Below are 238199 nucleotides of genomic sequence, written 5' to 3' on the forward strand. Positions count from 1 at the left end.
GACTGCTGGGTATATCTAATATTGGATCATGTGAACTCAGCAGTTGTTTTCCGATGAATACATAGAACCATTGACTTTAAAGCCAGAGTATTCTATACGTTGACAAGTAAACTATCTGACAATTAGTCTGACATTATATTTAGCCATGTATTCTCAAACAAAGAGAGGAGAAAATGTAATTTGTGATGTGATAAATTTTATTTCGTTGGAAATGTTGGACTAATTATTTGATAACAAATATTATTGAAACTATTTCTTGATGGTGATGAGCTTTACATTTTTAAGTGATAATGGTTCATCAAACCAGGTAGAATGTCCGATGCCGACTTGGGGTTATAGTATTTTAGCAGGGCAAGTGATTGGATATTGTTTAGCATTCGTCCCGTTGCTTGATATAACTATAAATATTATAACATTAGCATACACTATACGTGCACCGAAATTAAAAGCTAACACACGGTTGTTTCTATGTTCGTTGATGGTCTGTAACACATTCTCCGGGGTGTTCGTACTTCCGGTCAAGTTGTTTGGAATGATAACAGTGGAGCTGGAAATACCTGGTAAATTAATAGTCTTACTCTGTGATCTCGGCAACAGTTTTGATGGCATGCTCCGCACAAGCTCTATACTTCATCTTTCTGTGTTGGCTTTCGATGAATATATCTCTATTTGCCGGCCATTCCGACGAAGTTACTGGTTAAACCGGAAGTTCAATACGATACTTTTTGTCGGTTGTTGGATAATTCCAGCTATTTTGTATTTTTGTTTTATTCTTCCGAAAATTCATATTAAAGGGATTGAACAACACATGGAATGTTTATTTCAACGAACAAAGATGTGCCAATTTATTTCAAATAAGCCATACGCCTTTGCAACTACAGGTATATGTTATATTGTGCCGACAACGTTCATTTTGATTTGCAATGCATGTACAAAGTCATCTGTTAAAAAACGGGAACAAATGTTTTACAAACTTGTTCAAATCAACACGAAAAAACGCAGTTTTAACAGGAGACATTTTGGGACAAAATTGGCGCGCATCGTTATTTTATTATCATATTCATGCATTTTATGCTGGTTCCCTTTCTACTTGATTACTTTTATAGATCCTCTTACCTCTTACAGGGTACCAACCTACATGTGGTTGCTTGTATCTTGGATAGGGTACACAAACTCGATCATACTTCCAATAATATATCTCAAATTAACCAAAGTTTTGACATTTTGATAAGCATGTGATATTTGGAATGTGCCTATTATACTGCAATTAAAAACGTGCCTTTCCTTAATTAGTATATTTAGTATATATTTTGCTCTCGTTATGATTATGCAATCATGTATGCAATTACAAGCATTTTGCTGGAATAAATACAAAGAGCAGTCATTTTGTAACTCAAAATTCCTGTTCATATTCTAAAAGAACAGAAGAAAGAAAACTGATTTGATATAAAAAAAGTGATTTTTTTTCTGTGAAAGATTCATATTTATAAATCAATTATGAAAATTATAACTAAATAAATATCTTGATAATTAAAATTTTATGCAATTTAACATGCCATTGTTTTACTAAATTATTCCCATCTCTGGCCCACTTGTATATAACTTCCTATTATTTATGGATGTTTTCAGTCTTTGAAGCTACATTTTTGTAAAATTGTTCTCTATACATCGATATAACTTACCAATCAATACCGTTTGATTAGCAATTATAATTTCCAGTATTGTTAAACAGATCACGTGTTTCCGTTGAGACGTATAACCTGTAACCATAGAGACAGGTTAGAAGACGGATCATTAGTCATTCTCAATACCTGACTATTTCATATTTCTTTTATAATAACGTATTGCTTTTTTTTATAAAAATTCCTACAAGAGATTAATAAAACATTCTATAAGTCACGTTCACATTAAGGTTTTGTAAAGGTAAAATCTATCATAGATATTTATAGAATAAGCTTAATGCAGCCTTAGATTGAAATCAAACATGTTCAAATCCCTTGGGTACCAGCCCATTGTAACCGTAGTTGTCTTGCATGAAAACTTGACAATAATCATAATTTTAACTTTTTTTGCAGCTGTGGAAGATTTGTACGGCTATTTCCATCAGCATCCGGATAAACATTAATTAGGAATAATAAGCGAGGTATTCCGAAGTTAATTAAGCATACACGGTTTACTCGGTTTGGTGATATTGTTTTTACTGTTACATGAACTAGTAAAACACTATTCAGAAAACAATGGTCAATGCATACAGTTTTAAAGAACAAAAACGGAATGATCCCTTATTCGTAGTGTTAAATAAAGCGTAAATAATATTTTCAGATTTTTTCTTTTATTCATGTTTATTTTTCGTTTAAGTTATGTCGTATTTTAAAGCGGAGCATGTGCCGACTGGTTCTAATAATTTCAATTGATTAACTTCAACTTGATACGCAAAAAATGGATGCCGTCAGCAATCATTCTCAACACTGCCAATGTGGATTGCATTGTATTGTAATGTATTGTATTGTAATGTATTGTATTGTATTGCATTGTTTTGTATTGTATTGTACCAGTATATTGGTTAATGATAAAAACAGACTCAAATAGAAAGAGCCTTAACATACTGAATAATTTATAATCCTAAAATATTTTATAGAAAACTTATTGGAATTTAAGAAGTTATGTTCACACTCTCTCCCCCAATGAAAACATAATGTTGACATCAGCATGTGTTACTAAGTACATGCACATCATTAACAATGGGAGATATAAAAGGAAATAATCTCTACAGTAAAATTGCTGTTTCTGGTGGTTTCCTTTTCTGGAGGTATTTCTATGGATTATTAGGTTTGATATTTGCACCTAGGTTCACGAATTACAAAGTGATGATTTTGAAATATCTTAGCCAGTAGTTTCCTTTAACTTGTAGTTTGAATAAATATCACATTGCTAGCGCATTAGAGAATTGATGACTATGAAATATATGCTGAATATGTGAATACAGGTATTTTGCAAAAACATCGTCTATCAATTTTCTAACCTGCTACTTTAATACCTAAATATCACAGAATTATCAGGAATATGTGAAAAGTCCTAATTATGCTTTCATGTTATAAATATTTTACTTCGCGAGGTTAGCCAAAACTGGAGAAAACCAACAATATAGTCTATAATAATCTAACGCTTTTAGTTGTTTAAGTGATAAAAGCGTGGCTGTCGTTCATATAAAACAATTAATTTAAACAATTGTTTGGATTCCATATTAAAGAACACTTGAATCCACCTCCAATCATCAGCCTCCGAACGCAAGAATACTTTATCTGCTTCCGGACGCAAGAATAATTTTTATGCCTCCGAACGCAAGAATAATCTATAAGCATCCGATCTATAAGTCTGTCCCTCTCTCGTAAGAAAAGGGGAAACTGTGATGCGTGCGATGGTCACTTTCTTTACAACATCTCCTGGATGCATGTATGTGGTCGCATGGTTGATGTGTTTTGGTACAGAACAATGCAACTCATTTAAAAGCCTAATATTGAGGACTTCGTTGCTTCTGTTTTAAAAGCCTAATAAGAACATTTTCAGTTTTAATTGGGAGCTATATAAAAGCTTAATTAGGACTTTGATTCCGCTAAAAAGCAAAGATAAAAAAAACCTTATAACAAATTGGTACTCCCAGTAACAACCTATAAGGATTTTTTGCACAGAATTAGGAGAAATAATCCTAATAACAACCGGGTAACTCTTAATAAGACGTTTAAAAAGTCTTAATGTAAAATATAAATCTAATTTTTACTTTGTACCTTCTAAATGTTTTATACAGAAGAACAACTAAGAATTTTATTTCTCCTAATAGTTTTTAAAATTTTCTAAATAGGACATGCAAAGTCCTAATTAGTTTTTTGACATTAAAACGTCACACCAACTCATTAAGATCATATAGCGATTTCCCAGCTTAACTGGTGGAGGAAATCCTCTGGTGGCCTTTTGTAACGAACGGAAACTTGAGAAGAACCACCGACGTTCCATAAGCTAGCCGGATAGCATGGCAGACTCCTATTTCCTTAGCGGAATTCTAACCCACAGCAGTGAGGGGAAGGTAGATGGAGAATAGTCTACAACTTTCCAAATGTACGATAACCAATATTATTAAAGATAAAGATGATTATTATATTACACACCTTAAAGGTAGCTTAGTAGCATTATATACTTAAATCAATGGCTTGTACATTTTAATTGCAAACAAAAAGGACATATAAAGTGTACTGCTTTATGCAATACCATAAATAATGTATTAAATATCATGTGTGATAACAAACCATGAAAAAATCATATGTGGATGTTGACAATAAAATGCTCATAAACAAAAATTTAATAATTCATCATATAAACGCCATATTAGATAATGCAGAACTAGATAAACATTTTTGGTTTAAGAAATATGTGTAAGAGTATCCAAATGATATGTTTTTATTATCAATATTTGAAATTTTTCCTGTAAATGTACTTATTGTTGTCCAATCCACTTCAAAAGCATTTTTCATTATGAGACTGTAGATTATTCCGACAGTCCTTTATGTAGATATGTATAATGTTTATTGTAATTTAATACCACATAGTAACTTAATTTTATCATGAATATACAGCTTGCGACATTAAATGGTAGTGTTGCGACATATAACGGTAAGGGAAAATCGTGCGACATTTAGCGGCAGAAGACTTTGCAAGTGCGATATTAAGCGGCGGTGACATATAACGGTGCACACAAAAAACGGCGTTGAACGAAATAAAGAACTTATCTTGGAAACGCCATACAACGTGCCATGTTGATTCAAAAAACGAAAACTAAAACCAAGTTGTAAATCATTTTTGTGGCAAAGACATAAAAACTATAGGTTATTTCAAAATCTACACCTTTTATCTGTATATTCTGTATTCAAAATTTCAAACTCTCCAAAGTAAACATTATCTGGATGAGCGGTCACTTGAAGAACAATGTCTCGTGCGAATGTTGCGTTAAAACAGACTGAGATTTTTGTAAAAAAGGTACGTTATGTAAAATAAAATTGACCCGCAAAATGAATACTTATGTGTATTGATACTGATTTTGTTGAAAAACTTGTATAATGATTAAGAAGACATTCCGCAGCGAATATTTAGGTTTAAATCCTGAACATATCTTTTAAAAATGTTAACGAGTAACATTTACATTTTACCTTAAATAATAATATCTTTATTGAAGGAAGGTAACACATGCAGATGTTCCATCGTAGAAAACAAATAACATATCTTAATTTTCAATTTGGCCTTCTAAACAATATATAGAAACACAAAACATCATAAAACAATGACAACTTTTTCATTAAGATTTTGCCCTATAACAAAATTTTATTTCTTTTTACAAACACTTCTTTAAGATATTAAATAGCATAGGAATCATCAAAGGGTCATTCAAGAAATCGTCTACGTGATTCAGAATAAGGTATAGCTTATAAGTAATGTGTTCTTGCAAAGGACAAACCAACAATGAAGTGAACACTAACAGCAGTTCATGTTGTACTCCTTATGGCAGACCTGATCCTGTTTGTCTAAGTGACATATTATTTATACATCTCCATTTACAAATATTTTGACAAATTTACATGCACAATACAATAATTAAGCATATCGCAAAAATGTACATGCATAATTTGCTTTCTTTTTAAAATATACTTACTATCATCAAATGGCTCCAGACGTTCATTCGTAGCCTTTTCTGTTATATTGAAGAAAGCGCCACCTAGAATGTCTCTTATACAGATAGTTCTTCTCAGCTAGAGGATTGAAAATGAAAGATTTTGTCAAGAAAACTAGAAATGTGTCCATAGGACACGGATGCCCCAACACGCCACTGTTCTGTCAATCTTATGACTCTAGGTCAAATATTTTTTGGACTACATGTGCCACAAGTTAAAAACTAAAAATCAACAAAGGGCCATAATTCTGTTAAATTTGGTCGCAGCAAAAAATCCTCCCTTTACAACCATCTACACATTAAGGTTGTTCATCCCTGGAAGTTTAAGCAAAATCTGCCATCCGGTTTAAGAGGCGTTGCGTTCACAAAATTTCTACATAGTATATAGTGAAAAATCAACAAAGGGCCATAATTCTGTTAAATTTAGTCGCAGCAAATATTCCTTCCTTTACTACCATCTACACATTAAGGTTGTTCATCTCTGGGAGTTTAAGCAAAATCTGCCATCCGGATTAAGAGGAGTTGCGTTCACAAAATTTCTACATAGTATATAGTGAAAAAATCAACAAAGGGCCTAGTTCTGTTGAGTTTGGTCGCAGCAAAAATTCCTTCCTTTACTACAATCTACACATCAAGGTTGTTCATCCCTGGAAGTTTAAGCAAAATCTGCCATCCGGTTTAAGAGGAGTTGCGTTCACAAGATTTCGGGACGTACGGACAGACGTACGGACGGAGGGACGGACACTCGGACGGACAAGTGCAACGCTATATGCTCCCACTCTGTGGGGGCATAATAAAAACAGTATACTTAGTAATAATACAAATTTATAAAGTCATACCATGAACAGATATTAGATTCATTTATGTAAAAAAAGGTGAACAAATTATATTTCTTTCTTTCTTTCTTATATATTGTCTTACTAAAAATATCTAAATTATGCTACTACCATTTTCACATTTTGAAAATGTAGCATGGTGGCGTCCTTTGGGATAATGCCAGCTGAAAGTTCCATTGGTGCATTCTGCTGGAACATTGACAGTTGTTGTGAAATTGTCTGATTTGGAAATTCTTCAAAATAAAAAGGATAACACATGTATTAATTTGGTCAATTATATTGTTAAACAATTGTCTGATTTACATAATAATCAACAGATATACATACATTCATTTTAAAATCGTATTTTGTGAACTAAACTTAGTGTCGTAAATATCAAGGTAATTTTAAATACAAGCTATGATATAATTCAATTTTCGGGGTAAACTATTTGTAATGAAGTATTTTTGATCAAATACAATGAAATTGTTTATATAATATATTCAAGAACTTACCCGTTAGTATATTTCGGACATACTTTACATGGCTTATCACAGAAAAGTCCGCATGCGGAGAACACGCACATCAAGAAATAAATCAAATTGATCATCATCATCATTACGTGCTATTTTTTTACCTCCAGTAATGCTAAGATGTTTTAACCCTTTCGCTGCCAGAGGGTTATTTATTAATTGATCACCTATTTGCCAGAAGGTTTTCTAAGAAATTAATATATTATTAATTAATATAATTATTATTATTTGTTATTTAGTAGTATAATAATTATATATGTTTCCAAATCTGCTAGTATATAATAATTATTGTCGATTGTATAATTATCTATCATTATTATTATTATTACTATTATTATTATTATTTTAGAAACGGCAAAAGCCGTCCATATGGCAAATACGCCGAAAATAATAGGGACGGCATATATGACAGTGAAAGGGTTAAATCCGTTGAAAGTATGTGTACACAAATATTATTAGAAATATGACCTGAAGAAAGTTATTGAAATTACGTTTTACTTTAAATGTATATATAAACTACTCTCGTACAATAAATGCAGGTATTCGCTCAAAATGTTTCTTTTTATAGATCATTAGGGTTAACGACTTTGTTTAATTAATTCGTAAAAAATACATAAAACCACGTCGCAAATGACATCCTGTTCCATATTCGCATATATAAGTTTTCTTAAATCAACAATAAGGTCATTAACATGAAGTATAAATATTTATATCACAAATGACATCCTGTACAATATCCGTGTATACACGTTTTTCCAAAATCAACAGGAACATGAACAATCGAGCCATTTCCGTAGTGAACTTACTGTTATTGATCGGACATTTTGATTATTATTTACATTTAAAAGTATATCATACCCTAGAAATGTTTTATCTTTATTTATAAAAAAAGATTATCATATTTTCAACAACAACAAAAAATCATTGGCTTATTACATTAACAATCGGTTTTTATTTGTTTGGGTCGTCAGACCAAACAAATAATGGTAGCGGAATTTCAGAGTCTAATGCTGTTAATTGCAAATGCCGAAAGTAGTCCACTTTTTTGAAGCGGTTACTTCCCTTTATATGTACACTAACGCCGAAAATTTCAGGGGAGATCACTGCGTAAAGATGGTCAAAGACAGGCACATTAATTTTCAAGCAAAATAATTCCCGAATGGTCGAAGATTTCTAATATTGTTTTATTGTATTTTCTGATCGAAAATAAGTAAATACAAAGCGGACATTCAATCTCTGACATAGAAGTTTACGACAAACCTAACAACAAGTAGTTCTCAAAACAGCTTAAAACTAGCGATTTAAAAGAAAGAAATATTTTTATTTGGTTACAAGTATCCAACAAATTACAACGCATTCAAAGTTTAAAAGTAGCGTTGGCTTATAGAATTGTCAATAAATGCACAATCACAAATTACGCGGATGAATATGATTTTATCAATGAAAATACTATTTTTAGCGATGTCGATTACCGAATACTACACAAACCGAGTAGTGAAATATATAGATTCTACATGTCGGACTGTTTGGGCGAAATTATTTACTTCAATTTTAAACAACAGGTTTATCCTGAACAAAATACCTCGAAATTAATAAGGATTACAAACCCGAAATGCAATGGAAGTTCTAAATTTAGAATGACTTGATGTTATTCAGTCATTGTTTGAATAACTTCTCAGTGGTGCAGGGGTAACGCGCTCGCTTAGTGAGTGAGAGGTCTGGAGTTCAAATCCCAATCGATGAAACTTTTTTTTTTAATTCTTTTTTAAGTGTCTTTGCTAAGGAAGTAGCCATGATATGCAAGGATAAAGTGTAGCTGTCTTAAAAAATGAACATAAATGATATTTTGATGCAACTCTAGTTATGCAGAATTCTGTTTGTATCAAACTCTGGTGCCTTGCAAAATGAATTATAATACATAAAAATAAACTTATACAGGAAAATACATACAGATATACAGTACGATCTAGATAATAAAGATCAGAAAATACCACAGAACTTGCAGCCCTTTGATTCTTTATAAATATACATGCTTATAGTAAGCTCCAGGATTATTTACATCTGTGTTAAACAACAGTTAAAGTCGTTACAAGCCCTAATTTAGAATAATATGGTTTTTTTCAAGCCGTTCACATATAAATTCACCGTGGCTGAAGGGTTTTCGCGCTCGCTTAGGAAGCGAGATGTCTGGAGTTCAAATCCCAGTAAAGGCAACTCATTTTTTTTTTCAAATTGTTTAAGTCAAATAAACATTGGATTGAATATCAGTGTTGCAATTAGTCTTATAGCCAATTTACTACAATTAAAACGCTGGAAAGCATTGGTGGCACTATACATATAATCTCACAACCTGTACCTTTCTTAAATTCTGAGACCCAAACAAATTCAGCGCCTTCTGTGCAATCAGTACACTTATAGTGATTTAGTACTTTGTATGTAATTTAAAAAACTATTTTGCTTACATTTTGGTACCTTTTATGACAAATTTTTCATATTAAGCGCTTTTTTCTTATGATAACAAACATCTAACATGTTCTAGAACTATTATTTAAAGGTTATGAAATTCATGTTTGCCCGATTATAAAGAAGTCAAATTTATTCAATTAATGTTTTAACTATGCAAACCCTAGAACAACTTATGTTATGATATTATATTGATTATTGATGAGTATAAGATACCCAAAGGTGAATAGCGGCAGACATCAAACACTGACTAATCCTTTCGTTTCTCATAAATGTCACAAACACGTACGTTTTAGCTAATGATTATATATTATTTTCACTGCACGCAGGTGTTTTAATAATGTTTTCATTTATTGAATTGCAGATATGTTTTTGTATTCCCTTTTTAGAGAATGTTTTTAAATTTAGTCTTGTAAAACGCTTCTTTTTGAATAAATCTATACAAGGAGTTGTGACGTTTTAAATTAGATATACGCATATAATGACAGAAAACGTCGATCGCATGCAAGAATATAATGGTTTAATCAAGTCAGATCTCTTCTTTATTCAGTTGTTTGTTTGGTAAAAAGCTAATAATTCCTAAAGATATTGGAGATTTATGACATTTCATTTCAACTGTATTTTCAAAACATCATTCTTTGTTATTGATAACATACTAAATAAAACATTACATTTTAGTTAACATGAATAACACAAAATGCTTAGTAGCATGTCTTTTGTCATTGTTTTCACCAATCGAATCTGTTCTGTCTTTTTCGTCATACTTTGGCATATAAAACACAAAAATAGGATATAGTATATCAGTTTCACTTTAATTTCAATAATTTAACCTATTCAATAATAGTTTAAATTTTTCATTTGTTGGTTAAACCGATAGTAACAATGGCATAGCTGTTGAGGGTATTTTAGATTTGATTGTTATTCTAGAGTATTGGTATTTTGAAAATGTTTCTAAATGTTGCACAATTTTTCAATACAAATAACTTTATAATGAAATTTAGTTTTTTTCCATATGTTTAATATATTTCTAGTTATCTAGTTACAACAAGGTAACGAGGAAATTATGGGTAAATAGCGAGATGTTACAAATAATGTTAAATATTAATGTTAAGTTGTATTCTTTACAATGGTTTCTTGTCGGACTCATTTAATATCAGACAAGGAGTCCGACAAGGCTGTCCTTTATCTCCTTACATTTTTATTTTAGCAATTGAACTCCTCTCCATAGCAATAAGAGAAAATACAAATATTAAAGGATTTAATATATTTGATATAGAAGTAAAAAACAGCATGTTTGCTGATGATGCAACAATATGATTAGATGGTACAAATAACAGTTTCAAAGAAATGTTGAATATATTTGAACAATTTTCATTCATCTCGTGTCTAAATCTTAATTATAGTAAATGTACAGCTCTAAGAATAGGCCCACTGCGAAACCAGCACGACCTTATATATTGTAGAAAAAAATATAGTAATATTTCATGGACATCAGAAAGTGTCAAAACACTAGGAATACCATTTCATTCAAAAACTGACCATATCCTCAAATTAAATTACGATAACAGATTATCTCAATTCCAAATAGACATAAACAGATGGAAAGCTAGACATCTCACAACAATTGGTAATATCTCAGTATTGAAAATATTAATAATTCCAAAATTAACTTTCCTGTTTTCTGTTCTACCCAATCCTCCAAATAAAACTGTAAATACAATTAAACAACAATTTTATGAATTTATATGGAGCTCAAAAAGGGATAAAGTCAAACAGGATGTGATAATACAGGAGTACAAAAACGGAGGTCTAAATATGATTGACATTCCTATATTTTTGAACTCAATAAAATCGAACTGGATAAAAAGAATAATAAACGATTCAAATGATGGGTTGTGGAAAGAAATAATAAAGAAAAATACAAATCATTTAGGTGGAATATCTTTATTTAAATACAATATAAACACAAAAGATATATTGAAATTTAAAATAAAAAATAAATTTATACACGAAGTATTAGTAGCTTGGAGTGAAATCAATTTTAATGAAAATCCGAAAAATATTTCAGAACAAATTCTTTGACAAAATTCAAACATAAAAAATAACAATAGCCTTCTCTATTTCAGACAGTGGAGAAACAAAAATATATACCATGTAAAAGATATCTATGATATAAACGCAAAAAAAAATTTAAAACTTTTAGTCAATTAACAAGAGGGCCATGATGGCCCTGAGGTCGCTCACCTGTATATAGGCCCCCCATCCCCGGGCCAAGTTTTACCCAACGGTTTATATTTGTTTATTTGAACAGACTTGGTAGACACCCATAAGAAGATGTTTCATGCTAAACATCTAAGTTCTAGCTCATTGGCTTTTTTAAAAGAAGATTTTTAAAGTTTTTACTATACACATATAGTTAAAAACAATGACACTCCTGGGGCAGGCCAGTTTTGACCCCCGGGCGTTTATTTTAACAAACTTTGTAGATATTTACTTAAAGATGTTTCATGCTTAATATCTTAACTCTAGCTATTTGGGTTTTTTCAAAGAAGATTTTTTAAGTTTTTGCTATACACATATAAGGAAAATCAATGACCCCCCCCCCGGGCGGGCCAGTTTTGACTCCAGGGCTTTTATTTGAACATACTTGGTAGACACCCATTAGAACATGTTTCATGCTAAATATCTTAGCTCTAGCTCTTTGAGTTCTTTAAAAGAAGATTTTTTAAGTTTTTACTATATGCATATAGGAAAAATCAATGACCCCCTGGGGCAGGGCCAATTTTGACCCCAGGGCTTTTATTTGAACAAACTTGGTAGACACTTACTATAAGATGTTTCATGCTAAATATCTTAGCTCTAGCTCTTTGGGTTCTTTAAAAGAAGATTTTTTAAGTTTTTACTATATGCATATAGGGAAAATCAATGACCCCCTGGGGCGGGGTCAATTTTGACCCCAGGGCTTTTATTTGAACATACTTGGTAGACACTCACTAGAAGATGTTTCATGCCAAATATCTAAGCTCTAGCTCTTACGGTTCTTTAAAAGAAGATTTTTAGGTTTTTACTATATGCATATAGGGAAAATCAATGCCCCCCTGGGGCGGGGCCAATTTTGACCCCAGGGCTTTTATTTGAACAAACTTGGTAGACACTCACTAGAATATGTTTCATGCCAAATATCTAAGCTCTAGCTCTTATGGTTTTTTAAGAGAAGATATTTAAAGTTTTTTTTTGGTTGCCATGGCAACCAGAGTTCTGCATGGAATTAAATTCTTTGAACACTTTTTAAAGGTGACCACCAAAGGAACATTCCTGTGAAGTTTGGATGAAATTGGCTCAGTGGTTTATGAGGAGATGTCATTTAAAGCAAAAGTTTACGGACGGACGGACGCCGGACGGACGCCGGACGAAAAGCGATCACAAAAGCTCACCCTGTCACTTTGTGACAGGTGAGCTAAAAACTGAATATAACATTCCTAATACTGAGTTTTTAAATTACCATAGACTTATCTCTTCAATCCCAACATGTTGGAAAAGAAAATTAGATAATGTCGTTCTTTCTGTAACAACTGAGGAAATAAATATTTATGAGCTTTTAGAAAAAACAGAAACACATCTCCTAAATAGAAAATTAACACAGGTTCAAAAAGAAAGAAAGCTAAAATACCAGAATGAAAAACTAAAATCCCAGTTAAAATGGGAGGCAGTATTTCCAGATAAAAATTCAATTGGCAACAAATATATTTAAATGCGTTTGATATTTGTAAGGATAATATTTTGCAAAATTTTTATTTTGATTTCTTACATAGAAATATTGCAACTAACACATTTCTCTTCAGATGTAAATTAGTGGAGTCTAGTCTTTGTGATTTTTGTAATATGGAAATAGATAGAATAGAACATATATTTTAGACCTGTCAACATACACAAATTTTCTGGAATGAATTGTTTAAATGGTTGGTTGAAATTGGTATACATGCAACCCAAGACAAGTTTTTGTCCTTTTTTCATTCACGAAATAAAATTTTATCATATATTCTCTTATTTGTCAAATATTATATATATAGTTGTAAAACAAAAAAGAAAATACCAAATAATCTTGTGTTTAAAAGAAAATTGATTGATAGAATATCTTTAGAAAAATACATAGCATTTCAAAATGATTCTCTTGATGATTTCAACAGGAAGTGGAATAACTTTCTAATAATGCTATAAGAACTGATTGATGATATGTCAGAAGTATATTACCAAAGCAGCCTTTCTTTCTTAATATTACCATTTTTTTTATCTTATCGTAGTTTTTTATTCTCTTGCAAATTATCCTTTTATATTTTAGCACCTCCCCAAATTGTCAGTATTTTTCCAACTGACTCAAGAAATTTTTTAAAAAATTGATTTAAAAAAACTCTATCTTGTTTAAAATATACTATCCTTACTCTTAACTTTTTCTTAAAGAGATGCACGTTTAAGCTCTTTGAAATTATTTTAAAATGTCTACAACAACATATATATTAGTTTGTAACGTATGTTATGTAAAATAATTAATTGAAAAATGTAAAATGAATGTATTATGTAAAAAGGAAAAGTAAATAAAAGGGCCTTAAACGTGGTTCCAAAAAAAAAAAAAAAAAAAAAAAAAAAAAACAAATAATGTTAATGGTGTTTTTATATTTCTGATATTTTCATATATTGTATAATATTATCATAAATCCTAATCATAAATCCTAGTATATTGATGGATTAGTCCAACAGCCGTTTTGTACATGCAAATGGTGGTTAGGCTATAAAAATGCTTGTTTGTTCGGCGTTTTGATATCACATGTTTACTCAAAGTTAAGTAAGTAGATGACAAATTTAATATCGATACAATATACGTCAGTAAGAATACGTTCTATTTGTGTGACTATATACTACACAATGATTAGAATCTGAGACAAAAATCAAATAAAAAATTCCTAGAGGTAACTGACAGTTGAAGTCAAAAATAATTACATAAACATCAGAAGAGAAAATATTCATAATATACATTAATTCTTGTCTCTTAGATTAGTAAATCAAATGGCGTTTCTATTCACAAAGGGAAGTAACTACAGTCCTGAAACAGCGTCACATACCCAATTTATTTCCATAAGCTATATTTATCTTGCAAACGGTGTATTCCCTATGGAAAATATTCATCATTTTTGATGTACTGATAACGTGATAATTTCATGCTACCGAAAGTTAAAAGCAAACCAAGTAATGATATTGAAATGGTTATGAAATATTTAAAGCTGTTGTAAACCCTACGGAAATGGAATCACTTATCTAATTATAGAGACATCAAAACACACGATAATTTTACATGGTTGAACTTTGTATGCATTTTACTTGAAAAAGGTCACCTGCCTCTGCACTTCTATTCATAATTCAATTCTTTTAAATCATGAATACAGTCGATTCCTGTTACAACATACATAATTCATGTACTGCCAATGCAACTGAAAGTTATTGAAAAAGTCTAAATAGATATTCAGGTAAAATTAACACATTTGTTTTTCAAAACTCTTGGATTTCAAATACAATTAAAACAGTTTCTATGACACCAAGATTATAAAAATGATACCACAATGATTCAATTAATAAAATACTTTCATCTTAAGTCGGTTTTATCTAATATGACCTTCTGATATATATATTCAATAATAAATTATATGCAGCCGATAAAATCTTTCATTAATAATAAATTGCTGATGATACTGATGGTTTTATTATTTACAAGTTTATTTCATCATTGTTCTTATTGTTAAAGGTACTCCACTGAGTTGTTTTTTCATCGTTTGTTTGTTTGGTTTTTGCGGGGGTTTTGTTGGTGTTGTTTTTGTTGTTTTACATAATGGTGCTTGATTTTTTTAGCTTTATATCATTACTTATAACTTGTGTTTCGTTTATACTGCCTCAGTTAATCTAATTAAGAATTTCATATTTCATGTTTTTAAGCTTTTGCACCTCTGAAAGTGGAGCTCCTTTAAGAAGGAGAAAGTTTGCAATTGTAGAATATAATGGCATTCCAGATGAAGATGAAAGTTGATGTTCCTAGTAATCAAGACATAATGACATTAGACCAGATGACAGATGTGTTAAATTCGTTAAAAATCATATGGTAATTTAAATATTAAAAGCTGTAGGTCTATTGTCTGTTATTTTAAAATAAATTGTTTGATTTTCTTTTTAAAAGGATATGCAAAATATAATTTCAGAAATGTTCATATTTAGAACGCATCATTGGACGAAAAAGTAGGTAAAAGTCTAAAGTCGGTAACATTTTAGAACATTTCAAAGGTCATAAAAATAATGATAAAAATTCCCTTATCATACAAATGTATATGTACAATTTTTGAATTGAATCTTTATCGTTTATTGGTCGCTTATTTATTTAGTTTGAAAATTAAAGTGAATAATAATGTTGATCAAATTTATTTGTTTCTGCATTGGTGTGCTAACAGTTTCCGGATTTTTATACGATAATCCATGCGACGTATTTCCAAAGTATTCTGGCGGGTAAGTTCTGATAATTAATAAGTTGTGTGTGAAAATAACAATTTTAATGATAGTATAATTGTTTTTAAATAATTAAAAACATTCCCTCTATATTTTACAAAAAGGTAGTTTTTTGTAATGATATTTATCAGTTATAAAAATGATTGTCGGAATTAATTTTTGCTTAAAACGGTGCGGAAGCATAATCTTATTATTTTACTTCCCATTATACTTAATTGTCTGCACATTTTCACCTAATTGATTTTGTATCAGTTGACATATGTGCTCTTTCAATATGTATTCTAAAAGTGGTAATAATATTATTGTTATTTTAAAGCTTCCCCAACTCAGACGATTTTACAACAACTGTAAACGTTCCAGCTAAATGCAAGAATGGGACATTCCGCTGGGACTATCCTAAAGGTCATGCCATGCTCCATTTTCAAAATATGCACGAGGTAACACTTTTTACTAAATATAGTGAATCAAAGTAAGACTTTATCTTTTTCTAATTGTTAGAAGCCAAAGTAAGATTTTTGTACCATTATTTGCTTAAATACACTTTAATTAAAATATAGTTTGTATCAAATGACTTTATAGTACTCCAATAAAAATTTGTCTATCATACAATTATTATGAAATTTCATTTTTTTCTTCTTTTCTTTTCTTTTTATTAAAAAAACATGCTATTCATATTATATTTAATCTATCAATGGAAATAAACAATATGTTATTGGACAAAAAAGGGGGAACATTTTTAAATTGACAGAAAAAAGTTTCCCAAACCAAAAACGTCTGGGAAAATTTTGATTACTTTAAAAAATTCAAAATTGTCTTCAAAAGGGTGTGACTTTGTCATTTATTATTTGGTTTTTAATATTTTTTTCCACTTTCGAGGGTTTCCCTTTTAAATTTACCCAAAAAACAAATAAATGAAATTACTAATTTACCTATACATCAACTTCCCCAAATATAAAATGGGCCCACTTATTTTTTTGACAAAAACTTTTTGGGCTCCCAAATGAATATATGAAATCTTAACTGTGTTTGATACGAAGGGTAGATCTGTTAAATTTGTGATGCAAATAAAATTAAAACGAAAATTATTAAAATATGTAAAACTTTAAAATATGTTTTCCTTAAATTTATTTTATTCGGGCTATGAATGTCATTTTTTAGAAACCTCAGCCTGTTTCCAACCAACATCAGAACGAGATATTGTTCTTCAGGTGGACGCTCCGTTAAGTCTTCGTTACATGGAGAGTTCGAATACAGACTTTTCAATTGAAATTATTTAGATTATCGAAATAAAATTGAAACTTGAAGCTGTGTTTTTTCTTGTTTGAATATAAAGCTGGGATAACTATTAAATAGGCTATCACCTGCATAGTATCTTTAGGAAGGATGTGTCTTTTTTGTCAGAGATGAACGGAGTAGCTGTACGGAGACGATCTCCGTGATATTATTTGTTGATAACAATGGTCTCTTTTTGGGAGATCCCCTGTGTGCGTTGTTGGGAAAGTACATTATTAATTATATAGAGATATTTTTCTCCCTCCTTGTAATTTAATGAATCTCCTTTGTAAATTTTACTCCATTATAGCTGTCTTTAATATTGAATGAAATTATTAATCAGTAATGATGTAGAATTAAAGGCACATTATGTCTCGGTAATTACTTTTTTTCGAAAGGGATAACCATAAAATTTGAACAAATATTTAATAATTGATTAAAAGCATGTAAGATGCTTATCACTGGTAGTAGGTAACTCTGAATGTCATATAATTGGTAAATAAAGAAGTAAATATGGAAAATCAAAGTGGTACTTGACTTCCATTTTAAATACTTATATTACTAATTATTGCCAAAAACATCAAAAAAGTTGTATGAACTATGAGTTATGTTTGTAATGAACTATGAGTTATCAGGACACCAAAAGTGAAGAATCATTGAGAAATAGAATAACAGCATGTTTTGGAAGCTTTATGAACTTTTAAGTGTTTGTTATAATTGTGGTTTTGTGCAGAATTAATGCACGAGCTAGTCTTCTCAAAGGGACATTGTACTACAAATGGACGCACCATTAATGTATAACTGCTATTGAAATTTATAGTCCCGGTTTGAAGTCTTGCTTTAATTCAAATTGTTGCTTAATAAAATTTGTTACTTCCTGAAAAAAAACATTTTTGATTGTCTTTGATTATTTCAACATCAATTTAGATATTCCTAGATTATAATAAGTAAATGCGTTTGAAAATGTTAATTTTGACAGTTTTCAAACTCAATACTAGTTTTTGATATATGTTTGTGTTATTAAGGAGAATAAATCAAACATACCCATATAATAGCAAAATAATTGTTTCATTGTAAATATAGTTAGTGCAGTTTCGTCTTAGAAAACATTTGAAGCAATACAGTTAAAATGATGTCTTAATATGGAGTTGTTAGTGATATCACAGATTGGAATGTGATCGGGGCCATTCGGCTTTAATTTCGGTTTTTTAAAAGGGGTTACCAAAAAAAGTTTGAAACATCTTTAAGGGGGGCAATTAAATGTAAAAAGGTCAAAAATTTTTTAAAAAACCGGGAAATATTTTTATGCCACCAAAAATCGAGTCTTTGAATATTGTAAAGGTTTTTTAAAAAATTAAAAAGGGGGGGCTGCTTTTTCAGCAATTTGGGTTTAAAAAAAAAAACCCCCTGAACAAATATTATAATCTAAATATGACAGAAATTTATATTCTTGTAAGCTTGTAAACGGGCAATCGATATTGTCTGTTGTATATACGTATATCATTTCTAATTGCCAATTGTCCAAATCAGAAATTCTAAAATAATAATTTCTTCTTGGCAATCATCTTTTACTGTGGTATGTTTATAAATATAGCTCTAATTACTTTGCACTTTCTCGAATTGAATACGTGAAATAAAGACTATTGCTTTAAATAGCAAGAAAATATATTAAATATATGAAAGCATTGATAAAACACCTGTGTCCTTTTAAAATAAATGTATTATCGTCTGCAGAAAACCCGTATTTATTACAAATGTGTTGGATGTCTGCTTTTTTTTCTTTACCAGTTTCAGGTTTATTGGCATATAAAATACATTTCGCGATTTACAAATAAAAAAAGGATGACCAAGATATCTAAAATATTTGTAAAAATAAAAATAACACGTAAGCTTGCAATCAGACAAATACATCTATATAAATTTACAAAAAACAAACCGGGTTTCCTGGACACTTAAAAATTTGGGGAACCCAAATAAATAGAATGATATTTCAAATTTCCCCACGTTATAAAAAACTTTTTCGAAACCATTTTTAAATTTTTCAAGAGGTTGAAGAAAATATTTTAAAATTTTTTTTTGGGGGGTTGGGCTGTTTTAGAAAAATAATTAAAAATGAAAAACTATATCAAATTTTTTTGACCTAAAAATTTTTTAAAACGTTTTTTAAATTGTTCTGAGATTTTGGGAAATTACCTTTCGGGGGCGATTCACAAAAATTTATCGTAAATCTAAACCCGGGGGATAAATAAAAATATATTTTTACTTTGTGTATAAATTATCTAACTTTTTTGAATATCAAACCCGGGCAAGAAATTTTTGGAATCCCTTCGAAAGGGGTTATTGTACCAAAAAAAACCCCAAAACGGGTTAAAACCATAAAAGGGAAAACAAAGGAGTTTGATCAACTTTAAACCTATATTTACTGTTTTTTAAACATACTCAACATAAGGGGTCAAGAATAGGAAATGTTTTTTTTCAAAACATTTTTCATATTTTTCCATGAGTTTAAAATTGACATTTTTTTTTTTTTCGTTTATTTTACTTTGTAAAAATAAAGTACAATGTATTTAAATGCAAAAAAAAACAACAAAAAAACAACATACACCGGAAAAAAAAGAAAAAAACGCATGTATTTATATTTCATTTATTTATATTACAATTTCTTAAGTTTAGAATTTGTAAAAATTAAGTTATTTTTTAATCATTTTAAAAATTTATTTTTCTTTCACAAAATTCCTGTTTTTTTAAAAAAATTAAATCACTAGGATATGAACGGTTTAAGTTTTTTTTCCCGGGTTTTTTTTTACAAAGAAATTTAAGTAAAAAGGGTCGTTTAAAATTATAAATTAAATATAAGAACACTTTTTCCCAGCGAATTTTTAAACTTTATTTGTTTTCATTTTTATTGTTAAATGCCGTATAGATTTATAAAAGAAATTTTTTATGATTTTTTAAATTTTTTTAAAAATATTTTAGCTACGGGATCTTTTTTAAATATAAATTTAATAAAAATTGTATTTTTACCCAGTTTTTTTAACACATTTTACCCTTTAAAATTTATTTTTTTAAATAACACATAGAAAAAATGTTGATAAATTTTTATTTTTTTTCGGAGTGGGGTTTTTCCGGTTTGGGACTTTTTTGAAAACCATGTGAATATGTCCGGAGATTCCCGACAGGTAAGTTATACACTTAGAGTGTCTATTTAATTTTGATAACTAGACTGCATCTTTTATTTAAGATATTTTGTTGTTACATATTCATGTTTAAGGAAGTCTGTTACAGTTACCTGCATAGACAGAATATACATAAATCTTGGGCATCGTTTCCTTTGATTTTTACAATGACTAAAAGGAAGTCAGCGACTATAATTAGCAAACGACATTATGTATTGTTCACCTTCAATGTGAATTATCTGTCCTTAGAATAAGCAACAAATTCCAATAAAAAGAAAAGAACGAGACTGGTGAATTTCCCTTAAATGTTTCTTTTTATTTATACTATGTTTAAATGTTTTTATTATCAGTTTTCAGACGTCTTGATAAAAAACTTTAGCAGACCTGATTCGTCTGAATAGATAGCAAACGTTATGATTTTTTATAGATTCTCCACCAAATACTTATTGGTTTGGCACCACAATTTTGTCACTATGCTGGCAATGATTACAATGTTATTTTGCAGAAATCATCATGACGCTGCAGCACTTAGTTTTCATTTACAAAATACTATTTTAAAATGATTTTAATAACAACTGGCGAAAAATTATAAATGAAGTAGACAATTTGTTCTTTTAAAATATATATATTGTCATTTTGTTACAAAATTACACTCTTTTTTTTAAAGAACCGTAAATGTTCCAGAAGAATGCATGAGTGGAACATTCCGCTGGAATCATCCTAGGGTCACGTCATGCTGCATTTCCAAAATATGCACGGGGGTAATATTAGTCTATTCTAAGTTTATAATCAATGTGAAGAACTTTTAATATTTATACCAAAGATATACATCAAGAATTTACAGTACGACATTTGAGATGACCCGAGAACTTAACGTTTGGAAAAAGAAACATATTTATTCTGGTCCTTATTTTCGTGATAAATAATTTGAAATTTTATCTTTTTTCACTTGTAAAAGAATAAAACATTTTTATATTTTCACTTTTTATTAATTTTTGTATTTAGATGGAAATAATAATATGCATAAAGGTCTTAGGTGGAACATTCTTCAATGTTACAGATAAAGCTACTAACGAACGTCTAGGACCTTTTGCCTACGGTAAATCTACTTTTCAATAATTTGTTTTATCAGGGAAAATCAGTCTAGATCAAATTGAGAAAAAATCTTTTATATGAAGTGTATTGTGTCTCTTAGCATAATCGTGTTTTTGATGTATATTTTATTTGTGATTTAAGGTCATCTGGTATTGTGTGTTAACGACTAAAAATAACTAATAATAGTGACTATGCATGTAAAACTTTGGAAAAGAGGTTGGTCCTTCCGAAGCGGTGAAAACAAGAAAATTACATAAAAATGTATAGTCATTAGATTACGTTTACGTGCGACTTTCAATAAATGCCCTCGTAATTATGTGGGTGTCAATAAATAACACCTTATTATCGGTCAACCAAATTAGATCACTTAATGCTGTGACTATAAATGTGGGTAATTAAATTTCGTGACTATTACTATTTGTCCTACTTATAGATTTTATTGTATATACTAGTAAATGGCCATTGTTTATGTCATACAATATTGTAACTGAGAACATAAGTTACCCTACCTTATGTTGTGTTTTTCTAATAGTGGCTAATAGTGGATATTTGTCGTCTTACTAAACATATTTGTTGAGTTTAAAGTCACACCGACCTAGATAGGTAATATAACGAATTTTCTAAGACGATCTTAGTTGTCTATGCTTATTTTTTTTACTTTTGTGACACAAGCAGGTAAAAACTATTAACCTTCTATGAATGTGCTGGATAGCTATTCAAAGTCCCTCAGGGTATTTGATAGATCTGGGTGATTTTAAGTTGAGTTGACAGATATATGAATTAAGTTATAGTGTTTCTTCGTGTATAGGTTATGTTATCTTGTTTCTACGGGTACATGAATGTATGTTATTTTGATTTTTACAATATATTTTATAAAAGTTTGTGTCTATGAATGTGTGTTTTATATAGTGGTAATTATATGAATATGTGTAAAAGAATGTTGTTTAAATAGTCTATATAATGTTGTTTCTACATATGTCACATAAAGAAATCTTGTTTTACGAATGCATGTGATGACTATTTCAAATTATATTTTGTACACGTGTACATTTTTACAGTTTTGCCTCTACGAATATATTTTATATATAAAGTGTTGTTTTTTTTCTATGAATTTATGTTAAAGATAATTGTTTCTACAAATATAGATTATATAATGTTTCTACGGAATATGATTCATAATGTTGTTTCTAACAATAAAGAATATAAATTGATATCTTTCACACAAGAACAGTCACACACAGACCACACTTGTTTAAACCCTTTTAACATGTCTTTCAGAAACCTCTGCGTGTCTGCAACCAACATCTGAACGAGAAGTTGTTCTCCAAGTGGATGCTCCGCTAGACCTTCGTTACATGGGAGAGTTTGAATACAGAATTTATAAATGATTTTATTTCTAGGAATAAATTTTTAATATGAACATGACCTTTTTCTTGATTTAACGTGAAACATCAAACTCCGTTTATTGGCTTTTTGCAGTATCTGAATAGTGTTCAATCAACAGAAGAGGTTTTTTTTAGTCAGGGAATCGTAGTTGCTGTTTTGTGTTTCAGAAATATGAACTAGTTCATACTATTTAACTGTTACGGACGGTTTTATTAATCATATTTTTGGTGCGTTATTGCTCTCAATAAAATCATCATAATAATGCACTAATAAACACCTATGAAATTATATAAGGAGTTTACCGGTTTCTGTACTAAGGTAACGAAATGTTCTTGACATATTTTTTTCTTCCATTTTTGCTCCTACTTTTTACAAACAACTGGATTATGTTCCCAATTTTCTTTATTTCACTATTCGAAGAGCGTCGGTATTGGCAGATTATTTTTCAAACATGAAAAACATGATTTGTTTTAATCTTTTATAGAATATTGGTCATGCACGGAACAGTCTTCTGCAAAGGACATATTGATACAGGTGGACGCACCAATAATGCACATCTATGTTGTGCTATTGAATACAAAGTTCTTTCTTGATATATTTGCGATGTTGATTTGAATTGTTCCAACATTAAAATGCAATTTTCAAATTAACAGTTTAACCATTATTTCAAATCTCCGATCTAGCCTTCTGTTCCAGCAAAAATTCACAAATTTAAAAGGACACACAATTTATATTATTTTCTATGACGACAAACCTGTTGTCTAATTATTGCCTTCACTGTTTGCTATTTAGTCAATACGTATTAGGAAAATTGTCCAATAGTTGATGAATGGTATTGTTCAGATGAAAAGAAGGACAAAATAGAGAAAAGAAAAATCCAATGACTTCCAAAAACTGTTAAGTTGAAAATGTTGCAGGCTCGATTTGACTGAGTCTGTTAAGTATAAACAACCGTCAACCCCACCCCCGTCTTAAGCAGAATTTAACAATTAACATTTTTTCAAGATTTCGAAATAAATTTCACGTCAATTTCCTGTTATTTCTGAAATGTTATTTAATTTCAATAAAACTTATAATTGTTCATGTTTATATGTATATCATTTTTTGCAATTCTTTAAAACCGATTAACCAATTACAATTTTCAAAGCCAAATTTAATTTTTTCCATTTTTTCATTCCACTGTCTTTAAATCAAATGCGACTGTCTAAAAGAATTATAAAGTCTCTACATAGAAACGGATTTTTTAAGATTACATTTTTTGCAGAGTCGGATTTATCAACACGAAAAGAAATAAAATTCAAGGTTAGTTTATTTTTCAGATTACCTTAGCCTATATAAGATGATACAAATCAGGATTTTCATATTTCTAAAAGATTACTATTATGTTATGAGGGATTTATACAAACGTCGTGAATATTTCAGAGCATAAACACATGTCTGTGCAAGCCAAACGTGAAATTTAATCAAGAGGCTAATGGATCGATTAATAAAATCTATCATTTTATGGATATTATAATAGAACAACAAAATATTTGTGTTTTGCTTGACAATTAAAACGTGGAAGGTAATGAGTGTGACTGATCTGTCTGCTGGCATGTCTCTAAGGTAACACGTGAAGTGTTTCTATGGAAACCGTGATAATATGTAAATTACAATACATTATTTTCATTAATTAACGGACACTGAGTAGAAAGTTTCATCCGATGTATTTGTTACCACGCTTATCATAATTGCAAATGACATTGGATTACCAGAGACAATATCCACCTGAGAGAGAAAATAAAATAAATTATATACACGTGTCCGTTTACAGATTACGATAGGATGCTTAACTAAGAAGTAAGTTTCCAGCTCATACAAGTATTGCTACGTTTTGATAGGATGCTCAAGTATTTAGTAAAATTAAATAAAATAGAAAAAATTGATAGCTATCAGAAAACCTAGTGATCATGGACAATAATATGATTTCAGTTGTATATAGTTCTATTACAATTGACCTGTTTCCATGGAAATTATCAAATTTATGGTTTGGAAATATTTATATATTTTGGAAAATGTTTCCGTTTGAAAAGCGCTATGTATTATTCACAGTTTATATATGTATACATACATGTATATAATAAGAATAAACTTATAGGTCCGATGGGCCGGGTGTTTTTGTATGTATTCTTATCAAGTATATATATTTGTTATAAACTATGCTACTATAATAAACAATTTACTTACTCATTTATACATATGTTCACATGTGTAAATTATACATGTCTAAATACACATAGCGTACACACAGAAATGGTTTTGTAGAAAAACTAAAACACAAAACATAATAAGTTAACATAAGAAGTGCATAAAGATTTTAGTATCGAAAAATACGCTTTGCTTAATTATTCTTTACGATAAATATATTTCTCAGTATCATGTAAGTTTTGTTAACTTCTTTCTTTCTAGATATTGGAAATAAAATAAGGTTTACAAGTTATTTATGTGTTAAAATGAACACATGTTTTATATTCAATTATTTGTGAAAAATGTAGCCACTACCTTGAAGCGTACATGTAATTACAGAAAGGCATTGCATAGTCAATATGCCATTTGTTTACTAAAATGTCAAAACTTTGGTTAATTTGAGATATATTATTGGAAGTATAATAGAGTTTTGAGTACCCTATCCAAGAAACAAGCAACCCACATGTAGGTTGGTACCCTGTAAGATGTTAGAGGATCTGTAAAAGTAATAATGTAGAAAGGGAGCCAGCATAAAATATACGAATATGATAACAAAATTATTATGCGCGCCAATTTTTGTCCCAAAATGCCTCCTGTTAAAACTGCGTCTTTTCGTGTTGATTTGTACAAGTTTATAAAACATTTCTTCCCGTTTTTTAACAGATGACTTTGTACATGCATTGCAAATCAAAATGAACGCTGTCGGCACAATATAACATATACCTGTTGTTGCAAAGGCGTATGGCTTATTTGAAATAAATTGGCACATCTTTGTTCGTTGAAATAAACATTCCATTTGTTGTTCAATCCCTTTTATGTGAATTTTCGGAAGATTAAAAAAAAAGACAAAATAGCTGGAATTATCCAACATCCGATGAATAGTGTCGTATTGAACTTCCGGTTTAACCAGTAACTTCGTCTAAAAGGTCGACATATTGAAATATATTGCGTCGAAAACCAACACGGAAAGGTGAAATATAAAGCTTTGCGGGTCATGACATCAAAACTGTTGCCGACATCACAGAGTAAGAGCTTTAATTGGTCACGAACGTGTATCTTAACAGAAATTAATCCAAATAACTTGACCGGAAGTACAAAAACTCCGGTGAATGTGTTACAGATCATCAACGAACATAGAAACAACCGGGTGTTAGCTTTTAATTTCGGTGCACGTACAGTGTACGCTAATGTTATAATATTATAGTTATATCAACTACAGGAACGAATGCTAAACAATATCCAATCACTTGCCCTGCTAAATAACTATAACCCCCAAGTTGGCGTCGTACATTCTACCTGGTTTGAGGAGATATTCCCACTGAGTAATGAAAAGTTCATCACCATATTGAAATACTGTCAACAATATACACTATAAAACGGTAACTGTATTTCAAATGAAACTAAATTTATCACTTTACACATGATACTTCCTTTCTCCTCCCCACCTCTTTGTTGCAAAAATACATGACTGTTTATATCTGTAGAATAAATTTCAGAAATTAACTTGTCAACGTATATAACACCCTGGCTCTAAAGTCAATGGCTGTATGTATTCATCAGGAAACAACTACTGAGTTTACATGATCCAATATTAGATATACCCAGCATCCCGCAAGATGAAAAATTTATACACATAAAAACCACTGGTTTAAATGGCATTCTATCAATTATTTGAAAAAAACCTATTTAGTCTTTATTAGTCTACCTTTGATTTTGATATTTATGACCGAATCGATTAATAAGCATGAATCAATGCAATTAAATTGAAAACAAGAGAAAATTTAAATTGCATATTGGCAATTTTGGTCGGAACACGTTTCGTAATGCGCATTTAATACAAAGGATTTTTTAATATCAAATTTATGGATTTAAACGGTATAACTAACTCTGTTCTATAGTTTGAACATTGCCACATCTTTCATTTGGAATTTTAACAATCGTAAAAGTTTAACACCTAGCCTAAAACGTACTTAAGGGCCGTTCATATACCCAAACAGAAAAACAGCCTGTGATCATGACAGAACCCCGTAACAGTCATTTATGGAAAACAAATTTATCTTTAAAAAGCATGAACTTTTTTTCCCCATTTTTTTATAAGACCGTTTTCAAATCCCGATTTCTAAATTTTTAGAACCCAAAAACAAAAGGGAAAAAATAAGATTTAAAATTTAAAAATGTAAAACCCTCTTTTATATCATTAAGATCCATTAAAATTTATTCTTAAAATACGAGTAAAATTCTCATAAAGGCTATAAAAGGGGTTGAAAAATCTGTTGAAAGCAAACGCTAAACAAAAAGGCCCGAAAAACGAAAACAAAGCCATCCAATTAAAAGGATTTTTTTCACCAGTCTTTTAAGGGCAAAAAGACGAAAAAACAACCCAAAATTTTAAAACTGGTTGTTTTAGCGGGGACTAACGAAAAGGAAAAATTGAAAATTAAAAATTTGTCGGGGAAAAGCAAAAAGGTTTTTTAAAAGTCAGCTGTGTTTTTTAACCCTTTTTTCCCCCTTGCGTTTTATCAGGGCTTGCAAAAAAACAAGGGAAACATGACGTTTTACCGCTGTTCCCGTTCGTTTTTTCCTTTTTAAACAAATTTTGGTCTTGTTGCCTTCCCTTTAAATTTTGAACAAGTCCCCGCGATAAAAAAAAAAAAAAGGGAAATTTTTCCTCGTGCCAAAGTGATATAAATAAGTACGATAGTTTTTAAAAACGTTTATTTTCCCCAGATTGCAGAATGGGGTTTTAATATTATAAAAATAATTTTTTTTACAAACCAAATTTTTTAAAATTTTAAGGGTCTGGGGGTTTTTTTGGGATCAAAGTTTAAAAAGGGAAATAAATTTACTAAAAGACCGTTCGGCCCGAAGCCTTTTTTGTCTGGGAAAAAAAAAAACCCCAAATTTTTTATTTTTTTATTTATTGGGAAAAGCTAAATATACTGCATGCGTATGTGTAAAGGGACTAGAGCTGCTGAAATCCGTTTATTTTGTAGTTTCCAAGATTTTATTTTATAATAATAATAATTTTATTGAACAAAAGGCAAATGCCTGTGAGTACATATATACATACATATAATACAAGTTTGTTTTTTTTTTACAAAATAATCAGTGGCGGTCCAATTCTATATAAATCAGCATAAATGTATGAGATCGTAAAAAATATCAATCATCACTGCATGCAATCATTATCAGTTTGCAAACTATAAGAGGCGATTGGTGAAACAACAGTATCATAAATGCTTTTATATAAATCTTCTCAAATTTTCAAACAGTTATACACCTATTATAGTCAACGTCAATAAGATTTTGAAAAATACAATGAATATTAAACATGAGAATTAAAAAAAAAAAAAAAAAAAAAAAAAAAAAAATCGCACACGCACGCACCCATACACGCACACACACACACACGCACACACACACACACATGCACACGTATACAAAAATATTATTAATACATCAAAATAGAGTCTTCCACAAGAGAAAAATGTAAAAATATATTTTGTGGAGAAAAGTGACTCACATTTAATATAAAACTATGCTACGGCGTTCCATGGCTTTAAATAAGTATATGGCAAGATTTGTATTTATTTGTTTTTGGTCGCTGGAAAGAAGTTCAACAAACTTTGGAATATTCGGTCTTTTTTCGAAAATATTGTTTTATATATCTAATTCTTAAATCTTTATATAATTCGCATTCTAAAAGAAAATGAAATTCGTCTTCTAGTGTGTTACATAAGATACATTTGCGTTCATTTCTTGGAATCGGATGCGGTTTATGCCATCTGCCGGTTTCTATATACAATCTGTGTGACGATAAACGAAATCTTGTTAAAGCAGCTCGGTATTTATTGATATTAATTTGTTCTATGTATTTCGAAAAACCGAAAGTAGCGAAAAGTTTATATGTGTCGGCCCTGGGTGAAGCTTCAACTTCAGACATCCAGGTTTGAATAAAATTATCTTCAAGTCTTCGCTTGATTTCTGCTATAAAAATGTTTTCATTTCCTATTTCTTGAAATATCCATGCATAATTTAAGCCTAAATTTTCAAGAATTGTTCTTACAGATGTTGCCCAATTAGTAATTTCATTGTTTCGTTTCAATATCTTCAAGCATCAAATTGTATGTTTGTTTAATCAGTTTCACGTTTATCGCATTTAATTATCTTTAACCAGAATTTAAAACTTGTATTATTCTTTGTTGTTTTAAAGGCATTCTACCTAAATCGCCGTATACAAAATTAGTCTGGGTTTTGTAATTTTACCCCTAAAAATATTTTTCAAAAAATGTGTATGTATATTTTCTATTTTATCAGCTTTATTCATGCCCCATATTTCACATCCATAACATAAAATCGGTTTAATTAACTTGTCAAACAATTCAATTTTATGTTTTATATCTATATAAGTAAATTTCTGTAAGTATTGTTTCATTTTGAAAATAGCTTTTAATGCTTGACCTGACAATGCATCATATTTTATCGACCGCACTATTCAATGTATCTCTTGCATGCTCGAGTGATATTATTATTAAATTTTGTAGTTAAAGATATACATATGTACCTGTATGAAGGAGTAAACTATGGTCTAAAAAAGATCGACATTGTTTTCATTTTTTATACATTTCACGGTATAACTATTAATCACTAATTACTTTTATATAAAAGTATATATCTTTACATATACATTGACATTCTATAGATATTTCTTGGTATATAGTATGTAACGGCTTGTCAGCCGGCCTTCTTGTATAAGGGCTAGTGATGTGCCGAATACAACCACGAGCGAGACATGACAAGTTATTTATAACCCATTTAATGTGTGTGTGTGTGTGTGTAGCATCATTCTTCATTCTTTTAAATTCTTTGTAAGCAAACAACCAATTGAAACATTTACCAATCTCTGACCCGAAAACGCTTGCGACAAAAAGCATGCGTTAGTGTAAAATTAAGATTTAGTAGTGAATCCTATCAGAAAAGATGACCTACCAAATATGTCATAATGCATTTTCTTGTGTATTATAATGGTTATTATTATATTCATGCTACACGTTTTATATTCAATCATATAGGAGCAATATAATTAGAAATATTGACTACTTAAAATATCGATTTCAATTTTTCTTTTGTCTATAACAATAGTCAATCAAGCAGCGAAAACATATATACAAGTAGGTAATTGAATATATCGTAGGCTTGTTAAATGTAAAGGATATTTCAAAACTACATGTATTAATGACGCTTTGAACATTTATTAATATGTAAGTATAAACGTGCAAAAATGGCAACAATTAGCCGGAAAGGACCTAAACGAACGGAATTTGAAATAATGGATACAACATTCAGTCCAACTGGAAAAGAAACACTTGAACCAAAAGAGAGTCAGTTAAATATTACGAGTAAAAATCACAATGTGAGTAACGCAGACGAAGCTAATTCAGGGGATATTTCAATGAACATTAGAAATCCAACACCATCTAGCGAAACAATAACTCCTGAGCGGATCCGCCCAGTCGACTGTGATACTTGTCATTTAACTAAGGATATAGACACGGTAATGTTTTGCAGGAAATGCAAACAGAAGCTATGTGATTCATGTCTGGAAATTCATAATCGCATTGGAGGGACCAGGACTCACTGTAAATCAATTGAAAAATGTGTAAGTAGATTGATTTCAACAACAATAAATAGAATGCACGTAGCAGCTATATGAAATATTTAAAACAAAATGTTGCAACAAAAATCGTATTTTTCAAAAGCAAATATTTGTAAAACAGAACTCAGCTTTAAAATATATATTTTTAAGAAACATTGCTTAAACCATCGGGGAACCTAGATTTTTTTCAGCGTAAAAATATAAAACTGGTTTTATGTAACACATCTGTTTGAAGGAAAAATCATGTAAATTTGCCAATAGAGATAGAGAGAAGAGTAAAGCTAATGATCATACTATGATATTCGTTATTTGAAAAAGTTTCATTTTATTTTTATTTATTTATTTATTTATTTATTCAGTGGCCAGAGGGAGAAATTCTTAACAAGTCGGTTATAACTAGACTTATGAAAGAGCGAGAAGTAGATATAGAACAGTTATCTACAGACCTATCCAACGAGCTTGGTTTGCATGTGAGTCTCTTATATGAAACAGATGATCTTGAAATACGGGCACCGTCTGGCGACATTCTTGAACTGGCTATTGACACAATATGCGCGGGTAAAAAACCTGCCTCGAAAAGAGTCAGTTATGGTTTGATAGAGTGGACGCTAGAAGGTTTTTATGCACATGCTATAACAAAACTACTTAAAAGGCAACTTGAAACTTTGATTGACACATATGACTTGAGCGTCTTGAAAAAACATAATTCTGAAACAGCAGTGCAGCCAGTACATCTCTCGAGAAGAAGTGACAAGTCTAATTTTGATAAAAATACAGCTTCCGAAGTAGAACCGCATTTTGGTTTCAACGGAAACATAGAATTAACTATAGCATCAAGTTTTGACAACTATTATGCCGTTAATTGTGAAATCGAGGGATTTAAAGACGAGGTGGAAACCCTTAGAAAAGCTGAAGTATTTCGACCGAAACATGATGAATTCCGAATGAAGCTGTATGTACTAATGAAAGAAAATAATGATGACGTATTATGTCACATGGAAAAGACAGACAGCGTTTTTAAGCTTGTAATACAAGGGACTGACGACAAAACTGTGAACAACGTGAAACAGGAATTCCTCAGTTTGTTCTGTAAAGGTAAACTTTATATAACAATATTACAACTTTGTTTTAAAGAAATATGACGAATTTCCGGATATTTACAACATAGCAGAAAATAAAAACACAGTAATGTCCGAACAACCGATTGGTAAAAGTCTTAAACTGTGAGCAAAAGCCGCTTTACAGATAAAAATTTGATTACCAATTTGATTTTATTCTTGATTATATTCTTTCCTCTTGTGGCTGAGGGGTTGCCTTTACAGATTTAGGCATCAGAATAGCAGCCACCGTTCATACATGCGTGATCGTAAGGGGAGACTAAATGGGTTCGAATATTGGAGTCTATGTACCTCTTATCTCAAGCAGGTGAGGTGTTTTTGACCTCTGGTGTTGCTTAAAGTTTGTAACACCCGAGATTAGCCGAAATCATCAAATTCCTATTTCGGCGCCATATGACCTAAACTGTTACAAAAGTAAGTGATTAAGTAAGGATATTCTCCTGTATGAGGAAGCTGTTGAAATATTTATACAAATATGTTTGTACTAAACACCATGTTGCCCACCTAACAGTTACATTTTTTCCTGGTCAGTGCAACAAATCACGTTCATTATCATATCAACTAAGCCGCAATGAAATTGAACGATATTTCTGTACATTATATCATTTGGGAAAGTCAGCTGCATCCAATATATCGATTGAACTAATACTAATGATTGTTGATTAAGTGACAATTTCATACTACCATATAATATCGCATTTATTATTCATAACTCCATAACCAGATGTAGCGCAAAACATTTTAGCTTAATAATGCAAATTCAATCGATGATTACCATGCAATCTATGTGATGTAGTACATAATATCATGCAATTATTAACAGCATTTTAACGCTTCATTTAGAATGTTCATCGTGTAAAAGAGATTCAACACGACCAATCTTTCTAGAATGTAAGCATGTACTATGTCAACATTGCGTAACAAAATCAGCTTCACGAAATGACGGATTACGATGCCCAATATGTTCAGACACAACCAGGGAGAAAACGCCGGTAACTTCGTTAAAACTACGGTGTATGCAAGTTATAGATAGTCATCTGATGGAAAATACACAAACCAGCACTAGTAGACCATTTGGTATTGTCAGAAAACAGGTATTTTTAGTAATCTTTGGTAAAATAATGAATAATGTAAGTTTGATCTTCCTACTATGTTAACAAATCATAAATTTCTTAATGACTTGACGATTTTAAGTTCAGCGTCTAAAGTTCTACCAGTTACCCGATTATTGTCATGTAGTAACACATTAATACACTTGAATCGTTTGCAAAACGGTGAAATGCAAATACCAGGCTTTATTCAATCGTTTGGCCACCATTGTCTGTATAAAAAAGTTTCTATCTCTAACTGAACTGCCTCCTTGAAAGCTGTTTAAAGAACTTCATCTTAATCTTGTTATATTTTTCTGGCACCTTTTGTTTTTTTCTATGGACAGGCCGGTCCAATCAAACTGTGTTTGCCATAATCACCTGTGTATTTCTGTTTTCATTCAAAACGAAAAATATCATTTCCCATAATGTTTGTTAATATAGGTTAAAATTGTGCAATCAACCAGCATTAGAAAAGAAAATTTAATTATTACATGCAAGCAAAGTTTCGCACTATTCCATATGCAGTTGCAATTGATAAGATTTGCGATATTTAGGAAAAATCGGATTTGAATATGATGTTTGACCATCCGTTCTATCACTGGTTTGTTAACAGTATCATTTTCCATACTTTGTTATTTTGATCACAAATTTTGCAATATCAAAATCAAGTTCATATTAAATAGCAATATAAATATAAAACAGATACATTATTTTTTTCAGAGCTCTCTCAGAATAACTCATGTATCGGTGAAGATTCCAAAGTACCTGCTACAGAAATGGAAGAAACTGACTGGAGGGAAATCTCGCCTGAAGAGCGTGATCGAAAACACATATGGATTAAAAGTAGCTGGCGTAGATGATAACATGAAGATATACGGTCAACAGCAAGAAATTCTCGATTTGGCTGTACAAAGCCTTGAGAAACTGAACGAGAAGACGCCCGACATTGGAATTACACAAAGACTCGTTGAGAAAAATGTGGAATGGAGACTTAGAGGAGAACATGCAAGAATTGCTTACTTTTTATTCAACAAAGAGTTGTATGATTTAAGGAGGAAGTTTAATACAGTAACAATACGTGCGTTCACCGAGTCAGAACCGATGATCGTTGACGTCAGGTGTGGATATGAGGAATTTCTAAAAGTCAAGTATGAAATGGAAGAGCTGGAAAATGATATAAAGAATCTTCACACTGACGAATGTGTACAACCAAAGAATTTTTACCATAATGTTAAGATAAAAGAGTACTTGAACAGTAAACGTAGAGATGAACAGGTTCATTGCAATCTAGTTGACAAGAATAACGTGAATGCAGTCGTATTCCGTGGACGGAAAAAAGAATTTATCGTAGCTGCAAAGGAGCAGCTAATGAAGTGGTGACAACCCCGTACAATAAAAGAAAGAAAAAACATGCAAAAAATGCATCTGTGGACCTCAAATAAGTCACAATTGGGCTATTTTTACATTTCCTGATAAACATTGAATACATAAGTATTAATCATTTACCGTTCTTTGTCTGAGTTTGCCCTTAAATGTATACAGTTCTTGGCAAATGTTAGTGTGAAAATGTTTTCATCTATATATTATAACATGGTAAGAAAAACACCTTCGTGTGATATTCACCAGTTTTATTGAAATTATAACCATTCCCAAAAACAAACTCAAATAATTTTTGTGGTAATGGTTCCGATATGTTCAATAGCAACTTCGACAACATCCCCAATCTGGAAATAAAATATGAAAAAGTGAATGATTCCAAAACGTGTACACTGCTATAATATACATATTAGCTTAAAGACCACTTAGCGGCGAGTCGAAAGCCTGGAAGTTTCTCAAAATTAGAATTTGTGAATTTTTTTTTCAACACAGTTAAAATGGCAAATCGGTTCAGACATACCTTGAGCGATTCTGGTGGTGTTCTGCAATAACCAACACCTGGTGGGGAGCCAGTTAAAATCAAATCTCCCGGTTTCAGCGTTATAAACCTGAAAAGATAACCATATTCTTTGTATCAATATTAATCGATTTTATTTAAAAATACTTTTAAATGATGGCTCTGGATCGCTCATCTTTGATTCATTGTTAGAAATGGTCATTATTCATCAAAGCAGACGTAGGCAATTGGGTCATTTTTTTGTCAATAAAACTTTTATGGAGGTATGCCAGGGAATGCAACATGTCAATTTTCTAAGCATTTTGTATTGTGTTATCTGAATATCAGATGTTTACTTATTCCCCTGTAATAGAATGTAAGTGATCTAGAGGCAGGCGATTTTTGAATCTAAAGGCATGAGTTTTTTATCATATTTTGTAAAGGTCTACTTGGAGATATCAAATGTCGAATATGTAAACTCTTGAAATTGTAGTTCCACAGCAGAAGACCTAAATCTGTTTCTATATATTAAGCCCATTAACAAAGTAACCACTTACTATAAGATAGGACCAGTTTTGTCCAAGTGTATGATTTATATAACATTTGTAAAGAAATATATAACACTTATACGTGCCAAATATTATATATGCTTTAGACATTATAGTTTTAGAGCAGAAGATTTTTCAGACGCATTTATTGTATAAGATTTTGCGTTCTGTGAACGTCGTCTTGCCTTGTTGATTTTATTTTTTATAAACAAGGTGGCCCCAAAGAAAGGCCCCTTTTGACTTTAAATGAACTTACAGGAACACGAATTATGTTACATTTTGTAGAGGTCTACTGGGGACATAATATGTCAAATTATTAAGCTCTGTGCAGTGTAGTTTTATAGAAAAAGACATAAAAGCGTTTTCTCTATATATGTCGATATAAACTAAGTGACCTCCAAGTCGCGGCTATTTTGACCCCAGTGGCATAATTAATATCACTTTTGTCGAGAACCTGAAATTCATATTGTAGTTCCGAAGAAAAGGTTTTCCAGGATTATTTTACTACACATATGCATGTATGATCCTAAGTATAATATATGGCCTCCAGGGCAGGGTCTTTATTAGACAAAGACATTATTGACATAACATTTTAAAGGTCAACTAGGCAATGCAATATACATATGCACCAAATATATAAGCTGTGTGCCTTGTAGTTTCACACGAGATGGCTTAAATCATTTTCCTATAGTAGTCCATCTAAACTAAGGGGTCGATTCTTTTATCCTTGAGACATGATTTATGTAACTGTTATATAGCACCACAGGTGATGATAAATGCTAAGAGCATCATAGTTACTGAGGCAATTTTAATGAATTTGTTTATAATGTTTATTCGTAGCTCCTTAAACTTTCTAGTCTATGAGACTCAAACCAATTGTATAACTTTTGTAGAGGATCACTCAAAGGTCATTCTAGTGAAGTTTAGTCAAAATCAACCACATTATTTAAGAGAATAAAATATTATGTGGGTAACGACAGACAACAGACAACAACCAAAGTGCTAGAACAAAAAAAACTCACCTTTGAGCTCTTAGTACAAAATGATTTTTTGTAAGCCTTAAAAAGATCGCATGAAGTTTTTCATCGTTTAAAAACAGAATTTCTTTTTAAATATGATAAATAAAATCTTACCTAGAAATATAAGCAATGATTTGTTCAGTTTTATGTATAAGTTGGTTCGTATTGCTGTCTTGTTTGAGGTTCCCATTAACCTTACAGGAGATCCGGAGATTGTGAGGATCTGCAACAATGTAAAAAACACTTTTTTTCACATGATTCTAGTACAAACTTTATTCAGTTGAAATTTATAATTACGGAAATATTACAATATCCTCAAAGCACTGTGTAGATAGTTTGAAGAAGCAAAATGCAAAAAAAAAAAACCCCAACTTTTTAACACATACAAACGGATGATATAGTAACGACAAATTTTAATATATTTAACTTCTTGCTAATCAATTCAACATACCATTAATTTCGTCTTTTGTAAGTATTGATGGTCCAAGAGGGCAAAACTGGTCTCTTGCTTTTCCAAGAACCGCCTGTCCGCCATTTTTCTTCATCCAGTCACGTGCAGTGACGTCATTTGCAACGGTAAAGCCAAATACATATTCCATAGCGTCTTTTACCTAAAGGAATATACTTCAGTGCTTATTGTAGTAATGACGTTTACGGATATCCTTAAAGACACTATCTATGTGATTTTCTAATTAAGAAAAGCATATATCTTGTTAAGGATGCATTCGATCTTTGTGTTAAAGCTGAAAAAAATACCAATCCCGATTTTTTTACTTAATTTTTTAGATGTTTTTCAAAGTCGAATGAAACTTTGAAGAGAAAGTATTAATGGTCTCGTTTTCCCGTGAGAAATAAGAACACAGAATATAATTAATGTAGCTTTTTGATATAGAGTATAGAGAATAAACTAACAACATTAAAATGTCACCCAAGTCACATATAAAAGTTAAAAAAAATCATTTGAGACGCTGAGATGTATGGTTTCTGGGGAGAAATTTTATTAGAGCTACAGTACAATGTACATACTATCATTAAGTACAAAAGATAACATTAGAAAGTTTATACATAATCATATGCTTTCCACACTGTCTCAGAATTTCATTTTAGCGTATATCTTAAGAAAAGGCTCTTTGTAAATATTTTGTATCTTAGAAACTCAAAAAGAACCTGGATATATTTTGCCGTTTTGCCAATTACTATTGCAAGTTCCGCTTCCCAGTCAAGAGCCTGAAAAGTACAGTGACGTCATAATTATAAAAGTACTAGATACGTTGAAATTCGTCTTTTTCAGTTTTAAAGAGTCATCAAAATGTTAAGAATGTTTGAATTTGTTGTATTTATAGACAATGTGTTTTGTTGGTTTATAAGTCAAATTCTGCTTAAATATGAAAAAGCATGATCAACAAGGAATGGCGGAAATCATTGAACGCTTCTCCCAACACAGGACTACCAGCAAGGAGCCCAGCACGACACCAAACAGGACAGGGCACACGGGCAAACCCGCAAGGTCGTATGGTGATTATCAAGCTTAACTAGTGGCGGGAAATATTTCAGTCACTACGAGTTGCACCTGTGTAGAACCTCATCTTCGGTTACCTCCTTAGTTGTTTCAAATGTGAAATGGTAGAGAAAACCAAAAGCCTTATAAATAATGACATTATATTTTAATGATATTTGAAAGCAAACCTCTGTGTATCCAGGGTATTTCAAAGAATCGTCTGGCCCAATGACACAGCTTGGGAACTTGTTGAACACCACAGGTTCTCTTGGAATAGGAAAATTTAGTTCCTTACAATGGTCTCTATAGTTCATGCCAATACACAAGACCTTCTCACAAGAAGTAATTGGGGCAAGCAACCTTATCCTATCCCTTATTACCAAGCAGTCTGTTCTGTTTGAAGCACTGAAATAATATTTTTTAATTTTATATGATGCATGTTATAATATTCTTATCTAAATCGAACTTTAAGAAGACCTGAAATACCGGTTACTATTGAATAAAATAATTTTAAAATTACACAACTACAAATGTGTTAACATTTATCTATAAAAAAGGAATGCCTCACATTGACAGTTCCATGATTTGTGTTGCTTTCAATTGATATTATATTTTTGTTATTACTTTGTCCGGTTATCATACATAATATTGAATAATATTTCAATAGCCTTACGACATGTTGCTTGCTTTTTAAATTTGTCTTTTGACATCTGTCAGTGAAACGCAGGCTTCAATCCCTAAGACCCCCTTTCAAACTTCCATCTTATTTTATTTTCTTGTTTCAGACACACTCATATTTTACTTGGGTCCATACGCCGTTTTTCGTGGAATAACACCACAAAGTGTCACATTGTAGGTTCCATGAACTGCTGCATAAAGAACATCTGTTGATGCTTCTAAATTCAAAATTTACCCATTTACATGTTTACTCACTGATTAAGCCTGTGTTAATAGGTGGGGTCGGTAGTTTGCACATTACGTCTACCGTCCATGAACAAGTTAAACTGTACCTGCAACATTTTATTTTTTTCCGCTTTGGGTACCCGTTTTTAATTTTGTTTTTTCTTTAGAAGAGATTTTAAGCTTAATTAGTTTTATCAATACACTTTAAAACATTAATTCGAACGTATTTTAAATTTTCATACGAGTAAAAGCATACGCAGATCTGATGACCTACTAAAATTTATCATGTGAATCGACTTAAGATTAAACCAGTATTTTTTTTGTATTCTCAAATGGATAAATAGACACGATCCTATCCTTATAAAAAATATCTGGAAAAAGTGGTCCCTTGGACGCATTAAAATCAGCAAAATTACATGAGAGTTGCAGACTCGGTTTCATTGAGTCTGTATTTGAGGACTTATGAAATAGTGCAGCATCCGTCACGCCCCCTAGAACCGGCTTGAGCGGTACTCAATTTTCAACACTTAAAATGCTGGCATCAATGATCCCGAAGAATTCTATGCTCGGAGAAAGATTTTACTAGTTAGTTTATCAAACTTATTTGTATTTATGTATTATAACTTGACCTTGGTGTCCGCTCTAAAACGTCTGCACCACCTTCTATAAATATCCTCATATCACGTGGTATCGATGAATCTGTTGCGTTTAAATTGAAAATATCCCCTGATTTTTCAAGTTCCAATCCAAGAAATTGTTCTCCATCTTGTAAAAACTGCACTAGTCGCATTTTTATTGACGCTTATCTATATACTACTATTAAAACAACTCAATTGTGAATTTACATAATCTATTTAACATTGAGATAAGAGATCTAACACTAGCGTGAATAATAAACAGCAAATAAGGACTATAGTGGCCGACTTTTGTAATTTATGGTTTTCGTTTGACCAACAAGGAGAAAGCATCAATCGGATGGAAAAAAACTCAGCACATGAAAGGCGTTGTAATCGCTATGATTTTTCGTGTCTTCGAAATTAAGCGTTTGTAAGCCGAAACACATATATTGCGTTTCGACTTTTCGATTTTTAGGCAAGAGTTACGAAACAATTAAATGCAATTGGTCGTATAAGCCAACGTGATGTGAAACAGTTGATTGGTGAATAATACTTACACCAAAATTAAATGAGGGTCCATAATTCTGACAAATTGAATGTAAAATATCAGTATTTAATTTGCTTACATATAATTGTATACGATTCCCGGTAAGTTGGATATTGTATTTTCACAGTGTGTTGGATGATTATGATTTAGGCGTTGTCTCCTTTTGCCACCAATTTACCATTAAGCAGAAAATAACAATAATGTATTCTGCATTATGAATACGGTTTGTAATATTTTGCCTATGTAATATACTTATCAAAAGCATTTATTCCCAATTCAGAATAATTAAAAAATCCAACATCGTCTTGTCTGGACAACATGTCATCCGATGGGGAAAATCCAGTGTTTGTATATTGCTCTCCTTATTCTCTTTTGTCATGGTAGATTTATCGTTTAATAATGATTGGAATATATGTAATACATTTAATTGATGAATTAATGCTGTGTTAAAAAGAGATTGACCTGATGCAGGTTTCCCATTGTTTTATGTCTCGACATGAGCGATAAAACTTTGACGAATTAATTAAACGATTTTCTACAGGTGTTAATCAACAATACAATAAAACAGTGCCTGCATCATAATTAATTTTGCCGTACTAGAAGACTTCCAAAGTTAGTTTCATGAAGTCGTGACTCCATAAACAGAATAATTTGTAGTGTTAAAAAGTTATATTGTTGACATCGATGGGTAAAAATGATTAACTCTTCTTGACATCTGTTCATAACTTTGTATCCCTATGGTTCTCATTTTGTTTGTTTCTAAATCTAAATGATTTTAGTCTTGATTGTCCCAATTTTCTCAATTTCAACTTCAACTACATCTCCAACCTTAAAACAAAATACATTTTGTATTACAAATAAAGCTTAAAATCTTAATTGTTACAAAACAGTTTTACAGAAGAGAACAGATTATACATAGTATATCATCTGGTATATACATATAAATAAATACATTTGTCAAAGATAGATACAAATTCATACAATAAGAAAAGACCATTTATATTAAGTTACTTTTTATATTCGCTGCTTTATCCATAGATCGTTAAATGAAAATAAAGTAAATTTCTTAATGTAAAATGCATGCAATATAAGTTGGTACGCGTGCATATAATCAAATGCTTGATAATTGTGAACCGTTTCTGGTGATTCAGACAAATTAAAGCAGACCTACTATGCACAACTTTAAATATAAGTTGAGAAGTGCCTGTGACTATATTTAGTGACAATGTCAATAAAGGCATCAATTATTTTTTATTTTGTCTTTCTAAATATCCGATTTATAAAATCTATATAAATTTCAATTATTGCAAAATGGTCGTTAATTAAAACTTTTACCTTTATATACTCGGGCGGATTCATACAATGCCCAACTCTTGGGGGCGATCCTGACAAAATAAGATCGTCATGAATCTGTAATTTAGAATAACCACTTAAAAGAATTTGCCAAACATTACACAAAAATTTAGAAGAAGAACTTTGTGAATTATTTCATAACCGCTTTAAAAGATCCACACTGTACTGTCATTCCTAAATTTAAAATTTGAAATGAGTTTATCTTCATAATTATCAGCATAATTATCTTCATCGTTTTGACAAACATTCTTATCAATGGACAGTCAAAACAAGTCGTTTTACCTTTATAGAGATCAGATATTTTAAAACCATAAGATGTATATAAATTGTGTGGTTCTAGTGATATCAACGAATTGTTTCAGTACAGCAATGTATTACCTCGTTATATGGGCAACTATTTTTTCGGTTTTATACAACATTTCACAAGTGTTACTGTTTTGTTTTACAACACCATTCACAATACACTTTATACCAAGGTGATGAGGATCTGAAATATTTAAAATATAAATCACAACGTTGTTCCGTGGGGAAATTACCTGAACGTCAAGTTTTATATTTATCAAAGGACAAATTAGGTATTACATATATCTATTTAATTACATTACCTTTAGAATAAGTTTAGATTTACTTTCTGCATTTTCTAATAACATACTTCATTTAAGTCTATCGATCATTCTATCATTCGGTTGAAAATTTTAAAATCATTGACAAGTGCATACTTAAACGCATTTACCTTTTATTTCATCAACAGTGACTATTGTTTGGTCCATAGCTGAACTAAGAACCACCTGGCCGGCATTTTTCCATACCCAGTCACGTACGCAAACGGCATTCGCTTAAGTAAAGCCAAACACGTATTGAATGGCGTTCTCTAACTAAAATTGACATAAAATTGAATCAAATATATAACAATATAATGTAAACAATTACATTGTATACAGGATTCGGATAAACATCAATCAACTAGCTATTGGCATGTAGAACCACTCCGTGTGAGTTCTGCAACTATTGAACCAAAGAATGAACAATTTAGTAGCTTTGGCGTTTAAAAAGGATTTTCAGACTTTGCAAAAAGTTTCTGAAATAACGTATCTGAAATTTCAAACTAACAGGAAGTGAAACAAACTTAAATGCCAATTACTATGAGTTGCAATATAAAAAATGGGAACAAATATTCTATATCCTGAATGCAAAGAAAACCTTGACATGTTTTGCTGTTTTCCCGATAACAATGACCAGCTCTGCTTCCCAGTCTAGTAGCTGAAAAGAAAAGAAAAGTGGAAGTCTTACATTACCCGGATAAACTATCTAAAACCTGAAAGAATAATCATACATATTCATTTTACAGATATTCTTGAATTTAAAAATTATCTTGTAGGCGATTCATAGTATAAGACAGACATACTAAAAGCTGAAAAGTAAGCCGTACATTATCCATAAAACACATGCTATTGGAGAGTTATCTGTAGATATGTGTAGAGATAAAGTAAAAGTGCACAGCTGCATTAAACTTGTAAAACATTAGCTTAAATTAAGACCAGTATATCTATTCATTAATGTAAGACAACTTGAATAGTGAATAGAGCAATTATAAACGTAACTGTGCATTTACACAGTCTGCTATTCAGTTAAGTATCTCATGTTAGAGCAATATACGCAATACCTTTGCCTCTTCTGGGTAGCTCAATGAATCATCTGGTCCAATAATACAACTTGGAAACTTGTTGAACACCACAGGTTCTGCTGGTATATCAGCATTTTGTTCTTTACAATGGTCCGTATAGTTCATGCCAATGCATAACACCTTCTCGCATGACGTTATAGGGGCAAGAATCTTTACACAGTTTCTCTTTACCAAGCAGTCTTTTCTGTTTGAAGCACTGAAAAGTCAATTTATTCTAGGAATTACAATGACGTGATCTTTTGTGTCGTCTGATTGCATAAAATAAAGCCATCAAATATGTTTCTGCGTCTGTATAGCTTTTACTGTAGATTGTTTCCTTATCTTAGTTTGATCAATACAGTAGAACAATTACACCTTCAAAACAGTGTCATAGACATGTTTATTGCAAGGTCAATCAAGGGTCGTAACTCTTAATTGAAAACACAGATAATGCAGGCCTATTTTCCGTAAAGATTAAGATATGGGTTTATATAGGACAATACTTTATTATCACTAACTGCAGTTGTTGCTTATGTCAGACGCCGCAACCAATGAAAATAATAATAACAATGATGAGGATGATCTAGCTAACTCTCATACTCCTACCTACATTTGAATCATTTATAGCATTCTTGATTTACAACAGAATTTTGACAACGTATTATTCATTTATGATTAAGTGTAAAGATACTTCATTTGAAATGTCCAGACGCGTTTTCTGCGTCAGAAGATCTATATGAAATAAGTGATGTCATAGCTGGATTATAAGCCACTGGAGGTGAAGCTTGTTCACGCACACATAGTATGTGAATTTGAGCACGAACTAAAACATTTTAAACCAATTTCTAAACTTTTGCAATTGAAAAAAATATGCATAACAAATAACGTGTATCAATGCACGAATGTTGCATTGTATAGTACTGATTTATTCAGATAATCAACCTTCTAGCTTTGTTCCATGTATCTTCTCCGCATTCGAGAAATGTTCTCATATCACGTGGTATAGATTCGTCTGCTTTATTCAAATTTATTAAATCTCCATTTTCAGAGAGTTCCAGTCCAAGACACTGTTGTCCATGTTGATTGAACTGCACTAATCGCATGATTTGTATAATTAAAATTGTATCGTCTGTTATAATGCTCACAGTGAATGAGATTTAATACTATCAAATCGTTGAGGTGTGTTTAAAATTTTGATATAAACTTGATATATAAAGAAATATCATAGCAACTTTGTAATGTTTGTATAGTTATACATTATCTAGGTCATAGCTACAAGCTATCTACATATCAAACCCTTGACTGCACAATCATGAAGGTTGACAAGGTAGATGAATACATTAACATTACAATATTTCAAGAGTGTGTAATCTCATTGTTTTTATGGTTGTTGCCCCTCTGTTGCACCTTATCTTTGGATAATCGTAAACAAATCATTTTATTACATTACACTAAGCTTATTAGGGTCAGAAAGAACCATCTTAAAACTGAACATAGTTGTCACTTTCTGAAATAATCTCATCCCTGAAGACAGTTCCGCTCTATTATTGTTAGTCAAATCTGGTATAACTATCAAAAACCTTGAAGAACATTTACTTTAATTCAAAACCGTGTAACGTTTGTTTCATTGCAAAGAACAAGTAAATTTTGTTGATTTCATGAAGTAACTTATCAAAGTATTACATGTATTTCACCAGCAATAGTGCTCATGCTACTAAATTGATCCAGATTAAGACCGTCTGATCATGCATTTTCAGTCAATATCTATTTTGAAATTTGCCCTTAAAATGGTTTTGTCGACATTCAAAGATGGAAAACTAGGATGGAATAAACCATAAATGCTAAATAAAATCTTTACATTATATTGCATACATGCATTTATAATAATCATTGCAAATTTCAAATAATTGCACGTAACGTAGAATTACCGATTTGGACGTAATTGTATGCAGGAATATTGTTAATGCACTTTTTTTTTTATAAATCTGCAGAAGCGTCTGGGACTTATTTATTCCCTTGCCTGTGATCTCTACTTTTGCAGATGTAAATGCACGGAACAAGATGCACTAACCCTCAATTATGATTACCAGTGAGATTTTGTCACATACAAGATATGTTCAATGCTATCAAAATGTTGTATGCACCGGTCTGTGCAATGGTGGATCTTTTCTTTAATGCTGTTTAATAGAAACAATCTTTCATCTTTTTTTAATTTCATAATAAGTTGATGATTATACTTTTTTGGCCCAGTAAAGAAAGACTTGTTCACCACATAAAGATTGTGTTTAACCTTTTTATTTATTACAATTTAAAATTATTACATACCACCACTCTTCTGAATTCTTTTGGATATGTTTCTCAACTCAAAATGTCGATATTTTCGTGTTTTAATATTGAATTCTGCTTAAGCCAGTGCTAGTGGGCGTGGACGGTAACTACCGTCCATGATCAGACTCAATCAAATCGAGCCTGTAACATTTATAATTTTGTCGTTTCGGGCTTTCTTTAAGGATTCTGTTTTCTCTATTCTAATAATGGCAGTACAAAAATTAATTAATTAAGCAAGTAAACAACTGGTTTTTTTTTCATAAATTTATTTGTTTGTTTTTTTGTTATTAGTTTCTGTCCCAAGCTTTATAGCTGTGCATAGTTTTTGGCGTTATGTACTTTTTTACAATACCTGCGTTTATTTCACATTCCTGCGTTACTTGATATACACGATGAAATAGTAATCTGATTTGCAAGGGTCTTATAGAAAATGGAGATATTAAAGCTTCATGCATTTGAGATTAAATTTATTTCCAAAAATAGACTAGTTCATGCTGTTCTGTCACGATCACAGCCTGTTCCTTCCTTGACGTAACAAATCACATGACTCTATAGCTAAAACAATAACTGATAATTATTTAGCTATTTAGCTTTTACGACTGTCTAATTCCTATGTAAGCATATCGGTATTTGAACAGTTTTAGTATATTTAGTTTTGCAGGTCATACAAATCAAATCTTGTTTAAATGCTGCACACACCACGTATCCCAGCAAGACTGCAATAACTCGTTTCAATGCGAATTTTATTTCCCTGGTTAAAATATGGTACATTGATTTCATATAAATAAGATAGAAAATGGGCTTAATGCTAAATCGATTAGTGATTAAATATTCAAAAACAAGGTAGACTAAATACAAGACTAAAATAGTTTGCTCAATATAATTGATAGAATGCCATTAAACCAGTGATAATTATGATGTATAAAATTACATCGTGCGGACTGCTGGGTATATCTAATATTGGATCATGTGAACTCAGCAGTTGTTTTCCGATGAATACATTGAGCCATTGACTTTAAAGCCAGAGTGTTCTATACGTTGACAAGTAAACTATCTGACAATTAGTCTGACGTTATATTTAGCCATGTATTCTCAAACAAAGAGAGGAAAAAATATAATTTGTGATGTGATAGATTTTATTTCGTTGGAAATGTTGGACTAACTATTTCATAACAAATATTATTGAAACTATTTCTTGATGGTGATGAGCTTTACATTTTTAAGTGATAATGGTTCATCAAACCAGGTAGAATGTTCGACGCCAACTTGGGGTTATAGTTATTTAGCAGGGCAAGTGATTGGATATTGTTTAGCATTCGTCCCGGTGCTTGATATAACTATAAATATTATAACATTAGCATACACTATACGTGCACCGAAATTAAAAGCTAACACACGGTTGTTTCTATGTTCGTTGATGATCTGTAACACATTCTCCGGAGTGTTCGTACTTCCGGTCAAGTTGTTTGGAATGATAGCAGTGGAGCTGGAAATACCTGGTCAATTAATAGTCTTACTCTGTGATCTCGGCAACAGTTTTGATGGCATGCTCCGCACAAGCTCTATATTTCATCTTTCTGCGTTGGCTTTCGATGAATATATCTCTATTTGCCGACCATTTAGACGAAGTTACTGGTTAAACCGGAAGTTCAATACGATACTATTTGTCGGATGTTGGATAATTCCAGCTATTTTGTCTTTTTGTTTTATTCCTCCGAAAATTCATATTAAAGGGATTGAACAACAAATGGAATGTTTATTTCAACGAACAAAGATGTGCCAATTTATTTCAAATAAGCCATACGCCTTTGCAACAACAGGTATATGTTATATTGTGCCGACAGCGTTCATTTTGATTTGCAATGCATGTACAAAGTCATCTGATAAAAAACGGGAACAAATGTTTTATAGACTTGTACAGATCAACACGAAGAGACGCAGTTTGAACAGGAGATATTTTGGTACAAAATTGGCGCGCATCGTTATTTTTTTATCGTATTCATGCATTTTATGCTGGTTCCCTTTCTACTTGATTACTTTTATAGATCCTTTAACCTCTTACAGTGTACCAACCTACATGTGGTTGCTTGTTTCTTGGATAGGGTACTCAAACTCTATTATTCTACCAATAATATATCTCAAATTAACCAAAGTTTTGACATTTTAGTAAGCATGTGATATTTGGAATGTGCCAATTATACTGCAATAAAAAACGTGCCTTTCCTCAATTATTATATTTAGTATTTATTAATATGCAATAATGTATGCAATTACAAGCATTTTGCTGGAATAAACACAAAGTAATTCCAAATTACTGTTCATTTTCTCCAAACGAGCTTAGAAGTACCAAAGAAAGAAAACTGATTTGAAAAAAATAAATAAAGTGAAAGCGTCATAAATTAATTATGAAAATTATAACTAAATATATTATCTTGATTATCAAAATTTTATGCAATTTAACATATCATTTTTTTACTAAATTATTTCCATCTGTGGCCCACTTGTATATAACTACCTATTTATGGATGTTTACAGTATCTTTCTCTTTCATAAATGATGTAATATTTATTTAGTAAAGAACTGGAATAAATCAAGAAATATGCAATTGAAAATGAACTATATTCTGTTTGTTGTTGTTGTTGTTTGATTGTGCTGTGTTAATTTATTCAACGGCCTATTTTAATTTTTTTCATTTACATATTTATTTGTAACCAAAAACGTTTATTTTAGATATTTATTATCATCTAGATTTTCAAATATGGACATTTCTCAGTATCTTCGCTATTTCAATTTATTTAAGCTACATGCCTCCAGATGGAACAAAATATTTCAATTAATTCAAACTTGAGAAAAACGTAAGATGTAAGGAAAAGTTATATTTTACATATTATGTGCGATTAATGACTGATTTTTCAGTATTTACAACTATATGTCTACTGCGTTACTAACGCAGTAAAGGCTATTTATGCATATTTTGACCACTTTTTGGTAACAACGTGATTTTTAAGTGCCATTGATAATGAGTAAATTGTTTCCTTTTGGTTACTTCACAATATTACACATTCAAATACATTGTCAAAATTTTCATGAAAATTAGCATGAATCTGGAGGCGTCTGCTTTAATGTATAAATAAATAAATAAATAAATGAATAAATAAATTTATTTATTTATTTATTTATTTATTTATTTATTTATTTATTTGTTTATTCATATATTTTTGGATTGTTTGTTGTTGTTGTTTTTTTCTTTTCTTTCAATAAAACCAACACATTTTGAAACATTTAGATTTTGAATTTATTATCTTACAATTTTCCATGTTTCCAGTAATTCAAATTGTATGTAATTTTGAAGCTACACTTTTGTTATATTGCTTTCTATACATCGATGTTAATTACCAATCAATACCGTTTGATTAGCAATTATAATTTTCCAGTATTGTTAAACAGATGACGTGTTTCCGTAGAGACATATAACCTGTAACCATAGAGACAGGTTAGAAGACGGATCATTAGTCATTCTCAATACCTGACTATTTCATATTTCTTTTATAATAACGTATTGTTTTTTTTTTTATAAAAATTCCTACAAGAGATTAATAAAACATTCTATAAGTCACGTTCACATTAAGGTTGTTTAAAGGTAAAATCAATAATAGACATTTATAGAATAAGCTTAATGCAGCCTTAGCTAGATTGTAATCAAACATGTTCATATCCCTTGGTTACCAGTCCATTTTATCCGTAGTTGTCCTTTCATGAAAACTAGACAATAATCATAATTATAACAATCATTTTTGCAGCCGTGGAAGATTTGTATCGGCTATTTCCGTCAGCCTTCGGATAAATTCTAATTAGGAATTATCGGCGAGTTGTTCCGAAGTTAATTAAGCGACAAAATATCGGTACACGGTTTACTCGGTCATAAAATAATTAATAATGTTTGGTGATATTGTGTATACTGTTACATGAAATAGTAAAACATTATTCAGAAAACAATAATCAATGCATACAGTTTTATAGAACAAAAACGGAATTAACCCTTTTTCGTCGTGTTTAATAAAGCGTAAATTATATTTTAAGTTTTTTTCTTTTATCCATGTTTATTTTTCGTTTAAGTTAAGTCGTATTTTAAAGCGGAGCATGTGAGTAACAATCTTTGTTGACTGGTTCATATAATTTCAATTCATTAACTTCAATTTGATACGCAAAAATAGATGCCGCCAGCAATCATTCTCAACACTGCCAATATGGATTGCATTGTATTATAATTTATTGTATTGTAATGTATTGTATTGTATTGTATTGTTTTGTAAAAAATACTATTGTGTTGTACCAGTATATCGGTTAATGATAAAAACAGAAAGAGCCTACAAACTGAAGTTTTGAATGCTTGTAAAATATTTGATAGAAAATTGATTGGAATTGAAGAATCTATGTTCACACTCTCCCCCCAATGATACCAAAAGATGACATCAGCATGTGCTATTAGGTACATGTACACCATTTACAATCGGAGATGTAAAAGGAAATAATCTGTACAGTTGTTGCTGGTGGTTTTTCCTTTTCTGACGGTATTTCTATGAATTATTATCTTTGATATTTGAACCTAGGTTCACTAATTACAAAGTGACGTTCTTGAAATATCTTAGCCAGTATTTTCCTTGAACTTGTAGTTTGAATAAATGTCACATTGCTAGCGCATTAGAGAATTGATGACTGAATTATTTTGCAAAAACATCGTTCAATTTAAAATGGTTATGAAATTTTCTAACCTGCTACTTTAAGACCTAATTATCACAAAATTATCAGGAATATGTGAAAAGTCCTAATTATGCTTTCATGTTATGAATATTTTACTTCGCGAGGTTAGCCAAATCAGGAGAATATTTACTATATAGTCTATAATATTCTAACACTTTTAATTGTTTCATATAAAACAATTAATTTAAACATTTGTCTGAAGTTCATATTAAAGAACATTTGAGCCGTGCAGTCTGATCAGGATCCATGCTGGTCGCAAACCCATTATGTTGATTTTGTCATGACACGGCTCATTTGTATTTTTTCTAATGACATAACAATGTGATTGCGAAAGGTTCATAGAAAAAGTGTTTTCTGTTTATGTCAGTAATATGTTATGTCACTTACTGTTTGACTATTATTCGTTACATTTTCAGGTTATGTGAAATGGCATATCAAATTGGTGGAATCCGTCTGATTTTAAATTACGTTTACTGATTCAAAAAAACGAAAACTAAGGCCAAGTTGTAAATCATTTTTGTGGCAAAGACATAAAAACTATACGTTATTTTCACATTTTATTTCGAAATTCTACACATTTTATCTGTATATTCTGTATTCAAACCCTCCAAAGTAAACATTATCTGGATGAGCGGTCACTTGAATAACAATGTCTCGTGCGAATGTTGCGTTAAAACAGGCTGAGATTTCTGTAAAAAAAGGTATGTAATGTAAAATAAAATTGACCCGCAAAAAGAATTCTTATATGAATTTATAGTGATAGTCAATTTGTTGAAAAACGTGTATAATGGTTCAGAAGACATTCCGCAGCGAAAATTTAGGTTGAAATCCTAAACATATCTTTTAGAAATGCTAACGAGTAACATTAATAGTCTACCTTTAATAATAATAATGATAATAATATCGTTATTGAAGGCAGGTATCATATGAAGATATACCATCGTAGAATTCAAAACAATATATAGAAACACAAAACATCATAAAACCATGACAATTATTCCATTAAGATTTTGCCCTATAACAAACAAAAATTGATTTATTTTGTCAAACGCTTCTTTAAGATATTAAATAGCATAGGAATCATCAAAATTAATGATCCATACGTGATTCAGAATAAGGTGTAGCTTATAAATAATGTGTTCTTGTTGAGGACAAACCAACAATGAAGTGAACACTAACAACAGTTTATGTTGTACTCGTTATGATGAAATTTGTGACAGACCTGATCCTGTTTGTCATAGTGACATATTATTTATACATCTTCATTTACAAATATTTTGACAATTCTACATGCATGATACAACATTTATGGCTATCGCGAAAATGTACATGCATAATTTGCTTTCTTTTTAAAATATACTTACTATCATCAAATGGCCCCAGGCGTTCATTCGTAGCCTTTTCCGTTATATTGAAGAAATCGCCACATTGACTGTCTCTTATACAGATAGTTCTTCTCAGCTAGCGGGGTGAAAAAAATGACAGATTATATCCGAGAAAATAAAAAATGTATACTTAGTAATTATACAAATTCATAAAGTCATACTATCAAGATTCATTTATTAAAAATGAGAACAAATTATTTCTTTTTTATATATATTGTCTAACATAAAATATTTTAATTATTTTAATACCTCTTTCACATTTTGAAAATGTAGCATGGTGTGTCCTTTGGGATAATGCCAGTTGAAAGTTCCATTGGTGCATTCTGCTGGAACATTAACAGTTGTTATGAAATTGTCTGATTTGGGAATCCTTCAAAATAAAACAGGATAATACAGGTACTAATTTTGTCAAAAATATTGTTAAAATTGTCTGCTTTACATAATAATCAACAGATGTTCATACATTCATTTTAAAATCGTATTCCTCTGAATTAAACTAAGTTTTTTTAAACATCAAAATACCAACGATGATATATTTCAATTTTCGAAGTAAACTATTTGTAATGAAGTATTTTTGATCAAAAACAATAAAATAGTTATATAATATATTCCAGAACTTACCCGTTAGTATATTTCGGACATACGTCACATGGCTTATCACAGAAAAGTCCGCATGCGGAAAATACGCACATCAAGAAATAAATCAAAAAGATCATCATCATTATTATGTGCTTTTTTACCAACAATAATGCTAAGCTGTTTTAAATCCGTTCTAAGTATTTGTATACAAATATAATAAGAACTATGAAGTGAAGTAAGTTATTTAAATTACGTTTTACTTTAAATGTGTATATGAACTACGTCAGTACGATAAATGAAGGTATTCGCTCAAAACGTTTCTTTTTATATATAGTCCGGTTTAACGGCCTTGTATAATTAACTCGTAAAAATACATAAAACAATGACAAATGACATCCTGTTTCATTTTCGCATATATTAGTTTTTTATAATCAACAATAAGGTCATTAACATGAAATGTAAATATTTAACTTTATTATATACCTATAAATTTTCTCCCTTAAATACACGCCGATATTGAAGCGCAAATACGTTTCATCGGATAGAAATTTCCGTATTATGTTAGTGACAAATACGGTACCATATATGGAAGTGACGGACTATTTTTGACGTTGGTTCCGATCTTAGCTTTGTATAACGTTGCATTTGGAAACGGGAACCAAAATTATTAAAGGCGTGGCCAGTTTTCAAGAATTACGTATTCATCCGTCAGTCATGAATTTATTTCTTGACAACTACATTGCATTTTCTTAATAAAACGAAAATGTATATAATAAAAGGAAAATTATGTTGTAGTAGCGTTCTGAGACTATGTATTTTTCTACTCGCAACGTTGGAAAATTGATATCTCGCTCGACCTTCGGTCTCGCGAGATATCAATTTTCCACCGCTGCTCGTAGCAAAATACAAAGCCCCAGAAAGCTACTACAACATAATATTCCGTATTTATCGACCCTGTTGTTTAATTATTTCGTAAAAGTATTTCACAACAATATCACATATGAAATCCTGTACGATATCCGCGTATACATGTTTTTTTTCAAAATCAACTCGGAAATTTACATGAAATATAAATATTTAATGATTTTCATAGAAAAAGATAAGATCATAGAAAAAATAAGCATATGCAAATGAAATTTATATATAATATGATTTGTATTCTGTAACCAACATAATACATAAGAATCACAAAATAATTTCAAGTTTTTCAATCAAACCATTTCCGTTGTGAGCCTACTGTTATTGATCTGACATTTTGATTATCATTTACATTTAAAAGTCCATTATACCCTAGAAATGTTTTATCTTTATTTATAAAAAAAAATCTTATATATTCCAAAAATGTATAATAAATGGCCAATTACTTTAACAATCGTTTTTTCTGTTGCTTTTTTTTTGGCAATTAGTACCCTTACTGTATAGTGATTTAGTATTTTGTATAGAATTTAAAAATCTACTTTGTTTACATTTTGGTACTTTTTATGAAATCTTTTTCATATTTAAGATAACAAACATTTAACATGTTCTTGAACAATTATTTAAATGTCATAAAATTCACATTTGCCCGATTATAAAGAAGTCAAATTTATTTATTTAATGTTTCACCCATGCAAACCCTTGAACAACATATGTTATAATATTATCGACCAGTCATTGTGATTATTGATGATTATTAGTTACCCAACGGTAAAGAGCGGCAAATATCAAACACTGTCTGATTAAGTCACGTCCATCCTTTCATTTCCCATAAATATCACTAACTACGTACGTTTTAGCTGTTGATTATATATTATTTTCACTGCACGCAGGTGTTTTAACCAATGTTTTCATTTATTTAATTGCAGATTGTTTTTGTTCCCTTTTTAGGGAATGTCTTTATTCTTGAAAAACAATATGAAATAATTTAATCCCTGAACGCTTTTGGAAGAAATCTATATATGGCATTTTGACTATTATTAGGTATACGCATAATTAGGTATACGCATATATACGACAGAAATCGTAAATGACAGAAAACGTCGATCGCATACAATAGTGGTTTCCCATACATTTATAATTATGTGTGTTCTTTATTTAATTGTTGGTTTATAAAAAAAGCTAATAACTTCAAAATATATGGAGGTTTTCGACATTTCATTTCAACAGTTTTTTTAACACATCATATTTTGTTATTTAATGGTAACCTTTAAAACAAAATATTACATCTTGAATATCACAAAATGCTTAATAGCATGTCCATTGTTCTTGTTTTCACCAATCGAATCTGTTCGGCTTTTTTCGTCATACTTCAGCAAATAAAAAAATACCGAACACAATAGTTGGATATTGTTTATCGGTTTCACTTTAATAACAATAATTTAAACTGAAAACATGCATATTTATTTGTTTGATATTGTTTACACATTTTGTAAATGCCAACAATAAGATTCAAATATAAACCTTCTTCATTTGTTAGTTATTATGATTTTAACCGCCGATAGTAAGAATGGAATAGCTAATGATGGATTTTACACATTCTTAGAAGAATAATTTTATAAGACACGTTGTCTTTCATTCGAATCCTGTTTTTTAAGTTTATTTGAATTTCTTTCTGTATATTGTTAATTGTAACATGTATATATATTCTGAGAAATAAAATATATCTAAACTAATGATGGTATTTAAGATTATTTTAGATTGATATTCTAGAGAACTGGTATTTCGAATTCTTTCTAAATGTCGCACAACGTTTCAATAAAAACACTTTATAACGAAATACATTTAGTTTTTGTCCATATGTGTACATGTAACTAATAACCTCTAGCTATCTAGTTCCAACAAGGTAACGAGGTGGTTATATGTAAATAGCGAGATATTACGAATGATGTTAATACTGTTTTTATATTTCTGATGTTTTCATATTTTGTCATAAAATACTAAGTACTAGTATGTTGATCAGTTAATGCGCATTGCTCGTCCCACAGCAATTTTCTACATGAATAATGTCTATGGCGGTTAGGCCATAAAATTATTGCATAATATCAAATGGTTCGACATTTTCACATCACATATGTTTACTCATAGTTATGTAAGAAGATGGCACATTTAACATTGAAACTATATACGGCAGTGTTGCCGGTTGTTAATATGAAAAGAAATCTTACGAATATATTAAGCAGCATATTGTGACGCGTTATGACCAAACTACAATATCTGACGTTTCATGAATCAACACCTATACATGTATAAGTATATGGGTTAGCTCCTTCTGGTTAAACAGTTATACCCCCTAAACATTATATTACTGGAATAATTGGTTTTCGCATAACATGGATTACATCCACTGGTAAAATCTCTAACAATTCTGTTAACTTCGGGTAAGATGTAAAACAAGGTCTAGGTATTCCTATAATGACAGTTAAACTATTCTTAACCAATTGTATATATGCGTTTTATAACTTCACTTATTTTTTTGCATCAATTCTATATTGAGCATAATTTAGCGGTCTATTTGTGTGTCTGAAACATAAATCAAATAAACAATTCTGAGGAAACTGACAGCTGAAGTCATAGATAATTACATAAGCACGAGGAGAGAAAACAGTTATAATATTGCCAATAAATTGTGATTTATACATCAATTCTTGTCTTTTAGTTGAAATATTTCAATGTTCAAATGGCGTGTCTATTTTCAAAAGGAAGTAACTTTTATACTACATTTCTTTGCTAAAATCCGCCCAAACAGCGTCATATACCCAGTTAATTTCCAGAAGCTCTATTTATCTTTTAAACGGTGTATCACATGAAGTTTCTCTATGGAAAATATTCATCATTTTTGTATTGCTGATTACGTAATAATTTCATGGTATCGAAAGTAAAAAGCAAAACAAATTATGATATTGAAATGGTTATGAAATATTCAAAGCTGTTGTAAACCCTACGGAAATGGAATCACTTATCTAATTATAGAAACAGCAATACACACCATAATTTTACATGGCTATGAACTTTGTATGCATTTTACTTGAAATAGGTCACCTATCTCTGCACGGAGAACTTTCTACGTTTATTCATAATTCAATTCTTTTACATCATGAATACAGTCGATTCCTGTTACAACATACATAATTCATGTACTGCCAATGCAATTGAAAGTAATTGAAAAAGTAAAGTCTAAATAGATATTCATGTGAAATTAACACATTTGTTTTGCAAAATTCTTGGATTTCAAATATTATTAGAAACAGTTTCTGTGACACAATGATTATAAAATTGATACTTCAGTAATTAAACTAAAAATACTTTCATCTTATGACAGTGTTTATCTAATATGATCTTCTGACTGTCTTGTTATTTAATCATATTCCATTTTTTTTGCAGAGCGGCCTTTATATATAGCAAGTTCTTTCAACACCAGTATGAATTCCTTCAAATGTTGGTATTCTATTGAATATTGCTTAAGACCATGCTAGAGAGGGAGTGAAAGACGCTCTTTTTAGTGCACACCACTCAGAAACAATTAAGATGTTTATAACAATGTTGCATTGTCTGAGACATTTCAAATGTTTAATTAAATATAATTATGTATTTAACAATGCATCTTTTTTATTATATCACGAAAACCTATAAAATGTTTAATAACTTTATTTCGAAAACGTTTTGAGCAGTTAACCGCACTGCCTTATACCAAATGAAATAGATGTATATGAAAGCTACATACGCGAAGACAATATGAGAAGGCATATAACGCAATATCACAGATACTGTCTTTTGAAAGTAACTTTTTGATTAAAAAGTAAACTATGATATGCCCTACAAGCATGACTGTACTTTTACCTAAGTATAAAATCGTGTTGTTGAAACATTTGGATGGTGTGAACATATAATCATCAGCGAAATGGAAAAAGATTTTATCGCACTTATGTATATATAGATGTCTAATTTTTGCCTCTTTTTTAGCTCTACGCTTTCATTGTAATCAATAATGAATTATATACCGCTGATAAAATCATTAATTAATAATAAATTGCTGATGGCACTGATGGTTTTATTATTTGCATGTTTATTTCATCATTGATCTTAATGTTAAAGGTACTCCACTGAGTTGTTTTTTTAATTACATGAACGCATTTGTAAATATTTAAATTCGCTAAAATCCTACGGAAATTTAAACAGAAAAAATGTGTGTCATTTGTCTGTAATGTTAAAATAAATTGTTTGACTTTTCTTTTTAAAAGGAATAATTCTAAAATTGCGTGTAAAAAGAAATATATCGAACAATTCCTAACGAATGACGTTTACCATGATATACGCAATGTTTAAATAAATAAATGAATTAACGAGATTGAAGACATTTAAATATGCAAAATATACTGTCAGAAATGTTCATATTTTAACGCCTCTTTGGACGACAAAGTAGGTAAAAGTCTAAAGCCGGTAACATTTTAGAACATTTTAGAGGTCACAGAAATAATGATAAAAATTCCCTTATCATATAAATGTATATGTACAATGTTTGAATTGAATTTTTATCGTTCATTGGCTGCTTATTTATTTAGTTTGTAAATTAAGGTGAATAATAATGCTGATCCATTTGATTTGTTTCTACATTGGTGTGCTAACAGTTTCCGGATTTTTATACGATAATCCATGCGACGTATTTCCAAAGTATTCTGGCGGGTAAGTTCTGATAATTAATAAGTAAAAACATTATCTACATACTTTGCAAAAAGGTAGCTTTGTGTTAATACCGACCAGTTTTAAAAATGATTGTGAGAATATATTTTTGCTTAAAACGGTGCAGAAGCATAATCTTATTAGTTTACTTCCAATTATACTTAATTGTCTGCACATTTTCGCCTAATTTATTTTGTTTCAGTTGACAAATGTGCTCTTTCAATATAAATTCTTAGAGTATTATTAATATTATTGTTTTAAAGCATCTCCAACTCAGACGATTTTACAACAACTGTAAACGTTCCAGCTAAATGCAAGAATGGGACATTCCGCTGGGACTATCCTAAAGGACATGCCATGCTCCATTTTCAAAATATGCAGGAGGTAACACTTTTTTCTAAATATAGTGAATCAAAGTAATACTTTTTTATAGGTATACGTAGCCAAAATAAAATTTTTGTACCATTATTTAGTTACATACACTTTTTTAAAAATCTTTTTTGTATCAAAAGACCTTATAGTACTCAAATAAAAATTTGTCTATCGTACAATAAACAAAAAACAATTGAAAATTGAGAAGGAAAAAAACAGAAATATCTGAAGTCTGGCATTCTCCTTTAGAAATAATATGAATTATTATGAAATTTCATATTACTTTCCTTTCTTTTCTTTTTATTTAAAAATCATGCTATTCATATTATATTTATATCTAGATGGAAATTAAAATCTGTATAAAGGACAGAGTAGGTGGAACAGTTTTCAATGTGACTTAAAAAGCTACCAAACAACGTCTCGGAACTTTTGATTACGGTAAAATTCATAAATTGTCTTACGAAGGGTGTGACATTGTCATTTCTTATTATGATTTTGTATGTATCACTTTCGATTGTTCCTTTGAATAAGACAATAATCGTGTTATTACAAATAAATGACAATTACTATGCACCAACTGGTACCCATGAATATAGATGGTTCTATTTATTGTTGTGACTCTTACAACTGTTGCTACCATGAATATATGTATCTTAATTGTGATGACTACGAATGTAGATCTGTAAACTATGATAACTATAAATACACTGTACAGTAGAACCCCTTCTTAAGACCACCCCGGAATTAAGACCATCCCACTATTTAGACCATTTTTCAAAAGTACGAATTTTTTTCTGTTCTTTATGTCAATGGTTACATGATATAAGAATTAAGACCCCCTCGCTTATCCACTTTTAAGACCGCCAGATTCAGTCCCAATTCTTTGTTTTGTTCTTTATTTGATCCCACTATTGAGACCACTGATGTAAAGTCAACACCTACCAAGATATTAACTTTGTTGTTATGTTGTTATTATCTGCTTGAATGCTCTTAGGCATGACACTTAATTTCACAAGGTGTCAAAAACACCTTATATCATAGGAATATTTATGAAAATAGGTGAGAAAGTAAATTTTAGAGTGGTTTAATGTTGCTTTAAGCAAATTGATTATGCGAAGACATTATTTCCTTTTTGATTGCTGAATTACGTACATCATATTATAATTAATATTGAAATCAGGCCAAATATAATTTGATATTTAATTTCTTTCGGCCCATCAGATGTTAAATTATAACATACTTTTATGTTGTATTTGCAGGTAAAGATATATATTGTTTTTTCATACAAAATGACTAAAATAGAAAATGGTCAAAAAAGTGTAAAAGCATCGATAAGAATATTCACAGTTAAGACCACCCCACAATTAACAGTCCCGATAGTGGTCTTAACTGTAGTTATTTTAATATGTGACCATAAATATATGTGTCTAAATGTATGATTATTCAGGGCTATGAATGTCATTTTTTTCAGAAACCTCAGCCTGTTTCCAACCAACATCAGAACGAGATATTGTTCTTCAGGTGGACGCTCCGTTAAGTCTTCGTTACATGGGAGAGTTCGAATACAGACTTTTCAATTGAAATTAATTTAGATTATCGAAATAAAATTGAAACTTGAAGCTGTGTTTTTTCTTGTTTGAATATAAAGCTGGGATAACTATAAATAGGCTATCACCTGCATAGTATCTTTCAAAAGGATGTGTCTTTTTTGTCAGAGATGAACGGAGTAGCTGTACGGAGACGATCTCCGTGATATTATTTGTTTATAACAATGGTCTCTTTAGGGAGAGTCCTGTATAGAATATGTGTGTGCGTTGTTGCAGTCCTCAGTTTAATTATATAGAAAATATTTCCCCATTCCTTTACTTTAAAATTTAAAATACTAAATCACTATAACCTTAAGTATTGCCAAAGAACAGAAAGAAAAGGCTTTATGAACTATGAGTTATCATTTTTAGAAACCATACTAGGACACAAAAAAACTTTTGAGAAATAAAATAACAGCATGTTTTGGAAGCCTAATGAGCTTTTAAGTTTTTGTTATAATTGTGGTTTTGTGCAGAATTAATGCACGAGATAGTCTTCTCCAAGGTACATTGTACTACAACTGGACGTACCATTAAAGTATAACTGCTATTGAAATTAAGTTCCGTTTTGAAGTATTGCTTTTAATTGTTTCTAAAGAAAATTTGTTACTTCATAAAAAAACATTTTTGATTGTCTTTGATTATTTCAACATCACTTTAGATATTCCTAGATTATAATACATCAATGCATTTGAAAATGTTAATTTTGGCAGTTTTCAAACTCAATACTAGTAATTTATATATGTTTGTGTTATTAAGGAGAATAAATCAAACATACCCGTATATAGCAAAATAAATGTTTCATTGCAAAATATAGTTAGTGCAGTTTCGTCTTAGAAAACACTTGAAGCAATACAGTTAAAATGATGCCGTTAGTGATTAGACAGATTGGAATTTGATCAGGGCCATTCTGCTTCAATTGGTGTCTTTAAGGTATACGAATTAGCAAAAAAATGTGCACATCTTTAAGTGTTAGATGTTGCATAGAACGTTTTAGTTATGTAATTTCTCAAAACGAGTTTGATTTTCTTTTTTAAAATTTTTATTCCCTTATTTAACTTTGCATGGCACAGTTGTTTGATTAGGTTCGTCTCACGTGCTTTTATATTATCCGTACATAAAAAGATGTAAAACAAGCTGAATATTAGAGGCAACACTCCTCTGTTTTCAGTTATAAAGTTTTATGGACACTTTTTACTTAGAATATCAAATTTGTGATTAAGAAATGTAAATATATAGTATGCACATTTGCGTGCAAGAAATGAAAACAACGGATGACATTTAAAAATTTATTTTGAAAATAAACAACAACATCATTTGTAAATTCTGTATTCAAACATTTCCAGGTAGCGTCTTGATGGATTGGCAGTCACCTGAAGAACGATGTCTCGTCCAGATGTTGTATTAAAACAGGCCAAGTTTTCTGAAAAATAAATGTCACCATCATGATATGGCCCACAAATAGTAATTAATGTGTGTATTTATAGAAGTGGATATTATATTTCGCTTTGTAATATTTATGAAATTATTTAAACAAAATAATATTTAAACGAATATGAATAAATGAGCATTAACTATTCATTTTGACACAAAATCTAGTTAAAATGTATTTTGAACTTTGAAATATGATAAATATGATATTTACCTTTGTCAAAGGTTCCTAGTCGCTGATTTGTAGCTGTGAACGTTATATTGTAGTCTGTATATGGACTAATATTTTTAATACAGATTCTTTTCATCTAAAAGGAAATAATTGTGGAACTTTTTAAGAAATGTTAGCAAACTTGCAAAGATATACTTTTTATAATTGTTGTTTTAAGTTATAATTCATGTTGATAAGGTTATATTTTTAGATAAGGAATTAGATTTATTTGTGTAAAACTGTGTAAAACTGAACGTAAATCAAATATAGGTCTATTTAAGTTATAAATATCCTACCTCTGTCACATTTTGAAAATGCATCATGGTGTGACCTGCAGGAGAATGCCAGCGGAATGTTCCATTCATGCATTCTTCTGGAACATTTACGGTTGTCGTAAAATTGTCAGATATGGGAATTCTTCTTTAAAAATAAGAAGGTAATTTTGTAACAAAATGACAATATATATATATGTTTTAAAAGAACAAATTGTCTACTTCATGTAATTTATCGCCAGTTGTTTATAAATTCATTTGTAAATAGTATTTTGTAAATGAAACTAAGTGCTGCAGCATCATGATGATTTTTACAAAATAATATTGTAATCATTGCCAGCATAGTGACAAATTGTGGTGCCAAACCAATAAGTATTTGGTGGAGAATCTATAAAAAATCATAACGTTTGCTATCTATTCAGATGAATCAGGTCTGCTGAAAGTTTTTTATCAAGACGTCTGAAAACTGATAATAAAAACATTTAAACATTGCGTAATATAAATAAAAAGAAACATTTAAGGGAAAGTCACCAGTCTCGTCCTTTCTTTTAATTTGAATTTGTTGCTTATTCTAAGGACAGATAATTCACATTGAAGGTGAACAATACATAATGTCGTTTGCTAATTATAGTCGCTGACTTCCTTTGTAGTCATTGTAAAAATGAAAGGAAACGATGCCCACGATTTCTGTACATTCTGTCTATGCAGGTAACTGTAACAAATTTTATTAAACATGAATATTTAACAACAAAATATCTTAAATAAAAGATGCAGTCCAGTTATCAAAATTAAATAGACGCTCTTAAAGTGTATAACTTACCCGCCGGGATACTCCGGACATACTTCACATGGCTTTTCACAGAAAAGTCCGAAAACGGAAAACACGCACATCAAGAAATAAATAAAATTGATCAACATTATTTCCTATGTGTTATTTAAAAACAATATTTATGCTAAAATGTGTTAAATACTGGGTAAGTACAATTTTTATTAATTGATATTTAAAACGATAACTGTAGCTAAACTATATTTTATAAATAATAAATCACTAAAATTGCTTCATAAGTCTATACGCATTCAACACATTAAACATGAAAACAAATCCATTCATTTACAGCTCGTCTTTAAATGAATGCAGTTATCTGGTCCCCATTAAAGGGAGAGAACTCGTCCGGTCTTGTTGCTTCAACCACGTGTTGTACGTGACGTCATAATTAAGTCTGATGTCATCGAGACCTTGCGCGTTTTCAATCCTTTTCCTCGAGGAATTCAAGCAGGAAGGTCGACATTTTGCTTTTTCTTACAAATTAATTTGAAATTGATTTAAGATTTATTTATTGAATAAGATTTCTTTCTACTTTTAATGGTAGATTAATATTGAATATCTACTAATTTCATAAATTATATGTTGATCTTGTTGTGTAGTGTAAATAACGATAATTATTGATACTTGATCAGCAGGAATGCTAGATATAAAACTACATGTTACAGTAGGTTTAGTCTGGAGGCTCTCTATCTATTAACGGAGATAAGATATATTCGACATTGCATTTTCTTTTAGCCGCTAGATCTATATTGACTGATAGTTAATAATTTACTTATTAGATCTAATTTTTTATTTCTTGAGAAAATGCCTCGGCCTAAGAGGAACTGTAAATCTACATGGAAGACGCGAGGGCAGACTAGGTCAGCCACAAGATCTAGAGGGAGACGGTCCCATCAGATTGAAGTCTCCATGCAACCCATTGTAGAGCAGCCGGCTGTAGTTCAGTCTAATGCAACAACAACAAATTATGCAGCAGTAACTCAGGACCAAGGTCAAATCAATCAGTTCTATCACACTAATCAGAACGATTATGTGAATACGTCATCTGTACAGAACCAATGTCATTACTCGTCACATACCCATGTCCCAGGGGTGTTGGGACAACAGTCGCTCTATCATTCAAATTCAGTGAATACGTCATCTGTACAGAATCAAGGTCATTACTCGCAGCTGGCTAATTGTGTAGTACCAGCCTCAGTTGTACCAGTAACACATACCAATGTCCCAGGGATGTTGGGACAACAGTCGCTTTATCCTTCAAATTCAATGCAAGTGCCATATACACAGCATTGTCAGGGAGCTGTTCCTTCAACGGCCTCGGTATCGGAAGGATTTGCTTCAACTTCACAAGGCTTGCAGATGTCTCCTGCTGGAGGAATGTTCGAGTCACCTGTGGTTGGGCAGCCCCCGATGGTACATGAAACATCAGGTAATGAAAATGTTTTCAATTCGGTAGTAACTGATATGGCTTTGCATGTAAACGCTAGTACAAAAGAAAGAATATTGAGTGGAGAATTTGTTGATTTAACATGCTTATTAGAAAAAGATTCCTCCGCTCAAAGTAAAATCTTTAAAGTTGTAAATGGCGTACTAGTCTTGTCTGATAGTTCTAGATCTATTAAACATACTGTTTTGTCAATTGAACAATGGACTGATGCCTTTTTAATATATATGAGTATTTTGATTGCAAAACACCCCGAATTAGCCATAGAATTGTTGCATTATTTAAACACAATACGATCTGCGTCAAAACTAAATCCGATTGGCTGGATAAAATATGACAAATTTTTCAGGTATAAAATGTCACAATATCCAAATACAAAATGGTCAAATATTGATGCTGAGATATGGTTGGTAACTATGACGAATGTAAGCTCAAATCAATCAAACAAACAAAATCACTGCTATGAGTTCAACGGTAAAGGGTTTTGTTCAAAACCGGGTTGTCAGTACTTGCATAAATGTAAAAAATGTACCGGGCCGCATTCTGCTTTGCTTTGCAGATCACCTACACCAGGATTTGTAAATGCTTATAGATCTAATAATAATCTCAGCCAAAATCATTTCAGACATCCCAGGTTTGAGCACTTCCCACAATTTGAAACTCCTAGAGCACCTTTGGGACCTAGGCAACACCCCAATAGATACTTTGCGTCTAGAAATGTGGCTCAAAGGTTATAATAAGGAGAATGCAAATTTTATATTACATGGATTCAGGGAGGGGTTTAGGCTGCAATACAGTGGTCCCCACTGCGAATTTACGGCAAAAAAAATCTGCAGTCTGCGATTAGATACCCGGAAATTTTAGCAAAAAAGCTTGAAAAGGAAGTACAATTAGGACGCTTTTTAGGTGCCTTTACAATTAAACCATTTGCAAACTTACGCATCAATCCAATTGGGCTAGTTCCCAAAAGTACAGGTGGAATGCGCCTAATAACTCATCTGTCATATCCTTATAATGGAACTAGTGTTAACGATTTTATTGATCGTGAAATAACTATGGTTCAATATTCCCGTTTTGACAATGTTATAAAAATAATACAGTGTTTAGGCCCTGGTGCACTTATGGGGAAAAGAGATGTTAAATCGGCCTTCAATCTCTGCCCTGTACACCCTGACGATTTCGATTTATTAGGTGTCAAATTTGATGGCAAGTATTGGATTCAAAAAATGCTTCCGCAAGGGTGTTCAGTCAGCCCCGCCTATTTTGAAAAATTTTCAACATTCCTTCACTGGGCGGTTTCTCAATATGCAAACTCGTCAAACTTAGATCATTATTTAGATGATTTTTTCTTTGCCGGAAAAGCCGGCACAGAGGATTGCACAAACCTCATGTTGGATTTTGAGTACATCTGTAAAGATATGAATATTCCTATAAATGAAGATAAATCAGAAGGCCCTAATACAATCATCACTTATTTAGGCATAGAGATTGATTCTTTAAAGATGGAAATAAGAGTTCCCTTTGACAAAATAAATAAAGCAAAATCATTGCTATTAGATGCCTTGGTCAAACTTAAAATTAGATTAAGAGAACTGCAATCAATTCTTGGCATTTCAAATTTTTTCACGAAAGCAATACCAGCAGGTCGTACTTTTAACTGTAGATTATACGCTGCACAGTGTCAGGCAAAGAGATCTTACCATATATTCGCTTGAATAAAGATCACAAGGAAGATATTAGAACTTGGCTGCAATTTCTTGATCATTTTAATGGTGTGTCTATATTCAGTGATCAATACTGGTCGTCAAATCATGACCTTGACCTTTATTCAGATGCTGCTGGTAACAGGCATTTAGGCTGTGGTGCTTACATGGACGGGGAATGGATAATTTTTGAATGGCCGATGTTTTGGAGTAATGATGTATTTAAAGACATTACTCTTCTTGAACTAGTCCCTATTCTATTGGCCTTTTACACATGGGGATCAAAGCTTAAAGGAAAAAAGATTATCATCAATTGTGACAACATGAGTCTTGTGCAGATTCTTAACAAAAAAATCATCGCGAAATCTGAAAGTCATGATTCTGCTCCGAAAACTTGTTTTATTATTGCTTTATAACAATATACAAATAAAAGCAATTCACATCGTGTCGAAGAAAAATGATATATGTGACGCAATAAGTAGATTACAATTCCCTAGACTGCAGAATTGCTTGCCTGTAAATGCTAGCAGAACCCCTCTTTCTATCCCATTTGATTTTCAGCAATTTATCAACACGAAATCATTCGACTGGTAAACATGTCTTTAAGTGAGAATACAAGCAAATGTTACAAGTCGGGATTAGAATCATTTAGAAAATTTAGAATTTTAATGCTCTGTCCGAGCGTTTGGCCACCCAGTCTAAATGAAATCGTAGAATATATAGCGTTCATGTCACATGGCGGATATGCATATAAAACGGTAAACTGTCACATCGCTGCCATTAGCTATGTAAACAAAATGAATAATTTTCAAGACAATACTAAATTTTTCATAGTAAGAAAAATGTTAGAAGGAATGAACAGATTACAAAGTCGATCAGACTCTCGCAGGCCAATCACTTTGCACCTTCTTAAGCAAATTATACATAGCTTGGTGTTTATATGCATGTCCGATTATGAAGCATTACTTTTCAAAACAGCTTTTTTACTCGCATTTTTTTGGGTTAATGCGCGTGAGCGAAACTGCATTTCTCTGCAACGAAATTCAGTCAAATGATTCATTTGTTCAAATACACATAAAATCATCTAAAACAGATCAGATGGGTAAAGGTCAAACTATACGGGTAAATTTCGAGAGTGAAGACGCCGTGTTGCTCAAACATACCGGTACTTTAGAAAATTATAAAAGACAAAGACCTGCCGTTCAAGGTCAATATCTATGTCATGCAAATGGAAAGCCATTAACCCAATACCAGTTTAAGCATGTTTTACGCAAATGTCTAGAATATTTGGGACAACCTCTAAACATTTTTAAATCACAATCATTTAGAATGGGTGGAGCCACATACATGTTCAATAAAGGTATGTCTGAATCAGCAATTAAGCAGGCTGGACGCTGGAAGTCAAATGTATATCAGTCTTACATAAGAGTATAAACCAATCAACTTCATTGTTAATTTTAGGTCCTCCCGAGGTATGGGTTATAGGGTCTTCGATTATCCGAGATGCCTACTATTATTCCATCGAAAACAAGGGTCACAACCTTGGATTGGATCTCAAAATAGTTTGGGATTTTAGGTCAGGTATGAAGGTTCAACATCTGGCAAACACCATACAGCACTTAGCACTGAAATATATGAAATACCCTGATATGCTTATCATTCACTGTGGTGGGAATGATATTGGACAGACACCCTTAAATGAGGCCGAGCTTTTAGCAATACGCACATTGAATGATGTACACCAGTTAGGTATTCAAAATGGGTTTTATATAAAGATTGTCTGGTCGCAAATTCTTCCACGTATGTTTTACCGTGGTGAACGTAGCCACTTTAAGTTGAACAAGGCACGAAGGCGCTTTAATACAACACTTCAATCATTTTGTAAAACAATTGGCGGTGCCTATATTCGACATCAAGACATAGTGGAAGCCCAGCCTCTTTTTCGGGATTTGGTTCATTTGTCAGAATTTGGTAATGAAATATTCACCAATGATTTAAAAGAGGGTATTGTCGCTATTTTGCGACATAACAGAGATTGCTACCCTTAAGAATAAAAATAATTGATATCATGAATTATTAACAAGTCTGTAAACTCTGGTAGGAGATTAGTGGTGACCGAATTCCGGCATCATTTATTAATAATAATTCTTTGTTTATGTTGTGATAGACGCCGCTATGATAATAATGGTCGAGATGATGCAAATATGAATAATAAAAATAATAATAAATGAATTCATATGACAGAAAACTAGAATATAATCTATTTAACATGCAGACGACCTTCTTGCTTGGAATCTTTAATGTAACTCAAAAATAGACAGATACAAATTTAAAGAATAAGCAATTGTCATTTATGAAGCTCGAATTAAGAACTTGATACTAGTAGATAGAATATGCGTACTATCGGTGGCAAAAAACCTGACATTAGCTCTTCGTCTCATACGTAGACTCCGCATGATACTTTCAACATAGTATATTAAGTATATAGCATATAGTTTTGCATTAACTTATTATCGGCGACCGAGTTCCGGCAATTAATCCACGATATTAATATTTCATTAATATAATTTCAAAACTTTACCGAATTCCGGTAATATCTCCGATGTCCGGAGAAAGATACATATTTGTATATGCAGTATAAATACAATTTTATCAGTTGGCGATTTACGTCGTTAGAAATTCAGGCGTCCGAAGAGACAATTGAATGTCCAAATATTCCGGCGCTGTTGATCGAAGTCCGATCTAGTTACCGATATCCGGAACAAGTTGAAATGAATATATATATCTATACAGATTGTTTATGGGATGTGCCATTGATCGCAATACTGCGGGCCTCCCTACAATTATCGGCGTCCGAATTCCGGGGCCACCTCCGATATCCGGAGTACACACAAGTTTTTCCAAAACAAAAAATTGGGGGGTCCTTACGTATCTGTAGGGGGCCTTTATGTACATTTTTGGCATTTTTGTCGTTGATAAGACGCTACTCCTTGGCAGGGCTTGGTCCTACGACGCAGTCTTGTCCCGGCGCTTTGGCATTCTAGCGCACTTATCAAGTAACATATTCATGTGTTTAAAGAAGCATTCGGCATTGTTCTTGATTGGTATTTATATTACAAACCTTTCTTTTGGCATATTGGAAATCGCAATCAAAGTTATATTGAACATATTTTGTATAATATATATTATTGCATGTGCAATGCGTTTTTGTTACAAGTCAGTCATGGCCAAGTAACTGCCATCCTTTTATAAATAGATAATATTGCTAATTATATAATTATTCATTTAAGGTTATATGTTCTGAATAGAATACCATATATAAATATATATTGTGTTAGTTTTTTCTCACAGGGTGAACAGATAAATCCATTCATTTACAGCTCGTCTTTAAATGAATGCAGTTATCTGGTCCCCATTAAAGGGAGAGAACTCGTCCGGTCTTGTTGCTTCAACCACGTGTTGTACGTGACGTCATAATTAAGTCTGATGTCATCGAGACCTTGCGCGTTTTCAATCCTTTTCCTCGAGGAATTCAAGCAGGAAGGTCGACATTTTGCTTTTTCTTACAAATTAACCCTCCCAAACCCTACCCTTGTAGAAAGATTTATTGATTATATATTTGGAAGAGTTGCTTCGTTTGTTTCTTTGTATATTTTCAGCATAAACTGCTCACTAGATCAATTGATATGCTATCTTAGCCATTGATACACCTTAATGATCTACGTCATGACTGGCTGATGGGAAGAACCTTAACACTGAAAAATCACTGGACAAGACTTGTGTGTGGTATGACAGTATAGTGATGTGACTTAATGTGATTTAACAGGAACCAAGATTCATTAATTCTGTTGAAAGAATAAAGTGTTCATGTTGAAGAAATTATGACATAGATTGATTTAGATCTACATTTGATATTATGATAAAGAACAAAAGAAATGTATTTGTGACTTGTGTGAAAATAAGAAATTGTGAATGTGATTTAAACTAACATTTATGAAAAGATAACAAGGTTCTTTCCATAATTAATAATTGATTATATTGCATTTTATTATGATACGGCATTCTAGCGCACTTATCAAGTAACATATTCATGTGTTTAAAGAAGCATTCGGCATTGTTCTTGATTGGTATTTATATTACAAACCTTTCTTTTGGCATATTGGAAATCGCAATCAAAGTTATATTGAACATATTTTGTATAATATATATTATTGCATGTGCAATGCGTTTTTGTTACAAGTCAGTCATGGCCAAGTAACTGCCATCCTTTTATAAATAGATAATATTGCTAATTATATAATTATTCATTTAAGGTTATATGTTCTGAATAGAATACCATATATAAATATATATTGTGTTAGTTTTTTCTCACAGGGTGAACAGATAACTAATGTTAAAGAATTCGCTGAAAATGTGTCTTATATATAATTTCGACCTTATAATCGACCTTGTATTTAATTACTTCGTAAAAACAACCGAAAACAACAACTTAATTTAACAAATGACATCCTGTATCATATCCGCCTTGAACATAATGTTAAATCAACAGGACATTGACGTGAAAGAAAAATAATAAGTAAATTATGCGAAAAGAATAACTTAATTTTTGCAAAATCTACAATTAGGAAATTGACGTGAGATATAAATACATGTGGATTCTTTTTACTTTATTTGTATGTGTGTTGTTTTTTTTGCTTGTTTGTGGTTTTTAAGTTTATTTTTTACATTTAATTACTTTTTCTTTCAGAGAAAAATAACGAAATAAAGCTGTCGAGTTTTTATCTCATAAATGATATATGCAAAAATACATTTACCGTTACTTGACCTATGTTGAGTATGTAATAAACACGTAAATTCATAAAGTAACGTTGATCAAACTCATTTGTTTTTCATTTGATGTGGTAACATTTTCCGGTTTGTGTACAATAACCAATACGACGTATTTCCAAAGTATTCTGGCGGATAAGTTCTGACATTTAATAGGTTAAGCTTGAAACTAACAATTGTGATAATTTATTCACATGTACAAATTTATTTTATGATCCCATAGGTTTCAAGAAAGCTTCAGACATTCTTTTTATCTTTTATAGATAGTAGTAAATTGACTTTACTTGCATGTTTATAGTGCATTTTTTGTCCGAATGGTTACGAAGAACGTGACTCCTTATTTCATCTCTTATAAGTTAAATTTGTTCAAGTCAGTGCCGCGAGCATATATCACGATAGCCATACTCAAACGGAGTCTAAAATTTTCACCTTTGTAGTTTAGATAACTAGCCATATTGCATATCTATACAAATGTATCTAATTCAATATGTATTCTGTAATTAGTAATAAATTTATTTTTTAAAAGCAAACCCTTTTCGAAAAGTTGCTGAACATCTGTAAAGTTCCAGTATTGAGCATTCGCTGGAACTATCCTAAAGGTCATGCCCTACTCTAGTTTGAAAGTATAACATAGGAAATATACTACTTTCTATGCAAAAATAATTAAAGTATTTTTTTCGTTTTTTAATATATTTCAATAAAAAATCTCCTCCATTTATGCATGAAAAAAAACCTTTTTACTCACAAATTGATAATGTTTATGATGTAAAAGTCAAAGAAGAATTAACCATATTGTGTCGTTCTACTCTAATGAATGATAAATATTCCATATTTGATATAGAATTAGAAATTCATATAATTAATCAATTTTGTATAAAGAAAAAAAAGAAAATAACGACCGCTAAATCGTCCCACACGTTAATATAGTAATTAGAACCTTCACTTTGCGTGTTCTTAATGAATCACGGTCTCGAGACCTTGTTCATAACAATCTAAAACAGTCATAAATGACATACTTTACTATATCCGCATTGATAGTTTTAATTACGTGAACTATGCATATTTTATATAGAAATAATAATAAGCAAAAAAGTAAACGCAAATGTAATCATGTGTATTTTGTATGTTAAAATAATAAAATGATTTTTGAGATTTTTTATATTAAAGGGAAAGGCAATGTAAAAATGAAAAATTATTATCAGAAAAAGCATACTATAAATAGTAAACATGCAAATTTTCTGCGTTCAAATAATGATAGTAAATGCTTTATAAATAGATTTAAATTGCTTAATCACCGATTTCTACAAAGCAGTAGGCACAACCATGTTTGTGTATTGGTCGCGTAAGACGTTGTTCGCCCGCATATTCACCCGCATATTTAGATTTGCGGTAATTATCGAATCGCCGCGAAAGACAACCTGCAAATCATTTCTGAATTATTAAAATAGTATTTCTAATATTATTGGCTGAATATTTGGATATAGTTTACTTTCTTATTAATCTTTCAAGCCAGCAAATCCCTGAACAGGAAAGGTTAATAATTTGATCGACTACCACTGATGATAATGAGATACACAATCTAAGATATTACTGCAATTCTCTTGATATTGAAAGTGGTAGGAAAAAGTAAACTTTGTTCTCATAACGTGAAATCCGAAAATCACTTCTAGTTATGTTTCCCAATTTATTGTGACCAAGAAACAGATTTGTTGTTTATAATGCTACGAGCAGAAATAAGTGCAAATATTGCCATCCTTTTTATATTTGTAAATCGCGAAATGTATTTTATATGCCAATAAACCTGAAACTGGTAAAAAAAACATCCAACACATTTCTAATAAATACAAGCTTTCAGAAGACAAAAATACATATATTTTAAAAGGACACAGGTGTTTTATTAATGCTTTCATATATTTAATAGATATCGTTATTTTTTTCTACAGCAAATGTGTTCCATTCTAGAAAGTGCTAGGTAATTAGAGCTATATTTATAAACATACGACAGTAAAAGACAATTGCCAAGAAGAAATTATTATTTTAAGATTTCTAATTCTGGACAATTGGCAATTAGAAATGATATACGTATATATAGCAGACAATATCGATTGCCAGTTCAGAGGCTTGCAAGAATATGAGTTCTCTCATGTTAAGTTTTAAGCCTTCAAACTGCTGAAAAGAACATCACCACTTTAAATTTCAAAACAAGTTCACTACTGCTCTTTATTGGTGGCATTTGCATTGGTTCTTTGAAAACCGCATTCATTTAAAAAAAAAAGCTTCCAATAAACAACATGTGTAAGTATCATGTTTTTACCTACCGCAACGCTTTTGCCTTTTTGCCTTTCCTGTCATTCTTCAACACTAGGATACACTGAATAGATAAGGTATTTCGATTTCGCTTTAGCGATGAAAACAAGATATTCCTAATTATTTGACATTGTTCAAACATTCTATTTTTATATATCGTGTTAGGCGTGGACGGTAACTTGCACTTTACCGTCCATGAAGTGGCTCAATGAAACTGAGCATGTAACATTTTCAGTTTTGGTCGTTTCGTGCGTACCTTATCTATTTTATATTTTTCAAAGATATGATATTTATTTGCTTATAATTCGGCTTTTATAAGCCAAAAGTATGAATGACAGTAAACTGTTGTTAACGATATTGTTGTGAAATTTTAACTTCGTGAATTCACGTTTTCAACATACGGAGTTCATAAATTCACGATTTCAACTTCGTGCATCATGATTAAAACTTCACAAATTCATCTTCGTGAAGTCACGATTTCAACTTTACGAATTCAAAATTGCAACTTCTTGAATTCGCGATTTCGACTTCACGAATTCAACTCTACAAATTTATTATTTCAGCTTCTTGAATTCACGATTTGACGATTTCAACTTCATGAATTTTACGATTTTATCTTCACGAATTCAACTGATACATTATATTCTTAAAATTAGGCAAAAGTCTTTCACAGTAATATCAGCTTCATGTAAGCTGATATCAAAGACCCTTTTTGACAAAAAAATAATGATAGCTACGCGACGTGTGTTCTTTGTGTTTACATGCGTTGAAAGATTCTATTTGTTTACTTTTAATTGTTATCATTGTTATGTAAATTATTATTCAAAGTATGCTTTATTACTATGACAATTGGTTAATCACACAGTATTGAAAATAAAATGCGAAAAAAGGATATAAATACCGTACAAATCAAATGAAGAAGGGAATATAAATGTTAGATATACAGCTTCACCGTTATTCGTTATGTATTTATAAGCGCTTCCAATGTTTTTGCCACGACTTTGCCGTAATTTTGTCATTTGGCTGTCTTTTAATTCACACCGACACTACTGGGGCAGGTCATACGGCGACTTGCTAGCTTTAGTTGTGGAGGAAAACCTAATGTTCCCTTCAGTGCAATATTTCAAGCATCTGGCACCTGAGTGAAAACCGTCGACCTTCCGAAAGTTAATGAAAGAACACAAAGACCCTGGTGGAATTCTGACTCACAGTCGTGACAGACAAGATGTTCAGTGACGGAAAAGAGGCTCAAAATAGCGACCTTAACCACCGGGTTGCAGAATGTTTAAAAATCTGCCGGTTAGCAAACTTGCATGTCTTGTCTGTATTTTCAATTATAGTTTTAATCGTAACTCAGAAACTATATGAAATTTTAGACATAAGAGAACATTCTAATTAAGCTTAGTGGATATTATTATGTTATAAAATGACGTTTTCCCTATCATTGCTGTAAATGTATGAGAATGTCAAATGTCTTATTAGAGTCTGATATTTAACGATCTATGCTATAATTTATATCGGCAATTATGAATACTTTAAATATTTGAAACCTGCCGGCGAATGATATTTTTTTTCAAAAACCATTAAACACACAGTCCCACATTAAAGTAAGACTGTTAAAATGCAACTATAGTATATAAAGGCATTCATGATGTTTTGATATAAATACCCTTAGGAATCAAACCACAATGTGATTGGATCGAGTTGTTGATTAATGGTTTATGTCGGTGTTAATTCTCTTACAAAACAATACATTACAAAATTTTATTCGTCATTAAACATACACACATGTTTACAGCAAATACAAACAAAGCTGTTTAGTGACAAACATGTCAAAAGAAATGAAATTGTAAACGAATTTTTTTCCGAAGAGAGTATATAGTTCTTAGAAAATCATTAGTAACTATTAGTAAGTATATCCTGAAAGTCCTAATTTAAATCAAAATATTTAGAATGTGATTAAAACAAGTAAGTATTTAAAGGTCACAGTTTTTATGATAAAAATTGCCTTATCTGTATACATATATAATGTTTACATCGTATCTAACCATTCTTTGTCTTAAACTGAGTTTGAAAATAATCCGTGGACAGTGATGATTAAATTTGTTTGTTTTTACCTTTGTGTATTCACCGTTTCCGGGTTTTTGTACGATAATCCGTGCGACGTATTTCCAAAGTATTCTGGCGGGTAAGTTTTTGTAAGTTTTGCTTGAAGGTAATTATAACATTCTTTTGTCAAAAAAAAAACAGCTAATGTTCCAATGGAATATATTTAGCTTTATTTAATTATACCCATGAAATATGGTGCTATATCAGTCAAATATATTTCATATTTTTGAAAAAATAAAATATGAAATATAAATATGAAAGTGGGCGGAGTCAAAACTCATATTTTTTAAGGGACTTCTTTCGCAATTTTGTTTAAAAAATCTGATAAATAAAAAACAACTTTGTGTTATATTTTGGTTTGAAAACTATCTAGAATGATAGAAAATGGTCTAAGAAAATAAATCTGAAAACCAATATCTTTAATTAAGTCATTAACGCTGTACAGACGTTTAAAAAGTTGTTTACGTGAGTCACAATGTAGCCCGATCATCGCGTGCAAAACAAGACGCATCTATTAATAATAAATTTATTACTGCGCGCTGTACAATTGCAGCTGCGTGGCAAGCAAAGCGATTTGTAATTAAATTAAATAAAAAGGTTATTTTTTCGTTTTTAGTGAAATATGGTGTACATTTTCAATATGATAAAATGCCACACATTTTGGCTGAATTTGTTGTTTTAAGCATATAGTGCAAACCCTAATAGAAACAAACGTGGTTTTTCAATTTATTGCCAGATATTTAACATCAGTGATGATATGTATAAGTGTTCTTAATGATAACCTATGCCAAAATATTCAGTACTGACACTCGGATATTGTTTAACATGATTCGTAAACCATTATTTCTCATTTTCACCTACTTAATTTTTTCATTGCAGCCGTGGGATCTCCAATTTTACGTAGTTTTTAGAATATTTACTGAATTAAGTTAACATGTTGACATCCTATATCTAAAACCTATACTTTTAACATTTATATCTTTTTCTAAATTTTTGATCTCATATTAGTTTCTATTTTGTAGCATTCCCAGCTACAACAATTTCACAACAACTGTAAACGTTCCAGCTAAATGCAAGAATGGGACATTCCGCTGGGACTATCCTAAAGGTCACGCCATGCTGCATTTCCAAAATATGCACGGGGTAAATATAGTCAATTCTAAGTTTTATAGTCAATGTGAAGAACTTTCAATATTCATACCAAAGATATACATCAAGAAAAAGGTCCACAGTTTACAGTACGACCTTTTAGCATACATTGATAAAATGACTTGAGAAGATAACATTTGGAAAAAGAAACATATTTATTCTGGTCCTTATTTTCGTGTAAATAATTTGAAATTTTATCTTTTTTCACTTGTAAAAGAATAAAACATTTTTATATTTTCACATTTTATTTCGTTTTTGTATTTAGATGGAAATGAAAATATGCATAAAGGACAGCTTAGGTGGAACATTCTTCAATGTTACAGATAAAGCTACTAACGAACGTCTAGGACCTTTTGATTACGGTAAATCTACTTTTCAATAATTTGTTTTATCAGGGAAAATCAGTCTAGATCAAATTCAGGAAAAATCTTATATATCAAGTGTAATTGTTTCACTTAGCATAATCGTGTTTTTGTTATATATTTTATTTGTGATTAAAGGTCATCTGATATTGCAGTGACAATGCATGTAAAAATCTGGAAAAGGGGGTGGTCCTTCCGAAGCACTGAAAACAACAAAATTACATTAAAAATGTATAGTCACTAGATTACGTGCGGCTATTAATTAAAGCCCTCGTAATTATGTGGCTGTCAATAAAAAACACCTTATTATCGGTCAAGCAAATTATATCACTTATTGCTGTGACTATAAATGTGGGTAATTAAATTTCGTGACTATTACTATTTGTCCTACTTATAGATTTTATTGTATATACTAGTACATGGCCATTGTTTATGTTATACAATATTGTAAATTAGAACATAAGTTACCCTACCTTATGTTGTGTTTTACTAATAATGGTTACTTGTCGTTTTACTACAAATATTTGTTGAGTTTAAAGTCACAACGGCCTAGATAAGTATAACGAATTTTCTAGAAAGATCTTACTTGTCTATGCTTATTTTCTTTTTACTTTTGTGACACAAGCAGGTACAAACTATTGACCCTCTATAAATTTGCTGGATAGCTTCCTAAAATGACCAATTCAAAGTCCCTCGGGATTTTTTATATAAAGCTGAGTGATTTAAAGTTGAGTTGACAGATATATGAATGAAGTTATAGTGTTTCTTCGAATATGTGTTATGTAATCTTGTTTCTATGGGTACATGGATGTATGTCATTTTGATTTTTACAAATATATGTTATAAAATGTTGTGTCTATGAATGTGTGTTTTATATAGTGGTAATTCTATGACTGTGTGTAAAAGAATGTTGTTTAAATATTTTATATAATGTCACATAAAGAAATCTTGTTTTACGAATGCATGTGAAGACTATTTCAAATTATATTTTGTACACTTGTACATTTTTACAGTTTTGCCTCTACGAATATATTTTATATATAAAGTGTTTTTTTTCTATGAATTTATGTTAAATATTATTGTTTCTACAAATATAGATTATATCATGTTTCTACGAAGATATGATTCATTATGTTGTTTCTAACAATAAAGAATATAAATTGATATCTTTCACACAAGAACAGTCACAAACAGACCACACTTGTTTTAACCCTTTTAAGCATGTCTTTCAGAAACCTATGCGTGTCTGCAACCAACATCTGAACGAGAAGTTGTTCTCCAAGTGGATGCTCCGCTGGACCTTCGTTACATGGGAGAGTTTGAATACAGAATTTATAAATGATTTTATTTCTAGGAATAAATTTTTAATATGAACATGGACTTTTTCTTGATTAAACATGAAACATCAAACGTCCGTTTCTTGGCTTTTGCATTATCTGAATAGTGTTCAATCAACAGAAGGGGTTTTTAGTCAGGGAATCGTAGTTTCTGTTTTGTGTTTCAGAAATATGAACTAGTTCATACTATTTAACTGTTACCGACGGTTTTGTTAATCATATTTTTGGTGCGTTATTGCTCTCAATAAAGTCATCACAATAATGCCATAATGAGTTAACACCTATAAAATTATATAAAGGGTTAACCCGTTTCTGCACTAAGGTAACGAAATGTGCTTGACATATTTTTCTTCCATTTTTGCTTCTACTTTTTACAAACAGCAGGATTATGTTCCCAATTTTCTTTATTTCACTTTTTAAAGAGCGTCGGTATTGGCAGATTATTTTTCAAACATGAAAAACGTGATTTGTTTTAATCTTTTATAGAATATTGGTCATGCACGGAACAGTCTTCTGCAGAGGACATATTGATACAGATGGACGCACCAATAATGCACAATCTATGTTGCTGCTATTGAATACAAAGTTCTTTCTTGATATATTTGCGATGTTTGATTTGAATTGTTCCAACATTAAAATGCAATTTTCAAATTAACAGTTTAACCATTATTTCAAATCTCCGATCTAGCTTTCTGTTCCAGCAAAAATTCACAAATTTAAAAGGACACACAATTTATATTGTTTTCTATGACGACAAACCTGTTGTCTTGTTATTGTCTACACTGTTTGTTATTTAGTCAATACGTATTTGGAAAATTGTCCAATAGTTGATGAATGGTATTGTCCAAATAAAAAGAAGGATAAAATAGAGTAAAATAAAATCCAAGGACTTCCAAAAACTGTAAAGTTGAAAATGTTGCAGGCTCGATTTGACTGAGCCAGTTAAGTGTAAACAACCATCACCTCCACCCCCGACTTTAAGCAGAATTTAACAATTAACATTTTTTTCAAGATTTCGAAATAAATTTCACGTCAACTTTCTGTCATTTCTGAAATGTTATTTAATTTCAATAAAACTTATTACTGTTTATGTTTATATGTATATCATTTTTGCATTTTTTTTTAAAACCGATTAACCAATTACAATTTTCAAAGCCAAATTTAATTTTTCCAATTTTTCATTCCACTGTCCTTCAATTATATGCGACTGTTTTTCAAAAATTAAAAAGTCTCTACATGGAAACGGGTGTTTTAAGATTACATTTTTTGCAAAGTCTGATTTATCAACACGAAAAGAAATAAAATTCCAGGTTAGTTTATTTTTCAGATTACTTTAACATATATAAAATGATAAAATCAGGATTTACATGAATAATGCATTATTCTGATTACCTTAACCTATAGAAAAATAATACAAATCAGGAATTTCATATTTCTAAAAGATTACTATTAATATGTTATCAGGTAAAAGAAATAACACCGCTAAATCACTCTGGTACCCGAGGGATTTATACCAACGTTGTGAATATTTCAATGCATTAACACATGTCTGTGAAAGCCAAACGTGAAATTTAATCAAGAGGCTAATGGATCGATTAATCAAATCAATCATTTTATGGATATTATAATAGCAATACAAAATATTTGTGTTTTGCTTGACAATTAAAACATGGAAGGTAAAATGAGTGTGACTTGATCTGCTGCTGGTAATGTCTTTCTAAGGTAACACGTTAAAGTGTTTATATGGGAACACGTGAATAAGGTGTAAATTACAATACATTTACTTTCAGTTAATTAAAACGGACCCACTTTGCTTAGAAAGTTTCATTCCGATATATGTATAACCACGCGTATCAAAAAATTGCCAAAAACATTACCAGAGGACAATAATCCCACCTGAGAAGAAAATAAAATAAATTATATACACGTGTCCGTTTACATATTACGATAGGATGCTTAAATAAATAGTAAGTTTCCAGCTCATACAAGTACTGTTACGTTTTGATAGGATGATCAAGTATTTAGTAAAAGTAAATAAAATAGAAAAAAATTGATAGCGATCAGAAAACCTAGTGATCATGGACAACCATATGATTTCAGTTGTATAGTTCTATTACAATTAGCCTGTTTCCATGGAAATTATCAAATTTATGGTTGGGAAATATTTATATATTTTGAAATGTTTCCGTTTGAAAAGCTATGTATTGTCCACAGTTTATATATGTATACATACATGTATATAATAAGATAACTTATAGGTCCGATGGGCAGGGTGTTTTTGTATGTATTCTTATCAAGTATATATATTTGATATAAACTATGCTACTATAATAAACAATTTACTTACTTATTTATACATAATATATGTTCATATGTGTAAATTATACATGTCTAAATACACATAGCGTACGCACAGAAATGGTTTTGTAGAAAAACTAAAACACAAAACATAATATGTTAACATAAGAAGTGCATAAAGATTTTAGTAGCTTTGCTTAATTATTCTTTACGATAAATATATTTCTCAGTATCACGTAAGTTTTGTTGACTTTCTTTCTTTCTAAATATTGGAAATAAAAAAGGTTTACAAGTTATTTATGTGTTAAAATGAACACATGTTTAATATTCAATTATTTGTGAAAAATGTAGCCACTATCTTGAAGCGTACAATTACATAAAAGCACGTTTTCATTGCAAAACATTTGCATGGTCAAAATGCCATTTGTTTACTAAAATGTCAAAACTTTGGTTAATTTGAGATATATTATTGGAAGTATAATAGAGTTTGAGTACCCTATCCAAGAAACAAGCAACCACATGTAGGTTGGTACCCTGTAAGATGTTAGAGGATCTGTAAAAGTAATAATGTAGAAAGGGAGCCAGCAGAAAATATACGAATATGATAAACAAAAGTATTATGCGCGCCAATTTTGTCCCAAAATGCCTCCTGTTAAAACTACGTCTTTTCGTGTTGATTTGTACAAGTTTATGAAACATTTGTTCCCGTTTTTTAACAGATGACTTTGTACATGCATTGCAAATCAAAATGAACGCTGTCGGTACAATATAACATATACCTGTTGTTGCAAAGGCGTATGGCTTATTTAAAATAAATTGGCACATTTTTGTTCGTTGAAATAAACATTCCATTTGTTGTTCAATCCCTTTGAGATGAAACTTCGGAAGAATAAAACAAAAAGACAAAATAACTGGAATTATCCAACATCCGATGAATAGAATCGTATTGAACTTCCGGTTTAACCAGTAACATCGTCTAAAAGGTCGACATATTGAAAGATATGCTTCGAAAACCAACATGGAAATGTGAAATATAGAGCTTGTGCGGGTCATGACATCAAAACTGTTGCCGACATCACATAGTAAGAGCTTTAATTGGTCACGAACGTGTATCTTAACAGAAATTAATCCAAATAACTTGACCGGAAGTACGAAAACTCCGGTGAATGTGTTACAGATCATCAACGAACATAGAAACAACCGGGTGTTAGCTTTTAATTTCGGTGCACGTACAGTGTACGCTAATGTTATAATATTTATAGATATATCAACTACAGGAACGAATGCTAAACAATATCCAATCACTTGCCCTGCTAAATAACTGTAACCCCAAGTTGGCGTCGTACATTCTACCTGGTTTGAGGAGACATTCCCACTGAGTAATGAAAAGTTCATCACCATATAGAAATACTGTCAACAATTTACACTATAAAACGGTAGCTGTATTTCAAATGAAACTAAATTTATCACTTTACACATGATACTTCCTTTCTCCTCCCCACCTCTTTGTTGCAAAAATACATGACTGTTTATATCTGTACAATAATTTTCAGAAATTATCTTGTCAACGTATATAACACCCTGGCTCTAAAGTCAATGGCTCTATGTATTCATCGGGAAACAACTGCTGAGATCACATGATCCAATATAAGATATACCCAGCCAGTCCGCACAATGTAATTTTATACAGCATTAATTACCACTGGTTTAATGGCATTCTATTCAATTAAATATTTAAGCAAACTATTTTAAGTCTTGTATGTAGTCTACCTTGATTTTTGAATATTTTTATGACCGATCGAATATAGCATTTATCAATGCATTATATTTGAAACCAGAGAAATTAAATTCGCATTGAAAATAAGCTATTGGCAATTTTGCTCGGACACAGGTTGCGTATTGCAGCATTTATAACAAGATTAATATCAATCATTTATGGATTTAAAACCGGTATACTAACTTTGTAATAATAGTGTTGAACATTTGCCGACATGCTTTCATTGGAATTTGACAAATCGTAAAAGTTACCTAGCTAAACGGTTACTATAGGGTTTTTTTTCATATTTCCCCCAACCCAAAAAAAGGGCCCGCGATATGACAAAAACAGGTGAATTTTCCCATTTATGGCACAAAAAAATTTATCTCAAATGCAATTTAAGCTTTTTTTTCCCACCCTTTTCTTTTAAGACCGTTCAAAAACAGATTCTAGTTGTTTTGAACAAATTTCAACAGAAAAAAGTAAAATTTTGTTTAAAATTTAAAAATGTTAAAAAACCCTCTTCATATTTATTAATGAAATTCCTATTTTTTATTTTAAGGTTAACTACGATAAATTCTGAAAAAAGGTCTTAATTTAAAGGGGTTTTAAGTCTTGGGGTTTAAAACACGCAGCAAAGGGGAGAAGAAAGAAAAAAAACGCCATCCAAAAAATGGAATTTTTTGTCAGCAGTTGGGGTTCAAAGGACAGGGAAAACAAAAAAAACCCGATGATTTTAGACTGGTTGTCTAGCGGCACTAACGAAAGGAGAAATATGACATTAGATCGTCTGAATATGCAATAGGTTGTTAAAAGTCAGCTGGTGTTTTGACCTTTTTTCGCCTTGCAAAAAAGCAAGGTAAGACATGACGTTTTACCGCTGTTTCAGTGTCGTTTTTGTATTTTCTGATCGTAAGATCAGTAAATACATAGCTAACATCCACGGTCTAACACAAAATATCCTAACAGTCCTAACAACGCAAAGTAGTTCTCACTCAAAACTGCTTAAAAACCAGCAATTTAAAAGAAAGAATAATTTTTAATGTAGGCATTTAACGAATTACAGTGCATTAAAAGTTTAGAAAGGCCTATAGAAATATGAGGTTACAATCACAAATTTCGCGGATGAAATATCTTTTTTTATCCAATGAAAAATGTTCGGCTATTTCCGTAAAGCTTCGGATTATCATGAATATCATTTTAATCAATGAAAATGCTATTTTTAGCTATGTCGATTAATGAATACTCCAGAGCGTAGTACACAAATAAATCTGACTGCCGAGTATATATTAAGCGGAATATATACATGTCGGACTGTTTTGGCGAGAATATTTTCGCTAAATTATTTTCATCAGTGTTAAACAACAGGTTTATCGTGAACAAAATACCTCGAAATTAATAAGGATTGCAAACACGAAATGGAAATTCTCAATTTAGAATTACATAATGTATTCGTTTTTTATTCAAGGTACATATGTATTACTTCGCCGTGGTGCAGAGATAAGCGGTCTCGTTGAGAGTGTGAGAGGCCTATGGTTCAAATCCTAGTCGGGGCAATTCTATTTTTTTTCATGCAAAATTCCATATGTATCAATCTCAAACTGTTATAGAAGAAAAATCAAAAAACGCTGTCGCTGCGTAAGATGAATTATATAGTATATATAAAATAAAACTTATATAGGAAAGTACATACAGATAGTCAGTATGATTTAGATTACAAAAGATCAGAAAATACCATAGAGCTGAAGCCCTTTGATTCGTATTAGCATTTCGGTCTTGTTGCCTTCTTGAATTTGAACAAGTCACGCGATAAAACACAAAAAAGTCAATTTGGTCCTCGTGACAAAAGTGATATAAATAAGCCACGATAGTTTTTACAACGTTATATTTTCCGCAGATTGCAGATATGGGACTTGAATATTACACAATATTTTTATACACACCAGATTTTCTAAAATTTAAGGCTCTGTGTTTGGCATACAAAGTTTAAAAAATGTGGAAATGATTTACTAAATGACGCGTTCGGCCAGTAAGCCTTTAGTTGTCGTGGTAAAAAAACCCTCCCATGTGTTTATTTTTCTATGATTGAGAAATGCTAAATATACTGCATGTGTATGTGTAAAGGGACTAGAGCTGCTGAAATCCGTTTATTTTGTAGTTTCCAAGATTTTATTTTATCGACCGCACTATTCAATGTATCTCTTGCATGCTCGAGTGATATTATTATAAAATTTTGTAGTTAAAGATATACATATGTACCTGAATTGGGAAAAGGGGTAAAAATGGCAAAAAAGACACATTTTTTTTCAATTTTTTTAAAATTTTACGGTTATAAATATGAAACATTAAATTAAATTTTATATAAAAATATATAAACTTTTCATATACATTTTAAAATTCTAAAAAAATATTTCTTTATTTTAAATCAAAGGAAAGGGGGTAGCGGCTTCTGTTTTTTGCTGAGTGGTGACAATACAACAGAGAACCCTGAAAAAAGGGTTTTTTTTTAATTTAAAACCCCTTTAATTTTGAAAAAAACAAAACACTTTTGTAAAGCATCATTCTTCATTTTTTTTTAAATTCTTTTTAAGCAAACAAACCCAAATTTAAAAAATTTACCAATCTCTGGCCCCAAAACCCCTTGCGACAAAAAGCCCTGCCCTTAGGGGGAAAAATTAAAAATTTAGTAGTGAATCCTATTTAAAAAAGATGACCTATCCCAAATATGTCATAATGCATTTTCTTGTGTATTATAATGGTTTATTATTATATTCATGCTACACGTTTTATATTCAATCATATAGGGGCAATATAATTAGAAATATTGACTTAAAATATACTTAAAATATCGATTTCAATTTTTCTTTTGTCTATAACAATAGTCAATCAAGCACCGAAAACATATATACAAGTAGGTAATTGAATATATCGTAGGCTTGTTAAATGTAAAGGATATTTCAAAACTACATGTATTAATGACGCTTTGAACATTTATTAATATGTAAGTATAAACGTGCAAAAATGGCAACAATTAGCCGGAAAGGACCTAAACGAACGGAATTTGAAATAATGGATACAACATTCAGTCCAACTGGAAAAGAAACACTTGAACCAAAAGAGAGTCAGTTCAATATTACGAGTAATAATCACAATATGAATAACGCAGACAAAGCTAAATCAGGGGATATTTCAATGTTGAACACTAGAAATCCAACACCATCTAGCGAAACAATAACTCCTGAGCGGATCCGCCCAGTCGACTGTGATGCTTGTCATTTAACTAAGGATGTAGACACGGTAATGTTTTGCAAGAAATGCAAACAGAAGCTATGTGATTCTTGTCTGGAAATTCATAATCGCATTGGAGGGACCAGGACTCACTGTAAATCAATTGAAAAATGTGTAAGTAGATTGATTTCAACAACAATAAATAGAATGCACGTAGCAGCTAAATGAAATATTTAAAACAAATTGTTGCAACAAAAATCGTATTTTTCAAAAGCACAATATATTTGTAAAACAGAACTCAGCTTTAAAATATATATTTTTAAGAAACATTGCTTAAACCATCGGGGAACCCAGATTTTCTTTCAGCGTAAAAATATAAAACTGGTTTTATGTAACACATCTATTTGAAGGAAAAACCCTGTAAATTTGCAAATGGCTATAGAGAGAAGAGGAATGCTAATGGTTCAACTATGGTATGCTTTATTTGAAAAAGTTTCATTTTATTTTTATTTATTTATTTATTCAGTGGCCAGAGGGAGAAATTCTTAACAAGTCGGTTATAAATAGACTCATGCAAGAGCGAGAAGTAGATATAGAACAATTATCTACAGACCTATCCAACGAGCTTGGTTTGCAAGTGAGTCTCTTATATGATACAGATAATCTTGAAATACGGGCACCGTCTGGTGACGTTCTTGAACTGGCTATTGACACAGTAATCGCGGGTACAAAACCAGTCACGAAAAGAGTCAGTTATGGTTTGATAGAGTGGACGCTTCAAGGTTTTCATGCCATATGCTATAACAAAACTACTTAAAAGGCAACTTGAAACTTTGATTGACACATATGACTTGAGCGTCTTGAAAAAACATAATTCTGAAACAGCAGTGCAGCCAGTTACATCTCTCGAGAAGAAGTGACAAGTCTAATTTTGATAAAAAATACAGCTTCCGAAGTAGAACCGCATTTTGGTTTCAACGCAAACATAGAATTAACTATAGCATCAAGTTTTGACAACTATTATGCCGTTAATTGTGAAATCGAGGGATTTAAAGACGAGGTGGAAACCCTTAGAAAAGCTGAAGTATTTCGACCGAAACATGATGAATTCCGAATGAAGCTGTATGTACTAATGAAAGAAAATAATGATGACGTATTATGTCACATGGAAAAGACAGACAGCGTTTTGAAGCTTGTAATACAAGGGACTGACGACAAAACTGTGAACAACGTGAAACAGGAATTCCTCAGTTTGTTCTGTAAAGGTAAACTTTATAATTATAACAATATTACAACTTTGTTTTAAAGAAATATGACGAATTTCCGGATATTTACAACATAGCAGAAAATAAAAAACAGTAATGTCCGAACAATCGATTGGTAAAAGTCTTAAACTGTGAGCAAAAGCCGCTTTACAGATAAAAATTTGATTACCAATTTGATTTTATTCTTGAATATATTCTATCCTCTTGTGGCTCAAGGGTTGCCTTTACAGATTTAGGCATCAGAATAGCAGCCACCGTTCATACATGCGTCATCGTCAGGAGAGACTAAATGGGTTCGAATATTGGAGTCTATGTACCTCTTATCTCCAGCAGGTGAGGTGTTTTTGATCTCTGGTGTTGCTTTGTAACACCCGAGATTAGCTGAAATCATCAAATTCCTATTTCGGCGCCATATGACCTAAACTGTGTTGGTGCGCCGTAACAACAAACAAAAGTAAGTGATTAAGTAAGTATATTCTCCTGTATGAGGAAGCTGTTGAAATATTAACACAAATATGTTTGTACTAAACACCATGTTGCCAACCTAACAGTAACATTTTTTTTCCTGGTCAGTGCAACAAATTACGTTCATTATCATATCAACTAAGCCGCAATGAAATTGAACGATATTTCTGTACATTATATCATTTGGGAAAGTCAGCTGCATCCAATATATCGATTAAACTAATACTAATGATTGTTGATTAAGTGACAATTTCATACTACCATATAATATCGCATTTATTATTCATTACTCAATAACCAGATGTAGCGCAAAACATTTTAGCTTAATAATGCAAATTCAATCGATGATTACCAAGCAATCTAATATCATGCAATTATTAACATCATTTTAACGCTTCATTTAGAATGTTCATCGTGTAAAAGAGATTCAACACGACCAATCTTTCTAGAATGTAAGCATGTACTATGTCAACATTGCGTAACAAAATCAGCTTCACGAAATGACGGATTACGATGCCCAATATGTTCAGACACAACCAGGGAGAAAACGCCGGTAACTTCGTTAAAACTACGGTGTATGCAAGTTATAGATAGTCATCTGATGGAAAATACACAAACCAGCACAAGTAGACCATTCGGTATTGTCAGAAAACAGGTATTTTTAGTAATCTTTGGTAAAATAATGAATAATGTAAGTTTGATCTGCCTACTATTTTAACAAATCATACATTCCTTAATGACTTGACGATTTTAAGTTCAGCGTCTAAAGTTCTACCAGTTACCCGATTATTGTCATTTAGTAACACATTAATACACTTGAATCGTTTGTAAAACGGTGAAATGCAAATACCAGGCTTTATTCAATCGTTTGGCCACCATTTTCTGTATAAATAAGTTTCTATCTTTAACTGAACTGCCTCCTGGAAAGCTGTTTAAAGAACTTCATCTTAATCCTGTTATATTTTTCCAGCACCTTTTGTTGTTTTCTATGGACAGGCCGGTCAAATCAAACTGTGTTTGCCATAATCACCTGTGTATTTCTGTTTTCATTCAAAACGAAAAATATCATTTCCCATAATGTTTGTTAATAATAGGTTTAAATTGTGCAATCAACCAGCATTAGAAAAGGAAATTTAATTATTACATGCATGCAAAGTTTCGCACTATTCCATATGTAGTTGCAATTGATAAGATTTGCGATATTTAGGAAAAATCGGATTTGAATATGATGTTTGACCATCCGTTCTATCACTGGTTTGTTAACAGTATCATTTTCCATACTTTGTTATTTTGATCACAAATTTTGCAATATCAAGTACATATTAAATAGCAATATAAATATACAACAGATACCGTACATTATTTTATTCAGAGCTCTCTCAGAATACCTCATGTATCGGTGAAGATTCCAAAGTACCTGCTACAGAAATGGAAGAAACTGACCGGAGGGAAATCTCGCCTGAAGAGCGTGATCGAAAACACATATGGATTAAAAGTAGCTGGCGTTGATGATAACATGAAGATATACGGTCAACAACAAGAAATTCTCGATTTGGCTGTACAAAGCCTTGAGAAACTGAACGAGAAGACGCCCGACATTGGAATTACACAAAGACTCGTTGAGAAAAATGTGGAATGGAGACTTAGAGGAGAACATGCAAGAATTGCTTACTTTTTATTCAACAAGGAGTTGTATGATTTAAGGAGGAAGTTTAAAACAGTAACAATACGTGCGTTCACCGAGTCAGAACCGATGATCGTCGACGTCAGGTGTGGATATGAGGAATTTCTAAAAGTCAAGTATGAAATGGAAGAGCTGGAAAATGATATAAAGAACCTTCACACTGACGAATATGTACAACCAAAGAATTTTTACCATAATGTTAAGATAAAAGAGTACTTGCACAGTAAACGTAGAGATGAACAGGTTCATTGCAATCTAGTTGACAAGAATAACGTGAATGCAGTCGTATTCCGTGGGCGGAAAAAAGAATTTATCGTAGCTGCAAAGGAGCAGCTAATGAAGTGGTGACAACCCCGTACAAATGAAGAGAGAGAAAAACATACAAAAATGCATCTGTAAACCTCAAATAAGTCATAATTGGGCTATTTTTACATTTCCTGATAAACATCGAATACATAGGTATTAATCATTTACCGTTCTTTGTCTGAGTTTGCCCTAAAATGTATGCAGTTCTTGACAAATGTTAGTGTGAAAATGTTTTCATCTATATATCATAACATGGTAAGAAAAAACACCTTCGTGTGATAATCACCAACTTTATTGAAATTATAACCATTCCCAATGGCAAACTCAAATAATTTTTGTGGCAATGGTTCCGATATTTTCAATAGCAACTTCGACAACATCCCCAATCTGGAAATAAAATATGAAAAAGTGAATGATTCCAAAACGTGTACATTGCTATAATATACATATATTAGCTTAAAGACCACTTAGCAGTGAGTCGATAGACTGTAACTTAAATTAGAATTTGTGAATTTTTTTTCAACACAGTTAAAATGGTAAATCGGTGATTCTGATGGTGTTCTGCAATAACCAACACCTGGTGGGAAGTCAGTTAAAAACAAATCTCCCGGTTTCAGCGTTATAAACCTTAAAGATAACCACATTCTTTGTATCAATATAAATCAATTTTATTCAAAAATACTTTTAATTGACCGCTTTGGATCGCTTATCTTTGCTTCATTGTTAGAAATGGTCATTATTCATCAAAGCAGAGTCATTTTTGTCAATAAAACTTTATCAATAAAAAATTAATGAAGGTATGACAGGGAATGCAACATGCCAATTTTCAAAGCATTTTGTATTGTATTATCTAAATATCAGATGTTTACTCATTTCCCCTGTACTAGAATGTAAGTGATCTAGAGGCAAGTTTTATTTTATCATATTTTGTAGAGGTCTACTTGGCGATATCACATATCGAATATGTATACTCTTGAAATTGTAGTTCCACAGCAGAAGACCTAAATCTGTTATCTGTAATAAGCCTATTGTCAAAGTAACCACTTACTATAAGATGGGACCTGTTTTGTTCAAGTGTATGATTTATTGGCGTCCGCGCCGAAGCGCGACGCCCCTTATGAAATGAAATAAGATTTTGTGAAAGGGCAATTGCAACTTCTCGGGCCTTTTCGTCTGTCATAAAAGCCGATCATTCCGATTTGTATTATGGTGTTTGATTATCAAAAATGAAATGTCGCGATATGTACAATGAATAGCGAACTGGAGAAGTTCGCAATGCAAACATATTCAAATGAAATTATCTTATCCGTCAAAACATCGCGCTCCTCGTTCTTTTTTTTTTCATTAATCATGTAGGATATTATGTATGTTACTGCTGTACCTATAAATAGAATGATGACCTTAACATTGTGAAAGTCCGAAAATCTATTTATAGAAGTAGTTTTAGTTAAACGAAATGGTCAATCGTGTCGCGTTATGATAATAAATAACGAACTGGAGAATTTTGCAGCAAATGAAATGCTATATTCAAACAATTAATTGCACTCTGAAAAACTTTAAGTAGGTCATTTTTATTAATTGTTATATATGAAATTCTATCAAATAACCAATAATAATGATACAAAATACCCCCTATATAATATAAATAAACTTATAATATGTAGGGGGTATATCTTGGATATATAGACCTGTATATTTTTTTGATATTATCGTTAATATTGATAGAATTTTAATTTCCTGTGGGAAAAAAATGATATTGTAATCCCTAGCAATGCCTACCAAAGTTCATGATGAACAATGTCTTTCGTCTGCCCATTCATAAATGATATACAATTCAAAACCCAATCTACCACTAAAAGTATGGTCATCAGATGTCTACTAGCTCATCTTCACTTGCTGCATTTCTTGCTTGGACGCCCTTTGATGCTTTGCATCAATGCTTTTCTTGTATAACATTTGTAAAGAAATATATAAAATATGATAAACAAGATCAACAAGGAAAGGCGGTGTTCAATAAACGCAACCCCCATACGACCCAGCGACAAGAACCAGTGGCAGGAAGCCCAGGCGGACCCCAAACAAAAACAGGACAGGGCACAAGACAGAGCACGGACAGGTTAATCACTAAATGATAAATAATTTGTAACTGATAGGGAATTGAAAGAAAACAAATACATGATTGAATAATAGGCCCACAAAGTCAAAGGGCACTTATACGTGCCAAATATTATATATGCTTTAGACATTATAGTTTTAGAGTAGAAGATTTTCAGACGTATCTACTGTATAAGTTTTTTGCGTTCTGTGAACGTCATATCTTGCCTTGTTGATCTTTGTGTTGTTGTTTTTTATATAAACAAGGTGGCCCCCATGAAAGGGCCCCTTTCGACCTAAGGAATATGAATTATGTTACATTTTGCAGAGGTCTACTGGGGGTTGCTATATGTCAAATTATTATTAAGCTCTGGACAGTGTAGTTTCACAGAAAAAGACTTAAAAGCGTTTTCTCTATATAAGTCGATATAAATTAAGTGACCTCCAAAGCGTGGTTAATTTTGACCCCAGTGGCATAATTTATTTCACTTTTGTAGAGGACCTGAAGTTTATATTGTAGTTTCGGAGAAAAGGTTTTCTAGGATTATTTTACTACACATATGCATGTATGATCCTATATAAGTATAATATATGACTTCCAGGACAGGGCCTTTATTACACAAAGGCATTATTGACATAACATTTATAAAGGTCAACTAGGCAATGCAACATACATGTACATATGCACCAAATATCTAAGATCTGTGTAATGTAGTAGTTTCACAAACAATGACTTTAATCATTCCCCTATAGTAGTCCATTTTAACTATGTGAGTGCCAGAGCGGGCCGATTTTTATCTATCATTGAGACATGATTTATGTAACTTTTGTATGGCACCACAGGTGATGTTAAATGCTAAACACATAAACTAAGAGCATCGTAGTTAATTTGAGGTATTTGTTTTAATGTTTATTCTTAGCTCCTTTACTTTCTAGTCTATCAGACTCAAACCAATTGTATAACTGTTGTAGAGGATGACTCAGTTTAGTGTTATTTAGTCAAAATCAACCAAACTGTTTAGGAAAAGATATTGTTAAAGAATTTGTGGATGACGACAAACAAAAATGCAATCAGAATAGCTTCCCTTTGCCTTTGAGCATTTAGTTGAAAAATGAAGCTTTGTTCGCCTTATAAAGATCATGTAAAGTTTCCTTTTCATAATTTAAAAACAGAATATTTTTGTAAGAACGTGGCGTTCATTTGACGCCGTTGACGTTGTCAAAGTGCTCCGTGACAATGTATATATGCTGTATGAAAATACTGTTAAAAACATAAAACGTTAATCACAGTTATTGCGGATATTATAGTTACATATTAAATGTTTTCCTAAATAAGTCAGGAAAAACAGTAACACCTGGGGTTGGCTAATTTTACCCTCAGGGGAATGACGTATAAAGCCTTAGCAGAGGACAACATAGTGATACTACATGCCAAATATTCATGCCTTTGCATAATAATTTACCAAAAAACATTTTTAAGATATATTTACTATGCAAGTCTATATAAACTGACCTGTGAAGGCGGGCCATTTTTCATCCCAGGGGCTTGATGGCTAACTTTGATAACGTTCTCTTAGCAATGCTACGTGCAAAATAACTGATATTTTGGCATTTCTAGTACTTGTCCAAAAGAAAATGGAAAGGAGTTTCCATATATTATTCTAGAGGACAAGGTGATATTACATGCAAAACATCTAAGCTATGGGAATTTTAATAGAGGATTTAAATGTAGTTTCCAAGTCTATAAAAAACTAAGTGACCCTAGCAGCAGAACCAATCCTGGCCCCATAGGCACGACTTACAATTATAACTTTTGTAGAGGACTACAATGTGATGCTTCAGGCTAAATATCTAAGGTCTTGACTTTGTAATTTACGATGACAAATTTTCAAAACCATTTTTTCTATGCAAGTCTATGTAAGCTAAATGAGCCCTAGGACGGGGCCTTTTTACTGAAAGGGCATGACTTATATAACACTATGTGGCACCAACACTATAAAGGTCATACTGCAACTTTCCAGCTTAACTGGTGGAGAAGACCTATGACCTTGCCTGAAATAATGCAAAACAAGTAAACCCACCAACATTCCATAAGCTAGCTGGATAGCTTCCTCAAATGAGTCTAAAGTACCTCCTGAAATTCGAACACACAGCCGTGAGGGTAAGTAGTTTGAGGTCCAGTACCTTAACCACTCAGCCATATACTGTGTTCTACACACAAACAATTGCATACTTACCATCTAGCGAAATAAATAAAAATAAAAAACGTCAATTTCAAAGTTTTGTTTTGTTGTTTTTATGTATTTATATCTCATAACGATTTTTTAACATTTCTACTTTGCTTTATAATTTAAAATTACACATATATAAAAAATTGAATTTAACAATTTCATTCATGTCACATATTGTTAAAATGGGGTTAAGAAACGCTGAATACTTTGACACAAGTTTACACATGTTTACACTTCTGAACTGGCATAACCTTACACTTTGATATATCAACACAAATCTGTATGAAACAGTTCATCATAATCATAAAGTCAAATGTTTTGTGTGTACTCTTTGAAAACTTAACCATTTTAATTGTAATTAAAACCATTTTTAAAACAAAATGACCTTCGCCTATCCTCAAGGTCATGATTTGATACAGTATGATAGAGATCCATAGGCATCACCCACCCAAGAGTAGATGGTGGTTGTTCAGGTAAAATTCAAAGTATCTACATTTTGTCATGCTTGTTTTCAGTTCCATAATAAATGTCTCCGGAATAGTTAATTACCTCCATGATCTACATTTATAAAAGAGTTGGGCAGTCTTTTATATTTAAGAAAATTTTGTATTTTATCCTAAACAATTAGTTTAGTTTAAACGAACTTATTTTAGTTTGATTGTAAAGGAAGCTATAAGCTTATTGAAACACTCTCCAATCTATTTATGGAACTAACCGGTACTTAGCAATGAGTGTTAAGTTTCTTGCTCAAGGAAACAACAGCTTGCCTCTGACAGGATTTGAAGTTTTGAACCCACACAGTCATAACATGAGCATAATGTCACTTTAATGAATTAACAAATTTTCATTGTAACAACAAGTTTATATAATTAGTCAAATGAAGAATATTTTAAAGAAATATCTGTTGAAAAATTAAAATGAAAAAGTTTGTTGCTTCCTGAGAAAAGAATTGACCAAAGAAAATGTATACTGTTTATCCTGTGCCGAAAACAATGGTGCCTTTAAAGCAACAATTTTTGCGCTTTCATCTTGTATAAACATTTAAATAAGGCACAAATAGAACTAATTCTAATTTTTGCGAATCCATTAATGAACTTGTCATGGTGTGAAATTGCCATTGCCACTTTATTTTGTGCATGTGCTGGGGTGTGGAAGGATATTTAAAATCAGAAACCTTATTCTTAGAAACAATCAGTATAGGCTGGTCACAAACTGAACTAATGTGTAAGCTAGCTTAGCGCTATCCTGGTGAAAGTGTACTGATGTGCAACCTAGCTACAGACTTTGATAAACCTTTATCACTGTTGGCATTCATGGATTTAACTTTACCCCTGTTCGATCAATGTCTTTTTTTCATAAATCAGAATTTTAACTTTTTTTTTTTTTTTGCTACAAAAATACTTCAATTTAGCCCTTGCAATATTTTGATTTAAATACAAGTATACAATATTTTAATGTTTTTATATTTAGATTCTTAAGCCAATCGCATGAATGGAAAGATGTATTACTTTAAAGTTTTAGTTTTTGTTATTTCATTAAACCCTAGATGTACAAAATTTTAAAAACACACTTCTACATCACAAACATCAGTTGACACATTAACAAGTTCTCTCCGAAATCATATTAAAACAAATGTTCGCTTCTTGGCCCAGTTTCCATATGGCACATTTTGATACCATGCTATTTTTCCCACTGATTTATGCCACAGTTTTCAAGAATTCATAAACAAACTGTCGACAGCCATCTCGGCTGAACTGCTATAGTCTAACATAGTTGACATAAACTGCCGGAATTCCCGTAACACGTCACGTTCCTGTCGACTGGATTGACTCTGGTATTTCGTAGAATATACAAGTTTATCAGCCAGATAATGTAACCATAAGACGTTGGAATGTGGATTAAACTTCTCCCAGTTACCTCTGTAAAATATAATTATAACAACTCTTGATTAATTTCATTTTTATGTAACATTTTTTGTAACAATCATTACTAAAAGTCTTCAATCTTGTAATTATTTTTATTAGCTAAAACTAATAACATAATGATGCCTTTGTTTGAAATGACATGTTCAATGAAATATATAAGGTTATTTAACATAAATTGTTAAATGCTTAGATGTACTTGTATGAGCAAAAAGCTTGGCAAAACATGTATTGGTCGATTTACCACCCAAATTTCATATCTTTTTATCTACAGATCAAAACTGTTTCTCACATTGTGCGGATTACTACTTATTAGCCATTTTTCTTGCATAAAACTGCTTGCAAGAATATATTAATGTAGAAGAAAACATGCATTAACAGGTAAAAGTCACCAAGGCACGCACTATTGTTGCATGTATTTTATTATGGATGACTCAAGGCAACTATTTACTGCAATAATAGGCTTGGTAGTTTGATTATCAAAACATAACTGTCAAATGACATCACACTAGCAAATAAAAAGCATGATAAAACAAAAAACAAGCAACAACACACAGAATTACGAAATCAGATGTATACTTTTATGCAAGAATTGGGATACATTTTTTATCATTACTACTAGCACTTGAAATCTTAAAATAAACTAAACAAATAGCTGCCAACGTTTGTTTGTTTGGTTTAAAGGCACACCAACACATTTTAGGTCATATTGCGCCAGAAAAGATGATTTTGGCTTACTAGTACCCGGGGTGTTACAAGCTATCTAGTACCCTGGGAGTTACAAGCTATCGCAAAACTATGGGTCAAAACCACTTCACCTGCTGGAACTAAGAGATGCATAGACGCTAGTTATTCAAACCTCATATGATCAAGCAGGGATTAGAGGTGGTTGCAACCCTGATGCCTCAACCCTTAAAAATATCCCCTGCAGCCATAAGGGGGCAAGGTGCATGTTACAGATCTCCAATCAAATAAACCTTTGAAAGTCTAGTAATATTCTTTATTTTAGAATTAAATAAAAACTACATCGGTACATACTTATTCTCTTTCTTAGTCTCTCTGTAAATATCAAATTGATAATCTCCCTTCCCATCAAATAGCGTGTCATCATCTGGTATTGTTGTATAAACTGTACATCCATCTGAAATATTTCAAAAATCTTCCCATAATGCTATTGTAACCCTTATCTTACTATTTTTCTTCAATTCTAGCTGCCAATTTTGGAACCTTCCAACATTTGTTTTGTTTTGGGGGATGCTTAAAGATATATTATGCTCAAATTTGATATTTGAAAGTACTGACAATTACTATACCTTCTCATTTTTAAATGTAAAATAAACATGTTTTGGGTACATGCAGAAGATGTTACATTTTAAACTCTACACGCTATAGGTATATATAGGAGTATTTGTTCGAGAATATGAATATTGATGAAGTAATGACTAAATCACTCTGTGGGTTTCATTACTTGAAAATAAATACACATGTATGTTTTATACATCTTGAGTTGACATCTATTGATATAAGAATTATTTTCAAGATACTTTATACCGGGAGGTACTTTGTACCAGGAAAATCCAAATTTTACAAGAACTTTAGTTTGAAAAAATTACTAACAGTATTTTCATGACAAACTTTTTATGAGCCAATAAATGCAAGATTTCTATATTCTAGTTTAATACTTCATTCAAGCAGCCAATACTGAACATTTATTATCTTCCATTTTTATAAATCAATTACCTTTGGTCAGTCGTGACATAGTAAAGTCTATCACACAGGCTTCCACGCCTTGTGTCGGTACAACAACCGGTTTACCCATCAATCTGAATGTAATATCTTCCTTGTCTGTTGGGCGGACAAGTACGTTACCCCAGTGAAGATCTCGGTGCTCGAACTGCAGTGCCTCCTCTGCCACTGCCAGCGCATACCCCACTTGTGTCAGAACACTTTTAGCTTGTTGGATTGTTGTGAACTAAACAATCAATGATAAAATGGCATTAATTATGTGAATCAAAATTTTCAAAAAATTGTCTGTCATGTGTACGAGTTAAAGTTTCCAAATTTCACTGAATAACAGCTTTGCCTATGCATCTTTATCCAAGTATTTATAGTTATTGTCCCTGATTATCAATTTTTAACTAGAGTAAGGTCATCAAATCTGCATAATTTCTACTTAAAGGGACACCACAGAGTATTTTTTATAAACATGCCGCGACTGGAAAAACTTTCTTCAAGATTAGCATAGTAATGGATGTAACTTGTGTATAATCTGTTTTTCCAGAATACTACTAATTTATAATGTAATGACCCAAAAATAAAAGTGTCTAAATTTTTTTCGTTGAAATTGGACTGATTATCACACAAAAAATGGATTTCCAATTATATTCTGAATTTATTTAATATTCTTTGCATATCTTTTGTAGTAATTGATCTACGAAAGAATTTCAAAATTAATATAATTGGACTTCAGTAGATTTCCTTTAAGCTTATTCATGTATCAATATAAAACTTTATATAAACTTTTCCATAAATTGTCATTTATCTACAGTTATGAACAGAAGTTGCACACAAGACTTTCACCATTGTATCATTCTGATTGCAGACACACAGATGAATAGGTGAGTCCCATCCAAATAAATTTGACATATATTTAAAAATGATATCATTCAGAATTTATTCAAAGGAGCAATTAAAATTAAACATTACCTGATATGATTCCAAATCAGTTCCACAATCAGCAAACTCAAACACAATGTACAGTTGCTTTTCTGGGAACACATCTGAAATGTAATACAGTAATACTTGGTCATAAGAAAATAAGCATGTAAAATAATCTAAATATAGCTATTAAATCAAAAAGGATACACAAATAAACAGGAAACAAAGCAATTGATGTTAAAGGGACTCAAAGCTGAACAAATCTTCATTGCATAACTGGATATGTAGACAATCATCAATGACATAATAGAATGAGACTTTTTACTTAATTAGGTGTATAGTTACATAAACTCTGAAGTGGTCATATGATGACAGCTCTAAAGCTTTAAAGGGACTCCACTGAAGCTTTTTGACATGACAGGATAGGAAATACTTTTTCAACATTTTTATAACCATGTGATACATGTCTATACCAATAACTATTATGCAAAATTTCAGAACATTCACTCACTTTTTTTTCCTGTAATAATCAATTATATTGTGCAAAATGAACTATTATGATATGCTTTTAACTCAAATCAGACTAATTATCACACTCAATTATGAATTTCAATTTAATTCTGAGAATATTTCTTTATTTCCTTTCCTCATATTTTCTTCCATTTTAAGTGTGCCTTTCAATCTATGCAAGAACTTATGATTATAAACTTTTAGGCCTAAGTGGAGCTTCTTTAATGGTAGCTGATTACCTATGGTACACCTCAACACCTCATCTCAGACATAAGTGGGAGGCTGAGAAAACTTCCGTAACTTTCTGTAACAAGCTGGATAGCTTCATCACATGAAAGAATCTTAAGCCCCTCACAGAATTTAAACCCACAATAATGTAATTTTTTCACAAATAATGTTAAAAGTAAAACTACTAACCAGGTCTGTCATTCTCTGAGCCTTTATTTTTATGGAACAAGTCCCACTGTTTCAGTAACTCGGCTGGATATTTTCCTTTAACACATGATACATTGTTAACTTCACAGAAGTTTGATGTCATAGAGGATTTACTGTTACGTAAGTTGCTTAATTCCCTGTGAACAAAAAAATAAATGTAAAATTTCTTATTATATCTTATATTTTGTATAGTACTGAATTATCCTATTTGCACTTGTATGTGGGTTCCGACAATGTTTATTATCATATTATGTTCACTTCCATATGGTGACTTTCAATTTGTCAGTGGCACAGAAACAACACTTCAGATAAACTTATTTTAGGAATGACGTTACTTTGCTTAATCTTAGAACATGTTAACAGAACTATTTCAAGTGAAACAAATTTGGGGGTCACTGATCTTTTTTTGTCTGCTTAATTACGCAGGTTTCATTCAGCTTATTTGTCTATATGAAAACTGTAGCTAATGTCTTCAAGTTCGCAAGACATCATTTTTGAAGCCAGCGATATTCATAACAGTCACATAATAGATCTATAAATAAATATATCAACTAAATTTTTTAAATAAAAAAAGAGCATAATCATTTTTAGATGGCACCTACTTCGCTATGACAACTTCAGGTAGAATTTCTGCAAACTTTTTCTGCTTTTCATCATTCACTTCAAAATCACCTTCTATAGGTATGATCTGAAAAACAAAATTTTATAACTTTTATATATCTAATTTTTACTTTGTTTACATGTATACGTGTATATTTTTTTTTTTAAATTTTCTTTTTCTTTCTATTAACTAAAATTAGCTCACTATTTTGGGAACATGACCAGATCCAAGATTTGGGAATTTTTGCATCATTTTAGTCAAAACTGGAAAACATATACTTTATTATTTCATCAAATTAAACAAAGAAATCAAATATTTGGTTTATCTAAATCTTTCAATTTTATACTTCTCTCTTTCCAATTAAAATATTTTTCTCCATTTTTTATTTTTACCTGTCTAAAGCAGGAGACCCTTAACAATATGTTATTGAAATTTGCTTTTTGCATAAAAAGTTAATAATAAAACTAAGTAATTTTGTTGACAGGCAAAACTCCCCTTTTTAAAATGACATAAAATTCCCCTACCTGAGGGTCCCTGGCCCAAGTCCCCTTAATGAAAATTATCATAAGTATACTAAATATCTCAAACCTTAATGGCAACAGAATCTCCATTACTGTTGATAGCTCTAAAAACCTCACCATACACTCCTTCTCCTATCTTCTTACACTTTGAGATCATTCTGAAAACAGTCGATATCATAATGTCACTTAAAGCAGCACGCCTCCAAATTCATGCAAATTTTCATGAAAGTTTTAAAAATGTATTTGAATGTGTAATATTGTGAAGTAACCAAAAGGAAGCAATTTACACATTTTCAATGGCACTTACAAACCAAGTAAATTACCAAAAAGTGGTCAAAATATACCTATATAACCTTTACTGCGTTAGTAACGCAGTAGAAATATAGTTGCAAATACTGCAAAATCAGTCATTAATCGCCAGAATAAGTAAAATGTTAATTAAATCTTGAAACTTTTTACTTTTCCTTACATCTTAGTACATTTTTCTCAAGTTTGATTTTATTGAAATATTTTGACTCATCTGTAAGCATGTAGATTTAAACAGTTCCTTTTAACCAATTCTTATTCACAACTGAGTTTAGGTATAACTTTGTTTGCAAATTTTGGGCAAATTGGCTGACCTGCTGACCAAATGCTACTTTGGGACAATACATAGACACTGGTGGACCTGGTTTAAACAAATGAACACATGGATTTGTTTGTGATACTGTTTGTGTTTATTTAGCAATGAATTGAAAAAGGCGGGGCTAAATTTTTAACTGCTTAAAAACTGGAAAGGACTATTAGTCTGAATATCTCAATCCCTTTAAACACAAGACTTGTAATCTTGACACTGTGGGTTTGATTCCCGGGCTGGCAAACTAAAATTACTAATAAGTCTTTTGAATGAAATTTTAAATGGAGGTCCCTTGTATGGGTACTTAACAATTTGGTTGCTGATGAACCAGGAGAAGCTTCTGGAATTGGTGCATCTTTCTGTACCTTGCACTATCCTCCAAAATCTAAAATGACTAATACTCTTCTGGAGGACTAATCTATAGGACAACCAGTGGCAAGTATAAATAACCTCAAATATATACACTAGTCCTTTTTATAAAAAGAGAGTTTAATGGTAAAACTTACTTCTTTGTAAGAGCTGTTGTAAAGGTTATTGGTTCTGTCTGATCACAGAGAACGAGAATTCTAGCCTGAGCTGACAGTGGTATCATACTACTCTTTCTCTTTTTTGGTGTCAAAAGTTCCTTAAATAATAACATAAATACAAACAGTATGTCAGATTAAAGTCGGTTAAAGACTCCTCCTCACTACAAAGATTTGATGCCAAAATTATAGCTGCACAGCTCCTAGACACACAATATACAAATTCATGCAAAAACTAGTCAAAAGTAAAACAAATGGTTTAAAAAACTTACTTCCAAGCTTGCATTTAAGATCTTAATATTGTGATGAAATAATCATAAATAGCTCAAGACAAAGGATTCTTCATTCCTTTTCATGACTTTAAAAAAGAACTTTAAAATTATTGTTCAAAATTATTTTGAAATTGTAATATATCAAATTTCCAAAAGTTTTACGTCATATTTCACATGCTCTTACCGAGAATGAATTCTGCAGCTCTTGGAATTTACCACGCAAACTGTACTTTATTCTTGGGGGAGTAGAAGGGTCTTCTTCCACCTGAAAAAATACAAGAAACTGTCAAAGTGAAGGACATTTTTCTTATAATCTAACGCCACTTTAACCTGTATTGTGTTAAACAATTACACTGTACATAAATTGCAGCATTTAAACAAATTGTATAGGTAATTTTTCATGGACTTTACTCTTGGTTAAATCATGTTAAAGTAATTAATAAGCTAAACCATGTGACTATATAAACATGGTATGCTTTAAGAAATTTGAAACTATAAATGCCTGTTTTACAAACATTTTTTATTGTCAATGATGCTTTGATAGGAGTAACATCTATTTATACTTAGATATTAATCATCAGTCGTAATACATTACAGCCATCATCATCGTTTTTGGCTAAGGAAAGGCTATTTTGTAGCCTGATAAAATGGATTAATTCTTATCTAATAAAATTGTAAGTCAAGGATATGACTACATTACCTCTTCTTCACTATCATCGTCCTCACCACTACCATCAGTGTCATTATCAGCGTCTGCATCATCCTCTTCTGCAGAATGATAATCGCTATGTCTTGATGACTGAGCAGTGTGGTATACTGACCGTGACTCATTCCCCGTCTCTCCCCGGCTTTCATCAGTGACTAATTCAGAATTTTCCTCTTCATGGGTGGACAGACCACTCTGTTGTGACTCGACACTATTGTCATCATTAATAAGATACAAAGTTGCATTCGATTCACTAGAATCAATGTGAGACTCATCTAACAGCTCTGCTAAGTCATCAATATCTTCATCACATTGTATTACCTTTGTCGCTCTGGTAGTTCTTCTTCGATTTACATGATTCATTAATAAACTTTCAGATAACCTTTCTAGATTGGATTTTGAATTTTTCTCCTGATTTCTAGTTATTCTCCTACCACATTCACTTTCCTCTTCATCACTCTCAGATTCAGCTGTGTCACTATTTTCAATGTCTGATTCAGAACCTGAATCAACCTCTGAAACTTCCTCGTCTTCGTGTATTGCACTTAAATCTCCATCCTTTGTATAATTGTTAGTTTCGTTCTCTTCACCTTCACTATCCCCTGAATCACCTTCAGTCTCACTATCTTCCTCATTTTCTTCAGTATCATCTTCGATTTCAATTTCCTCTTCATCCATCTCCTCATCACTGTCAACTTTGTTTTCTGTAACATTACTCGCGTCTTCAGTCACTGAATCATTATACAACTGTCTACACCGCACCTTTTTAAAATTTTCAGTTAAAAGTGATAGATTCTTTTCCAGATTCCTGTCAACTGGACTGAACAAACTTTCTGAGTTATTAAAGCGACTATTTGCCTTTGTTGAATGCACATGGCTTCCATCTAAGTTTGACTTCACACCACCTGATAATGCCTTTGAAATAAAACTTTCTCTCAGTTTGCTAAGCTTAACTGAAGCACAAGACAGTTTAAGAGCACCATTTACAGAATCACCTGTCTTTTTCGACCAATTTGACAATTCTTCCGAACAATTTGATGACAAAACTGATGGAGTATTAAACAGGCTATGTGAATGTGCACTCTCAGGTGAACAGACTTCCGAGACACTAGCATCATTCTCCGGGCTAGATACCATTTCTATATGTGATATATCAGTTACTTGCATATTGTTATCAGCAGCATCTTTTTGCCTGGTTCTCTTTGCTACAGGGGTACTGGTCTCCACTGACAATAAATTGCTATCTATATTCCTAATATCTACTGGTGGTGAGTCTGACACCACTAGGCTATAGTTATCAAAGTCACTGAAATTAACTGACATTTCATTACATTCTTTTCTGTTATTAATTTGCTTCACAGCTCTTTTCCGTTTTGCAGTGGCGCCACGTAGCTGTTTGTTCAGGTTTGCCGAATCATTATAGTCAATTTTCTGGTTCCTATCTCTGAGGGCTCTTGTCTTGGAAATTCTTTCTGAACCAAGTGATTTATCTGTACTCGAAGAAACTGAGAGGATCTGTTTCTGAAATGATTTTTTATAGATAAATAAAAATTAATATACGGATATTTTTGTATCATATAAGGTCATTTGGTTTTTATCACCCTATGCAGAGTGGGTCTGGATTTAAGCCAATTAGGAAATGACTGAGTGGTAAAATTACATTAATTTGGAAAAATTAAGAGGGCCATGATGGCCCTGTATTGCTCATCAGATTTTATATGAAGTTATCAAGCTTTCTACATGCATATACAATATAAAGACAAAACACTATGATCGCCAACTAAGTCTCATTTCTTGCAAATCAATTTATTTGAAAATCTTTGTAGTCAGGAATCATTTCTATTCAATCACATCAAAATCTGACCAACTGATTTTAAAAAGGTGACCTCCATCAAATAACTGCATGTAACAATGATGTTTTGTGACTACGTAATAAAAATTATTTTGTAGATGGTTACTTAAGGATCATTTCTGTGAAATACTATTAAAAAAGAACAAACAAGCTTTTTTTGAATATTTCTTTAACCTTTTACTGCATGAGCATATTGTGAAAATAGCCGTCTTCATTTAAAAGCATCCTGTTACAAAGTTCAAACTGCTATGAAACTATGAAAAATGCTTCAATACTGATGAAACTTGGCACAAATATTGACTGGACCATACCCTCTGTAACAGCATGCTTAATCTTAAATTTTCTGTTACCATGGCAACGGAAGGACGTCTCAACCTCGGAAAAATCACTATTTTGCATTGTTTCTTTCCATCAAAACTGATTTTAAAGTGCTGCAACTTCTCAATGGATTGAGATAGAGTAAAGGCCTTTTCAGCGCTGGTTACACATTACCTTAAGATCGACCTGAGGCCAATTTTAGCCTGTCACATGTCCAAAATTTTCTTTGCGATAAGGGGGGAGGGCTACAGTAAAGGGATCACTTTTTTAACAACATTTCTCAAACGAAAAAAATAGGGCATTTTTTTCACTGTTTGAGGCCACAAAGGGGGAGGGGGGTGATGGGGGGGGGGCAAAAAGCTGTCAAAACACGTCTATACGAGGTAAAAGGTTAATACCTCTTCTATATTTTCTATATGTAGTACATATTTGGAAAAAACTACCCCCCCCCCCTCACCCACTAGCTGACCAATGGTAGCCAAATTTTTTTAAGAGACTAATCACATTTTCTAAAAGGATTATTTCTGTTAAATAAAATCAAAATTAAAAAAAGTTTTCCCTTTGTATGTTTATATACATACATACATGTATATCCCACGCCCTCTATTGCCCATGATTTTTATTCAATTAACTTAATTTACACATATCACATGCTCGAATTTAAGAAGTATAATATCTTGATTTTCATCCGTGTCTTGAGCTGTTCTTATGAAAATATAATCAAATACAAAAAACAGAAAAACCATATCTGTTGTTTTTTAGTGCAATACAAATAGTTACAGTAACTGTCTTTACCTTAGTTTTTGGAGCCTTTCTGTTACTTTTGCAGTTTTCTGATTTTTTATGTTGATGTGTTCCATATACATTTTCCTTATTTTGTATCTGCTTAGTCTTTCGTGTGCTTCTGTGTAGAATGAAGAAAGCATTTATAACATAGACGTTGTTGAATACTGAATTTATTTAAGGAAATTTTATTATGTGATCTTTTGGCGAGCTAGATATTATGTTATTCAACTCTTTCAATAAATTTCAAGGTTGAGTGAAACAGACACACCATATCAATTCATGATGTTCTCTTTCATTATTTGAGTACTTATATTGGTCAAAAGATAATACTATTGATTAAATATTATTATTGCGGGTGTCTGTTTGACGCTTGAAACGACTCTTTGTAGTTTGACCCTTCAAATTTTCAAAAGGCCTGATTTGACCCTCAGGATTTTAACTGGAGGGTCAAATTTTGTTAAAATCATGGGGATTTGACCATGTAGTCGGTAGAACTTAGTAAAAAAAAAATGACCCTCAGGATTTCATGGCTAGTGAACGCCCTAATAAAATTTATATCAGATCAAAACTTACCCAAGTACACCTTCTTCAAATTTTCGTTAAAATCATAATAATGAATATTATTATTAAATGATTTTTATTGTTTTGATTCTTTTTAATCTTATATATAATATAGACTAGTATTATATTATTTATTAAGGTAACAGTTATTTAAACTTTTGAACTGATACTATGCTATGAATATTTCTAAAATGGATGAATTTTTCACATATCAAGCAAAATTTTCACATATTAAGCAAAACAAATCATCTTTTCAAGAACTTAGAGGTTTTAAGGTATTTCAAGCAAAATAATAGCTAGTTCATTACATAGTATACATAGTATAAATAATAAAAACAGGTACCTTGTTTGAACACCTGAGGGTTTTGTACCGAATATTGAATGGTCACTGTTTCCTGTAGAATTCAAGTACAATGCCCCATTTTCGCTACTGCTGCTTGACTGAAAGATGCTATTCTGACGCGATGAATCTGATGATGTACTGAACACTCCTCCTTGTTTCTTCTCATTGTCAGAGAACCATACATCAGAGATAATCACTCTGTTTTTATGTCTGCCATATGTCCTTAAATTTTTATCCTTCCTCATTTTGTCAGATCACTCTTGTCCTTCCTGTAAAAATTGATATGATTATTATCATTTTTATGAAAATGTAAAAGATCTTTATAACAAAATACAAATGTACAGGTTTACAAATATGCCATCTTAGTTTCAATAAATAATAATATTATTGATTAACGACAGTTTATTGATTAATGACAGGTGGTAAATTTAACAGTAAATTTATGTACTGTTGGTTGTCAAAGGATATTTTGAAATATATATTGATACAAATCTAAGATTACATGCTTTTCATCAAATTGGCAATTTGGTGTAAGAGTTTTGAAAATCAACCAAATGCTCTTTTTTCTCGCCATCTGGAGATGACAAAGATTGATATTCCTACTTTCTTTACTGAAGCTAACATGGTAATAAATTAATCTCTAAAAAGTAAACATAAGAATACAATTGCTGTTTCTTGGTTAAAATCCTCGCTTAAAGCCTTGAAATAACATATGCAGGGACTACCTTGGACTGAAAATTTAGGGAGAAGTGTCTTCTCTCTTCAGGAAAAATAGGGAGAAGTTTTGAAATTTAGGGAGAAGTGATGATCAAATTGAGTTACATGTATATCATTGAATTTTTTTTCTAATTTTATTTCACAAAATACACATGTACACCTTTATATGTACATGCACATGCATATAAAATATACATGTAAATGGCATGGAAAATAAACAAATAGTAAGAAGAAAAGTTCTTTAATTCATAATAATTATCCAAAAAATACTATCAATTTACATCAGTTTTAATGATGAATATTACTATCATAAATGTAATAGTGATTAACAAGAATGGACCGGCAAACGTATATGGGATATTGTAAATCAAACAAAACATATAGAGGAAATTGTAAATCAAACAGGACATATAGGGGAATTGTAAATCAAACAAAACGTTAAGGGAATATTGTAAATCAAACAAAACGTACAGGGGATATTGTGAATAAGACAAAAATATACGTTTGAGGTAACTTAATTATCAATTAGCTAGCTTTTTATCATCTGCTAAATTCATATCAGGGTCTTTCACAGCTTTAATTTACTGTATAATCAAAGCGCTATTTTAGCGATGTGGATTTCCAAGTGTGAATTCCAAATGCCGCTATGGCCACGCTTCAGCGCGTGTGCTAATTACGTCAGATTGTTATGTTACATATGCATTTTCAACTACCATATAATTTTGAAAAATGCTGTATGGCTAGCCAATACAGTGTGTCCTGGCTAGCCGTACGTGACTCACGTACGGCTAGAACTTTTGGCTATGTATTTTTTTTCGTATTCAATATTTTGACAACAAAAAATGAATAAATATATATACATGTAGATACATAGCTGATAATTCTTTCAGAACTCATATAAAATATCATATTAATAATTATTCTCTCAGGGAAATTTCACTATATTTATGACCAAAAAGTCTTCTTTATAACATGAATGTAATTGCTTGAAAGTATGTGTTATATAATATTATAGCATAAAATCGGCTATTTTTCCCTCTTTTGCCCATGTTATAACATAGTCACAAGCCCTTGTTATAGCCCAGTTTTACCTATGCGCAATACATACAGGTTACATGAAGTAACTATGCCGGAAATACCCCCCCCCCAAAAAAAGAAAATAGTTAAGTCAGAAACCATACAGTCATTAATTGATCTATATCATAGTATCAAGATTTAAGGACATTTGCCTATATATAATTATTTAGCTGATGATATATCACCCATTTTCGCGATGATAGAAGGAATGTTCAAAAAGAATTACAGCAAAAGGTGCAATGTGTTTTAAATTGTAAACATTCAATCAAATTTGCTAACCTCAATATTGATTAAACATATTAAGCAAGTTATGTACAGAAATTTGAGAAAACAAATTTCTTGTTTACAAATCTCGCGCTGTGGTTGAAATCGATAGCACGCCCTTTTTGATTGGCTCCTTTTGTAACGAAGAATTTCATTGGCCGAAAGACATTTCCGCTTTCAATTTCATTAATCGCTAATGTTCGGTCCTTTCCGTCAATCTTCGATATATGATCCATAATCGTAGAGGTGTTCCGATTTACACAAATTCGCAATTTGTTATTTATGAAAGGTAAATTAACGGCTAAGGATAGTTTAATAGATCCAAGGGTCTATAATAGATTATGCGTTTGTTAATATATATGTTAACTGCTTTTAAACGGCAGAAATCCAGCTCAGATTTATGATACATGTGTCTCGTCGTTCGTACCAGAGATTTCGAGACGTTTCGGCCCCAAGACGTATCGGCCCCAAACTACCCAAGACGTTTCGGCCCCGGACGTTTCGGCCCTTTACCAAATCGGCCCCAGAATAAGTACTGTATTTTAAACCGATATATTAATAGCATTTCAATAAAAAAATGAATCAATGAATATATATATATTTAATCATTTTGTATAAAAACTAGATTATAATAGTAGTAGGGTTCCAAAAGTAATCAATACAAACAGAACAGAACATTAACTTTATTTGAAAAAATATAATACACAAACAAAACAATTATTTACAACATATTTAGATAATATTTTATTTGAAAGAATTAAGAAGCAAGACACAAAACAATACACGAGACAGACATTAAATTATTATCAACAACTATTTAACAGTGACGAGTTTTGATGGAAACGAAAACATAACAAATGAACTATCGGTGCAATATATCCATTTTTGGGAAATCCTTTCTAAATTAATATATTCAAAACTGACCTACCTGTATCGCATACCTATATCGGACATTTCATAATATTTACACTTAAAAAATCCGATTGTAAGTATTAAATCACAGTTAATATCCAGCAAATAATTTCTCTAATTTAATTTTATATATAATGCAATTATTTCTAACAATTAAAACGCACAAACACTTTATTTTCAAATGTTTTATAACTTATCTATAGCAGCGTACATAGCATTTTAATATAATTCGGTTTCAGTTTTTTCAATCAGTTTTATTACATCTAGCATCTATCATTAAATCTAATAACAATAATAATTAAAAAATATTATCATGAGATGATAGCAAACCGTTTTTTTTAACATATCAAGCAATATACTTTAAAGTGGGGGCCGAAAAAGTCTCGCGGAAAAAGGGCCGAAACGTCCCAGGGGCCGATTTTTTCGACAGGGGCCGATTTGGTTTGGGGCCGGAAACGTCCTGTTTCCGTACCAGAGTCGATTCGTACCATTTTTTATTTTATACACATGAATTACTGTCAAATTGGCCTCAATCACCCCCCAAAAAAGAAATTAGTTAAGTCAGATCGGCCACGTTTTCTCATGTATATAGATAATTCATTTTACATTAAGAATTATCAGTGAATTGGACAGGCAGATGAACTGCCATCAGAGTCCATATGTCTGGAAACATCTCCTGGAACCAACACGTTGACAAGATTGTTAAGAAGGGCAACAGCACACTCTGCTTCCTTCGACACAACCTGCGCATCAGCAACGAACAGGTCAAGAGCACAGCCTACATGTCACTCGTGCTACCAGGCCTTGAATATTGCTCCACTATCTGGACCAAAGCCCAGCTGACCATGATATTCAAGATCACCAATGACCTTGTGGACATACCAGTCAGCGATTACCTCACCCCTGCCCCGAGCCGCACTAGAAGTGACCAATCCAAGAAGTTCCATCAACTATCCACATCTACATCGTACTAGTACTACTACAAGAACTCCTTTTTCCCTTGTACTGCCACAGCCTGGAACAGCCTACCTGCCCCCGTTGCAGAGGCCCCTGACTTGGTATCCTTCAAGCAGGGTTTTTATCATCCCTCACATTCTAATCCGCCATTAGGGGCCCCAGATAAACATCAATTAAAATCAGTACAGACATACAGAAAATGTTAAGTACGTTGATAATATGGGTCCCATGCTATACTCCACCCTTTCAGGCACTGAGACTACAGACATAGGAAATGTCACTATTCATGTCCTAAAAGTTATAAATTGTCAAAAAGTAACCTGGCGAGGATTATATTGCAAACAACCCTTAATATAAGCCTTATAATAAGGCCATATAACTTGTAAAGAATCTTTATAATGCAAATTTATGATAAATTGTAGAATAAAAATGAAATTGCTTCATGAATTGACAGCAGTCATAATGTATAGTTTATATAAACATTGTGGGTATCCAACTAGTACTTTAATTCCTTGTAAAAGTTTATTGTCATTTTACTTTTACAGCTGCATGTTGATGTAACAAGATCAGCATCATGGAAACATACCTCACTTTGCTCTATGTTACACTGGAGCAAGAACTGGCTCTGAAAGAATACTTCCTATCCAAAGGCTGGACTTATTCTAAACCAGGTACATGTATACCTTAAACTTCTATTTATGAACTTTCCACTATCAGTTTTGGGAATAATCAAAATGAAAATTAAAGTTAGTTTAAAGGATAGCCCCTGGTCAGACTGTACACAAAGACTTATCACTTATGTTATCCTCAGAGTAAGAGTTAAGATATTTAATAATATTATTACCAGAGTTCTTCTCATTCAATTGGGAAGAGGATTTTGCCTCTTGATTTTGGGAAAAATCATTGCTAAAATTGCTAATTTGGAAAGTAGAAAACCAGAATCTGATGTTACTTCAGGTTTTTGTGAAAACTGCATGAATTTACTGAAAACTGCAATTGGGAAGTGTTAAGGTCCTTTATTTCATAGTATGGTGTCATTGATACATAGTAGTAATAGTACATCAGTTCTCCTTGTTGTCAAGGGCTGTTTCTCTTGGTTTTTTTGTGGAACAGTACCAGTACAGGCAGTACCACAAGGGGGATATTTTCGTTATAGAGGGAATTATCACATTTTTCGTGGTAGGGGAAATTTTCACATTTTTTTCTTGTAGGGGGAACTTTCACATTATTTCCTTGTAGAGTGAATTTGCATGTTTATCCTTTTAGGGGGAATTTTTTGTTGCACTGACTCACACTCATGCCATAGTTTTATTAAAAAATGTACATAATTATATTTCCTGTTTATTAGGCTTATTAAATGCAGGTGAAACTGCAATGACATTTAAAAGAATACAAACAGTTCAATTAACTACCCTTTTATGTTTTTGATTGAAGGGGAACATGCTTGCAAATGGGGTAAAAAACATACTTTTTAGCTGAGGGAATGGTGCCCAATATTGGCAGTAAAAAGGAGATCGATAGTCTTTTTGTCATACTATATTGTATGCTTTCATTTATATGATCAGTTTTGTTTTGTACTTGAGGAAACCAAGGAGTTTGCCTTCATCTGCAGTTTTCATCTGAGTGTTATTGTTTTTATGAACAGGACCCTCATTTCACGATTTTTTTCTCTCAAAAATCAGGTCCATTTCTCTCCCCAATTAATATATATTTTTCCCTTACTTTTTTTACTTTTTTTCTCGCTAAAATATGCCCCCCCCCCCCCTAAAAAACAACAAAAAACCCAACACAGGTATTGTTGTTAACAGACAAAATTCCCCTTTTTCTTTAAAATGACACAAATTTCCCCTATATGAGGGGCCTAGCAGGGTCCCCTATATCATATTAGGGCCCTGACAAATGCTCAAGGTTGCTGTTCGTGAAATTAAAGCCATTATGATAAATATAAGTTTTATTGAACATTTTAGCCTAGAAGTACAGAATATGAGGTTATTTGAAGTCATTGATTTTCATGTTGGTGCCCTAATATGATACATATTTTGGCTTTTTCAGATCTAAATGTCATGACAGATAAAGTTGGTCCATTCAATAATCCACAAGCTGTAAGAACAAAATCTGGTAAAATTATTACGTACAATGATGTGTCTGTAAATGATGCCAATGACAGACCAACAAAAGCCTGTAGCAAAATTATGACAGAGAATAGAAAAGGTAGAAAATGTGCTGTACCGGCAGCTGTTTCAGACACGATTAAAGTGGAAGTTTCTTCTGAACGACGTGAGTTTCCTGGTCAACTAGATGGTTATGAAGGTGATGAAGCTGAAGAATCACTGGAGAATGATGACGGTGACAATGATGATGACTATGCAGATGATCTAAATAATAAGATAAGAGAAGGGGAGGAAAATATATCTGGCGATAATTTGTCACCAAAGAGACACGGAAGGCCCGTAAGACAATCTCAGAAAGTAAAAGGTTCGAATCTTGGTTCTCCAGCAGACACTGACCCAGCTGAACAGGAAATGACTCCAACTGGTAGGAAAAGAAGGAGAGTTGCAGCTAAGGCAGTAGAGACTATTCAAAATGTGATGTCAGAGGAAAAAGAAAAGGTATATTTATGGCATCACTAATACAATAATTATTTTGACAATTTTGGATTTGAAGCTCAGTCAAACCTGATACTAAAACTTTATAATGATAACAAACTAAAATTTACTAATGATAACATTAAGAGAAGTAATATGATCTGATTTCACTTTTTAAAGAACTACTGCCAAAATTCCCTGAATGATTAAATGCTATAATCTAACCATTTCATCCACCAAAATGCACTTTAAGACAGCTAATTATTTCCTCAAACTGATTTATACACAATTATGAATGTAAAAATTGCCAAAAAAAAAATATTTCTCTACTTCTCAATGTGATCAAGATTTCAGTCAGACGTCTAGAGGTACACTTTTTCCTTGTTTCAAATTTCCCTCTATTTTCCCCTCCACAACACCATTTTTAGCTCACCTGTCACAAAGTGACAGGGTGAGCTTTTGTGATCGCTTTTCGTCCGGCGTCCGTCCGGCGTCCGTCCGTCCGTAAACTTTTAGTTTAAATGACATCTCCTCATAAACCACTAAGCCAATTTCATCCAAACTTCACATGAATGTTCCTTTGGTGGTCACCTTTGAAAATTGTTCAAAGAATTTAATTCCATGCAGAACTCTGGTTGCCATGGCAACCAAAAGAAAAAACTTTAAATATCTTCTTCTAAAAAATCCAAAGAGCTAGAGCTTAGATATTTGGCATGAAGCATCTTCTAGTGAGTGTCTACCAAGTTTGTTCAAATAAAAGCCCTTGGGTCAAAATTGGCCCTGCCCCAGGGGGTCATTGATTTTCCCAATATGCATATAGTAAAACCTTTAAAAATCTTCTTTAAAAGAACCCAAAGACCTATAGCTAAGATATTTAGCATGAAACATCCTCTAATGGGTGTCTACCAAGTTTGTTCAAATAAAAGCCCTGGGGTCAAAATTGGCCCTGCCCCTTGGGCAGTGTTTCTGCCAGCTCTGATTTTCTGAGGGTCTTTTATGACCCCCTGTATGATATTTTAGGGGTCATTTCAAATTCATAAGGGTCATGCCCAGGGCTCTCGATTGACACGGGGATCCGGGTTTTGACTCGTGAAAATCGGGAAATGCACATATTTGACACGTGATAAAATCTGCTCAAGAGTCAATTTTCCACATGGGATTTTCAGCTATGCAATAATAATTACCTTAAATCCACCCCTAATTATCTATCAAATCCTACATGTGTTCAAATCACACTCATAAAAAATGTCAACAGGCAGTATAAGATGTGTATAAAATGCTTTACACACAGCAATTGTTTATACCCTGTGCACTGAAGCGCGACAATTCAGTGGCTGCAATTTGACAGCGCTAAAAATAGCTCTACACAACTGATAAGAATTAACCATACTTGAGGTGTCAATTATTGATTGCTTCTGAAGGTTTATAATACTCTTTCATTTACTTGGAGTACCTGTGCATTTCTTATAAATATTCCTGGTACATTTTGGTATTTAAAATTAATATGATATAGCATACCAGTAAAGATATTCTTTTATATTTTATACATTTAATCAGAAAAGCTGCTGCTTATTTTATTCTTTCACAGCAATTCATGTTTTTGTTTTATTTGTTTTTTGTTTTGTTTTTTAGGTGGTGGGGGTATAGACATTTATAATTAGGCATTTTTTTCTGTCAATTTAGACTTTGGAATCTCCAAAAATGACCTCCAATACAGTTATTTTTGTAACATAAAAATGATACATGTAGTCAAATGACACTAGAAAAAAATTATTTGACTCATGAAAATTTTAGCCAAAGAGTCTTTGACTCGTGAAATTCTGACCCTGCTGAGAGCCCTGGTCATGCCAATCAATTTAACAAAAATTAAAAAAAACAACAGGTAACACTTTATAAGTTTCATTTTCTAGGGCACTTTACTTCTTGCCAGAGAACATTTATGTACCATCATGTAGTTCAACTATCTGTGAATAAAAATATTGTTAAATACTTGTTTTTGTGTTATATTTTTAATAGTTATTTTAATTTTTTTTTTGGCAATTTATCGAAATTATTCATCAACAAAATTGCACCATTTATAATGGATTGTTTTTCTTTCGGGGAATTAGGGTCATCGTCAACATTTTTTATACGATACTTCTTTTTGGTCATGGACAACAATATTTTGTGTATTTTTCGTTAAGAAATTGGTCAATCTCCGCTATTTTGGAGCAGACGGCATTTTCCACAGACAGTTAATTCGTTCGCGGAATATGACGACAACAAAATAAATAATTTTGTCTAGGCGCTTTCAATATATGCAGTATCGTATAAATGCAAGCGTTTATTAACTAGTTGAAATTGGCTAAATGCCAGACCACGGACCCGGTAAATTTCATTTCTCATTAAAATTATAGTGAAGTCCACGGTGAACATTCCGTACATTTTTATACTGAATTGACGGTTTATAGTCTGTATATCTGACTCGTGTTGAAATCAGCGACGGTGAAATTCTTGCGTCACAAAATACGCACTAACTAAATTTCATTGCGTCATGGCCGAAAATAATGCGCCAAAAACGCAAAAACGCGCTCTGGCAGAAACACTGCTGGGGGTCATTGATTTTCCCTATATGCATATAGTAAAAACTTAAAAAATCTTCTTTTAAAGAACCCAAAGAGCTAGAGCTTAGATATTTAGCATGAAACATGTTCTAATGGATGTCTACCAAGTTTGTTCAAATAAGAGCCCTGGGGTCAAAATTGGCCCCGCCCCAGGGGGTCATTGATTTTCCCTATATGCATATAGTAAAAACTTAAAAAATCTTCTTGTAAAGAACCCAAAGACCTAGAGCTCAGATATTTAGCATGAAACATCCACTAATGGGTTTCTACCAAGTTTGTACAAAAAAAAGCCCTGGGGTCAAAATTGGCCCTGCCCCAAAAGGTCTTTGATTTTCCCTATATGCATATAGTAAAAACTTTAAAAAATCTTCTTTTAAAGAACCCAAAGAGCTAGAGATAAGATATTTAGCATGAAACATGTTCTAATGGATGTCTACCAAGTTTGTTCAAATAAGAGCCCTGGGGTCAAAATTGGCCCTGCCCCGGGGGTCATTGATTTTTCTTTTATGTGTATAGCAAAAACTTAAAAAATCTTCTCTGAAAAAAACAAATAGCTAGAGTTTAGACATTAAGTTTGAAACATCTTCTAGTGAGTGTCTACCAAGTTTGTTGTAATAAAAGCCCTGGGGTCAAAATTGGCCCTGCCCCAGGGGGTCTTTGATTTTCCCTATATGCATATAGTAAAAACTTTAAAAAATCTTCTTTTAAAGAACCCAAAGAGCTAGAGATAAGATATTTAGCATGAAACATGTTCTAATGGATGTCTACCAAGTTTGTTCAAATAAGAGCCCTGGGGTCAAAATTGGCCCTGCCCCGGGGGTCATTGATTTTTCTTTTATGTGTATAGCAAAAACTTAAAAAATCTTCTCTGAAAAAAACAAATAGCTAGAGTTTAGATATTAAGTTTGAAACATCTTCTAGTGAGTGTCTACCAAGTTTGTTGTAATAAAAGCCCTGGGGTCAAAATTGGCCCCGCTCCGGGGGGTCATTCATTTTCCTTATATGTGTATAACAAAAACTTAAAAAATCTTCTTTGAAAAAAACTCAAATAGCTAGAGTTTAGATATTAAGCACAAAGCATTTTCCAATGAGTGTCTACAAAGTTTGTTCAAATAAAAGCCTTGGGTCAAATTTGGACCCGCCCCGGTGACATTGATTTTCCTCATATGTGTATAGCAAAAACTTAAAAATCTTCTTTGGAAAAACCCGAATAGCTAGAGTTTAGATATTAAGCATGAAACATTTTCTAGTAAGTGTCTACAAAGATTGTTCAAATAAAAGCCCTTGGGTCAAAACTGGCCCTGCCCTAGGTGTGTCATTGTTTTTAACTATATGTGTAAAGAAAAACTTTACCAGCTAGACCTTAGATGTTTAGCATGAAACATCTTCTAATGGGTGTCTACCAAGTTTTTTCAAATAAAAGCCCTGGGGTTTAAACTGGCCCCGCTCTGGGGGCCTATATACAGGTGAGCGACTTCAGGGCCATCATGGCCCTCTTGTTTTTCTCTTTATGGGCCATGCCACCATGTATTCTGAGAAAGAAACTTTACATATAAATAATTTTACTATTAAATTGCTCATATTTTGTATTTATATAAGTTGCTGCATATATCTGATAATTCTTGATAATTCTTACAACTTAGGCACACTTTGCTCACTTTTTATATGCCCGAAAGGGCATATTATGTTATACCCCCTGGCGTCCGTCTGTCTGTCCGTCCGTCCGTCCGTTAGCAATTTGGTTTCCGGAGCATAACTTAAGTTCCATTTGGCCCACAATGTTCAAACTTCATAGGATGATTGTCCATATTGGGTAGAAGACCCCTATTGATTTTGGGGTCAAAGGTCAAGGTCACTATGACCTTAAAACTGAAAATAGTTTCCGGAGCATAACTTAAGTTCCATTCGACCAACAATGATCAAACTTCATAGGATGATTGTCCATATAAGGTAGAAGACCCCTATTGATTTTGGGGTCACAAGGTCAAAGGTCAAGGTCGCTATTACCTTGATACTGAAAACAGTTTCCGGAGCATAACTTAAGTTCCAAATGACCCACAATGTTCAAACTTCATAGGATGATTGTCCATAGTGGGTAAAAGACCCCTTGTCCATAGTGGGTAAAAGACCCCTATTGATTTTGGGGTCAAAAGGTCAAAGGTCAAGGTCACTATGACCTTAAAACTGAAAACAGTTTCTGGAGCATAACTTAAGTTCCATTTGACCCACAAAGTTCAAACTTCATAGGATGATTGTCCATATTGGGCAAAAGACCCCTATTGATTTTGGGGTCACAAGGTCAAAGGTCAAGGTCACTATTACCTTGATACTGAAAACAGTTTCCGGAGCATAACTTAAGTTCCAATTGACCCACAGTGTTCAAACTTCATAGGATGATTTTCCATATTTGGAAGAAGACCCCTATTGATTTTGGGGTCACAAGGTCAAAGGTCAAGGTCACTTTTACATTGATACTGGAAACAGTTTCCGGAGCATAACTTAAGTTCCATTTGGCCCACAGTGTTCAAACTTAATAGGATGATTGTCCATATTAGGTAGAAGACCCCTATTGATTTTGGGGTCAAAAGTTCAAGGGTCAAGGTCACTATATCCTATAAACTGAAAACAGTTTCTGGAGCATAACTTAAGTTCCATTTGGCCCACAATATTCAAACTTCATAGGATGATTGTCCATATTGGGCAGAAGACCCCTATTGATTTTGGGGTCACTAGGTCAAAGGTCAAGGTCACAATTACCTTAAAACCAAAAACAGTTTCCGGGGCATAACATAACTTCCATTTGGCCCACAATATTCAAACTTCGTAGGATGATTGTCCATATTGGGTAGAAGACCCCTATTGATTTTGGGGTCACAAGGTCAAAGGTCAATGTCACTTTTACCTTAATACTGAAAACAGTTTCTAGAGCATAATTAAAGTTCCAATTGGCCAACAATATTCAAACATTTTAGGATGATTGTCCATATAAGGTAGAAGACCCCTATTGATTTTGGGGTCAAAAGGTCAAAGGTTAAGGTCATTATTAATAACTTAAGTATTAATCAACCTACAGCTGTAAAATTTTATAGGATGAACAGCTAATTCCCATGTCTTATAAATGCTTCATCCTTATTAAAAAAAAAAACACTTTCGGGCATATAATGCTCCGCCTAGCGGTGCTCTTGTAGCTCTTCTGTTTTGAAGAAAAAGTGGAGCTGTAATGATTGCTATGGTGTTACCGTTGTTGTCATTCAAAAACTTTAACGTAGGCCATTATTGAAACAAGGGGCTTAATTCTGAAAGCAATATTTTAGGAGTTATGCCCTTGTTTAACTTAAAATTTTTAACTGACGGTCGTTAACACCACATGTGGTGCCATTGTTTTTATTAAACCATGATTTTAATAACAGCCATGATAAAACTGGGAAGGTTGGCATTATCTTGTGTCTTTTTTTTGCGGTGCAGGTATACTGCCTGTAAATTGTTTTGCCTGTATATATCATATCTATTAACATAATGACAATGTACCAGCAACGAAATAAGGATGACGACGCCAAGTTTGATGTTTGCTGTACAAAGAATTAAACACGGAAATGTTTGCATTGTAGACTGATGTGAAACCAACACTGAATGTAAACACAAGACCATGTAGGGTGCCAGAGAAGAAACCACCGCCTGGAGTTAAACGTAAATGTTCGTTGTGTCCAAAAGAGTTCATATATCAGTATACACTAAACAACCATTACAAACTTTGTCACGATCCGCATAATCCGCCGAAACCTAAACCGAGGAAGAAACATCTGGCACAGCAGTGCGACATCTGTGGTAAAGTTTTCAGCCGTTCAGACACTCTACTTGATCATAAGAAGCAAATACACATGGGTTTAACAAAGAAAAGAACTGTTCAAATAAGTACATGTGACCAATGTGGAGCTTCGTACAAAAGAGCAGCTCATCTGAAGGAACATATTTTAGTCAAGCACTCGGACTCACAGTTACCACATCCGTGCAAATTATGTGACAAAAGTTTCATCAGATCTAGATTTCTCCATAATCATATGAATAGGGATCACTTGAAAATTAAACCTTACAAATGTGATTTCTGTAGCAAAATGTTCTTCAGCCAATTTTCAGCGGAAAAACACATGAAGTCGAAGATTTGTCAGTCGGACAGAATCAAAAGATTCAAATGTTTACAGTGTGACTTGAGATATCAAACTGCCAGTAATTTAGAAATGCACATGACTGCAAAACATTTTGGTGGGGCTTACAGTTGTGTATGCGGGGAAGTTGTTCAGTGGTCAGGTAGCGTGGCCAAACACAAGAGGCATTGCAAAGCCTATCAGGCATATGTAGAATCAACAGGAGACGTTGTGGATAAAGTGTGTAATATAATTGAAGTGAAGTTTGAAGATGTATTGATAGGAAATGACGATGGACATGGTACTGTATCATCTAATGATTCATCAAAGGATAAATCTGAAACATGAGATGCATTGCTAGAAAAGTGACATTTTTAATTTATAATAATGCATATTTGTTCACTTTTGAGTTGAATTAGTTAAATATTTCAGAAGATTGACCGTTAAAATGGTAATTGACAAAAAGTTGATAGATAAAATATAAAAAGTACCTGAATTATAAAAAGACTGCCCTACTCTTTTTTGTATTTTACGGATTCATTTCAAATGATATTTATAGAAATTTCCATGGGTCACATGGATTATAAATTACTTTTCCTTGGTAAAATATAAAATTGAACACAATCTTACCTTTGCACTAAACATTGAGCCTTGGGTGGGCATAATTTCACTTTAATTAAGTAGGAAATAAATAAAGAAGCATCAGTCATCTGGCAGCTGAGGTTTAGTTTTGTCAACTACATGTAAGGACTGGTTATGTCTAGTAATGCTGGTTATGTCTAGTAATGCAAACAACAGACTGCCAATGTTAAGCTTTGTTAACTAAGAAGCAGCTTTGTCTAAATTGTAAAAAAAAGAATTGTTGATGTTGAGTTTTGTTAATTATAGACCAGCTACATGCATTTGTAGTAACTGGATAAAGAACTTAAGTTTTGTCAACTAAGAACATACCATGTCCACAAATACAAACAAAGAACTGTTGATGTTTAGTTTTGTTAACTATATAGATCCGCTATTTGTAGTAACCAGAAAAAGAACTGTGTCAACTAAGGTCTAGCCACATGTAGTTAAAGCAAACAAAAAAAAGCTGTTGATAATTAAGTTTTGTTTACTATTGAACAACTGTATACGTAGATATGTTGATGATAATTAAGTTTTGTTAACAATGGACAGATTATGTCTAGTAACACAAACTAAGAACTGTTAAAGTGTTAATGTTTTGTTGAACAGGCTATTTGTAGTAATGCAAATTAAGAATTGTATTGTCTGTTCTACATTATTTACATTATGGTACAAGTAATTTGAACTCATTTCTTTTTAATTAAGACAAGCTTAAAGGAACACCACTGAGGTTTTTTGACATGACAGGAGTGGAAATAATTTTTCAAGATTAATGTTTCATTTGATGTAGATTTAGACCATAAGCTTGTAAGCTAAATTTCAGAATATTCGCTCTCGCAGTTTTTCCAGAATAATTATTCTAATAGTGAAAATGATGTGAACGCTTTTCACTGAAATCCGGTTTAGAATAGCACAAAAATATGATTTTTAGCTCGACTATTCGCAGAATAATCGAGCTAATGCAGTCACCCATTTGTCAGCGTCGGCGTCCCTGTGGTTAAGTTTTTGAATGTAAGCTAGTATCTCCATAACTACTGAAGGGAATGGATTGAAACTTCACACACTTGTTCTCTGTGATTATCTAAGATAATTGGCACAAGTCCCATAACTCTGATTTGCTTTTTTACATAATTATGCCCCTTTTTTGACTTAGAAATTCTTGGTTAAGTTTTTGCATGTAAGCTGGTATCTCCATAACTACTGAAGGTAATGGATTGAAACTTCACACACTTGTTCTCTCTGATTATCTTAGATGATTGGCACAAGTCCCATAACTCGGATTTGCTTTTTAACATAATTATGCCCCTTTTTCGACTTAGAAATTTTTGGTTAAGTTTTTGCGTGTAAGCTGATATCTCCATAACTACTGAAGGGAATGGATTGAAACTTCACACACTTGGTCTCTGTGATTATCTAAGGTGATTGGTACAAGTCTCATAACTCTGAATTGTTTTATTTCATAATTATGCCCCTTTTTCGACTTAGAAAATCTTGGTTAAATTTTTGTATGTAAGCTTGTATCTCCATAACTACTGAAGGGAATGTATTGAAACTTGAAGAGTTTGTACCTTTTCGGACAATTTTATGTATTCATATAGGTAAGCATTATTATACTCAATGAAACACCCTTGTGACAAATTTTCGAATAGTCGAGCGTTACTGTCCTCTGACAGTTCTTGTTGTACATCTACTTATTTCTGAGTTTATGTTAAGAATAATGTTTGCATATCTCTGTTATAAGTGCAATATATATGTGATGTATGTTGGAAATTCAAATTTTATATTTGTAAGTTTTTGTAGTGAGTGGAGTTACTTTAAATATTTAAATATTTTTTGGGGGGCTTTTTAAATCACCTCTGTGGGTTTCAATCTACCAGAGACTTTATTTCTTTATGTGAGAAAGTTATACAGCTAGCTTACAGAACGTTGACGGTTTTACCCATGTGCCCACTCGTTCCTGAAATAATGCATCAAGGTGCACCTGAGGTCTTCCTCCACAAATAAAGCTGGAAAGTCACCGTACGACCATTATATATACAACTTTACAACTTACATGACTATATAATCCAACAAAAAAAGATATGCTCAAATAAACAAAAGAAATTAAGGAGTAATTTTGTTTCTTTCTCTTTTATATTTTTGAATTTCTGTTTTTCTTAGTAATCAGTAAACTGTATGACTATTACTTTTTATCTATATTTTTATGTACATGTATTTCATAATTATATAAATTCAATTAATTAAAAGAAAATCATGTTTCAGCATTTTCAAACTTTAATAATTACAGTATATTCAATGTATAATTTCAACTTGACTATTGAAAATTGAATGGAAATCAACAAGACACATCATAATTGTACGAACAAAACATTTATTTTACTGTAATAAATAAAACAGGTAAGGAAGTGAATTACAGACAAACTAATTGTTGTTATATTGGGTGTATTGTCAATATTTGTCCTCCGATATTGATATATTGTTGATAAGCCTGTACTGAATCAATGACACAAGGCCAGGTTCCCTAGGTTAGATACTTGGTACCATAATAATACCTGTCTTATTCATGTCCATCAATTTGTAATTCAACCACCATGTTTTTAGCTCACCTGTCACAAAGTGACAGGGTGAGCTTTTGTGATCGCTTTTCATCCGGCGTCCGTCCGGCGTCCGTACACTTTTACTTTAAATGACATCTCCTCATAAACCACTAGGCCAATTTCATCCAAACTTCACAGGAATGTTCCTTTGGTGGTCACCTTTAAAAATTGTTCAAAGAATTTAATTCCATGCAGAACTCTGGTTGCCATGGCAACCGAAAGAAAAAACTTTAAATATCTTCTTTTAAAAAACCCTAAGAGCTAGAGCTTAGATATTTGGCATGAAACATCTTCTAGTGAGTGTCTACCAAGTTTGTTCAAATAAAAGCCCTGGGGTCAAAATTGGCCCCGCCCCAGGGGGTCATTGATTATATAGTAAAAACTTAAAAAATCTTCTTTTAAAGAACCCAAAGAGCTAGAGCTAAGATATTTAGCACTAAACATGTTCTAATGAGTGCCTACTAAGTTTGTTCAAATAAAAGCCCTGGGGTCAAAATTGGCCCCGCCCAAGGTGGTCATTGATTTTCCCTATATGCATATAGTAAAAACTTAAAAAATCTTCTTTTAAAGAACTCAAAGAGCTAGAGCTAAGATATTTAGCATCAAACATGTTCTAATAGGTGTCTACCAAGTTTGTTCAAATAAAAGCCCTGGGGTCTTAATTGGCCCTGCCCCGGGGGTCATTGATTTTCCTTATAATTATGTGTATAGCAAAAACTTAAAATCTTCTTTGAAAAAACCCAAATAGCTAGAGTTTAGATATTAAGCATGAAACATCTTCTAGTAAGTGTCTACAAAGTTTGTTCAAATAAAAGCCCTGGGGTCAAAATTGGTCCCGCCCCAGGGGTGTCATTGTTTTTAACTATATGTGTATAGTAAAAACTTAAAAAAATCTTCTTTTAAAAAGCCCAATGAGCTGGAGCTTAGATGTTTAGCATGAAACATCTTCTTATGGATGTCGACCAAGTTTGTTCAAATAAAAGCCCTGGGGTCAAAATTGGCCCCGCCCCAGGGGGTCATTGGTTTTCCCTATATGCATATAGTAAAAACTTAAAAAATCTTCTTTTAAAGAACTCAAAGAGCTAGAGCTAAGATATTTAGCATCAAACATGTTCTAATAGGTGTCTACCAAGTTTGTCCAAATAAAAGCCCTGGGGTCAAAATTGGCCCTGCCCCGGGGTCATTGATTTTCCTTATATGTGTATAGCAAAAACTTAAAAAATCTTCTTTGAAAAACCCAAATAGCTAGAGTTTAGATATTAAGCATGAAACATCTTCTAGTGAGTGTCTACAAAGTTTGTGCAAAAAAAAGCCCTGGGGTCAAAATTGGCCCAGCCCCGGGGGTCATTGATTTTCCTTATATGTGTATAGCAAAAACTTAAAATCTTCTTTTAAAAAAACCCAAATAGCTAGAGTTTAGATCTTAAGCATTAAAAATCTTCTAGTAAGTGTCTACAAAGTTTGTTCAAATAAAAGCCCTGGGGTCAAAACTGGCCCCGCCCCAGGGGTGTCATTGTTTTTAACTATATGTGTATAGTAAAAACTTAAAAAATCTTCTTTTAAAAAGCCCAATGAGCTAGAGCTTAGATGTTTAGCATGAAACATCTTCTTATGGGTGTGTGTGTGTGTGTGGGGGGGGGGGGGGGCTATATACAGGTGAGCGACCTCAGGGCCATCATGGCCCTCTTGTTTACATGTCCTAGTAAGCACATGGCATTTCATAATAGATTAAACAAGGTAAAATGTTAGCTCAAGTAAAGTTTATTCTATAAAATCAAAGCAGATAACTAACTCTAAATATAATGTATTAGCAAAGACCAGTTTTAAATTGATTCAGCATAATTATTCTAAAAAAAGAATGTTGTTACATAACTTTAATGAAATACAACCATATTTAATGGTAGAAGGTAGAAATCTTGTGCATAATGTCTGCAAAATAATTATATGTACAGTTGAGAATTTACAAGATACTTTTTTGTTGCTTATCCTATCAAATACAAAACTCATGATAATTTTTTTAAAGGTTTTTATATACATTTGATGAATAAATTTATCATCATTGATTCCAATAAATTTCGATAGCAGAGTGGCTGTTACTACATGTACTATACATTTACGGCTGTATAGCAGTGACAGAATTAGATAATGTGTTTGTTAATGTACATGTATTCTGTTAAATCATTTCAGACTCAAAGTAAGAACTCCACCTCATTTGTAGACAAACATCATCTTCGACAACTTTTAACAGAAGCATTGAGGTCATCAAAGTCCGGGAAAGAATCCTCGAAGACCGATTTTGCAGAATGTCCTCATTGTCAGAAACGTATACGAAACACTAACCTGAGAAGACACATGTTAATGCATTTAGGTCTGCCTTTCAGGTGTACTCGTTGTTCCAGTTACTACAAGTCGCAGGATGAGCTTGAAAAACATAGATTAGAAAAACATGTTGGTGAATTCATATGCAAATATTGTGGCTTAAAGTATCGTTTTAAGAATTCTTTAACAGAACATATCCAAACGAGGCATGAAGGAACAGCGAAAATGTACGAGTGTTCAGTTTGCGGTGTGAAGATGTGTCGTAAAAGTCACATGGACGATCATATGAATATTCATAATAACGTTAATCCGTACAACTGTCAGAATTGTAGCAAGTCATACAAGAACAAAAGTGCATTTAAAAGACACATGAAAGATTGTGGAAGCGGAATTAAACACGTGTGTAATGCATGTGGTCAGATTTATAAATCATCCGTCGGTTTGCAGGATCATATCAGACGATGTCATGACGAGACAAATAGTTACATGTTCTCATGTGTGTGTAAAGCAAGCTTTAAAACCAGGTCGGCAAGGTGTAGACATAGAATTCATTGTGAAAGTTATAAAAGTGAGAAAAATGGAACTCAGTCGCCTGATGTGGTTCAGCAAAACATAACAATTCTTCGTGTAACTAGTTCTTCTAATGAATTAAATTTCTATGGGGATAGTAATGAGTTATCTAAAACCAACAGACAAATTAGTAATCAAAGTAACACTGAGCAAAATGTTAACTATGAATTTGATGAAATGAGTTCAGGTGAAGCAAACGATACAGATCCACTAGAGCAAGGCCAAACTGTGACTTTTGATGAACCAACAAGCACTTTTGAATGAAGGTTGATAATTGAAATTGTTAAAGCCTTACCTTGCTGATTCTATGTAATGGACTTGTCCTGCTTTGACTTTGGTACTGTCCATTGTTTTTGTGGGGGATTTCAGTGTCAAAATACTGAATTGAGCCCTTAGCAGATGTGCCAGCTCGCCTGGATATACTTGAAAGGTACAGGCAAAGTACAGCTGTCCTAAGGTCAATTATTTTGATCGCATCATACTAAAGTTATAAAGAGACAACCTATTGTGAGACAGCTGGACTTGATTATAATTATGCCATAATTTGTTACAAATGTTAATTTTGTTTTTTTAAAACCGTTAAAGGAAAAATAATTTTTTGAAAATAAAAAATCATATTTATTCACAGTTTGGGTTTTTTTTCAAATTAAATTTATTTCAAAAATTTAAGGGGGCAAATTTTTTTTGTTTCACCTTGTTGAGCTTTTATGATGGCAATGTGTCTGTTGTTGATAGTTACATGTACAAAGAACATCTTCTGCTTAACCACTTGTTAGATTTTGGTTAATCTTCACATAGCTTAGATATTTAGCATGCAGCATCACCTTGTGGTCCTCTAAAAAAGTTATAATCATGCCCCTCTGAGCAAATTTAGCGCTGGCTCAGGGGTCACTTATACATAGACTTATTTTGGCAAAATACATTTAAATGTTCAGGGCCCAACCCACAACCTTACGTTCAGTAAGTTTACATACATTGTGTATTAAACATGTCCTATAATTCCCTTTCCTGAAAGTACAATACTACATATATGATATTTGGCCTGTAGCATCATCACTTTGTGGTCCTCTGAAAATTTCTTTTATAGGAAAATACATTTAAGTTATGTGAAAAACTACAACAGAGCATTTTCTAGTAGACTTTTACAAATATTTTATAACTCATACAGTTGGAAACAAAAATGACACACCCCAATGTTTATCTTTTTTCTGTGTTTGGGAAAAAATTGGGGACTTTTAATTAGGGTTTAATGATAAAGGGCCCCCCTTTATGTTTTGTTGTTTTAAGGCCCCTGCAAGAAAATAAATTTTTTATATTGGGATTTTGATATGTATATTTAAAAGAAAATCAAAAAAAATTAAAGGGTTACTGGGTCTATTTTCTATATCTTTGTATTACATTATGTTTGATATCAAGTCCCAAAAGTATTTGCATTATGTTGAGTAAACATTTTTGAATTTCCACCCCTTTTTTAAAATTTTTTTAAAAAATTTTTGTTTATTTTATTCATTTGGGAAAAAAACCCTTTTAAAAGGCTAAAAGTTTGTTTTTTGCACATGTTTTTTGTTTGAAATTTTAAGTTTTAAAAAAAATCCCTTTATTGGCTTTCCCGGGACAGTCAAGTAAAATTTTAGCTTTAGGGAAACGTATGATTGGGAAATTTAAATCTAGAGACATTTTTCCCTGGTGTTATGTTGCAAATAACGGGTTTATCCTAAACTACATGAATTAGATAGCTTTCTTGTTAATAAAAAGGGAAGTAACTCAAAAAAGTCATGTAGCCATAAATTTGCAGTGTCATCAAATTAAACTAGGACAAACTGTAGTAAACAAGCAAAGTGTAGTATAATTTTGGGTTAGAATAGTCATTTACGACTAGCCATAAATTTGCAATGAGTGTCATCAAATACATGTAGCACTGGTTTCAAACTAGGACTGTGTAATTTGAGGTTAGAACAGAATTGACAGGGTTCACTCCCTTTAAAATTGCAAATGGCAATTGATCAAAGATAAGTTTTGAAAGAATTATTTCCCTTGAAAATAGTATTTGGGGAAAAAACATTTTGACAACCTTTATCTTTTGAAATTAATAATCATTATTTTATCTCTTTATTTTGTATATACATCACAACATTTTAAAATTTAGTAAAATAATATGGCATAAATGATATGTCTAAATATAACTGTCTTCAATTTTAATACTTACAGCTTATAACTCATGAAATAGCTCTGATCACATTTCGCTGAAACAAGTTCTAAAACAAGCTTAAACAGTATTGTGATGTATCTTCTGAAACTAAAAGCTATTACCTAGCCTTTTTCACCATTAATTAAAGAGCCTGTCCAAATGTCAACGACAGTCCTATACTGTTTGTACTATATCGACATGGACATCCCTTAAACAGATAAAAGCTTAATTTACAAAAAATAGCAGTTTACAATCCATGCAAGCTTGTCACTTTATATAAAATATGATAAACAAGAAAAAGATAAACCTAAATTTTAATTAAGAAGCATGTATTTATTTCAAATGGGGGAAAATAATGTAATATACAAAACAGTATTTATCTATTTAATCCCAGATCGACAACAATGACTGTGTGATTTTGACTTTAATAATATTTTTTATACTAGATTAAAAATAATTCGCAAGTATCCATAAATAGATTTACCTATGTCCTAGATTTTCTTTATAAATAGATATTGTAATTTCCAAAGTCTATTTTTAGAAATTGCATTATTAAATGCGTGTCAGAAGGTTCTGGAACATATTTCTGCTGTTTCATATCAATTTACGTATAAATTCAGTTAAACTCTGGAACATTCTAGATAGGAGCTTCAACTACTATATAAACTGGACAAAATCTAGATCACTTCAAAATTAAAACGAAGAGAAATAAGTTAAAGTGGTTTAAATAATAGAATTAAGTTAACATTGCCTTAAACATTGTCAGCTATGGGACGATTTATGCAGCGAGCAGTTATATTGCCTCCTTCAAGCCGGGGATCTAACCACCCTCGGGCGCAATTAGAGGGACTTCTTGCTGGTCTACTTGGTGGTCTATCCGCAAGTGACCTCTTATATGGTAAACAGAAATGTTGTCAGTCATTGCCGATGTTTGAGCCTAGGTTACATTTCACAGCATATAAACAGCCATGGCTCTACGTACTTGATATGGACGGCTTTAGACCAGGTGAAATCAAGTTGAAAGTGGATGGCAATGTCGTTCATGTCCATGCTAGGCATGAAGACGTAGATGGAGAGGATATAGACATCATAGAACGGAAACGGGTTGTGAAAATACCCGAATGTGTAGACGTTCAGAAAATGTCATGCTTTATCGATCGTAGAGGAAAGATGGTTTTCAAGGCACCCTTCCTGTGTGACGAAACAAAGAGCAAGAAAGAGAATAGTTCAGTGGAACAGGAAGGAGACGAAATGCAGGCCGAGTCAAAGGTTGTGGAAAACGTCCAGTCCGAGACAAACGACGAAAATAACTCGTGTGATGTAAACAGTGACTTGATGAATCATTTTGAACAAGCAGATAAAGAAACAATCGTAGATTCTCTGGAAAAGGAAGCAATTCCTAGTAACCAGGGCAACTCTGAGGACGACAGCCAACAATCAAAAGTCGAAGGTGACTTATTTTCTACTACAGATGTAACCAAATTAGAACATGATACAGTCAACGAAGATACAAGTAGGTGTGACAGTCCCGTGCAATTAGAGAAGGAACGAGATATAAGTGCTGATTCTCTCCAAGATAAAGAAGAACCTTCAATCGGTACAATGGACGTTGTTGAAAAGGATGGACAGAAATATCTAAGTGTAAAATTAGATATAGGGAGTTTTCTCGTTGATAGCATACGTGTACGATGTGAGGATAAGGTTCTTTCTGTAGATGCGAAACGAGAGTTGGACGAAGCTGGTAAAACAGAACTGCAGGAATTTCATCGGCAGTATCAGCTCCCAGAAAACGCATGTGATGAGCAGGCAAGAGCGTTCGTTAGCGACAGCGGGTACTTTGCCATCAATATTCCGATTAGAGATGAGAATACCGTCGGAAAATCGCATTAATTGACGTGAACTGCTTTTACAGAAATATTGATTAGTACTGTGACGATATCTGACTTAAGTTTCATACAATAGAAATAGCTATGAACTTTATTATAAATGATATACCTTAATGTTGCAAAAGGGAATTTTCATTTATTTTAATTACATGTACTTTTATACTTGTTTCCATTCTTAAATTTTGTGACTAACAGATCAGTGATGCATTACATAAACGTTTTATAAAACAATTGGTTTTCATTGGCATGTTATTTACAACCATTAACATTAACAGAAATAACTTTAATACAAATGGTATTGCTTATGAAATGGTATTGGTTATGTAATTGTCATTTATTTTACCTACTTTCATTTAATTTTTCATTCAAATTTGTAATGACTCAGTGCAGTATTCATTTTTGTATAATAGATAAAGATTAATTTGTTTGAAATTTCAACTTGCATGTGTAATGAAAGTGCAATCATTCGTGAAAATGCGCTTCTAAGTTTTAGTTACTTGATTTAAAATTTCTAGGTAATTCTTAACATGCTATTGTGATATGTTTATTCTATGTCTTACGAAAAATATATGAATTTATATGAATCGGATGGTTGAGAAATAAATACGAAAAATAAATACCAATATTTTTTTATTTTTGTTGTTGTTGTTGCTTTTTTTTTAATATACACATTGTGAATGTCTGTGTGAAATTAATTAGCTGCTAATAGTCACCCTGAGTGTGTCAGCTAGACTTGCACCTTTGTATGTGTCCAATGATTTTGTAAATAATTCAGTAACAAACTGGGACATCTATATGTTGAATGAACCCTTGCTTTAAAGCTGCACAAAAATATTTCGATAAAATCAAACCTGAGAAAAGTTTCCTAAGATTTTAGGAAAAGTATAAAGGTTCAAAATTTTAGTAATAATTTACATGATATATGTACGATTAATGACCGATTTTTCAGTATTTATAATTATATTTCTACTGCGTTACTAACGCAGTAACGGCTATTTTGCATATTTTGACCTCTTTATGGTAATTTACGTGGCTTGTAAGTGTCATTATTAATGTGTCAATTGCATTATTTTGGTAACTTTTTCCCATCCTACCCAAACTGGCATGGGTCGGGGGGAGGGAACATCAAACTGGCTAATGAACTTTTTATGACTTTATTAACAATCGCCCAGAACTTATCGCTTGAATTCTTTCAAACTATATTGCAGAATGGTTTATCAATAACAACGGACATACGAGTATCTTAGAGGTCCAAAAGCCTAAAAACAAAAAGAATTGAATTTCATACAAAGATCAACTTGGGCTCTTAAAACAAATAAATATGCAAAAAAATATTTAAGAAATATACTCAGAATAGAATGATGCTACTAATTTGAGTAAAAATAGTTGAAACGCTTTTCGATCAATTTTTGATCAGTTATCACAAGTGGAATAATCATTCTGGAAAAAACATGAAAACGGTCTGAAATTTTGCACAAAAATTATTGCTCTAAACCTACATCAAATAGTACATTATATAATCTCGAAAAATTATTTGCAGACCCGTCATGTCCCTTTAATTAGTATTCCCCGGTCAATTCTAGAATAAATTTAAGTCTAACTCAACTTGAATGTTTTTTTTATATTTCTTTTTTTGCGACGAACGCGCCCTCAGGCGCGTTCAGAGCTATGTCATCTACACATGGGATTTCGTTGGCTACAATCGAGCAAGTGTCCTCAACCGAATAACAGCCCAAGAAGTAGTACATGAAATTTGATCCTATGAAACTCCCATACTTTGTCGGGATATCTTAAAAACTTCCATATTTAGCCTTTTCAATTTCAAATTAAGTTATCCAAGTTAAAATATGAACGTATTTGATTAATAAAAACGCTGTAGCCCGTAGTATTATTGCGCAATATGCAAATAACTGCTGAAACGATTTACCGCTGTCGAAAAAGTAGGACAGCAAATTATGCTTTAATTAAGGAGTGAGCTCAATAATTCCTAGCAATTATAAGTAGGAAATAAATATTTCTTCATTAAACAATACATTTTTATTAACAGATCAAAAGTTTTTGGTGACTCAGCAATTCTAGAATATCCTGCACATTAATTACATAATTTTCTAGGTCACGATATCAGTTAACCTTCTATCAGCTAATGTGATTTGTGATAGATTATAATAGATAACACTATTCTAAAAATAGATTTTACCCAATCACCACTACATCACACGTGCTGACTTTCGGACAAGCGATTAGGTAGTACACATTATACATGTAATAAATCAGAGGATACTTACTTTGTTTACATGCAATAGTTTAAGAAGTTTTATACAATTTTAAGAAGCAAACAAGTTGAAAATGGAATTTAGTGTGAAATTGAAAGGGACAACTAAACACTGTAGTGCTTAAGTGACATTTAAATTAAAATTAAAACGATGTGCTCTGGCCTCTACATCTTTACCTTGTAAATGAAAAAAAAATCTAAAAAAAAACATTAATTGCTGATGGTTTTAACCAAAAATATTTTTAATGAGACATATCCAGGAGAAATAAAAATCAAAATACTAATGACTTATGTTTCATTGTCTATATGCCAACTTTGATATAACAAGAAGCAATTCTAAATAACATTCTCACATGCATGTATTATGTATTATGCTTGAAGTTTATTTGCATGGTTTTATTTTAGAACTATTTCGTTGACAGTTTTTTTCCTTTTACAAATAAATCGATAAGGACACTGATTTACAAGTTTGACCAAAGTTTTGAGGCATAAATTTCATTCTGTATTTAAAAATTTGGACGTGTTCTGCTTGAAAGTAGAAAATCTTAATGATTTCAGATTGGGACAACTAAAATAGATTGCTCTACAAATCTCGAACGTGTATGGAACAAATTGCCTCTGTTATATCTTTTGTGTTTTTTTTTTTCTGAAAAAGCCTTGCGTGTTCGTCGCATTCAGTGCATTCAGCACTTTGATTAGGTATACTGGTTTCCTTGCAGTTTCCGTCCCCTAGCAGTTTTCCGGCCGTTTATCATTTTCGTCCAGTACAGTCTATTTTTGCCAGTAAGGCATCCACATAACTTCATCAATCAGAGAAACATTTTTTTCTCTAGGCTCAACAGCATTTAAAATGTACAACGATTTAAATGTTTTTTGAAGTTTTGCCCTGTTATTTTAAAAGTTACATAAGAGGAACTTGCGACTTTCAAAAAAGTAAGAACACCTTGGGAATTCTGTTTGAAATATCCATGCGCAAATAACCATGCAAGACCCCCTTTAGGTAAATCAATACTTCCCCGGATATTTTTGGAGAACGTACCATGGAAAAGGTTGTTAGTTTGTTTTGTCTGATAAACCATGTTAAAATTGCTTTCTGGTATGAATTATTTTAAAATAAAAAGGTCCGGAAATGACTTATATTTTTGAATAAAGTTGAAAAAAAGGTTACATTCAAGCCCTTATTCAATACACGGGCTTGAAAAAACTTTTTAAAAGTTTTATATTGGGCTTATCCTATATAAGAAAAAAAAAAAGAATATCTTTTGACCGGTCACGTAAAATTGATTTTTGATTAAAAAAAAAAAAAACCAAAAAAAACCACCCACTGCGCTGTGCTAATGAAATAATGGCTCGAACTTCCCGGGGGCCAAATTAAAGGTGGGCCTGATAATCGGGAAAAAATGTATTGCTTCTGAAAACAATATTAGATTATTTCATTCTAAATAATTATGTTTATCTAGTTTAACTGAGTTTTGAAAAAAAAAGCTTTCTGAAAAATGAAATGTTATTTTTTCTTTGTTTAAATTAGCCGGTAACGATTGGAAAGTATTCGTTAATATTTTATGATTTCCACGTGACCAATTGAAATCGAGGCTTGTATGTGCGTGCAAACATGGAAGACGGCGATATTTCTGATAGATTTGATGATGAAAGCCATTCTCAGGACAGAGGAGATGATTATGGTGGTGGATACAACGAAAGTTCAGGTTACAATGATTATGATGGAAATAAGCAAGGTCGCTTCCCTGGGCCTCGCGGACCTGGACCAAGAGGTTACAACATGCGCGGTCCACCAAGGTATTTTTTCAATAATAATTTTGTGTTTAATTAATAAAAATATCTTACTTTTTTGTCTTTTATTAACAGGTAAGTATCCTAAACAGCATTTTTTTTCAATATATTTGTTACACAAGACTGACAAGCATTGGAAGTTTTCAAGTTTTTCCTACATCCGGGTCAGGTCGGCATTTAACTCGGCCCGAGTTATGTCGACCCTTAGTCCAATATATTAGACGTTACAGGCTTGTTATAGTTTTTGTCGGTCAAGCCTTACGTCTAATAGTTATTGCTCAAAAACGCATAGCATCATAAAAAATTCAAAAAATGTCTATTGTCTTGCCTTTCAAGCTTTATTCAAAAGCTTATCATATTTTCTTTCAATTTCATGCTCAATCATACACAAAAACTTTCAAACGATGTACTTATCAATTTAAAATAAAATATAAACATCAATCTATTTTTGTCTATCAGCCATACTGGTTAAGCAAGGTGCTTTACAGATTGATTCCAAATTTTTGAACTGAAAAATATATTCGAACATACTGACGGTGCATGGGCAATTATTTCGTTAAGAAAATATTCCGTTAGATTGTTCTAACTCAGTTAAAAGCTTGCATTTGAATTAGCCAATCAGATTTCGCGCACTTTACGACCGCCATTTGTTTATCGGCTGTAAAAGGAATTGAAATACATGACGGGATTTAATCATGATTTTTCGGATGTGACAGTTTAATTATTTTGACAAAAGGTATTTATTTTTTAGTTTTGTTCATAAATAGGTCAAAAATTATGTAAATACACGCTGTCTTCATTGTTTTTCGTTCCGCCCGATTTTCTGGCAGAACATGCTATGGGTTTTTGAGCAATTTCGATATGACGTTGCTTTGCCCAGAAGCAAAAATATCTCAAAGCGACGTCATATTTATAGGACTAGTCGCCCCTATACAAACTGCAGTGTATAAACACCCTGTTCTAGCAGGATCGGTTCAAGATGAGATTCAGAGGCTCTCAAGAAAAGTACAATGATGGGAAGTTACATGTAGATACTTGTCATCGTATGATAAGTTGCACATACTTTGAATGTTATTGGCTTGCAAGACATGGTACAGTGATAATTTATGGGTGGTAGTGGTTTCGTCGAACTTCCGGTTCGGCGAACTGATCTTATATAATAAAACAGGTAGTGGTTTCGGCGAACTTAATTTATATAGTGCGAACAATATCTATTGTATATTATAAACGCCATTATGGGCACGTCAATTATCGTGGGTCTTAAAGTGTGATTTATCACACATTTTCATGCAATTAAAGACAAGATATTGAAAATTTTAAACCAATTATTTATTTATTTTTTAGTATTATAGTAATATTTACATAAAAGCCTAACACAATACAAAATATCTCAGTAAACAAACAAACAAACAACATCATAGAAATATATACGTATAAAAGTACAACCTGTAAAATATTATTTTTATTACCTATGTCAAACTATATACACAAATAGTTAAAGCTGAAAAAAACAATGCTTTTAATCGGAATAAAATCGATATATATATATACACAGAAGAAAATAAAACCTGTAAAAGAAAGAATTAACAATGTATTTTATAATCTAAATATATACTAAAAAAACATAATAAAGCCACGTACGTAAAATGTTGACGATTAAAACACTTTATATATATGAGCTATGTCTACATGTACTTGGCTTCAATTACTATATAACATAAGGTCGACGAAACCACTTTTGCATCTCTTCTTAAATTAAGTTCGCCGAACCGGTAGTTTGACGAAACCACCATAATTCATAATTTATAGTTTGCTTGCCTCATATTCATGCCATTAATGATGATAAGATGCATGTTTTCTATTATCATTAAGCATAAGTAATGTTCTTCATACGTGATATAAATGAAGATTTACATGTGTAAAAAAATTGTGAAAAAAGGTGGGGAAAAAAATGATACTTTGCGAATGTGGCTTGAATTCAGACCAACAAAAAAAAAAACACACTGCAAAATGTTGAGCATCCATCTCATTTTCCATCAAATTATTCAATAATTTCAATGGATGGATATTTTTAAAGAGTGTTCTATCTTGTTTAAAAAATGCCTCATTTGCAAATTAAGAAGGGAGAGGGTGTACTGTTATTTCTGGGATAGCACATTTACAATACAAATATGTGTGAAGTGGATTCTGCATTAATTTTTTTTTGTCAACTTGCTGTCAAATTCAGCACAGGTCAGTTTTAAGGTAATAACTAGTAATTTGGTAGGTTGAAATTGTGAATAAAAATGATTTTAAATTGTCTATAGGTTATAAAAGAGTCCACACTAAAAAGGAAAATCCATTTATATTTTTACAGATAATGTCATTTAGTTTTAACAAATTGTTTGCATTATTTGATGTACATTTGTATGTATTTTTTCAAATGATTTTAGGCCTTTTGGAAGAGGACCCCCACCAAGGTTCAGAGGGCCTCCTGGTATGAGAGGCCCACCGCCACCAGGTATGAGGGGTCCTATGAGAGGTCCGCCAGGTCCAAGAGGCCCTCCACCACCACACTTCGGTGGCAGGCCCCCATTTGATCCAAACTATGGTCCTCCACCTGGTCATCATGGACCACCTATGGGACCTCCAATGGGTCCACCTCCACCAGGGATGGGACCACCACCACCAGGAATGGGGCCTCCAGGAATGGGACCTCCTCCAGGAATGGTATATATGTTTTATTTTATTTCAAATATATGAGTTTGCCAGTAATGGCTCTCCGGTTTGTCTCTTAATAGATGGATTCTGGAATGACTTCAAGAACTGAATAAGTGGCCTGGCTAACAGTGGATAGCAAAAGAAAGTTAAATAAGAAATTTGACCATTCTTATTACATAAATGCTGTTCCTTTACAGTTTCGAATATTATCATTTTGTTGAGATAGTTCAAATGAATCCTAAAAAAATTTGCATGTGCAAAATTTATGGTGTAGTTAATATTAACAGAGCATTAAACAACACTGTAAAAGAATGCTTTTTGTTTTGTACAGAGACCTCCTGGGCCAGGACCAGCAATGCCTCCATCTGTCCCCCCTCCAAACTTCAGTGTACCTCCACCAGGGTTTATGCCACCATCAATGGGAGGACCAGGCCAGAACCAGGCTGATCCAGGACTTCAAGAGCTGTGGGTAGAAACTAAAACTGCAGAGGGCAAGGTAGGTCTTGAAGATTGTATGAACATATTAAGATTTCTTGAAGTATTCTTGAATTATTGCAGATTTTGTAGTGGTAACAGTTTATTTGACATTTAAGGCATAAAAAAGTATTATCATTAGTTTTACTCATATTATTGTGTCATGTATACCTCTATTCACAATGACATTGCAGTTACATTGATTCTTCAAATGATATTTTATTCAATTTTTAACTATTCAGAGACAGTATTCAGCTCTTTTAAATTTTTTTAACTCTTTCAGGTTTACTTCTACAACGCTAAATCAAGAGAATCAGCTTGGACAAAACCAGAAAATGTTAAGATAATCACTCAAGCTGAGGTTGAGCAGATGGCAGCACAAAGTCAGCAATCTGTAACTACAGCAACAGGACCAACAACTGCAGCACAAGCTGCCCAGGCACAAGGTCAGTCTTACAGATTTGTATGTTGAGTTGTATTCGTTTTTTAAAATCTTTGCCGTTTAATACCTACAGTGCTGTATATAAATATCCTTATTTTTATGCTCCCACTTACCAAGCATTGGCAATACGCTGCTACCGTGTTATGATTTTTGTGTTTCATTACTGTAAGTGCAATTACAAATTCATGGCTAGTGCATGTTTTATAATTAGTTATCTTAACTTAATTCATGTATCTCAAGTGTTTTCAATTATTTCAGCACAAGCAACTTCTCAGCCAGAAGTACAGCAACAACCACCAATGGGAGGTATGCCTCAACAAGGAGCCCCTGGGCAGGGTCCACCCCCATTCATGCCACAGGGTAACTATCCTGGAATGCCAGGGGGTTTCACACCAAGTATGGTTCCACCAGGTATGGCTGGTTTCCCTGGTCCAATGCCAGGTGCTCAAGCCCAACAGGCTGCACCGCAAATGCCAGCGCAAACTGGCCCAGATACATCAGTAGTGGCACATAAATTGCCCTCTAGTCAGGTATGTTTGTAAGCGTTTTCAATTTAAATGTCATATATGAATAACTTATGTTTATTTCTGTAAGGCAGTTAAAAGGGCATAGATTTTTTTCTAAGACTTCAAAATTTAATTTAGAAACATAAGCACTATGTTAATACTTTCATAAGTGATCATGCGACCATTAAGCCACAGTGGCAGATAAAATTGCTGGATTCTGTAAAATTTACTACTAGTTGCTTTTGCCAAAAGAGAATTGTTGGCTGATATCTACTAGAATCTGCTGCTTTACATAGAACATTCATAAGTAAAGAATGTAATGAAGAGAAATCATTATAATATGTTTTTAACAGCTTCCACCAAAGCCTGCTGAAGTTGCTGAATGGACTGAACATAAGAACACAGATGGTAGGTCATACTACTATAATTCCAAGACAATGGAATCTACATGGGACAAACCTCAGGAGTTGGTAGACTGGGAAGCCAAAATATCTGCCCTGCAAACACCTGCAGTACAGGAGCCAGAGCCTAGTAAAGTTAATGGTCAGGCTGCCATGGAAACTGGTGGTGATGACCATTCTAGTTCTGGTAGTGACGAAGAGGAAGAAAAACAGGTAGGACTGGTAAAGAGTAAAAAATGAATTTAACTCCCATTTAGAATTCAACAGGAAAGTGTCTTAAAGGCATATGCAGTAGCTTCATATAGAGATCTAGTCTATGAAATTTTGTATTGTGACAGTATAAATTATAAAAAATAAGAAGTCAACTGCAAATTCTTAAAATTCCCTTTAAAATTATTGTATTGTGACATTGTCAGATGAAAAACATGAAACAGGAAGTGTAAAGTTTGTTAAGACTTGTTAATGTTAACTGGCCTTAAAATGATCAATTGCACTAGATCGGCGTCAGTGTCTGCATCAAAGAAGTTTAACTGCGTGCAAGTAAACGTATTTTCAAAACTACTGAAGGGAATGGGTTGAAACTTCACACACTTGACAGCATAGAAGGTCACATTCCAAGACCCTTGAAATCCCACAGAATTGACAGAATTATGGCCCCTTTTGCTGTACAAAAGGCTGCTTTGGTGTGATTTTACTGTATAGCAAACACATCTATAAACTCACCACAGATTTTGTAATTATTTAGGCAAGAACTCCTTCATTTGATAAGAAGAAGCTATTTCATTGTTTAAAGGTATTGTAAATATTTGTGATTTATAGGAAGAAGAGAAAGATGAGAAGACTGAGCAGGAAAAACAGCAGGAGAAATCTCGTCCTGTATCTAGTACACCTGTGTCAGGTACTCCATGGTGTGTCGTATGGACTGGTGACGGCCGTGTCTTCTTTTATAACCCCAGTACAAGAACATCACTCTGGGAGAAGCCAGAGGAGCTTCTTGGTCGGGCCGATGTTGATAAACTAACTGTTGGTCCTCCTGGTGAAAAAAGTAAGATGTGTTCATTTTGTTGTAATGAAATAGCTTATAATATTTAATTGTTCATCAGTGTCAAGTGATAGTTAAAGGGAATAATTTACACATACTCTTAAACTTTGTTGGAACATATATCTGTCACACAGAGAAAGGGGGTGGGTGGGGTGACAGAGTCAATAAAAAAATAAAAATCTGCTCTTATCAGTCCATTATGCTGTTTATCTGTAGACTGAAAAAAAACCCCCAAAAACAGTGAAATGTTGGGGGCATCCTTAACCTTTGGCCACATTTCTAGTTTTTGTTTATATTAGGTACTTAAAAATAAAAAGATCTGGTGTTAAGAAAATTCAACTTTTACTCACTTCCCTAATTTTATTACTGAAAGCATTCATTGTGGTTATAGCCATGTAAAAATTTGATCGTTGAGAGTTGAATTTTTGGATTGTTAAGTTGATAACTATACTGGGAAGTGTATATAAGCTGTCAACAATATACATTTGATTTGTAGCTGCAGCCCCTAAAGAGGAAGAGGCTGAGGAACCTGTTGCTAAAAAGAAGAAGTAAGTATATGTGATTCCTACACAGATAAATAAACATGTAGATATTGCTTCTTATAAAGAAATTTCTGATGTGAAAATAATCAGCAATTGTACCATTGAATGAGATTGTTGTAAATTTTTGTTGAGGATATTGGGGGAAAATTTAATAACTGGAAGAATATTTGGAGAATATAATAAACATGATAATATACCTGTTTTCAGGGATTTACCAGAAGCAAGATCCTGCATCAATCTACCCCTAAAAATCCTAAATGGATACACAATTCTCAGGCTCTAGAATCAAAATGGATGCATAAAAATATAATGCCAGTGTCATAAATCTTCGTTAACATAGTAAAACATTCAAAACCCTTTTAGTACAACTGTATTTCTAAGATATGATAAATTAACAGTTTGGTTTAGTAAGGAGTTTGAGTGCTGAATTTGTTGTTGGACCTCGTACATAATATATTGGACCCCTGAAAATTGATAATGATGTTAATCCAGACCCTGTGTATTAATACTTTCCTCTCTTAGTTGTATATGCTTGAATAGTTATTCTGGTTTTGGGGGAATCTTGTACATATTTTTGAGAAATTTTAAACATTTTGTCAATTTAAGAAATGCCTATATTCCTCCTCTATTACACATGTCAATGATGGTCATGTTAATTTCAGGCCTAATGAAGAGAAGAGTGAGGAAGAAAAGAAGCCTATAGACAATAGTAAAGAGGCTGCAATCGAGGCCGAGGTACAGGCCGCTAGACAGAGGGCTGTTGTCCCACTTGACATACGTATGAAACAGTTCAGAGATATGTTGGCAGAGAAGGATGTAAGTTTTTACTTCTGTATCGCTCTAAGTTGTGCTAGGATAGATCTGATATATGCAATATAGACGGTTTGGTAGCAAACATGAGTATGTACTGTGGATTTTATATAAAAAGCCCTACCAATGCTTGTTTAAATTTGGTTTTTATGTGTAACCGTTAAAGTGTTTTGCAGGTTTCTAATGCAGGAAAGTTAAAATGACAAAAAGTGTACATACTGAATAGTAGCAGAACGATTCATCTTGAAATTTGATGTAAGAAAATACTAATAATTAAAGAAATTGGGGAAAAAATGTGCACATACTCAAGCCATGATGTTCATACTACATCATCAGTATAAGTTTAAAATAATATATTGTTTGTTTGTTTGTTTGTTTCATTTTACGCCTTTTCCCAACAGTATTTCAGTCATATAGGCGGGTAGTTTCCTAACCATCGTTCCTGGAGACTTACACCAGTACTAGACTACCTTCCTCCGCGCTAAACTACCAAAGCATATCCCGGGGATCGAACCCACGTGAGAGAGGTATCTGGATTAGAAGTCACCGACTCTAACCCCTCAACCACGGAGGCGGTATAAAATAATATATTGAAACAATGTTGTCAATAAATCTGAGCCAATAAGTGTTAAAGTAACCATTCCATTAACTAAGGTGATGATAATTATTATTTTTAAAGTTTTAAATGATTTTGTTCCAGGTCTCTGCATTCTCCACTTGGGAGAAAGAGTTACACAAGATTGTGTTTGACCCACGCTATCTTTTACTGACATCGAAGGAAAGGAAACAGGTAAGATACAGTATTTATTTGGTCAAAGGTCTTTCAGGTATGAATATTAACTTTTGCCTTACTGTATTCATTTAAATAGACTTATCTTGGACTTTGTGAAACTTAATTATCAGAATACTTTTTTAATACTAAGCAGTCCATATTTTAGCAGCCAACAATATAATTGGTCAGATTGCAACTTTAATGCGGCTAGCAAAAAGATGGCTAAATGAAGATAATATGATATATATTATCACACATTTTGTGATTATCAAGAAGGTAACTGATTCTCATGAAATATTCATTTTCATTGAAAATCTCTTTGACGTAAAATTTACAAATTGATATTTTGTGATGTAGGTATTTGAGCAGTATGTGAAGGAGAGAGCGGAGGAAGAGAGGAGGGAGAAACATCGCAGACTGAGGGAGAAGAAGGATGCTTTCAGACAGCTGCTGGACGAGGCTAAACTACACGGAAAGTAAGTCGCATCATCTTTCTTAAGTGTTCCGTTTATAGTGATTAAGGCTAGTTTTTGATGGTTTTTAGCTCGACTTTTCTATGAAAAGGGGAGCTATCCTACTCGCCCCGGCGTCGGCGTTGGCGTCACACCTTGGTTAAGTTTTTCGTACCACCCCACTTTATTTCAGAAGTATTACAAGTATGGCTTTGAAACTTACCATACTTGTTCACCATCATAACCTCCATCTACAGACAAGAGTACATAACTCTGTCAAGGTTTTTGACAGAATTATGGCCCTTTTTTGACTTAGAAAATACATTGAATATGGGTAAAATCCACTTATTGCCTTAACCCTTTGAGATATTGCTTTGAAACTTTTAATGCTATTTCACATCATTACCCCCATCTGTACGCAAGAGAAGGTAACTCTGTCAAGGATTTGTTTTAAAAATTAAGGCCTTTTATCGACTTAGAATCTTGGTTAAGTTTTTAGTACCAGTCCACTTTTTGACTGAACTGTTTGAGATATTAATTTGAAAGTTGGAATACTTGTTTACAATCATGATTCCCAAACATGTCCAGGAGAAGGTAATTCTGTCAAAGATTTTATTTGAATTATGGCCCTTAACTGTCAATGTTTTGTATTATAGGCAAGCACTAAAAAACTTAAAAAATCTAAAAAAATTCATTCCTATCCACTTGTTCACTTTACCATAAATTATGTCATATAAACATTGCTGTAATATTCAAGGGTATCAAACAACGAGATGCCCCAATTGGTAAAAATATACTCAATGTCACGATTTCATGAACATTTAGCATGACATTAAATAATGAATTGAACTTCCTTCATGTAATTCAAATATCAGTTTACAACGCATTATCTACATAGTGGACCCACGAAAAGTAACCAGTCACCCACAGCCTGTGTGAAAGAGATCCACTTGTGACCAACTGACAACATCTAAAAAAGCTTGATAAAATTTATCTATTACTTGTATTATAAGGTAACTATAATACTTTCACATACAAAGTCAAATCTATATATTATGCTGATTGTACAAAAATATACTGCTTCCTTGGCATAGATTTCTTGAAAAATTATGTTATTATGTCATTTACCAAGGTGTTCTGAGTGACGTAAAAATACCTTATTCTCTCAAAGTGGGTTTAATACTATTAAATTTATTTAAGGCTCAACTCAGTTTTTTTTTCTTTCTTACCAGCCCTCTTTTGACTTAAACATTTCAAACTTTGCTGCAGTGTTCAAGGGTATCACACAATTCAGTAAAATAATTCTTCACTAAATATCTTAATGCTCATGGCCATTGTTCACTTTAAAAATACAGAGATTCTTGTATTGCCTTTTACTGCAAAAACTTTTTTTATTGGCAAGCAATAAAAAAGTCGAGCGCGCTGTCTTACGGACAGCTCTTGTTTAATTGAGCTTATGCAACTAAGGCTATATATGGATTTATTTTTAGCTCACCTGTCACAAAGTGACAGGGTGAGCTTTTGTGATCGCTTTTCGTCCGGCGTCCGTCCGTCCGTCCGTCCGTCGTCCGTCCGTCCGTAAACTTTTGCTTTAAATGACATCTCCTCATAAACCACTGAGCCAATTTCATCCAAACTTCACAGGAATGTTCCTTTGGTGGTCACCTTTAAAAATTGTTCAAAGAATTTAATTCCATGCAGAACTCTGGTTGCCATGGCAACCGAAAGAAAAATCTTTAGATATCTTCTTTTAAACAACCCTAAGAGCTAGAGCTTAGATATTTGGCATGAAACATCTTCTAATGAGTGTCTACCAAGTTTGTTCAAATAAAAGCCCTGGGGTCAAAATTGGCCCCGCCCCGGGGGTCATTGATTTTCCCTATATGCATATAGTAAAAACTTAAAAAACTTCGTTTAAAGAACCGTAAGCGCTAGAGCTAAGATATTTGGCATGAAACATCTTCTAGTGAGTGTCTACCAAGTTTGTTCAAATTAAAGCCCTGGGGTCAAAATTGGCCCCGCCCCGGGGGGTCATTGATTTTCCCTATATGCATATAGTAAAAACTTAAAAATTCTTCTTTTAAAGAACTGTAAGAGCTAGAGCTTAGATATTTGGCATGAAACATCTTCTAGTGAATGTATACCAAGTTTGTTCAAATAAAAGCCCTGGGGTCAAAATTGGCCCCGCCCCAGGGGGTCATTGATTTTCCCTATATGCATAAAGTAAAAACTTAAAAAATCTTCTTTTAAAGAACCCAAAGAGCTAGAGCTAAGATATTTGGCATGAAACATCTTCTAGTGAATGTCTACCAAGTTTGTTCAAATAAAAGCCCTGGGGTCAAAATTGGCCCCGCCCCGGGGGGGTCATTGAATTTCCCTATATGCATATAGTAAAAACTTAAAAAATCTTCTTTTAAAGAACCGTAAGAGCTAGAGCTTAGATATTTGGCATGAAACATCTTCTAGTGAGTGTCTACCAAGTTTGTTCAAATAAAAGTCCTTGGGTCAAAATTGGCCCCGCCCCGGGGGGTCATTGATTTTCCCTATATGCATATAGTAAAAACTTAAAAAATCTTCTTTTAAAGAACTGTAAGAGCTAGAGCTTAGATATTTGGCATGAAACATCTTCTAGTGAATGTCTACCTAGTTTGTTCAAATAAAAGCCCTGGGGTCAAAATTGGCCCCGCCCCAGGGGGTCATTGATTTTCCCTATATGCATAAAGTAAAAACTTAAAAAATCTTCTTTTAAAGAACCCAAAGAGCTAGAGCTAAGATATTTGGCATGAAACATCTTCTAGTGAATGTCTTCCAAGTTTGTTCAAATAAAAGCCCTGGGGTCAAAATTGGCCCCGCCCCGGGGGGGTCATTGATTTTCCCTATATGCATATAGTCAAAACTTAAAAATCTTCTTTTAAACAACCGTAAGAGCTAGAGCTTAGATATTTGGCATGAAACATCTTCTAGTGAATGTCTACCAAGTTTGTTCAAATAAAAGCCCTGGGGTCAAAATTGGCCCTGCCCCAGGGGGTCATTGATATTCCCTATATGCATATAGTAAAAACTTAAAAAAAACCTTCTTTTAAAGAACCCAAAGAGCTAGAGCTAAGATATTTAGCATGAGACATGTTCTAATGGGTGTCTACCAAGTATGTTCAAATAAAAGCCCTGGGGTCAAAACTGGCCCCGCCCGGTGGTCATTGATTTTCCTTATATGTGTATAGCAAAAACTTAAAAATCTTCTTTGAAAAAACCCAAATAGCTAGAGTTTAGATATTAAGCATGAAACATCTTTAAGTAAATATCTACAAAGATTGTTCAAATAAAAGCCTGGGGGTCAAAACTGGCCCTGCCCGAGGGGTGTCATTGTTTTTAACTATATGTGTATAGTTAAAACTTAAAAAATCTTCTTTTAAAAAACCCAATGAGCTAGAACTTAGATGTTTTGCATGAAACATCTTCTTATGGGTGTCTACCATGTCTGTCTAAATAAACAAATAAAAGCCCTTGGGTAAAGATTGGCCCCGGGTGGGGGGGTGGGGGCTATATACAGGTGAGCGACCTCAGGGCCATCATGGCCCTCTTGTTGTTATTCCAGATAGCTTTGTGCATTTATTGGTGTTGCTGACATTCTTTCTTTTGATTATCCTCACTGATAAATGTTGAGAGATATGTAATGTTGAATGTGTTGTTTTATTCAGGTCATCATTCAGTGATTTTGCGAGCAAGTACGGTAAAGAGGAGCGTTTCAAGGCCATTGAGAAGATGAGAGAGCGCGAGGCGATCTTCAGCGACTTTGTGTCCGATCTGAGGAGGAAGGAAAAGGAGGAGAAATCTCACCAGAAAGAAAAGGTATGTATCATATATGGGAACAGGTTGGTTTTTATATCTTTTCATGACACACAGACCATGCTTTATGTGACTGGAAGATGAGAGCAGAACTTGTAAAAAAATGGGACCTGTTCCGGAAAAATTGCTACAGTTTATCGAGTAAAAATGCTACAAGATATCTTTTCTCTTTTTTTGCCATTTTACATCAACTATCACAGAAGGCATGTGAAGTGCTATTTTTTACAAACAATTTCTCAGTGTAATGCATAATGTTTTTTATTTCAGATATGTATGTTTATATATTTATGCTTGCATCGATTCTGTAATTCTCTGTTCTTTTCAGGCTATGTAATTTTGTTATTATTATTTTGACTATGTACATTACTGATGTTTCTGTTAAATTTGTTTCATTGTAAAATAGTAAAACATTTTACCGGAGACATGCTTTTTATTTAATAATTTAGTTTTCTATAGCCTTACACTGTTTGTAGAAGAAGTAAAAAAATCAGTATTGAATGCATTAGATTTTAATGTATTTTGTTTTAAAGACATTTATTATATTTCACATTGCCATGTTTATTCAGACTTTAAGTAAATGTGATTGTAAACTTTTTATATTTAATAATATACATGTATACTATATATAGAATATAAGTTAACTTAACAATTTTAAACTTAATGCGTATATAAGTAGGCCATGATAACATTGCATAAATTCTGTTTGTAATTGTAATAAATGTAATATGTTGTGATAAAAAAAAGTCATACTTATTTCAGCTTTTAATGACCTATAATTTTCAGGGATTGCATGCCTGTTAAATATACTTGGCTTTTAGACATCTATCTTGAATAGTTCCTATGTTCGAGTAAATTTTTGTAGTCCCCTAGTCTGGTAAAAAAAATAAGGAATCAGGCTTCTGTTAACCTACAAGTACGGAAAGCCTTAACTGTTAGCTTAATGGACTAAAACTAAACCACGGAAAGCCTTGTGGACAAAAACTATGGAAAGCCTTAACTGCAAAGTTAATGTTTAAAGAACTGAGGTTATATTTAGCTATATTGCAAGGCTGATTAACGTCGGTGTTTGATTTGATATAAGGTACTGAATCATATGCCATTTATCTGCCTGTGAAGAAATGATTCATTGTGTCCACTTTGAATAATTTGGTAAAAAGACGAAACAGAATGAAGCCCCCTGGTGTCCATATTTAAGCTGAAGAAAATAAAATGTTTTAAAAGCCATAGTATATTAATGGGCATCATGTAAACAAGTTTGTTGAATATCCAAAGCCCACATGTTGCATTTAATAGTGTTGTCTTTTGAAACATTGATAAAGCAGGAAAATGTGTTAATAATTTTTGTACCATTTACATTTGTATCTAAATAATCATGACATTTTATGATATTATGCATAATTGTAGTTTCAATTTCCTAGCCATAGTAAAGATAAATTGATTTTAATTACTAATTTAAATAGATTTTGATGTGTATATGTATATATCACTTTGCATTTATAATCGAGAAACCATTTCTTTCCAAATACATCAACATAAATTATTTTCTTGAAGCATTTTCACAAACGTATAAATGAACATATTTTTACGAATTTTCGCTTAAATGGATTATCTAGTTTTAATAATACACATGTTTATTTTCTGTACCGTGTTTTAACCACACTGCTTTATCACTTTTGAAAAGATGAAAAGGTGCAGGTCAGTTAGCTACCGAGGTTGAAATGCAGTCAGTCTTCCATCAGTCAATAGACTGGGCAAAAACCATCTCTCAGTATAAAGCGTTGTAGAGCAGAGGCGAAACCTTCCTGGTTTGTGAACACCGGTACTGATTATAACGTTTGAACATTTTCAACTATAATATATACATTACTTTTTTGCTTTTGACGAAGTAGACATAGATCGCATAGAATAATTATTTTTCTTCACTGTATTCCATTGATATGCATTGCGTGGATCAAACTAAAGAAAAATTCAAATGTCATTCTGTTTCTTGTATATTGTGCTCATTGAAATTGCCTTTGCATTGCATTTTATTAAAAGAAAAAGTAAAATAGTACTTATTTGGTTAGTCTAAAGCTTCTGTATTTAAACTTCGAATAAAATTTCGAATGTTAATAAATTTATCATGTGTAAAATTTCTAATTAAGTGTTCCACTCTATCTCTGTGAGTTTGAATCATATTTGGGATGTTGAAATAGCTTGAATATAAAAGATTGATGGTTCTACTTGTGTGCTTCAAACACTAATGTCTGCCTCCACCAGTTTAGCTGAAGAAAAAATTGCCATATGACTTAATAGGTGATGCTCTGTGTTGAAATACTCTCACTACCTACCCAACAAAGTGTTGTTCTTAAAAGGTTAGAAGTAGTTGATTATCTACAGCTAGATTTAAGCCTTAAATTTATTATGTATCAACTCTTCTTTATTATAGTAACATTCAGATATTTCATGAAACAAAATGATGATGTAATTTTAATCAAGTCGAAGAAGTTTTTGAAAAATGAAATTTGTAATAAATTAGTGCAGTAAACATTGTAAAATCAATTGCTATAATTCATGCAGGGTGAGTATTGTCATAATTTTTAAATGCGAACTTTGCTCTGATTTTCTTAAACATATGAAATATGGGATTGTTTATCTATGGAGAACCATGCAATAAATTTTCAGATTTGGGACCTCTCAGAAATTTTAGCATCCGATTGGCTGGTACAAAATACTTTGTTAAAAATTGACCAATGGTAGATGGTAAATATTTTGATAGGTCTAAAATCTATGTGAAATATTCCCTTGACCGAGGTTGTCCGATTTTGATCCACCAATGTCAATTGTGCCTGCTCATTATGAATAATGTGTTTAAAATAATGAAATATAAAGAGAACTAAATTAATTTTATTGATTTAAGGATAAAGTAAGAACACTTAAACATATTGATATGACTGTTTTATACCTTTTGAGTGAAAGAATGATTGATTGGTTTTAAAATAATTATTGACATGTGCACCAATACAGTATCATAGAGAAATGAGTAAACTATTATGACTGGTTTATTTTCAACTTATTTAAATGCTTGGAATTCAGATATTCTAGGAAAGAGTTCCCTCATTATCATAGTAGGTGAGACTACTGGGTCTATAAAGTTATATCCTAGGGGCAGTAAATGTTTCTCCAGTGACCATTTGGGTTTTAGGCATCATGTTGAATTTTATCTTTCAGTGCCATTTCAATTTCTGCGGAGAAATTTAAGTAACTTTGCTGAGATGCCTCGGTATGTTACCCATATTGTGGGGAGAAGTCTTCTTGCTACAGGATAGTTTTGTTGTTGAACAATTATTAGACTGAAAGAAGAAAAAAATATGGTTAAGTGTGAACATGTACAGAACATCTCAATTTGGCAAAAGGAAAATAGGAAGTGTTCCTTGATTGCATAGAAAAAGCAGATTTTACGTTTTAAATTTTTACTAGGACATGGTTTAATTTACAAGGTTATGTACAAGAGTATCTCTTAATTCCAAGGGCTTATATAGGTTGAAAATTTACCCAGTCATTTAATATAAAAACGACTTGTAAGCTAACTTTAAAGAAAAGAAAAAAAGAAAGAAAGAAAAGTGAAAAAAGTTTTGCTATTTTTGGAGGTGTCTTCATTGAAAATGAATGTCTTCATTGAAAATGAAATACCGGGAAGTACATTTTGGCTCAGTTGTTTAAGTTTTTGGAATGGGTGTTTAAGTGATATTTTGGATTTTTATTTGCTGGAACCTATGATGCTGTATGAACTCAACAATTTATCCTTGCCTATATTATGATGCATTGTTTTATTTTTAACATTAAATTTCCAGGTATTTAAAAAGGAAAATACAACACAAAATTGAAATATGAGAAAATTTGCATGCAAAATGAACTTTATTGTTACAAGAGTATTTAAAAATCTGTTGCTTTTTGTCAAACTTCTTTAATGATTCCATTGTTTCTATCAAATAAAGCTTTATTATCATAATTGTTAGATTACATGATGGATTTCTAACTTTTTGTTATCATTCATAATGGTTCAGTAAGGCAGACTATTTTTTTAAAGTTGTATGTTTTCAACCTCTTTCAATTGATGTTACATTTTCAACTACATTATTTCTTTTTTCAGACATGAATACTTTATATTGTAATATTCAGAAGCAGCTTCTTGGCTCTAATTTTGATTAACAAAAAGTGTGTATCAGGTTATAAACCGATTTGGTTATAGACCGATAACTATCTGGTTATAGACCGATACCTATTTATCTGGTTATACACTGATACCTATGTGGTTATGGACCAATTTGGTTATAGACCGATAATTGTATCAGTTTATAGACCGATACCTATCTGGTTATAGACCGATAAATGTATCTGGTTGGTTATAGACCAATACCTATCTGGTTATAGACTGATACCTTTATATCTGGTTATGGACCAATAGATTTATCTGGTTATAGACCGATACCTATTTATCTGGTTATAGACCGATTTGGTTATAGACCGATAACTGTATCTGGTTAAAGATCAATAATTTGGGGATAATTCGGGGATTCTAACTAGTGATTCTTTTTGGAACATGCAAAAATAATTTGTCAATATCAGTTATGAACAGTAACTATTGGAGCATGCGTAGTTAATGTCAGTAATTGAGTTCTATGGTTATGAATTTTGGGTCTGTTGTCTGATTCAACACTAATTCATTAATTAGTTGAATTTGAAAGTGAATTATCAAAATACAAACATCACAGGTGTTTAGTAGGTGATTAATTGTACATTATTTTTCAGGAATTAACTTTACCTTTCGTTTCAGGGGCCTCAACATCTGTGATGTGGGCCAGGAAGCTGCGAAACACGTTCTCATACATTGTCTTTATTATCATTGCTTACTGTTAACGGATGTTTAAATGTATTAAGGGCATTTACTTGTATATTTCACATTTTTATCAGATCAGATTTGTTCTGCATACAAACTGTCATGGTGCCAAATATAAACATGATTATCTGTAGCTTTCGATAATTTTGTGTGCAAATATTGTGAAATATCCAAGTTATCTATGTAAATAATTTTCAGTTTTTCAACGTTTTTTCAATATGAGATATTACATGATTCTTTTCCTGTTTACAGTGAAAGTCGACTTTATAAGCTAACTGAAAGTACCTTACATAGAATCGGGCACTTCGCTGTACGACATTAAACGATTAATTAAATTAGATCCGATCTCGTTTAAAGCTAGTTCGCAGTGGCTCCAGGCGAGAAGACTGGTTTAAAGACTATGTGAAAAATCTCGATGATGTAAGTATCAGTCCCTGTTTTGTTAAATATTTAATGATAAGGATTGATATTTACCTTGGAGTTATTCCTTGGATTTCGATAGAATATGTTATTATTATGAAATCAAATACAATGTTTACGTCTGTATTAGAAAACACATTTTAAATTGAATTATTTATCTTTGCAATTAAATATATTCAAAACTTACTATTGTGATATTTTAGAAATAAAAGAATTTGGAGAAAAACATTAATTTACCCACCTTAATGCATGATTCAAAGTAATTCTTGGTAAATGTAGGAAATGTTCATTGTTAAACTTCATTTGTTTGTCTTGATTTTATTTCAATTTCAATACATATTTTTAGCCATATCTCTGCTGCGTATACTTCTAACTGGCTTTCCTATATTATTAACTTTTTATAACCAAATATCCCAGTGCAGTACAGGAAAAAAGGGTGTAATTTGTTGATAAATTATTACAGAAGGAGTCCGATGATGAGGATCGTAAAACAAGAGAGAAACAGGAACGTATCGAGGCTAGTATACGTAAACGCGAGGAGGAGGTACAACGAACACTGTCATCCTCTCTCAGAGAACGAGAAAAGGAAAGGGAACAACACAAGAAGGATGAGGCCATTCAACTCTTTAATGCTCTGTTGGTTGACTTGGTAAGTTGAAAATTCAGAAAATTTTGGTGGATAAAAGAACGATTCTGCTAGGATTCATCACTTCTGCCTTAAATGATTTCATTTTAGTCCTTCTACAAATGCTGAAAAGATGCCATATTGTCCCAGAAATGCCTTACTTTGAAACCCAAACAGAGATTAAGATGAAATTTAAGAGAACCTCGGAGTTTGGTCAAAACCACACTAGGCATTATTTTATGTTGACATGATTACACCAATATTGGTAATAAGTTCTGACTAAATAAAGGCATGCCACACCAATACTGGTAATAAGTTCTAACTAAATAAAGGCATGCCAGGCTTGTGCCATATTTAGTCTATGTCACCAGTATAGTCGCTAGCCAGCAGTCATTAGCAGGCTCAGTTCTTTTGACTGCTTGATTGATTTTTTGATATCAATGTCTTGCTTGTCACATTTGAAAGGTTTTTAACCAAAGCATGACCGGTCCATTATACAAATTTATGATAGTAAGAGTTTAAACACTATTAAGTTCATGATAGTAAGAGTTTAAACACTATTAAGTTCTTTTCTTATAGAAAACATATCTTTATTCTTATACTGTTGTATAATTCTATTGTATCTGTATGTAGGTACGTAACTCTGAGGCTACATGGAGGGATACAAGGAAACAATTACGCAAGGATCACAGGTGGGATCTGGCCGTTCTAGAACGCGAGGAGAAGGAAAAACTGTTTGAGGAACACATCAGTGCACTGTCGAAGAAGAACAGAGAGATGTTCCATAAACTACTTGATGAAACAACTGACGTAAGTCTTTCAACTCTTTGATATATAAATTAAAGTTAATACTAGAGTTTTAAGAAAATTTTATGATTTGATTTAATGTGGGCATTTACAGAAAATTTACCCAGATGGCAACAACTTATTACAATAGTTTCTTAGACTTGTGTTTTGAGATCAGTATTTTATTTATTGCAATTTATGTTCTTTGATTAATTCATTCGGCATAATTTGTTCATAAAGGATATTGGTTAGAATTCTTAACATTCTATCCACTGGGTAGAATATATGTAATATTTATGTATGTAATTTATGGGCTTAATTTGTTCTTAAAGGTTAATAGAATATTTAATATTCATTTCACTTTGTATGATATTTTATTATTTGAATAGGGGTTTAATTTGTGCATAAAGACCGTGTCAATATAAATCATTTTACATATAATTTACTTTATATAAATCATTAAAATATATAACTTACTATAGAACATCTGTGATGATTTGAGATGGAGTATAATTATGTATATAAAAAAAGTTATAATAATTTTGCAGATAACATTGTCATCTTCATGGAAAGACATCAAGAAAGTGATCAAAGAGGATCCCAGATATTCAAAATTCTCATCTAGTGACAGAGTAAGTAGGGCATTGTTTTGTTAAAGAACAAGTAAAATGTACAGCTTGACTTGGACTTGAACTTAGTATTGTCAGAATGCCATTCCACAGCTGTACTGACTGAGCCACTTGTGCATTTATCCCATGTATATCTCTGTGTTAAACAATCTTGTTTAACCCAAACCCTGCTGAATTTTTATAATAGACTTGCCCTGCTTTAAATCTGAAATGGTCAATTAGAAATTTAAGGAATTTCTGTCATGAAATACTGAAATTTAGTGGCTAACAGTTTGTTCATGTGGCAGGTTTATTAGGATATATTTGTAAAAATCACAATCAGTTATTTGTAAGTGATTTCATTTTGGAAATTTCTGTTATAAAATATTAAAATTAAATAATTAACAGTCTGCATAAATGGCACAGGTTTATTGGGAGTTATGTTGTAAAAGTCACAATCAGTAATCTGTTAGTGATTACATTTTCTGCGCCTATGTAAAAACATGAGTTGGGGAGCTTGTACAGTATGATGTCTCTTGAAATTATGTTGCATTATCCAATAAGCAATTTAATTAAATTATCTGTATTCACGTTTATGTTAATTCTAGATTTGAATGGGAAGAAATTTAATATTTGATTTTGTGTTTGCAGAGACGTGAGAAGGAATTTGATGATTATCTACGCGAGAAGTATGTAAATGCTAAAGCTGAATTCCGAGAGCTTCTAAAAGAAACGAAACTCATCACATACAACTCTAGGGCAAAGTTACACGAGTCAGATGGTCATATGAATGACATTATTAAAATATTAGAGGTAAGTTTTGACCATTGTGAACACACAGTCCATTATTTCAAAAAGAAAACCAAAAATTGTTATTTTGACTGGATAAGTTTCATCTTTTAAAAACAAACTGGATTTCTCATGAGTAGATGATATTTAGTAGAATTTCATAGCATTAATCAAATTGAGATAAAATGAATATTTCCAAGATCGAGACTACATAACTTTATCCATTGATATACAGACTTTATTGACCTACCCTGCTTTGAACGGCTGCATTCATGTTGCATAGACTAGACAGTTATGTAAGGGTGAACTTAACAGCTATGCAAAGTCAGAAACATTTCTTATGAGTATTCATATTATCATACTTTCTTTTAACTCGCTTAGATTGAATTTTTAAGTGTAAGTATTTATACATTTCAGAATGACAAGAGGTATCTTACCTTGGAGCCTGTGGCTGACGAACGTCGTAAGATTCTTGTCAGTTACATCGAGGACCTTGACAAGAAAGGAGTTCCCCCACCACCCACCGCCTCGGAACCTTCCCGGAGAAATGTGAAATGAGAACTGACTTAAAATAAATGCGAGATATATGACATTAATGTCTGTATTATTTATTTGGTGCGAAAGAGTTTGTGAAATCCATACTTGATTCAGTGTCAACATTTAAGGAAGCTGTGAAATAACTTTATATTATAAAAATGGGATTTTAGTTTTAGTAGTTGTTTTTTTTATATAAGTAAAAAGGCATTTGAGGATTTTGTACATTATGATTATATGTTTACGAGGAAATTGTTTTATCGTGGACTAACATGTAAGATTTGTTTCTATTTAGACCATACCATGTACTGTAGTTATCGCAAGAAATTTAGGTATCATAATTATTATCATTACACAGACTCTTCTCATATGATGAAAAGGAATTTGCTACTAAATTATAAATATGCAGGATATGTATTTGTGTCCATTTGTTGTAAATATCAAGTGTTAAATATGGACGTTAAGTTCTACTCTTGTTAGGCAGGAGATGTGGTTTCGTTTAGGCAAAAGAGGGGTGTATGGAGATTGGATGACTTACATATGTTGTACGATTATGTCTTCAGATTTTATGTTTTATTGCTTTGCCATTTATTTTATGATAAATGGGGTATTCAACTACAAATAAATGACCAAATATAAGCTTTCGTGATTTGTTCTTTTGAAACGTCTGTTTTAAAAAACGGGTCTTATTATAGTTTCACCCCTGGCAGGCAGTGTCCAATTTTGTGCCAAGCATATCTCCTACATTCATGGAGGAATTTTAATGAAACTTAATAAAAAATGTTCATCACTACGAAAAGCTGTGTCGCAGGTATGAACCAGGACAAAGGTTAAGGTCACACTTGGACGTCATTGGAAAAACACTTGTCCTGAGCAAAACATCTTCATGCATAAAGGGATTTCAATATTTCTTGGCACAAATGTTCATCATTGTAAGGCGGAGTGTCACATGCAAAATTTAGGTCCCTGTGGCAAAGGTCAAGATCACATAGGGGTCAAAGTTCAGATGAAAATGTGTATTCTAACCATTTAGTCATCGTTTATTGAGGGATTGAAACATAAATGGTCATTTTCATGACACAGGCGTGAAACATGTAATTTAGGTTAATACGAGGGTTGTCCAACAAAAAAACTTGCACTGCAGTTTTTGTTGTGAGAGTTATTGATAGAAAAACAAGAATTATACCAATATAACTTTGCACAAATGTTCACCATTGTGAGGCGGAGTGTTGTGTGCAAAATACAGGTTCCTGCGGTCAAGGTCACACAAGGGAAAAAGTAAAAATAAGAAATTGTGTATTCCAACCATTTAGTCCTCATTTATTGAGGGATTAAAACACAAATGGTCAGAATCATAACTACGGGTGTGAAATCTGTCATGCATGGAGGGATTTTAAGGAAACAACTATGAGAAGCAGTGTCCTGTTCATGAACCAGGTCTCTAGGTCAAAGTCAAACTTGGAGGTCATTGAAAAACGCTTGTCCGGAGCAAGTCTTCTACATGCATTGAGGGATTTTCAATATAGCTCAAATGTTCACCATTGTGTCACATGCAAAATTCAGGTCCCTGCAGCCGAGGTAAAGGTCACACATTGGGTCAAAGTTCAGATAAAAGTGTATTTGGACCATTCAGTTATCATTTTATGACTACGGGTGTAAAACGTGTAATTTAGGTTAATAGCAAGGTCACCAAAGATGACAAAATGTAGAGATTTTATCCAGAGCATATCCCCTACACTTACTGAAGGGTTTTAATGAAACTATAGAAATGTTCACCACTATGAGAAGCAGTGTCATGTGCATGAACCAGGTCAAGGTCACACAGGTGATTGAAAAATGCTCGTTTGGAGAAAAACTACATTCATTAGGGGATTTGCACAAAGGTTCACCATTGTGAGGCTAAGTATTGCGTGCATAATCCAGGTCCCTGCTACCAAAAGTTGAGGTCACATAGAGAGGTCAAAGTTAAGATAAAACAGAAGATGTGTACAGGGACCAATTGGTCATCATTTATACACAAATGATAACTGTCATGACTACAAGTGTGATGTGTAATTTGGATTAATATTTGCAAGGTCACTAGAGATAATTAAATATCCAGATATTGTTCGGATAATGCCCAATGCATATCTCCTACCGGTATATGCATATCTATAATGCCTACATCTATGTCAAAAGCTTTTGTGATGGGCATATTTTGTGACAATGTTGCCCTTGTTTGCCTATATAATCTGTATTGGAAATCTGGTCTCCTACATTTGTTGACCACTAAAGAATTTGAATTGTAAGAGAATAAATTTTGGTGAGTTGCATGTAGATAATAACAACATAACAATAATAAATACACATAACTTTATTCTTGTAAATAATGTATAAACAAATACAAGATAAATGAGCATAAATACACTGCTATAACATAACACATTTTGGAACAGAAATATTATTAAATACACAAAATTATTACATATGAATAACAAAATTAAGTTTGACAAATTTCTGAAGATTTTGTAGATCATGATTTATAAGGATTTTTGGAATATAGGCAAGTTTTGTATATGATTTTGTAGCTAATTATAAATTTGTAGATGAAAACAAAAGATATAAATACATGTAGTAGCAATATATCTAAGAGCAACATTCTAAAAATCAGTCCATCAGCTAGATTTTGAGTCTATGATTAAAAAAGATACCCAAATAAAATATTAAAGAACAAACAAAAAAGTAACTGAATTGGAAAACGGGGAAAAAAATCTATTGAATTACAGGCTGCACTGACTTATTACACAGTTTTGCCAGTGATAATGTACAAGTGAAAACAAACCAGATCAGGAGATGTAGTAATTTGATTGCATGAAACGAAAAAGACATTCCAGGACAAAATTGCTGTTGTTTTTTTCCATCTTACAGCCATAAACATCCTACTACTACTCAAACTTATACCGGTAGTTCAAAGACAAAAGTATTGTAAAAATCTTACAATTTGATATATTAAAACTCATTACAGAGATCCATTAATTTTTTCAATGCTACTGAATCATACTTAAATCACAAAACAAATCTATACAGTACATCTATAAAAAATTGTTTTTTAAATAAAACATCTGCATTCCCCCACCCCCTAAAAAACTGGGAGATTTTACTGGTTTGCTGTATTGCTGATGTCAATAATCATGATTAATGAAGGAATAAAAATTACAGACTAAGCAGCAAAATGTATGAATGCACAAGTTTGTATCTTATACCTGGGAATACAAAGGGTCACAAACAAAGGACTGTGTATCAAAGAAAACAAACTTATATTCTATTCATATTGTACTGACTTCAGTTACTGGTAAACATAATTATCAGAATGAAAAAAAACCCTCATAAGTATTGTACTTTTTTCATTATTTCAATCTTCATACAGGTAATAAGACAAGAGATAAGTTCTTTTTTTGAAAAACAAAAAAAGTAAAATTACACAAAAATGAACAAATAAAGTAAAATAAAATTATTTGTTTTTTCTTTTAAGAATAAAAATTGTCAAAGGTTTATAATATACATGTATTGCACTTCATCCCTGTTTTGTCAACATTGTCAATTCTTATATGGCAGAATGTATTTGTTAAAAAAAATGTAAAAACTAAATATTTATTTCAATTAAAAAAGAAACCAACTGTCATATAAATAAACTCTATTGATTCTTACTTATAAAATGTGAAAAAATGTTTTATTTTGTCATAAACTGCAAACATAAAAAATTTAAAATCCGTTGCATAAAACAAGCAAACTTGTAAGGAAAACATTACATTTGGTTTTTGTAAATAAATGATTACCATAATTATTATACAAATTCTGTTGCAAATTATATATTACAATATCTTCAACAATGACATTAAAAATGGTGTCTAATTTTGCATCAAATATTTTCCTACAGCTACAGTGTTTGAACAAAAGGCTAAAAACATACAGAGTTCACATGAGTATCATAATAAAAATTAGATTATATGTATAGCTGGAATAATCGGCAAAACTATACGTGATCTGATGAATACATCAATATAACTTGATATACTTCATCTATATCTATACTATTCTATTGCAGATTACATTTTACTACTATTTTGTAGAACAATAATACTTTACTAGAAAAAAACACCAGGTGATTATATCTTTTATGTCAAATTAATGTACAGATATGGTATGGCACTTAAAGCTACCTTACGGCAACTATGTATTTTAACTATTAAAAAAATATTTTTTAACATACACTGGTACATATTCTCACATATAATTCAAGTATCACATGGACAAATATGACCAGACAGAAAGCAAAATATAAATTGGTATGACTCAGTAGTAATTTTTTTGACCTTGACCTTTTCAAGAGGTCATTGTTACAGTGCCTTGACCATTGAGTCTGTTTTGGCTTGTGCTATCCATGCCTAGCACTTATAGCCTTTGGTTCCACTGATAAAGTATTACCTTTGAAAATTTTTCTATTTAGGATCATTATGTTTGAAAATATAATGATGAACTATTAACAAATTCATCCGTTTTATAAAGTTTTATCATTATATCATACAAAATTAATGATCAAATCAATTAAACTTAAGTGCACAAGGGTTAACATCAGCAACATTTGCCAATCAACTTCTTTTATCACAATAAATCCTTCATAGTTTGCTGGTCTCTTTCTAATTATCTAAAACATTTTCTTTGTTAAAGTTATGTATTGGACTTGTCTTTTATATTTTGGAGGAGTCCATTAGTGCTTCAAGGGATTCTGTATTAGAACATGAAACAATAGAAATGGTCAGATTCTACAGACACTCAGGCTCACCCGACTTTACTGGTGGCATCTCACGTTGAATTTTTAAGGTTATAAAACAACAAGAGCTGTCACAGGAGACAGCGAAGCTCGACTAATGAAATACTGGACGCAGTAAGGAGGACAAAACTATGAAAGAAAAATCAATTATGTATAATTATGTATTAAGTTACAGTAAAAAATAACATTTGTTAACATAAATTCCAAGATCAAGGGGAATAATTCTAGAAATAGTCATGCTAGAGTTATGGACCTTGCCACACAACATTTGTGTAATGATAAGAAATATATATTTGAAGTTTGAAGTAGATACCTTAAAAAATAAAGAAGTTATTATATTTCTTAAAGAAAATCCTAAGTTCAAAGAGAGATAAATCTGTAAATATTGCTTCAAGAGTTATGGACATTGTCACATAAAATGTAATTGATGATAAGGAATAAGTATTTGAAGTTTGAGGTAGATACCTTTAAAAATAAAAAAGTTAAAATAAAAAATAACATTTTTCTAGTAAATAAATCTAAGTTTATGGGGAGATAATTCTTGCAATATTGGTGCTAGAGTTATGAACCTTGTCACATAAGATGTGGATGATGATAACGTAAATATAATTGAAGTATGAAGTTGATCCCTTCAGAAATAAATAAGTTACAGTAAAAAATAATATTTTTTATGGAAAATTCTAAGTTCAAAGGGAGATAAATCTGAAAATATTGGTGCTAGAGTTATGAACCTTGTCACATAAGATGGGGATGACGATAAGGTACATATATTTGAAGTATGAGGTTGATCCCTTAAGAAATAAAGAAGAAACAGTAAGAAATATTATTTTTTGAGGAAAATTCTAAGTTCAAGGGGAGATAAATCTGAAAATATTGGTGCTAGAGTTATGAACCTTGTCACATAAGATGGGGATGATGATAAGGTACATATATTTGAAGTATGAGGTTGATCCCTTAAGAAATAAAGAAGTATCAGTAAAAAATAGTATTTTTTAAGGAAAATTCTAAGTTCAAGGGGAGATAAATCTGAAAATATTGGTGCTAGAGTTATGAACCTTCTCACATAAGATGTGGTTGATGATAAGGAACATATATTTGAAGTTTGAAGTTGATACCTTAAGAAATGACAAAGTTATAGTGAAAAATATTTTACTGCACCAAAACTTTAATCTAAAATCTGGACGCGGACGCGGACGCCGGGGCGAGTAGGACAGCTCTCCATATACTTCGTATAGTCGAGCTAAAAATAACAGGACCAATAAATATTGTACATGATTTTAGAACTTGAGATAAATAAAGAAGTTGTCCTGAGAATAGATAAAGGGGCTTATGACAGGAATAAATATATTTGTTTAAGATTTACAATAAAGACATATAAATATATATATACCTTACTCAGTATGACTTGCGAGAATATGTAATTGCCCAGGTATTACTAACGTTTAACTGAATTGTTTCAATAGAAAGGTAGTTAACATATGGTAAACAAATAAAATTGCGACAATATTCTTTACTCTAGACTAATCATTTTTGGTTCCAGAAGGTTAAAAAAATATTTTTGAAATTTGACAATCTGTGTCACTTCATACAACAATGAAAAATGAAAACAATATGAACACAAAACATATATGAACATAAGTAGGCAAGATAAAGTGTTTATATTATCCATATTTACTCGCCTATAAGACTTTTTTCACCCATTTTTTTGACAGCGTTAGTGGATAATAGAAAGTGGATAATAAAAATACATAAAATTATAATTGACAGTTCAAACAACTCTCAATGATTTCAATGTAAAATTCTCACTCTATTTAGTGGATCATAAAAATACATAAAATTTTACGCTGTCGATTATTTCAATGTAAAATTCGTACCCCCAACTTATAGTATGGTCAGACCTATAGGCGAGTAATTATGATACATGATTTACACAATATATCACAGCAGATATCTGGGTGTAGTATTATATCTCTCCAGTTTAGGTAACATTAAATACAATGTCATTCTTTCAAGCTTAATCGTACCTAATAAGTAATTGACATAAAATTAAGATTCTTATAAATATTGCCCAATTCAGTTTTAAGGCATATGTTTAAGCTTTCATATAAACATATAGGCAGGATAATAGAATTTATCTAAACTTTACATAATCTTAGAGTATTGTAACAGATACATTTTAAGCTAAAAAAATGGGGGTTACCAACTTCATCTTTTAGTTATCTGCCCTTGAATATGATTTTTTTTTCTTTTTTTCAAATTACTATTTTTAGCATTTGAAGTGACTAAAAATGTGACTAAAGTGATATTTTCCCAGTTTTGTAAGCACATTTCTCTGTTATAATTCATTTTCAAGTAAGGAAACTGAAAGACATCTAAGACTGGAATATTCTCTTCTGTTAACAGACGAAGAAAGTCTGTAATAAAAAGTATGTCAAAAATATTTAAGCTAAAAATTGCATATCTACTGACCTTTTAAATTTTTGTTAAGGCCTTAAAAAAAGAGCATAATATAAGATTTCTAAGAGTAAAATGGGACCTTTAAGGGCTAAATAAAACCAACTGTGGTACAATTCACAAGACATGTGTTGTCTGACTGTAATAAATATCTATATATCTAAAGAATTTTACACATTTAATCTAATACATGTACATGAATCTACTTTAAAAAGGATTTTTACAAAAAAGAAAAAAAGGACACATCCATAGCAAAATGTAACTTATGAAATGGGATTATTATTCTTTGACAAAAAATTATTGTTTGAACAAGACAATACTTTATTTAAACTAATTAAACTTCTGCCTGCAGGAAGTACCCACAATAGTCTAAGTAGTTTGGTTCCAGACCTAAAGTCGAGTTCCTCAGACGTCAAGTTCCGACGTTGAGTACCCAATGTTCTTGTCAGGAATCACCAAGCTGATTGACAGCCATGCTTTAGAATTTGTTATTTTAAAAGATAAATTAAAATTATTTTCAAATAAAATCCAAAAATTAAACAGATGGCATCTAGCAGACGAGAATTATCCCAGAATGCATAAGGGTTGACCAATCTTTATACTGATATACGGTAATAGTAACAGAGTATGTTATACAGGAAAGAGCATGATAAACACTAATCTGATTTCAAAGTGAAAAATCAACTTTTACATATAAAACGTAAATATGTATATATACTGGCATTCAAGAGATTAAGATAATATGGAAGTAGGGCTGTCAATGTCCGAGGCGTATTGAAATTATACAAATGCTCAATGTTGATATATCATTAAAGTGAATTGGTCTATAATGAAGGGTCTGTAATACAACAGATAATTATGTTGTAAATGTTTAGTATTAGACATTAAATCAAACCATGACAGAATTGTTTATGGATATTGTTTGCAACTGTGAGATACATGATCCTATATTACATTATATTTATATGGCAGATAATAAACTGTTCTGGAGCAAAATATTATTATTTATCATAAAAAAAAAAAAAAAAATCACTAAGAACTTTGTGAACCATTTTTTCAAGCATTATCTTATAAGAATGTCCAAGTGATATATTTCTATTTTTTTTTTATCAATATTTGAAATACCTAAAAATGTGCCTATTATAGTCCAATTCACTTTAATATTGATAATACATAGAGGATGCATGTTTTTTCTAGATTCATGTAATATGAAATATATCTCACTAGGAAGAGAGAACTTTTAAAAGCTTTCCACAGCTCAAATGAAAATATAAAAATATATTCTCACAATAAGGTGAGATATATTTGATATACAGTCATCGCTATACATTCATCGATATACATTCAAAAACAAACAAGTTTTCTTTTTATCTTCCACCACATTCTATAGTTTTTGCATTATAACTACAATGTAATCAAACATTATGAAAAATGATGCTAAATGATGCTTAACTAAATGATGTCATGAAAATCTTTGTACATTTGTGCAATTTTCTTTAATGCCTTTGAGTGTATAGAATAGGAATAAACATTCTACATTTCACTCACTGTTAAACAGTGAAATATTACTTATATCTCATTTATATGTTGAACATTGTGCAATTTACTTTTTAATGCCTTTTAATGTATAGCACGGGAATAAATGAGCCGCGTCACGACAAAACCAACATAGTGTGCTTGCGACCAGCATGGATCCAGACCAGCCTGCGCATCCGCGCAGTCTGATCAGGATCCATGCTGTTCGCTATCACTTTCTCTACTTGTAATAGAGTTGGTAAGCAAGACAGCATGGATCCTGATCAGACTGCGCGGATGCACAGGCTGGTCTGGATCCATGCTGGTCGCAAACGCACTATGTTGGTTTTGTTGTGACACAGCTCAAATATTCTATATTTCACTCAGTTTTAAACAGTGAGATATTACATACATTTATATCTCACTCATGTTTTAGTATCTAAATCAATATATAGAGTATTACCACTTTATTTTTGTTCCACTTTCATACAGGTTTTCATTTCTTTGATTAAATACATATGTGAATAACATGATCATGTGTATAAATTATAAATGCCCTCTGTATGTCTTTCAAGGTCGTCTTATGTCAGCACTGTTTAGAGAGATTTGAATTGCAAACATGAATACAAAACTTTCAGCAATTTTGGCTATTTGTGATTATTTTTCATTAATGGACAATACTAAGATATGAGAATAAATTTTTGTAATTTCTAGTTGTCAATCAAGTCCTTTTTTTATCAAATTTGTAACCATAATTTGTAAAAAAAAAAAATATTAAAGATACATAATCTTTTTCAGATTATACAGTTGCCTCCATTCATTATACAGGATTTCCCGTTATCATTTTGAAATAAATTGACACTGGACCATTTTTAACAAGAATCAACTTAAAGTATATCAACCGAATTTTTAGCCTTAAGAACATGAGCTTATATATATATGTATATTGTTTGGAAACAAAAACAAAACAAAAAACCCGAACAAAACAATGTGTAGTTTTATACATCAACACTTCTGATTTGTTTTGCTCCTGATCTTGGTTTGGGTGGAGTCATAGGAGCTTTCGCACCACCTTGAAACTGAGTTCTTTTCACATTTCTATCACTGATTAAAGGTTTCTTTTGCACTTCGAACCTTTCTGCAAGTCCTGCAACACTTGCGGCACCAGCGTTTGGATCATCTTCCAGCGATTCTGTGGAAGGTTTCCTAGCTGGCTCACTGGGTTTTAAGCTTTTTTGCTGATTTACTTGGCCTCCACTGCCTGTTTTCTTTGATGAAAGACCTGGTCTGGCTTTTGGGTTAAAAATAGGTTTTTCATTTGTACTCCAGCTTGTAGGACTGGGTTTTGTGTCAGATTTAGTTTTATTTGCAGGGGTTTTGGGATGTAATGAAACTTTTGTATCTGCACTCTTTGAGACTGTAGCACGTGGTTTGGGTTTGACATTTTTAGGTTTTGATGGACTTGATGAAATGTTTGGAAGTTGTCTGTCAGGACTGTCTCTCGGTATTTCAACATTAATGTCATCTAATTTTGATAGTTCCTCCTCAAGCATTCTCCTAGTATTATCAACATTTGGTTTGACTGGTGGCGGGGGTGGTTGCTGTGGCATTCTGGGAGAATTGGTTGCCATGACTGCAGATTTCCGACTTTCCTTCGTCCCTGTATCTATATCATCACCACATTCACTTTCAGGCATCGACATGGGACGTGGCGGTAAAGGACGGTGTCTTCTACTTGTTGTATTTTCATATTCGTTTCCAAGACTGACTTTAGGAGGCACCGGCGGTGGTGGAGTATCTACATCTTCGTGAGATTGCGCTAAATTTAAATTTTCTAGTTTTACAAGATGTTTAGACCTCCTGTCTGTTGTACTTATCAATACTGGGCTCGAAATGTTCCTCGTTAATTCTCTCTTCTTTACAATATTTGCAACAGGAGCCTCCTCTGCCTTTTCCACATCTGGTTTTACGTTCTGCGATCCTTGCTTATCACTCTTTGAAAAACTTGGTATTTTAAATATCGGAGCAAATCTTGATTTACTCTCTGTAGGCGGAGTTTCATTATTTACAGCGGTTTTTATTTCAGACTGGTTACTAGCTCCTTTGTAAGGTTTCTGCGGTGGTTTTGGTACTGCAGGTTTGTGAGCGGGAACCGGACTGGGTTTCACATGAGATTTTGTATTGCCGTGAGTGGTACCAGTCAGTACAGGGTTCGATACATTGACAGATATTCCAGTACGGTTATTATTGAGGTTTGGTTGCTGTGGTCTTGCCGGCTGGGGTCTGAGAGGTTTTGTATCTGCAGGTGGCTTATACTTTGGTGGTTGTCTTACTGGTGAGTGATCTCTCTTTGGCGGAGGTCGGGCCGGTCGCAGAGGTCGCTTCTGATTCCTGAAAATTATAACAATCATTTTACTTCTTATTCCCTTCTTACAGCCAGGATTAAAACTTTAGTTATATTGAGTTAACCAATCTTAAAACTAATCATCAAGTGTTTTTTGGTTGATTGTTTTGTTCCACTTTTCTCATTATTAGTATTTTAAATCTAGTTCATTATATAACCTTTTACCCTTCCGAATTATGTAACGGTGACCTGTACATGTGAGGGATAACGTAATCAAAAGATTAAAATAAAGCAGTCAATAGTAAAAAACAGTCTGGTCAGAGTTCACTTATAAGCAGTTACTTTATATGAAAGGTAATTGCATAGGCAAGTCAGTAGTGCTGCTAGCATTTAAAGTTCAAGAAAGATGTGTCCAATAAAACACAACATTTTCTTGAGGAAAAACATTCACTTCATGTCGTAATATGTATTTTGTTTCATGTCACAAGTGTTCCGAGATAGTAAAATACAAATATATTGTTCAGTCTCAGTATTATAAACTGAGCAGATTAAGTTAAAACATATTCATTTTACCTCCAAGTTCAGAGCTTATCTGAACCACTTTCAAGTCAATTTCCTGGGAATAACCAGTGCACATGTCATTATGACACAACATGGTTGTGGACCTGGTAGGGCTCAAACCCTTAACCCATGGGTTGAGAGGCAGTCACATTAACCACTTTACCATCACTACACAGTAGCATATTTAACTTATACCCTGATGAATGGACTTGCCCTGCTCTATGTTCATATTCATACCCTGACTTATTATATCAAACTTGCTCTGCTCTAAGTTGATATACATACCCCCACTTATTACATCAAACTTGCCCTGCTCTAAGATCATATTCATACCCTGACTTATTATATCAAACTTGCTCTGCTCTAAGTTCATATTCATACCCTGACTTATTATATCAAACTTGCTCTGCTCTAAGTTCATATTCATACCCTGACTTATCATATCAAACTTGCTCTGCTCTAAGTTCATATTCATACCCTGACTTATCATATCAAACTTGCTCTGCTCTAAGTTCATATTCATACCCTGACTTATTATATCAAACTTGCTCTGCTCTAAGTTCATATTCATACCCTGACTTATCATATCAAACTAGCCCTGCTCTAAGTTCATATTCATACCCCGACTTATCATATCAAACTTTCCCTACTCTAAGTTCATATTCATACCCCAACTTATCATATCAAACTTGCCCTGCTCTAAGTTCATATTTATAGCCCGACTTATCATATCAAACTTGCCCTGCTCTAAGTTCATATTTATACTCAGACTTATCATATCAAACTTGCTCTGCTCTAAGTTCATATTTATACCCTGACTTACTTATATCAAATATAGAAATACAGACTGTTGATGGCATAGACTGGTCATAAATGTTACTAGAACTTAATTGAAGAAAGCAATGCAATGTTTATTACGCTACAAACAGGTTATAATTTGTTGTACAAATAGATGATAACAACCGGAGCAACTTACTTGTATTTCAAGTTGAATCTGTCATTCCACAAAACCAGAAGTGTGGCACGGAAATAGTAAGCTATGAATGCGAGTAGACCAATAATGGGCAGTACGAGCAAGAAAAATACTAACAATCCAATCATCAGACTCTTATCATCTGAAATATAAATGAGCCGCGTCACGACAAAACCAACATAGTGCGTTTGCCACCAGCATGAATCCAGACCAGCCTGCGCATCTGCGCAGTCTGATCAGGATCCATGCTGTTCGCTATCAGTTTCTCTACTTGTTAAAGGGTTTGTAAGCGAACAGCATGGATCCTGATCAGACTGCGCGGATGCGCAGGCTGGTCTGGATCCATGCTAGTCGCAAACGCATAATGTTGGTTTTATAACAATAATAAATTACTGTCAATGCAAATATTCTTTACTCTTGCACTGCTAAACACTGAATAAAGCTGTTTATTTAAAGTGCCTGAAAAAGATTTTTTCCAGGAAGTATGACATTTCAATTTTCAAAATGTTACATGTACAGCATTAACTTACTTAAAACTTTATTTTCTTCAATTTTGAGTGCTCATTAACTACATTTGTAATTTAAATTTTTATTTTGTTCAATTTTGAGAGCTGCACTGTATGTACACCTTGTTTTATATTAACATCTCACATTTCATGGAAAAACAAATGGCTCTCAGATTGTCCTTTAATGATATTTATGTACATTTAGACAAAATCTAATAAATCATCAATTGTACAGCCCAAAAAACTAGCTTTTGAAAATGAACAAAATCTTGTCTCTGTGAATAGGTGGTCTTATGAAACAATTAATTTAGGCTTAAAAGTGTTGAACTTGAAAAGTAGAATGGTTTCCTTTATTGATATTGCTGAAGTCTCTTTGGATACAGATTCAAACACTGGTTTAACTGTCAGTGACTGGCATGACAAATAGATTTCCCAGGTGTAAAATTACCATTAACATACCATTTATTTTGATAGGACCACTGTGGCTCGTAAGCCAATACCAAGAAAGAAGGAGGCATACTGGCTCGGACTACACCAGACTTAATGGTTTTAACATGTATTATGTCTTATTTCCAGTTTTAGTTATATTTATCATATAATCATTCATTTGGTCTGATGTTTCTTAGCCAGTTATGCCAAAAATAAAGATTTATAAGTCTATCACTTGTTTCGTGGTTTTAATTTGATTGAGTATAAACATACCATTTATTTTGATAGGACCACTGTCCACACTGCCACCATTACCAGATTCATCGCAATCACCACCGCCCCAACCTTCCTCACAATGGCAGTGTCCCTTACTGTTACACACCCCTCTATCTGAACATCCGCCGGGACAACCCAAGAAATTGAGGCTACTCAAGGCAGTGCACTTTCGATCTACACAGATCTAGTGAGAAAAAAAGAATATTAAGAAATTAATAAATTTTGTAGGTTCAGAAGCAGTTGTTAAGTTTGTTTTGTTTAAACATGTACTATACTTGATTGTGAAATACATCCTTGCAACAAATGTTTATCATTTTCGAATCTGCTTCGTCGAACTAACCAGCACCAATGTCATTTGATGAAACTTAGGCGTGACCACAGAAGGGTTCGAACTTACAAACACTGTGTTGAGAGGCAAAAACTTTAATCACTAGGCCACCACATTCCTGCCAGGAAAGCAGTTGTCACTGGCAGATAACCTTAAACTAACATAAAGCTCTTCTACATACTACATCAAATCATATATTTATTACTAAGCAATATCAAGAAAAAGAAATCAAGAAGTTTCCCAAGGTAGCTAAACATCTATACCAATTACAAAATCATATACACGTTTTTAAAACCACTGCTACAGAAAAACAAACAACATTGCTATTACCCTGACAGAAATACTTGCACATCCCAATAAAACTAATGTAAAAGATTACCTTTCTGTCATCACACTTGGCACCATCTGGGACCATGCCAGGATCCGGCATATCAAGGCCAACATCAAGTACAGCACCTCTACACACATAAGTCTGTGGTCCTATTGTCAAAAAAGTCGCTGGTGTGGCTTTAGCGAGATTGTCCTTCCAAAACATCAACTTCTCATTCTGGTGAACACAGTGTAACAATCCGCACATAACATTTCTGTAATGTAATATATCACATAACATTTCTGTAATGTAAGATATCACATAACATTTCTGTAATGTAAGATATCACATAACATTTCTGTAATGTAAGATATCACATAACATTTCTGTAATGTAAGATATCACATAACATTTCTGTAATGTAAGATATCACATATCATTTCTGTAATGAAATGTATCACATAACATTTCTTTAATGTAATGTATCAAAATATATATTATAATGTAACATTTATGTAATGTAAGATATCACATAACATTTCTGTAATGTAAGATATCACATAACATTTCTGTAATGTAATGTATCAAATTATATTTCTGTAAGGAAATATATCACATAACATATCTGTAAATGTAAGATATCACATGACAGATATCACATATATTTCTGTAATTATATATATATCATATAACATTTCTCTTATGTTATATATCACATAACATATCTGTTAATGTACGATATCACATGAAAGATATCACATATATTTCTATAATGATATATATATATATCAAATAGCATTTCTCCTATGTTATATATCACATAACATTTCTGTAATGTAAGATTACACAATAAATTTCTGTATATATCACATAACATTCTGTCATATTGATTACCACATAACATTTTGATTATGCAAACTATCCCAAGACAATTCTAAAATTCAAAATACCAATTAACATTGTAGTAATGGAAAAACCACATTATCTTTCGTCAGAACAAAAAAGCACACATTAACATAATTGACATGTAAAATATCATATTATGTAAATGTCATGTAAAACATATTCTATTACACAAATGTCATGTAAAATATGATACAACATAACTGTAATGTAAAATATCACATGTAGAAGAAAGATATAAAACAATCACATACTCTCTCTGGCAAGGTTTGTACGTAGACATTGTCCAGTTATATCCGCAGTTACCATGTTTGCTACCGTTAGAGTTGAGATGCCGGAAGCAGACAGGGTCCGAGACTCTACCAGTACTTCCCCATAGTAACTTACACTGACCAGTGTGAGTCTTACATTGACCATTGTAACAATATGACTGAAATGTACAAAACATACATGGTAATACAAAAACCAATATACTGTGAATTCACTTAATTTGGTGGACATGAAATTTTGTGGTAAATTTTGTCACAAAAAATATTTTCGTGGGTACTTAAATTTGTGGACTATTTATTATTCCAAAAGGTAAAATGCAAATAATGTGATGCAAAATTATCTTACAGCAGAAAAAATGAATTTTTGTTTGATCTTAAATTTGTGGATTGACCTAGCCACGAAAACAACTAAAATTAGTGCCCAATGAATAATAATGATTTTGAAGTACCAATCCAATCAGCAATTATCATAACTAAACCCTTTTATAATGAACTTGTCTGACTTTGAAATTGGAAACTGTCTATTGTTATATCAAGGGAAATCAATTAAAAGTTAAAGTGAGATATGTGGTTAAGGTAAATGCAGGTAAATGCAAGGATCATGGGTTCAAGCCCAACAGCAGGGTTTTCATTTTTATCTGAAGCAAAAGATGTGCCGACAAAGACAACCTATTGGGCCAATGGTTAAGGGGAGCATTTTAATTTACAGGCTGAAAATGCAACCAATTTTAACACCATTTCAATGGATCATATGGATCAGCAAACTGTTAATAATGAAAACCTTTCAACAGTAGCTTCCTCAAATGATACCAGTACTGGTTAAGTCCACGGTGCGGATTCAAGAATAGTATTAACAAGCTACAAAGTTTATTCACAATCAAGCTTACATAAATAACATTCAAAATAAAACCCAAATAATCGCATGTATATTTATAAACTAACCTGTCCATTGTAGCAGTCCACGCCATCTTGTAGAAATACGTCTGCCGGACATACTGGATCATCACCTTTACAAAACTCCGGTAAATCACATTCTCCTACACTCCCACGACATAATGTCGCCGCTGCTTTTGGCTATATATAAAACAAATGTTGTTGGCAAGATTAACTAGAGCTATCACTGAAGGTGATTAATACCCCCACAAGCAACCATTAATTTTGAAAAATAAGTGGTGTGAACAATAGTTTGAAGTTGAACTATAATTTATGAAGATTAAAATGAGTACAAAGAATTGCAACATCAACTGTGTCTTCAAGAAAGCTTGTTTTATGCTAATTTGGATAATAATATCTCATTCTAAACTCTAGTGTCTAGTGTGCAAAACCGTATTAAAATGTTTATAAACAGTTACGCTTGACAGTCAGGTCCAAATGCATTTAACCAGGGTTCCAACATAATGTCGCTAAATAGCAAGTTTGATGACAATAACTCATTGTTGACAAAATTATATTTGTGAAAGAACATTTTCTGGGGTTAGTAAAAGTGACCTTGACCCCAGGGGGAACAAAAGCAATAGTGCCTGGTCTTCACATATTAGCTTGCTAAATACCAAGTTTGATTACAATATGTCATTCCTAAGTGTAGTTTTTTGCTGGAAACCATTGTTATAAAATTGTATAACTCCAGATAAAGAAAACTGATTCAAGCCTTAAAATTTATCTAACTTATTATTATTATCATATTATTATCATTAATACAAACCAAAATGGAGTAGATTCCTTTCTGCTAAAATTTATCACTGTCCTTAATGGTTCGAGTGGTACACTATTTATGTCAAATGTTCATATCACTTATTGAGCTGCTCATATCCTTAATGGTTCGAGTGGTACAGTATTTATGTCAAATGTTCATATCACTTCTTGAGCTGCTCATATCCTTAATGGTTCGAGTGGTACACTATTTATGTCAAATGTTCATATCACTTCTTGAGCTGCTCATATCCTTATTAATGGTTGGAGTGGTACACTATTTATGTCAAATGTTCATAGCACTTCTTGAGCTGCTCATATCACTAATGGTTTGAGGGGTACACTATTTATGTCAAATGTTCATATCACTTCTTGAGCTGCTCATATCCTTATTAATGGTTGGAGTGGTACACTATTTATGTCAAATGTTCATAGCACTTCTTGAGCTGCTCATATCACTAATGGTTGGAGTGGTACACTATTTATGTCCAATGTTCATATCACTTATTGAGCTGCTCATATCCTTAATGGTTTGAGTGGTACACTATTTATGTCAAATGTTCATATCACTTCTTGAGCTGCTCATATCACTTATGGTTTGAGGGGTACACTATTTATGTCAAATGTTCATATCACTTCTTGAGCTGCTCATATCACTAACGGTTTGAGGGGTACACTATTTATGTCAAATGTTCATATCACTTCTTGAGCTGCTCATATCCTTAATGGTTCGAGGGGTACTGTATTTATGCCAAATGTTCATATCACTTCTTGAGCTGCTCATATCACCATTTGATTTTAGAACACATTCATAGTCATAGTTTTTGCCAAGAATGGTAAATTTTCAATGTCGCACACTTTGGTGAAATTGTTTAACACAAGAGAAAAAGAGAAAAACAGTAGTTTGTGGAAATCATTGTTACATTTGCCTATATTTTGATCTCTGTGAATTGTCATTTGCAAGCTGTTTTGTTTATGTATTTTTCTCACAGTAAGTCCAAAGAATCGGTTAAATTAATAAGAAATTTCTTTTACTTTTTAATCAATTTGTAAATATCGTGTCCTGAATTCACTTTCCCGATGTGTTGATGAAATCCATATTGAAGAGCAAACGACCTCTACTATGTTTGAAAATGTTTACTGCAATATTTTAAATGGTATCGAATGGGAGACAATAAAATGATCACTGTAGTATGTTGGAATAATGTCAGTATCTGATTCTTGTGTGTATCTGTTAGTAAAAATCAGGTCAAGAAGTCCACCTTTACGATGTGTGGCAGTTTTGACAAGTTGATGAAATCCATATCGATGAGCAAGCTTTATTAAGTCTTTTGCTGCTTGAGTAGGTTTGTTAATGTCAATGTTAAAATCTCCCATGACAAATGATGGTATGTTTTGCTCCATTTTTTGAAGCAATGTTTCAAATTGTGGAAGAAAATCTTTAACAGGAAGTTTGGGATTCTTGTATAACGAGAGAATCATGATTCGTTGATTTGTGTCTTGTTTGTTTTCCAGTAGAACTAGCAGATGCTCTACAGTAACATCTTGAGTCAGGTACTGTTTAAGTAATTTAAAGTGTTCATGAATGAAGACTAATAAACCACCACGTCTATGGTTTTGTACACTTTGAGAGTTGTCCTGTCTGATACAATGAAAATTCGGGAAGTCTGGAACATAATCGTCTTGTGTAAGCCAGGACTCCTGGAAACAGATAACATGATATCTCAGTATGGAAGGGTCTTTCTGGTAGCACTCAACATGTGGCTTAAATGAGTTTATGTTAAACAATTGGAGTTTTAAATAAACTGTCATAGTTGCATTCAAAGTCACAGGAACAGGTGGTTTGAATGGACAGGTTTCCTTCATACGAACTACTTCTTTTAGAGATAATTGATTTGTCTTGACATCTGATTTTGAAATTTCACCAATAAAATACAGACCAGCAAGGCTTTGTAACCTGCTGATGGCTGTATAGAATTGTCCACTACGAAATGTGCCACTCGAACAGATCACAGCGGTAGATTCAGTCTTTCCTTGCTCTTTATGTATGGTCACACCCCAGGCAAGAGATAGAGGGAACTGAATACGTTTACAAGTTATTTTTGAAGACCTTTTTGATAGGTAGACAGGCACTTCAACGGTAGGAATTGGAGTAGATGTACTTATATGTCCTGGAATCATACCTCTTGAGCTAGCACGTGCTTTTCTGCCAACACGATCATCGTCAAATTCCACAAGCACATATTTTGGCTTAAATTGGTCCGTATGTAAGTTTGAATTCCAGCTAGGAATAAATCCAGTGACTTTTCCAGCTGCAGAATTTACAAGACCATCAGACACATCTATATTTGTAGTAAGCACTACTCTGGCACTTATGCCAATCTTTAATTCTGCTTGCATTCCACCAGCATCTGCTTGAAATGACACCTGTTCAATTTGCTTTGTTTGTCCATCTTTCTTTGTGTCAATTGCTTTGAATGTAAATACTTGTGTGACTTCTTTTTGAAGCATTTGTAAGTTATGATCATTCTTTAATGAATTACTTATGAACATATGAGTGCTGAATAGCGGATAGTGTTCAGATGAAACAGAAACGATTTTTGACTGGAGGAGTTTCATGTCTTCATCAGTGTGTTCACCAATGCGTACTCTGTTTAATAGCTGTGCAAATACAACATCATTTTTCTGGCGCTGGATTTCTGTAAGTTCTATAATTTGAAAGTAAGTTGTCCAAAGTGATCCATATATTGCAGCCATTTTATCTGAAGGCACACTATAGACTGACTTTTTCAAAACAGGTGGTAATTGTAGCAAGTCTCCAACGGCTAATATTGACACTCCTCCAAATGGTTTATCATTTCCCATGATGTCACATAATCTTCTATGTATGGTAAGTAGCATGTCAGCACCAACCATGGATATTTCGTCTATAACTATCAATTTCACATCACCAACTGATTCTTTCATACTTGCTAAACGCTCCCTGCTGAGAGGAATATAATCCTCATCACTTTTTGTTCCAACTGGTAACTGGAAAAGAGAGTGACATGTGTGTCCAGCAATTTGATAAGCAGCTGCTCCAGTTGGTGCACATACCAACACATGGACATCCTCAATCTGGTTATCTCTCTGAAAGAGGCGTTTCACAGTTTGTACTATAGTTCTGACCAGGAAACTTTTTCCTACACCAGCCCCTCCAGTTAGGAAGATGTGAAATGGGTTTGGCTTTTTACCTGTATGTGAGATTAGCATAGAGTTTGCCCAAGTGACTATAAACTGATGAAGTTGATACTGAGTGTCATTCAAAGCCAGAATCATACTTTTCCATTCATTGTTACTTACATCTTCTGTTGATGGAATGTATTCATGTGGTACAACATTTGCATCTGTTGTAGTATTGTGGCTGTCTGTATCATATGCATCATGAACTGATGGTTCTATGTCTGGACCTTCTATGGCTTCTTCCATTCTAGCCTGTTCTGTTTCTGGTGCGACTGTTACCCAGTGGTCATCAGGAAACCCATTTTCTTCTATCTCCTCTAATACATTAGACAGCTCATCTGCATTATGTTCATACAACTTCTTGTTTTGTTGAATAATGTCATTTGTCAATTTGTATTTCTCTTGGTAGGTTTCCATTAGCAAATCATTTGTTTCATTTCTCCATGGTAAATAAAGTAGTAACTGGGCATGATAATAATGTTCCGGTTTCTTTTTGACTGACCATTGATGAGTCCGGATGATGGCAGGTTTGTGTCTTTTGATCATAAATCCAAGATTACCTTTTAATGTAATTCTGGCAGCTTTCTGTTCAGGCTCTTTCTGTTCAGGATCTTGTTCATGATCTATATCATCTGGTGCAGGTTTATAGGATGTTTTGTAATTTGTAGCAAAGTCTGCTAGGCATATATCTTCCAAATTGTCTGGTCGGGCAGAATACCTGTCAAGGAGATTGGTTTGATAAACATCTTCATCATCCTCATCCATTCTTTGTAGTACTTCTAAAGACTTAAAAAGTCGAGTACGGTCTTCAGGCATGTCTGTTGCAACAAACAGCACTTCTCTTGATCCCTGTGTCAGTGGTAGTGATAATAAGCGATATACAGCTTCCTGAGCGCTCACTTCCCGGTGTGTAAGAAACTTGTTTGCAACATTTCTCATGGATTGTTTAATACCAAGGTGTTGAGAACTTTCACTAACAGCCCGTAGTACATCTCCGAGAGTCTTTTCCGGCTTAGACACATAGGATGCAAGATACATAACACATGAATATACATTAGTCACAAACTGTACATCTATATTTGCTTCCCAAGCTCTTATTAAAGTGGGATTGTAGTTATTGATATTGACAGAAACAGGTTTTCGTTTTAACAGGACAGCTGGCTGGCCACCTCTGGTTTTTATCCAGTGTAAAGCATTTAGGTAAAGTTGTTTTGTCACCTTAGCTTTGTCCAGTATTTCTTGCAGTGTATTAAACTCTTCTACAACTTTAAGCTGTTCAAAGACAGAGGTCAAAGCGGTGGAATAGACTTCTTGCATGGCATTTGATGGTGGGTTCTCTAAAGGCATGAATATTAATGTCTCATCCAATGGTGGACGGGGAAAGCAAAAGCGACATGTTTTCCCATGTTTTCGACAAGCAACAGAATGTGTGTGTTTCTGTACAAGACCTATTAAGTCACGAAGATCAGGGTCATTTTCTGGCAGTTCACAAGATATTGTACGGTCAATGTATTGTATGACATCAGATTCTGTGCTTGTTCCAATAACAGGGGCATCTTTTATCCAAACTAACATATGAAGGTGTGGAGAACCACGCTGTTGAAATTCTATCCGATACTTATAGTCAGTGACTTCTCCAAGAGGATTGATTCTTTTGTTAAGTAGGATGTGTTTGAAGAACATGCTGACACGGTTGTTAAAATGTCTTGCAGCAGTTACTGGGTCAGAACGAAGGTATTGACATTTCTCTTCCCACGACAAGTTTTGAATATCTTCATTTCTCAGTTGTTTGCCCTGGCGCTTTGCAATAACTGAAATTGTATCTATCCATTTCAGGTCAGCTGCTGAAAGTGTCAAGAATAAGGTACAGGGTCCTAACTGTCTTATCATACCAAGCAAGTCATAAAACATTTTGTTAAAGAATGCTGGAGAACCACGAATTTTCTGCATAAAGTGTATTCCCAAGTCTGTACGGACCAATTCTTGAACCTTAGTACTTAGTTCACCAGCAGTAATATGTTGTTGTTTCCCTTTTCGGAGACTCAGACTTATACTGTCATATACTTCTTTGGCTTCAACCCTATATTGTGCATAGAATATATAATCAATGTTTTTAGAAAAGCGACCATCACAGTTTAAAAGTCTAGCTTGAAAGTACTTCTTCATAGACAACTTGGTAGGACGTTCATGGGAGAAACCAAATTTACCAGTAGGAAATAGTTGTGGGAAAGACAATTCTTCTGCATATTTATCTTGTGCAAAACTGACTGGTCTTTTCCCCTCCCCAGGTGCAATGCTAAGAACACTTTCATTTACAATATCTTTTGGTTGTATGCATGTGTCAAAAGGGATGCCACTTAGTTTTGATCTATTGTCTTCATGTTCATCCTCTTTGTCTGTCTCTTCCTCTGATTCCGTTAATTGTTCTTTGTTGTCATGACTATTTACGGATTGATTAGCTGGTACCAGAGAATCCCATAAATCAGAATCTTCATTAGAGCTGTCTTCAATCCAATTTTCATTTAATAGAACGTCTTCATAAAGTGGATTTTGAAGTTGATTTTTTAATAAGACAAGGGCATCAATTATCTTACTGGGTCTGATTGTACTGTTATATGAATGTCCTCTGTATTTCAGTTTTCTTTTGAGTTTAACTTTAATAAATGAATCAGCAGATGGTACTCTTGGCAAGACGGATACTAATTGATCAGGTTCTATTGGGACATTTACCACACAGCCATGTACAGCTTTTTGTTTTCCACGCGGTAAAGCTAACAATTTCATGAAAGGTATTCGTCTTGAAATAAATACAGTTTCAAGTGAATTGAGCTGTTCAATTTCGTATGGAACTTCACTTAACTCCATATTGTTCTTTATTGCAATTGATGGCAATCTGTCATGTTTAAGTGCATTGTGACATAATGTACAAATATATTCTACACCATCATATGATTTCTTGTTTGTATTACAGTTTAACATGTCTCTGTCATAATTATCACAGTTATATCTTCTTAGTGATGTACGATAAAGCATCCTATTACAGACAGTGCAAACAAATGTTGGACCATTTTGTATGTCAGTTTTGAAATTGTCTAAAGCTTTATCCAAATTTCCTGAAGGTTGCCTTTTCTCTCTTTTTGCAAGTGCTTCTTTTACATTTCGTTGCTTTCTTACTTCAGAATCTTCCCGTTTTTTCCTCTGTGCTGGTGTTTCTTTTTCATTTCGGTGCTTTCTTACTTCAGAATCTTCCCTTTTTTTCCTCTGAGCTGGTGTTTCTCTTTCATTTCGCTGTTTTCTTACTTCAGAATCTTCCCTTTTTTTCCTCTGTGCTGGTGTTTCTCTTTCATTTCGCTGCTTTCTTACTTTAGAATGTTCTCTATTTTTCCTCTGTGCTAGTGTTTCTCTTTCATTTCGTTCCTTTCTTATTTCAGAATTTTCCCTTTTTTTCCTCTGTGCTGGTGTTTCCCTTTCATTTCGTTGCTTTCTCACTTCAGAATCTTCCCTTTTTTTCCTCTGTACTGGTGTTTCTCGTTCATTTCGTTGCCTTCGTATTTCAGGATCTTTCCTTTTTTGTCTCCTTGCTAATGTTTCCCTTTCATTTGTCTTTTTCTGCACCTCTGAATCTTCCCTTTTTTTTCTCTTCATCAGTACTTCCCTTTCATTCCTTTTTCTTCTCACTTCAGGATCACTTCTCTTTTTTCTCTGTGCCAATGCTTCTCTTTCATTTCTTTTCTTTCGTTCTCCAATATCTTCTCTTTTTATCTTTTTAGCTAGTGCTTTTTTTTCATTTCTCCTTAATCTTTCTTCTTGATTCACACTTTTTTTGTTTAGTGGTGAAATTGTCTTTTTCATTTTTTCCTAGTGGAATTTCTTTATTATTATCATTAGGTACACACCTTTTTGTTTTTATTTCTGTCATTTTCTCTTTCATGTTTCAAGCCTGTAGAGATTGAATTAATATGTCTCTTTTTCTGTCTATATGCTTGATCCTCCAAGTATTTATCCAGAAATGTGCTGCCAAAAGTACGAGTTGTCAAAGGGAAGTCCGAAATAAATTGAGTTTGCAAGCATAACTTCAAGTGTGGTCTTAAACTACACTGGTTCAAAGTTAAGTGACAAGGAGACTTGCCTTTCAAGACAAAATATGCATTTGCTGCAGCAAAAGCTCCACAATCGACAGAAGCACCTTGACTTTGTGGCACAACATAGTTAATGTTCATTTTCCTTGCATGACGATATACAAGGGACAGCTGTGGTGTGAGCAATCTAATTCGATCCAAGTTTCTGAGTGAGTCAATGATAGTGATTGTTTGGTCAGATTTTGAACTTACAACATAATGGTCATTTAGGAAGTGTATTTGGATAGCATCCCTGTCTTCTGGAACTAGTTGTTGCTCATACGGCTGTTCATTTAACAGCTCCTGTTGATATATTACAGAAGGTGGAATCAGTCCATGTATTTGTCCAAATTGAGCTTTTAAGAGAGCAGAGAAATAATCCATAACTGTAATGTCAATAGATCCTTGGAGAACACTGTCTGGATTTAATCCATGGAAAATATAATCATGGGGAATTAGATCTCCTTGTTGAGAAGAATAATTTGGCTCATCATGTCCAAGCTCTGGTGTGTGACATTGAATATTGGAAGCATCAGATGGACAGGTGGTTTCAGAATGAACCTGTAAACAACAGTGGAGAGGTTAAACGTCTGTAACATGCAAATTAATATCATAACTGGTATCAAAGACTATAATTAGGCTCAATATCTTCTTATAAAAACTTTAAAAATCATCTGTGATACAGATGTTATCATACTGTGTTGCTATTGTTGGGTATTAAGTGATACCAACACTGGAAAGACCATAAGGCAACATGCCAGCTTTACTAGCACAGAGAGATCTCTGGTGTCCCTCCATGCATCATTGAAGCACAAGCAGGTACCCGAGTAGAATCATAAAATGAAATCTGAAGACCACAATGGCATTTAAAACCACAACTGTGAGAGGCGAGAGATTTAAATTCAAGTTATTCAACTGTCCTTAACCATTTGTCAAAGGAAGCCACCATTGCATTTTCTGATATTGAATTATATCACCATACTTACACAATAGGCAAGTTATATTTGAAATATTGGAAATATATTACTTTTGAATAAAATCTGGTTAAATGTAATCTTTAAACAACATACTTGTATAACTGGTTTAACCAAGTGAATATCCATTGGCACTGGTTTACATGGCTGTTGAAGTGAACTGTCAAGTCTATGATAATCCGCACCAAATGGACAGCTTGTTTCAGAACAGACCTGTAATAGTATTAAACAGTATGAATTTTCATAAAATAATAACTATTATATATATCAAACATGAATAGACTTATTACGCATTTAGTATCACAGTAGTGAAATAAAGGCATCGTTCACAGTGTAAAAATAATCGGATGAAAGTAAATGAAAATGTAGTTTTACATGTGTATATTTTGTTAAGTTAATAATGTCTTTAATGGACAACATAGTAAGAAGGAAAATACTCTGCAGTGTTGTACAAGTCATTACTTGTTTCATAACAGCAACATGTCAATCAACAATTGCAATATTTCCTCTTTAAGAGACACTATTATATACACTCATAATTAAATTAACCAAGACTTGCCTGTTTCCTGAACTTGTCATCCTTTCTTATCATAAGTTTTGATTTCTTTTTAAGTTTTGGCATCTTTTTTTTTTTGCGTCTAATTGTTCATCGCAGACTCTTTCAGAGCATCATCTATGCATCAACCTAAAAATTATTTTAATTTTTAATCAAACAGCACACATTTTTTGGAAGGACAGATAGTTGTATATATCCATCATTCCTGAGAAATATACCTTCCAGTATCAAAATATTACTATATGTGTAGCTTATACCAATTTTGTGAACCATTATTGGTGAGGTTACAAATATGGAGAAATCAACAGTCATTGAATTTAAGATTTTGAAATTACTGGTCCAAAGTCCGGTTTTGCATTTATCCTATATATATTTAACTAAATTTTCTTAAAATTTACACTGGCCGAAACTAATTTTCACTTGCCATGGGCCACTGGGCCAGTGCTAAATTCAATGACTGAATCAAACAAACTGAAGTAAATGAACTAAATTTTCTTAAAATTTACTCTGGCCGAAACTAATTTCCACTCGCCATGGGCCACCGGGCCAGTGCTGAATTCGATGACTGAATCAAACAAACTGAAGTAAATGGAAACTGAATGTATATTTCTCATACATGTAAATCTTATTTAATTGAAAGTTAGTAAGGTAAGTATATTACTATAGCTTTATTCATATATGTAAATATATAATACTATTTGCTTTAGTCATCAAGCACTCATTAATAAAAAACATTTGTTTCAACTGAATTAATTTTGAATGTTCAGCACAATGCCCAGTAACCTTTCAGCACACTTATAACATTTAAGTTCAATTATCAATAGCCTGTGTAAATTTGTTTGAGTTTCACCCCTCCCCCTGATTAATCCTTGATCTTGAAAATTGGAGTTAAATTATTTTAACATGAATCTAGACAGCTGTAAACTCTCTTAGTTTCCAGTTTCACAAAAGACATGGGTAACATGAAATAGACGGCCATATCAATCAGTAGGGAAATATAAAATATGAGAGTGAATTACCTTCTAAATGTCATCATTAATATTAACATTGCCAAGTGCTTTTGGTAACAAAAACACTATAAATATTTAGTAACCAAAAACAACTACAAATATTTCTACTTGCTATATTGCAACTGCCTTATATATAAAACATAAGGGGGGGGGGGGGGGGCATGAATCTAGACAGCTGTAAACTCTCTTAGTTTCCAGTGTTCACAAAGGACATGGGTAACATGAAATAGACGGCCATATCAATCAGTAGGGAAATATAAAATATGAGAGTGAATTACCTTCTAAATGTCATCATTCATTGGTAACAAAAACACTATAAATATTTAGTAACCAAAAAAAAACTATAAATATTTCTACTTGCTATATTACAACTGCCTTATTGTATAATAAACATGGGGGGGGGGGGGTCCAGGAAATCTGAGAATGAATTACTTACAAATGACATCATCATTAATATTAACATTTTCAAAAGTGCTTTTGATTCATTGGTAACAAAAACTCTATAAATATCATTAGTAAAAAAAGCATAAATATTTCCAAGTGCCTTTCGATTTATATAATACATCGGCATCGCGAAAATATGTGACAAATGAATATTTGTCTGTTTTCCATATAAAAATTACCATTTCGGCTATTGTGTAATGAAAAGCGTTCATAATAGATGCTTTTTGGATATTTAAATATTGTTTACCACTGACGATTTCATCAGAAAGCCTAAACAAAAAATTCCAAGTTTGCAATTCACGACACAAATTTACAAACATTAATAGATTTATTACGCATTTGATATCACAGTTCTGTGTAGGGAAATAGAGGCATCGTTCACAGTGTAAAAATAATCAGATGAAAATGCTGTTTTTCATGTGTATATTTTGTAAAGCTAATAATGTCTTCAATGGCATCATAGTTAGTAAGAAAATACTCTGCAGTGTTGTACAAGTCATTACTTGTTTCATAACAGCAGCATGTCAATCCATAGTTGCAATATTTCCTCTTGAAGAGACACTATTATAAACAACCATAATTAAATTAACCAAGACTTGCCTGTTTCCTGAACTTGTCATCCTTTCTTATCATAAGTTTTGATTTCTTTTTAAGTTTTGGCATCTTTTTTGTGTTGTTTAAAGTTGTCAATAGTCTAATCGTGCATCGCAGACTCTTTCAGAACATCATCTATGCATCAACCTAAAAATTATTTCAATTTTTAATCAAACAGCACACATTTTTTGGAAGGGCAGATAGTTTTATATATCCATCATTCCTGTGAAATATACCTTCCAGTATCAAAATCAGAATATTACTATATGTAAAGCTTATACCAATTTTGTGAACCATTTTTGTTGAGGTTACAAATATGGAGAAATCAACAGTCATTGAATTTAAGATTTTGAATTTACTGGTCAGAAGTCCAGTTTTGAATTTATTCTACTATATATTTAACTAAATTTTCTTAGAATTTACACTGGCCCAAACTAATTTTCACTGGCCATGGGCCACCGGGCCAGTGCTAAATTCGATGACTGATTCAAACAAACTGAAGTAAACTAAATTTTCTTAGAATTTACACTGGCCCAAACTAATGTTCACTGGCCATGGGCCACCGAGCCAGTGCTAAATTCGATGACTGATTCAAACAAACTGAAGTAAAAGGAAACTGAATGTATATTTCTAATACATGGTAAACTTATTAATTTGAAATTGAAACTTAGTAAGGTAAGTATGTTACTATAGCTTTATTCATATATGTAAATATATAATACTATTTGCTTTAGTCATCAAGCACTCATTAATAAAAAACATTTGTTTCAACTGAATTAATTTTGAATGTTCAGCACTCTTCCCAGGTACCTGTCAGCACAGTTATAACATTCAAGTTCAATTATCAATAGTCTGTGTATATTTGTTAGAGTTTAATTTTTTAACCCCTGATTGATCCTTGATCTTGCAAATTTTAGTTAAATTACTTTAACATGAATCTAGTCAGCTGTAAACTCTCTTAGTTTCCACTTTCCGCAAAGGACATGGGTAACATGAAATAGATGGCCATATCAATCAGTAGGGAAATATAAAATATGAGAGTGAATTACTTACAAATCAAATGTCACCATCATTAATATTAACATTGCCAAGTGCTTTTGCATTGGTAACAAAAACACTATAAATATTTAGTAACCAAAAACAACTACAAATATTTCTACTTGCTATATTGCAACTGCCTTATATATAAAACATAAGGGGGGGGGGGGGGCATGAATCTAGACAGCTGTAAACTCTCTTAGTTTCCAGTGTTCACAAAGGACAATGGGTAACATGAAATAGACGGCCATATCAATCAGTAGGGAAATATAAAATATGAGAGTGAATTACCTTCTAAATGTCATCATTCATTGGTAACAAAAACACTATAAATATTTAGTAACCAAAAAAAAACTATAAATATTTCTACTTGCTATATTACAACTGCCTTATTGTATAATAAACATGGGGGGGGGGGGGTCCAGGAAATCTGAGAATGAATTACTTACAAATGACATCATCATTAATATTAACATTTTCAAAAGTGCTTTTGATTCATTGGTAACAAAAACACTATAAATATTTCTACTTGCTAGACTACAACTGCCTTTCGATCTATATATAAAACATCGGCATCGCGAAAATATGTGACAAATGAATATTTGTCTGTTTTCCATATAAATATTACCATTTTGGCTATTGTGTAATTAAAAGCGTTCATAATAGATGCTTTTTGGATATTTAATATTGTTTACCACTTACGATTTCATCAGAAAGCCTAAACAAAAAATTCCAAGTTTGCAATTCACGACACAAATTTACGGCGCAAATTTACTGCTTGTGTAGCAATTCTGTTATTTTATAATGTTTTTAACACGTCCATTATAATGCCGGACTTTGTTTTAAAATTCTATATCAAAATTTAGTGTCTTATCTATTATTACAATTGCCTGTGGTATTGTGTAATTAGTCTAATCTGCGTAACAATTGCTGAAATCCATTCAGCCTCCATTAATTCAGTCCATTTTTTCCTTAAATAAGTGGTACCGAATAACGGACCCGTTCTTAATTGTGCAAACAATCACAATCAACATAAATTAAGCTTACAATTTCGTCTTTTTCTTGATTTTTTCCAATGTATGTTATTAGAATCTCAATAATTTGTCTGGAGTCGAGTTGAATTGGTTCCAATTTGATTCTCAGAATTTTTTTTAATTACAATTTAATCGAGTAAATGTCCGAAACGGCAAAAATATCCGAGTTTTTCAATTACATAAACATTTTTCTGCGAACTGGTCAAATTCTGTAGAACATATTCTGATCAACTTGATCACGTACATTACAACAAATCTGATGTAAACATCCGACTTGGAATTTTTTGGTGCAAATATGTGAAAAATGGCCATTTTGGTAAATCCATGTACATGTGTATAAGTTTTCATTTTAAGGGAAAAAATGATCACAATTAAGATTTTTTTTCACAATTGTCACGGTACATTTACAAGTTAAGGGGAAAAATCAATGTTTTATGGAAGAAAGCCGATTTCTGTAAATTTATTGAACAGATCATAAAAAAGTGAAAGCCGATTTCTGTAAATTTATTGAACAGATCGTAAAAAGTTCTTTTATAATTGAATTCAGCTTGAATGGTTTAAAAGGTATTCATACTCACCTGGATTGACAAACTGACATCTGTAGACGAAATGGCACTCTACGTTATACCATGATGTTCCATTGCCACAAAACAAAACAATCCGTCATTTATTATAATTTTTACTATACAGTAACTGTTAAGTCCTTTTGTTTGTAACTAAAAAGGTACTAAAAAATTTATAAAAAATCGGAATCAAATCTTTTTTTGAAGAGATAGAAGTCTGTAGCAAAATCTTTATTTAAAAAGAGAGAAGTATGTAGAAAAAACATTTTTCTATTTTTAGTAACGGTGACCTAGTCTTTGACCCCAGGGGGTCCATATGCAATACCAACCCAGGTATTCATGAGAGCTTGCTGTGCACCAAGTTTGATTGGAATATCTCAGTCCTAGCTCAAGTTATCGTCCGGAAACCATTTTTCTATTTTTAGTAACGGTGACCTAGTCTTTGACCCAGGGGGTCCATATGCAATACCAACCCAGGTATTCATGAGAGCTTGCTGTGCACCAAGTTTGATTGGAATATCTCAGTCCTAGCTCAAGTTATCGTCCGGAAACCATTTTTCTATTTTTAGTAACGGTGACCTAGTCTTTGACCCCAGGGGGTCCATATGCAATACCAACCCAGGTATTCATGAGAGCTTGCTGTACACCAAGTTTGATTGGAATATCTCAGTCCTAGCTCAAGTTATCGTCCGGAAACCATTTTTCTATTTTTAGTAACGGTGACCTAGTCTTTGACCCCAGGGGGTCCATATGCAATACCAACCCAGGTATTCATGAGAGCTTGCTGTACACCAAGTTTGATTGGAATATCTCAGTCCTAGCTCAAGTTATCGTCCGGAAACCATGAAGGTGGACCGACCGACGGACGGACCGACCAACCGACCGACCGACCGACAAGCTGACTCCTATATACCCCCCCTAAACTTCGTTTGTGGGGGTATAATTATTTCATTCCACCAACGATATGCCCCAAGTTTTATTAACTATTTCATTCCACAAACATGTGTCAATATGATGACAGATTGTTAATAAAAGCAGAGTCAAAATTTCACACTAAAATTTATACTACATGCTTTTACTTTAACTTCCATATCTTCTAAGTAGACATTTGTGATTTACATTCAATGTAACTTGTATAATACAATTCTCTAAATTAGAGGTAAATGCCCCATTCTGTAACTGAATAAATACAGTAATCTTAAAAAATGTGTATACCATTAACATGTTTTGCATATATTAGGACTACTAAAATAAAGTTTTCATTTCAGTATTATAATTAGAATTTGACAAATCATTATTACTACAGGGTGTTGATTTTTTATTTAAATGATTTAAATTAGCACTTTAAACAATAATTTAACTTGGACCCTTGTATAATGTTGTTTTTTTCCCAAAAACTTTCGCAGTTGACTTATAGAATAAGATATGTAGTAAAACATCACTCAAAATTACAGAAAATAAATACACAAATCTTTTCATTGAGAAAATACAACAATAAAATTTGCATATAGTAAAACATTAAAATATAGAATCATACCTTGCATGTATTAAGATCACAGCATCCACCCGAGGCACACATAGATCCTGGTGTTAATTTACATGTGGTGGCATTACAACATTTGTTCTTACAATCCTTCAAAAACAATACAAAATAACGTATCAAATATGGCCCAATTAATCATCAAGCTGATTAATTATGGATTATGGAAAAAATAATGCCTAAAGAATGCCCCAAACAGCAAAATTGAAAATGTTGCAGGCTCGGTTTTTTGAACCTGTTTATGTTTCGAATGTGCCAAGGTACCTTCCATCCCCTAGTCTGGCTAAAAAAAATTCAAAATTTTAAAAAAAAAATGGAAAAATTTGGGAATTTTGAAAAATTTTCGCTTTGTTTTTTACAAAAAAATATAAACAAAGGAAAAAACCCCATGCAAAAACAAAAAGAGAAGGTTTTTAAACCCTTGAAAAAATTTTCTTGCCGTAAAATTTCTGCCCAATGTATAAAAAACCAAAATTTTAAAATTAATTTTTGAAAAAACGTATTTCAAAATCCAAAATTTTCGAGAAAAAAATGTAGTGGGAAATTCCCGAAAAAATCCCGGTTTGTATTGGCCCTTTAAAAAATTGGGAAAAGTTATAATTTTGTAATGAAATTAAAATTTTTGAAAAAAGGAAAAAAATGCCAAAATCCCCGTGGGGGGAAAATTGTGATTATTTTTCCGGGAGCCCGTCCCTTCCCCCCCTCTATTCCTTACAAAATGGCCCCGTACAAAGTTCCGGAAATTAAAACAAAAACCATTCCCCTTCGCGCCCTTTAAAGCCAACATGGGGAGGGAAAACCCAAAGAGTTGGGGTTTTTTCGTAAAATAAAATACGATATATTAAATAAATTTATTGAAAAAAAGACAAGCTTTTGAAAATTAGTCTTTTTTAATTTACTTACATCCCAAAATTGAAAAAAATTTTTAAACTAGTAAACAAAAGAAATCTATTTTCATCATTTTTTACTTTAAACCGTTTATATTAATTTAAAAACAAAAACCCAAAGAGTATAACCCAAAAACCCTAAACATTTAAAAAATGTTATTAAAAAAGGAAAAACAAAATAAAATTTTGCTGGGAAAAAAAAAACCCTAAAAACAGTCTTGGGTTAAAAAGTTTTTCGTTTCTTTATAGGAAGCTTAAATTCCTACAACCCCCAAAACGTTCCCGGAAAACAGTAGCAAATGTGTAAACCCCCGGCCCTTTTAAAAACAAAAATCTCCCCCCAACCCGGGTTTAACCAAATACCCAAAACTTAATTTTTGTCAAAATTTAACCCCCCCACCCGGTACATTTTTTTAGTTTAAATTTAAAATTTCCCTTTTTCCCCCCCTTTTGGGCGTTTTTTTTTATATCTCCGTCCCCGGGGGAAGGTACTTAAACTGCGGGAATTTGCCAAAAAAGCCAAAAAAAATCTAGAGGGTTTTTTTACTTTAATTTTGCCAAAAACCCTTTTTCAAGCAAAAAAAAGAAAATTTTTTGTATCTAGTTTTGGAAAAAGCCCTAAGGAAATTTTCTTGCTAGGTATTAACATTAAAAGGGGATTAAAAAAAACAAACTACGGCATATGCCCCCTTCAAAATGGTTCCCCCAAAATAAAAATTTATTTTAATAAAAGTTCACTTTAAATTTTAAATTCTCTTTTAGTTCTATTTTTATTTTAGTTTAAAAAACAAAAAAAAATCAAGGGAATGCAAAATCACTCTGTAGTTAAAAAACAAATTTCAAATGTTGGTTTAAACAAAAATCCTTCTGAAAAGGCCCCCCCAAAAAAACAAGGGATTTTGGGCCCGCATGGGCCGACCCCCTTCATTTGGGGTCGATCGGGTCCATTTCTGTCGCCTTTTCCAAAACCCCCTTTTTAAAAGAAAATGTGCAAACAAAATTTGGTTTTTGATTTAGCTGCGCAGGCTGGCTGGATCTATCTGGTCGCAAATGTACATTTTTTTTGTCCTACGCGGCCCAAAATATGTTTTTTTTCCAGGTGAGAATGCAAATTTAAACTTTTATTAAGGGAAACAAATAAAAAGAAAAACGGTGCTTTTATTGCCAATCACTGATATCCAAAGTTTTAAATTCCAAAAAGTAAGGGTTTTTAAAATTTTAAAAATTTTAAAATTTTTAAACCCCAGTGGATTTTTCCCGAAAAACCCGCTCCAAGTTCTTTTTTAAAACCCCCTTAATTTCATGTTCCCAAAAAATATGTCATTTGTAAAATGTTTTTCATAATCTGAAATTTTTTATTTGTGTATGCATGGCTGCAGTCATTTTTAAGAAAATTTTTTTTTTTCCCCTTAAAAAAATAAAGGGTGTTTATATAAAATGTTTATAAAATTCTTTACAGGTTTTATGGAAAAAATTCCTTTTCAAAAAATTTTTCAAAAAACCCGACCCCTTAATTTCAAACAAAGTTTTGGTAGGGTTTTTTAACCCTTTAAAAAACTTATAACTAAATATTTATATTGTAGGGCAAAAAAAACCCCCCTAATTTTTTTTTTAAAATTCAAACTTTTCATGAAAATTTTTCTGCGAAAACAAAAATTTTAAATAATTTTAAACATTAAGCTCTATTGTGTAGAAGGTTCTCGAAAATTTTTTTTTTCTTTTTACTTTACATTTTTGAGTCTGCTTTCGAGCACCGGTTTTTGTGTACATGAGGAAAAAAAGTTGTGAAAAAGTATGGGTCAAACCCCTGATCTCTTGGTTTATTGGGAGAAACCTTTTAACCCCTAGGCCCCCTCTCCTTGTACAGGGCCCAGACTTAAATTTTTTGTAAAGGTATGAATTCCACTATTTACCATATCCAAAATAACATTAAATTTTCCTAATTTTTTAACTAAAATTCTTAAAAAAATATTTTCCAAACCCATGGACAGACCTTTTTTAAAATAGGGGGGCCTTAATTTTTTCTTTTGAAAATTTGGGAAATTTTTATTTTTCCCCTTTTAAGACAAGTGAAAAATTTTTCCGTAAAAAATTAAAAATTTGGAAATTTTTCACAATTGCAAAAGGCTGGGGAAAAAATTATCTTTAAAGAAATTTTTAATGACAATGTGCAATTTAAAATTTTTTGGGCAATTTTTTGGGGAAAACCAAAATATACGTAAAACAAAACTTTTAAAAATTTTGCCAAAAATTCATTTTAAAAAAAAAAAACCTCCGGTATCTCTTTAATAATAGGCCGCTTAAAAAAACCAACATAGTGCATTTTCCCACCGCATGGGCCAGACCGCCTGTCTCAAACACAGTCTGAATTTTAGGTCCCGCTGTTCGCTTTAGTTTTCTATTTTTTTATTTGGGAAGCGAAAAGGATGGACCTGACGACTGCCGGGGGCGCAGGGTGGGCTGGATCCCCTCTGGTGCAAAACCCCCTTATGGGTTTGGTTTTTTTCGTGACGCGGCCAAAATTTAGGTCACATGATTTCAAAATTTCTGTAACCCAAAAACAATTTTTATATTGTTATAATCATCATATAAATTATTTTTATTTACATGCATGCCAAAAAAAATAAGCAGAAAAAGTACATCTGGAAAATTTGTCATGAAAGTTTTGCAAATCACCTATGAATTTTGAATCCCAAAAATTTATAAATCTTAGCCATTCCCAAGAAGAAATTTTTTGTTGTTTTTTAAGCTATTTTTTCAAATTCGGGGTTTTGTAATTAAAAAACAAAAAATTAAATTCATTTTAAAAAATTTGATCATTTTTTTTTTTTCTCTGTTGTTTGCCTTTGGGGAAATTGTTAAATTTCCCTTAAAATTTATCAAAAAAAAACCTCATGGTTTGGGCCCTAGTATTTTTTTGGGTAAAACTTTTTTAATAAACAATGCAAAAAAAAATGAAAACCCCCATTATAATTCTCCCGGGTTTTACCCCCGGGGGTCTATTCCAGGGGTATGCCCCCAAAAACAAAGTAAAATTTTTCATAAAAAAATAAAGGGCTTTTTGTATGTGCTGTAATGGGGAAAAAAAAAATAAAGAAAACACCAAAAATCCAAACATGACTTTTTCCAAACACAAAACTTTATTTAATTGTAATTAATTTTTTTATTAAATTACAGTCAAAAAGTTTAAAAAAAAAAAATTAATAAGAAAACAGCCATAACCCTCATAGCCCAATTGCTTTTTATACTTCTAACCAATTCCCCACCAAAACCCTTTTTTACGTAAGCATTTTTAAACCTTAAACCCCCTAAAATTTATAAAGGACTTGCCCCCCTTTTAATTGGAAGGGTTTTTATTGATTTTTAAGGGGGTTTTTTTGTACCAAATGTTTTTAAAAATTTAGCAAAAAAAACCGGGTTTGGGGACTGGGCATTCCATAAAAATACATTGCAGCTAATGGGCGATTTATTTACCCTGGGTTTAAACTGGTTTTCCCCTTTTTACATTCAATGATTTTGGTAAAAAGTACGTTTTGTTTTTTTGTTTTTTGAAAAAAAAAAAACAAGAAACTCTTTTCTGATATTGTAAATTTATTAGAAAAATACTTTTCCCATGAATCTTTTTGTACAATGTCAGGCCTTTTAAATTTACAAGGGGAAAAAACATGGTGTTTCACAAATCACGCATATTTTAAAGATTTAAACCCATGATTTTTTTTAAATGGAATCTCCGCTTTGAATTGGAAAAAGTTTCCCTTAAAAAATCCAAAGGGGTTTTGGTATCTAATATTGAATATGTGATTTAAAATGTTTAAGGGCGGGGGGGGGGGGGGGGCACATAGCCAGATAGAAAAATTTATACTAGTACACAGAATTTTTTTTAAATTTTGCATGATTTTAAAAGGGTAATGATTGGGTTTTCATTTTACATTTTAATTACTTTCCCCCGAAAATGCTTTTGCCCCTTATAGGTATTTGGGAAAATTTTTTTCTCTACACTGAAAAAGCTGGTTTCATTTCAGCCCTTTAAACAAATTTTAAAACCCTCTCGGGTGAAAAAAAATGTATAAAATTACACGTTTTGAAAAAAAGTATTGGGGTGATTTGGTTTAAAAATGTATGAAAAAAATTTCTAAAACAATAAAAAAAAAAAAAAGGGAAACCCGGTTCCCCCTTTCCTGTTTTTCCTGGAACTGAAAAAGTTTTGAAACATTTATTGTTTTCAAAATTTTTTTATTTTTCATTTGTAACTAATCTTACCAAAAAATAAGAATTCCGAAAAATCAAATAAATTCTTAAATGAAAATGTTTGAAATTTTGACCGGAAGCCTTTCTGAAGATTTTTGTATTTTTGTTTTATTTTAGGAAAAAGTAAGTCATATGGAAAAAAAAGAACATCACATATGAATGTGTTAGAAATTATTTAGTAAATAATAATTTAATTCTTTATCTGCCTTGAAATAACATGAAAAAAAAAAATGATGCAAAAATTTCCCCAAAAAAATATACAGTGATTTATTTCCATTTTTTTTTAAACTCATTTTTTCTTGAACTAAGCATTGAAACAAATATTTTTTTTTTATTTACTTAAAAATTTTTCAGAAAGAATACCTTTGGCAAGCATGCCCCTATGCTGTTATATAACAATTTTCGTATGCAGTATAAGAGTAAATATATTAGCTATTTACAGCCATTGAGAATGATGTTTCAGCAATCATACCATCGAGAAGGTAAATATTTCCGCAAATTTTTCTGCATAGTATATTAACTTATAAGCTACATGTATAAAGCTATATTGCCGAATCAGCAGAATAATGTTTTCATCCCCTTTTATCAACGCAATGCTCCCATTTCCACAAAATCATCATTCCTTAATATAGAATGCACATGACCTTGATCGGAAAAGGTCAACAATCTTAGCATTGTAATTTATACCAACCCCTTTTTTTTACATAACAGACAACATACAAAGCATGACAACAATGTACTCACAGTAATGTATATACATCAGAATAAGAAAGATAACCTACCCGCCACTGGTGGCAGCCATGATGCATTTCTCTTCCTTACATTGACATATAGTATAGTTATCATGATCCATGCCAAAGTTGTGCCCCAGCTCGTGAGCTATCGTCGTAGCTGTTTGTCCCTGCTGTTGCTAAAATTCTACAAACCACATCAATTTTAAATTTAAGGTCGAAAAAACTTTTTTAATAAATTTTAACCCCCCCTCAAGAAAACCCCCTTTAAAACAACCCAAAAAATTTTTTTCATTTGCGTTTGATCTGCAAGATTTACGTATTTTTAATTTTTGCCCCGTCCGACAAAACCCAAAAAAGTGGGTTTGGGGCCCGCGACCAGACCAGCCTGCGCATCCCGCAGTTTCGGTCCCTTTCTTTTTCGCTTTCCAACTCTTTTTCAATAAGAAAATGATAGTGAAAAGCTGGTCCCTTTAGGGCTGCGCGGTGCCCCGGTGGTTTATCCCTGCTGGTCGCAAACCCCAATTTTAAAGTTGGTTTTTTTAGACAGGCTCATTTTTTTTAAAGAAAACCCTAGCCAAAAATTTTCAAAAAAAAACTAAAATTTTAAGTCCAGTGATACCCACTTATGGTACATATTTATTGTGAGTAATGGACATAAAACCATTTAAAAAAAGAAACGTTCTTAGCAAATGGTTTGTATCAATTCTTCCAATTCTTCTTCTAAAAAAAGATATTTTTATATCAGTTCTCCAGCCGTCTTTAAAGGCAATTCATGATAAGGGAAGTTTTTTATTTATTGAAGAAGTAGGGAAAAATAACCTTTCTAAATGCAATTTATTATCAAGGAAATTTTCTATTTACATTTGTATTAAGAAAGTAGACATGCATAGATATTGTAACCATATCTAAATTTGCAACAGTTACGTTGCTATAAATATGCTTAATGAATTGAAGACTACTTTTTGGTCATATGTCATATATTATCATTGAGTAAGACAGAAATGATAAAACAACCATAAAAGATTGAAGAGGATATATAAAACAGAGGCAAACTATATTTCTTTTGTATATTTAACACAAACAAAAGTTAGACATAGTTTTCTTGATGTCTAAGGACTTCTATATAAAAAAATCTTTTCATATAAGGGAACCCCAAAAGCTTTTAATTTCTTATTTGGGTTTTGGAGACCTTTTATTGAAAATTTTCGAGCTAAAACGTTACCCCCTTTTAAAAAGAATTTACTTTACTAAGGAAAAAAATTTCATTTTTAAAAAAAAGCCCCCACCGCTAAATACAAAAACCAAATAGGAAATTTTGGAAAACAAAAACCTTCAGCAAAAAATTTTTTTTACTTTTAAAAAAGTGCCCGAAAAACAAATTTTCCCCAGGGGCGGGGGCCCTTTTTCCCCCGGGTTTTAAATTTAATTAAAACTTTTTAAGGTTCACTACACAAAAAATTTTAAAGAAAAAAATCTGCCTATCAAATTAAAAAGTGATTTTTTAAAGTTTTTACTTTACGTAAGGAAAAACCTTTTTCCCCCCGGGGGGGGCTAGTTTTGACCTGAGGCAAAATTTTAACAACTTTTTAGGTACCTATAATCATTTTCATATAAAAATCAAAACCCCTAAACCTAAATACCTTCCGACAAAAGTAATTTTTAATTTTTACTAAAATGTACATATAGTGAAAAACAATAACCCCCGGGGGGGCCCAATTTTGGGCCCCCGGGGTATAATTTTTCTTGGTAGAGGCCACCCAAAAATCCTTTTTGCAAAATAACTAAGCTCTAGCCTTTTGGGTCTTTTCAAGAAGGTTTTTAAAATTTCTTATAATTCCTTTTTTGGGGTTTCCATGGGCAAAGAATTTCTGCATTGGGGGAAAAACTTTGGAACCCTTCATCCAAAGGGTCAATCCTGCCCAAATTTTTTTTGAAATTGGGCTAGGGGGGTTTCACAAGAAAAATTTTTTAAATCAAAAATTTTAAAAAAAAATTTACTTCATAATCAAAAAAAACCCACACACACAAAAACACCCGGTGAACGCTAATGCCAGGCATCCCCCCCCCGGAATTTCTGCAGGTGGGGAAAAAATAAAAACCCAAAAGGGGACAAACCAAGTTAAAACCCCCGAAGAAAAAAGACATATTTACCCCTTTAATGGCTTTTCCTAAAAACTCCTTACCCAAAAGTTTAATCTGCAAAAAATTTATGCAATCATGCCCTAAAATATACAATTTTATTATCTAAATGGAACTTAAAGAAAAAAGGAAAAAATATTTTTATGGTATGCAAGGGTTTATCCAAAAAAAATATTTTTTCTATATTTTTAATTTTAAAATATTAAAAGAGTGTAATTTAATACTGAATTTATTGAACGAGATGAATAAAATTATTTTATCCGAGTCTCTGGCGAATGCTTGTACAGAATGATGTAAACAAACTGACACAAAAAACCTTTCATTATTCTGACAACACTGCAACTAGAGCATATTCATGCCAACCTCTGGTGTACTTGACATAAAATCACGTTATGAATGAGACTTTTATAAATATCCCCACAACACTTATAAATTTTGAACGCTAGTTGTTAGGTTACTTCAAAAAAATTATGAAAACCCCGAAAAACAAGAAACCTCATTTTTTAAACTTTTTTTTATTGTAGCAATGAGGTGGAATGGACATTGAGCAATGAGGTGGAATGGACACTGAAACTACATACCATGAAATATTTCAAATATACTATAGTAATAATGAAGATAATCTTGTAAAGAATTGGGACATGAAAAATGACCGAAGTTGACTACAGATCTACTAGTCACAGAGAGAAATGAGGTATTTTCTTTTTATTGGTATTCAAGCTTCAGATCATAACAGTGGACTCTAGGCATCTATAAGTAACAAACCTCATTAACGCCACCTGAATACTCAAAGGTACATATCGCACCTCTATGAGACCTAGCTGTGCCTCGTGTGTCCCGAAGCAAATTTGTACTCCTGACAATAAATCAGCAGACGTACAGTGTACATGTATAAACTCATTTCTTATCAATATATCAAATATTAATTATAAGATATTTGGGAAAAAACTGAAAATTATCATAGAAACATTTACCGTAAGTCAACATTTGAATGCTTTTATTAAGTCATACCCAACATTTGAATGCTTTTACATAAGGAAAGTTTTTATGTTATCAAGAAGTAAAGAAATAAAAAATCATGGGTTCAGCAACATTGGTACAACAAATTTTAAAGGCATATTAAGCCTCAGAACTAAATACAAATGAGCCGCGTCACGACAAAACCAACATAGTGCGTTGGCGACCAGCATAGATCAAGACCAGCCTCCCCATCCGCGCAGTCTGATCAGGATCCATGCTGTTCGCTATCAGTTTCTCTACTTGAAATAGAGTTGGTAAGCGAACAGCATGGATCCTTATCAGACTTGTGGATGCGCAGGCTGGTCTGGATCCATGCTGGTCGCAAACGCACTATGTTGGTTTTGTCGTGACACGGCTCAAAATTTCCTCAGAGGAAGTTGCAAGCATGTGTTTCTTACAGAAATTAAAAGACTTACGTGATTAGTTGTGCATTATCATTGGGATGTTCCGGATTGATCCGAGACTTTCGGTAATGCAGGAAGTTTTTTAATGTTGTGTCGGCCTCCTGCGTTATTGTGAATAAATCTTGCCCGAGCCAGTTCTCTATACCTACCAGTGCTATATATATGTTGAATGGTTGATATAACTGTAATATAAGCATTAATATAGTTGAGGAAATTCTGTAACTCACTAGAAACAGTGTATTTATATCGTTATAATAATGCATGTTTGCAATGGCACTTTTCACTGAAAAACCATGAAGTTTATAAAATACACTTTATAATACTGCACATTTGTAATGTAGCATTTAATCGGATAATAGTGACTTTTATATAGTTTTATATATATAGCTGCTGTTAATGTTTGAAAAAATCTCTTTTTCTTTTTTTGTATGGTCTAAAAGGATGTTTGCTGTATTATAAATTTGCTATAAAAATTCCTGAAAGGTTATATGGCCATATATAAAAAAAATTTACAATATATGCAAATAACAATTTATATAGGGCCATATAACCCATCAAAAATGATAACTAATAATATAAGAAAGTTTTCTGTATTCAAAATTTGTTTCCAATATTCTTTATCGGTCATACAACCATTTACATATGGCCATATAACCTGTCAAAAATCTTATCACTAATACTAATATTAAACCTTTAGATTCTTAACAAGTAGAGCCAGAGAAATCTGAAGTGATGATAATTTTATGTATTTCTTAAATTCTCTTCATTTACATAACTTTTCATACCCTCGGCAGTACAGTCGGACATACAGTAGGTTCAAGTACTATAATTATGCTCTGGGGTATAAAAACCCATATATCTTTTAGCAACACTCAGTCATTATTCTGTAATCTGATTGGTTAACAAATTTAAGAATATTTACCCTGCTAACAATATTGATGATATTCTGAGTCTTGTAAATCTGGAATTGCTCATCCTTACCGTTGCTGCTAAACTGAAAACAATACATTACATTTACATTATTACACAGGTTTTCTTTTAACAATACATCTTAAAGGCCCATTATGCCTCAGAAATCAGTATATTTTTATTTCTGAAAAGTTTTTAATTTTTCGTGTCCTGTTAGAGCTACCAAAAAGTTACTAATTGGCCAATTATCTGAGTCATCTTTTGATAATTTGGGAAAATAAGTCCAAGCTGAATCGTCATGTTGTGAAATTTGACAAAATTTTGGGAAAAGCAGCAATTTTAATGTATAAACTAAATTATAGAGGATTAATAGAATTAAACAGAATTTAAAGAAAAGATATACAATTAACCGGATATCAAATAACTGATCAAAATTTTATGAACCAAAATATGCAGAAAAAGATACATAATGAGCCAAATATATAGAAAAGATATAAAATATACAGAAAAGATACAAAATGAACAAAAATATACAGAAAAGATACAAAATGAGCCAAATATATAGAAAAGATATAAAATATACAGAAAAGATACAAAATGAACAAAAATATACAGAAAAGATACAAAATGAGCCAAATATATAGAAAAGATATAAAATATACAGAAAAGATACAAAATGAACAAAAATATACAGAAAAGATACAAAATGAGCCAAAATATCAAAAGAAAAGATACATTATCATATACTCACAGTTCTATAATCATTTACTACATACATCTCAACATAACGAGTATTAATGTTAGCATCATATGGTTGCCTTACACTTCTTCTCATCTGTAAACATACAAAACATACAACATTATTCTAATTCGCTTCATATTATCATGTGTATAAGTTACAAATGTCATAAAACCTGAAGGCTGAATTTTTGTTACTTTCAATATTACTATTTTATAAGGCAAAAGAATGTTTTGAAAAGTAAAAAAACACTCAAACTTCAGGCATACAATTATGCATGATTTTCACCCACTTTTAAATAGACAGGTCACTTCAGGGTATATCATGATATGATAAAGGAATGATTCAGACGTCAGATTTGACATCAATAAACTTAAACAACATTATAGCATCAGATCAGCTGGCTATTTTGGTCTGCACTAATCACATGCGTAAAATAAGTTACAGCCAGAAGGATAATGTTAAAAAACATTAAAACCTTTTCAATTTAAAAACAGGCTTTATAGAGGGATCTTTTACTGCTCAAGTCATTTCCTTCCATGCATTATTTCAGGCACGAATGGGCACCTGAGTAGAACCATCGATGTTTCATTAGCTAGCTGGATAGCATCCTTACATGAAAGAATCTTATATCCCTGTCACGATTCGAACCCACAGAGGTGAAGGGCAAGTAGTTTGAAACCCATAGCAGTGAGGGGCAAATGGTTTGAAGTCATTTCTCGTAAAATGTTGTGTAATGACAATACTTACCCGTTTTATAACATTGTTTTTATAATCCATCTGTACAGATACATTGCCAGTTATAGATGGCCCTATATGATGAGCATCTGAAAGTCAAACATAATCGTCTTTGAATAATAAAATCAGCCTCATCTACCAATAATCAAATCTTGCTAAGAATTTTGTATAATTTCTTTTCCCTTTTTTTACAAATACTGTCCTATTTTTCAATGTGTAACAGTCCATTTCAGTAAGAAATTTACTATAAACTCTGCCAAATATCTTAAATGAACTTAACTGAATGAATAGCAAACAGTATAGATCATGATCAGATGTCAGTGATCACCTGTACACCATTCTACCTTCTGGAGCTAAGAGATGCAGTAAACCCATTTAGTTGCCTCTTACGATCACACAGGGATGAAAGGTGGCTGCAATTCTGATGCCTTAACCATTAAAGGCAACCCTTCAGCCACGATGGGATTCTAATCTGACACATTATGCTCTTACATGTAAGTCAACATCAAAGTCAGCTTTATTTTGCTTTTAACTCTTTTTTCTTTGCACTTTTTGTTATCTCCCTGTATGGTATATGATGTGTATAATACATATCTCTACAAAAAAGGGGGAAAAAAACTCTCAAACACTGTATAACTCTCTACATAGGACGGAAAAACCTCTCAAACACTGTACAAGGTTGGGAAAAACACACAAACAATGCATCTCTACACAGGAGAGGACAAACCTCTCAAACACTGTTACACACTACACAGGCGGGAAAAAAAACCTCTTTAACATTGTATAACTCTCTACACAGGAGGGAAAACCTCTTAAACACTTTATTACTCGCTACTCAGGAAGGAAACACCTCTTAAACACTGTATAACTCTCTACATAGGAGGAGAAAAACCTCTTAAACACTGTATAACTCTGTACATAGGAGGAGAAAAACCTCTTAAACACTGTATAACTCTCTACATAGGAGGAAAAACCTCTCAAACACTGTATAACTCTCTACACAGGAGGGTAAAACCTCTCAAACACTTTATTACTCGCTACTCAAGAAGGAAACACCTCTTAAACACAGTATAACTCTCTACATAGGAGAAAAACCTCTTTAACACTGTATAACTCTCTACATAGGAGGAAAACCTCTCAAACACTGTATAACTCTCTACACAGGATGGAAAAACCTTTCAAACACTGTATAACTCTCTACATAGGAGGAAAACCTCTCAAACACTGTATAACTCTCTACACAGGATGGAAAAACCTTTCAAACACTGTATAACTTTCTACATAGGAGGAAAACCTTTCAAAAACTGTATAACTCTCTACATAGGAGGTAAAACCTCTCAAACACTGTATAACTCTCTACACAGGAGGAAAAAGCTTTCAAACACTGTATAACTCTCTACATAGGAGGAAAACCTCTCAAACACTGTATAACTCTCTACACAGGAGGAAAACCCTTTCAAACACTGTATAACTCTCTACATAGGAGGAAAACCTTTCAAACACTGTATAACTCTCTACACAGGAGGAAAGACCTTTCAAACACTGTATAACTCTCTACATAGGAGGAAAACCTCTCAAACACTGTATAACTCTCTACACAGGAGGAAAAACCTTTTAAACACTGTATAACTCTCTACACAGGAGGAAAACCTTTCAAACACTGTATAACTCTCTACACAGGAGGAAAACCTTTCAAACACTGTATAACTCTCTACACAGGAGGAAAAAGCTCTCAAACACTTTATAACTCTCTACATTTGAGGAGAAAAGACTCTAAAACACTGTATAACTCTCAACACAGGATGGAAAAAAAACCTCTCAAACACTGTCAGTGAATTGAGCAACACAAATAAGAATACAAACCACAATTTGTTGGTGAAGAAAGGCTGTGCTCATCTTTATATAATCTATGGCTGAGTTTATCAACATCAAATGCAGGTTCTAAATGAAATACGCCACTGCTACTTCTTATATACCCACTGAAAATCAGTATTTAGATAGTATTACTGTGTGATAAATTTATATACAGGTATACATATTAAAATATATAAATTCTTTTTATTGTAAAAAAAATAATACCCAAAGATACATTTAATCTACTCAGAATCAAACTTAGCTCCAAGTATATACATGTAGTTTGATAGTAACTATATATGGTTTCAACGCAGTCAAATATGCATTACTATATTTTCTGTCAATAATTTCTGTAAAGTTCTGTGTACTTATTTACTGGTACAATAATTTTTTTTATAAGTGAAAACTGTCAAAAAACCTGGCTTTTTGGCAAAATTTTCTTTTAAAATACAAAAAGAAAATGTGTCATAATTTTGCCAAAAGTGAATAAAATCATAAAATCCTAATAAAAAAAAAACATGCACCTGGGCATTAGAGACTTAATAAAATCATTTTGTGCAAGATTGTTTGAAATCCCTCAAAAAATGTAAGTGATCTTTGCATACAGCAGCCTGCCAACTTTCACCAATCTGTTGACAACCTCAGTTTAAGATGCCTGTCTATCTATAAATACAGGTCATCAGTTGTACAATTATTTCTTTAATTCGCAGGAAATACCACAACTGTACATTTGCAGTTTGTAATATTTTCAGACATGTTGTTCACCCGAGCTTACGAAAATAACCCAATTTGCTTTCATTTTTTTTCAGAGAGCAGTCTTTTTCAAAACATGAGCTGTTCATAAGACAGAGGGCGCTGCTATTCTTAGTGCTTGACAGTAAGAAAATGTGCATCATTCTTTTAAAAGGTAACTCAAAGTTATGACACCTGTGCAATTATATTAGATTAATCACAGAGAACAATTATGTGAAAAATCAATATATTCCCTTCAGTGGTTTGGAAATATCAACTTGCAAGCAAAAAGTTAACCAAACTATGACTATGACACCAAAACCTGCCCCAGGAGTGGGTACAATAGCTCTCCCTATTCCTCAATTAAGGCAGTTGGGCAAAAAAATAAGCAGCTGTATGTCTGTAAATTATATAACACAACTTACCTTATACCATCACATGTACTAAGAGCAACCATAGAATCTGGTTCACCTCGTATATGACCATGGTAAAAACAATGTTTCTTTAACTGAAATACAGTATACAAGTTTACAAATATCAAACTGTCAACATGGTAAATGTTAAGTTCAGATATTGTAGTGCTTCTTTGACAAGGGAAGGGGCTTACCCCTTAAAGTTCCGGAAAAATAATGTAGTATTTTTTTGCAAAAGGGGTTAAAAATTGAATTTAAGGATGAAACTGCTGATTAGATGCCCCTACTATACAAGGAAAAAATACTTAACATTTAAATGAAGATTTGAATATTCAAGATGTGTTCTAATGTATTGAATCTTATCTGAATGTTCGTTTACATCCCTACAATTTTCTAAAAGTAGATATCTATGTCTAAGTTTCATTGGAACTTACCTTTTTATGGTGTGGCTTTTTTATTTTATAACTCTTGTCATCTGTATATCCTTTTTCTACATATGCTTTAGAAAACAGGTGTCTGAAAATAGATAGTGTTCTTGTTTAGTTTTACATGAGTAACCAAATTGGCAATGAAACTGATTCATTACCATAATGTCATATATTACTGATGAAAGCAAAAATATTGGCAACACAAAACTAGCCTTACAAATGTCAAGGAAACAATATTTTGTTTGTTTTTTGTTTGTTTGGTTTTACCAACATAATTTCAGTCATATGGTGCCGAAACATGAAAGATGATTTTGGCTAACCTTGGATGTTACAAACCTTAAGCAACACCAAGGGTCAAAACCACCTCACCTGTTTGAGTTTAAAGATTCTTACACTCCAGTAATTCAACCCATTAAAATAAGTTAATTGTCTCTTACAATCATGGGGATAAACGGTGGCTGCAATTAAGATGCCTTAACCCTTAAAGGCACCCCCCCCCCCCCCCCTAAACAATGTAAAAAAAACTTAGAACAAAAAAGAAAATCTATTTTTAGCCTCTATGACCTTGACCTATCTAATGACATAAAAACCCATTCAAGGTCAGAGATCCATGGACAGTGCTGACACACCAAAATACGTAAGAAATCAGTCAATTTAACAAGTTGAGAAACATAAGAAAGTTTTGCATACCAACAACAATAATTATGGAAAACATTTTGGGAAGTACTAAAGGCATTATACAATGAGACCGAAAATGAACCTCTTTTAAGTTAATTACTCATCTACTGTATAATTATATCAGTGTTTATCTTAACACTATTTGTGAGTACAATAGAAGACTAATTGTGATGAAAGATTTCATCATATGATTAAACAGGCAGCTAGTATGGATGTTCACTTAACCCAATTAAAGTCAGACAATAGTTAACAATAAAGTTTTGATGAAAACAATTGAATCACTTTCTTTACTATACTATAATACATGTAATTTTTTATAACCACTCGAGATCTGGCCGCCCCACCCCTTCGCTATAATACTACTACACTGTAGACACTGCATATTTCCTGCATTTACTTTATTATATTATTTACTAAATAAATCAATTATCATACAGTGTTATGTTCAACACAAGGTCAGTATAGCAGTTATATGACTCACACCTTACATGCGATATGAGGATATGAAATTCGAGCTTTACTACAAGTGTGTATATTTGTAGTGTAACTGTTTGACATGTGTTATAAACCAGTTAACATATTTGCCTTTCCCTGCTATATAAATACACTAAAATCATCAAACATTTGACTAACACTCTCCTTAAGGAGTCGTTCTTAAGCGCCAATAAGGTTTCCTCCAGAAGCCGACCATACAAAAAATGATTGTAATTTAATTAACTACACACAAAAAACAACCAATCAAAATCATTTTAACTTAGTAATGGTCCTGTAACAATCGTTTTATGGTGTAAATTGAATGAGTGCAGTGTGAAGTTCAATACTAATGGGTATTGGAAAACTTTCACATCCAGTTTATATAAAAATTTTGTTTAAAATTTGGGTTTCCAAACTTTTCATTTGGTCCTAGGGGGCAAATAGCTTTAACTTTTATCCTCTTTATTAAAACCACTTTGTACAAACCCAGTGTTGGGGTAAATTTTAAAAAGCAAGATGGTCATAATCTTTAAAAGGGCTCAAAAGTATAATAATCTTTAGAAAAAGAATTTAAACAAAAAATATAGCCCACAAGGCAAAAATTACCTTACATTGAGGAATTTGAGAAAAGTATGTGAATAAATTTTGGTTAATTTCAGCCCGGGGTTTGTCGTTAACACAAAACTTTATTCCAAGATTAATCTCCCACAAAATTTAACCCATCATTTTGAAAAAGGAGTTGTTTTTTAATTTTAATTTTTACCAAACCTTTAAAGTTGGGTTCAGTTTTACTAATTTTTGATCCCCTGAATACCCCTTTAACTACAAATAAGTTCCAAATTTCACAGGGGGAAAGTCCATTCACAAAACGGGGGGATAAGAGCTGTAAATTTTACAGATATTGCTATTGAAAAACACAAAAGTAATGCAGTTTTAAAATTTTTAAAAGAAATTTCAAAGGTGCGGCTGTTGGGCTTGGGTCATGGTCTTGAAAAATACTGGTAAGTTTTAAAAGAAAAAACTTTAAAAATTTTAAATTTGAATAAAGAATGCAAAATATAACCCGTTTTTTTTCTTTGTTCACAAGGTAAGCTCACAAAGGGGAATAATTTAGTAACAATTCTTAATAGAATTATAGAACTTGGTCAGTGAGTGACTACAAAGATATTTGTGTAGTTGCAAGCAAATACATTGTACCTACAGTAAACTCCACTTATAACAACATAGCTTTGAATAATAATCTGCTTATAATGATGCTGTTCCCTTGACCCAACTATTTCTTAGTTACCCTCAAATATAAAAAAATCGGGATATACAAAAAAAACTGTGAACCTAATTATTTTTGGGTTTTGTTTTTTGTGAAGATTTTTTTTTATATTCATCAAGGCATGTAATCTAAAAAAAGTCTGGACTTAGGGTCTAAAAATACCTAGTGTTTCTAAGTGTTTGACCAAAAGTTATTAAAACCTTTTTTGAATATTTACAATTTATAAAAGCAATTCACTAGTTTTTTAATCCAAAAAAACAGACTTTTAAAAACAAATTTTAGATAACAATTCTAACTCCTTTTCACTGTTTTATTCCCTTAAAAAAATGGGTCGTGTTTAATACCTATATACGCACAGCATAAAAAGCGATTGCTTAAACATTATACGTGTCATATATGACATCAATAAAACAAATGACGTCAGGAAAATTACTTTTACACTCAATGTAGTTTGACACATTTTTATCAATTTTATTTTTCATTAACGTGTAAGAATGTAAATAGATATATATTTTTCATACATTATAGTATAATAATCATTAATGCACTGTTTATTGTTCAAATGCTTTGTAATTAATCACTCAGGCCTATCGATCAGCCTTTATGATTATTTCCCTGCACTGTTGAACAACAACCATGCATTATTCTACAACTGATATCTATATCCTAAACAATCATGTAAAAGCTAGCAGACTAATTCAATTCAATTCAATTTCTGATACCATCCCGAAGGATGATTTTAATATTTATTTTGGACATTAGGGCCCTGAATATGAAATATTATAATATATACATATCTAAGACATGCTTCATGAAAATTGGAGTATCAATAGTTTTAACACTTTTATCAGATTTGTAATCTTACAGAGGTGGATTGAGACTGTAAGAGTTATTATCAGAGACTCTGGTCGTAAGAAGAAGAAATCTATTTACCATGCTGGGAGATAATCAGACAAGATATCTATATTCTGCTGGAATCTTGTAGAGAAAAACTGACATCTAATCATTACAAACTTTGAACTCCCATAGATAAATCTTTTACGCCATTATTAACTGTACATCATCTTAGCGCATATGGTACTTAATAATATAAAAATATTGACTTACACCAGACAAAACAGCTTTTTTTGTGTAGCTTTTAACCTGGTCTGCAGAAATATTTTTTTTACTATTTTTCTATAAAAACTGCAAACTACATGCTTATACTCTTACCTAGACAAAAAATTTTGATGTGCCAAAGCTGGATTCTGAGATATTTTTGTTCCAGATGGGTCAGAATCTAGGAGAGATATTTGCCCATACACAAATTAGCACAATATGTCAACGCATAGTACAATTAGTTGGACTAACTGAGTACCCTGCTGGAACCTAATGGGGTAAACCTTTGCTACCAGTATAGATGCTTTCCACATAGCAATCATTACCTCCCATGGCCGCCATTTTTGGGGTCCTCCGGTGTTACAAACTTAAAGCAACACCCAGGGTAAAAAACGCTTCACCGGCTTGAGCTAAGAAATGGCCATAGACTCCAGTAGTTTGAACCCCTTTAGTCACATCTTACAATAAGGCAGGGTTTAAAAGGTGGCTACAATTCTGATGACTCAACTCGTAAAGGCAACCCCTCCACCACAAGGGGCCACAAATTCATTGAAAAGCTTCAGTTGTTTTAGGGCTAAAATCATTTTATACCATTCTTGAACATTTAATATCTATTAGTATAATTTATTTACAGAAGCCCTCTTATCTCATTCACATGCTCCAGAAAAAATTTACTTCAGTTTTAGACAAATCATGTATTAGGTGTGGCTTATCAGTAACATGCAAGTGTTTAGACTGAAGATATTGAAATCAATGCCATTATAGAACAATACAGACAATTGTACTGGATTCTCACATTCTCTGACACTCATTACATGTAGGTTAAATAAGATCATTAGATTTGAAATACTGCAAAATCATTATTATTTGTAGGGAACTAATTTTCGTGGTTTTTGTGGATATATCAATCCATGAATTTAAGATTCAACGAAATTTCTTTTCGTCTGCTGTAAGATTATTTTGCATCACATTATTAATTTTACATTTTTACTTTTTGGGAAAAAAAACAGTCCATGAATTTAAAAATCCATGAAAAAATGTTCTTTGTGACAAAACCACGAAATTTCATGCCCACGAAATTAAGTGAATTAACAGTAAGTGTCTCTATTAATGAAAAATATTCGAAATACTGACTGATACAAACCTGTTGCACATGGAACAGAGAAAGAGTGGTAAATCATGCTATGATGTGATATTATATATAATTGTTACATAATAATACAGTACCTGTTTCTGATCAAGTCTATAACAAAGTTATCTTGTAGTGTATGGAACTTTATTGTTACATCACTATGGTGGCCAGTCTGAAATAGAAAGAAAAAAACAAAGTGAATTTAAAAACAACAATAATGTTTATTAAATATTAATGTCATCACAAGTACTAACTGATTTTAACACATGGCTAAAATATGAGTGGTAGTATTGATTTTAATGGCAAATGAGTGGCACAATTTGGATTGTTTATAAGTGGCATAATTCATGAGTGGTAGTATTGATTTTAATGGCAAATGAGTGGCACCATTTGGATTGTTTATAAGTGGCATAATTCATGAGTGGTAGTATTGATTTTAATGGCAAATGAGTGGCACCATTTGGATTGTTTATGAGTGGCATAATACATGAGTGGTATTATTGGCTTTAATGGCAAATGAGTGGCACAATTTGGATTGTTTATGAGTGGCATAATTCATGAGTGGTATTTTAGGCTTTAATGTCAAATGAGTGGCACTGGTATTTGGATAGCTTATGAGTGGCATAATTCATATTACTAATATTTTGAATGACATGAGAATTAATTATTGGATAACATACATGTATGAGTGATATGGCTTGTTGGCGTCATTATCTAAGATTAAAACTTTTTGAGTAGAATTATTTGAATTGCTTATGACTCATAATGTCACTCATAAGTTATGAGTGACATTATCAAATGGCATTATATGGCATTATGTCAATGGCATTATGAATGGCATTGTAAGGCAGTTTGTGACTGGCATTATTTACATGACATTATAAATGAAATTATTAAAGGGGCATCACAAGTGACATTATTAAAATGGTACTATGAGTGGCATCATTTAAATGGCTTTAAAAGTCACATTAATAAATTTTGATGACCTGTGAGAGGCATTATTAACCACAAATGGCATCATGAAGGGTATTGTGTGAAATATATTATAAATGGCATTATTTAGAATGGCATTATAACAGGCAATGGCATAATGAGTATATCATTATATGAGAGGGCATTATTTACAATTCTTATGAGTGGCATTCATTGAAGTGTTTATGAGTTGCATTGTTTGAACAGCTAAAAAGTGGCATTTTTTAACAGAATTATATTTGATAGAAACTGTCAAGAATTACAGATCATGGCCAGCCATTCCCCTCAAAGGCAAGGGCAAGCCATTATTGCTCTACTATTATTAAAACAGCATTCAAAGGGTTGAAACAGTCATGTATATTCAGTTCTACCTCTATTTCTATCTTTAAGAAAAGGCTGATAAATATGCATATAATTATAGTGCTTACAAATGCTTAATGTTTAATTACATTTCGAGGGTTGACCGCAAAACTGCATTAACGTATATAGAAATAAAGACAGACTTACAGCAGTTATGCAGTCAACCCTCATAATGTAGCATTAAATCTTTACAAAAATGGAAACTTTTCAGAGATAACATTCAATGACCATTTACCAGTGCTATTCATAACCACTTATCATTCCAACATTTAAACTAGAACTATCACTAAATGTGATTAATACCCCCACAAGACTGCTTCGGAAATGAGGATGTTACTAGTAACAGAATACCTTGTAAAAGAATTGAAATATAGAGTTATGGATGTGGGCAATTAAAAATAGTTGTGGTTCTTGTATTTTTGCATTTCCTTTCAATGTGGTTGGCCATTGATGAAGTTTTATTGAATTACTCTGTAAAAAGTCCAGAAAGACAAAGAAAAGGAACAAAGGGCAGTAACTCTATAAATACTGAAGATGGAGTTATAGTTCTTGTGCACTGCACTTCCTCTTTTTGTGCTTGACCATTGTATGAAGTTGTTTTGAATTTCAACCAGTATGTTTTAAGTTATGCTCCAGACAAGGAAAAGTATCAAAGGGCAGTAACTCTGTATTTTGTTATGGCTCTTATGCACTGCACTTCCTTTTAATGTCCTTGACAACTGTATGAAGTTGTATTGAATTCCAAACAATAGTTTTCAAGTTATGCTCTGGACAAGGAAAAGTAACAAAGGGCAATAACTCTGTAATTTGTCAAGATGGAGTTATGGTTCTTGTGCACTGCACTTCCTCTCAATGTGCTTAACCATTGTATGAAGTTATATTGAATTCCAACCATTAGTCTTCAAGTTATGCTCCGTCAAAAAAAAGCAATGGAAAAGTAACAAAGGGCAGTAACTTTGTAATTAGTCAAGATGGAGTTATGGTTCTTGTGCACTGCACTTCCTCTCAATGTGCTTGACCATTATATGACGTTATAATGAATTCCAACAATTAGTCTTCAAGTTATTCTCCGGACAAAAGAAAGCAATGGAAAAGTAACAAAGGGCAATAACTCTGTAATTACTTTAGATAGAGTTATGGTTCTTATGCACTGCACTTCCCCTTACTGTGTTTGACAATTGTATGAAGTTGTTTTGAATTCCAACTAGTAATTTTTAAGTTATGCCCCGGACAAGGAAAAGTAACAAAGGGCAATAACTCTGTAATTAGTCAAGATAGAGTTATGGTTCTTGTGCACTGCACTTCCTCTCAATGTGCTTGACCATTGTATGTAGTTATATTGAATTCCAACAATTAGTCTTCAAGTTATGGTCCGGACAAAAGAAAGCAATGGAAAAGTAACAAAGGGCAATAACTCTGTAATTACTTTAGATAGGGTTATGGTTCTTGTGCACTGCACTTCCCCTAATTGTGTTTGACAATTGTATGAAGTTGTTTTGAATTCCAACCAGTAGTTTTCAAGTTATGCCCCGGACAAGGAAAGTAACAAGAGCTGTCAGAAGGACAGCGCGCTCGACTTTTTTAGTGCTTGCCTATAAAACAAAACTTTGACAGTTAAGGGCACACAAGACTTTAACTAGGAATTTCTAAGTACAAATCAAGAAACATTTTCACAGAGTTATCTTCTCTTGCTTACAGATAGGTCTCATGATGGCACATAAGAACTCTCCAACTTCCAAAGTAATATCTCAAATGGTTAGGTCAACAAGTGGACAAGAATGAAAATTTTAACTGAGTTTCTAAGTCAAAAAGGGCCATAATTCAAATAAAATCCTTAACAGAATTACCTTCTCCTGCCCATGTTTGGGACCATGATGGTAAACAAGTATTCCAACTTTCAATTTAATATCTCAACCAGTTCAGTCAAAAAGTTGACTGGTACAAAAAACTTAACCAAGATTCTAAGTCGATAAAAGGCCTTAATTTTTAAAACAAATCCCTGACAGAGTTACCTTCTCTTGCGTACAGATGGGGGTAATGATGTGAAATAGCATTAAAAGTTTCAAAGCAATATCTCAAAGGGTTAAGGCAATAAGTGGATTTTACCCATATTCAATGTATTTTCTAAGTCAAAAAGGGGCATAATTCTGTCAAAAACCTTGACAGAGTTATGTCCTCTTGTCTGTTGATGAAGGTCGTGATGGTAAACAAGTATGGTCAGTTTCAAAGCAATACCTCCAATGGTTTTGAAATAAAGTGAGGTGGTACAAAAAACTTAACCAAGCTCAATACACTTTCTAAGTCAAAAAAGGGCCATAATTCTGTCAAAAACCTTGACAGAGTTATGTACTCTTGTCTGTAGATGGAGGTTATGATGGTGAACAAGTATGGTAAGTTTCAAAGCCATACTTGTAATACTTCTGAAATAAAGTGGGGTGGTACGAAAAACTTAACCAAGGTGTGACGCCGACGCCGACGCCGGGGCGAGTAGGATAGCTCCCCTTTTCATAGAAAAGTCGAGCTAACAAAGGGCAATAACTCTGTAATTAGTCAAGATAGAGTTATGGTTCTTGTGCACTGCACTTCCTCTCAATGTGCTTGACCATTGTATGTAGTTATATTGAATTCCAACCATTAGTCTTCAAGTTATGGTCCCGACAAAGAAAATGCAACGGACGTCTGGACCGACCGACCGCCCGACCGACCGACCGACCACCGGGTGACTCCTATATACCCCACCAAACTTCGTTTTTGGGGGTATAATGAACTGTCCAGAAATTTATCAAACTATCAAAGACAGGTTAATAGAAATAAGGATAAATGTTCAGCTTTTCAAATGAAATGATTTCTGCACTTCCTTTATAAAGTTATCAGTTAATAACAATCAATTTTAATGCCAGCAGCTATTTATAGTAACATCAGAAATAAAGTGGGGTGGTACGAAAAACTTAACCAAGGTGTGACGCCGACGCCGACGCCGGGGCGAGTAGGATAGCTCCCCTTTTCATAGAAAAGTCGAGCTAACAAAGGGCAATAACTCTGTAATTAGTCAAGATAGAGTTATGGTTCTTGTGCACTGCACTTCCTCTCAATGTGCTTGACCATTGTATGTAGTTATATTGAATTCCAACCATTAGTCTTCAAGTTATGGTCCCGACAAAGAAAATGCAACGGACGTCTGGACCGACCGACCGCCCGACCGACCGACCACCGGGTGACTCCTATATACCCCACCAAACTTCGTTTTTGGGGGTATAATGAACTGTCCAGAAATTTATCAAACTATCAAAGACAGGTTAATAGAAATAAGGATAAATGTTCAGCTTTTCAAATGAAATGATTTCTGCACTTCCTTTATAAAGTTATCAGTTAATAACAATCAATTTTAATGCCAGCAGCTATTTATAGTAACATCATAAAGTTTAAACATCTAATATGATTCAGTGGTAAAATAACAGCTGTCTAACCTGTTCAATTTATACATTTTATGTTTTCAGTATAATTATGTAATTTATACAATTGTTCATCTCATAATTTATTAATTTATCTTTATAACAATTATTCTTTGTGTAGCTGCATACAATGTATTTTATCTAATTGAAATATTTTACCACATTTCTTTAATAAAAGTTAAATGAATACATCTTTTTCAGCATGCTTTTAACTTCAAGTCTGACTCCTATTTCACAGGATGGCCATTTCAGCAATTTGCTAACATTTGATTAGTTTGGTTACAGAAAGTTTCTTTAATTACAGGATATCTTGTCAATGCATAATGCAGAAAATGCTATTTTGATACAATTTGTATGAAATCAGAAAATCATACAGATTTAGCCAAGAAAAATGTTCCACTTGAGGAAAAGCCCTGATAAACAACCTGGTTTTGAAAACATTAATTGGCATGGCCAAAGTAGGGTTTGAACCTACTCAGTCTACCCCTTGGTTCAGAGTGTTGAGAGAGAGACAGCTGACCACAAAGCCACCTGAGTTAACACCACTCTCCCTGTCTCTGTTTTCTGTTATTTTTTGTTTTTGTCTTTTGTTTGGTTGTGTTTTTTTAATGGAAAATAAAAGATTATAATATATGTTTTTCCTCTTAGTCATGTATGTTACAGACATCCCTGTCAAAGTGTTGTCGGACAGATGCCAACATTATGTTTGTAAAATAAGGAAAGATAATAATGAAATCAACACTTAGAAAACATTACATAATACTGGCAGTGTTTTATTATAATTGAGCCGCATCACGACAAAACCAACATAGTGCGTTTGCGACCAGCATGGATCCAGACCAGCCTGCGCATCTGCACAGTCTGATCAGGATCCATGCTGTTCGCTTACCAACCCTATTACAAGTAGAGAAACTGATAGTGAACAGCATGGATCCTGATCAGACTGCGCGGATGTGCAGGCTGGTCTGGATCCATGCTGGTTGCAAACGCACTATGTTGGTTTTGTCGTGACGCGGCTCATATTATGTTTTATTTTATCACTGGTTTTGGGGTCTAATGTTGAATCTTTAAGTTATGATGAATTTGAATAGTGTTACACAAAGTACAGTAACAATTTAATTCTGACTTTGAAAATGGCGCTACATTGATAAGATTTACATTGGCAGATCAAATGACATAAATGCTGTAATTTCATTGGTTACATTTCATAAGGCTATATTTAAAACAATAAAGGTTTAAACTTAAATAATGAAATCATTTTAAAAGGTGTGAAATAAAGTTTTGTTTTTTTTTCTCAAAAATGAAATGAAGTCACGATTTACATGATGTAATGTTTTTCTAAGTGCTAATGTCATCAAACATGGAAATTCATTGTATCCTAGGTTATTAACCAATACTCCAAGATGTCACATACGTGTCAATAACATTTCAATGCTACTTACAGTATTATAACAATACCATGTATCAATGTATCTGAGGGGATTGACTGACTATGTTATGTCTTAACAATTTTCTCATTTTGATGACTAATTTGTAGGTGTTTTTTTTCTCCACATTAGAAGTATATATTAATGTATTTTGTAATATATATAGGAACATATTAATTAAGAGATGTTTGAATAGTTATGATAACATGTAAATCAAATACCTACTGTCACCTGGACAGAAATATCTACATGTTTATAAGACAATATTACAAAACTCCTGGCTTCATGTCAATAAATATCTAAAAATAAACTTATCAGGGGAAAAAAAGAACTGTTTAATGAAAGCATAAGTGCGAAAAGTTGCAATGATTATGAGCCCACAATGTTAACAGTTTTACATTTAACCCTAGTCCCATAGAATTTAATATGAGTTGGTTTGAGATATTTTCAATTCTTGGCAAAAACTTTTACAAGCTCATAATGTCTAATATATTGAACTAGTTTAACCTTTACCACCCTAAATATCTTAAATGGACTTGTCCACCATTTAATCTGGGCAAAACCATTCCTCATTTTCAAGGGAAATTTTTAAAATAAATGACCAACTGAAAAGTGAATAGAACAGACCATGATCAGATAGCATGGTTGTGTCGGCTGATTTTGATTTGCACTGGTTGCATACATGTAGGTAGAATCTAATGCGATCAGCAAGCCATCAGGGTTAAGGACCTCTGGTTCATATAGCATGAATTATGTTATAAATATAATATACTGTCTACTGAAATCTGTGCTAAGACAGAAAGAGCATGTAGTCCATTGACCTACTACTTTCTTCAAGTACTGCACTGAAACTAAAACAAGTTTATATGTACGTTTCTTGTGGTTTCTTGAGTTTTTTCTGACAGAGAATTATATTGTACTTGTGCGTTCAAATCCCTCTGATAGGATTTTATTATGTGCTTACTTATGAACAGGCAAGGCTTTTTTACACAGGTTGGGGAAGCAGCCCTGCAGTTAATTTTTGAGTGAAAATTATACAGTATTTTGCAAACTTGATGTAAATTCAATTTTTGGGGAAAACTGCATGATTTTAGAATTTTTCTTTGGATAAGCCCCTGTTATAGAAGGAAAAAAGCCCTGACAGGTCATGATTCTCAGCCCAGGAACTTACTTGAAGAAAATCACCTGACGTCTTCAGCTGTTGTAGTCAGCTGGATAGAGGCAAATATATGACCTTAAACAGAGCAGATGTGAAGCTAAAACCAGACAAAACAGCCTAAAAATGGTTGACTATGTCATCAGCAATGATTTCTAATTTACAAGTGTCACTTAAAAACAATATCACTTTCCTTTAACAGGAAATTTACTGTTTAATACATAGTAACTACTTCCTTCCATAGAATTTGATATTAAACGTAAATAAATATATGTGCATGTCATCAATTAGAAATTGTCAATTTCCTTAAAAAGCAGGTTTATAACATGCAATAAGAAAAAAATAAACATTTTAAACATTTCGAAGGAATCAGACACTCTTACCAGAGTTTTAACTTTTATCACTGCTGTTGCAGAAGGTGACACCAGATATATATACATGTACATGTATAATATTCATGTGTAAATATGAAAACCACTTGACTTGAGGTAAACAAGGTCAGGTAAATGCTGCCGAAAAAACTACTCAAGTTGTTTACAATAAATCACTATGTAAACAAAAAAAATTGGCTCAGTTGAATTTTTATTCACAAACATCAGAATTTGATAGAATATATTTATTTATTGTCTAGATTTTGCAAAAAAGTAACATTATTATAATTTATAACATTTTATGGCCATTCACCAAGTTAGATTAAATATGTGCTCTAAACAAAGAAAAATGTCTTTGTGACTGGAATGATAAATAGGTTTTAATAAATGAATCTTAAGAAAATGCACATCATGTGAAAAAGACGTTATCCCGAACTTTAAAGGCACATACGTAGGTTTTTCAAGGCCAATGCTCCAGTAAAAACAACTTTTTTTTTTACTTTATACATGTATGTCTAAGCTTCATGGTGCAATACCGTTCACAACAGATAAGTCAATCTGTTTCACTTATTTTCGAAGTTGTATTAACTGTCTGTAAAAGTTTGTTTGTACCCAAGGAGTAGCTGGAAAAAACCCGAATTATATAAATATGTTTTATTCAACTAACAAAGCTTTAATGCACAAAGACAACACTAATTAAGAACGCAAATGGTATGAAATTTTTAAGTTCCACCCAATTCTTTTCAGCTTCAGAAAACAATGAAGGTTACTATAATTACAAAATTAATATAGAATTCATTTTCAAGCATCTTTCAAGAAAATAAATACTGATTGTTTTCATATCTTATAAAAGAACATCATAGATTGTGTACACAATTAATGTACATGTACAATATCCCCGCACATAAACAAAAACCTTCACAAAAATTGAAAATATCTAATCTTAATAAAAGCATAATGACGCCTACAACCTATAATTGGTCTTTTTGATTAATTATTCATAACTGAGATGTTTAAGATAAGGCCGGCACTGGAGTAAACCACTTATCCCGGCTCTTCCTATATCATTAATTATATAACATAATTAACCCGCGGTATAGAAAACAATAACGTTGCTAACAAGTGCTAACAGATGTACTTTTCTCATTCCAAATAAATTATTTAACAGGTTCATGAATTTCGTTATTTCGTGGTTGGTATTTAAAATACTGATTTGTTTAATAGAATATACATAGCAAAATATTTGCAAGTATTACTATTAAGATACGCTTAAGCTTACAGCCTACCTTTAAAGCTGGAAATTTACCATGAGACATTTTTCTCACTAAAAAGTAAAAAACCAAACAAAAACAGAATAATTTATTAATGACAACCAAAAATATTACTGTTATTAATATGCAGTAAATGTACATTCTTGTTTATTTTTTTCTAATATGATTGTCATTCATCAAGAATCAACATTGTGTCACTTCATAAATAAAACTGACTGCTTTGCCTTATAATAAAGCTGAAAATCTTCCCCATTCCCACCTATACAGAATTTATTCTAGTTGGAGTGTGATAAAAGCTATGTACAGTTATTGGCGACGCCGGTGAGCGGCGTCGTCTTTTATGGATTACTTTTTATTTTGGCCTATGGAAGGAGCTGTTATTATTAGCAGTTAATTTCATGTTGTGTTAATTATATTTATTTTGATTCGTAAAAATCAAGTAAACAAATATGTTGTTATATTTGTATTTAATAACTTTATATAATCAAAGCACTGAAAGCACTGGAGGGTTGCTTGCGCTGACAAATTTATATGACATTATATTGCTGGTGATCACTTGAAAGGCCAAATTTCCTGTCCTTTTGCAACTTTTTTTAAAGGGTCAAGTCATATTCAAGTGGAAATGACTGAGTGCAAAGGAAAGTGCAATATTTTGCCATATGATTTTATTCAGGGAGATTTATCATTGACATCCAACAATTACAACACGGTTTATCAAAAGTACTAAAAACCAGTACTTTTTCTCAAGTGGTTCAGTTGAGATCGAAAAACCAAATTGCTTTATATCCTCAAAATAATACTTTAAATTGGATAAATTTTAAGAGTACACTACTGACAGAAGCAGAAGCTGGAAGTAGATAACCAAGTCCTCTATTAACAATGACTAAGCATTGATAATTTCATCTACTTATAAGGCATATGAAAAACATGCTCATTCTTGGGGATTATAGTTATTATCAATCTGATATTCAAGTTATCATCAACCCATGTGCATATAGACTGGATAGTGTTCAAACAACTCGAAAAGAAAATGGTTGAAAAATCTTTGTTTCTATGCATACTAGTAATAAGTGTTCCATCAGGGATAAACTTTCAGTGATTGTGAATACATGACTTATCAAAGTCACAATTTCATCCAGAGAGATTCATGAAATTCTCACAAAACAATAAGTAAAGTATGATTAGTTAAAAACTAGAACTATCACTAAATGTGATTAATACCCCCACAAGACTGCTTTGGACATTAGGATGTAACAGAATACCTTGTAAAAGAATTGAAATAGAGTTTATGTTTGTGGGCAATTAAAGATAGTAAGTTGTGGTTCTTGTATGTTGCATTTCCTTTCAATGTGGTTGACCATTGATGAAGTTTTATTGAATTACTCTATAATAAGTCCAGAAAGACAAGGAAAAAGATCAATAACTCTATAAATACTGCAGATTGAGTAATGGTTATTGTACACTGCACTTTCTCTCATTTCGCTTGACCATTGTATGAATTTGTATTGAATTCAAACTACATGTACTAGTTTTCAAGTTATGCACTGGACAAAAGTAATTAAGGGCACTAACTGTAGGGTCATTCCTGCAAAGTTTTATTACTGTGCAGTCTTTGGTTTCGGAGGAGATTTGTTTAAAGAAATTTTTGACGACCCACGACAACTGATGGTGGGGGATCACAATAGTTCACCATGAGCATGTTGTGCTCAGGTGAGCTAAAAAGTAATGATCAAAGTATAAGTTTGTGGATGACCTCGGCAATGCCATGACTGTAACAATACCTCTATTTTTTAAAAAGAAAAAGTCGAGCTAAAAAGGGGCATAACAGCATCAAAAACAAGAACCGGTTGAACCGGGTGATGCTCCCCGAGAAGGTTCTGGACACAGGAAAGTATAAAAAAAATGAACAAAGGGCAATAACTCCAAAATTAGACCAGGCTTTGTTTAGGTTCTTGAAGCGTTGCAGTTCTATCCAATTATATCTAGCTACCTACAAAGTTTCATGTTGATATCTCTAATAGTTTTAAAGTAATGTCCAGGACAAAAGTCAAAAAGTAAAAATAAACAAAGGGCAATTACTTCAAATAAGGCAAGGCAGAGTAATGATTCTTAAGCACTGCACTTCCACCAAATGAGACCTATCTATCTACAAAGTTTCATGTTGATATCTCTTATAATTTTAGAGTAATGTCCCAGACAAAGTTCAAAGTGTCAAAATGAACAAAGGGCAATAACTCCAAAAGTAGGCAAGACAGTGTTACAGTTCTTGTGCACTGCAAACTTACTCAATGAGATCTATCTACCTACAAAGTTTCATGTTGATATCTCTTATACATTAAGAAATATGTCCCGGACAAAGTTCAAAGTGTAAAATAAACAAAGGTGGATAATTCAAAAATTAGACAAGGCAGAGTTACGGTTCTTGTGCACTGCACACCTACTCAATGAGATCTATCTACCTACAAAGTTTCATGTTGATACCTCTTATACTTTTAGAGTTATGTCCTGGACAAAGTTCAAAGTGTAAAATAAACAAAGGGGGATAATTCAAAAATTAGGCAAGGCAGAGTTACGGTTCTTATGCACTGCACACCTACTCAATGAGATCTATCTACCTACAAAGTTTCATGTTGATACCTCTTATACTTTTAGAGTTATGTCCCGGACAAAGTTCAAAGTGTAAAATAAACAAAGGGGGATAATTCAAAAATGAGGCAAGGCAGAGTTACAGTTCTTGTGCACTGCACTTCTACTCAATGAGATCTATCTACCTACAAAGTTTCATGTTGATATCTCTTATACTTTTAGAGTTATGTCCCGGACAAATTTCAAAGTGTAAAATAAACAAAGGGAGGTAATTCAAAAATTAGGCAAGGCAGAGTTACGGTTCTTGTGCACTGCACACCTACTCAATGAGATCTATCTACCTACAAAGTTTCATGTTGATACCTCTTATACTTTTAGAGTTATGTCCCGGACAAAGTTCAAAGTGTAAAATAAACAAAGGGGGATAATTCAAAAATTAGGCAAGGCAGAGTTACGGTTCTTGTGCACTGCACTTCTACTCAATGAGATCTATCTACCTACAAAGTTTCATGTTGATACCTCTTATACTTTTAGAGTTATGTCCCGGACAAAGTTCAAAGTGTAAAAATAAACAAAGGGGAATAATTCAAAAATTAGGCAAGGCAGAGTTATGGTTCTTGTGCACTGCACACCTACTTAATGAGATCTATCTACCTACAAAGTTTCATGTTGATACCTCTTGTTGTTTCAAAGTTATGTCCCGGACAAGAAAAGGGGACGGACGGACGGACGGACGGACGGACGGACGGAAAGACGGACGGACGGATGGACGGACGGACGGACAAGGCGGCGACTATATGCTCCCCCGAAATTTTTTCGGGGAGCATAATAATTTATTGAAACTAAATCTGCATTTCCTTCATAAGTTGTCCTGCAGAAATCAATTGAACACCATAACTTATAACATGCTTTCAGTAAAAAATGACATTACTTTTAGATTATTTCACAATAAAGTATAATTTCAAAAGTAGCCAGACCCCTTATTTGAATGAGGATGAAAAGCCTATAAACAAACAGAAATTTTGTGGGAAATACATTTATTTCTCAGAAAAATGTGATAAATAAAAAAGTAGATATTAATATTTGCAAATCATGAAGGAAATTAAACAAATTCAGGAAATATGACAGAATCACTTTCAAATCTGAACATTGAAAATAAATGATTCTACACAGAAAAAAAATCTGCTCTCTTTGGCTTGTATGATGGGCTATAGACCTCGACATAATAAGGTGTCATATCTGAACTACTTTCAGTCACAGTAAAATAGCAGCCTCCATTTACCAACATTGTGCCAAAGTTATACATTGTATATGTTTTTTTCAATGCCATTCATGAAAATATTAAATCTGCTGTTCACTCTATGAAATATACTTGGATCTTGCATGCAAAAGAAACAAAATACCCATTATATGATATGTTCCAAATTTCTTCATACTTACAAAAATTATATATATTTATGTAAATTAGTTCATTAAACAAGCAAAACTGTAATTTCATTGTTCTGACGAACACTCTGTAGTGTTTTTGTTAAACAGCCATACTCCAAGACGACAAGTTTTCTGTGGCATTATATTATCCAAATTAACAATATTGGGAAATAATGGAAAACAAAAATATTAATAAATACATGTATAAAATAAAACCAATGTATATTAATTTAATGTCCATTTATAGTTGAAACTGCGAAATTTAGCTATGTCAACGTCTGAAGGGATTCCAGTTCAATTAATCTTGTGTACTCCCATAACTGAAGCTACAAATATCTGAAAATAAATATATTTGTCATGTTGCAAGTAATTGTTTATCTGGCACTGAATATATTCAACATCATAAAGACAATGTGCTCCATACATAACAATTTACCAGTAAAATCGAAGACATATTTCTTATATATATTATATATATATATATCTTTATCATATCTTTGCATGAATTATCATAGTAAGCTTACACCACTATGTAAAATGCTGGTTTCTGGTCACAAGAAAATCAAAAGCAATGGATGGTGTGATATACAGACTTAATTAACTTTACAAATGCTGCTGAAAAACAAACAAGAATATTGTCAATTTCTTTCAATTAAATGATAGGACAAATATTGGTTTCAATTAATGCTGCTGTACAAAGAATAGAACATCACTTCTAACTGCAAGCAGAACCATAGTGTATTCTGGTGTCAGGAAAATAATTATTATCGCTTATTTTTGTATCTCATGCTTTCTTTAGATGGATAACAGTAAAAATTTAAAGTGTACTATACCTAAATTGGTATTCTGTATGCTGAAGTTTCCTTTTGAATACAGAAATAACTCCTTCACATAGTAAGCTTCACTTCAATTAAGTTGTTCCAGAAATAATACATTGTTCTACTTGGTACTTCAGACAGCTTCATTTGAACAGAGTGGGCAACTTCTTACTGCAAAGTGGGAGCAAGGTTTAGTAAAACAATTAAACAGCATAATTTGTTCAAAATACAAGAAACTAGAAGCAGGGCATAATCTGTTATTGTTTTTCAGAAAAATAATTGAAAATTTAACTTTTGAATGGATCATTTCACTATGAGCATACATTTCAAATTTTTAATTTTCTAGTGTTTACAGTAATACATATTTTTTTTGTATTATTTCTAGTTCTACAATGAAATAATCTAATTCTGAGAAGGAGAAGTTTAATAGATTATATAAGATTTTAAATACTTTGTCATGATTTTGAATTAGTAAAGGTCTGCAATGATATCAGTCAACATTAGAAAGTAAAACCCTGATATACAACAACATCGGTGCAAGTTGAAAATTTGGAAAAACCCTTAAACTATAATTCATTTATTAATCATTTTTTCCACATAATCTAATAGTAAAACATGATGATATTTGTACAAAATCCTAGGCTTCAGGCATATGCACCATGCAACAAGTGATTACAGTAAACATGTTTAAAAAGTTTGATGACTGTAATTAATTACTAAGGGATCAGTAATTACCACAAGATGACAAACCTTAGAACCTTATGATAAGGAAAGACCTTTAATGTACATGCAATCAACAACAGACCTAAATTTATTATTGAAAAAATGACAAACCTGTATGAATTTTTTTCTTCTCTGCAGCAGAAACCTCTTCCTTACAGATAATTGCAAAGAATCTATAAATAGGATCATGATGATCATCATCACGATGAAGACTTCATGGCTGAAACTTCATCACTTTTTGCTATAACAAACTACCAGTTTGAGCTATCTTGTCCTGTATACATGTATATAACTTGTCTGAACCTACATGTACTGTACCTTCACTGTTATCAAACAGTAACATGACAGAAGTCACCTAAAAAAAAGCAAAACAAAATTTAATGTCTTATAATACATGTATATTAAAGATCATGCACAAGTAATCAGTATTAAACAAGCAAGTTATATCATTTTACCACAATTTTTTCTGCACATATGATATCTGCATTAAATATATATTAAATAATAACTTTTTAAAGGTCCATTAAGCCTTAGAAAAGATAACATTTTTATTTTTCAAACTTTCCTTTTACATATCTTGTTGCAGTTCTCAAATAGTTACATGTACTCATTGACCATGTACATGTAGATAAGTTATCTGGCAATTGGTATAATTACATTAATTCAGTATTTTGTATGTAAGTCAAAATAATACTTTGCTCACATTTTGCTACCTTTACAACACATGACTGTTTGTTCAGTGTTACTCTTTTCAGTTGTTAAACATTTAAAATGCTCTAAATACATCATTAAAACATAATTGAACACATATTTGACCTTTCTAAAGAATTACAAAATTATTTATCTTTGACACATTATATGTGCTTTTAAGATTTTCAATATTTTTTACCAGAGATTCTTTTACCTATACACTTACAGTAATACTCTATAGATTAATTACTAAGAACAGAAGATAATGTAAAATGTACTACACATTTAGTAACACACAACTTGACAGCAAATTATACATTTTTCAATATAATAAGATACAAAAAGAAAAACTGTTTCTCTCTGTAACCAAAGAGAAATCATAAATATTGTAAACTTCAGACTCATACTCTTATTACTACCTTTAGCTAAGGTTGTTATAATATATGTACTTTTCCAGTCAAAATGAGGTAAATATTTTTCAAGGAATTCTTCTTATAAATTAATATGCGAACACAAAACAAATAAATATTAACAATATGACAATAAGTTAAATTCAGTATTTGACCATGATGGTCAGTCATCTAAAGGTAAATGTCATATATGAATTACTTAAAGGGACTCCACTGAGGCTTTTGACATGACCAGAATGGAAATAATATTTCAAGATTGATAATTTGATATTCTATTTGATGTAGATCTTCGCAAAAAAACCTATATGCAAAAATTTCAGATCATGCACTCGCTCTGTTTTCCCAGAATGATTACTTGAATAGTGTAAAATGTCCCAAAAATGAACAGTGCTTTTGATTCATACATGTATTGGGAAGAATAGAATTAGAATAGCACAAATATACAATTTTCAATGTATTTCTGAATATATTTCTTAATAGTATGTGCATATCATTCTGGACACAAGGAAAAAACAACAGCATTTATTGCAAAAAAAGCTGGTATACTGCTTTTGTACAGGAAATACTTCCATGACAGTAGTGTTGTTCTTAAATTTGACTACTAAGTCAAAATATGTGTTTCAAATTTTCCAGAGCTCAATAAAATAAATGTGGGTTTTTTCTTATAAACAAACATTTAAAGAGAACTTACACTGAACAATACTATCATAGTATGTCTTGACCATGTCACATTTAAAACCTCACACAACAGTTTATTATATCACACACCTGAAATAAATGCATTTCTTATTTAACATTCATATGATTTTCATATCAACAATAAAGCATTCCCAACTTAAAGTTATCTAAATCATTTGGCTTAATAGTCAAATCAGCTACATCATGTACATGTATATATACCAACTCAAAACAGGTCAATGCATCAAACTATTGGGACAAATCAGAAGCAAGTAAAATGTTGACCTTAACCATTCAGACAATATCATTCATGTTTATAATATACAATGATTATTTGTGAAATTAATCAGTCAAATCCCATGACGTTATCAATTTAATTTCATATATATATATTTTTCTTATATCAACAATTTTTTCATATTATTAGAAAATCCCCTAATCATCATGTAAATAAAGTGTTATATGATACACAGTCTAAGTACTATCATCCTTTTTTGTATGCACTAGCATAGAGCAGAATGGGGAACCACGCACTTGTTTGTGGGAGAACACTTCTGGATCAGGAATTACCTTCTAAAAAATCTAGTTGTAGAATCTTTCTTTAAATACAGGTAAATATGACTGAGTGACAGGGCTTGAGCAAAATAAATAAAATCCAGTTGTTTGCATGTGTGTTTGTCCTAAGTGGTCTCTTTATTCGCTCATTTAAAGCTTAATACTAGGTAATTATGTACATAAAGAGAAACAGAAATTCTAAAAAAAAGTCCAAAATAGCAATATTGAAAATGCTGCAGACTCAGTTTGATTGAGCCAGTTTATGGATAGTACTGGAAAGTGCATGCTACTGTTCACACCCAATAGCATTAGGTTAAGCAGTATTCAACATTTAAACATGTAATGGTAAATTTTTTTAAATTAGAAACATTAGCAGGTGTATTTTTATGGCAGTGATCATGGAACCTCCAATGTGACATGTTAGTGCCATTCCATGAAAAGTGGCGTATGATTCCCAAAGAATACAATGTGTGTTCCCTTAATGAAAAAAAGAATGGGGGAACTGAACAAAAAAGGATACTGTTCTTCAAGATTCTGTGTATTTTTTTCTGCGTTTTTCAAAAACTTTGGTTTAGATTGTTTCAATAATTAGAGTAATTTAGACTATAAAAACTGAATTTGCAAAATATTTGAACTCAGTTAGTGTCAGTGTGAGAACTGAAGCCTAAAGAATAATCAGACACCTCCTCTAGGACAGACTTACTACATGTAAGGCCTTACTGTTTGCATGTAAACAAAGTAGTTTTTTGACTTCCATACAAAATACTAAATCACTTTAACTATACTGATTGCTAAAAAGCAACAGCTGAGGCAAAAGTTGGTTCAGATAATTGCCCATTGAGTAACTTTTTGGAAGTTATAACAGGCCACCAATAACAGGCTTTTGAGAAATAAATTAAAATCATTTCTGGGGCATAATGGGCCTTAAAGCCAGTATGTGCTAGGGGGGCAAGGACAGTAACTTTCATTTTCCAGTACTGTTTAGCCTCAAACAAACCGAACCTGCAACATTTTCAATTGTGTCATTTTGGGTGTTCTTAAGGGATTCTATTTTTCCTCTATGATATGCATTTAAAACATAAACAATAATTTTTGATTCACCAATCTGCCATTATATAATGTCATGCGACAAATACCATGGCCAATAGAACTATAGAAAATACAATGTATGACAATCTGCTTGTAGAAACGAATATCTATGAGTAAATAAAATCAATATATTATCATACTTATCTATTACATCAATCTATTATCTAGTTTATTTATTAAAACTCTGAAAGTTATATTAAATATCATAATATATTATTGATACAAATGAGAATCCAGATTAATTCAATAATTTATTATTATACTGTTAGTTCTGTTAAACCTTTATCTGTTATCTATTAAATATAAAGGATATACCAAACAAATTCCAAAAATACCCAAACCATAAATATTTTTCAGTCCAAATGTATTTTAAAAATTTTTGTTAATTTTAGGTGGGGCGAATCGTCACTAAATTCGGACGAATCGTCACTGTGGCGAATCGTTACCCTGTTACCGACAATTTTTATTTATAAACAAATTAATCTTCAAAAATTAATCTCACGGGTGGTTCAGTTTCATAAAATCTTTCTTATTTAATCGAGGTAAACTGTCAAAATTACTCAAGAACTTACAATTTCTTCAAAATATCCTGGATGTCTGTATCAAATAACGAAAGTCGAATCAAGCTGTAGAAGAAGCATGGCTGACCTCAGTGACCTGTCACGTGATTCAATCGCGCATTGATATTTTTTCTGTACACAGCACAAATTTACTGTAATTTTCGTTATCATAATACATTTCAAAATGTATGATAACCCTCCTGTAATGAATGAAGGTACGGATTTTCTAACTTGTTACCGACAATATGGAACTATTTACTACGTGCATGTATAATTCAGCCGAAATTCGGTTCGCAGTAAGCCTGAGATGTAGCTTATAACTTTGGCTCGCTTTGCGCAAGCGCAGCGACCCAAAAAGCATGTGCATTGTGGTATTATTTTCACGAAATTGCAGGCTCAGATTAACAGCTTGTCCCTTTGTTTTATTGACAATACTAAAACCCGGATTTCGAATATCGTTGTGGTCTACATTGATGCTCATTCATTTATATATTTTCAAAACTTTCCTACAAGAAGAAAGTTCACCTGCAAATGAGTATTAGGATAGGTAATGGACTGTTGTAAACGATTATCCTATTGATTTTATCCATATTACATTTATCTGTTGAACAGAATGGTTGTTTTTACAAAGTGTACCAGTATCCGGATGTTGACAGCTATCCGATTTTCTGCAATTACTGCTGTCACATGGCCATCTACTTTTTTATGAATACTTTACCATTAATTTGCATGGCATAATTAAAATGAGCCTGCAACATTTATTAATTTTGATGTTTAGGGTGTTCTTTTGGGTTTCATGTTTTTCAAGGGGAAGTAACTCATGTTTACTAAATTATTTGTTTTTTCTGTCTATCTTAGGTATTGATTACAATTTTTTGTTTTATAAAATTTACCAGTTGTAAGGTCATCAAAAGCATAGAGGCCCTGATGAGTGAATATTGATATATATATACTTTTACTGGCTTTATATACCCAATATTTCATATTTATTTAATAGAAACTTGGAATCATTAATGTTATGTGCATACATTTATATCTTAGTATATTGGTATGATGAGACTTACATTTGTATAATATTTCTGAATTTAAAGAGTTGCAGTTATGTCATTATTATTAAAGAGATGAGACTTTCATTTAAAGTTATAAATGATAATACATGTATTGATTGAAAATGTCCTGAAACTTGGATCAAGCAATATAATTGATAAAGCCTCAAAAAATCATGTTCTGAATAGTTATTCTAATTTTTTTCTAACATGTGCATAGTTTGAAAAGGACAGCTTCGGCCTTATCTATTTGTAATGGAGGGACACCGGCCTCAATCTCCAGGTCTCCTGAGTCAACCCGACAACAGACTTTTCATAGAGTAGATTGATACTTGTCCTTGAATAAATTTGTACACTAAATTTTATAGTGGGTGATTTGTGCCACATGAAACCAACAAAGTACAAAAAAGTAACCGGGCGCCAGATGAAAACATGAAAATACAATCTACCACAAAGTGGTTCGTTTGTTGCATTTTCATGTTTTTGCCCGGTGCCCTTGATGTAAAATACAAACCAGCCTTCATAAAATTTCTTATCATAGATATTGTACATGTATTAGCACAGTTATATTCTCTTTCAAATTGACCTGTTATAAATAATGGCACAACCAATAACTGTCTTAGCCCTTTTTAGTAAAAATAATTATACAATAATAATTATATAAATTGTTATTTTAATTAACACTATGAGTATGTAAGGTTTTTTTTTTTCTTATTTATTAATTAAGAATTAATTATCTGTTAATTTAAAAATCTAAATATCTGTCACGGTTTAGAACTGTTCACTATTTAGGGGAGAAAATGTGTAAGCGACCAGATAGCTCAATCGCTACAGCCGCGGTACATTATTCTGTGGTCACAGGTTTGAGTTCTGGTCAAGCTGAAAGTTTTTCTCATCCTGTTACTGCAAATAACCATGAGTTTAATTCACTATGCTCTGTAAACATCAGAAATTCAAGTACATGAATCAATATAGTGGGGAAAAAGGTTTAGGTTTAGAACTGTTTCATTATTAAAGAGAAAATGTGTAGCCGGCCGGATAGTTCAGTTGGTCTTCTGAAAGTCATGGGTTCGAGTCATGATCAGGCAGTTTCAGTCAGGGTTTAGAAGTGGTTTTTCAACTGACACATGTTTGATTCATTTAATAGATTGCATTTAATTTGAAATGGACAAAGGCAGTTTTGCTTGATACTTTTAAATCTACAAAAAGCATTTGGTACAGTTGATCACACTAACTGCACATGAAGAAGTTCTTTTTTCTTCTTCTTCATCCCTTCAAGCATCTGCCATATGTAATGACATTCTTGCATGGTTCAAGTCTTATCTATGATAGCAGCTGGTGAATGTGGCTGGTACTCCTTCTCTCTGAATACCTATGGTGTCCCCCTGATGTTCATTTTAGGTCCTCTTTTATGTATGACATGTCTGCAACCCTAAGCAATAAGCTTTTATTATATGCACAGGCACAAGTATCAGACCTGGAAGAAAAAATATTACCAGATTGATAAAAAAAACCTGTGTTCATCTTAAAAGTGTCACAAACCCAAAAAAAATGTTAATGATGACCCCCTTTAAAAATATACTTTAAGTTAATAGTATATTTTTAAAGGGGGTCATTATTTACATTTTTTTTTTGGTTTTTGACACTTTTAAGATGAACACAGATTTTTTATTAATCTGGTCATATTTTTTCTTCCCAGGTGTGATACTTGTGCCTGTCATTATATGATGATGACTCAGGTATCCTTGTATCTGGTAAAGTAAATCTTAAGATTGGTTTATTGACTATAAATTGTCTTTGCATCTTGGCAAGACAGAGTCTATTCTTTTTTGGTTTAAGTTTCAACATAAACTGGGCCAAGCCTCCAGGTCGCATGAAATGGTACTGCTATAAAGTACACATCTTTTGTTAAGTATTTAGGTGCAAACCTGGATCAAATTCTTTTGGCGTCGCCCTTTGATGCTTTGCATCAATGCTTTTCTTGTAAGCTTATTGAAACACTCTTGAATTAGTTCCTAGAACCAACCAGTAATACTTGATGAGTGTAAAGTTTCTTGCTCAAGGAAACAACGGCTGACCCCTGGCAGGCTTTGAACCAATGTGTCTAGCAAGCCTTAGATTATAAGTCTGACATGTTAACCACATTGGCACACCATCACTCATTAAATATCTTCTACTGTGTTCAGATAAAATTCCCTACTTACATTTTTTTTAAATGCTTTATATTATTCTCACTGATTTATTTTGACCTATTGTTTGGAAGGGGGACGTCATCTGTATTTTTTTTTTTGAAGAATGAAAACTGTAAACTGTTTATGTTTGAGGAATGACATAAACTTTAAAAACATAATATAATATTAAAGGAAAATAAATATAAGTGTCTGTATCTAAATTGTACTCTAAAAGGCTCTATTAATATTACTTTATTAAAATACGTGTACAATAAAATTTTCCCTCTTTTAAAGTGCTCTGACAATATTTCCTTAAATGAGAAAAAGAATTTTCAAACCTGTCATTATTCTTCACTCATTCAATTTCCACATTTTCTAAATTTTCAACAATTATTGAAAAGCTTTAATTGATAGAATGTGACGTTTTCATGTTATACATTCATTTTAAGATTAATATTTGAAACCTTAAAGTTTATGATCATCATATAGCTATGTACATGTACATCAGAAGCACAAGCAGTTTCACTCAGTCAGCATTTGGTTAGAACTCAAGTTGGATAGCTTCCTTTAAAGAAAATACAGACAAAGCCTTCTTAAGGTAGTATTAAAGTAATACTTTCCTGCATAAATATTTCTAACATTGGCCAATATGGTAATAAATCGGTCATTTCCGAACGTTATTTTTTTCACAATCTTCGGTGTTCAATAACTTTTAACTGTTTATAACCAGAATTTAGTACATAGCAATTACATTGTAAGTAAAGCCTACTCAATGTACATTGTAAGTAAAGCCTACTTAATATACATTGTAAGTAAAGCCTACTTAATATACATTGTAAGTAAAGCCTACTTAATATACATTGTAAGTAAAGCCTACTTAATATACATTGTAAGTAAAGCCTACTCAATATACAATGTAAGTGAAGCCTACTCAAAATACATTGTAAGTAAAGCCTACTCAATGTAGGTAAAACCTACTGTAACTCAATGTAAGTAAAACCTACACTCTTAATATAATTACATGTATGCAAGCCATTGCAAGTTCCTACTCATCACTCAAAACTAATATGTCTATTAAATAAGCTTGATGATCAATTTACAATATATTGCAATAAGTGTTTCACACATGATTGATGAAAACAATGAATAATTTAAGTGGCCTAATTGCAAGAGAGTAAACAATCAACATCCTATATGACATGTTTTCCTATCTAATTCAAATGATACAGAGAGTTTAATACAATTATCTATTTCCTTTAACATAGTGCAGACATATGTAAGGTTGAAGTTAATAGTTCAGGTTACAGCTTTTGTTAGATGGTCTATAAAGCCTTTGGCTATTGTTAAACACCATCTTCTTTATGTAACACCAACATTACAACCAATTATAGGACAGTATAATGATTACTGATCATCATATGATGGTGTTGCTGACCAACAACGCCTGCAGGGAGCAACACCTAGTGACCTACAAAATGTAGGGATCATATGATGTATGTGTCATCTATATTAAAGGCACATTGTGCCTCAGAAATGAAAAAAAAGTCCATCTTTACAGAGGGCAAACATGTGTTTCAAACTGTTTAAACAGTTTTAGAGCATGTTAGATGCTTATCACCTTAAGAAAGTAGTGCTGATAGTGAAATTAGCTGTTATAAAGGTAGCAAAATGTAAACAAAGTAGTATTTTGATTTCCATATAATGTACTAAATCACGATAGTATAACTTTACTAACTGCCAAAAAGCAACAGAAGCCAAAGATGGTTAAGGTAATTACAAATATAGGTAATGAGTTACTTTCAGTCTGGCACCAGAAGAGCTTTTCAGAAATAAAATTTAAAGAATTTCTGGGGCATAATGGGCCTTTAATAACACTATGTGTGTATATATCTGTGACCTAACAAACATATTTTAACACTGTAATACATTACTTTGTACATATAAATTAGACCTATCACCTTAATACAATGTGCCACAGTCTGACTAAAATCAGCTCCCAAATATAGTCCTATAATTATGACGTCGCTTTGAGATATTCAGGCTTGACTGACATAAACTATAACAAGCCTGTAACGTCTAATATATTGGACTACTCCTAAATAATGCAAGACGCTAAAAAAACTTTCAATTTTAGACAGATTGGATACTTTCCTGATACGATACATTTGAGTCCAATAAAGTCAAGCCAACTTTACAATTTAAATTTACATGTAGCATAGTAAGGGTTATTGAGAATTTAATATTAGGATGATTGCAAAATTTGTTGACTTTTATGAAATGTGTATATGTGAGGAGAGGCCATAAATAATTTAATTGATGTAAAATCTTCAAAAAACAAGGACAAGAATGGTGACATCATTGTCCAGGGTCCGTACTCTCTGTGCCTGAAAGGACAGATGGACCTTCTTTAAGCCTAGAATACATACAAATCTTAAACATTTAGAAAAATAAATAGTGCCAATACATCAATACAGGGCTTCCATTAAGTCCCAAAATTTGGAAGTCAGAGACTGCAAAATGTTTAACTTTGGAAGTTTTTAATGTTTTAATAATAATAATTTAAAATCTGAGTTTGTGAAAGAGGGAAGATTTTTTTAAGAGAAGCCACTTGTTAAAAACAAGTTTCTGTAAAAAGAAAAAATTGACAAGCTTTTTGACATGACATATCAAGTGTACACTGTAGTAAGTGTACAACATGTGTTTCTCTTTAATGTAGCAAATCTTGGTTGATCTGCACTTAATATGCTACTTGTTGACAAAATGTTTCAACGTGATTAACTGTACCAGTTAGTTATGGCACATACTTCCTCTTAATCCTCAAGTACCAATATCCTTATAAAGTATAATTCAATGAAATACATTTTGAGTTCTTACAATTCAACTTTTCATGCATATTGTATAGAGATGTATATAAGTACAGGGTTGTCATTAATAACATTTTTTGCAGAAGGTTTGTTTTGAACTTGAGGCGGTCATTTCTGTCTTTATCATGCATAACAAAGAGTGTTTTCTTAATTTTGAGGCGGCCCATAATGCATTTGAGACAGGCATTTTGGCCTCCTGCCGCCTCTTAATGACAACCCTGAAGTATATTGTCTTAAATATCAACTTTTCTTACTATAAATTCAATTTTCTATTACCTTTAATATATATTTCTATTCTATTAACATTTTTTTAGAAAGCATGTTTAAAATGAATAAAAAAACTTGCATATAATTAGAAAAATAGGCGTAATATGTAATATATATGAGCCGTGTCACGACAAAACCAACATAGTGCTTTTGCGACCAGCATGGATCCAGACCATCAGTTTCTCTACTTATTATAGAGTTGGTAAGTGAACAACATGGATCAGACTGCAGGGACGCGCAGGCTGGTCTGGATCCATGCTGGACGCAAACGCACTATGTTCGTTTTGTCGAAACGCGGCTCAATTATAAAATTATTGTTTAACGCCTCAATCTTATCAACCCTAAATCCTGCCACTTGCAAAAATTTTATCTGTAATAATAAAAAAACTTAAACAGTTATTTTCTTAACTGTTAGTGCTTTTAGTAGTGAAGATTCCCAGTCACTAAAAATCAAAGACTGGTAAGTTAAAGCCTATCCAATTCTATTAAATGAATAACAGGGGTACATGTACAACTGTCAGAACTGTCTTAACTTAAGTACACAACAGTAACATAAACAAACAATTTTAAAAACACAACATGCGTCAGAAGTGATGTTGATGTCAATAGCCTAACTAAGGGTTATGGTGTAAATACATACATGTATATTCATGTATATATATATACTTTTTAATATATAAATATGTGGACACTTGATAAACAGAAATACTTTCATGAATACCTTATCTTTTGTTGAAGGCAACTGCTGGTCACCTTTGTATATCACAGGTCTAACAATCTCATGATGTGAGAATTCTGAGGCTGCAGTTTTAAATAATGGTTTGAAATCATCTGAAAAATAAATCATGTCCAAATAATAATCCATCATCAATTATTATCAGTGATATCAGTCATATACATATGAGACGTGTCATGACAAAACCAACATAATGGGTTTGTGACCAGCATGGATCCAGACCAGCCTGCGCATTCGCGCAGTCTAATCAGGATCCATGCTGTTCGCTATCAGTTTCTCTACTTGTAAAAGGGTTTGTAAGTGAACAGCATGGTTCCTGATCAGACTGCTCAGATGCGCAGGCTGGTCTGGATCCATGCTGGTCGCAAACACACTATGTTGGTTTTGTTGTGACGCGGCTCATATATACTTTATAGTTAATTAAAACTTTATCATCCTCCTTTCAAATCATAAATTTGTTAATTAATGAAAATAATTGCTGTACAGAAAGAAATCAAAGTAAAATAATACATACAAATTACAATGTATGTAGTTTCAAACTTAAGCATATGAATTTCATAGAAACAAACATACATTATTAAATTTTAAGATTAGATTATGATAAGTAAATAGAAAATTACACATCAACGCCAGGATGTTTATATTATTTTTATATCTACCAGTTTCGAGCTACCGTGAAGTCTTATTCAATTTTGTGATGGAAACTATGCTGAAATTAATTGAATATGTATTCATTCGCTTTTGATGCTTCCAATCAGTAACTAATAAATGTGATTTGTGCTGTCTACATGTACCCAGTGTCTATTCTAGGAATTCAAAAATAGGGGTGATTTTCCCCCCTCTATTTCAAAAAAGGGGGCGATTTTCAAAATAAAGGGGTGCCAATATAATAATAAACTGCCATTGTTAAATCGTCTGCATTAAGTTTACACTGAGGCGTTCAACCGATGAAATAATTAAAACGAAAATATTGATATTTGATGTTGATTTAGAAAAAATGATAGAGTTAAATTTTAATGAAAAACTTCAGAAAGTTAAAAATAGTATAGGATACTGGAAAAAAAGAATGTTAACACCAATAGGAAAAATTACTGTTGTTAAGTCATTACTCCTTCCTTTATTCACTCATTGCTTTACAAGTTTACCAACACCTAATTCAGCATTTTTGAAAACACTTAATGACTTATTTTATAAATTTATATGGGAAGGTAAAGCAAAAATAAAGCAATCAGTAGTTACTAAAACATATCAGGAAGGTGGTCTAAATATGATTGATATTGATAGTTATATACATTCTGTAAAGATAAAATGGTTTAAAAGATATGTTAGTAATAGTAACAGTAAATGTTATAAGCTAGTGATAGCTTTATTCAATATTGATAAAGTGTTTAGCACAGGGAAATTGTTTTGTAAATTGACAATTGATAAAATTAAAAATGCTTTTTGGATAGATGTTTTAAAAGCTTATATGATTTTTACAGATAAACTTTGTATAGACAGTTTAGAACAAGTGTTACAAATGCCATTGTTTTACAATCATAACTTGTAAGCAGGAAGTAGATACTTTTATATTAAATTTTTTTATGAAAAAGGAATCAGATTTGTTAAGGATATTATTAATCCCCAAGGCGACTTTGTAGATTTAACTTACTTAGAGCAGGTGACACAAAAACAAGTAAATTTTTTACAATATCATAGTTTGAAAAAAGCAATATTATTATATACACAAAAGCTTAACATTTCTATTTGTAAAGATTTTATTAATGTTCAATACCCTATTATGAGTTGTTATATTAAACCTATTTTAATTACACAAAATAACAAAAAGAAATATGTTTATGAAATTCTAGTTAGAAATCAAGATGTACCAACATGTCAAGAAAAATGGAACTCTTTTTTTACAAATTTTGATATAAATTGGAATTTAATATATAGTTATGTATTTAAATGTACCAAAGATTCCTATATTCAGTGGTTTCAGACAAGAATAATTCATAGAACTTTAGCAACAAACTCACTTTTATTCAAAATGAAAATTGTTAATAGTAAAATGTGTACTTTTTGCAATTGCCAAGAGGAAACTCTGTTGCATTTATTTTGGGAATGTCCAAAAAATCAATCGTTATTTCAATATCTGAAAGACAAGATAGATAATTTTGACGATAATTTTAATTGTAAATCATTTATTTTAGGTTCTGAAGTTAATGATTTTAAATATGATATTTTGTTTTTAGAATTGAAAAGATATATTTATTTGTCAAAGAGAAAAATCATATTACCTACAATACCTGGTTTTAGAAATAGTCTTAAATTGGCGTGGAATATTTACAAAAATACAAATTTGACAAAACATGTAAATGAAGGATGGCAAATTGTAAGAACTTTAATAAACTAATGGGCTACACTAAATTAATTTACCCCAAACCAATATTCTTTGTTTGTTTGAATTTTTTGCATAATACATTATTGTTATACTTATTATATGAAAATTGATTGAATGTTTGAATATAATGTATATTGTAATTATATTATTATAGATGTCTCTGATGATGATTTAAATATTATGCAGATATCATGTAAGGTATCAGAGGGATGACCCCGACCCTCTCATACCTATTACGGGGTAAATAAACGGGGTTACCCAGTTAGGGGCCTCAAAAAAAAAAAAAATAAAATAAATAAATAAAACGAAAATATTTATTTCAGGCAGCAGAAGTTGTCCCCCCGTAATTTTTAAACGAAAACAAATTATTATAGAGCTGTCGCAATTGATTATAAAGGGATTGACAATACAAACAATTGATCTATCTTTCACGTCTAGATCGTAGCCAAGCTAGGAATTGCCTCATTTTTCTTGATTATTTACTACACTAAAATGGTGCCCAACTGTCAGACCTAGCACACTAGTTCCGGTCGGTACGGAACATTCCGTCAATTTCCGTCAACTCATGTAACCAATCCATACGGTACTAAATTATAATAATAAGCTTACAGTTACCTCCCTTCGGTTTCCGGTGTAAATGTAAACAAAACAACCAAATATAATGCAGGATGGAAGTTTAACGATTTTATTAACTTTTTTAATAGATGCGCGATTTTCAAGCACATGATTTTGAATTGTGCGCGATCTGTAAAATACTAGTGTGAATCGCGCAATCGCGCGTCCTAGAATAGACACTGTGTACCAAACTCAAAGTAACTTTGTGATGGACCACTGATTATTCAGAGACAGTCTGACATTGCAATTTGGACAATACATTGTTACTGTATCTCTTGAAAGACATTTTGTCTAAAATAAAAGCATCATACTGACCAGATATTACTGGGGCAGATGAAATCTAAAACTCATTTTTTATACTCCAATATTACTGTCCTTCTATGGGGGTTGTCATGACTGTGGTCACAATTTCACAATGACTGACCAGTGCATGAATTCTTTTTAATTCCTTGCTGGTACTTACATTGTAATGTATGTATACTTCATTACTTGTCTACATTTAATTTTAATTAGCATTACATGTAAGTGTCTTGCTCAAGGAAACAACAAGTCCTTCTGACCAGGCTTGAACCAATGCAGCTAGGAATCATTAGAAAACTAGCCCAGACACTTTAAGTAACCACTGACAATTAACCACTTGGCCACTGCCACAGACAACACAAGTTGACAAACCAGTGGTGTACAAAATTGGTGTGACTACCGGTAAAGATAACTTATACTGTAGGTTTAACATTTTATGGAACTACCCGCAAAGGATTTTTAAATTACTCTTAACTGGGAAATAGAACATCATTGAAAAATAGAATAAGCAAGATAATAAAATTATATGAAGACAACATCTACAGTAATGTCATAAATTTATAAGTTATGACAGTAAAATTTGCAAGATCACTTGACTTCTCATAATGATTTATTGAATGGGACAATTAAACTTAAAAAACTAAGTAAATGTCTCAGATTAATAATGCTTATTAAATGATTTCTGCTTTCAAAGACAATCCCTCAAAGGGGCAGCACGAAATACCCAAATATACCCAAATACACCCAAATATACCCAAATATTGCCCAAATATACCCAAATATTGCCTAAATATACCCAAATATTGTCCAATTATACTAAAAATAGATGTTTAATACTAAAAAAGTGCTGTTTTAATCATGAATACAATATACACTTTCACTAAGATATAATCAAACATACCCAAATATACATTTTCATTGTGTTTTGAACCAAGATACAGTATATATATGTACTCCATTAAAGCTATTTTTTTAATAACATGGACATTCTTCTTCTATATGATATGAAATTTCAACAAAATTACACCTTAAAAATGTAAGTGTAGACAACAAATATCATATCTTGAATTAAAATTGCATTCATAAAGAAGTGATATTGTAGATAAGCAAATGTCACAACTTTATTTTCTTACAACATCTTAACTGTCCATTTCAACGGAATGAATGAAAGTTATAGCAGGCTAAGTCATATTATTTTATAAATATTTATTTATTTCTCATTATAATCTATATTTTATACAAACAAAAATAAATATTGCTATATTTGGGTATATTTGGGTGTATTTGGGTATATTTGGGTATTTCGTGCCGCGGAATGAATGAAAGTTATAGCAGGCTAAGTCATATTATTTTATAAATATTTATTTATTTCTCATTATAATCTATATTTTATACAAACAAATATAAATATTGCTATATTTGGGCAATATTTGGGTATATTTGGGTGTATTTGGGTATATTTGGGTATTTCGTGCCGCCGCCTCAAAGCCCTAAATGAACTTTATTTACATTTTTAATGGTAAAAGCCGAGGACAACCGTATATTTGACTATCATCAGCAGCTTTATTTCATTATAATTTATTATCGACCGTATTATATTTCATGAAAGAATAATATCAATTAAATGTACCTGTATTTATTTCGATAACATTCCCGTTACAATCATCAAGACAAATAATAAGATTAATTAATCCAAAAAGATATGCTAGTAATTCCATCTTTTATCATTTTTCTGTGGATGCTTACAATTTACGAAACAACAATGAACGAAATTCTATTTTACGGAAAAGGTTCGGCTAGTTACAGAATTAAACCTTATTCGGTCAGAAACTACTAAATTTAAATTTTAAGGGCGGAAAAAAATGTATACGCAGTAGTCCCCCTTTGCTTGCAGATGTAGCTTTGTTCATGAAACCACTATCAGATGTTTGGAAACAAATGGAGCTGAGTCATTGTGCGTGGCTCACATAATGGTCAATACACAACATAATAATTTACATTGTTATACTTGAGTTTGTTCATGAGAGATAGAATGTGAAAAATCTTGAACACTCTCAGCACCTTTTGATACTAGACACTAAAACAAGTGGAATCAATGATCTTTAAGGACCAGAAAAATGTCAACACACTGTTGAAAAGTACAGCTGTTAATGAAGAAAAAAGGCAAGTAAGTAAGCGTATATTGATAATGATTAGGACCTCGTATTTAGTATTTGAAACAGATATGATTACTACTCATGGCACCATGTAATTAGAGTCCGTGATGACACTAATAACTATAATCACCACATACTGCTCACGCTACTAGAACATTATTCACCCACTGCATATTACTAACGCCACTGTAGTACATTACCTATGCCATTAGAATATTACCCACAACATACAACTCATGGCACTAGAACATTACCCACTACATACTATTATGAATATTGCCGAACGAATACTTCTCGTAGCACTTTCAAACGTTAGTAACTGCATAAAATTCATGTCATAACTACTGCACCCCACTCTGAATATTACCAACAATATACTACTGGCACAACTATGACCATAATATCGAATAAACACATAGTGCTTAGCACATTACTCACTGCATAATACTTACGCCACTACTAAATACTACTCCAGTCAGATGAAACTATTTGTTGTTTTTATTGCATGCTTTGCATCGGACAGTGAATTTATGTTTTGATAATATCGCAATGAAATTATAAAATGTTTTTAAATTTGAACAGTAGTCGGATAATATTTAAGGTGGAGGTTATGGTAGAGTTGGTTGATTTACCCTCCAGATCACGGCAGTAAGCCACATTGAATTTGCCAGAGCACAGTTTAGCCACTGCATCGTTCCTCACGTGACCATTGTCGCAAAAACGCGTTTCGAAGAGCAGCCGTTCTTTTGCACTATTAAAGCAAACTTTATTTTTATGAGACATAAATGTCAATAAATCTACCAATCTCAGCTAGCTTACGGAAAATCGGTGGCTATACTCAGGTGCCCGTTCGAGGGTGGAAATAATCCACAGATGTAAGCCTGAGGTCTTTCTCCACCAGTAAAGCTGGAAAGTCGTCATATCA

The 238199-nt window shown here is 32.3% G+C and overlaps 15 protein-coding genes and 4 long non-coding RNA genes across 21 annotated transcripts; 10 read left to right on the top strand and 9 right to left on the bottom strand.

Annotated features, from left to right (window-relative positions):
- Positions 1-5698: 5698 nt before the first annotated feature.
- Positions 5699-7420, bottom strand: LOC132750203 (uncharacterized). The gene is made up of 3 exons (XR_009628515.1): positions 7047-7420; positions 6664-6785; positions 5699-5795 (listed from the first exon to the last, which is right to left on the bottom strand). It is a non-coding gene; the product is annotated as an uncharacterized LOC132750203 (long non-coding RNA).
- A 14104-nt stretch (positions 7421-21524) lies between these two features.
- Positions 21525-23033, top strand: LOC132750202 (uncharacterized). Its single transcript, XR_009628514.1, has 2 exons — positions 21525-21617; positions 22892-23033. It is a non-coding gene; the product is annotated as an uncharacterized LOC132750202 (long non-coding RNA).
- A 7082-nt stretch (positions 23034-30115) lies between these two features.
- Positions 30116-34687, top strand: LOC132750194 (uncharacterized). The gene is made up of 4 exons (XM_060740140.1): positions 30116-30884; positions 31241-31976; positions 32843-33093; positions 33811-34687. Exons 1-4 carry the CDS (start codon positions 30507-30509, stop codon positions 34468-34470), a joined length of 2025 nt encoding a protein of 674 aa, XP_060596123.1. The 5' UTR covers positions 30116-30506; the 3' UTR covers positions 34471-34687.
- Positions 34688-34701: 14 nt separating this feature from the next.
- Positions 34702-38627, bottom strand: LOC132750195 (fumarylacetoacetate hydrolase domain-containing protein 2-like). Its single transcript, XM_060740141.1, has 6 exons — positions 38217-38627; positions 37698-37757; positions 36982-37141; positions 36645-36753; positions 34988-35075; positions 34702-34814 (listed from the first exon to the last, which is right to left on the bottom strand). Exons 1-6 carry the CDS (start codon positions 38340-38342, stop codon positions 34752-34754), a joined length of 606 nt encoding a protein of 201 aa, XP_060596124.1. The 5' UTR covers positions 38343-38627; the 3' UTR covers positions 34702-34751.
- A 3579-nt stretch (positions 38628-42206) lies between these two features.
- LOC132750188 (fumarylacetoacetate hydrolase domain-containing protein 2-like) lies at positions 42207-44342 on the bottom strand. The gene is made up of 4 exons (XM_060740132.1): positions 44054-44342; positions 43112-43328; positions 42649-42708; positions 42207-42323 (listed from the first exon to the last, which is right to left on the bottom strand). The coding sequence occupies exons 1-4, from the start codon at positions 44212-44214 to the stop codon at positions 42285-42287; spliced, it is 477 nt and encodes a 158-aa protein (XP_060596115.1). The 5' UTR covers positions 44215-44342; the 3' UTR covers positions 42207-42284.
- Positions 44343-46354: 2012 nt separating this feature from the next.
- Positions 46355-50657, top strand: LOC132750190 (beta-1 adrenergic receptor-like). Its single transcript, XM_060740134.1, has 2 exons — positions 46355-47400; positions 50617-50657. Exons 1-2 carry the CDS (start codon positions 46638-46640, stop codon positions 50655-50657), a joined length of 804 nt encoding a protein of 267 aa, XP_060596117.1. The 5' UTR covers positions 46355-46637.
- An 87-nt stretch (positions 50658-50744) lies between these two features.
- On the bottom strand, positions 50745-52341 carry LOC132750199 (uncharacterized). Its single transcript, XM_060740145.1, has 4 exons — positions 52207-52341; positions 51835-51955; positions 51565-51661; positions 50745-50889 (listed from the first exon to the last, which is right to left on the bottom strand). Exons 1-4 carry the CDS (start codon positions 52305-52307, stop codon positions 50780-50782), a joined length of 429 nt encoding a protein of 142 aa, XP_060596128.1. The 5' UTR covers positions 52308-52341; the 3' UTR covers positions 50745-50779.
- A 5297-nt stretch (positions 52342-57638) lies between these two features.
- LOC132750201 (uncharacterized) lies at positions 57639-59810 on the top strand. Its single transcript, XR_009628513.1, has 4 exons — positions 57639-57822; positions 58083-58203; positions 58533-58629; positions 59663-59810. It is a non-coding gene; the product is annotated as an uncharacterized LOC132750201 (long non-coding RNA).
- A 1242-nt stretch (positions 59811-61052) lies between these two features.
- On the bottom strand, positions 61053-62789 carry LOC132750197 (uncharacterized). 2 transcript variants are annotated; one of them, XM_060740144.1, is made up of 4 exons: positions 62512-62789; positions 61716-61836; positions 61423-61516; positions 61053-61200 (listed from the first exon to the last, which is right to left on the bottom strand). In XM_060740144.1, the coding sequence occupies exons 1-4, from the start codon at positions 62607-62609 to the stop codon at positions 61091-61093; spliced, it is 423 nt and encodes a 140-aa protein (XP_060596127.1). In that variant the 5' UTR covers positions 62610-62789; the 3' UTR covers positions 61053-61090. The 2 variants fall into 2 exon arrangements, with proteins under 2 accessions (XP_060596127.1, XP_060596126.1); XM_060740143.1 differs by having other exon boundaries at positions 61716-61839.
- Position 62790: 1 nt separating this feature from the next.
- On the top strand, positions 62791-70014 carry LOC132750196 (uncharacterized). Its single transcript, XM_060740142.1, has 2 exons — positions 62791-63946; positions 67126-70014. The coding sequence occupies exons 1-2, from the start codon at positions 63322-63324 to the stop codon at positions 67710-67712; spliced, it is 1212 nt and encodes a 403-aa protein (XP_060596125.1). The 5' UTR covers positions 62791-63321; the 3' UTR covers positions 67713-70014.
- A 4808-nt stretch (positions 70015-74822) lies between these two features.
- On the top strand, positions 74823-78843 carry LOC132750200 (uncharacterized). Its single transcript, XM_060740146.1, has 4 exons — positions 74823-74986; positions 75930-76050; positions 76322-76418; positions 77651-78843. The coding sequence occupies exons 1-4, from the start codon at positions 74892-74894 to the stop codon at positions 77758-77760; spliced, it is 423 nt and encodes a 140-aa protein (XP_060596129.1). The 5' UTR covers positions 74823-74891; the 3' UTR covers positions 77761-78843.
- Positions 78844-84766: 5923 nt separating this feature from the next.
- On the top strand, positions 84767-89418 carry LOC132750204 (uncharacterized). Its single transcript, XM_060740147.1, has 4 exons — positions 84767-85211; positions 85564-86302; positions 87172-87422; positions 88140-89418. Exons 2-4 carry the CDS (start codon positions 86152-86154, stop codon positions 88797-88799), a joined length of 1062 nt encoding a protein of 353 aa, XP_060596130.1. The 5' UTR covers positions 84767-85211; positions 85564-86151; the 3' UTR covers positions 88800-89418.
- A 3705-nt stretch (positions 89419-93123) lies between these two features.
- LOC132750191 (uncharacterized) lies at positions 93124-107894 on the bottom strand. The gene is made up of 13 exons (XM_060740136.1): positions 107781-107894; positions 105708-105976; positions 104813-104978; positions 101842-103368; positions 101326-101406; positions 100852-100970; positions 99797-99887; positions 99210-99295; positions 98590-98744; positions 97711-97784; positions 96745-96976; positions 96043-96145; positions 93124-95001 (listed from the first exon to the last, which is right to left on the bottom strand). The coding sequence occupies exons 2-13, from the start codon at positions 105950-105952 to the stop codon at positions 94794-94796; spliced, it is 3087 nt and encodes a 1028-aa protein (XP_060596119.1). The 5' UTR covers positions 105953-105976; positions 107781-107894; the 3' UTR covers positions 93124-94793.
- A 74-nt stretch (positions 107895-107968) lies between these two features.
- On the top strand, positions 107969-125550 carry LOC132750206 (zinc finger protein 2-like). 2 transcript variants are annotated; one of them, XM_060740149.1, is made up of 4 exons: positions 107969-108054; positions 110180-110305; positions 111687-112243; positions 118431-120955. In XM_060740149.1, the coding sequence occupies exons 2-4, from the start codon at positions 110209-110211 to the stop codon at positions 119310-119312; spliced, it is 1536 nt and encodes a 511-aa protein (XP_060596132.1). In that variant the 5' UTR covers positions 107969-108054; positions 110180-110208; the 3' UTR covers positions 119313-120955. The 2 variants fall into 2 exon arrangements, with proteins under 2 accessions (XP_060596132.1, XP_060596131.1); XM_060740148.1 differs by lacking the exon at positions 118431-120955 and adding an exon at positions 124370-125550 and having other exon boundaries at positions 107970-108054.
- Positions 125551-127876: 2326 nt separating this feature from the next.
- Positions 127877-129776, top strand: LOC132750207 (uncharacterized). Its single transcript, XM_060740150.1, has one exon. The coding sequence runs from the start codon at positions 128028-128030 to the stop codon at positions 129147-129149; it is 1122 nt and encodes a 373-aa protein (XP_060596133.1). The 5' UTR covers positions 127877-128027; the 3' UTR covers positions 129150-129776.
- A 3213-nt stretch (positions 129777-132989) lies between these two features.
- On the top strand, positions 132990-154475 carry LOC132750208 (transcription elongation regulator 1-like). The gene is given in 19 exon segments (XM_060740153.1): positions 132990-133214; positions 135641-135917; positions 136240-136404; positions 136666-136828; positions 137083-137354; positions 137684-137944; positions 138551-138776; positions 139270-139321; positions 139978-140131; positions 140826-140915; positions 141255-141373; positions 145048-145202; positions 150327-150415; positions 150417-150494; positions 150958-151143; positions 151753-151929; positions 152454-152537; positions 153165-153326; positions 153720-154475. Coding segments are annotated over 19 exon segments (3036 nt in total). The 5' UTR covers positions 132990-133029; the 3' UTR covers positions 153861-154475.
- Positions 154476-156174: 1699 nt separating this feature from the next.
- LOC132750192 (disintegrin and metalloproteinase domain-containing protein 12-like) lies at positions 156175-236905 on the bottom strand. Its single transcript, XM_060740137.1, has 19 exons — positions 236749-236905; positions 231806-231915; positions 206286-206362; positions 201548-201629; positions 201126-201208; positions 199978-200093; positions 198127-198203; positions 197389-197472; positions 196651-196722; positions 195741-195910; positions 195058-195160; positions 192211-192341; positions 186294-186396; positions 170457-170588; positions 169500-169675; positions 168412-168616; positions 167702-167888; positions 166497-166635; positions 156175-165006 (listed from the first exon to the last, which is right to left on the bottom strand). Exons 1-19 carry the CDS (start codon positions 236834-236836, stop codon positions 163614-163616), a joined length of 3528 nt encoding a protein of 1175 aa, XP_060596120.1. The 5' UTR covers positions 236837-236905; the 3' UTR covers positions 156175-163613.
- LOC132750210 (uncharacterized) lies at positions 172097-179734 on the bottom strand. Its single transcript, XM_060740154.1, has 2 exons — positions 179614-179734; positions 172097-179104 (listed from the first exon to the last, which is right to left on the bottom strand). Exon 2 carries the CDS (start codon positions 178275-178277, stop codon positions 172341-172343), a length of 5937 nt encoding a protein of 1978 aa, XP_060596137.1. The 5' UTR covers positions 178278-179104; positions 179614-179734; the 3' UTR covers positions 172097-172340.
- On the bottom strand, positions 219423-225072 carry LOC132750209 (uncharacterized). The gene is made up of 5 exons (XR_009628516.1): positions 224749-225072; positions 222546-222622; positions 220866-221109; positions 220047-220202; positions 219423-219549 (listed from the first exon to the last, which is right to left on the bottom strand). It is a non-coding gene; the product is annotated as an uncharacterized LOC132750209 (long non-coding RNA).
- Positions 236906-238199: the final 1294 nt, after the last annotated feature.

Source organism: Ruditapes philippinarum, unplaced genomic scaffold, assembly GCF_026571515.1.
Source record: "Ruditapes philippinarum isolate M1 unplaced genomic scaffold, ASM2657151v2 ctg5296_1_1_1_1, whole genome shotgun sequence".
Lineage (NCBI taxonomy): Eukaryota > Metazoa > Mollusca > Bivalvia > Venerida > Veneridae > Ruditapes > Ruditapes philippinarum.

Excerpts from the sequence above, each read along its gene's own strand:
- LOC132750194 (XM_060740140.1), top strand. The coding sequence starts at position 30,507 with ATGGCAACAATTAGCCGGAAAGGACCTAAACGAACGGAATTTGAAATA. Across the intron at positions 30,885-31,240 it reads GTAAATCAATTGAAAAATGT|TGGCCAGAGGGAGAAATTCT; the intron begins GTAAGTAGATTG and ends TTATTTATTCAG. Across the intron at positions 31,977-32,842 it reads CCTCAGTTTGTTCTGTAAAG|AATGTTCATCGTGTAAAAGA; the intron begins GTAAACTTTATA and ends CGCTTCATTTAG.
- LOC132750195 (XM_060740141.1), bottom strand. The coding sequence starts at position 38,342 with ATGAACTATAGAGACCATTGTAAGGAACTAAATTTTCCTATTCCAAGA. Across the intron at positions 37,142-37,697 it reads AAACGGCAAAATATATCCAG|GTAAAAGACGCTATGGAATA; the intron begins GTTCTTTTTGAG and ends ATATTCCTTTAG. Across the intron at positions 36,754-36,981 it reads TACAAAAGACGAAATTAATG|ATCCTCACAATCTCCGGATC; the intron begins GTATGTTGAATT and ends ACATTGTTGCAG.
- LOC132750188 (XM_060740132.1), bottom strand. The coding sequence starts at position 44,214 with ATGCGATTAGTGCAGTTCAATCAACATGGACAACAGTGTCTTGGACTG. Across the intron at positions 43,329-44,053 it reads ACATGGAACAAAGCTAGAAG|TGCTTCAAACAGAAAAGACT; the intron begins GTTGATTATCTG and ends TTGACTTTTCAG. Across the intron at positions 42,324-42,648 it reads AAACAGCAAAACATGTCAAG|TTAGAGAACGCCATTCAATA; the intron begins GTTTTCTTTGCA and ends TGTCAATTTTAG.
- LOC132750190 (XM_060740134.1), top strand. The coding sequence starts at position 46,638 with ATGGTGATGAGCTTTACATTTTTAAGTGATAATGGTTCATCAAACCAG. Across the intron at positions 47,401-50,616 it reads TTTGAACAGGAGATATTTTG|GTTATGTGAAATGGCATATC; the intron begins GTACAAAATTGG and ends TTACATTTTCAG.
- LOC132750199 (XM_060740145.1), bottom strand. The coding sequence starts at position 52,307 with ATGATGATGATCTTTTTGATTTATTTCTTGATGTGCGTATTTTCCGCA. Across the intron at positions 51,956-52,206 it reads TGTCCGAAATATACTAACGG|GATTCCCAAATCAGACAATT; the intron begins GTAAGTTCTGGA and ends TTTATTTTGAAG. Across the intron at positions 50,890-51,564 it reads CCTGGGGCCATTTGATGATA|AAATCTCAGCCTGTTTTAAC; the intron begins GTAAGTATATTT and ends CTTTTTTTACAG.
- LOC132750197 (XM_060740143.1), bottom strand. The coding sequence starts at position 62,609 with ATGTTGATCAATTTTATTTATTTCTTGATGTGCGTGTTTTCCGTTTTC. Across the intron at positions 61,517-61,715 it reads ATTTTCAAAATGTGACAGAG|ATGAAAAGAATCTGTATTAA; the intron begins GTAGGATATTTA and ends ATTTCCTTTTAG. Across the intron at positions 61,201-61,422 it reads ACTAGGAACCTTTGACAAAG|AAAACTTGGCCTGTTTTAAT; the intron begins GTAAATATCATA and ends TTTATTTTTCAG.
- LOC132750196 (XM_060740142.1), top strand. The coding sequence starts at position 63,322 with ATGCCTCGGCCTAAGAGGAACTGTAAATCTACATGGAAGACGCGAGGG. Across the intron at positions 63,947-67,125 it reads GATGGTACATGAAACATCAG|GTCCTCCCGAGGTATGGGTT; the intron begins GTAATGAAAATG and ends TGTTAATTTTAG.
- LOC132750200 (XM_060740146.1), top strand. The coding sequence starts at position 74,892 with ATGATTAAATTTGTTTGTTTTTACCTTTGTGTATTCACCGTTTCCGGG. Across the intron at positions 76,051-76,321 it reads ATTTCCAAAATATGCACGGG|ATGGAAATGAAAATATGCAT; the intron begins GTAAATATAGTC and ends TTTTGTATTTAG. Across the intron at positions 76,419-77,650 it reads TCTAGGACCTTTTGATTACG|AAACCTATGCGTGTCTGCAA; the intron begins GTAAATCTACTT and ends CATGTCTTTCAG.
- LOC132750204 (XM_060740147.1), top strand. The coding sequence starts at position 86,152 with ATGAAGCTGTATGTACTAATGAAAGAAAATAATGATGACGTATTATGT. Across the intron at positions 86,303-87,171 it reads CCTCAGTTTGTTCTGTAAAG|AATGTTCATCGTGTAAAAGA; the intron begins GTAAACTTTATA and ends CGCTTCATTTAG. Across the intron at positions 87,423-88,139 it reads TCGGTATTGTCAGAAAACAG|AGCTCTCTCAGAATACCTCA; the intron begins GTATTTTTAGTA and ends TATTTTATTCAG.
- LOC132750191 (XM_060740136.1), bottom strand. The coding sequence starts at position 105,952 with ATGAGGAAGGATAAAAATTTAAGGACATATGGCAGACATAAAAACAGA. Across the intron at positions 104,979-105,707 it reads CCCTCAGGTGTTCAAACAAG|AATAAATTCAGTATTCAACA; the intron begins GTACCTGTTTTT and ends AAAATTTCCTTA. Across the intron at positions 96,146-96,744 it reads TATGTCACGACTGACCAAAG|ATGGATGTACAGTTTATACA; the intron begins GTAATTGATTTA and ends GAAATATTTCAG.
- LOC132750206 (XM_060740148.1), top strand. The coding sequence starts at position 110,209 with ATGGAAACATACCTCACTTTGCTCTATGTTACACTGGAGCAAGAACTG. Across the intron at positions 110,306-111,686 it reads CTGGACTTATTCTAAACCAG|ATCTAAATGTCATGACAGAT; the intron begins GTACATGTATAC and ends TGGCTTTTTCAG. Across the intron at positions 112,244-124,369 it reads TGTCAGAGGAAAAAGAAAAG|ACTCAAAGTAAGAACTCCAC; the intron begins GTATATTTATGG and ends AAATCATTTCAG.
- LOC132750207 (XM_060740150.1), top strand. The coding sequence starts at position 128,028 with ATGGGACGATTTATGCAGCGAGCAGTTATATTGCCTCCTTCAAGCCGG.
- LOC132750210 (XM_060740154.1), bottom strand. The coding sequence starts at position 178,277 with ATGAAAAAGACAATTTCACCACTAAACAAAAAAAGTGTGAATCAAGAA.
- LOC132750192 (XM_060740137.1), bottom strand. The coding sequence starts at position 236,836 with ATGGAATTACTAGCATATCTTTTTGGATTAATTAATCTTATTATTTGT. Across the intron at positions 195,911-196,650 it reads TCATCAATATTGTTAGCAGG|TTATATCAACCATTCAACAT; the intron begins GTAAATATTCTT and ends CTTATATTACAG. Across the intron at positions 186,397-192,210 it reads GCTGCCACCAGTGGCGGGTA|TTTGAAGGATTGTAAGAACA; the intron begins GGTTATCTTTCT and ends TTTTGTATTGTT.